Genomic DNA, 288,358 nt, shown 5'->3' with positions numbered 1-288,358 from the left:
AGAAGACAACTGTCTGTGATCAACCTTCATTGAACACCAGAACATGGTTTGAATGAGCGTATAGCAGGACCTACTTCTGTCCTTGAGATATATTTAGAAGTAGCAAGGTACTGACACTTTTTTGCCCGAACAGCCAAAATTGGTTGGTGTTGGTGAGCTATAGGAACCGAATGTTCATTTTAAAATGGATCCATAATCAATGTTCCAATCGAGCTAAAAAAAAAAAAGGCTTGTTTAGTGTGTCTACCTCCCCTTCATGAAACATAAATATTGATACTTTTCCCCCAACCTTTCCTCACTAGTGTAAATTAGATTAATACTTACCAAAGGCCAAAAAGAAGCGAAGCTTAAGATTCATCTTACATCTGCTTTTAAAACAATTGCAGCTCAAATTAAATTACCAAATTGTACAAGTGACAGAACATCCACAACATCTGCCAGGAGAGTGCTTAAATACAGTTTCTTTTAAGGTGCGAGCTGTAGATTAGTCTGTGAATCGATTCTAGCGATCTCCCTTCACAGCTACAAAAAGGAAAGGCAAAACACAGCATAACAAATACCTGTGAGAGGTTATATGATTTTGGATCCTGAGTTACCGACTGAGATTGACTATGCAGTTCTAATGCCTGTCCTGAGCCTGGATAAATGGATTCCACCTGAAGCGTCGTAAATGTGTTGAAAACATATCAGTACATTCAGTTGTATGTGCCTCCAACTGTTCAGTGTACCCCAATCAAGGGTCTTAGTTGCCGTAAAGTACCCGCAACATTAAAGTAAAACGAAAGGCCCTGACTTGTTGAAAAGGTGTCAAACCCCAGCATGTGTGGGTAAATACATATAGGAGCGTAGGGGAAGTGGCGTGGTGTGTATGAGCGTTGCAGTCGTCACAGTGAGTCAGAGCCCAGAACTGCGACCGTCAGTGTCATCAGTTCTGCCTCGGGCTGAGAGAGGCTCCATCATGAAACTAAATGTACACAACGCAAGCACACACCTTTATTATCAAAAATATACTGCTAAAATGGCTGAGGACAAGTGATGTTTGAAACAGTTGTGCAATTACCTTTTTGGTGTTATTAATTGTTTACTCTCTTGGTAAAAATGTTCCATATATTACCACATAATACTTATAATGCAGTGGAAGTAGCACAGAAGATATTTAGGTCATTTTTAGGCGTGACAAGGATGAAGAACAACTCATGTAAGACGTCTTTGAGAGAGTCAGAGAGACATCAGCTAATCCATCTGCTCACATACCATTGTGACTCATTCTTTTCAAAACGCTACTGACCAGATACCGGCTTGAATATGTTGCATGTGTTTATACTTGTCTTCATATCATTTTCACGCCCTCATCTTGATAAATGTCAAGAGTGGAGCACGGTAATAAAGTGAAGTTGCCTGTGCTTACATGGTCAGAGGGAAATTGTTACCGATATGATTTGGAAAAAGTAGTAAAGGCGACTGTTTAAGTCACACATGGGGGGTTCTGAGGGCTTTATGAAGCTAGTGATACTTGAAAGAGACAAAGCAAGACAGAGGATGGAGAGAGATGATTGATGATTCACTCTGGTGTCTCTTCAGAGGAAATATCAGCAAAGTGCAAACAAAGACCAATACAGCAAAACAAAATACAGTTTAATTTGCCAGTGTGATATTGTGTTCGTCATCTCCTTGTTCCTTTCAGCCTCTCGGGGTGTCCTCTCCTGATAACTGCCTGATTACTCACCAACACTTCCTACAGTGATAAAACATGGAGTGATAGCTCTGATCTAACTATCTGGTAAGTACAAAGCCCCAAGAAAAAAAAAAGTTACCACCAGGATTTTTGCATGATCTGGGATGGCTGCAGTTGGTCAGATTGAGGCTATATCCACACAAATACACAATGGGTGAAGTTTCAAATATAATCTCTATACACACGGAGCCAGCTCAGTAAATGTGTGCGTCCACATCAAGCCAGTCATGTCTGTAAAACTGCTGCGGTTCATCTTCCAGACCTGTGTGAGGCGCTGTGACGCTACCACAGATAATAGAAGAAAATGTAGATAGTGAATGTGCAGTGAACTTTTGTGGAAAGTTTACTGCACAGGGAAAATGAAATGGATTCATGGATTTACGATGTACAGAAGAGATGAGGAGGCGTGTTAATTCTTCAGAAAAACCTGTCAGAGACCGGACTTTTGCTGTCAGTCCAAAAACACAGACTGAATGGAGGCTAATGCTGCTGTGTTTTTCTACGTTTTACCTGTGGCTCGCGGACCAAGGAGCGGAGTAAAACTCATTATAAGGTCAGTAGATTATGAATAACAGATGCAACACTGGCACTGTTACTAAATGATGTCATCATTTAATAAAAGTTGCAGAGACGCCGTAACAACGGAGTCATGTAAACGCCGTTTTGAGATCTTTCCACTCTGGAACCTGGTTTGTAAAATGTTTGTTTAGAAACCCCCAAAACGCCGGTTTCAGAGATGATACACTGGATTGATAAAATATTTTTGCGTTTAGTCCTAAGCTTGACTTTGTGTGGACAGGCCCTGACAGTCAGTGTCTTTATGAGGCGATAGTCCAAGATGACAATGAGCCTGGCACTGTACATACACAGTACTTCTAGGTAAAGCTGTCTCGTTTGGTAAAGTCATTCCATCTAAATAAATGTGGTTACATGAGGGTTTAAGCGCCTATGCTGAATCACTTTTGATTTTTTCTTCAGAATGAGTAAAGCAGAAATAAACTATGTTTTTGAGATCGTACCTGTCTGCTGCTGTGTTGAACCATGCCTCCACCTTTGGACATTTTACACAGTTACAGCAGCCCATAGTTACATCTTCATTAGGTGAAATAAAAATGCATAGACTACTAAAGGAAATTAGAAATAAAGAGTAAAAAATACTTGCTACTTCTGTTTGACCCACTGTGGAATCAGAGAAATGACAAAAGCACGCTTTAATTCAGCAAATTGTAAGCATAACCTGAATAATGTAATCAGGTTGGTCTCAAACAGGGGCAGTGCGTGGAGTGTCGGGGGAGGCAGGAGCCAGAGGAGCTGGACAGATTGGCAGATTAGTCACTGATGTCTGAGGACTTGGAGGACAGGCCTGTTTGTGCAGGATGTTGGTGGGTAAACAGACAGAGCAGAGTCAGCCCAGATACCCCTGCCCCTCCCCTGATGCTTCCTTCCACCGCCTCCCCACTCCCCCACATCCCCTCACTCATACTCAGAAACTAATTCAAGTACCAAAGGCGGATGTCTATGAGTATCTTTTTGAGCAAGCTGAGAATCTCACAGTGTTTCCACCACTACCATTATTACCACAAGAGTACCTAACTTACAAACCAAAACTATACGGGAAGGGTTTTTACAAAAATGCCCCCCCCCATGTACGATCGGGTCACATCCTGTTCGCGGCAGCAGCAGGAAGCAGGTCCCTCCAAACGCTGACATTATCCTTCTCTCTGTAATCTCATTGTGCTGACTTTAAATGTGTAAAACTCATCCGTCCAGCTCTGTCATCTCAAGTACTTGATTTACACATGTCTTGTCACATTACAGGACTTTATTGATCACATAAAACAACAAAACATCTGGGCATCCTATGTTTAATGAGCCTTTGGAGCCACTGCCACTAAACTTTACAACCGTTAACAAGCTTGATCACAGGAAGTCTCCAAACTGCCAATCTGTTGTGGTTTGGAGATGTCTTTGTCAAGGCTCTTTGCCTGATAATTACTGGTACACTGAGGCGTCACAGTGCCATTATTTCTCTGAGGGGGTCACCAATATGCTCAAGCTGGTCACACATGTCTTTCCTGCTTTATTAACAAAATGTTGTGTTGTAATGGAAATATAGAATGGGCTATTGATTGTCCCCGTATCAAGTCTTGTAGTTGTGGTACAAACAAGGCTATTTGGCATTGGGGCAAAGCACAGCAACTGGGAAAATAACCAACTATACAGTATTTAAACCTATTCATAACTTTCAGATTGTTGATTTCTCATTACAAGTCATGTCTGCAGAGATGCATAATAAGATGAATGTTTTTTTTTTCATAATTATTTTACAATTCTCTTGTGAAATTGTGCGCAGTTTTAATTACTCAAGGACTTTCTTTGTTGGCTCATTCCACTAATTCAGAATGAAAACAAGTACTTCTTGCACCTCCAGTGGTGATCATTCGAGTAACATACTTTGCTCTCCTACATGAACATGAATGACACAGATCTGAGTCTTCTCACCGGGGGATTTCACCAGTTGTATGGAAAGTACTACAGAAACTCACAGTAGTACAGTGTAACCACTGCCGCTCTCAACCACAGACTTTCCATTCATACAGCTGCAGTAGAATGAAGGAAAATAAAAGTGAATGAAGCCGTGGTGTATTTCATTGACAATTCAAGGTGCCATCATATGATATGTTTGCCGATTTTTGTTGTTTTTTTGAAAGGAAACATTTAACTGATTTCGGAAAAGTATGCTAAGTCGTTTTTAACTTTTGCTCTTTTCGAACAAGTCGTGCATGCGTTTATAGCAAGTCGTCTGGACTACTGCATCGCACTTTACTCGGGCATCAGCCGTAAAGCACTTTCCCGCTTTCAGTGAATCAGCGAGCACGACTTTTAACAGGGATAAAAAAAAACAACTTTAACATATCACCCCAATCCTTGCAACTTTGCGCTGGCTCCTTGTTAACTAAATCACATCGCAGACCTCATCCCAATTTACCGACCCCCGCGCGCTCTGATGTCTGAGGGCCAGCTCCAGCTTGTGGTTTCTAAGACGAACCGTAAAACCAGAGGGGACAGAGCGTTCCCTGTTGTCACACCGTGGAGTGTTTTAAATCTCGTCTTCAGACCCATTTTTATTCTCTGGCTTTTAGCACCGCGTAAGTTGTGTGATCCCTGTGTCTTTTTATTAATTGTATTGTTTTTTTTAATTGTTTTTATTGTATTTATTTTTATTTATTGTTTTACACTCATTTAGTGGTGGTGCTCATTTGTATTGTTTTGGTTTAATCGTTTTTATGATCTCATGTGCAGCACTTTGGAAACGTTTTGTTGTTTAAATGTGCTATAGAAATAAAGTGGATTGGATTAAAATAACCTTTAACATGAAGTGAAAGTTGTTTATGTGAACATTTATGTGGTTTTGGTTGTTAAGATATTCCCTACTTTCCAAAGGTACAGGGAATAGGCTCCAAAGTACTTGAAACTTTGGACTTGAAAGTTACTAAATTCAGATTGTGAACTTCCTTTTAAACTTTAGATTCAACTAAAGTACTGACTTCAAATCTATATTGTTTCTAATTAATGAGAAACTTGTGACTGCACAGCCTTTTTTCCCCCTCCTACAGTCATGTGCTTTTCTAATCTCACGTTGTGCACCGCGGCTGACAGGTTGACTCCGAAAACGGTGCTAAAACGTGGCTCTTGACTCCCTCTCACTACGGCGTGACCTCACGGCCTCACGCCTGCAGAGGTCAGCATCACCGTAACCAAGGCGACGGTGACAGCCGCTTATCAGAGTGTGAGTGCTGGCAGATGGCGGGGTGAGTCACCGCCACAACATGGACTGGTGTCTGCTCAAGACGCTGTACCAAGAGTTTAACACCTGAGTTTTCAGCAAGGGTTTGAGAGCAATGCATTATCAAGTTCTGTCTATTTTATATTACAATTTAAACAATTTAGTTACAGATTTCTATTCACTTTTGTTTGGTTGCCATGCATTTGGACATTGTACTGTGCGACATCCATGGAAACATTACATATACTTTTACTTCTGGGTGTTATTTTGTCATAATAAAAAATCTTAGCCCTCATCTCAGCTTGAATCTGCTGCCAATTAGCTCGGGCGTTTTGACATCAGGTGGTCTCAGCAGGTGATGCTAACTTTAACAATTTGAGGTGACATTTATCAGGTTTTCCGCGGGTGAATCAAAGTGCACGGCAGAGAGATGAGTCAAGAGCCGAGGTAATTGCCATCAAATGGGATAAAATAAGCTTTTAAGGCCTCAGCTGTCAGCGCAGTGTGTCGGTGTGGTGGGGGTGGTCACTCGTCTGACTCATTCGTTTTGTCTTGAAAGGCCTCGATGTCTGCTATTACTGGTGTATCTTTGTATGTAGTGTCTTAACGCTTTAATCACATCGATCACATATTAGTCAACCTGCAAGGTGAGTGTTCCAGTGTGGGCATCTGCTCTGCGCGCGTCAAACAGCCCCCAGTGTACTGTGCTCTTACAGCTGCAGGTCTGCAAGGTTAGTTCATGATTCGGTCACAAGGCCGGTATTCTATTTTTAGTTTTTGAGCCATGGATGATAAGAGGTTCAGATTGGTAGTGAATACAATCTAGGGAAACCTGCCTTCAGCATTTGATCCTCCAGTGCATCATGAGCAACATGTCAGGAGCAGTGGACTGTGGACACATTTCCCTCTTGGGACAATGAAGTCTTCAAACTTACAAGCCCACCCAGACAAAAGGCTTACACATTCCAAACCCAGGACAGAAGGCTAATCACTCGCCATGATCATTAATAGAGATTCGAAACAACGTGCATCATTTGAGTTATTTTTTGGTAAAGCCCACACTCCACATCTGCCTGTAACAGAGCAATGATGGCATTATTGCACAGCTTTGATGTAATATCTGTTAACATTATAACTCATGCCCCCAGAGGCTAAAAGCGCCACTGCAGGTGTCGTAGCATGCTGCGTTTTTTTTACTCATTGTCTGTGAGAGTGAATATTACGCTGACATTAAAGACAAAGGGAGAGAGGGATATTGTACATCAAAGTACACAATGGAGCTAATTTTGGCTGTAAACATTGTTTACCGCAGTTAGCTTTGCCCGCTAGCCTGTTAGCTTTTCTTTGTAATTCCATAAGTGTGTATTGGTGGCTCCGACCCAGAGGCAGCGAAGTTGCAATTGTGGTTTTCTGGACAGAGACACCAGGGGGAGATGAAAGACCTCCCAATCATCCCATTAATTATTATTATTATTATTATAGTATTACCCCCAGAAGGACTACGAAAAGGATGTATTAAGGTAAACAAGTTTGTGCTGCTTTAAGACTCCAGGAAGAATAGCTACTGCTTAGTTTCAGTATCTAAATAAACAAACAGCACCCCTATGTTGTTGAGGCAAGCCCCACCCGACTCATCTGCCCTATATGTCTACCACCCAAGTATCCCCCGCCCCCCAAAGCCCCCCCCAGGCCCTTACCACCCCGACCTGTTGGGCCTCATGCTAGCGCAGATTGGAATCAGGCGCATGGGCTCATTTCCAGGGAATTGATTGTATCCCTAATGGACAGACAAACTGGAGCCTATCAAGATCTCCAAAGACAAACACCCACCAAAGACGACTGCAGGAGTAGGGGAGGAGGCCTGTTCCCATTCACCTTTGTTCATGAGCCCGTTTAATATGAAGTAGATTAGTGAGTACGTGGCCTTAGTGTAGAGACACAGGAAATTAGCTTGTTTGGAACTGATTGCTTTTTCACCACTTTATTTGTTCATTTGCTGGAGCCAACTAAAGCCAGTAATTTAAGTCTCTCCAAAAGTCAAAATAAGAACATTGGGCACTGAGAGGACAACTAAGCAGTTAATCAAAAAACTGAATTGATTTGATATGGACAGATAATTGTTCACATTTTTAGCCAAGACAAGATGCAATTTCGAGTTTGACGTTAAAAGAATGAAATGAAAATAACAAAGTAACTAGACGTATATGCAGCAAAACAGCAGAAATGGATGGAAATAAAGGGTTATACTGTATTGCAAACTGCTTCCTCCTGTTAGTTTGGTTTTAAATCAGGATCAAGCACACGGTTTCCATTTTACGGACATTAACAATTGAGAGATGACTGAGATGCTGCTGTGAGCTGTCCCGAATGAGTATGTACAGGTCAAATAAGCCAGGAGACAAAATAACCTTTACAGAGTTAGCATTTGAAATAATAGAGAAGTGTGTTTGCTTCTGCTTCTTTGATATTACTTTCCAGCCTTTGTCTATAAGCAGAAGTAAGTGTGGAGGATTTCCCAGTCAGTCTCCTGTGTGGGCTGAGTGCCCTTTGGCTCATTATTTCTCCATAAGTTATATATTCATCGCTGCATGACTCAACAAAAATAATTAAGTTTTGATAAAGATGAAAGTAGGTGTATTTGTTGCTCTTTGTACACTCAGTCAGTGAAAACTTTTGCATTGCCCTAAATAACAGCTGTGGCTTTGCTCACCCCTGGCATCCAACCAACTGCAGTAGCTGATGATGTGACCAGATCAATACTACAGAGAGATTGATAGACTGACTCAAGGTCAATGTTGGGCTGTTTGTGCAATGAGTAATTAGATGTGAGGGACAAGTTTAAAAACAACTACATTGCTCAGTAATATACAGATTTGATGTATACAACACAAGGGCTGATTTACAGAATGAGGAACAATATAATGCTTTATTAGTATTGAATGCTTACACCAGGTCTATTCATAATTCATAACAGTAGATTCTGTTGTGCTGTTATTATGCGGCTTTTTATGTGAAAAAAAAAGTTGATATTTGACCATGTAGTGACCAAGCGGCTGTATGAGTGGTCAGCATGTCACCTTTACTTTCCATCACAGTGGGTCCTAGGACGCTCCAGGATCAATTGTTTTCATTGCTGATGAACAGTCTCACTAGCAAACCTACAAAACAAGTGATCCTGAGGCATTGTAGAGGTCACTGTGATGGAAAGTAAAGGTGACGTGCTGACCATTTATACAGCCGCCGGGTCACTACAAGGTCAAATGCGCATAAATCTCTTTTTTTTTTGCATAAAAAGTTGCATAATGTATCTTTAAGTCTTCATTTGAACATTAAAGTGATTGTTTGGAAGTCAACATGTTTTACAAATGTTATAAAATGTGCAAAATCAACCACCTGGCCTTGCATTTTGATGTAAAGTAAGAGATAATATATATTTATAATTTCTTGTAAGGTCCATCCATCCTGGGTCTCAGCAACTAATCAGAGTCTAGTATCCTCCCACGTTGACCAATGAGACGAGCTTTTCCTGTGAACCAGCCTTTCAGGTCCAATCAGGATGGAGGTGGAGGAGCTTGATCATTTACTTTTGAAAATTCTGTTCCTGCTCTCCTCATTTTGCAAACTAACAAGGGCTTTCTGGTTAAAGAGGGGAGGAATTTGATTGTTTACTTTTAAATTTCACTCCATCTCTCCTCACTTTGAAAAACTTACAGACAATCACTTTAATGGATGTGTGGGACGTTTTCGCCTCTTATCAAAGAAGCTTCGTCAGTGACACATTTCACACATTTCTGACCACAGTTCACACTTAAACTACAGAACACAGATGACAAGTCCTGTATACGACTGAGAACTTACATAGACAAATAAAGTTGCTCTCAAATCTACGTATTTGTTGTGACTCACCAGGCAAGCTGCAAATGTTAGGTATGTGAGTACGGAAAAACAAGCTGCCCTTTTGTTTATATTGTACGTGCTTGCATTTGTGACGGTGGATTGGCCGAAGGAGTTTCTATAGAGAATGTAATGCAATTTTCCAAGCAATGACTCATAACAATCGAGTGCATTTGTCCCGCCTGTCTGTCGTGACACTGCCCACAAGATGATGTGCTTCTCGGTGACCGTGATTTTTCGGGGGATTTTAGACTTTATTCATTTCAAGTATCACATTTATGCAAGTACTTTAAGTTAGGTGTTTTTTGTCTTCTTCTGATTTACACGTTTTACGTCCTGTTGAGGCATAATTTAGTTTAGCCTTACTTTGTTCTTGATCTCGGCCTGGTGGAAGATCAAATATTGGCATGGCGCGTGATGTGACAAGTGTGAGAACCACTGATAGAGTGAAGGCAAAGTCTGTATTACTTGAAATGGTAAATCCAGCCACACTAGGCACTCAAAGCCTTTACATTAAGTAACCATTCACACTCTCATTTACCTACTCTAAAGGGACACAATGACAGTGTGCACCAGGCTACACTTGAACTGCTAACCTTCTAGTTATAAGATCCACTGCTCCCCTTGAAGCAAAACAACACCTTTAAAACTATGACTGGAATTAGTTTTTGACTCACTGGCTGTTCCAGAAGTCATTTTGTATGCTTGATCAAATTAAAACATTAACCATGAGCACAATCCCAGTAGGTCTATATGGTGGATGATGTGCAATTTGAGTAATTAATCCGTTTGATCACGATGTGGTAGGCAATTTAATGTCTTCATGAATAATATTAAGTTCTATGAAGAAAAGATAACGTAGCATTAGAGGCCTGGATGCATCTGTTTGCCTTTACCATTCACCAAGACATCAGGCGAGAATCAAGGAACAACAGCCATCGGTTGTATTGTTCCCCCTATACAGAACTGTACACAGATTTTTTTATTTTTCCGCAGAAACCTTGAACATTTAATATTTTCAAATTGAATCAATCAACTTTAAGCGCTCAAAAGCAGTTCTTTGTAACATCAGTCAGCCAGTGGGATGCTGCTACTTGAACGCAGCTGGTCTCCTGGCTTTGTCTATTGTCTGTATCTAATCCCTGAACCACTGCCAGGTCCTTATCAGGGCTATCCAGATAAATATAGCTCCTCATTGCATCTGATTTGCCTGGCAAGCGGAGAACGATGAGAGGCATTCTTCTGCAGAAAAAGGAAAACAATAGAGAACACGCGTGTATTGGGTTCTTTGAAATAATATAGCTTAAAATGAATCACTTGTGATGATGATACGTATATGAAGAGGGGCATCACAAAAGATTTGAAAGTGATTCCTCCCACGTCCGCCATTTTCTGATTAGACAAAGTAACATGGAGACAGACGACGAGGCATGAGTCACCAGCCGTGCCTCTCCCCCCGCTGACTGAGACATTGTTAAAGCATGGTATGAAAGCAGGAAAGCTGAACTGAGCGAAACCTAAATGTGTGCAAAAAAGGACAATGTGTATCACTGCTGTCACTAACCTCTCCTTAGATAGAGTATGTATATCTGCAACGGGGACAGGAGCAGATATGGTAACACAGTCATTTTGTAAACTTAAATTCATTCACTTCGCCTTTGTTTTTTTGGAAAGTTACTTCTGTAGCCACTGCTGCGCTGGGGTAGTCTGATGGAGGTGTGGCTGCCGAGCTACAAATCAGACATTCAAGATGGGTGAAGTCTTTTGTCTTATGTATGTCTGTAGATGGAGATGAAATATAAGAGTTGTCTATAGATACTGTATGCTCAGAAATGGGTTCTTTGGCTCTCACCTGAATGCAAGTTTTTTACAAATGTAAAAATAATCACAATAAATTCTACCTGCTTCAAGAATGACTAAGACTGACACGCGTGGCCCTGTATTGCGTTACATTTTCTCGTAGAACTGCACTGTAAGGGTCTTGTGCAATGACATGTATGTGCACTTCCTCTGACGTGGGCACTCATCACCAGTCTCTACCTCAGCTCCTGTCTAATGCATCTTTACAGAGATAGAATCACGTCACCAAAGGCACTTTCCGTCTCCCCATGAAGCAGCGATACCCCTAAGTACTCAGGCTGGATAACACTGTAGTGGATTTGGCTCAGTGCTGCCCACACGGGTGACGACAGGGCGGGGTGAAGAGAGCCATGTATTTACCAAATCTGAGTGTTTTGTGGCAGATGTCCAGTGAAAGACACTTTAGTTAAATAGTTTTCTTTTGTTGTATTTTGATTACACAAAGGATATGGATGGATAGGACACATGCCTTTTTATTAGTGGTTGCAACTATAAAAACAACCCCTTTTATAAGGAACACTCAGTTGGAAAAAAGGACTTGATGACTTTAATGGTCAAATACTGATCTCTGTGTGTGAGGGTTATCACTGAGTCAACGATGCAAAACTGAGTCCAATACCATTGCGAGGTAAAGCCACTGAGACAAGAGGTGAAATCCATTTTGGTGAATAAAAAAAAAGGATTTAATTTATGGTAGATTTTTTTTTTGGGTGTTTATTCTCACTTTGTTTACGCATACAAAAGGAGCTTTACAAGGAAATTCAAATAAATCAGTCCTCAAGAAACTCAATAAAAACGGCCCATCTTTTTCCCCTCCGTCCTCTTGTCTCTTTTCTACAGCGGTACATACAGCACAGGTTGACAGCACATTCACGGGTTATTTTAGTCAATGCATTTGCGCCTGCTGTGCGGGGTACTCCAGTTGATGATCCTATACAAGTGAGTCATTGCCAAAGGCTCACAGTGATATTTATTGCTTCCAAGATGTAAAGTCAATGCCGTTTCTCTCTTGGAAATCAATGACCCATATTATTCAGGTTTATATGTATATTTATACTGCAATATTTTGTTTCTTTTCCCTTGAGTTATCGTCCTAAACCACTTGCTTGAAATTTGTATTTCAGATAAACCCAGCTATATGGCCCGGTCAACTGTCAATTTCCCTTAGCTTGTTCGCACTTTGCACTACTTCCAGGGAGGAATACTGTCACTCATGTAAACAACAACTGGAGTTATTTCACCATCAGTGAACAACAACTTTACAATTACAGGCACACAAAGGTTTATTTTTCCACTATGCTTTTACGCAGAAGCATCATTTTCTCGGTTGCCTCACTGTTCATTATCCATTGTCACCCACACAAATTCTTGATAAACCAGGGCAGCATAATTGGAATTTTAAGTTTAGCTGAAGTATGTTTTTTATGTTTACTTGAAAAAATAGAAAAGTTGAAATTGAAAAAAAAAAGATTTACATATAAAAATACACAAACAAACACATACATAAATAAGAATACATATTTCAAAAAGACCATTGCATTTTGTAAATGATGTACTTTCCACTGATCATGGGCCTGCTCTGACTGTTTAAACAGAGCGGTGGCTGGGGTTTTGTGCAAAAAAGTTGTGTTTTGAGCCATTAGTTTAGCACATGAGTAATCTTTGAATGTTCTGCAGTGACTGTGATGGCAGTTAACGGCAGCACCGTGGCTGAGTGGTTAGAGCTCTTGCGTCACAGCAAGACGGTAACGGGTAAAATCCCTGTGCGTGCGTGCGCGTGTGTGTGCGTGTGTGTGTGTGTGTGTGTGTGTGTGTGTGTGTGTGCCTGTGTGTGTGTGCGTGCGTGCGTATGTGGAGTTTTCACGTTTCTTTCTCAGTGTCAGGATGTGTTTCCTCGTGTCCTCTGGTCTCCCCCATCGGCTTAAAACATGCACAATAGGTTAATCCTCCAGCGATGCATGCAGCTGCTCACAAGAAAGTACACAAGAACAGGCCACTGTTTTTAAATACTGAGCATGTTCTTACCATAGCTTAGACGAGTTGATGTGTCGCTGTCTACATGCGTGCTCTGAGCACAGACGGCGTTAGCATACTGTATAGCCTCTGCTCTTCTCATCTATGGATCCAAACGGAGGTGAAGTTAGAAGCAATCAAGCTCTTCCACGTTTTCCCTGTTTAAACATGGTTACAAAATTAAACATGTCGATTTTCTAAGCAGATAAAAAGGGGACAGTAGTGGACAGCTACATATCAAGTCGTCAAAGCTATGGTAAGAACACATCTCAGTATTTAAAAATGCTGGCCTATTCTTTTAACCTTAACCTTTTTTTAACCTTAATACAATGCTCCTCTTTCCGTGTTACCAGGAAAGGCTTTTGCTCTTTCTTCATAAACAATTCTGACAATTCGTAGAATAACTGGGGGAAGAAAAGGCAGCGCGTTAAATTCAGTTGTACCTTGAGCAATAGTTTGGTTGCCTGCCTGGGAGTCATTTGGAGTTAGTGAGAGCGGTGGGCGGGAAGAAGGAGCTGTGACTCAAGTTCTGCTGGAGAAGACTGTGTGTTCAGCATGTGTCATCTGGACCATCAGATCTCAACTTGAACTCAGGAATACCAAGCATTCCTGGATAGCTAATAACAAACTGTCCCATCACGCTGACTGGTGACTGTAGCCCCAATATGGAGATTAGGAAGAACAAAGAGGATATTAACTGGCTGACGTGATTTCCAGAGAAGCAAATCCCTTGACAAATACAGTGTAAACAACACATAAAGGTTATGTGTCTACAGTGTGATTCAAAGGAAATTTATTGAGAATGGGGTATTCTGGAACGTTCAAACTCATCATCGCAACCAGAAACTGTTACTGCTGTATTTAACCAGGCTATTATGCACAACTCATCTGTGACCAACTCTCAAAGACATGCAAATCATGCAATATTTACAGCAAGTCTCGCAAGTCTTGTTTTCTTTTTCCATTTCTTACTTCCCCCTCACTCTGGTCCTCTGTAAAGAGGAATTTCAGCCCTGTCCTTGTGGGTGAGTAATGCACTCTTTTTTGGGAAACAGCATCATCATTTTCAAGTTCTCCGTTCACCAGGAAGCACCTGCAGCCACCACCGCTATTGTTTGTGTGCGCCTTTATATGTCACATGAAAAGGGGACATTCTCAACAGGAAGTCACAATTCAACACTCGCATGCTATTGAAATAGAGTCAACACAGTGGTTATAGCTAAAACATCAGCAGTATGGACACTCAAAGTTAAGGTTAAGTTCTATCGAGCTGGATGTGTGATAAAGAAGTAACTCAAACCTGCACTGTAATGTAATCCAGTATAATTCAATTATGTGAACAATTGATTACATGCTATTGTAATAGTGAAGACTTTTACAAGTTTAGTAGTACATGCCTGCCCTTGCTTCAATTTAGTTTATTTGATCAGGGACAATGCACAAAATACATCTACAAGTCTACAAAAAGAAAAGGTGTCATGTGCCAATAAACAACAGCTCAGACATTTTGCACTTCTTGACAGAGAAACCGTTAACAGGCTTTACAGCACAGCTCTGTGATCACAGGAGTGTGTCTGACAAACAACTTGCTGGGCCACTTCCTAAATAAATTAGCTTTACTCTAGAGCCTCTAATTTACTCGCACAATCCTGTTAGAGAGATATGTATGAGCCAAGGCTGAGACAGAGAGAGAGAGAGAAGGAAATGTATCTTGGGCTGGACCTTTGTTGTTATTTACAGCTGACACTAACAACTCCAGTAATTAAATAAGGTTTACAGAACAAGGGCTGGTGATGGTGGGGCTCCCCGCTCTCCAATGATGTCACGAGCCCATATTAGAGACGACCATATGGCACACTGCCTGCTGTCCTTATAATCCTCTGCCTTCAGGCGTTTCTACTCAAAAGACAAAAATACAACAAGTAAATTTAAAATGTTTGTGCCTCTTGAAATCTCTAACATTAAACATCACATATCTCCCAACAAACGTCTATTTTTCTGGTCACAATAAAACTCCCCTTATTATCAGAGCCTATCTTGTAGGTTTAATTCCTGATCTTCCTGCATAGCATTTGAATAGAGATGCACATGTGTGTCTCAGTCGTGCTGCAACCCATTGTCAATGTTGCTTTCTATTTTAAGCGCATGTTGATAAGTAAAGATGCAGACCTCTGTTTGTGAACCATAAAAGAAACAGTTGAATACATCTTATCCTACTTCCATTCAGGTTCATTTATTTTAGAGTATTTTAGAGTATACAATTATACTGTCGACCATAATCAAAATCCACATAAGGCTAAGCAAAGCCCATTTCCTCTGAAACATCCCACTCATTATGTCCACAGTCTAATGGTCACGTCTGGCTATGTAGTGATTTGGTGCATACACTTGTCACTCCATATTTCTGTTTGGTATATTCTAGCTCTTCTTTTTGTTTTGTGTTTTATAGAGTTCCCATCTGTAGCAGTGTCAGTCCATTAAGTTCTTTAGCACAGTAGAGTGCTCTCTCTGCCTTTGTCATCATTCCAGTTCATACTCAACTCGACACGACATGATGCAACTACACATTTTTTCACATCCATTTGTCGCCAAGCCTTTAAAAGGGGCATTATGCAAACCTTTTTTTTTTTTTTAACCTTTTTCCATGTTACAGTGTTGTTCCCGCATCAAAAACATGCCCGGAGTTATGTTTCGAGTCACTTGCATATGTTTGAGTAATCTTTGAGTCTTCTCCGGTGACTTTTCTTAGTTCTGTGATACCAGCTTATACACTGCTCCACCTTAGGGCTAGGACAAAATATTGTTTTGCAATATAATGCAACACGTCTTTTTTGTGATACACGTATTGCATTGTAAACCCTGTCTTTGAAACCCAGCTCAGTTCTAAACAATAATAATACAAATATTTTTGACTTGAAGTTGAGCAGCTTTGGTGCCAAATGGTTTCAAACAAAAAAGAGCCATTCTTTAACAATGCCTTTTCAATATGTTTTACACCACACTGATTTATAACTTTTGTAAACTAGATTTGCACTTTCTTTCTAAATGCATTCAGTATGGCAGTTTGTTATAATGAAATTATTCTAAGCACAATGGAATATATTGTATTGCAGTACGTAGCGTATTAGGCTCTCTGTATCGTGATACATATTGTATCGTGACGAAAGCGTATTGTCCCAGCCCTACTACTCCTGTTTACATGAGCTCCTACCAGAAAATAACCAGAAGCCTTCCGTCCAAACTGATCACTTGCAAAGCTAATCCTTCTATTGCAGGTGCACAAACATTTGCCAAAGCTACAAGCAGCATGGCCATCCTGCATTTTTTCTATCTTGTTTCCTTTTTTTCTAATCAGTGAAGTGTAAAATTTGATCAAGATGTGTTAAGACCCCTCTTTAACTACATTGCTATTCTCCAGTCCACATTAAGCAATGCTTGCTCTTTGAACTTACATTTCATTCTTGTTAATATGTGTAATAAATCAAATATATGCGTTGAATTTCTGCTTTCATTATCAGACAAAGGAAAAAAGAACATGGACTGGTCTTATGTCCACTTAGCACCTATACTCACAAACAAGGCCACAACCGTCTGAGGATTGTCTGTAGGTCATGTGAGCGACGTGACGTTTAAACCTGTTAATGAATTTAGGGATTACTCGGTTTACTCGGTAAGGGAGCTGTGTAGTTTTCTAGGCTATATGAGGCTGAGCGGAAGTCAGCTAATACATTGGTCAGGGTTCAGGGGGAAACCAATACAAATCATCTGTCTGCAGTGATTCAGGATTCCGCACCATAATTTTCCATTATACTGCAGAATACTATGAAAATACGATATTCAATGACTTTTTAAAATGTATACAGGTCAGACTCAAAGTCTCCTTTGCAAGAGAGACCTGTTTCAAACAAATCAATTATAAACAGCTGTCTGTCTTTAATATTGCAAAAAATATACTATTGTGATATTTACAAAACCATACACATTCTACACATTCGTTCCATCAAATTCAATATATATAATATACAACAAATATTGTAAACCACACAAAATAAACAACAACAACATTATGCACATTTGTACGTAACCATGTATTTTCTGTTTTAGGCTGTGTTTTATTCATCTCCGTCAGAAGGAAGACCTCAGTGATTCTGTGATTTATATTTTGATATTTTTGACATTGTCTCCCCTGTCCCTGCAGCGACTATTTGTACATCCCTCAAATGGAAACGTCGCACCTGAAACTATAAGGAGCAGGTGTAGGCTGCCAGAGAACACAGTGTGAGTAATATGTGAGCTATGAATCAGACCTAGAGCAGGGCAGCGCTGCTCAGGGGATTTAGATCTCCATGAATCCGCAGACTGGAGCAGCTGCAGATTCACAACCTCTGCAAATTCATGCAGATCATTGACAATCAAATTCAACGGCAGATAGCTATAAATCAAATCTAATTTAAACCCTTCATCACATGTTGCTAATTTACTTACGGTTTTCTTCCCTATCACCAAATAGGCAATACCTATAAATTGCTTGCCTGAGAAAGTCACTCAGTTTGGTGAATTTTTGTTTTATTGTGATTCATTTTATTTGTAGGTTAACTGGTGAAGGTTATAGGGACAAGGACATGGTTATGGGATAGGCTAATACTGTACTGTATGCAGCAGTCTTCCCGCTTGAGTGCTCTCTTGTCTTGATAAAGATCTTCTGTCGTCATTATGGTGACCGTCCACATGTTTCTCTTTTGGTTGTACTGCACAGCCTAATAAAGTCTTTTGTCTCCCTGTCCCACCAATTTAAATGTTCAGTATTGCAGAGTGAATTGTTTGTTAGGTAAAAGATAGCCATATGCATATAATGTACAAGGTGTCCTAATTGTCTGGGTTGTAAAATGTAAATTTCTTTGTGACCTATTGCTGTGTAGTTCTCTGATATTTATTATGTTAGGTTTTACATGTATACAGCCTATCCGACCCATCCATGTTTTCCACATCACACACGTGCCCCGTACCTTTTGAGGTGGTGGCCAAAGAGATGCTCATCCATTGGACAAATGGCGGCGCAGTGCAGTCTCAAATCCGCGGTCCTAAATCTGCAGTAAGCTTCGGGGTTGCAGATGTTTCACACTCCACTCGGGGGATTTATTTACGAGCACCAGCGGGGGCGGGGTTTCAGCCACAGTCATTGTTTGTGGGCGGGCCTTTCCCCACGTTAACGCCTCGTCACTGTCCATATATGGTTCGTGACGTCAGCCGCCGGAGGTCCATTCAGATAAAACCCATCCACCGGGATCCCCTTGGAGGAAATGTAGACATAGACGCATACGGGGCTCTCTATCGCCCGTATTCTCTCACAAGGAGCCAATAACTTATATTCTTAAGGCAATAATAAGATTTTAAACTCCCAAAGGCCCAACAATGAAGGTGTCCAGCATTGACGGCCGGCGTCTGAGGAAAATCATCAGGAAGGAGTGCGGGAGCTGCCTTATCGTGGATTGTAGACCGTATTTTTCATTCACAAACTCCAACATCACAGGCTCCGTAAATGTCAACCTTAACTCCGTGGTGGTGCGGAGGTCCAGGGGAGGACCGGTGCCTCTGCAGTTTGTCATCCCGGACGAGAGGGCTCTGCTTCGGCTTCGGGAGGGGCGCATATCGGCAATCGTAGCACTGGATGACCGGACGTCCCACTGGCAGAAATTGAAAAAGGACAGTGTAGCACAAATAGTGATAAACACCCTCACACACTTGACGAGTGGGACCAGCATCTTTTTTCTGAAAGGTAAGCCCAACAGCTGTTATGCTATATTCAATTTAAGAGAGGATAAAATTAAAGTTATCGATTCAAGTTTCATGAATATCACGCTGGGACTTAGGATAGTTGGCAGCTAGCGTAGTTAATAATAAGCTAGCATCGACACAACAGCCTATTTTTAACGGACGCGTGTGACTGTTTTTTTTTTTTTTTTTTTTTTTTACGAAAAAGAATGATAGTATTTGAAGACTATCCCCGATCGCCAGGACACTAATCTGATGGTCTAATAATATAATATTGCTTAGTGTTATTATTATCTTTGTACACTGCGTCTTTGAGCGATAGCTATGTCCTCGTGCGTGCGTCAACGGAGTGGATGAGTCAGAGCTGGAGAAATTGGCATGTCTGTGACTTTAATACACAGAAAGAAGGCAAGTCCATGGCACAGAATAGTCTCAAGGGCTATGTGTATTGTCCAAGTAATCAAGTTAATACCTCGGGGTCGCGGCGATGTGTTGAAACGCACCCATTTCCGTCTGTCACCTTTGAGAGCCAGGATGTAAGTGCCTAAAGGGATTAGCGCTCCTTCCACTGAGAGGTGCAGTAATTCATTTGGTGCTCATAATCAGTTTATAAACGTAATAATCTGCTGTTTAAACTGTTTCATAAAAGCGGACGTTTCACAAGCTTGGGCCGTGCCAGTGTGTGTTAGGAGCCAGGATTATACGTGTACGTAATGCTTCATGATTTCCCTCTCTGTTTGTTTCAGGCGGATATGAAAACTTCCACTCTCAACACCCTGAACTTTGCACTGAGGTGAAAAACATAGACCAGAGCGGAACTGAAACCGAGAAAAAAGTCAGCTGCCACACCGAGATGCGTTCTCACCACAAACCAGATTATGATCAGGTATGGAAACACCCTCACAGACCAGACTGCAGACACACGCTCAGCTTTTTTTTTCTTTTCTCAATAAAAAAAAAAAGTACCCAAGAGAACCACTGACATCAGGGACAGTTATATTTGGCATCACACTTTAATTCGTATATATAATCTCAAGGGGTTATCCTTTCAAATTAATAAATGATAGAAATGAATAAATAATATTGTTTGGTGGTCACAGCTCACTGGTCTATATAGGTCAAAAGCAAGAGACCGTTCACTGACTTGGGCAGAACACCTGCTGAGAAGCACACACTTTCATCATGGCCTTTTACTCATCGTCATTCTCTGCCAAAAGGGACACAAAACTCTAAACTGGATTGAAAGGGATCAAGCTGTTTGTTCACACACTATTGTAGGATGAAGAAAATGTATAAGGTTTTTGGCTGACCTGCTTTGTTTTGTGTCTTTTTCAAAATTTTCAGGGTAAACCTGTGGAGATCCTGCCTTTCCTCTACCTCGGCAGTGCCTATCACGCTTCCAGACAGGACTATCTCAGTGACCTTCACATCACAGCCTTGCTCAATGTGTCACGCAGGGACCTGCATCCAGCAAAGGCCCAGTACGACTACAAGTGGATCCCAGTGGAGGACAGCCATATGGCAGACATCAGCTCCCACTTTCAAGAGGCAATACAGTTTATTGGTGAGCTTTTTACTCTTTTGTGAATTAGAGATTTAGGCCTTGGGGTAGTGGCTCTGTTCATAAACCTGAATTAGCAGAGTGCTGAATAAATAGACGAGAGGAATTACTTCCTCGGAAAACACTGTATATTTTTAGATCAGCTTTGCCTAAAATAGCTGTGGATTGCGTTAGACAAAAACATTAACGGCAGCATGTTCAGTGCTTTTTTTGTCACACACACCTTTGATTTGTCTCTTCTGCCATTCATGATACAGAGCCCAGACTATTAATCACTTTAGCCTCATCAACATCACTAGCTCTCCTTCAGGATTTACTCACTTCCTCCACTGACCTTCCTCGCATCCTCCCCCATCTTAGCCTTAAAAAGACGCACCCATGTCGTCATGGCTTTTCAGGTCTAATCTGTGTGGCTTACTCTCTTGGGTGTGGCCAACAGTGTCACAAGTGGGTGAGCAGTACGTATTTAGCTATAGTCAGCGAGAGGAAGCCGTGGGTGTGATGTTTTGGTTTAGAATATGAGCTTGCTGTTTGAATAGAAAAGCTTAGCCCGAAGGTGGATAGCACTGGTGGTCCCTGTAGGGCCGTAAATATGGAAGACTAAGTGTGGGAGGCAAAACGGTGCTCAATAATTACACCTGCACTAGATGTTCACAATGTGCAGGTTATTTATAGCTGCCGCAGCGGTCAACAATAGAGCCATATAGAGATAACAATAATAGTTTATTTTTTTTGGTGGGCTTTCTCTTTTCGCTGCAGTGAATTGAATGGCAGGATTAACCCACATTTGCATAGACTCCTAAATCAATAGACAAAATGTATTTTTGTACGCAAACTCTTCCACAACAGCAACTGCCTGCCTCCATGGACTCAAATCAAGTTTAAATGGCCCTTCTGATGAGACAATAGTGTTTTTGAGATAGTAAATAAGATATAAAAATGTTGGTCTGTGTATGAAAGTGTTTCCAAATTAATTATTGTATTATAAGTTTTTATCAACATACATTTTTATACAGAGAATAAAACAAATGGAAAAAAATGATGATTGTTTATTGTCATATTACTGAGTAGGAGAGCTGCTCCTCTGAAGTGAAGCACACTCTTCATCTCACTGTGAACCTTTCAGCAGTGTCTATCTGCGCCCCCATACGAGTGTAGGAGAAAGTCTGTCACTTTGCTTTGTGACTCACTTTAAATCCCCAAATGTCTATTGCAAGCATTGGATTAGCAGTCGATGATATTTAAGCACATCCAACTTTTCTCTTGTGTTGTTTGTTGCTGCTAGAGCACTATTTTGAACAGTATACATGTATAACACACAGAATATTAAATGTGGTTGCTTTTTCTTCCAGATCAAGTAAAGCATTCTGGCGGAAAGGTTCTGGTACATTGTGAAGCAGGCATATCGCGCTCCCCCACTATCTGCATGGCCTACATCATGAGGACCCAGAGACTGCGACTTGATGCTGCCTTTGACATCATCAAACAGCGCCGTGCAGTCGTCTCACCCAACTTTAGCTTTATGGGACAGTTGCTGCAGTACGAATCGGAGGTCCTCTCCACTGCCCCAGTTCTTGCCGCCACGCCAGAGCCATCCACACCCTGCGCCTCAGAGTCCGCCTCCTTTTTTGCCAGTGACTTTACCAATAACTTCACCACCAAAAACTTTGAGCCATCCATGTTCACCCTCCCTACCTCTTGCCTGCACTCACCGGTCCACCACCAGTTCAAACTGAGCCCAATAACTGCACTGCCTTAAGATAAACCTGTGACTGCTTATAGTCTTTACTTGAAAAAAATAATTAATAATACTTTGTGTGCCATTGTGTTTGACTCAATGCAGATATACTAGAGATCAGCAAGAAAAAATATACTTTCTACAAGAACTTGAAGCCCTTGGGAGTTGCTGTTTTCTTTTTTTCTGAGCTGTTGACGAACACAGGACAGTGATAGCCTAAACTGCAATATTCATGCCTTAGGTTGTATTGTGATTTGCCTATGAATTTGGGCATTGAAATAATTTATTTAAAAATACTGTCTGTCTGATTTTTATCAATGTAGATCTTAATGTGTGTTTAATAAATGTTTTCACCATGAAAATCTGTGTTACTGTATTACCTGCTCAACAAATAGGTCATAGCCTGAACACTCACTTTTTATCTGAAGTAAACGTGGCTGATAGGAGGAGTTAAAGATAAATACTTTATTGATCTCACAATGGAGAAATTCACTAGTTACGTCAGCTCTCAAGAACACTCAATGGGGGAAGTGCAATAGACAGGAAAATGTGCAATCAAGTAACTAGAGGTATCGTATATACAGTGCCTCTCGAAAGTATTCATACACCTTGAACTTTTGCACATTTTGTCATGTTTACAACCCTAAACATAAAGATTTTATTTTGATTTTTTTACTGAACGTTCACACACAAGTAACCGACAACTGTGAAGTGAAAGCAAAATGATACATGATTCTGTTATTTTTCAAAAAATAGAAAAGTGAAAAGTGGGCCATGCATAAGTATTCATACAGCATGAATGAATACTTTGTGGACCCCCTTTTACTGCAATAACAGCAGAAAGTCTTTTGGGGTTTGACTCTACAAGGTTTGAACCATTGAACATGTAGAGACTGACGTTTTAGCCCATTCCTCTTTACAAAACAACTCAAGCTCTGTCAGATTAGAAGGAGAGCGTTTGTGAACAGCAGTTTTCAGATTATTCCACAGATTTTCAATAGGATTTAGGTCATGACTTTGACTGGGCCATTCTAACACATGAATATGTTTTTATTGAACCATTCCATTGTAGATTTATCTTTGTGTTTAGGGTCATTGTCCTGCTGGAAGGTGAATCTCCGCCCCAGCCTCAGTTCTCTTGCTGACTCCAGCAGGTTTTCCTCCAAAATGTCCCTTTATTTGGCTCCGTCCATGTTCCCAACTATTCTTACAATATCCCCAGTCCCCGCTGAGGAAAAGCAGCCCCACAGCATGATGCTTCCCCCCCGTATATTTGACACTGGGGATGGTGCACTCAGGATGATGAGCAGTGTCAGATTTGCTCCATACATAGCGTTTTGCATTTGGGCCAAAAAGTTCAATTTTTGTCTCATCTGACCAAAGCTCCTTCTTCCACATGGAGCAGTGTCCTCCTTATGACTTCTAGCAAACTTCAAACGGGATTTCTTATGGCCTCCTTTCAATAATGGCCTTCTTCTTCCACTCGTCCATGAAGGCCAGATTTGTGTAGAGTAAGACTCATAGTTGTCCCATGTACAGATTCCCCCAGCTCAGCGGCAGGACTTCACAGCTCCTCCAGAGTTATCTTGGGGCACTTGGTTGTATTTCTGACCAGTGCTCTCCTTGTTCGGTTTGTTAGTTTACGTGAACAGCCGTGTCTTGGTAAGTTTGCAGTGGTGCTATACTCTTTCCATTTCCGAATGATGGATTGAACAGTGCTCCGGGAGATGTTTAAATCTTGGGAAATCTTTGTATAACTTAATGCTGCTTTAAACTTCTCCACAGCTTTATCCCTGACCTCTCTGGTGCTCCTTGACCTTCATGATGTTGTTTAGTGACCAATACACTCTGACCACAGCTCTGAGGGCCTAAAAGAACAGCTGAAATTATACTGAGAGTAGATTACACACAGGTGGCCTCTATTTAATGGTTAGGCCAAGGTGTGAACATTCTGGAGTCATGAGGAATGTTATAAAGGCAATTTAATGCACTCAGAAAAGGCTGTATGAATACTTATGCACGCCCCACTTTTCACTTTTCTATTTTTTGAAAAATAGCGGAATCATGTATCATTTTGCTTTCACTTCACAGCTGTCTGTTACTTGTGTGTGAACGTTCAGTAAATAATCCAAATAAAATCTTTATGTTTAGGCTTGTAAACATGACAAAATGTGCAAAAGTTCAAGGTGTATGAATACTTACGAGAGGCACTGTACAGTGAATATAAACAGTCCAATGTATATGTACATTTGTCTGCTCTGCCTTACCTGCTATAAGAGGAATTACACTGAAGCGATCTGAACCCCAGACCAAGCCTGATAGCTGCACAGTGCATAATGTTTGTAGCCTATGTTTAGTAGTAAATTGTAAACAAAATGCTGTTCAAATGCTGTGTGGTGGTAGTCTATGGCGTGTGAATTGTATTCTCAGAGAGTCCTGCCGCCTTTTTTTCTGTTTATGTCATAAAGAAGTTTGTATATTTTATATATACGGCAAAATTAGCAAGAGGAAGCCAAATTTAGAGACTGTAATAACACAAAAAAACAGTAGAAATGCTTTCCTTCTAATATCCAGCTGATTCGCTGATCAGCTGGTAATACTAGGCCAAGCACAGCGCTCCTAGTGCGCGACAGAGAGATGCCGATTTGACGCAATCGGCCAAAACTGGCTTCACCAACCCACAGACCGACGTCACGACCGATGGTGCTGTCCACAGCAAACACACGTGTCCCGACGTCGGCAAAAACGTGCCCGACCACTGCCGACTGCTGATTATCACGTTGGTGTGAAAGGGCCTTTACACTGAGGGCGTCTCAGTCTCCCAATGAAGGAGCTGCTCAGCTCCTCTACAGTCCCGTGCAGTGGGTGGGAGGTATTGTCTGTAATGGATGAGAGCTTGGCTAATACCCTCCTGTCCCTCACCTCTTCCACAGAGTACAGGGGGCAGCCCAGGACAGAGCTGGCCCTCCTGACCAGCGTGTTCAGCCTTTTGTCCTGCACTGTGCTGCCCAGTCCAAGCACACGGCAGCGTAGTGAATAACAGAGGCTACCACAGAGTCATCAAAAGTCCTGAGCAGTCTCCTCAGAAGGTGGAGGCGACTTTGACCCTTCTTGTACAGAACATTGGTTTTGTGGGACCAGTCTCTCCTCCTCTATGTCTTCCCCCTGGATGTTCACCAGTGTCTGCGGCATACTCTGTGCCACGGGTAGGCCTGGGACACTTTTATCCGTGGCCCACCCGACGGTTCACATCATTCAGTGTTCACGGAGTCTACCGGGACAGAGACAACTGTGCTGTCTGCACCGTTTTCTGCAGGACCTATCGTGCACATCTGACTGTCTCTGTGCAATGCAGAGTGTTGCATCGTTCGTCCTGCTCCAAAAACTCTGTGAGTTCGGAGCAGAATCGATCACTGGTCAATAGTGTTGGAAGCGTATATTTAACCCAAAGACGCAGACCCCCGACTTGATGACCACCAAGGTCGATCGCCATCTCCTTCTTCTTATTGTTCAAGCACAGGTGATTGCGCTCACACCAACCCACAAAGTCCATATTGACCGACCGGTACTCCAGGTTGTTCCCCTCGGACACAGCCCACAATAGCTTCTGCCGATGACAGCTGTCCGTGTTGTGAAGCCCGATGTGTAGATGGTGAAGAGAAACGGCGAGAGGACGGTGCCCTGAGGGACCCCATTGCTACAGACTAGCGATGGGCCAAGTTAAATGAAGTTCAAGTGTGTGTCGAGTTCATTGTCGAGCTAAAGTGGGCGTGCCAAATGAGCCAGTGTTTCGTGAACCAGTAGATCATGTGACTGAAGACTCGATGTCTGGAAATGATGAACTAATGGGTTTATGCAAGCCTAAAACTAAAAAAAAAGGATGCTCTCTTAACTTCAAATGTGTATAGCTAACTGTCCATATTATATTTCAAGTTAGGCACTGGGGGAAAAGGAAAATAAACTTACTTTATTAATTGTTACACATTCACATTCAAATCACCAGCAGATGGCATTATAAAACGAAGCTTCAGTTTGAACCATTTGCTGACACAGGAGCCTCATTGGTTCATGAGGCTTCACTTTGCCCATTACTGCAGCCGCACGTACTGTGGAAGGTTCGTGAGGTAGTCAATGGCCCATGAAGACAACAGTGACGCCTGCAGGCAGTGACACCTGCAGTGAGGCGTACATTTGCATAGGGTACTAATAAGGTCAGCAGGCCTACTATCAGTGTTGTTGGAAAATCACAACACAATTAAAGTGAGGTCATAAGAGATATAATTTGAGCAAAGTGGATGAAATATTATTACATATATAACTGAGAAAGGGATACAACACTCAACCTTCGTTTATATTTATTGTATTTAAATATTAAATGGCCATTTTTTTTTATTTCATTTTTTACTTTTGATGCATTGTGGGGGCCCGGACCACAGAGGTTCGGCCTGACTCCAACTCGCACAAGTGGGGTTTTCTAGTTGAAAAAAGTGGGGGACCACTGAAGTAGACAATGAATATAATAAAGTCGAACAAAAAAACAACAACAGCTGAATGATTGTTTATTTGACATTTCTTATGGAACTACAGTGCTAGCTATGATATTTACTTTCTTGTTTCTTTGGCGCCTAGAAAGATTGTCCAGACCGGACCAATGCTTGCACTTGGGGGCGCTTTGTCGAAACGTCGAAACAAAAAGTTGATCACGCGAAACATTCAATATAGATATAGCCATTAGCGAACAACTCTTTATAAGTCAGTAGTAGCTATCCACCCCCCTGTACGGTAATCTCAAATCATTTAATTTGAAAATTATCGACAAAACATGTACCCTCCCAAAAATAATGGTATGGTCCATCTAACCCGCCCCCGCCGCCATTTTCCATGTTATTCTCCGTTGCCTGATTGTTTCCCGACAAAATTCTATGTTACATATTGAAATCATTTTAAGAATTCAGTGTTTCTTCGCGGTTACTCCAGCCTTTTGGAGAGGGGAGTGGATCCTCTATTTTGTCTGAGGGGAGTTGAACTACTCAGACCACCATGTACATCAAACAGGTAAGGGGACAACAACCCCCCTTCGGACTTCTGTGTTAGCGGCAATCAATGGCCTATGGAAACCAGCTCAAAATTACTCGCTCTGTCTTTGACATAAAGGTGTTGTTTTCCTGATAGACACGAACAGTGCATTCTACAGTGGCACAATGCCTGCATGATCACTTGTATTTGCAGTTTGCGCTGCTCTGCCCGCCCCCTTTTAACAGTGCTAACGCTAATGCTAACCACCGATGTACACATGGGAGTGTGTGGATATTATCATATTGATCATCCACTTTCTTATTGCATTAATCCCACCATTGTTAGTATTTCCCGTAATGTTTCATTAAAGTGCAGTAAACAGTAAACTGAACTGCACATTGCAGCACAGTAGTTGATCAGCAAGGCCTGCTACTGTGCAAGCTTTGTGCATGCTGCTGGTTTCACTCAACAGTCTTGATCTGAGGATTTGTTCACTTAATGTGTACATTTATAACATTTGCATGGCCTTCATAAGTTAACTAGTTAACTAATAAAACCGAAAACTGATGAAAGTTTGTTGCTAATGCAAATCATGTTTGGACGTGTGTAGGTCATTATTCAAGGGTTTCGAAGTTACAGAGACCAAACTGTGGTCGACCCCTTCAGTCCAAAACATAATGTTATTGGTAAGTACATTAGCTTGTCTTTATTTTACATGTTTGAACAAGCTTATTAAATACATTACAATTATAATTTTGTTTTTACAGTTGGAAGAAATGGGTCTGGTAAAAGTAACTTCTTTTATGGTACGAAATGCACTATTTAAATACAAAGCAATAATAACAAGTCCTTGTTTCATAATTTAATTATTTTTATTTTTTCTATAGCCATCCAGTTTGTGCTCAGTGATGAGTTCAGCCACCTTCGTCCTGAGCAGCGCCTGGCCTTGCTCCATGTAAGTGAAGAAAATAAAAGAATTGTTTATTAAATTTGCAATATGACTAAGAGTGACTGTGGATGTCATTTTCTTTTCTTATGTCGCTCTAGGAAGGAACTGGTCCCCGGGTCATTTCAGCTTTTGTGGAGATTATATTTGACAACTCCGACAATCGGCTTCCGGTAAAAGAAACATTTATTTATGTCATGGTTACTTTTTCACTATCGCAATATATAATGCTCATGATCTCCTCCTGAGACCATACCGCAGAAGGAAGCTATCCTCAAGTTGGTGAACAATTTGAGACCGTTAATAACTATGTAATACCATTTCCTGATAGCAAAGTCTGTTAAGCGTACACACTGAAAATGTAAAAAAAAAAAAAAAAAAAAAGTTCCTCTATGACGGCTATGTTTCTTTAGATTGATAAAGAGGAGGTTTCGCTTCGGCGTGTCATTGGTGCAAAGAAGGACCAGTATTTTTTAGACAAGAAGATGGTGACGTAAGTACTGTGCTGTATTTGTAAAGACAGATCTTCAATCCTGTGAAAGTGATATTTATGATTTATGTATTTTTTGGCAGTAAAAATGACGTCATGAACCTTCTGGAAAGTGCCGGCTTCTCCCGCAGTAACCCATATTACATTGTCAAACAGGGAAAGGTGAGTCAGGAGTGTCCAACACATGTATGCACAGCCTGTCACATCAACGCTTATTAAGGTGTTAAAATAATCAGACCTTTTCCACCACCTGTAAATAATATTTCTTGATTGATGCAGATCAACCAAATGGCAACAGCCCCTGACTCCCAGCGCCTAAAACTCCTTAGAGAGGTAGCCGGTACACGTGTGTATGATGAACGCAAAGAGGAGAGCATTTCTCTAATGAAGGAGACCGGTAAACATTATTATTACGTTATTATATTACTGAATAATAATAATGCATTTTATTCACATTGTGCTTTACATTTCAGTTAACCTCTTAACCCCCACCTAAAGCGAACACATTTGCTCCAGTTTGTTATTACCTTAATCTAAAAGGTGCAACAAAAAATAGATGTAAATGCAACAAGAGCATCAAAAATGTGTGACAAAAGCGCAACAGGAAAGTGACATAATTCAACAAAAAAGTGATGAAGAAGTAACAAAAAAAAGAAGATAAGGGAACAAAAAAGCCACAAAAACACAGCTATGAAAATGTGAAAAACACATTTAAAAATCAATTTTAAAACAAGTGACGACAATGTGGCAACAACTTGGAAAATGATCCGTTTAGATGAGTTTTGTATATTTGGGTAAAGCTGAACTGAAGAAAATGCACTTGGTTAAAAGGGGGGGGTTAAGAGGTTTGAAGTCCTAGTGCTGATTCCCTAAATATTTGGCCAAGCTCCGTTTTAATGAAGACCTTATCAAAATAACACATTTTCTAACGTATGTATTTAACAGAGGGAAAACGAGAAAAGATCAATGAACTACTGAAGTATATTGAGGAGCGTCTGCACACTCTGGAGGATGAGAAGGAGGAGCTGGCTCAGTACCAAAAGTGGGACAAGATGAGAAGAGCTCTCGAATACACCATCTACAACCAGGAGCTGAATGAAACCCGAGCCAAACTGGATGAGGTCAATTAAGATACAATTTGATATGGACAGAAGATACAGTATATTGTATTGTGGATTATGCATCACAATATGTTTTTGTTTCCTTTTCTTTGTAGCTCTCATCCAAGCGAGAGACCTGTGGAGACAAGTCCAGACAGCTCCGTGATGCTCAGCAGGATGCTAGAGATAAAGTGGAGGTTTGTTGAACCTTCAAAAGCAAATCACAATTTATTTTCTGTTTTTAAAATGCCACATCAACATTCAATAAATTCAACATATTGTGTTAGCCAGCACTCAAATCACCCGCACACACCTCCCTCTGCCTGACCCTCCGTTCCATATGATGTTTGCAGGAGACGGAGCGCGTCGTTCGAGAGTTGAAGTCTAAGATCTCGGCCATGAAAGAGGAGAGAGAGCAGCTCTCGGCTGAGCGCCAGGAGCAAATCAAGCAGAGGACCAAACTGGAGCTGAAGGCCAAGGACCTGCAGGACGAGCTGGCAGGCAACAGTGAACAGAGGGTACGGAAGCCTCTGTGCGTCACTGTGCACACGTGGTCTTTGCACCAACAACACTTTTTTATTACTGAGAAACATTATGACCATGATCAGTCTTACCTCTAAGTTTTCAGTTCAAGTCGGGCAATCTAAATGGAATTACTGCTTTCATTTGATTACGCTTTTGGTATTTGCGTCAGTGATAATGTTTGCAGTTAACAGATTAAAAAAAGCCCGTGACTTAGATGCTGACTTTTTTTTAAATTAAGTTTCTGACTCATAGGACCTGCTGCTTCTGTCAAATGTCTAAAGAATAAAAAAAGACAACACTTTGAATCATATTTTAGCCATCACAGCAGCTATACATCAGTCTTGGCGCGGTGTATCGTGCCTACAGAGTTGGCTCCCCTCATTGTCCATATGGCGTTGAGTCCTGTGCTTGTCTCTTTGTATGTGTAAGCATAATTAGACTATTATAGCGGTGTTTTTTGGCTCGGTTCTCTCTGCACTATGTTGAGTCCCAGGCAGCGTGCCGGCTGTTGGTTGGATTAGGCCCACCTGGCTAAAGATGGCAGTGGCACATCATCATGCAAATGTTTTCTGCTAAAACTCCAGGGAAATAAATTTGCGTCACTGGTTGACAATAACTGATTTAAATGATCCACGTTGAACCTGTTTTCGGACGTAAATCTGACTTTTATGTTTCCTGCGTGTGAAGTTTGTTACATTTTGTCCTTCATGAATTGTATGTGGGTTTGTATATTTGACCGTTTTCTTATTTTGCAACTTGTAGAAACGTCTGCTGAAAGAACGTCAGAAGCTACTTGAGAAAATTGAGGAAAAGCAGAAAGAGCTGCAGGAGACTGAGCCCAAATTTAACATGGTGAAGGAGAAAGAGGAGCGGGGCATCTCCAGGTAAGAGCACTTCAGTGTGAGTCACGTTTGGTGGGCTGCTAGTTATGAGGTCAGGTTTAAAATGTAATTAAGTTATGAAAAAAATCATCATCAATGTATGCATCAGTCTCAGTTTAAAGGAAGAGCTAACGTAATATTTCAACGCGGATCATTTAATACCGAATGAAATGCTGAAATACTCTCCTGTTTTCAGACTGGCCCAAGCGACCCAGGAGAGGACAGACTTGTACGCCAAGCAGGGGCGAGGGAGCCAGTTCACCTCCAAGGAGGAGAGAGACAAGTGGATTAAAAAGGAGTTAAAATCACTGGACCAGGCGATCAATGACAAAAAGAGGCAAATAGCAGCCATCCACAAAGACCTGGAGGACACGGAGACCAACAAGGAGAAAAATCTGGAGCAGTACACTGTAAGAAAACTATTTCATTTGCAAAACTAATGTGATGTCGGTACAGCAGTGTCATAATTATGTACTCCCTATAATCACTAGAAATTAGACCAAGATCTTAATGAGGTCAAGACTCGTGTAGAGGAGCTGGACAAGAAGTATTATGAGGTCAAAAACAGAAAGGACGAACTTCAGAGTGAAAGAAAGTAAGACATTGTTTTGTGTGCAGTATGTATACATAAAAGCCTATTGTAAAAATAAAACAAAATATATATTTGTGTCTATACAGTTATCTGTGGCGTGAGGAAAATGCTGAGCAGCAGGCTTTAGCTGCAAAGCGCGAAGACCTCGAGAAGAAACAGCAGCTTCTTCGAGCCGCCACTGGAAAGGTCTGTGTTCAAACAGAAACGTATTATTGACATGAGCATTTAAATAAATAGAATGCACTTCTCATTGATTTATTTTTCATTCATTTGACCCTGACAATGCAATCAGTCATGGTTACAAAGCAAAGTTTTCAGTCACGTGCCAATTCTTAAAGGAATAGGCCACCGTTTTTATATACTAAGATATGTTCTTACCTCACTTTAGTCGAGTTAATATATCCCCGTCTGGTCATTGTCCGCGCGCTCTGTCACGCAAACGGAGCACATACGCAGCCTCTCCCATATGTGACATAGCTCCGAAAAAGCTCACGATAGAAGCTACCAAGCTCTTCCACGTGTTCCCTATTTAAATAAAGTTACGTGAAGTGTTTTCATGCGAAGTATATTTACACAGAAATGTAACGTGTCGATTTTATAAGCAAATAAAAAGGGGGACTATATTGTGAGGCGTAATGATACGAGGAGTAAAACGTCCGCGCAGTAACTCCTAAAGGTTATTGACGGAAGTGAGCGGGGGAAGTCTTTAGGAGTTACTACGCGGACGCTGTGCTCCTCGTATCATTACGCCTCACAATATAGTCCCCCTTTTTATTTGCTTATAAAATCGACACGTTACATTTCTGTGTAAATATACTTCGCATGAAAACACTTCACGTAACTTTATTTAAATAGGGAACACGTGGAAGAGCTTGGTAGCTTCTATCGTGAGCTTTTTCGGAGCTATGTCACATATGGGAGAGGCTGCGTATGTGCTCCGTTTGCGTGACAGAGCGCGCGGACAATGACCAGACGGGGATATATTAACTCGACTAAAGTGAGGTAAGAACATATCTTAGTATATAAAAACGGTGGCCTATTCCTTTAACTCTTTCTTCACTGTACATTTGCTTCATAAACTCATTAATCCACGATCGATGAGCTGACACCCATTTAATTCAAAGTGACGGGTTTCGCTTCAGTCGAGAAAAGCTCACTGTGACTCACCCCATTGTCAGGATAAGTACACCAGATCTAATCATTAAGTTCTTCACGTATGCCTCCTTATGGTCTGCAGCTAAATTTACTCATGAGTCACCCCATTGTTCAGTTTGCTGTCCATCAAACCTCACTCATGCGACAGCTCTAAGGACGCTTTTTGTTCACTCCATAAACAGGTGCTTCATTTACGAGTCATTAGAATAATCTGATTCATATTCCACAGGCTTCACACTCGAGCCTCAGAGCGGCATGGACTCAATCTAACATGAATTATTGCCTTTATCAACCTCTTCCCTCCTCTTCCCCTTCAGGCTATCCTCAACGGCATTGACAGCATCAACAAGGTCCTGGAGCATTTCCGCCGTAAAGGCATCAATCAGCATTTGATCAATGGTTACCATGGCATTGTCATGAACAACTTTGAGTGTGAGCCTGCCTTTTACACCTGTGTGGAGGTGACAGCCGGAACTAGGTGAGGATTCATGTTTTAATTGATACTAGAATAACTGCTCCTACAGCATGGCTACTTTTAACACCCTGCGTGATTTTGCAGGCTCTTCTATCACATTGTAGACACTGATGAAGTCAGCACGAAGATACTGGTGGAGTTCAACAAAATGAACCTCCCTGGAGAAGTCACTTTCCTTCCTCTGAACAAGTTGGACGTCCGTGACACCGCTTACCCTGAGACTAATGTGAGGACTGATGATGAGACTGTTATGTTCTTTCATATTTTCAGTATTTACACATTTTTCAAATCCTCTTGTTTTGTTAGGATGCCATTCCCATGATCAGCAAACTGCGCTACAGCACAAACTTTGACAAAGCCTTTAAGCACGTGTTTGGGAAGACGCTCATTTGCCGTAGTATGGAGGTCTCCACTCAGCTGGCCAGAGCCTTTACTATGGACTGTATCACACTGGAGGGTAAGTCTGTTCGTGGCCGTGTAAATAAAGACTTGACACAACTGACCTTGTGACCTTTTTAAGAGAAACACATCTATTTTCTGTAGGTGATCAAGTGAGCCACAGAGGAGCTTTGACTGGAGGCTACTACGATACAAGAAAGTCTCGCCTGGAGCTGCAAAAGGACATGAGAAAAGCGGAAGATGAGCTTGGTGAACTGGAGGCCAAACTCAATGAGAATTTACGCAGAAACATTGAACATATCCTTTGGATTCACTGGTGTCTGACCCAGAGTTAAAAGCTCATAAATCATTACCTCTGCACTAAATAAGTTCAGGACCGTGTGACACAGTGACAACAGTGAAAAAGATGAAGTAGTGTTAATGTGTTTTCCTGGAGTGAGGATTACACTCTGTTGGGCCATCGATCCCATTGCCATGACTCATTCCTCCCCAAAAATACATTTTGTTACACAGGAGCGGTTATGCCTATTTGAACACCTGCGTAGCTTCTTACGCAAAGACATTATTGCATATTTTAGGCCCCTGGTCTGTGATTGGTCGGCGGCAAAATGGATGACAAGCCAAGTGTCATTCACTGCATTTGTGAGTCCCTTATTGTTGCTTCTCCACCGCTGCTGTCCATAAGCTTCATATTAGAGCAACGGCCAACCGATTTACCCAGAGATACTTTTGTGTAACAAAAATGACAGACAGCAACTTATCCTTTTGAAACACTTATGTAACTGCGGACCTTAGGTGGAGTTATGTAACGATGTAAAAAGCCTTTTAAGGAGCTACATGGAAGGGCTGGAGAACTACTGGAAGCACCAGAGCTTTTACCCCGACAGTCGCTGTTTTCTCTCTTCATTTTGGACATAGTTATTTGATGTTCATCTTTTTGAGAATCAAAGGACCAAAGGGGCGACAGTGGCGCAGATGTTGGAGTGAGTTGTCTCTATATCGGAAGGTCAGGGGTTCGAATCCCGCCTCCTGAAGGTGCCCAATGTCGTCGTGTCCTTGGGCAAGACACTTCACCCTCCTCGTCTCCAGTGTTCGTGTTACACTGGTGTATAAATGAGAGAGTGAATGGGTCACTGGTTACTTGCTGTAAAGCGCTTTGAGTGCCTAATGTAGGTGGTAAGGGTTGAGTTGAGAGCAAAGGACCTGAACAGTGCGTACGGTCATTATTCTTGTGATTCAAAATGTACTTTTATAATGAGCTGTGCCATTTGTTTCCTTAACACTTTTCTCTACGCATTAACAATGAGATTGACCAACTGATGAACCAGATGCAGCAGATTGAGACTCAGCAGAGGAAGTTTAAAGCGTCCAGAGACAGTATTCTGTCCGAGATGAAAATGCTGAAAGAGAAGAGGCAGCAGTCCGAGAAGACCTTCATGCCCAAGGTAAAAACTGCAGTGCTTTGAGTTATCAGTCAAAGGTTCTGTCGTCTCACTTGTGGTTTACTCCCAGCAACGTAGTCTTCAGAGTCTAGAGGCCAGTCTCCACGCTATGGAGTCTACCAGAGAGTCATTGAAGGCCGAGCTTGGCACTGACCTTTTGTCCCAACTCAGTTTGGAAGACCAGAGGCGTGTCGATGACCTCAACGACGAGATCCGCCAGCTTCAGCAGGTTAGGCCTAAGCGAACTGCTCTACAAATGTATCTCGTTTACACATGAATTTTCACCATATTTGTAGTACTGACTGCTAGTGTGTTTCCTACATTTTGCTTCTGTTCACCGCCTCTCGCAGCAGCTGTGTGTGGGATGTGTTTGTGATTCAACATGGCTCCCTCTCTTTTCACTGCCAGCTGCTGTCATCATTTAATTCAATTATTCCTTATTTGTGAGCTTCAACCGTTCATGTGGACGTTTGTAATGTTAGTGTGAAATGTAGAGATACAGATGTGAATTTATTTCTATGAGACACATTACATGTCGTCCTGAAAAGACATTCAGATTTCTTCATGGTGTTTTGACCAATTCAGGACAACAGGCAGTTGCTGAATGAGCGAATTAAACTGGAGGGCATCATGACCAGAGTGGAGACCTACCTCAACGAAAACCTGCGCAAGCGGCTTGACCAAGTCGAGCAGGTAAAGTTTGTAGCAATTTAAACTGCCAGTGCATGAGTTAATCATAGTAAGTGAGACATTCAATCTGTTTGTTTTTTTGGGTTTAATAGGAGTTGAATGAATTGAGAGAGACTGAAGGTGGGACGGTGCTGACGGCAACCACCTCAGAGCTGGATGGCATCAACAAACGAGTCAAAGACACTCTGGCTCGTTCAGATGGTACTGTGTCATCAGTGATAAACACGTGCTAATCACTAAATTGTATATAACAAAGTGGGGCTAAGTGGTTCATTATGGCACAAATCAACTGCAGAATTTAGTATGCGCTAAATGATGTACTATGGAGGACTGATAAATGTACTGAATTATGTCATAATTACAGCCTTCAGCTTATAACACCATTTATAAAGAAGAAGAACTTTATTTATATAGCGGCTTTCACAGAGTTATATAGTTACAAGGCACTTTACATGAGACAATTATACATTCACTCCACACACTCGTTGGTGTTCAGTTTACCCTGGGGGAGACTGACAGAAACATTGGTCGTGACTGCACACATCTGCGCCAACGGTCCCTCTGACCACCATGCATTAACACATTCATGCATACTCCACACAGAAAGGCCCCGTCCAGTGGGAATCAAATCTGGGACCTTCTACCCGTAAAGCACAGTAGTAGCAGCACAGTGCTGTTGGTGAATCATGGTGTCGATAATAAGCTCTCTCCTGGATAATGTCAAAGGGCCATACATTTCATAATAACTACCAGTATGAAACTGATGTCTAGCTTAGTTAAACCTTTATGCATTATTGTGTATTTCCACTATCTCAGACCTGGACACGATGGTTGATAAGACAGAAGTTGAGATCAAGGACCACATAAAAAGCATGGACCGCTGGAAGAACGTTGAGAAAGAGCAGAATGACGCAATCAACCACGACACGAAAGAGCTGGAGAAGATGACCAACCGACAGGGCATGCTACTCAAGAAGAAGGAGGAGTGCATGAAGAAGATCCGAGAGCTGGGCTCACTGCCTCAGGAAGCGTTTGAGAAGTACCAGACGCTCACACTCAAACAGGTGGGAAAGCGAGAACATTTCTAATAAGAAAATACCTTTTAGTGAGTGGGATATTTTGGGCAACCACTGATTATTTGTAATATGTGGCTTAGTAACATATTTTTTTGGGATCTCAGCATCAACATTTCAGAATTTGAAGAGAAAAGTATTTATGGAAAAGAGACTTCAGGAGTAAACACAACTTTTCAAAGTGGCCTGGAGTGCCATCTGCTTTAAGTTTTTTCAAACTGCATTCGAACACATTAATGCTGCCGTATTGAACACACTTTGAGAACAGAACCGCTCTGAACGATTGCACAGTTTTATGGGCTTTAACGATGTGGGACAACGGATGCAAATGAGCCCATGGCTACAATCCAGCGTGGACTGTGCCTAGTACCAAATAAACCAATGCACTGGGCATTTTCAGGTTTAGAAGTCCAGATCTGCACTTTCTGCTGCCAAAGAAAATGGTGGCCTAAGTAAACAGGATGACTTTAGTTTGCTTACTCGAGTGAAATACTACATGCATGATTTTGATGAGGAAACAAAGTCATCATGTGTTTTCATTTTCCGTATGGTCACAATGTTTGATATGTGCTATATTGAGATAGCTGGAGCGCAGAGAGACCGCTCTTCTGGGGTGTTCCCGGCCTTCAGTTGTCAGTTTCCATCAAAAGTGCTCCAGGGAAGGACATTATCCAACTCATTTAACCTCGCAACAGTGTATCTAATGTCTAACCTTTCCTTTCACTTGTATAACTTGACCTTTTATACAGTGATATACTTAAATTGACACCAAAGAAATGACATAACACTGGCCCAAATGCTGAATACGTAACAGGACTAAAGGTCAAACATTGTGATCATCCTGCCTCTGTACCTGTGCTCCTACACTGAAGATGACAGGGACTCTCCACCAGTTAAAAGTCTTAAGTTACGGTTTCCACCCACTCTCCTCCAGTGACTCATGCTTTTCTTAGCGCTTCTGCTCAGATCCTTCATCCAGCCACCTCTGCTCGAACACACACCTGTTAGAGAGGACAAGTTTTTACATTCCTCACTTGAACATACTGAATATAGCTTTCTCAAATGCGCCGCAGTCAATCGATCGGCATCATTTCAGAGACGAGACGGAGGCGCTGATTGAAGTGGATGAGTGGGTCGCATAACAGAGGCACTTGTCCTTTTTAAAATGACTGGCATCACTCATTCAGATGGTGCTGTTTGAGTGCAACACACAAAGAATCAGAGTGACAAATAGTCCAGCTTTTTCATTTCCTTATGCTGGTAAATGGGCATCAAGCTCCATCACAGTGGCATCGGTAAAAAGTACACTGAGGAATTAATCATTCCTCCTTTAATTTGCATTTGATTAGGTTTAGGTTTAAACCAATGCATCTGGAAACCATAACCATTTTAGAGAGTTTATAAAATACTTCAGAAAGAAGAAAGTGACTCATCATTTGACACACTTTTGCAGCTTTTCCGTAAACTTGAGCAATGCAACACAGAGTTGAAGAAGTACAGTCACGTCAACAAAAAAGCTCTGGACCAGTTTGTGAATTTCTCTGAGCAAAAGGAAAAGCTGATCAAACGTCAGGATGAGCTCGACCGCGGCTACAAATCCATCATGGAGCTGATGAACGTCCTCGAGCTCCGCAAGTATGAGGCGATCCAACTCACGTTCAAACAGGTCAGTGAGCGGAACCCTGTGCTTTTGATATTAGCGGCACAACTTCGTATTGTAATAAACGACTTTCTGCTCAGGTGTCCAAGAACTTCAGCGAGGTGTTTCAGAAACTGGTGCCTGGAGGGAAAGCCACTCTCGTGATGAAGAAGGGCGATGTTGAGGGTGGACAGTCCCAAGACGAGGAGGGCCAGGATAGTGAGAGGGGCTCAGGGTCCCAGAGCAGTGTCCCATCTGTGGATCAGTTCACCGGAGTCGGCATTAGGGTAATTTACATCCTAAAATGCAACGCTTTCTATCTGCAGCTACTTAGATTTTCTTGTTGAAATCCCACCAAAGCATGACATTAACTGTGTTTTTCTTCCCCGTGTCCTGCACAGGTCTCTTTCACTGGAAAGCAGGGGGAGATGAGAGAAATGCAGCAGCTCTCTGGAGGTCAGAAGTCTTTGGTGGCACTGGCTTTGATTTTTGCCATCCAAAAATGTGACCCAGCACCTTTCTACTTGTTTGACGAGATCGACCAAGCCCTCGATGCTCAGCACAGAAAAGCTGTATCCGGTAAAGTCACACTATTTTACTATTTTACTCGTTTTTTTTTTAGTAAATGTTATAGTAATTGCAATCATCAGCTGAAAGTAACAGTTTCTCACCTGTTTCTCTGTGTATTTCAGACATGATCGTTGAGCTGGCAGGTCATGCCCAGTTCATTACCACCACATTCAGGCCTGAGCTGCTCGAGTCTGCTGACAAGTTTTATGGTGTAAAATTCAGAAACAAGGTGAGACTAATTCTTTGACCTTTAATCGCCCACGTCCCTACTTTTAAAAGCCTGTGTCTGTGCTGTGTTTTCCCTGATTGGTATTTTAAGGGTGCATTAACTATGTACTTGTGTTGTAGGTGAGTCACATCGACGTGATCACAGCAGAGCAGGCCAAAGACTTTGTGGAGGACGACACCACCCACGGTTAAACCCCACTGCCTTCTACCGCCCTCTGAGCACTCAAATGTTAAAGCTTACAAACAATCTTAGAAACTTTTAAATGCATTTTCAGTCATTTAGATCTAATGAACATTAATTTTAAATGGATCTACTTCTACTACTTCAGAGAGTGCATGATGAGTCCTTTAGCTCAGATTTTCTCATTTTGTTAACATTACATGTGACAAGTTACTGTTAAGATGACGTTGGCTCTTGAGAACCGGATATTGTGGTAATATAATCCTGTGTACAGTTTCGTAAAGGGTTATGTTGGCCGTTGTTTAGTTTGTTTGTTTGTTACCCATTTTGGGTCCTACTTGATTTGTATTGTGTGCCCTGATTTGCCCAAAACAACCATAATCCTGAAGTCAGTGGTTGCCTTTCCTTTAATATGTGTTTATAAAGCTTACCATTGTTGTTCATGTCAATGTATGAACATTTTTCATTCCAATACTAACTTTTCTTCATTAATGGTAAGAAATTCAAATTTAAGAGATCAAATTATAATTTACCATAATTTATAATACCCATGTTAGTGTGTAATGCCACTGGAGCTCAGCATTTAAACCCCTCTGTTTGTCGTAGTCTCTGGCCCTTACCGTTTACATGTTAATCATTTTTTTTATGGCATAAAAATAAAATATTTACAATTAAGCTTCACTTGTCAGTACCTTAATATGAGCCTTGACACCAGATGGCGCTGTTTTGCAAGCATATTCAGGGGCGTACCCATGCTATAGAGTTTAATATAGTCCGTGTACATCCACAAGATTATTTAGGAATACGTTTGGAAGAAAAATAAGGATTTAGAGGTTGCACAAGCTGCTCAGTTTCCTGAAAATAGTCATGCGATGATTTTGAACTTTTTATTATACTGCACAGAATAATTGCAACTATATTATCACGATGACTATTTAACAATTTTTTTGGGGGAAATGTGTTTAATATTTATACTTTGCTCTGATATATTTGACCAGACTTTCAAAAGGCTGCTAAAAGTGCTTTCCCTGAAAGGTGTCAGTGATGTTGCTGAAAGCAAGGTGAAGCAAGGCTGGACTTTCTAAGTTTGTTTTTTGCAGAATTAAGAAACTTTTTTAATTTTTGATATGGAACCAAAAACAGGATTTCAGAAACTTATTTATTTGATGATGTCCATCCCTGTGCGTGAGTTTAGTGAAGCTCATCTCCCCTAAGAGCTCTTTGCTGCTGGCTGCAAGACATTAACAGCCCTGCACCCTATCAGATGCCACATCAGCTGACAGATCTTCAGACCTATGCTTCAGATTGCTGCCAGTCTGCTCTGATATATTTAAAATATGCAATCATATTTCTTTTGCAACTCAAACTGATTGTATGTAAGCAGGCCTATAATAAGATTAGGGGGAGACACTGCAGGTAAAGGTTTTCAGGTTTTGGGACACGTGGTTTAAATATTGCACTATTTCACTGTTTATGAAACGAGACGGCACATCTTAATAAATTTAATTAAATGTTTACTTTTACAGTTTCTCCATAGAGTTTCATGAAAAAATTCAATTTCTAAGTCCTTTTTCTCAAAGTATATTTTAGCAACATTATAAAGCTATATCTACATGAATTTCTCCAGTCTTGCACAATATTATGAACGTTTTATCTAATTTCTTGCTTGATTTAATTAGCTTTTACCTCTTTAAAAACGATGTGAAATTTGATTCACACTAAAAACTAGGTTTGATAAAAATGCAAAATAAAAAAGCAGCAAAATCCCCTTTGAGTTATTTTAATCTAATAGTCTATGTCAACAAAACAAACTCACAACATTAAACCTGAATTTATCACCACAAAAACCCCCAAAACAAATATATATGGATACCGACTCAGGAACGGGGCCAACATCAGTCACCTCCTCTACATGGATGACATCAAGCTATACGCTAAGAATGAGCGAGACATCGACTGATCCAGACCACCCGGATATACAGTGCAGACATTGGGATGTCATTCGGACTAGAGAAGTGTGGTCGGATGGTGACTAAGAGAGAGAAGGTAGTCCACACAGAAGGGGTCTCACTCCCAGAAGGAACAATAGCAGACATTGAGGACAGTTACAAGTACCTCGGAATCCCACAAGCAAATGGCAACCTCGAAGAGGTGACAAGGAAAGCGGCTACGGCCAAATACCTCCAACGAGTAAGGCAGGTCCTAAGAAGCCAGCTCAATGGCAAGAACAAGTCCCGGGCAATAAACAGCTACGCCCTGCCAGTAATCAGATACCCTGCAGGAATAATAAGCTGGCCAAAGGATGAGATACAGACCACAGATGTTAAGACGTGAAAGCTCCTAACCATGCACGTGGGGTTCCATCACAAGTCCAGCACTCTGAGACTGTACGATAGCCATAAGGAAGGAGGCCGAGGACTAGTGAGTGTGAGAGCCACTATCCAGGAAGAAACATCCAAGATCCATAAGTACATCAAGGACAAGGCTCCGACAGATGACGTGCTCAGTGAATGTCTCAGACAATGGGGAACAGAAGATGAGGTGCTGGAGGTCCCGTCATGCGAGGACCAGCCCCTACACGGCATGTACCACCGAAACATAACTGAAGTGGGGGATATCAAGAAATCCTACAGAGGCTCATCATGGCTGCACAAGAGCAGGCCTTGAGCACCAGAGCAATAGAGGCCCAGATCTATCACACCAGACAAGATCCCAGGTGTAGACTGTGCAAAGAGGCCAATGAGACAATCCAGCACATAACTGCAGGGTGTAAGATGCTGGCAGGGACAGCTTACATGGAGCGCCATAACCAAGTGGCTGGTATAGTGCACAGGAACATCTGTGCAGAGTATGGGCTGGAAACCCCAAGGTCAAAGTGGGAAACACCTCCAAAGGTGGTCGAGAATGACCGAGCCAAGATCCTGTGGGACTTCCAGATACAGACGGACAGAATGGTAATGGCGAACCAACCTGACATTGTGGTGGTGGACAAAGAGCAGAGGAAAGCCGTTGGGGTTGACATAGCAATACCAAGAGATTTCAATATCAGGAAAAAAGGAACACGAGAAACTAGAGAAATACCAGGGGCTCAGAGAAGAGCTGGAGAAGGCCTGGAGGATGAAGGCATCAGTGGGGCCCGTGGTTGTGTCTGGCAGTTGGAGCAGTGTCTCCCAAACTGCAGGAGTTTCCAGGACCCAGAGGACCCCAAGCTTGAAAGAAAAGGAAAAAGAGACTGCCTCCGGAGGGTGAGAAAGAGTTGAAAGTTAAGAAGAAGATCTTTATTTATATAGCGCTTTTCACAGACATGGTCACAAAGCGCTTTACATGAGACAAGTGTGTTGTGGTGTGGAAGGAGGCACAGAGCGCTTTGTGTGTGGACAGCTTCATGACCATTGTAAGACTCTCATTCAGACCCCTCGGTCTGAATCTTTGGATATGTGTTACCATCCATGATGGCTTTTATCAGGAACTTTACTAAGCTTAAGCACCAACACAGGGACAAATATCAAAGCAAATATGTTCCTGGACCTTTAGAAGAAATCAAAACACAATTCAAACACAGCCACAACAACACAGATGTTCCTCCATCACAGATGAGTTTGAAAAAACAAATGTCCAAAAGAGAATCTCTCAGGTCAGTCCCCGCCGACAGTTCACATCAGCTGCTCTTAGAAACATTCTATTCAGTTTGATATATTCACTTTTTTTGGTGAATATTCATAATGTTTTCATGATATTTTTCCTGAATTTGACTATATTTCCACATTCTGAGGCTGTATTGGACACAGTAAGTCTGAGAGTCCGCACAGGTTTAGATGCAACCAACACATGCTGTTCACAAAAGACAAGAGTTCATCACAGATCAAAGATTCTGATGCACATCAGTGTTTTGAATAGTTTTGGAAGAGATTATGATCAAAAAAGAACATTTTGTATCAATAAATGTGCATTTGTGTGGTGTTTAGAGGATGTCAGTTGTTTGTGTAACTTTTACAGCTTTGTTTTCTGATCTAGTTCTTTACTTCCACTGTCAAACTGCACTGAACATTCAATAATTTGATAAAAGTTGATGAATTAAGATGCAAACTCTGCTACGAGCAGATTTTTTGATGATTTTTTTATTTCTTGAAATAAGATGGAACTGGTGAACGAGAATCACAGTTTGGCTACATTTCAAAACTGGGTTATAGCACTGTGTATATCTACAAAACATTATGGATTTGGAGTTTAAGTGGTATGGAAAGCAAAAGACAAAAATCTAGCTGGATTCACAGACATGGAGGACACTGCCATTGAAATGAATGGATAGCTGCTGCTGTTTTCAGGCTTTAGGCTCTATAAAATATGTGAATTAAAAATCTGGAGAATGTTCATGTCAAGGAGGTCCTCTGGGATGGATACATATTACTGGTTTCATATCTTAAACACAAACGGAGTCCATACGAAAGGTCAAAGACAGAAAAACAAGCAGGATTGGCTCATGTCCATTGAAATGAATGGGATAAAAAAAAACAAAAAAAAACAGAACCGCTCTAACATTGAGCCTCTACCAGTGCCCAAATCTCCAAATACTTCGAATAATATCCACTCTAGGAATTTCATTGTTATAGGGCCCTTTTTTTGGCTCTATTTTATTTATTTTTTACTTGGCCCACCGATCCATTTTATGAGTGAAATATTAGAGAAACAAAATGGGGCCGTCCGAGTAATCCTCAGAATTGTATTTTAGAAACAGTTGTTTTATTTTTATTTTTTTTAGGCTACATAAACAAGCTGCACCAACAAACTGAAAACCATAAATGACCCCAGGAGACCACTCTTCAAAATGGATCACACTAGGGTTAAGTTATGATGCTAACACTGTTGTAGTGTGTAATTGTTTTTTGACTGAATTTTATGCTCTCGTAATAGTATTTTAATGGAATTTCAGTTGATCTCAGTGGGACTTTAGGATATCATATAAAGGACAGTGGCATTTTTTTCTTACATTGCACAGCTCTTATGGTGTGGCAGAATGTTATTAGAGCTGTTCATGTTATTCATGAATTCGCCCACTGTAAAGGGGCATCAGTGTTAGTTTGAGATTATTTTTTCTTTAGAAAATCAATTTATTGGTAAAGTAGCCCAAATCATGTAGCCTCTCCGCTGCATTTTTTAGTTTTTTTTTGTATAACCAGCTCATAGTAGCCTACAAGGACGTTAGGCCTACTTTCGTTTTTACCAAAAAAAAAAAAAAACCTTTTACCCTGTTTTTGTCCCTGCAGGACAGCTCCGTTAAACGCGTGTCTGGATGAGTTACTGCGTCACGATCTCATTTGTGGGTGGGCAGCGAGGAAAGCGGGGGACGTGGGTTAGGGATGTTTGCGGCCGTGGTGTTCAAAGCGCGGGAGCAGCACAACCATCATCTTCTCACTGTGAACTTCCACCACCACAGCTGCATCGTGACCATGTTCTTTACAACACTATTGACCAAGTCGAGTCTGCTTTGCTGTCACTGGTGATGGATCTGGTAGCATGTAGGCTACTAATCATAAAGTCATTTAAAGGATAGATTATTCCATGTTTTGTTTTTCAAAATTTAGGCCTATGTCACCCCTGAAACATGAATCAAACTTTGTGCTCAAACAGGTATTCAGTACTCACACCATTCAAGTAGAACTTTCTTCAAGTGCTTTTTTACTTTTACTTGATTTTTACATAACGTTAGTCTTACAGTAAATATTTTTGGCTACTTTACTGACTTCTGGTGCATTGAAAAAAATTGTCAATCTCTTCCTTGTTTCAGTGCAGCTCAGATCTGATCAGATCACGTATCTATCTGAAAGGATCTGGATAATTTCCATCCAATCCAGCACAGTTTTGAAATACTGGGAAAGATAAATCAGGTGAGAGGGATTTAGAAATTTGCATCGTTTTGAAGTGGATTTCAAATTTTGCAATACTGGGCGCTGATGTCGAGCCAGGCTAATGGTCAGAATTACATATGTGAGTATTGTACATGTTTTTTGTAGGGAAACTGGAGCACCTGAAGGAAACCTACACAGACACGAGGAGAACATGAAACTCCACACATGAGGTGCCAGCCTGCCTGGATCGAACCCGGGACCTTCTTCCTGTTAGGCAAGTGTGCTAACCGCTGCTCCATGTACCAGACCTCTTAGACCTGTCTTAGACCTGATTAGGCTACTGCAAAAGTCCTAATCGACCCCCTATTTTTGTTTCTTTCTGGACCTCATTACTAGCCCAGCCTGCTGTGGCCACCTCTACATGCTTTATTCTGTCCATTCTCAAACAATTAACGCCATATCTTTCCAGCCATGAGCTGTCCCTTTTGCCATGTGGTTTCTCTGCAGAGAGCATGCAGTAATGAACAGATAATACCACCTTCAATAATCAAGCTCCTTATCATAAAAAAAGATATAAAACTGTCCCGGGTTTATGTCCAGCCACTTAATTTGTTTCTAACAGGTGGTATTAATGGGGAGCAGGAGCCATGTTTACAGACTGGACTGTCCTTGCACTTTTATTAGTCTTCTCCCGTACACATTTCTCACAAGCTTTACCACAGTGTTGTCCCAAGGTTAAAATCTTAAATCCAATTAAACCAGCCTATTTTACACATGAATGAATTATTATGTCATTGATGGAATTTGTAACCTGAGACAGTCCTTTTTAGTTGGACCCTTCATAGTGTGTTCATTGCCTAAGATGATAAACGATGAACATGAGTTTATGTTCATTGATCGTTTTTTGTGTATTTAGTAAAAAAAAAAGAACAAGAAATATTGTTTCTCATCTTGACTGACCCTTTTGTTGGATACTGTAGGTGGAAACCCTGAATCTGAGTATACAGTCATTTGTGCATTATTTACTCGCATAGCATTCTCTCCTTTACAGGCTATCAGATTTGTGGCCCTTATACTGCAACACACATTTCAAATGCTAAATCCCATGCAACATGGCCATGGCCATCTTGCTCTCGCTATTTAGCACTTGTCTTGATAAATGACGCATGTACAGTATGCGTTAAATCACTAACAACCACTGCGACCTAAACACCCAGGACATAGCCTAAATGTTCAAAACACTCACATAATTCAGTCAGTAGTCGGCTTTATTGAGACTCACTGGAATAAGAGGCAAATTATGAACCTGTCAGGAAACATTTGCAGCCTTCTCTCACCATAATAAACAATTGTTGCTCTACTCTGCCTGACAGGCATGGCCACGAACAGAGCAGATGTCCCATGATGAGCTGAGGCTGTGCCTCTACAGGGGGCCCTGGAAACACTCTGACCCGAGGAAGCCTGTGGCCCCAGGGCCCCTGACCTGTGACCAGACAACACTTTTGCCCAGATCTCCTGGAGAAAAAGGTAATGTTTGTCTATAAATACCGCGACTGCTCAGTTCACATTAAAGCGAATAAAGCAAAACTGTGTTATGCCATATACATAGACCCTTGGGCTACAATGGAGAGAATTTGAGGTTACTGTATAGTAACAATGTTATGTCAACTGAAATCAAATAAGTGGCAAGTCGGTGTTACTATTATTTAAGTTGATTGACTGGCTATAATTATGACATGTTCTTAAATGCTTTCTCTCTCAAAACAATTAACCCTCACTTAAATGTAGTTTTACAAAAGGTTTTAAACCATAAATTGTTCTTAATGTTACATTGGTTAGGAGAGGGAAATGTTCCTTGGGATTTTTGTTGTGTTCGGTAAAGGGTCCCCTGTCTTAAAAAGTTTGAGAACCTCTCATCTGTAACACCACCATAGAGAGCAATCTGTACTTTGCACTTTGGTTTCTTTCATTTATTACAAATGTTATTACGGTAAATAGATTTCAGACTGTAATTTTAACCTGGTGGACTGAACTGTCTTTTCATGAAAGTGAGGCTCTCAATAATAAGGTGCTCTTTAGAAGCTATTTAGTTACCAAGCATTTCATTGTCTTTCTTTGGGAACACAGCAGCCTCTATTGAAAATTCATTCAAAGTTACTGGCAAAATACTCACTTTTCATTTCTACCATTCCTTTAAAATATATCCAATGGCAGTCTATCACTGTATGTGTAAGTTTAGTTCAACAATAAAAATGCAACTGCTGTGAACAAAGGAATCTGTAGGTCGTCGTTTGATTCGTCATGCCCGCTCCGTTTAAGCCCGTTTTATGAGGTCATATGTTCTCTAGATCCTCAGCCAAATGGTAGTGCTGCTCATAACTTCTCTGAAGTGCGGGTTAGCAACAGGACGGCAGTGTCTATTCTGAGGACTTGAAACTTTATTGTGCTTGGGCTCCTGGACTGCCCAGCCAAAACTGACGTATTGTCTCATTATTGTGTTTTGTTCAGTATCAACATGCTATTTTATCTTTTGGATGTGGTGGCGTGTTGCTTGTTTGCCTGGAATGCATGCCTGCACAATGAAATGGATACCCTTTTCTCATGCAATGTCCACATAGCCACATTTGACCTTCACCGTGTGTAGATGGTGGGGCACATGTGTTCATAAGTGACTGTGAGCTTTGGATTTTCACATTCTGTGTCCCGCTCTTTTCTCAACATAGAGGTCCAGTATAATGGGGTTAAAGGTAGACTATTAAAGGCGCTTAATTAACACTCTAAGCCTGCCTAATGACTTCACACATGCCAGCTTAAATCCATTGTAAAGTAAACATTCCCCTCTTCATGGGAATGCTGAGCTCACAAAGGCGTTTTCAGCTGCAATGAACATTTAACGGAAAACGGACGTTGTTAGTTATCGTTATTTATTTTTTTGCATCAAAGGTTTGGGAGTAGCACAATTCTGATTCTCTGTATGTATTTTACAATAAAGCTAACTGAGCTGGACTGCCGATTAGCATAAAGAAACAGGCGTCATATCCATGTGCTGTAAGATAGTCGGGTGTTTCCAAATCTCCACATGCCAACGTGGTCACACATGCTTACAGCTTAAGCACCATAACTTGTACAGATAAAATGTAGACAATTGTAACTCTGGCTCCATGCATAATTGTATCGACAGTATACGCCTCATGTATATACTGTAATACAATTAACTTAGTCAAATGTAGTTAAATGGGTGTCTCTATATCAACAATGTTTTAATTGTTGACTCTTCTTCTATGGAGTATTCTTAGAAAACCACTTCATGCTACAGTGGTATCTTCTTTCTCTGAGAGCCATAAATAAATTGAAGGATTTTATTTGTCACATGACTTGCATGTGCTTGGATCTGGGTGTGTGTTTCCTCGATCATGCCATTGTTATCGATTCAAATGGAAACTCTTGTGTAGTTAAGGTGACGGACGGTTGAAGTTAGTTTACAACATTTAGTGAAGAACTGTACCTTATACCTTTCCATAGAGGCTTGTAATGTAGGGTTGCACAATGAAGACCTTCTGACTATCAAGTGTCCTGTATTTGTTCGGACACATTTTAAATGATGATTATTTGAATTCACTTGCCTTGACAACACTTGCCACTGCCTTTATTTCTCAGCTTGAGGGATGGTATTTCATCGAACATCGCTGTTCACTCAGTACTTCTGAAGCCTTAATGCTGATTTATGGCTGAGCACGTCCTACCTTTTGGCTCACAGATGTGAAACCCCAGCCTCCCAGACCATTACTAAATGTGAATAATCTGACACTGTGCTCCAGGGCTTGAGGCCAGACCCCTCCAGTGATTCAGCAGCTAAATTGATCCCAACAGCAACCGAGTGACTGATGGCATTCCCAGAAGTACAGTGCCAGTGCCTTTGCTGGCCAGACTATGTAGGGCTGCGTGTGCAGGCGGATACGCTTTGTGTGTGAATGTGGAGGTGATAATCAGCAGTGGCTGCCGGACTTTCTTGTCTCTTGTTGTTGTGAAGCTGTCCCAGGCAGGGAGTCCCAGTTGGTGACAAACACCCTCCTCCCCGATCCCTAGAGTCCACCTCTGTCATCCCTGCTAAAATCCCACTGACACACTCACGTCTCTCTTCTGAAAACACTGCACTGTACTTTTCCTGACTTGTTGAACGTTGGTAAGCAATGTATAAGTAAACTTTAGAGGAATGGGCCTTTCACAGAGACTTTGCGGGTGTTGCCGCTGTCAATCAGAGGCAGGAAAGTGGTGGAGCCCCTCCTAGTGCCCTGCAGCCGCTGCCCCTGACAGGCCGTCCTGTCATCTGCCATTGCAGGGAGAAGAGAGAACAAGAGAGGACGCTGGTGAAAGTTGCCTCATCAGGATATGCTGTCTTTGGAGCGCAGCAGTTATTTTTGAAGGGGGAGTTTGTGTGGGACAGGGGTGTGGAGGCTGCAGGTGGTGCTCGGGAGTTTAATGCTGTCATGCTGTAGCCGTAGGAGCTGGCGCTTGTGTTGAATACCGGAGGCTCTTTCCAAAATGCTGGGAAAAGGACAAAGTGGTGGATATCCTGTGGAGGTATCTGGTGAACTTGTGCACAGGTAAGATTAAAGATTAAAAGTGGACACACAAGGAGCGCGCCTGTGCCGCTAATCGCGGTGTGCATTTTGTTTGGGGAGAGTTCGGCGATATGAGTTATGGACTTAACTCTGCCGGCTGCGCTGCTCAGGATGAGGACTGAAAGATTCATTGAAATTATGTGGTACTCCAGCCGAGTTTGACCTAAGAATGATCTAATATTATCAATTTTGAAAAAGGGAGATATAATAATGTACTAGTGTGAAGGGTTTATAGAGACAAACCTCTCAGTCATTAAGTTTGTAAGAAAAAAAAAACTAGTGAAGGCAAATGGAAACATTAATAGACTATTACTATTGGCATCCGTCGTTATTAAAGAACTTTTAATCTGCCTCGTATTTTTGCCCATTTGACACATTTGGAAGGGCTTTTATCTTTAATTTGATTAATAGACTATGTTCAAACAATTATAATCAAATAAATGAGTTAATTCCAAAAAAATGGAAATTATGTCCAACGATAATGTTGTAGCTACACTAACGTATTATCCAACTGTACAGGAGTTTTCATATGAAACCATTATTCTTATAAACTTTAACAAATAATTACACCAATAACAAAAAGTCTATCCTCATGTTAATTTTTTATGTAATTATTCCTTCCAAACTTGCAGCAGCCAAGTATCGAGGACATTACTTTTCCCGCACAAATCAAAGGCCATAAAGTGCAGTATATCGTATCAAGTACCTTTTGGTTTAAATTGTACCGAAAGTTAAAACATATTGCCTTTACATTTTTAATATAATATTATATCAGCCCACATCTACATTTTATAGAACACATTTTAGGCTTTTTAAAATAGCAACAACTGCTCATGTTTTTCCTCTGCCAGTATGTTACATTACCATAGAGTTTTATTAATCCACAGATGAGATTTTTTCTTATCCATCAAGTTGCTTAAGTTGTTGCTTAATGTTTAAGGTAATCATAATCTTTATTTTTAACTCTTTTCTTAATGAAAGCTAACAATGAACATTTTTTTTTTTTTTTTTTTTTTTACATTTACTCTTCTTTTTAATTATTATTCAAATGCATTATCGAGGCTTAAGTTTGTGACTAATCTCAAGTAGTTCATTGCTTTTGGCTCCCTGCTTGGCCCTGTTCTTCTTCAGGCCAGACTGAACCACAGCTCGGCCTTCTCCTCACAGCCCTGTGTGAAAACCCCACAGGATTTCCACTTTATTGACAGCGGCCATATAAAAGGTGTTTATAGCTGTGACACTTATTCCTTTCATTGTCATTGTCATTGCAAAGAACTTTCTCTTTCTCACACAAGAAGAAAGAGGCTGTTGAAGGTTTTCATTCATTTGTTTTGCTTTGGGTTATTGTGTAAACTTTGGCATTCTGTCTGGAAACAAGACTGCTTTTCTCCTTTTATTTGAGTTAAAAATGTGGCCATTGTACTAAAATGAGGGAGCAACTGTGCCTCTATGAAAACCCCTTGTAGAAAAGCGTTAGATTTTGGAGGGTGAACGGAACAATAACACTTAGATACGTTTTAATACTGCATTGTCTGCAGCAACAAGACAGATAGCGTTGTGAAATATTTTCCTGTGTATAGATTTACTGAAGGGATTTGCACTTAACTGGGACAAGCGCAAGTGATACACATCCGATAATCCTCAGATCATCGCAGATCTAGGGTTTTGAGGGGTGCTATAAATGAAGCTGTGATGCTGTAATGCAACGGTTCACAAACTTTTCCTCCTGGACCCCTCGAGTCTTTCATTTATGTAAACCCCCAGTGCCCCATCTCCATTAGTCTCCTATTTCTGAGTAAAAAATGACAATATTACGTTAAAATAAATATCACAATTATTACTCACCAATCTGAAATAATTCCATGATGTGGCCCTGCAGTCTGCGGCACAAGACATCTTGATTCCAACTGTTCATATAATAATGCACTGGAGAGCAAGCACTAAACCTGGGCTGATGAAGAAAATAAATACTGGACATTTGCTTCTATCCCTCATGTTTTCAAACTGTTAAATCCAGAAGTTACATATTCTGTAAAAAGCACATATGCAAAATAGATCAATTTGATAAATCGTTGAAATTCTGAAATTATTTTTCTCATGGTCAGAGATTTACATACGCTTTTCCAGTATTTGCCCAAATTGCGATATTAATTCAGCCGTTTTAGATAACGCTCCAAACAAAAGCCAATTTTTTTGTAGCCTTAACCCATTTGGGGACTGATTTGAAAGCGTGCTCGAATTTAGGCCAGTGTCCAACATGAGCTATTGGCCCAGTATTCTATGTTACAGATGGCGATTGCTGGATCCTAAATGATTCGTCCCGAGTTTCAGACAAAATCTGGACTAAAGTTAAGTCCTGGTTTAGTCCTGAAAGTAAAGCTATATACAAAATGTAAATTTCAGAATTCTTTAAATTTAAAAATACTGGAAAATAGTTGAACTTATTTCCTTGAACGCTTTTAAGTTCAGATTGAGAGCACATGAGTCGACCTTTTTACACTGTTTTTCATAATGTGTATGTAATTGTATGTAATTTGTAACTGGGACTTTCCTGGCTAAATAAAGGATGAATAGAATTTTTTTTTTTTAATGGACTGACTGCAGATGAGAACTAAAGTATGCCCTAACTAGGATTTTTCAGCCCACTTTCCTGTAACTAAAGAGCCACAAGAGCGGCATGTGGTCAACACGTGCAGGACGTTTCTGTAGCCATTTTAGCTTAGGGTCTGACAGGCAAACTGGTCTTAACTGACAAATTCACTTGCCCAGTTCTCCCATTTGTACATTTTAAGAGGTAACTGTATAGCTACAAAGTCCTCAGTTTCACATAACATATTTAGTGAGGTCACAGTAAAACCGTGCACTCAATGACAGAGCAGAGACCCTCGGAAAAGCAACATGGCCTTTGGCTCAAAATGAAGAGGAACAATGCAGTATTATTGACATGTTACGCCATAGTATTGTGTCATGTGAAACCTTTGAATTAAGAAAAGACAGTCTTTCAGTTGGTTTATAGTTATTTTTCGATTTTTTAAGAATTTCATCGACCGCTGCAGGGAATAATTCTTAGACAGACTACAATAAAAAGCACCATAAATGTACTTAAATGAACTGATGTTTAATATGATCGGGATATTTTCAAATAGAGCTGAAACATAATTGGTTCCATTATAATTGTTACCCCTTAATTTGGAATCAGGACCTGCTCTTTTTGACTCTTGGATGTAATAGAGTATGATAAATACGTGGTGTTCGATGTGCCTGTATATAGAAAGTCATTTTAGCATGAAGTGTTAGATAGTTTTACATTTTGGGGAGACAATATGATGACAAGCTAGCATTGTCCCCTACGTCTTTCCAACTTACGCCCTGCTTGGATGCCTATAGTTCAATTAGCAGCCTCAGCAGTGGATTTTGAGAATGTACTGAATGCATGTCTCGCGGCAGGTCTGACAGCGGGGTGCAGGGCTGTGTAGTAACGACATTACCCTCCCCTTGTTTTAGGCTAACTCCGACAGCTGAGGCTCACAATATGCATGTGATGTCCTCAGGACAAAGGCATTTTGTCCTGTCCACATGGGCTGTCTGCCTCCACACAGGAGTTGAATTTTATGCAGGTAAGAGTTCAGTTCAGCAGTTAGTGTTTGATGACTGTAGATACTACTACTGTAGACTGTAGTATTTGTACTTGTTGTTGTGTAGTTCAGGTCTTGACTATAACCTGAGGAGCCGAAGTTAAATCAGCCAAGACGCTTTTCTCTCCAATATTAATTCATTCATTTGACTCTTGTTTCTCTTTTTATGCCACACAATATTAATTTAATAGGAGGAGTTTCAAATTGAATTACAAGTTGATGCAACCTGATCTGAAAGGCCCTTGAGATGGATCAGTTTATCTGTGTGTTTATGACTAAGCTTATAATAATCATTCCTATGCTAGTTCACTCTATTAAATAGTAATTCACACCTTTTAATAACAGTAGCAAGTGTCAAGATGTTTGTTTTTTTAACGAAATGATCAACTTTACTGCTAAAAGAAATCTACAGTGTTGAATGATTAGCTCACAATAAAATCCTGAGCTTTACCTTTTGGCCAAAGTAGTTCAGATTCTGTAATAATGTTGTTTCCTGATTTACAGATGAGAGTTTTAAAACGGTGGGTCCGATTACATCAAACAGGTGCATGTGTTTAGATCTCAGAGGTGTGTTACTGCCTCCACTCTTCATGCTCGGAAAATGCAGTAATGTACTTCTCAATAATTGTGTATGTTTCAAGACACAATCAATATAGTTTAGCGAGTGTTAAGCTTGTTTTAATTGTCTTCTACATTGAAATCAATTCAGAATAATTTATATAACTTTTAAGGAATGCTTTAACACTGTTTAAGGAACATAAAAATAGCAGAAGGATTTAAATGTCTTTGAATCATAGAAACAAAGACAAAATGATGGGATTTGTCTCAGGTTGAACGAATGCCACATCTAAAACCATTCTTGTCTGTAACATCCCGTAAACATTAGCACACAGGTTGGTCTGGTTGTTTAGACAGCGAGTAACATGTGTATGTTCTAAAACGAGCTTTTCAGTGTATCGTCTTGCCGTCTTCCTGAACCAGATTTATGGCCGTGGGGCCATGACTGCTCCACGGGCCAGAGATGTTACTGCTTTTAGGGATGGGCTATTACAAGCCTCCTGTTTGTTTCATGCCTTAAACCAAATTATACGATCGGTGTAATGTTATCATCTATATTATGTTTCTATTCTAACCATTTGTGGCAATTAAAGTGGCAGGGTGATTTGTGTTCGTATCAGTCGATGGACATGTAATGAATCGGTCGGTCTCGCGTTGCATTTGCATGTTCCTTTGGCTTTTTCTCTATTTGAAGCATTACCAGCCTAACTCAAGATCACCCCGGCTGAAGCTTTGTAAGAGAATATTTTTTTCATTAACGCTGTGTCACCCCATATTCTTCCAAAGGATTGAACTATAAATGAATTATGAACATTACTGCAATTGCATTTGCTTTACAGCACACAACAGGTCAGGTTTAGTTCAACAGAGAGACTGGTGCAAATACACTTTAGCAGCTGTAAATGTTTAATGACTAAAGTCTATATTCACATATCATTATTCTCCGAGCACAGGTGCCAAAGTCACATTTTAATGTTTTGGGGCAAATAGATGAAGGCTTAATACTTTTCAATACTCATAAGGATGACTTAATAGAGGATGTTATTTTGTTTGTAACAAGTCTCTCTATTGGCTGAGGATATGTAGCGATACCTTTTGGAGAGTAGAATGAAATAAAATCTCAATTTGGTCTGAAGGCTAACAAATATAACAGTACGGAATCAGTTCCCACATTTCTCTAGCTGTGCATATTAAAGTGTGCTGCTGACCTCTATGTATTACATGCCCAAGTATTGACAGGCAGAGTAATGAACAGGAACCAGATACCCTTGTCTTTCTCACGAGGTTATACCACTAGAGGTTTCATAGAGTAAACCACAGAAGATAAATTCACGTAATTATGATAAATGGCTTGTCCAGTGTCAGTAGCTGGCGGCCCAGACACTGTTACATATAATCCTCAGTAAATTATGGTGAAGAAACTGTAGCACTTTATTTGCACCATTTGATTTAAAACAAAAGATTAATGATGAAGGATTAGATCCGAGTGTGCAGGAAGAGTGGCCCTCGTGGGACCATGGTGCCACCAGTGAGAACCGTTCAGTCTGTCAACAGGCCCACTTTGTATTATCTTCCATGTAATTTAAGCCAGGAGTCTGGCCAGTCTGGCTTCCCCTGGGCAGAATGATTCAGTGATAAACGCTTGTTTCATACAAAACATAAAATCATTTAACAACGGGTCTTTGTTCAGATCTGCTTCTTTCACTTTGCTTTCACTTGGTTCATGTGGATGTAACTGAACTCCTGAATTACTGTAGATTCTTTTCTCTTTTTCTTTTTTTACATTAAAATAAACTCATTGATCGCTTGCTTAAGATGGGACCATTCACTGCCTGTTAAAAGCACATATGACATCTACAAATTACAACGTTTCAACAATAATCTTTGCGTTTGTGTGGACAAAAACTGTTTTGCCATATGTGTCTATGAAAACAACAATGCTCTTCGGCTCATTTATTAAAATATTACTTTATTCCATCACACCAGACCACTGTGTTCTTATAATCACTCATTTGCAAATTAAGCATAAAGCTGAACAGAACGTTAACCTTTCCCCTGGCCTGACGCAGAGCTGAGGTCATATCTGTCATTCAGTTATTACTGTTATTATAGTTGAAATGTTAAGTGTCCCATGAGTGATTCATGAAGTGACTCACTTTGTAAAGTAGGTCAGTGCATCATCAACTTTTGTATTTGCAGTAAATTTGCAGTAAATAGAACACTTCATTGTATTTTTAAGTGATTATACATCTCGACCACATCCACATTGTTTACTTATGATCAACCGGTGTCTTTCCAATGATCTTTATGATTTCATGTGGGAAAGAAAGATTGTTCGTTTTAGTGTTATTAGAAAAGTAATCTGACTTACATCCGCTCATGTAAAGTGGGATTTTGAGCACAATGTGAACCACAAGGTAAACACTCAAATTAATTCATGTGATGAAGGAGATTTATTTATCAAAACATAAGTTCATATTTCACATCTATGGATTGTTTTGTTTCGCTAATCAAAAGCGTCTGAGTGAGGTCTATGGACGTACGTTGGACCTCAATGAAATACTTTTTATTTTAGTTGTGAGAATCGCAGGCTTTATTTATTTCCACACGGCAAACTTAAACCCTCAACGCTGAGGAGGGCCATGTGTCTGAGCATAACAAAACCCCTTTAGCTGCAAATGAATGTCAACAGAAGCTGATAATTCAAAGCTATTATCATTAAGCAACAAAGTATGTTTGTACAGCACCTTTCACCGACAAGGCAATACACAGATACAGCAGGTTTACAGAACACAAAAGCACAGATCATACTAAGGCTGTACGGTTATATATTTAATAAAATGCATTTTTTCAATAATTTCAATAATTAATTGATAATTAATGATTATTCTAATGAGTATTTGTGAAAAATCTTTTTGTTGGTTTTACAAAATAATGCAAAAATATATTCTTTTGGCTTTTGAATGATGAAATATGAATGGCATTAGAATCAGAGTGCATGCTTTAGGCCTTTCATTTCTGCTCCCTGTACCAATGACTCCAGGATTATACAGAAACTAAACTCAGATTTGACAATAGATTATTTTTTCATGAATATAAAATGATGCCCTGATGAATGAGCCTGACTGACTGAATAAAAGTCCTTAATTATTTAACAGGACACTAAGGACTTTTATTCAGTCTGTGACCTTTCTTCAACATTTTCATAAGGGCATAATCATATTCATGTCATCTTTGTCCTGGAAGAGCCCCTGTCTGAGTCGCACCCTCCCGCTCTCTTTTGTATTGTATTGGATTATTATATTAACTATTAAAATAATAAGCTAAATAAAATAAAATGCAGGCCTGTTAAATTCTATCATTATATAAATGTATATGGTTATAGAAGATGAAGTGAAATATTTCTAAAGTGGTACGCCGAAATTATGTCCTGCTGCACCTGAACGACAATATTTTTTTTTGTCTGAAATAATTCATAATACCCCACAAAGGTCCCTGCACCCCTCTTAGTGAAGCGCTGCTGTGCACTAATAGACAGCTGTATTCATGCTACAGCTGTTATGAACTCATCAGTGTTTGAACAGACAGGAGCTTCCTGAATCCCTGCTGTGTGGGGATCAGATCCACATGCAAACCCACAAATGCAGCTGCTAAACTATTTTACAAAGTTTAACGACCTTTATATTTTGATAACTGTAGATGTTTATGTATTTAGATAGATGTCTCCAGATATCCACAGTGTAGATCAAAGATAAGCCATTACGAGATGGCCAGACAGCGACAGCGCACAATCACTGAGGACTGACTTTTGGACAGTCAGTCAGACAACAAAAAGCTAAAACAATAAATACACGATAACTGTACAATATATGCAAACGTTTAGTCATGGATTCCCTAAATCAATTCCATTTTAGCCTCAGTAAGTCCAGATTTAACATATTAGTCTTGCTTTGACACAATGCAATGTTTTTTATTTAAATTTAATTTAATGGAACATACTGTGTTGAATTGATTTAGCAATAGGAATGTTTTCACAATATTCAAGACAGTTTTCAAATATGTATATTTTTCTCTTGCACAAAAGCGTAAATGAATGTTAAAGAGGGGATCACAACTATTGCTTCTGTCTGTATCGCCTTCCTCTTTTAGTTCCAGAGCAGATGTTTGCTGTCTGAGTTGTGATCATTTTTGAGTTTTATCTTTCTGTGAAGCACTCTGTTCTTCTTTGTGTTCTGATTGTTTGAGCGGGATACAGTGTTTGCCCGAATATGTGATTTACGCCTGTGAAACCTTAGTGCGTGCAAATCTATGGGACACATGCTGAGTTTAACACTTTGTCATGTGGTCGATTTACATTCACTCACTGGTGTCCTCCTGTAAATAAGCTTGTTTTGTAAATAATATGCCGCTTCAACACGGTGCCAGTGCCGCGCTTTGGTTGTCATTGCAGCAGGCTGTGGCTGGGTTCTTCTCATCTGGTTTCTTGGCGATTGCTTTTGCGACAGTGTTGTGCCGGTGCTTTGATTCTTGGTTGGAGACGGGTTTGGTGGCTTGGACAGACCCATCGTTAACACATGTGTGTGCATGGTGACGTGAGGTTGGCTGCTCCGTGGTACTATCATCTGTCTGCTTGTCCTTAACAACTCTGCCATTTTCATCACTTTGGGTGGTGTTGTTTACCTTACCTGTCATTTATATTTCTGCTATAATGCATACATGTGTATCTTTAAATTAAGACATATAAAGGTTTTAATGTACACACAATGTATCAGCCTTTATAGGAGTTACCTCATTAAGGGCATACATTATGAATATCTTTGCAAATATAGCATACATAATTATAGTGAGATCCACATATAGAATAATGGTATGACTTTTTTTTCCTTTACTGATGCACCTTTGGGGGGCAAGGAGGATGGAGAAGTGCTGCCATTGGCCAGACAGTCCCAGAGCGGGACAACTCCACTGGGTGTGATTGGTATTTGGTAGCTTGTATGTGGTGACAGATGGTAAAGTGCATTGCTAGCTTTGGGGAGGTGCAAGGGGAGAGTGAGGTAAGAACGCAGAGAAATGGGATATGCAGGAAAGCAGAGTGTAAAGGAGGGGTTGTAGATTCACCTCTACGTCACCGAGTGCACAGATATAGCTCTTATGTTGCTGACCACACTTGGGAAGACTCTCATTACATGTGGTCTTTACACTACATTACTACACAGTTAGCCGGTGATTGTGGGATTTGCCTGTAGAGACGTATGTTACAATGTTTGAAGGATTATTACAATAGAGAACCTAATCTACTTGAGGTGTTCTTGTGATCAGCATTATTGGATTCATCTCCAGTCTGTCTATGTCCCTGCCATTTGTTTGTCTGATTGATGGAGATGAACTGTTTATTTGTCAAACCCACTGTAACGTGATCCATAGCCACTGTGAGGATAGACTTTCCCTCCTGCATGAGCAGCCATCATTCTTCATTTTGCCTGGGTCATTTTCGAGCCAACTGGATGTCTGATCTCATTGAGCCTCGGCTCTCAGCACCCAGTTTAAATCTGAGTGTCAGCAGACCTCAGGTAACTTTTTACTCAACTCTTGTCAGCACACTTCTCATCAGAACTGACCACAGTGCACCCGATAGGTCATAACAGATGTGCCAATGTTGATAAAGTGTCAGAAAATGGAGGAGTGAAAATTTACGGTTGACACATTGTGCTCTGATAGCTTTTTCAGTCGGCCGGAGTGGGTTACCCTCTGTTTGTGTTTGGATTGGTTGTGAACAATAATTACATCAAGCGTGCATATAGGGAATAAAGAGTGTCTGCTCTCTGCCACCGACAAGACATGGTAATAAAATTCACGCAATGCTTTAGTGGAACAGTTCGTGGAGAAGTGTGCGGGGCTGGGACCAAGGCTAAAACCATTAGATACACATTACACATCATAAGCCTATGTCATCTCCAATTTTTCCGAGATCATTCAAAAATGTTTCCAGGATCCAGAAAACGTGCTAGGTTTTATCGAGTGGAGGATCAGATTGAATTTACCTAGTTTGTGATGGATTGTCACAGACTTGGTGTGAGTGTGTGCGCATTTAAAGCCTTGTCGGGGTCTGAAGGACTAATTGCACTTTTCCTGCTTTGGGACCGATTTGTTGGAATGCTCTTTAAGCGCCACAGTTGGAGGCAGCTGTCAAGTCACAGGGCTCCCTTTGACCTGTATGTTATTTAATGCCCCAATGGCCCATGTACAGCAGCTTAATGGTTTGAAACAGGAGTGTACACCAGCTCCTTTTGCAATGTGAGAAAGAAGAGGACAAAAATGTTTCCTCGCAGGGCTTATATTGGACCTGTAATAAGTGCTTTACACCGTGCCTGCACAACACGCCTGCGCACTTAAACGATCACTTGAGACTTGTCCACGCTGGGTATTCGAGATTTTATTTAGCTTGCAAACTTTAGTTTATCGTTTGATCTAGACTCATTAAAGCTCAGAACTGATCTCCAGTATAATCTTCACCTTTTATATCCGTCATCAGAAAGTGATGGTGTAAGTCAAAGTGATTCCTGTCTTCTGACAGCGGTCTTAATGTGTGTCGTAAGAGGTCAGAGCCCACATTTCTGTGGGAGAAACTTCTGCCATTGCTAGGTGCTATAAATCAGAAAGCCCCCACACCATCTGTGCCAAAAGTGGAGTGAGGCAAGTTGACCCCGCTTTCTTGCACATACACCCCCCTCAGTGCATGAAGGGAGCTAAGTGTTGGCAATGTGGCCTGCCAGCAAGTGTCTGGTTTGGTGAAAAGGGCAATTAAGACTTGGGAAAGTTAGTGACTATTTATTGTATTTGTAGACGTCACTGAAAGCTTGATAAGTAAACTCAAGCATAGGTTCTTTTTAAGTTGTTATGTCAGCTCTGTTATGTTTTATAGCTGGACATTTTCTATGTGAGCATTGTCAAACCTCCCCTTTTTCACACTGCTCAGTGAGAAGTAAACTCCATTTATTATTAACATAAACATTTTATGTTAGCATGCCTCAAATAACTATGCATTTGACTGAAGTCTGGTTCACAGATAGCGTATAGCACCACCTTGTGGAGCAGACATGCTTATGCTTACCGTTCCTTGATTTGACAAGAGTTTTTGTTTATAAATGGATCATTCCTGTTGTCAAGAAGTAAGTTGTATATGATTGCAAGAGTAAAGACTTCATTTGGCCTGTTTGGTGCTGAACTTCTATATTCCACGTGAAGAAATTACTTCAGATCAAGAGATTTGACCAGCATTTACTGTATTTTATTTCAGTTTCCTCAGTTAAATCATGACATATGCTCAGTATTATACAATGCTATGATATAGTAGAGGAGAATGGGGCTGGTTGTCACACTTTTTTTTTGAGAGTCCACTGCTCTTTAATAGAACAAGAGTCATACATAATATGAAAGCCTCGATTCAGGACTCTCTTTTTATTATGTCTTATCGCAATACATAATTATTAACCATCAAAAACAGAAAAAAATATATAGTGACTATGTGCCCCATGTGCGGGGCAGTTTGTCACAATGTGCGTGGTTGGTTGTCTGTATTGTTCTTAATGAGGTTTTTGATGTTAATACAAATTTAGAACAATATTTATAAAGTATATATGTCATACCACTAAATAACTGATCATATTTAGCAAAATACTATAATGAGCTGTAAAATGTAGAAATTCTGCCAATGCCCCAAAAATATGACTCCAGGAAATGCTAATTATAATGTCACAGCAACAGTAAATGAAAGATTAAACGATCCATTTGAGACAACCAGCCCCAACTGACCGCCGGACAAAGTTTGAGTTAGCTCTCACGTGGCTTTAGCTTGAAAGCGTAGTTATCGCTCAACTCAAAACTATTTTAGGTTTTTGGTAGACATTAGATTATTCATGAACTAAAAGAAACAAATAATCCTGTGATTTTGTTTTTTTAATGCAGCAGGATTTAAACTTGTTCAGTAACACTATCAAGTGACAGCGCCCCCTAGTGTGGCTATGAAAAGCAATGTGACAACCAACCCGTGTGACGAACAGCACTCTGTATAGTGCACACACAACACATTGCAAAAAGCATGATTGTTTTCATAATACGCAACCTGTAAATACATGTGTTCCTCATACTGTATGCTGCATTTTAGTTGTGTTTTGTTGTGGCTTTGTCTCCTTTATATTCTATTCGTCCACGCGTGTTCAGTGTGAGTCTTTATGAAGGGAACAGCAGCTTGTTGGCGTGGTGCAAGGCGTTCGTATGTGCTGCATTAGTGGCAGGTCAGCTCTGGCGCGGTCATAGATGCCAACAGAGGTCAGAGCGCAGCCCGACGTCCACTGCTGAAGTCTGTCCTGCTTCGTTATAACAAGGTATCAGCATTGTACGTGGGGCACACGGGGGTAAAGTTTGTCTTGTCTGAATCTTAATTTTGTGTTTTAGGAGAATAGTCAGATTTTTCTTTCTATACCTTAAATTCTGAACTCTCTTGGGCGCTAATCCATCCTCTTAGCACGTTTCCCTCTGAAGACTCTGTCAGCTGGAGCCATGTGGCATTTGTTTTCATAATGAGTGCACATTCATCATTGTTATGACAATATTTGTGCTGAGGGACATGTTTTTTACTTGTTAAGTTAAGTTAATTATTTTTATAAACATGTTTATTTTTCAATGCTGCGTTATTATTCATTTACATTTTGTAATGTGTTGAATTTGGGTGAATGGACATTTGTGGCTTTTTGGACCATTGTGTAGAAAGCACATTCTTCACAGTCACCTTGAAATATTTATTTATTAAGTTCTTAAATGCTGCAACTATTACCACGCAGCATTTTTCATATTATGAAATGGCAAATAGATAGGGTTTCTTAATACTAGACATTTCATCTCCAAATAGCTCTTGTGTTAATTGAGCTAATCCCAGAACATCCACACGTGGCTGCTGTGTCTTTGACACTTATTTTACATATATCACAAAATAGGTTTGAAGTGGCTAGTCTTGTGTGCCAACTGCAGAAGCCATATTAGTCTGTTAAGGACAGAGCGTGTCATGAAAGCACAGCGCTTGTATTTATAGCTTGGAGTCACACGCTGGAATGGTGTAAGTCTATCTCTCCATCACCGCTCGTTCACGGAAAGTGTCTACAAATGCAGCAAAACAGAGAGGGCTTTGAGTAACTGATGTTGTGATCATGTTATTGTATAAGTATGTTACTGTGTAGGGGACCACAGACATTTCAAAGACCTTTTGTATGTATGGAGTCTCTGTAAAAGTGATGTCAGGAGGATTGTTTTTCTTCTTTGAAACAATGAATATAACTATATGAGTCTGGAACTTGCTGTATATTTAAAGCTACTTGCTAATGTGGGGAAAACTTTTGTGTTGTTTATAGCACATAGTAGTAGATAAAATATACATTTGCAAAACAAAGATACAAGGTTCTCTGTACTCTGGAACAGCTCTTCACCAAAGCATCAACATGAAATGTGGAACCAGACTGATTTAAATTGAATGTGTCTGTATAACTCCAGCTGTGATGTTGTGTTTTTTTAATACCAAAACAAAAAATAATGAAAGTTTTGATATTTCTATTGTTTTCTTATGTAAAACAAAATGCCACGGCACACTTCTTTAATTTAATGTGAAATCCTGTTTTTCAGCACCACCTGTGGCCCTGTGGACAGCTCAAGTCAGAAAGGTCTCCACATCAACTGTCAGCTCTCTGGAAATGTCCCGACGGCAGCTCCACAGCAGAGCCAGGTTCTGCTGACTCCTGCCAGCCTCCAACTGGCCCAGCTGCAGGCTCAGCTCACCCTTCAGCGCCTCAAACTGGCTCAAGGGGGCAGTCCGGCCTCTGCTGCAGTCCTCAACCAGGTTCTCTCCAATGTGGCCATGTCTCAACCCTTGTTAAGTCACCTGCGCGCCTCAGCCATGGTGGGAAACCCTCAAGGCCCCTTCAATTCAGGCGTTCTGGGATTTCCTTCCTCCAGTTCCAGCTTCAGTGCTCTGGCCAGTGGAGTGTTTAACCAGAGTTCAAACCTGCGGTCCAACCAGCCCGTGAGGGGACCCGCAGGGGTCCAGCAGACTGCAGACTATGGCAAAAAAGCAGGGTCAGCTTATCCCTCTGATACCGATAGACGTGCTCCTTACAGCTTAATTGGAGGTACGTCTGTAGCTGCTTCTGCAGACAGACAGTACTCTCTAATAAATACTCAAGTAAAAAACATTGCACCTTTTCAAAGAGACTTGTATAGTCAGGATCCACAAGGACAACCAGCTGGATTCAGCCCTCATGAGCCAGGTGCATATAACCCCTCAGTAAAAAGTGATCATTGGAAAACCATTAATACCAGTCACACAGGAAACTGCGAGGTAGACAATGGCCCTCTATGGACAGTAGCTGGACAAGCGCTCCGCTCCAGAACTGATCTGTACAACCCTGAGGAGCCCACCTCTGAACCTAAGTTTAACACCAGCGGGACACAGCGATTTGGAGGCTACCCAACACTGCATGGAAGTGAGGAACTCAAGATACTTCAGCCACATCAAGTCAACGATTATTATGCAGTCACCCCTTCTCAGCTGCCACACCAGTGTGGCATCTGTGACAAGAAGGTCTACAACCTCAAGGTCAGTGACCAGTTTCATTGACACTTTTATGAGCATAGTCTTTTGTACTCTGTTGTTTAGGCTGGATGAGTTATGAAATCAAAATTAAAGCATTTGTACAAGCTTTTAAGTATCACAATGCACTTTACATTTTTCTTTCATTATTCATGACACCTATGGTATAGTTCAGAGGTGGGCAATACATTTTTTACAAGGGGCGACATGAGAAACCGGAATTGATTCAGAGGGTGGCACAAACAATTTAGCTCAACTTGATCCTTTTGTAAATTGCACTAAATTATTTTTTTGAATAGCTGGTACTGTTTTTTGGTACAACTGTAATAATCTGTAAATATTCATATTCATATCAAACCATATCATGACTAAACCACATGTGAACTAGGTCAATAGGTCTACTACAAAACTAAACAAACTGCCTCTCGCTCCCCACAGCTGTGCGGACAGAGGGCTGAGCAGGCACATGTCTGTGGAGCCGCTGTGCTCCAAGTCCTGACTTTAGGAAAAAACTGAGCCATAAATGGCTCTCGTACCTCTGCACTTAGCTTTGAGTTTTGTGGGAAATGCGATGGAGTCAATGGGGAAAGAGATCAAGACACTAAATTAATTAGTAAGATATTATTTCATCCACTTTGCAAAGACACCCACAAGTACTGTCCCATACCTTGAAGTAGCTGCTTAGGCCCGTTTAAACCTTAAAGGCAGAGGAACGCACTGTCCCCCTGCCGTGGTCCGTGGGGAGTCCTGCCTTAAAGCAGACTTAAAGAACATGGTGCACATGGTTCTTATGCTTCGGTTTTGTGACATCCATCAGTCTGTCCAACTGTATGACTCCTGTTTTTTCTTAGTTTAGCCCTTGTACTCTGTTGACAGAGGTTGAGCCATGCTTTTATCTGAGCCCGCTCTGAAGGTTGATGATCACTGCGCAACACGCCACTACTCATGAATGCGCCTGCAAATGCACCACAAAAGCACCACAGGAGCAACGCGATTGCATCTTGAAAGCGGCACAGAAAATGCATTTGTGTAAAATGAGCAGGGGGCTCGATTAAATTACTCGGTGGGCCGAACTTGGCCCAGTGCCCATGGTTTGCTCAGTTCTGGTATAATAGATGTGTGTTTATATAGTCACTGCTACACTGTGACAAACTGACTGAAACATGGCGGCTATCACAGACCCATTTTCACTCTGAAAAGTTGTGTTCATTAAAGGACTTGATATGTCATTATATGTATGTTGTCCCTTTTGACAAAATGCTCCATATGAGTCCATAAGCCCTTAAGCACTTTCTACCTCTAAGAGACATAATTAGGTGTATATCTAAATTAACTTTCATGTATTTCTTTTATTACATTCATTGTGTCTTCTTGAGTAATAGACTTTTTGGTTTCTTTTTAAAAGACACTAGGTTGAAACAAACAAAAGCTGTTCAATTACCTTACGCGTTTCGACGGACAAGGAACTACTTCCGTCTTCGTCGGGAGACGCCTCTGACGAAGACGGAAGTAGTTCCTTGTCCGTCGAAACGCGTAAGGTAATTGAACAGATTTTGTTTGTTTCAACCTAGTGTCTTTTAAAAAGAAACCAAAAAGTCTAACTTTCATGTATGTTTGTAGGACTGGGAGCAGCATGTAAAGGGAAAACTGCATCTCCAAAACAAAACACAGTACACCAGTGAAAGGTAAGTACATTATTATGAAACTATGGTGCATGTTGAACTGTGTTGTCCTCCCTTTCTGAATTATTCTAGTTTAATTCTGTTTGTAATGGCACAACAGACTTCCTGCAAACAAGTTCATGAAGTTGCACATTTAGCTGATAGTTCACCAGTGGACGTTTGCTCTCTTACCAGCTTTAATGATCCTTTGATGTTACCACAGAGACTTGCCCTGCTCTGCCCTGGGTTCTCCTTGCGCTGAGGTCACAGCATCCTCTTTACTGTTTTCTAATTTGAAAACTAGTCTCAAACTGGACCAACTTTATTTCTTGTTGAGAGCATTTTGGCGTTGATTCCTTGTCCTGTATGCAGCTGTCTTAATGCTCCAATGAATTTGAGCTGTGTCATAAGATATGAGAGGGCAGGGGAGAGGTTGGGAGCTAAAATCGTCCGTGCCTGATTGTTGCAGCTCGGCTGTGACATCGACTGGAGTAGTTCACTACGCTGTGGGAAGGCCTCCGGATACACCTTTGAGCTCGGGACAAGCAAACTCCATGGTCTTCACCACCACAGGTCAAGGTAGGGGGCATCTTAAGCACACATTTTGTCTCTTTCTGTTGAAAATGTACTTAGACTTTATTTTAAAAAAGCATGTAAGACTAACCAACAGCGTTAGGTATGGCTATCGTAGAAAATAGTCTTTGCTTCATCATGGCGGAGCCGAAGCTCACACTGTGCCATGTTAAATTATTATTAACCATGTTCAAGCGAAACCGTAAACAGGAAAGAAAGGGCCATTCTGGCTTTATCCCAAATATTTTAATAGAACAACCGTTTTCTCTTGTACCAATGTACCTCGTGTTCTTTACATAAAATTATTTTGCGTCGTGTAAACTGTTTCAAACAGATGTATCCTCTGGAGGCAGTACATCATTCCTTCCAGCTGCAGCCATGAAGACTTACCCCACCTCAGACACTGGCCTCACGTCTCTGCAGCTTGATCCAAAGGTAAGACCAATGTTTGATAAGAATGTGCTGGTATATTCTTCGCAGGGGATTTTACGTGCTATGGGCACAAAGTTGTTGAGTGATATTTGCTCTTGCTGGTTAAAAAAAAAAGGATAAATGTTTCATGAGGAGCATTCACTTTTTTTTGGATGATCTCAACAAAACGATCTGCTAGTTTAGCTATGAAAAGCAGTAAATCAGAGGTGTTTCTTGTTACTTGTGTTGACAGCTGCTGCAATGTGATTCAAAAGTGAAAACCATGTGTGTGGAGGACCAAAACTGTCAAAAAAATGAATCATTCAATAAGTAAAAAACTAAATAGATTCCGCAATTCTTTATGATAGCTCTTATTTCTTTTTACAAGCTGAAGTCAGTAAAACAAGTCACCTGAGCTGAGGGGTGTGTTCTGATTGGCTGTTTACTGGGCATGTGTTGGGCTGTGAGAAACAGCCAGGGGACTGTTGGCATCTCAGCAGGTTAGATGGGCTTTTAAGTAAACAGACCATTAACACAGTTTACTAAAATGATTAAAGGTCGCTCATCTCTGGCACAGGAAAAACCTGGCAAATTACAATAGGATTGTGCTTAGGATCACTGTGTGTGAAATTTGACCAATGGTGATTACATCACAACAATATACAGCTGCATATCTTCTGTATCTTCTATAATGATCATTATTTTTTTTAAGCAATAAACTCACTAAAATCACACAGCCACTGAATTCATTTATCTTAGAGCGAGGGAGGGTGTGGGTGGGGGGATTTATTGGTGAGTGCTTGCACATAGTACATGTATGTTTCTGTTGTCTTTTTTGTGTAGGTCATGAATATACTGTAAAAATGAATGTTTACACCTTGAACAAGCTGTGATTACTTTGAACAATTAACTTTGAATGCTCTTTTATTGCTATTATTATTATTATTATTAATATTATTGTTAGCTTCCCATAAGAGCCATAAATCCCATCGCTAGGATACAGTTTGATTTGTTAAGAGCTTTATTTTCAGCGCTGAAGTGCTGTTATTTAGAGAACTGTTGCTAAGCTCAAGTTGATTGTCTCTGTGAAAAATATGTAAGAAATTTTAAAAGAGTTATGTCAGTGATTTTAAGGAGGCACCTGGTGGGACAGGTGGGTTTTATTGTTTTCTAAACAGGGGTTGCATGACACTTTATCCTAAATTCACTGTATTAGATTAACTGAATTAAATGAATTTTGTGCAAACACAACATGCACCTGCATGGAGCAGCAGAGTCTCGGAGGCAATAGCATTACGTGAAGACAGACCACTATTGGTGATAAAAGATGGATTATGTTGCTGGTGCTCGGAGCTGTCCCCAGGACCTCAGCACAAGACTAGGCACAGGGTCGAGTTTCAGATGGCAAGAGACTGGTAAAGTGATCTGAAGATTTGGCAGGGGGCTGCAATGTAGGAACGTGTGGAGAAACTGTGAAACCAGCAACCATCTCCTTATATCCAGCAACACGTATCCTACTTTGTACAAATAAACAAACAAGTCCTCAGAAGAGATTCCTGTTAAGTCCATGAACGTCTGGCCAACAATTACAGACACTATTAAGTTCAGCCATGGTAATAATTATGTCACTAGGTTTTGTTGGCACCAAGACGTTAGTGTTTTACAGTTTAATTTGAGATAGTTTACAGATCTGTTCTCATGAGTGAGTGGTGTGGCTTCTGTTCCTCTGGCCAAAAGTAACTGCCACTGTCCGCAGGCCAATCCAGTCTTTACGGTTTTAGTCTGTGGTCAGACTGTCGGCACTCTCAGACCAGACAGGCATTTAATTAGCAAAGATCCCTTTCCAGAAAGCTTGTTCTTTGCGATATCCCAGGACATAAACAAGCTATTATTGGACCTGTTTATAGAGCTCGACCTGCATTGACCTCTGTGTTTTCTGGTGGGGCAGAGGCTTAGACCTGTCAAAAGAATTATCACTGTTGAATTGAAGGCTGTTAATTTCCCGCAACTGGCCAGACTCTGTTTGTGTAGCAGCTGCTTTGAAAACATGAACAATTCTCGATTTTTATCAACAGAACAGACTTTTTCTTTTATAAAGCTTTTATAAGGCTTCTATCTGATTTTGTTGATCTGTGAAATGCAAACACACATCAAAATGCTACACCTCCTCCTGCTGATATTACTGCAGATAGTAAGCCCCGACATTGTTTACCAGTGTCATCTTCCCCTTTACGCGGTCAAGGCTCCTCTCGTGTAAAGCGTGTGTTAGTGTTGGGGTTTCACTGGACAAATTCCCTGCACAAACGTTGGCGGCTGCACATGGGCCTGTCTGTCAGATCAAGGCCAAGAGGAGGGTCTGCAAATACTGCAGTTACAGCACAATAGTTAATGAAAGAGGAGCCTGTGATCTCACAAGCTAAATTTACTGTGGCTTTTGGCTCTAAATGAAATAGTGGTGGGCACTGGTAATCATTATGGCCTGAGATAAAACTAGAGTTGACTCCTTGTAGGTGTGGTTACATTATTGGCCTATTATTATGTTTAATATTATTATTATGTTTATTATTATTATTATTATTATTATTATTATTATTATTATTATTATTATTATTATATTATTACTACCATTGTTATTATTATTATTATTATTATTATTATTATTATTATTATTATTTTAATTATTACTTTTTCTAAGTCCTTTCTTATGACCAACATCACACACACATTTGAATATTGTCACCACTTTTGGAGACCATAATGAGAAGATAACAGCGATATAGACCGAGATAAAAATAGGCATTTTGACGGTTACCATAGTTACCACAATAGATTTCCACCATCTCAGTTTGAAACTGTAAGAATGTTGTGATGTCATGTGAACACAACCTATTTAAAGGACTGCTTATTTAAGCTACAAATCATTCAGAAAGTCATCTGCCGTTGTGCTACTGTTATCTCAAAAAAATGTCCTTGTTTTGCAGTCCTTCCCTCCCAAGAAGGGGACGGCGGGGAGAGTCGTCCACATCTGTAACCTCCCTGAAGGCAGCTGCACGGAGAATGATGTAATCAACCTGGGGCTGCCCTTTGGGAAAGTCACCAACTACATCTTGATGCGCTCTACGCATCAGGTACCATGAAATACCACTAGTGATATTTATTTTTGAATGCTGTCATAAATGCTTCCATGACACTGGTTTAATTGTTTTTAAATTCATTACAACCTAGTACGTGACACTTTTACATCTTTGACAAAATGTATTTCCTTTTAGGCCTTTCTGGAGATGGCTTATGTTGAAGCTGCACAGGCAATGGTTCAGTACTATCAGCTCACTCCAGCAGTGATCAATAATCAGAAACTCCTGATTCGAATGTCGAAAAGATACAAAGAGTTGCAGCTCAAGGTAAGATTTGTCAAAACACGTTACAATCAGCTATCGTTTTCTTACACTCCGGTTGCTTTTATAAGAAACCTGGTAAAGATGTTGAAACAATCATTCAAGACATCACTTCTCAGCGGGGAAGAGATGAAGTTCAGGAACAAGACCAGTAAGAAAATATTGTCATCTATATAAATGTTCTTTGTTTGCTTGTGCTAAACAAATGTGTTCATTATTATGTATTGTCTGTGCAGCTACATGCCTGAAAGAACACGCTCTCGCAGTCCAATTAGCCGCTCTCTGAGCCCAGGCTACACTTGTGACACACCTGAGAGTCCTCAGGGCACACTCTGCAGGGGCCCAGAGCGAGGTGCCAATGGGCTGGTGTCCCACAGAAGCTCCTGGGACTGGTCCTCCCTTTCCAGAAAAGACGAGAGGGAATGCCCATGGCAGAATGGGGGCAGCATAGAAGAGGATCGGCCGAACGGATGGGGCGCAGACCGTCGCAAGACCTACCAGAAACTCACAGACCACATGAGGTGTAATGAAGAGCGCGGAGGAAGCAGAGACTGGCCCCCACAGAGGATGTCCTATAGACCAATGGAGGATAGCTACTATACAAAGGAATCAATTTACAAGTCAGACAAACCCCCCAGACCCACCTATCAAAGACATGATACAAAGTCAAAGAGGAGAGAGGCAGATCACCACCGGTCCAGGCACTCTGAGCTTGACACAAGTGTGGAGGCCTCAAGAGCAGAAGACAAGAGGAGCTCCCCAGAGCGAGGCCGGAGCAAGAAGACCTCCAGGAAACACAGCAGTGCAGAGGGGCACAGCAAAGAACACATTAATGAGCATACTGTGAGTAACTGCAATCAAAAGATAATGCTTTGTAAGATGTAAGTATTTATCGAATTCTTGTACAGGATCGACATTCAAAAGAGAAGTCTGCAACACCTCAAAGCAGCAGTTCACCAAAAGAGACAAACAACTGTGAAAAAGTAGAATGTGTAAGTATCATCTTTGTCAACCCCGTGAGGTTGATGTTCCCAGCTTTTGGTCATAACTTCGGAACAGAAACTGCTGGAGACGATGTTGGAAAAGTGCTGTCTCCCCTTACAATACGGCTGTGCGCTCACACAGTCGTATTGTAAGGCTGTGTGTGGTTTATACAGCACCACACGTTTATACGGCACCTAATTCAGTTCATCATACCTTAATTGTGTGGTCATCTTTTAATCAAAAGTCATATAAGCTACACTTGTCTATTTTAGGAGAGGGAGGTTGAAAATGCTGAAGACACGGATGAAGAGTGTTGGTATCCGAAAAACATGGAGGAGCTGGTGACTGTGGATGAAGTGGGAGGAGAGGACGACATCATTGAGCCAGACCTTCCTGATTTAGACGACTGTGTCGAGGCTTCACACAAGCTGTCAGTGGAGGTGGAAGCAAGAGACAGTGTTTCTGCTGCTCTCCAAGTGTCAGATATTAAGGAAAACCATATAGAAGAAAAGTCCAATGGGGAGGCGGAACAAGAGGAATCTTTAACTGAGAATTTGGGGAAGAACGAAAGTGTAACATGTCTTCACGAATTGAAACGTGATGTTCCTGTCACAAAGGACTTGAGTAACTTTCAGAATGATTTCAAAACCATGTTGGAAGAGACATGTTCAGACGATGATGAAAGTAGAAATGGTGTTATACAAAAGACAGTGGAAAATCATGTTGTAACAGCAGATGAAGACAAAGTTCAAGGAACTGAAACCATTTTCAACGGAAAATTTCCACAAGGTATCTTGCGAGACATTCCCGGTATTGTGACATTTATTTTTCTTAATATAATCATTTTGATCCATCAACTCAGATATTGAAGCCCTCTTACCATCTTGTGATCAAGACAAGGCGGTCAGTGAACACAGCATCCCTTTAGGTAAGATACTCCTCACAAATGGCTTATTTCTGACAATCTGAAATGCACCAGAATGTAGGAAATCACATCTGAATTCTAAAAACTTCCCTGGAGGAAGATCCACAGACACCCCTGCTTCAGAGGAGGGTTCCCTCCAAAAAGAAAAAACATGCAACTTGTTTCAACTTTCCTTCATAAAATTGTTATTGCACTTACCCCTATTTCAATCAAATAAATAACATTAAGTACTATATTATAAGGAGTAGGTTGAGGGTACATCAAAACTATAAACACCTATCCTCTATTCATACCTTCATACTTTCCAATTAAAATATGAGACACTGCAGGCAAGTTTAAATTTTCTGTTTTTTTATGGGTTCTTAACATATAAACTAGGAAACAAACAAACTGACTCAATGTTTCTCGATAGATTTATGTGGGAAATTGTCATTACAAGAGCCATTTTCTCGAAATGCATTTTTATCACATTGGTGCGACGTCGGTAGCACCTACAGACTTCAAAACTTAGAAGTCTTGGACTCAACAATATTGTGAAGGTTTTTCAGAGGGATATTTTAACATCTAATTCCGAGTTTTGAATTTTAAAAAACAAGGCAAATGTAAATTTTACAGATTTTTCCACTAAAAATATCTTATCCAATATCCCCCTTTAAAAAAGTCAACAAAATAAAACCCGAAGATGAAACGATGATCAGGTTTTTTTTTCTGGCAGGATAAAGTTGAGGCATGAAGTGATACAGGAGAGAGGTCTGTGGTCTAACCCTAAAGATAAGTGTGCTCTTTGATACCAGTAATAAGTACGCTGACAACCTGCAGCATTAGCACTCTAATTGACTGGCAATGCCCGGCCACTCGTTGGCCTATTCCTGTGAGCAGGTTGTGAAATAGACTCCTGAGAGATGAGTATTTATATTATCATTAGTGCTGGAATGACACAGTGCAGCACATGGTCAAAGGGCTTTGATAGAGACTTGCATAGCGCTGGTGGAAAGGAGCAACGGTCGTTGTCTAATTCTGTTCTCTGATAGCAATAGAATGTGCTGGTGATAATGACAGATACAAAACCATGTTAGTATTTTTCCCTTGTCCAATAGGAGTGGAGTTCATTGTACCCCAGTCTGGTTTTTACTGTAAGCTCTGTGGCCTGTTCTACAGCAGTGAGGAAACTGCAAAGACAACACACTGCCGCAGTGTAGTGCACTACAGAAACCTCCAGGTTAGTACCAAAACATCTCTGAAAAACATGCCTGATGTGCAGATCTTTTTGACTTTATAGTATATAAACATCTACATATGAGCGTCAGTGTTGATAGCTTTGAGTGAGAGTTTGCTAAAGCCTTGTGACAGCATGTGTTTGCAAGCTTAACTCAACTTTTACATTAACCATTATAGCATTATATAGTATGTACTCGAAATACACCAAATGATTTGTTTTCTCAATATCTGTGTATTCAAAAGAAATATGAGCCATTTGGAAATGATGACCATTTTGTTTCTCCCACATGGCTAACAATGCCCATGCTGCTTTCCAGCCCTGTGAGATGTCAGTTGCTGTGTTGTTCTGATTATTGACCACTCAGCACCAGCGCAGCTTGCATTTCTCTCATCCCAACAGCTGACAGCCACAGTGCTGCAGTTCTGCTATATTTGATGGATTGAAGCAACATTTTGTAACACTTGGGCCATCTGTCCAAAGGCCCTGTCTAGACTTACTTGCCTGGTACATACTGCTTGTGTTACGTGAAATTATGTGAAGCATCAAAGCAAGCATCAAATGATCCTCAAGTGGGCTGTGTCTCAAAGACCTAAGACATGCATTCCAGTTAAGCTTAATGGAATTTAACTTGTATTTATGATCCATTTTCAAGGTCATTTTCTTATTTTTCACAGAAATACTTGTCACACCTGGCAGAGGAGAGTCTGTTGGGGAAATTTACCAGCTCTTCACTCCAACAGTGAATCCTACTGGGGCCACAGATTTTCTGTTGAAGACTGACTTTGCTCTCTTCTATGCGAGCACAGACAGAGAAGAGGAATACACCATAGAAGTTACAACTGATGGATTTCTACACAGACTTGGAGTCTGAAGAAGTATAGATTTCTTTGTTTCTTTAATTTTTTTGTAAATAAATGATGAACTGTATAATTCTGGGAGCAGTGTTGTGCAAGTTTAATTTAATTAATGGAAATTTACCCTTTTATTTATAAGTGGACATGCTGGCTTTTTAAAGAGGATTACACAAAAGGGGTGGGATATTGTAATTTCTGGTTACATGCTGCAATGCTGGCTATGAAAAGCTTTATAGAATTTGTTTTGTTTTATATTTATTTGATTCAAACATATTATAATGTAAAACTTGAATGAGTATTATGGTCTAAGAATGTTCTACTCAGTTTAAATACTGAGACCAATTCTCAGGTTTGTCACGTTTTATTGTTTGGCTGTATATGACAGGGATCTTTGATATCCTATGAGTATGCCCATGCTGTTGCAGTAAGATGTGTGTCCAGTCTGTATTTTGTTTTGATGTGAAGTGAAGTGAATGAAGCCTAGTCAAAAACAGTAACATGCCTTAAGTCTTCAAAACTGGACCATGTGTTAAAGATAGGCTACTGTTCACTGTGATTAGAATTATGCCAACCAAACTGTGAATCAGACAAAACTGATTTTCTGTCATAAACTTGTAATATATATTTTGAATAAATAAACACTTGGACATTGTGGTGCAGAGTCGCTTTGTTGTTGCTTTTGTAGCAGTAACTTTAAATTGTAAATGAACTCCCCCAAGCGTTGAGGCAGGTTATTACACTTTGTCTAAAACGCGCTGTTGTACGAAGGCTACAAAAGTTACTGAAGTTCAAATTTTAAGGTTAATGTCTAAATGACATTGTATTTGACATATGGCTTTGATTATTGACACACGTCGTCTATTTAATGCAGGTTTGTACAAAACGTCACTGGAAAAGAGAGCGGAGCATTTCCTTATTACGCCACAGAAAGGCTAGAAAATATAATCTTGTGGTGATTTTTCATTGGCTCTCTGTTTTAAGCCCCTCTCGCCTTCAGCCAATCAGAAAAAAGTAACACGGAGGCGCAGGCAGTCGTTGCTGGGTAGATAAACACAATAACAACGTCGAAGCTTGGACATACCGAACGGTTTGTTTCCGTTTTACTGCGATTTGTTTAATCATGTTTATTACACGTGTGTGTGGGGCAGGAGCAAACTGTGGATTGTCATTGCGTGTTTCTACAGCTAATATAGATGATTGAGCGTCTGCTGTAACAGTTGAATATAGCCTACATATCGACGACAGGAAACCTGCATTATTGCGCACACACAGCGCATTCTGACAATGTTAGGTCATTGCATTCATTGTCACAGTTAAATGTTTAGATTGTGCAAATGTTGGTAAACGCCATTTGCCAAGAGTACAGTTTTTTGTTTGACGCAGCTCTTTGCATCACTTTAGGCTAGCCATAGCTTTTGTTTACCAACACGACTGAGTTTGAATGAGAAGGGGGGAAGGGAGCTGGGCTCGTTTACTGATTTAGAGCTTGTCTGGGCATGTTCTCCATCCTTGTGTTGCGATTAACATACCTTTTTATTGACAGGTGTAATTGAAAGTCTACTTTTGTCCTCGATTTTGTCGCAAAATAGTGTTGTAAACATGGCAGCTGATTGTCAGGCCTGGCTGAACGCAAACCCTCTGGGTGAGTTATGAACAGATCTGTATTTAGTACTTACAATGTAATGCAGGGTTTGTTTTAATCCTATCACTATTGCTTAGCGTTGTTTTCTCTATTGCATAATTTGTATAAATTGATGAGAAAAAGTATCATACTTTTTGGCATCATCAGACGCCAACGACCTGAGTGACTCATTTGTGTCCGGGGATGAAGATAATGGAAGAGTCTCCAACAAAAATACCAAAAATGAGATCAATGGCAACTGGCTTTCCACTTCAAGCAGCAACCTTCAAGAGGCCCGTCTCAAGGCTAAAGCCAAAAGGAGGTTGAGGAAGAACTCGTCCCGGGACTCAGGCCGAGGGGACTCCCTCAGCGAGACAGGAGATGTCAATAGAGGAGCCAACACTGCCCCCACAAGTCCCAAAACCAAACTTTTGGACAGAAAGTCCAGGCTGGGCAAAGGCAGAGGACTACCAAAGAAAGGTATGGGTACTACAAGAAAAGTAACGCATTAAACATACAATCTCTAATCAAATTACTATTGCACTATTTTTTGTATACTGTTGTGTCTCTGTCAATACCAAAACCTTGATCAGTGAAGGTTTGCCCCTCTACTTCAGTCTTATGGTTTCTTCTTCGGTCTAATGGTCTTTAGAGCTCTGAAAAGGCTTTTGCCATGTCAAAAAAGTATTATTGCACATTTTATTTTGGAGATTTTGTCTGTCTGCAGTGGGTGTCTTCTATCTGCTGTAGTCCGTTGTTTCATAAAGCCCCCTTAATCTGCCAATTCGGATTTAGACATAACAGATGTATATTTGCGTTATGTGTAAAAAGATTAGTGTGTACTGTGTTGGAATCTAAATGTAGTTTCACAGGGCTTTGATGTACATTTCCCCGTAAGCGTACTGTGTGTTTTTTGTTTTGCTTTTGTTCAAAACCGGAAAGTTAATTGTAAAATAAGTGCAAGACAATGCAAGACCCATTATCAGATATTGATGGTGTGCTCCATCTACAGGTGGAGCCGGTGGCAAAGGAGTGTGGGGCAGGTCAGGAGAGGTTTATGAGCAAGAAGAGGTGGATGAGAAGGATCCTAACTACGATGAAGCTCAGGTATATATCAAAGTTTTCAAATCTACTCGTACTAATGCCTCTTTAGGTTCCGTCTGTGTATGTGAAAGGTCATGTCAAGTTTGTTTAGGAAGCTTTTTTTCCCCCTTTCTTCTTTTTAAACAGTTCTCAAAGTACATGTCAAATCGTCAATTTCCACCAGTTGGTTTTACAGTTTGCGATGCAGAGGACAGTGAATGCTGAGGATTGGCCATAATTTTCTTACCTTACTTCATCACATGCCTCTCGTTTTTTTCTGAAATGGTTTGTATGTGGTGGCACAGCAGTTAGCACTTGTGCTTCACAGAGAAGGTCCCAGGTTCAATCCCTGGTCAGAGGCCTCCTGTATGGAGTTTGCATGTCCTCCCCGTATCTGAGTAAGTTTCCTCCAGATACTCCAGTGTTCCCTACCACTGGTGGTGGTTGGAGGGGCCAATAGCGCAGATTGGCAGCCTCGCTTCCGTCAGTCTACGCCAATAGGCGACTGTGGCTACAGTAGTAGCTTACCACCAGTGAGTATGGCGTAAATGAATACAGTGTGGTGCTTTGAGAAACTTGGTAACACAGGCTTGAAAAGCACAATACACGTGTATGCCATTATTATTAGGCTTGAGCGCCATCAGGGCTGGTTATCATTAATATTATTATTAATCCTTTATCCGATTATTTTTATTTGTGAATGTGTTCCTCAGCTGGACTATTAGGGGTTCGTACCATGCGGCCATTCCAAAACATGATGCTCTCCACCAGTATGGTTTTGTAAAACATTGCTATTATTGGTTTAGCAACTCTATACAACCTCACCTGTATCAGAAAGTATAGTCTCTGCTTTAGTCTGCTACACAAGCTTTCAACGTTTGTTTTCCAGCTGAAATGGCTGTCCAGGTGAACGCCCAAGTACTAACTGGGCCTAGTCCTTGAAAACCATTGAGTCATGGTTAGTCACCTGTCTTGGGTGCACATATTTTTCTTGTGTTTTGTTCACTCAACAAGATGGTTTGTGTCACACCAGCCAAACAATGTTTTTATCTCATCAAAATAGACAAAGGGATGTCTACAATCTAATGGCTAAATAAAAACCTCCTTTCTGACCTAGTTTGTAGAATTGTTTGATTCTGAGTGAATTCAGTGCAGCTTGTCTCTGCCGTTTTTGCAGGTAAACTGTGTGTATGAGACTGTGGTACCTCCACTGGATGAGAGGGACTTTGAGAAGACGCTTACGCCCATAGTACAGGAGTACTTTGAACATGGAGATACAAATGAAGTAGCTGTAAGTACTATTTGGGGTAAAACACCAGCACCTTATCTTGTCTTACTTACTTCAAAACTCTGTGTTTAGGAGCTGCTTGCTGATCTCAACCTTGGGCCTATGCATAGTGAGGTGCCCTCGCTGGCTGTGGTTTTGGCACTGGAGTCTAGAGCTAGTCACCGGGAGCTGACATCGCGTCTGCTGGCTGACCTCTGTGGGTCAGTGCTCACACACAGCGACATGGAGCGTTCATTCGACAAACTGCTCCAAGAGCTGCCAGACTTGGTGCTAGACACGCCCAGAGCCCCTCAGGTAAGCTGCAAAACATTCCACTAATTATGCCTTTTAACCAATGTTAGTGTTTAGTGTGTATTCATTTTAATGTCAAAACATGTCCATGTCTCATTTCGGCACAGTAGCATAGCAGTTAGCGCTCGTGCTTCACTGCTAGAAGGTCCAGGTTTGATTCCCACCTGGACGGGCCTTTCTCTGTGGAGTTTGCATGTTCTCCCCGTGTCTCCTTAAGTTTCCTTCGGGTACTCCAGTATCCCCTACCACTAAAAACATGTACAATAGGCCAGGATGAATGAGAGTGTGTTTGAGAGTGCACATGGGGGACGACGGATGGAAATAAGCCTAAGGCTTGTTCATTAACATGCACTGTTCCTACCAAATAAACCAATAAACTAAATCTTTTAAAACTTTTCCAAGTCCGGGAGCCAAAATAATGACAACTGCAGCATCGCAGTCTGTGTATGTGGGAAACTAAGGACTACAGTGCGGTGTGTGTTTTTGAGCTCCCTTTCAGCCTGTGCAGACAGATCTCTGGCCATTGTTCTGGCAAAATGCAAGGTCAGCACAGCAAGCCTGAAAGCTTACAGCCCACATCACTGCGACCCTAGTTGTTTCTGTCTTACACTCTCAGTTCTCTGGGTTTATTTCTATGACTTCAGCAGCATTTTTGGTATATTGGTATTTTTGTGTTTTGGCTGTTCAGATTCATATTAAAATTAGTTATCCACAATGTTGATGTTGTATGTAAATTATAAGCAACCAATTTGGCTCAGAGGATGCCTATTTATTGTTTAACATTATCTTCAAGCTACAACATTGTTTATGGTTTGTTTATTTTACATTTAGATCTTTTCCTGTTATTTTTCAGTTGGTAGGCCGATTCATTGCACGAGCTGTCCATGACAAAATACTGTCCAAGAGCTACATTGATGGCTATAAAGGCAAAGTTGACTGTGAATACACAAGGTAAGTTAATGCCTTGTGCAAGTAATGGCAGCAATTAGATTATAAAGAAATTGTATGTGTAGCAAGTTAAACATAACATTTACCTTCAATGTTGTTGAACCAAGGCTTCAAGTGAATGTCTGTTGTGACCTCTAGGGAAGCATTAGATAGAGCGGCAGTGCTGTTGAAAATGAGTAAAGGAGGTCTCCGCATTGATAATCAGTGGGGGAGCGGCGGGGGGCAGAGTCCGGTCGTACAGCTCATTCGAGAGGTAATGAGTACATACCAACGGATTCTTAAAAATGTGCACATCATTATCATTACAACAAACACAAAGCCTGTGTTGAAAGATTTTTTGTGTTGCTTTACTCAGATGAACCTTCTTCTCAAAGAGTTCATTCTTTCTGGAGACCTAATAGAAGCTGAAAGATGTCTGCGAGATCTTGAGGTGCCCCATTTCCACCATGAGTTTGTTTATGAGGTAAATACATTATTTACAACATTCAAATTGGGATGTATTTTTGGTCTTGGTGAGTGCTTAATATTTTTTTTAACACTTCTTTGGCATAGGCAATCATAATGGTGTTGGAATCAAAAGGAGAGAAGACACTGGATCTTGTCTTGAATCTTCTAAAATCTCTCTGTGAATCTACCATTATTACTGTGGACCAACTGAGAAGGGTATGTTGCCCACCTACTGTCCATGTCTGGTACTGCAAAACCATAGCACTCAATGTTTTTTTTTTGTCTTCACAGGGCTATGAAAGAGTTTACATGGACATCGCAGAAATAAACATAGATGTTCCCCGTGCTTACTTCATTCTGGAACAGTTTGTTGATAAAAGCTTGAGTATAGGAATTATTGATGTCTGGCTAAGAGATCTTTGCCCCTCTCGGTAGGTAACATTTTATCAGCTAATAACCACCTATGTATCGATCTGAAAAATCTGACTTTTTATGTCTGTTATTCAGGGGCAGAAAGAGATTTGTCAGTGAAGGAGATGGTGGTGTGATTAAGCTTGAAAGCTGCTAAAATATCATTGTGTCAAGAGGAAAAAGCTACTTTATTTTACATGCATATTTTTTGAAATAGTTGGGTATACATTTTCTAGTTGTAAAATAATGCATTACCAAATGGAGGTGCGGTATGAAGAAAAAGAAGCACTTTTGACTGCAAATGAAGTTGATGACTTTGATGTTTAAGCAACATTTACATAAGCTAGCGTTTAAAGTGCCACGCTTGTGTCATTCTATGTTTCGTATTACAGTATTTTCACTGCCACCTTTGGCATTCTAGAAAGCAGTGTTTGTACAGCAATATCCGTGAAAAGAGCTTTATAATTAAACCGTTTACCATAATAAAAATCACTTGTCATCATTACTTTTATTTTCTCCATACACAGAACTAAACAAAAAATGACTGTATTCTTAAAAGCCCATACTGTACAATACAATCTATGCCACTGTCCATATATTCACTGAACCTGCTCCTTCATTGCCAGTTCCTGCTGCTTGATGGCTTCTTGAGCTTCTATCTGCATTTTCTCCAGTTTCTCGAGTGTAACTGATTTAAGAGGGAGCAACTTCGGCTTACACAGCACCATTGTAGGGACATCCTCCATGGAAAGCTGTCCTGTAACATTGAAGAAATTAAGACATTAATAGAATTGCAATTACTAGTTTATCAAATGTTCAGTAGAATGGCTTGAAGATAAAGGTTTGTTTGATGTATCACTGTATCTACTTTGGAAGCTAGATACAAATAACAAGAACAAAAAGTTGTGGTACATTATTATTATTATTAATATGCGCTACATAAAACGAGCGGGATCGATTGGTCAAGCTAAAATAGCCTGTCAATGGGTAGAACAGTGCACCCACTAAGTAATTCTGCAAGCTTTTGCAAAATTCTTTACATGTTGTACAAAGCTCCACAAAAAGACCATTGTCTCCCTAACTATTTCAGTCCAAATAGCTCTCTGCTGGTTCAGACCTTGTTTAGGCAGGACTTCTCTGAATATAGACTTCACTTCTGGCATGGTGGTCTCTGGGCTCCCTGTTGAAAAAGGTAGAAATGTTTTGCATTATTTTAAAACAAGTAATAGTAGCAAGTAAAATTAGCTAAATATAAATATAGTAACACTGTTGTGGATGGTTTTGGGACATCAAAGCATGCATAAGCCATTTCCATAACGTTACAAACACTGTGATAAGAGTCAATATAGCCAGTACAAAAGTGAATCAATGTAATTTATGGCTAAAGAAAGCTCATATCGTTTTGAACTGGCTTGAAAATTGCACAAATAGATACCATTCAAAGAACGAACGAATTTATTTCAATTAGCAGAAAACGCAAAATTCAGCCTGCGAGACGGCTGTAGTTACAACTAAAAAATACTTTGTCGTCTATATGTGTTCAGTAAATAAATCCTAATCCTACCGTGCTAGCCAGCGAAGATTAGCCACAGTGGTCGTCAAGACGACACTTCCTGGAGAATCATGTGACCGAGTGGAGTGTCGCGTGAATGTGGAGACCATAGAAATCGTGGAGACTACTGACATCCAGCGGCGATTGTAAGCAAAACAACATGTATGAATTTAACCTCTTAACCCCCACCTGAACCGAGCACATTTTCTCCAGTTTGGCTTTACCCAAAGCTAAGAGCTTATAGGAAAAAAATAAAAAAAAATAACATAAAATAAAAATAGCGACAAAAACGAGGCGAAAACACAAAAAGCAATGAAAAAAAATGATTAAAAAGCAACAAAAAAGTGACAAAAACGAAAAGGATGACACTAAACGTGACGGAAAAAGCAACAAAAATATGACAAAAACGCAAACACGAAAAAACGCTCAAATACGATCACTTTTGCAGGTTTAAGCTCTCAAATGAGGCATTATTGCTCGAGAAGCTTTTAGATTTGGGAAAAGCTGGAGAAAATGTGCTCGGTTCAAGCGGGTATAGTGTCCTGCAATAAAAGTAGCAGTGATTGATATTTTTGATTAATTGATTTCTTTTCGTTTGTTTGTTCACATATCAGAGGATTTGTCCGTATTTCCTATACACATAGAGTACAGAAATGTAATTCAGCGGGGGGGGGGGGGGGGGGGGGAAATACATCTTTCTCTCGATTATTAGGCCCGAGCACCATACATGCACATGGAGTAAGGTCTTATTGATCAAAATTACAACTGCGCACATCGGCACCGAATCAGGCGCACGACGTGCTCGCCAATGATGACCTCTATTCTACTCACTTCAATGCCAATGACCCCGACAGGCACGTGGGCCTCGGCCAGAGCTATTCCGAAAATGTGGTTGGGCGGGGCAACGGCTGTATTGTTTTTGCAAAAAATATTAGTATTATTCTTTCCTCCTCTTTGAATAGGAGTTTGACCCCTTAACATGCTCGAAAACTCAACAACCATTGCCTAAAAACTGAGTGAACTCTGTAATTTATTTGGAAACTTAGCAAGTTAATTCTAAACACTTTATCAAGTTGAAAAAAAATGTATTAGAGACATGTCCTATTTTGTGTGATGTGGGCGTGCAGAGTCTCTCCCATGGAATATTATGCTCCATGGGCTATATGCAATGTGCCCCCATGACAGGACAATTAGATCGGGGCTGTCCTTCCTCTCCCCTATCTTTTACATTCACGATTAGCAGGGTCCTGCACAAATGAAGAAATAGCTCAAGATTTTGTAAAAGACAGCAAGTAAAAGTTAGGATGTGACTGAAGCAGGTTAAAAAACACTATACGTGAGACATTACTGAAGGAAACCTGCGTGTTCATAACGGTGGGATTTATAACAAGCTTGCGCAAAAAAAGATTGGTCTGCATGTAAGTAATTTACATTTTATTGAGGTGTTTACATTTTAAGATTATCATGATTTAACACTAGCCTTTAGCTTACAAGATACTTTATACTACTTTATGACCACTGGCGTTTCCTCAGGGGCAGGACTCACATCCGGCATGATGGTTATAACACGTTTAAGTGACTGTCCATCAGCAACTCGTTGTCCTTTACCATATCCTCAGCTATCTCCTCATTTGTGTGGGACCCTGCTTATCGTGAATGTAGAAGATAGGGGAGAGGAAGGACAGCGCCAAACTAATTGTCCTGCCAGAAATCACGTGGGGGCACTGTGCGTATAGTCCATTATAATTCACACATACCTTGTCAGACTGAGTTGAATATTTAATCACTTATTCACTGGGTAAGAAGCCATTAACCGGGACAACAGTGATGACCATTGCTGTAGCGGCCCCTATAGGAACTGGCTGAAAATAATAACTCTTGCCTGATTTGCTGATACTCTGTGATTTGTGATGCTGGGGACAGATAGGCTCCTGGTTGGTAGAAGTGCACGGCATGGCGAGTGCCAGAGACGGAGTTGCGTGCAGACGAGAGGGCCTTCATTGCTGCTTGCGGCTTTAATTATGATTTATCATTGAATCTCAATCTCAGACTTTATAATTTAATTTGATTTGTGATACCGGATTATTCATTGTTTCATCTTAATGACTTTGAGTGGGGTTTGTCAGACCCACCCCCCCTTCCTCCCCCAGAAAATATATCTAAGGCATATCTTCACAAACACCTTCATAAGTCAGGTTGGCCGAGTTGTCTACGTATTAAGCAATGAACAGGCCACACGATCACTTTCCCATAGACAAGACACACTTTTTTTCTAAACACGTTACAGAGAAATGTGTGTCTCGCGATGCCCGCTCTGAGGCGTGTGAATGACGCAGTTTGGTGACAGGGGCGGGAGGGAGCGGAGCAGTGTAGGGAAAGAGGAGGAAGCAGTGAGGATGGCGGAGTCACACCTCTGAAGGTAAAAACACTTATATTATCATAACAACAGCGGACCTCTTTGCCGTAGCTTCACAGATGTGTATTACTTTAGACAGAACGCTACTCTCTGTGTGTAATTTTCAAAGATACAACCTTAAAAACGTATTTTTTCGGTGGTGAGAACGAACGCACTCTTTTGTTCAGCTTCGGAATGGCCGCTGTTTTTCACTGTGTTTTCTTTTTTTCTTCGACTTGCATTTAACACAGAGACATTACTTAACACACTGAAAATGTGAATCAGTGTCTAAGTGTTCGCTCGGCTCGGAACCCTTGAGTCCAGCGGTTGTCTGTAAGCGACAGCTGCCTGCGAGCGCTCAGCTGACCGCAGCAGCGATCTCTTCTCTCGGTCAAACTCACTGAGGACGGCTCGGTGTGAAGTCGCTCTTTTCGGGCCTATGTCTACTCTTTGAAAAGTTTGGTAACTCAAAACACAGCCATATATGCCGATATGAAGGTGTGCACAATGGAACCGTTTCCTGCTTTATTTTTAGCGGTTGGAGTAGCACTGTCCTGTGTCACGTTTGACTCGAAGGATCCTTTGCTAAAACAGTTAGCTGCATTAGCCGCAGACGTATACATGTCTATGGCCTCAGATATGCTAGCTGTTAGCATTTAGCTCCTAGCAGTCTGGCAGTACTGACGTTTGCTGTGCTGTTGACGTTTAGCTGAGCTCCCTGTATTTCCTGCCCTGTTGTCAGCTTTGAGGCAGGCATGAATCTTGAATTGCGTGACAGAAATGTTCTCATGTACACTATTGCACTCCGTTAGGCAGTTTTAGTTTTTTCTGCACACTTGGCCTGCCATTGTGCACATGTATTTTACAATGTATTTAATCTATGTAGTTTGTAGAGAAAGGTGGCTTATTTTTTTGCACACTTTAGCTTTGCATTTCCACTGTCTTTGTAGGAGTGTGTTATTGCATTATAAAAAAACAAAGTACATGTGTGCAAGTTTCCTCTGGATGTGTTTATTTTTTCCTATAGTACCCCCCTTCCAGCGTTGTTTTTGTAGACCATGTCAAGGCACTTACTTCTCCAAAGTATGGGTGTTAATATGCATTTTGGGTTTGGAGAATTGTGGCTATTTCTTGTGCAAATTTATTATGACACGTATGTCTGCTCAAATGGCTGCTCCAACAATGACACGTTCATAGGGTGGTCATATTATGTAACTGTAAATCAAATAATCTCCAGGTCAGGGAAGTATTGACTTTTCCTGACCTGCTCTGTTTTATCAGTAATCTGTTTTTCAAGGATTTGTCACTGGTTCGTGTAGCTTCCAAGCTAGCAGCTCCCTGATATCTGCCACCTCAGGCCTGCTGTTTTCTGTTTAATCCACAGAAACCGAGATGAAAGAAATGGGTAGTTCTGTGGGATTATTTGTAATCTGGAATAAATACATCTAGTTAAAATAGTTGTTGCTGTTTTTTACACATGGTATGAAACTAAGAACCAGCTGTTGTAAAAGTAATGGGTTATTACCATCATCATCCCAAATGTGCATTATGTTTACTGTGCCCACGCTTTTTCTCTTTTATCATTATTGTGTGATCTGATTAGCTGCCATTAATACAATTCTGACATTATGTAAGAAGCATTCTAATGGAAAAACAAAAGCAGGAAGCAGAAAGCAGCAGTTTGGCTCAGGCCAAAGCACTGCCCTATCAGATGAACTCCAGATAATCTTAATGGAACTTCGTTTGTTCGACGTGTGTACTGGGAAGTGAGTGCTCCACATTTTCATGTGTTTGATTAAAATTACACAAACACATTTCAGTTATATGTCACCCAGTCTTTTTTTTTTTTTTTTGCTTTCAAACAATTAATCCTAGATTTGACCTTGTCATTAGTCACCAGAAGCCTTTCTACAGTTATACCTCCTCAGCCCTACTTGAAATAGTTTGCCAGTACCGGTGACTTTATTAATCTTGGGTGTTTTTTCCCACAATAAATAAGGTCGTCTTAAAACAAAAAGTTTTGGTTTATGCAGTTATTTGTTAGTAGTGGAGTGAAATGAATAATTAAACCAACAATAAAACATTCTAATCACTGTTGTGCAACAGACCATATTTTACAGTATGTTTTCCATGGCTGCTAAATGCTTGTTGAAACAAGGACTGCTTGTCTGCTGACAAACGAGAGAAAGATGACATATTTGTAGTTTTTGTCAGCACAGGCCTGTCCCGAGCTTAGGGCTGGGACACACACAGTGCGACCATAAAAGGAAGTTAGTTGCACAGTTTAGTTTATGTGGCCCCTGTGATTTGACTGGTCTTCTCATTTTCTCTTAATTAAGATCTGGAAAGGGCTGTTAGGAAAATCTATTGTTGTTTTATTTACAAAAGTCCCCGTTCTTTAAAAGGAAAGAGAGCTGCCATTGACCCGACATGTGTCGTTCCCAAAGGTCATGTGACCTGTAGTTGTGGGTTTGGGGCTTTGAAGGCTGCCTCTACAGATTCCTCTCAGCAGTACTAACCTTTCTCTCAGCTCTGATCATGGGCCAAACTGCCTTTTTCTTGGGAGCAGCCGCATGAGAAGGTGGGGCTGTCGGCTCCCAGTAACGTCAACACCTACAGCTCCATGTTTGTTTAGTTGGAGCAAGTTGGTGTTAGTCTTTGCTTGGTATATATTCACTATATATGCCTTTGAAGCTGTTGTTGCACATCAGTATATTTATAAAAGAGGGGCCGATGGCGCAGACTGGTAGCCTCGCTTCCGTCAGTCTACCCCAGGGCAGCTGTGGCTACAATAGTAGCTTACCACCACGAGTATGGAGTGAATGAATAATGCAATTTAAAGAGTCTTTCAGTGTCCAGAAAAGCGCTGTATAAAACCAATGCATTATTATTATTATTATTATTATTATTATTATTATTATTATTATTATTATTATTATTTTGTCAAGAATGACACTGTCAATCCGTCTTTGGCACTAAATCTGTAAAGCTGCTTCTGTTTTATCTTAAGTTTTGAAACAGCCCATTCAAAGGTTACACTCGGTTGTTGAATAACTGTTGGAGCTGATTGTGCTTCAATAATTATTTGCAGCAATACCACACACTGTCCTCAGGGAACTCAGTCCAATACTCTCTAAATTCCACGTGATGCCTAATAATAAATTCTCAATAATAAGTGAATTATTTTATTTACCTTTAAATGTTTAAATGGCTCCGCTCCCTCCTACCCGTCTGACCTAATCAGCCTTACGCTCCCTCTCGTGCCTGCAGGTCGCCAGATCAGCTGCACTTATGGTCCCCAAGACCCAGCGTAAACTTTGGGGGGACGGTGCCTTTTCCGTTGTGGCCACACGCCTTTGGAATCAGTTTCACTATCTGCCTGTTTTTTAGTCACTTCTTAAACTTCTTTTTTCACTTACCTTTGAAAATGTTTGATTTTGTGTATTATTGTTTTGTATGTATATACATTTATATATGTTTTTTATGTACCGCACTATGGCCTAGCTGTAAAGTTGCTTTAATGTAATACAAATCTTCTCTACTACAATGAAATCATGAATAGGTGATGTAATACAATCTTTAATGTAAATATTCTTTATTTTCTTCAGCAGCTCATCTACAGAGGATTAAAAATGACCTTTACTGCCTGAAAGAATTCCGACCCGAAGGTTCTGGATTGTGACAGTAACTCTTAAGCATGTGGACCGTGGATGCCACAATCCTGCCACTTCAAAGGATTTTTTCTTTCATGGCATTTTAGCAAAGTATCAAAAGTGTCTAAAAGCCTTGGACCATAAGGCACAAATTTGAAGGATAATTACAAAGCGTGGTCCAGCATCAAGATGGTTTCTCTAACAAGTATTTGCCCTGTCTGTGTCTGGTTTTTCCCAAGAAAGTAACCTGACAGAAACCTCCATGAGCACCTCTGTGGGACGCCCGGTAACGTCGACATGAGTAGTACTTTAGGCAAAGAAAAAGAATCAAAAGAAAAGGACCCTAAAGGTGGTTCTGGAGGGAAAGAGCGGGACAAGGAGGGCAAGGCTCTAGCCGCATTAGTCAAAGATGGAGGCAAAGACTCCAAGACCAAAGGGAAAGATGCCAAAGAAGGAAAGAAGGACACCAGCAGCGCCCCGCCAGGTGTGGCCTTTTCTGTCGACAATACCATTAAACGGCCGAACCCAGCAGCAGGGACGCGCAAAAAGTCCAGCAATGCGGAGGTGATCAAAGAGCTGAACAAGTGCAGAGAGGAGAACTCCATGAGACTGGACTTGTCCAAGCGATCCATTCACATGCTGCCGACCTCTATCAAAGAGCTGACGCAGCTGGCAGAACTCTACCTGTACAGCAACAAGCTGCAGAGCCTGCCTGCAGAAGTAGGCTGTCTGTCCGGCCTGGTGACTCTGGCCCTCAGTGAGAACTCTCTAACCAGCCTGCCCGACTCCCTGGACTCCCTGAAGAAGCTGCGCATGCTGGACCTCCGACACAACAAGCTTCGGGAGATCCCCGCTGTGGTGTACCGGCTCAGCTCGCTCACCACACTCTACCTACGCTTCAACCGCATCACCACCGTCGAGAAGGACATCCGCAACCTGTGCAAGCTCACCATGCTCAGCATCCGCGAGAACAAGATCAAGCAGCTCCCTGCAGATATAGGTGAGCCCCTTCGTTTGTGTTTTACACTTCAGATCTTGTTTTTTTTATCCGTTGAAGCTTTTCATATTTGTCAAATGTCTGTAATATAAATGTAGTGCATTGTGTCCTGTGTGTGTCTGTGTCCAGGGGAGTTGTGCAACCTGATCACTCTGGATGTGGCCCATAATCAGCTAGAGCACCTCCCAAAGGAGATCGGGAACTGTACTCAGATCACCAACCTGGACCTGCAGCACAACGAGCTGCTGGACCTCCCAGAGACTATAGGTGAGTCTTCAGCACATCACAGCATCAGTGTCATTCTGCTCAGACCAGAATTCTCACAGTTCTGTTGGTGTTTGCAGGAAACCTTGCAAGCCTAAATCGTTTAGGTTTGAGATATAATAGACTGTCAGCAATCCCCAGATCATTAGCCAGGTGTCGAGAACTGGAGGAGCTAAACCTGGAAAACAATAACATTTCAGTGTTGCCAGAGGTAAGTACACATTATCTGATGGCTTGGGTTAAAAGTAAAAGTTCCAATAGAAGTTTTGATTTCCTTCCTTATCTTGTGCATGTTTAATGTTTACAAAGCAATATTAACTAAAAGCTAAATGTCTGCTATGCTGCTTTAGATCGGTAATAAATGTGTTGTAAGTAAAGGTAATTGGACTAAAATGGCAGTGACCTCAGTATATTGTGACGTCTTCTGGTCGGTCTCGTCTGACTGAGTGATGTGATTTCAAGCACAGTGAAATGTGTCCTTTCCAAAGAAGCAGATAGCTTTAGTTGGCTCACACTTTTCAGCCCGAATATCACCTTAAACAATGATCTTCAAGTACCACCAGCGGATCAAACTCTGATGTGAAATGCTCATCTGCTCCATTATGATGCAAGAAACAAAGGATAATCAAAAAAGCATTTGGTAATAGTGGCAAATGAAATTGTCATTTATTATTGCTGCCGTCTTATTTGACCAAATTTAGGTAACATATCTTTCAACAAAGGCAGAATCTTTGTTATTTTGGACCAAAAAAGTGATGATGGTTCACCTGAGAAGGATGAGGAAAAGTTGCATTTATCTGATATAATCTCTGCTCTCTTTTCTCTGTGTGCGTTTGTATTTTATTCTGATTATTAGTTTGTGATTTTTAGGTATGCTGTTTAATTTACCATAACATGAGGATAAAACGGGTTATTGGCAAAAGTAGGTAAGCCAAATTAAAGTTCAGGTAAAGTGCTATTTGTGATAAAATACAGTAAGTATTAGCTCTATACTAAAAACAAGCTACATTCTAACACATATAGGCACAATTATCGTATTTTAATCAGATTTTCAGACAGTGTCCTCCCCCCACTCCGCTCTGACTCTCCCTGCTCCTCTCGACACTCGACATCTGCGTACGTGCCTTCCCTGGCCTATGCCTGTGGATGCTCAAACCGTGCAGACAAAAGTAGTTTAAAAAAAAAGTTGTGACTCCTCTTCTTACCTCAAAGAGGCCTCTTTTAGAGATAGACTTACTAATAGCAGTAATGGAGCCCTAAATCTGACAAGTAAATGAGAGAACGCTGCCTAATAAAAAAGAGCAAATGACCGATCCACTTTTGCATGTCAAACTTATTTTGCACATAAGCAAACGCTTGGTAAATGATCCCCCGTGTGTACATGATGGGATAAATTCAAAATCCTTATCTAGACAAAATCAAAAAGTGATATGAATTCTTTGCCATATCGCCAACCCCTGTCCTGTGCATATGTAGGGGCTCTTATCCAGTTTGGTGAATCTGACCAGTCTGACGCTGGCGAGGAACTGCTTTCAGTCGTACCCTGTGGGCGGGCCTTCCCAGTTCTCCACCATTTACTCTCTCAACATGGAGCACAACCGCATCAACAAGATCCCATTTGGCATCTTCACCAGGGCTCGAGTTCTGAGCAAGCTTAACATGAAGGTCAGCTGTGCTTCTAGTTATGTCATATTAGCCCTTAGAATCAATTGTACCTTTTATCTGCAGTATGTGTACATCTCTACTATTACACTTTTACTTGCTGTCATTTGTTATGCTAATGATCTGATGTGTCCTTCCCAGGACAACCAGCTAACGTCCCTGCCGTTAGACTTTGGCACATGGACGAGCATGGTCGAGCTTAACCTGGCCACTAATCAGCTGACTAAGATCCCAGAGGATGTGTGTGGTCTGGTGTCTCTGGAGGTAAGCTCAGAGTCAGAGCCCCCTCTGACATTTGAACAAAACACTCCATTGATCTTGTATACACTTTACATATACAGTTATATTTTTGGGATGTTCTTACTGACCAACCACATACTTTTTTTTTTCTTTTCTTTTTATATCAGAGAAATACATGTGGATGTTTTATACAGTGCAAGCTTCAACTGTATGTGGCATTTTTGTGTAAATTTAAACACAGCCAGGTCCATGAGGCATGCAGAGAACATATACATGTATTTGACGTTTGAACTATAAGCTTTGAAGCTTGCCATGTTAATATCTTCAACAGGTCTTAATATTGTCCAACAATCTACTCAAGAAGCTACCACACGGTATTGGGAACCTAAGGAAGCTCCGGGAGCTTGATTTGGAGGAAAACAAGTTGGAATCATTGCCTAATGAAATCGCTTACCTAAAAGATTTGCATGTGAGTTTTATTGACGTTTGCTATTGATTCTATGGAGTCGACAGTGTCAGATAACAGTTTTCTGTGGATTTTCCTTTCCTGTTTTAAAGAAATTGGTGTTGACAAATAACCAGCTGACCACGTTACCCAGGGGCATCGGGCACCTCACCAACCTGACACACCTGGGTTTGGGAGAGAACCTGTTGCAGCACCTTCCTGAAGAGATCGGTGAGCGCTGCAGTTGCAATGAACAGTTATCCATCCAAGACACGGCTCTCCAGCCCTTTCCCAGTCTCTCCTCAAAGGCTTTCCACATTTCTACCTAAGCTTGATCTATCACATTCATTTGTATCAAGTCAGTATGCATTTTCTATGTGTGCGCCAAATAATTGAGTTATGAAAACCGAATCGAAAATAGACTAAAAACATTTAGGTGACCTTTGTAGTTATTAGGAGAAACAAATTTATTTTCTTTCTTCTGCTACTGATCAGATTATACTCTGCCTTAGTACAGTCTTTTACTGAAGTATGCACGAAATATAAGTATCTCTCCACATTATTTGTTGTATAAAAGTGGTTCACGGGGCAAAAATGCATGAAGACCCTGCTCTAAGAGCTTTAACACAGAACATCTCTGATCCACCTGGGACAGTTGGTGCACACGCTAGTCGGGTTACTGCCCAGACTTAAGCTAAAGATTAAAAAGGTACAAAAGCAGCTAAAGGCGGGAGTATTTATAGAATATTCAGTCTGGATAAAATTCAGTAATACTGGTCACTTCCAGGTGTCAACTAGAGATCAGCGCCTCTGACAAGTTACTCTTATTTTATTAATACAACAAAGATGCGAAATGGAACAAATACATTAAACAATCATTATATGAGTTTGAAGTGCCTGAATAAATGTATTTTTGATATACAACTTTTTTTAATAAATCATTTTAAGTTCCTATTGTCTAATGCAGTAGTTTCCCAAGTGGGGGCAGTAGGGGTCAAGAGGCTCTGACCTGGAGGCTCCAAGATTATTTAAAAAGAAAAAAAAAATACTGACACTCTATTTATTGTAACTGTTGATTTCAAACCGAAGCCATTTATAAATCGAGGTCAAATAACAAAGATAAGTATCTAAATACACATTGTAATGTAATTAGTATAATTATTATGAGGTTTAGGTTTGGCGGCACCAATTTTCAACAGTTACAATACACGTGACAAACTAACACCAAGCCCAACAACACACAATACAGTAGACAACAGTCTTGACTGGACAGACAACACAGCACTTCAGCACAATGCATTCCAAAAAGAAAAATTGCATTATTTCAGGCCGCTGGGATTATTTTCCCTTTGCGTTACACGTGCCATGGCTCATGCCTTTGCCTGACCAAAAAAACAAACAGCGCTGTGTGATGATGTCCTCAGGCCAAGCTGCTCAGTTTACTTGTGCGGGTGTGAGGGCTGGCCAGCAGGGGGCAGGTGTGAAACAGAGACCTCCTACTTGAAATCATTTGTACTTTTATGACTGTTCAGAAAACAACAATATTCAGCATAGTGTTTGATTAATAAATAAATAAACTAAAGATAGACTCTTTTTTTTTTTTTTTAAAGGCAACAAATAGTCGTTTAAATACTTGTGGTTTCAATCATGACTAAACTAATCATGATTATTATTTTTTTCAATAATCGAGCAGCCCTACTGCACCGTTTTTTGAATTTCTTTGGCACTGACTCTGCAAGGGAGTTTATCCAGCTGCTCCTGGAGCCCTTTCATGACAGTTACTTACAGTTACTTACAATGCTATTGACATGACTCGATTGATTTCAGTGTCCACAGCTTGATGCTTAATTATAATAATATTATAACAATAACAATAATAATTGCATTTAAATCTGGATTATTATTATCTTTTACAGTTTGTTCAGGAGTTGTTTTTACAATGTGATTGAACAATGTCAAGGCTCTACCAACAACTAAACACATCACGCAGGATCTGATATTGAATTAAGATACATTTAAATATTCATTTATTACTTTTAAATTGCCTAAAAGTGATCTATGGAAGTCATGTAAGCAGAAATACTCTTCTGATCTGATAACTGATTAAACAGTATTAGAATCCACAATGTTCACTAAAAAGTGCATGTATGAATTCCCACATGATGTCTTGAATCTAACAGCTGGTGTTTGTGGTCAGGAACACTGGAGAACCTGGAGGAGCTGTATCTCAATGACAACCCCAACTTGCATAGCCTTCCGTTTGAGCTGGCGCTGTGCAGTAAACTGACCATCATGAGCATCGAGAACTGTCCGCTCAGCCACCTGCCACCGCAGATCGTCGCTGGAGGGCCGTCCTTCATCATCCAGTTCCTCAAGATGCAGGGACCATACCGTGCCATATCTTAGTTTTGCTTACGACCCAACATGCGCTGCCCGCAGCCTGCGAGACTGTAGAGACAGAGCAGGCTTGAGCGCGGGGCTGATGGTGCGGGCTGAAGAGGAACATGTCTCTATATCTCACTGGGGCACTGCTCAGCCAAATTGTGGAGTCTTTCCTCCACCAGAGTCTGTGAACCTGTTCGGACCCCAGCCACGCCCCACTCATGTCGCATTCCGTACAAAGGAGACTATTTCCATTTCTTTGCCAAAACTGAAGATATATAAATTTCTATATATTGAGTTACTGTGAGCTGAGTGGCAAAAGTCTTTGTGACCATATAAAGTGTGCTCCCATTGCCAATGTATTTACAGTAATTACAAGCATCTATTCTGAGAGCAAGGATACAACTGTATGCAGAGACTGTCTTTGCATTGACTTCACATTTCCTGCTGCTGCCGTAATTGTAACTGTCATACTGTTCTTTTATTTTGGTATGCCATTTTTACATCTTCACTCATGTTTCTTTGGCTCTCTGCAGATTGACCATAGAGGACAAAGATCTAATGAGCTCCTTTTAGTTTTTGTACATTTTTTATATGTATTTTTTAAAAATAATGTGCCTATGTTTAGAGTGAACCAGTGGTTCATTTCCAAGCAAAATTGTCCATACAAAAGTATAAATTATTTCAGTAATTTTTTAATCCTTCTGGTTTTTTTGTTTTTGTTTTTTTGCTGTTGCATTGATCCGTTCAATGATATCGTTTGTAAAATAGAATGATTGAATATCTTTTCTGACAAATAGCAGCAGTAGTTGTTAGACATGAAGCTCGTAATGTATACATATGAGAAATGCCAATCAAACGTGCTTAAAAAGCCAGATGGACTCCAAAAATGAGTAATGACCCACTTTCTACATTGCTTTTCATGTGACAAATAGGTTTTGAAAGTTCAGCGTAAACAGGTAATGGGATACATGAGATGTTTTTATATATGTATACCAATCTTATTTGTTGCCTTGAGTGCAATTTTAGTTTGTTTACTGGTTTGATATTCTCTTCAGTGTTGGACTGCATAGCTGTCATCCATTTGACCACTGATTGACATATCATGCGTTTTTTAAGGCGTCTGGGGCGTGCTGAGTGTATCAAAGCTTCATAAAGATTTAATAATAAAACATTGACAGGTAACTCCTTCTCCGCACCTCGTTCTTACTCCTTATTTAACAGGTTCAAAGAGATCTTCTGTATCTAATGTTCCTTCAGTAATAATTCTGTCGCTCCACACTGTCCCAGCAATGCTGCTGCTCTTATGCACTTTTTAAAAACATTGGCATCTTCTCCATTACAAAAATCTATGGCCTCACAAGTTATTTTTATCGGGGGATTATTGTACATTACATGAAGTACTATTTCCTCTTAATGTAGTTTTATGTCAAAGGCATTTTGAGTTTGCAGGGTCAGATTATTTTGATAGCTTTCTTTTGTGGAAGTTTTATTCTGACAGTCTTAAGAGCTTCTTTAAAGTAAAATGAGTTTGTCATAAGTATTTGCATATCTAGCCTCTGCCTGTGAGCAAAGCTGCCACTTACAGTTCAGTTCATCATTGTTTATCTGTTTTATTATTTTTTTCTTTTATTTCATTGAATATTATTTATTCAAAACAAGACGATCAAGTTATTTACCTTCCTTCAGTCTGTGTTGAAAAGTGTGGCGCTTTTTTGCAGCGGTCCGGTTCATGTGGGGTGTAGTTTTCCCGTTGCAGCTGCCCACGTCCTGAACGCAGGTCTGATCCATGACTCCTGTCCAGCAGTTTTCACTCAGATCTAACAGAACATCATAATAAGGTGCATATTTGAGCTCGACGCAGTCACACTACAGACTGTCAGTACAATGTAAAAAGGGCTTTCTGTGTTCACGCTCAACTACACACCGGACGCATTGCATTCCTGAGTTTCTATTAAGCTCAGAGTTCTTTGTCCGTTTACTTTTTTGTGGAAAATGTGTGAAAATGCCTTCAGTGACTACTCTGAGTGAGATGTGCTTTAGCAGGGGCTGTTGTGACCCGTCACACATACAGACTCTTCACTCTTGTGTTTTGATAAGGCTGACAGTGACACTTTACAGCACACATTAGTGGAATCATTCAGTTTTCAGATCATGAATGTAGTTACATTTTGCTTTGGACTCAGTGGAAGCAGAAGTATGTTTGGTCTTTTTATCATTTAGGACAATACGAAGCAAAATCCAACTTATGTTTGCTTTTTGCCTCTGGATTTTCTTACTTCATATGTACAGGTGCATGTCGAAAGCAGTTGGTTTGGGTCACAGTGGACTTGACTCTGATGGTTATTCAGTGTATCTGCAAAGTATCTCTTTCCTTTTTTTGTTCACATCGAAACATGTCCAGGCATTGACTGCCAATGCCTTTTCTTCTTAATCTACATTGACAAGCAGCCTTAATGCTCTTTCATGTGTTTATTTGGCTATTTCTTGTGTCTTCGGCCACTGACTGTACTTGATGACAAGCAATTGGTTGTAACAATGTCATTTTGGGTCGGATTTTCTTTGTGTTATTTTCCTTCTACTCTGTACAGTGATCTGATATTTCTGTAGGCTCAGTATTAAAATCTGTAATGTGATTAGAGTTTTACAAAGACTGCAGAGTGCAATGGAGGACGATAACATGATGCTATCAAGTGGTCTCACTTGTCTTTGGCATTAAAAGGGGAATTCCACTAAAACTGACTCCTATTGTTATTCAGCAACACCGAGAGTGGTGTTCAGACCATTTAGATCTGTACGATTGTAACCGAGAATGAGCCTGCAAAATGGTTATACATGTGTTCAAAATGTTACAGGCCACTAAAATTGAGAATTCCTTCGTAAATTATAATATGCTTAATAATATGGGGGAAATATGTTCTCTTTAAAGTGAATGAACCCAGATCGTCACTTGTACTGTAAGAAACCCGAAAATCAGACTGAAAAATGAAGGAAAGAACAAACATTTGGCGCACCAGAGAGGATCAGCTGTTGTGGGGGAGAATCTGTCACTGTGCAGTCAGCTGTTGTGGCCTGTCTAACACTGACCCCTGCTGGTGATTTACATGATTACAGCTTTCTATCATTTAGGCGACATTATAGGTCTGTTAACAGTCTGATCAAAAATAACTTGTTTGGCAGTGAATGCGTAATAATGTTAGCTAATAATAATGGGTAACTTAGGCATGTAATTTTCACGGAGCCACACCTGCCCTGCGGCATAATTAAAGCGTGGCTGCCCATCATGCGCCCACGTTCCTACAGCCACCAACTCTCACTCATACACCGCATTCACAGAGCGTACACAGAGCTGGTAAAGTGTCTTGTCACGGCGGTTGGCTTGTATTGTTCGCTTAGCCAAAATAAGAGCTCATTATTACGATACTAACTTTTTCTCTTACAGAATTGTAGATTTCTTGGTTGATGAGCCTTGTCACGTGACTGAAACTTCGCGTGTGTGATCTTGCAGAGCATTGCAATCTGTCCAGTGTGTGAGCGGCTCGGGTACAATACAGACGACAGGTGTCACTGTATCCTTGTGCTTTGTGTGCGTCCGTACGCATGAGAGAGATCCAAACGTGTTTACCAAAAACACTCTTTCCAAATAGGACTGATATTTTGTCAACCAGAACGGACAGACAGGACGGGCCGGCTTCGTATTCAGACTGACAGCGGTTCCACTTAGTGCAGTGTGCCTCTCAAGGTGTAGCCTAGTTTTGTTGAGTACTATAATAAAATCTGTGATATTATGTATCATGCGAACGACTCACTATCTCCTCAGCAACAGCTGAGTGCATGTGACGTCCATGCGTCGGTGAAAGTCCTGTTGACACTAATGGGCACCTAAAGGACACACAACCGGTAAGGAAGGGGCGTTTGTTTGCAATGCACTATACAATATTTATGGTCTGGAAAGGAGCAGACAATTTATAGTCCGTGCATGCTACCCTACATTGGCCTACCGGGTGGATAATGTAATGCCATAATAAAACAACAATTTAACCTACACCTTTTGGCCTATTTGGTTATACTGTTTTATGAAAAGCATTGTAAATTATATAAACATCTCCATATATAACCAGAGGCTCCAGGACCCATTTTCAGAAGGCTATATTTTCTAGATGATAAAGCTTTTTCCCTCAGTTCACAAAAAATGTCTATTTTGATGGGAAAAGAGGCTTATTCAAAAAATGCTGGCATTCTCTGCCCTAATTTTTAATTGTTTAAGGCCAGTATCATTATAATAAATATACTACAGCCTCTACTCAAACTTTTCACACCCAATAAATATGTAGGCTTCCAAGTGCCCAGATCAAGTTTAAGCCAGGACTAAACTGACTCTAAAAAGGGTCTAAAATAGATAGGTTAACATTTCACATGTTTGGCTCTCAGTCGTCCTGTTGAAACAGGCTCCTGTGTGTAGATAATCTTTGAAAATCACTAGTAAATAATGTAGGTTGGTTCCTGCGTAGGTGAGGTGAATAATGTACTGTCCTGCTGATGTAACAGCATTACCAGTGGTGCATTTCAATCAGACCACATATGAAGCTGATGAGGAGGAGATGTTGGGGGACAGTGGAACTGTGTGTCCAGTCCTCCCACTCCTCCCCAGGAATTTCAGCCTTCTGCTCCATCCTCCAAGGGCAGCCATCTTCCCAGAGACTGAATGCAAAATGTGAAACCACAAGTCCAAACACACTGCGTTTGGAGAGAGCTGTGAATCAGAAGCTGCATTCCCACTCCAGCTCCGGGAAATGACGCTCCCTTGACAGATCAACAAATGCCTCGCTTAGACTTTGATCAAAATGAAGCCAAGCAGTCAGGAGTGACATTAGAGATGGGAATTTGTGATGATGACTGAATTAAAACTGTTATCATTTCCAAATGTCCCAGGCCTATATGAATATGATATTTAACTTTGTAATTTCACAGTGGTGATGGCGTTGATCACGTTTGACTGCGGGCCCATATAAGCCTAATACCCCTGTCCCTCCAAACTAGATTCACACTTTTTGAATGTTGAGAACTTGATTGTACACAAAACTTCGATTTACACTGAGAAGGACAGAACAGCTACTTGCACACACTTGTAACAAATACAATCAAGACATGGATCATCTCAGCTATTGAAATAACTGAACCCTCTGGTAAATCTTAGCCCTGTGACCCATGGTAAATCCTGTCATTAAGTAATTTCCATTATAATCCTAACACTGGATGCCCTTCCGGTTCCACCATTATTGTGACAGGAGAGGCCAATAGAGTTCTTTCAGTGACGATGACATTTGGTGTCTCAAAGAAGATTTTATTCTTTCTTGAAGTGGGACAATTGCCCAATATGGTTGGACATGGTGGGACGGACTTGAGACATTAAAACTAAACTGTTAAATAGCAAATTAATTTAACACTTTATTTTACACTATCCTATGTATTTTAGTTACATACCTGCCAAATTTAGTGCAATATAATGTGCTATGTAACAATACTTTAAACTATGGGTAATATACACGATGGAATAATATGTATTACAGTTACATAATTAACTCTAGCCAAACTAATGCACATTATTCCATTGTGTATGTACAAGTTATTACACATTGTTACTAAATTCAGTTGAACAATGTAGATAGTGTGAAGTAAAGTGTAACTCAATTTTAATGAATAATTATTTTTGGTTGATTGATGAATTTAAATCAATACAGTTTCCAAACAGTAACAATAAATAAATAAATAAATAATAAAACAGAAATATTCAGCCAAAAAGGAATAGGCTGAAGCAATGCTTATTTATGTCTATATCCTTAATTTACTTTTAGCTCCAGAACCTCAGTGGCAATCGGTCCCAAAACATTTCAGCCCACAAGATTAGGAAAGCCAGAAGTGCTTTACACGTTTATGGGGTTGTTTTGAGTCTGTGTGACCAGATATGAAACGTTACAACAACTTGTTGATTTTTTTTTTTAGATGAGTTTGGAAAGAACCCGTTTTTCCGTTTTGTCAGCAGAGTTAAACATGAACAATATCTTGTTGAGTTGACTTACATCACCCGGTCAACCAGAACATTAATAAGCACCACCAACAGCCTAATTTATTTGCATTGTGCGTGTGTGCGCACGAGCTTTCGTGCGCGCGTGCGTGCGTTGTTAATATCCATAGTAATGTTTCCCCCCATGTAGATGGAAAACAAAGACAGTGTTACTTTCTTTTAACCACGTCATTATTATGTCGGGGTCGAGGAGAATAATAACCGTGCAATTTGTGAAGTCAAAATCCGACAAAATACAGGACCAAAATCTCACCTGCATAATTTTGCACATACAATATACCCGCTCAGCAAACTCTTACACTTAATTACAATACACAGCCCGCAAATTTCTCGTTAAAAAAAATCATCTTCTTGTTTGAGTACAGGTGTAAGGGCTATTAGGGCAAAGCATAATCGCAGTGTGGTGAAAGTAAACCACTCTTTTCACCAGTGGAGGACATTTGATCTCCGTGCGTAAATGAGCCAAGTTCGAGACTTATGTTATTATAATAAGACACCCCCCCACCCCACCTCTTGGATGTTGGTGTCATATACAGTCAGTCAGACCCACGCTGCCAGTGCTCTCTACTCGGTAGTTAGTATAAGCTGGTGTGTGCGCGTTATAAAGTGAGGGAGTGGCGCTCTGGTTAACACCGAGGGGAGAGTCTCCGCGCGCAGACAGCAGCACGGCAGCGCCCAGGATAACACGATTAGCGCTCTATTAGTCCGCTGGTGAGCACAACACACGGTCCTGTGCGTGCGCCTGTGGACAGAGGCGACAGCAACAGCAAGAAAAAGGCTCCATGGATTATGTCGGCGTCATTCTGAACTGCGTAAAGAAGTTGCGCACAGGGCTTTCATTGTTTATGGTCCTTGGAAGCTTTATGCCTTTGGTGAGTTAACCGATTCTATCTTAACACAGATCTTAAAACTATACAAAGCCAATGTGTTTTACTTATATTGTTCATTTTTCTTTCATTTGTTTCTAGATAACATGGCAGTCTTTTCAATAGTAAAATGAGATTATCCATCATGAAAGAGAAAAACCTTGAAAAGAGTCGTTACTTTCTCTGTCCGTGGCTTCGCAGCCCTACTGTGAGCCACTAGCTCCTGCCCTGACTGGATGCTTTTGTGTAACCTCGTGTGAACTCACATCTCTCTCCATGGGGTTTGACAATGACACCAACGGGACCATGTCCTGGGCACCGTTCAGCGTGCAGACGTCCGTTCTGCTGACAGTGCTTGTGAGCTTCATGATCCTCCTCATCGTGTTTGGGAACGTGCTGGTGATCATAGCAGTGTTCACGAGTCGGGCGCTGAGGGCTCCTCAGAACCTGTTCCTGGTGTCTCTGGCCTCCGCTGACATCCTGGTGGCCACATTGGTCATGCCCTTCTCACTGGCCAATGAGCTCATGGGATTCTGGTACTTTGGGGAGATCTGGTGTGAGATTTACCTGGCGCTTGATGTTTTGTTCTGCACAGCCTCCATCACCCACCTCTGTGCCATCAGCCTTGACCGCTACTGGTCCATCACACAGGCTATTGAATACAACCTAAAAAGAACCCCTCGCCGCATCAAGTGCATCATCTTTATTGTGTGGGTGATTGCCTCTGTGATCTCCTTTCCTCCCCTCATCACCATGAAGAAGGAGAAGAACGCGGAGCACCCAGTGTGCACCATCAACGATGATGAATGGTACGTCATCTCATCCTGCATTGGCTCCTTCTTCCTGCCCTGCATCATCATGGTCCTGGTATACGTAAGGATCTACCAAATCGCCAAGAAGCGGACACGGGCACCCACCGGTGACAGGATGCCCAAGTCCAATGCTGTAGACCAGAAACACAACGGTGTAAATGGAGGCAGAGGCGAGGACGTCAAGCTCAACGGTGAAGGGGACATTGAGCTGAAGGAGCGAGGGGAGGGAGACGGGGTCAAGGGTGAAGTCAATGGAGTGGACATTGAAGAATCCTCATCCTCTGACCACAAAGTGAACAACCCCTGTTCTATTAAAAAGAAAAGCCACCGGGGCAAAACTAAACTGTGCCAGATCAAACCTGGAGACCAAGAGGTGCCCAAATGTGCCCAAAGTAACAAGGGGAGCCGGTGGAAAGGCCGACAAAACCGCGAGAAGCGCTTTACTTTCGTTTTAGCTGTTGTGATTGGGGTCTTTGTCATCTGCTGGTTTCCCTTTTTTTTCACCTACATGCTGCAGACGATATGTGTGTCCTGCAATGTGCCACTGACTCTGTTCAAATTCTTTTTCTGGTTTGGCTACTGCAACAGCGCGCTGAACCCCATCATCTATACAATCTTCAACAATGACTTCCGCAGGGCCTTCAAAAAAATACTGTGTAAAAGGGACTCCAGACGATATGCGTAGAACACTCTGGACTCATGTTGTATATAAGAAATGAAATGCATGGATGAGGGGCTTTACAAATCATAAACCATTCCCCCCCACACAAACTGCAACACAGAATGTCTTCAATGTAAATACTAATTTTATTTTTTTATAGCTCATAGTGTAAATATTGTATGGACGTTTTTTTTTTTTTTCATTGTTATGGATATTGTTGTATATACAGTGCCATATGAAGTGACAGTAGATTGTGTATGGGTTTGACCCTCCGATTAAGAGACATTTTACAATAAGTCTCTTGAAGCGTTATTTAAACTTTTATGAAACCCAAGCCTCTACAACAGGGGTAGGCAAGTTTTCTTGTTTGTGGCCTGTTTATTTCCCCATAGTCAAAAGAGGGGGACCCCAACGAAACCCATTGCTTTGTACAATTAGTAGGGCTGTTCATCATACAGTATTAAAGTGGGGAGTTACATTTTTAAAGGAATTTACATTATTTTTAATCCAGCGTTTTGAGCTCTGACATGCGCAACTGTATTTCCAAGCTCATTCGGGGGTCCAGAAGATATATGCTGGGGGGGGGGTGCCTACCCCCGCTTTATAAAATATAAAATTCACACACGTTTCAGTGGTGATGATTGTAGCCTTCACTCAGCCATAGTGTAAAATGCTTGGATAACTTCTCATTAGAGGCCTTTTGTTCCCCGCAATGAAAAGCTATCTATCTCAAGTGTTTATGTCCTCCCATTGTAGATCAGCCGTCCATATCTCCATAATAATCTGGGGCAGTGTTGGTGGTTCATTTGCTGTTATGTGTTATCAAACTGTGTCATTAAGTAAAGAGTGGAGCTTGTCAAACCAGAACTTGATGGACTGGTCTCTCTGTATTGTTGCTTTTTTCATTTAATTCCACCTTCCAAATCACGAAACTCGATCACTTCTCACATTTATAGAATAGGAGGTTGCCAGTTTCCTTGTGGAGGCCGGAGCAAGCTCGGGCCATTCGGTTTTAGCAGTCATGAGGCACTTGTGCAAAGATAAATTGATCTTTTGGGAGCTCCCTTGTTCGGAGCCCGCTGCGTTTGTGTGCAGTGTCTCTCGGCACGTTTACCAAAACTGTGAGAAAGAGGGGCGAGGCGTGGGAGAGTGCGTATGCTTGTCAGCCGCTCATGTAAATACACAGTACATGTCCCACTGGACAATCCAGTCATCTTAGGCCACTGCTCTGCTACTGTGAAGATTAACACAATCGACACTGCTGCTCAATACGCCTGACACGCAAAATGGACATGTGGAATATAATAGATTGTACATGTGAACATCAGATCACACAGAAACTATTTGTTGCCTATTTTCAAACAAATACGTAACATATATTAAAAAATGCATTCATTTCATAAAAAAATTTGAACTAATTATATAATTCTAAACTATTGACCTTTAGTTTAATAGAAACAGCAGAAAAACGTTCATTTCCAACCATATATTCAAAGCCTTTGATGGATCACTGTACAGTTGGTCCTATAAAGAACATATTTGCACATGGCCTAAGCCCCTATTTATAGTAGGCGGCATTAAACACTGGACACAGAGGACTGCTATGTGTTGCTCTGCAGTGGATCTCTTGCGTAATCTAACCGAATCGTGTAATTGATTTATGAAGCAATTGTGATGATTTTAAGAAACAAAGGCATACTTAAATCCACCTCATAATAGGAAGCTAACCTTGTCTCGGTAAAGGGTGCATTTTGTGTCCATGGTAGAGAGTGAAGTTAATTTTCAGCTCCTCTTATAGGCATAAGGTGCTAATAAGCTGGTGCTCTATACGCAGTCAAAATCCCACACACTGTACAGCTCTTTCAAGCACAACAGGGAAGCAAATGGATGAAAATCGCCCTAGTGGAAGATGAAATATGCAAAAGGCTAATCACTCACTGAAATTAGTTTTATTTCTGACTATAAACAAAGCTGAGTGATGCAGATGGGAGATAGTTACCAATTCAAAATATTAGCATGATCCAAGTGCGAGGAACAGGACATTCAAAGCACCAAAGCTTCTGTAATTTCATCCTTCTGCACCAATAAAAAGGGCTTGTCATCACATCAGTGTCCACGTAACACTTCAGTCGGATACAGTTGTGATGTATTTAGTTAATCTTCAAAACAACATACACTGTTTTGAAGATGTATGCAGTATTATCACCAGGATTGAAAGTAAATTTAGCTTCCTCTAAAAAAAGCTATTGTTAAAAGTCATATGTAGAGCAAATTCAAACCATTATGTTTAGAAGCTTTTCATTGGTATTTGGCATTTTTTGCAGTGGGTTTGCAAACGGTGGACTTGGATGAGGACCTAACGCAGAGGTGGGCAAACTACGGCCCGGGGGCCAAATGCGGCTGACCTAGCCTTTCAATCCGACCCGAAAAAACATAATGAAGCCCGATATGAAGGGTGAAATCCACAAATGTTTCTCAGACATAAAGAAAGGTAATAAATAACTGCTGCTATTTTGTTGCTTTTTAAATGTAATTATTTGAAACATTTCTATTCGCAACTTGCCTCAAAAAGTTTGCAGATACCCAACATATCTAATGGTTCGTTCCAGGCAATAGGGTAACTGGTAAATTCCCCACCTCCCCCTTGGAAAAATGCCTTGGAACGCCACTCGAACTGGTAAACACATTGTAAACTCGGAGACCTCAAGACTGCTACGAGTTTGCATACAAGATGAAGACAGTAATGGCGCCACCCAGAGGAGGAGGGCCGCTAATGATAAAACTGAAGCGAACGTTACTTTTGGTCACATCTTTCAACATATAACGTTATGTTGCATGTTTTTAATTATATCTGGTTTGGAGAAACGTTCACATAACGTTAGCATCGTATGAGCTAACAGTTGTATTCACCATGTTGTTACATATTAGTTTAAAAACGCTCTGAGGTCCTAAGTTTTAATTTTCAAGTGGGAAAGATACCAGTTACCAGTTGCCTGGAACGCACCATAAATCTCATATTTGGCTGCCTTTAGTGAACATCTCCATGGAGACGAGCTGGAGACGTCCTGCTCTCATGTTGGTTAGTAAACCATCTTTTAAGTCAGGGTTTCTGTGGGGCATTCAAAAGCATTAAGAATCATACAATGAATTATGCCTAAACCAATGCCCTAAAAGTCATTCAAAAGACATTGTATTCAACCTGCATTAAATCTAAATGTATATATTTTCTTAAGAGACAGAACCAACTCAATGACATTGCTCAACCATTTTACTGCATATTGTCAAAAACACAAAACTATTGTCTGAACTAGTTCAGCTGCAGTTTTGACTGAAATTTTACGCTCTCTTTTATTCAGAAGTTCCCTGTTGTGTCCAATTTAGTTTTCAATATTTAAAAAAATCCTCCCATTCTCCTGTTTGATCGAATGTGAATATGAAAATGAAAAATGAAACATGCCAAGATTTTATGGATTTGTGGCATAAGAAACACATCATATTTCGGCATTAAAATGGCATTTTAAAGCATTGAATTTGACTTGCTGCCCTCTGTAAAAACCCTGCAGGTATTTTTCAATGATGATAATATCTGTAATAAAATAAATGCCTATATTGTTTGGGTGGATTGTTACACAGTATGGCTTTAAGGCTGTTATGTTATCTGGAAAAATGGTCAGATTAATTCATCTCTGATAGAGGAGAGTGAATCCGTTTAAGACAAAATTAATAGCTGCCAGCTTTTAACAGGACATGATTTATTGTGGAGGTAATTTGAGATCTGAAATGATTAGAGCAAGTACAGTGAAGCACAGAGGAGCACAAGCTAAAATAACAACAGTATTTTGAGCTTTTGAGAATTGTGGATGGAACATTATCACCTGATCAATAAAAGTGAACAAAAGTTAGTTCAGTATGAGATGTTAGTAAAACAGTCACTCTTCCTTTTTCTTGTGAGCCGCAGTTTGCATATTTTACCCGAAAAGATGTTGTTATTAGACACTTCACACTGAGTCAACACTTCTTGCATAGATTATAGAGTCATTTACACTTTTGTTTTGCACCTGGTTCCGATTATAAACAACCCGATCACGAGTTCGTGTTTTGTTAGAATGACGAATCCATCCTGTTTTCTGTGAGTACAAACGGTGTCAATATTTAATATGATGTGTGAGCCAAAATGCCAGTCAAGGTGAACTGGCAAAACAGAGACACATAAAAGAACTATGGAAATAAGGGATGTATAATGACAAAGAGAGCAGTACAGTATCAACATGGTGGAAATAGCATGGCAACAAAAGAGATAATACAGTGTGCGAACAGGTTTCCAAATTATTACCACGAAAACACTAACCATGTTTCCCCATTAGGCTCTCAGTCGAGTAGGAATTCACATATTTTCTGATAATTTACATTCTTCACCCTGGTTTAAGGTTAGGGTGAGGATTACCATAATTACACATTCATGTACAACGCCATATTCATGCCATGACTCCACTGTGCTGTAATGTAAAGTGCAACCCAAAAAAATCAGAGCTGCATATATTTCCAGTGCTTTTTTTTTTTTTTTTTTTGATAAGTCAGACACAGTTTTCGCCACTATCCCATTTAAATGAAACATGAAATTCCACTTATAAATTATTCATTGTGGCTGAGAATCGGGCAGAGAACGCGGTGCTCCTGTGTTAGTAATGTGTTTGTGTTTTGGGGAGAGCAGGTGAGTCACTCCCAGCTTCAAACTAGATCTGCTCACAGTGAGTTTAAATGGATCGTAACAGTAAAGTTTTACATTGTGTGTTCTTTTTCTTTATCTTTTTAATAAAAGGCGCGTCACACAAGCTATGATTGGATTCTTTGGCACTAAATGACAAATGTTCTTTGCAGACTCTTAGAAAGCTCTATCTATAGCAAGGCTGCCCCAACAAATGTTTTGACAGCTATTCTCTGAAAAATATATTAAGAGAGCCTTTGACTGAATTGTCTCAGTAGCATTTAGCCTCTTTGCTACAACACATTCAGACATTATGTGGAGTTTGTTTATTGTGACTAAGATTGATTTTTAAAAGTTTATGCACATGCGCATTCATCTGGGGGCCAACAGAAATTGTTCATAATATTTTTCTTTCCTACTTTTTACTCTCTTCCTTTCTACCTTCCTTTCAAAAAATATTTTCCTATGTAAATATTTAGTTTATTCAACAGGATGTTATTGGGACAAGAGCAATTTGTCAAATCGAAATGCAAAGGCTTACAAGCTGTGTTTGTGCCATTTATGTGTGAGTGTGAATAAATGATCAAGGCTCTATCTGGAGGAGCTTCATCAATAATATTGAAAATATGGGAAATATCCTGGCAGGAGCATGATGATTGGATGAGGCGACTGTGGACAGAAAAACAGGGACGTCCGACCAGTAGCTGGAGAGCTTTTTACATTTCTTCATGTGCTTGTCACATTTTAGAGGAATTTGTTCTGAAGATTTGAAAAGAATCTGTATACATAAAGGTATATAGGGTGAGGTACAAGGACACGATCCAAGTCATTTTATTTCATTTTGTTGAAATATCTTGGCTACAAACCCTAGGAACCCGTCGCATAGTTACACAAGTGTCTTCGAAGCAGAAGTAGCTCTGATGGTTGTGTTTCGTAAAAGTAGCTAGATGCTGGAGACCCCGCTGTTGTGTGTGTACTTCAATTTCTGCTTGTTTTACATACAATTATAGCCTGGCCTATCACTGGGCTGATGTGCTCACTGACGGTCCAGTCGAAGGAGCCAGCTGTTTCAACTAGCAGACCCTCTTCCTCTTCTTTCACAGACACTCAGTGCTCAGCCTTTTGGGAACAGGAGCATGGATCATCAAGAGTGCACATCCGTCTCCAAAAGGCTAAAACATGCGGATAAGTGCAGCCACCATTCAAACAGACGGGGAGGAAATGTCACTGGAGAGTTTTGCCAAGGCTGAATTCACTTGAGTTTCTCCTAAAGCAGCTCAAGCAGCTTATTAATACTCATGTAAAAGGAAAGCTACCTTCATTAGTAGTGTTATAGTGCCGAGATATAACCGAGCAGAGTCAGACGTTCACGTTATTTATTCTTACAGCATTAAATAGGAGGGGCTAAAGCCCATTTTACTGCATTGACCAGAGCGTTTATGATCCAAATGTACTGTAAACACATGTAAGGCGGGCAAACACGCAAACGCAACAACATTCAATCTTGAATGGAACAGCAAGCGCACAGCAAAACACTGCAATACTGTGAACACAACACCACACATCGTGAAATAAGTCTGACTCTGCAGTATATAAAAAATATGATAGAAAACACTAGTTAGTCCGCCCTTACAGAGTGAGCTCCCGAGCACATATGAATGTGGGACAGACTTACTAAAAAACAAACACTACAAGGACAGCAGAAGTCAATGTCACTATAAAAACAAAAAAATATATAAATCAAATACAAAATACTTGAATGAACTTTCATTTTTAAACAGTTAAAATGGCTGTACCTGTGCGTCGAATCCCATACACAGTTCCCGTTCAACAGCACAGATCATAAGCACGGCTAAAACCCTTGTGCGTGCGTCCTACCTATAAAAACACAATTAAAACCTGGACACTGCCACGTACCATACCTTAACACATAATGAACAATCTGAAACACTCACCAAACAATGAATCACAAACAATCATGGCGTGGGCCCAGCAAATGTCCTGGCCTCCCACGGAAACTGGTACCTAGCAGGGAAACGCTAAACTTCCTATTTAACACAGTTCCGGTGGGTGAGCAGCGAAACCGTGAGGTAACAGTAGCCTGTCTGGGATTCTCAAATATTCACAAATCTGACTGAAATTAATCACAATCAATCGTAATTGATTCAAACCAGTTAATCGTGATTATCCACAAAATGACATGTAAAATTGTAAAGCCTGCGATAAAGATATTAGTTTTTAATTTAATCATAGTGACTTTCTTTTCATTGATCTACAATTTCTCCATTGTGAGATCAATAAAGGCTATCTTATCTTATCTTATCTTATCTTATCTTATCTTATCTTATCTTATCTTATCTTATCAAACAAAGCTGAAAGAAAACACGCTCATTCGGCATGTTGGAGTAAACATAAGCCTGTTTTAGTCACATAATCACTAATGTCTGACCGACCAGAGCTCGGCCGCTGATACACAACAGCAAACACAGAAGGCAAAAGCTAGAAGAACGCACTACAACTGGTCTTACATCTTTCAGCAGCAGAAAATGGCCAAACAATGCATTTACCAAACGCAAAATGATTTCAGAACAGATCCAGCGCTTGTCACCGTTTGAGGAATCACAAAGTAAATAATCATCTCTGCACTTACCTACATTGTCGTGAACGTCAAGTGAGTCGTCAAAAATTTTAATATATCTGTAAAATGAAGCTTCTGCGCAAATTCAATCTGGAAGACCTCCACTCATTCAATGCCTCATGGCTGGAGCTCCTCACAATCATCCAATCACAGCCCTATCTCAAGCCACACCCACATGCCTATCTCCACAGCTGCACAGTCCTGCTTCAGCCATTCATTGCCCATTGCTCTTTTTAAGCTTCCTCGTCCATAACTTGGCCATTTCCCAGCTGTGCTGCGACCCTCCTCCCCCCCTCCTCCGCTTGGCTTCTCCCCGGCTCTGCTCGTCATTGTCAACTGGCCGCCCCAGGTCCCTCCTCTGCCTCCGGAGAAAGACTCATTCATCATTGCAGTGTATTTCATATAGTTAAATCAATCTTCCACCAGGGTCTGAGCCCCAATTATGATTCATGTCCAATAAAAAACTCCTAACGCCACTCTGTTTGTGTGAATCTTTTCAGGTTGAAATCCAATCGTGTGAGCATTTGTTCCAGTTTTGGGAAGACAGAACAACAATAAGACCATGTGGTACTTAAAGGAATAGGCCACCGTTTTTACATACTGAGATATGTTCTTACCTTAGCTTTGATGAGTTCTTTAGGACCTGTCTGATCTTCACCCGTGCCTTCAGTCACGTAAACACAGCGCAGACGGCGTTAGCATTTAGCCTCTCCCCCTCTCCTCTATAGCTCCAAAACAGGTCAAGATAGAAGCTACCAAGCTCTTGCACATTTTCCCTATTTAAATATGGTTATGTGAAGTGTTCCACTACAAAGTATAATTACACAAAATTAAACAATGTGGATTTTCTAAGCGGATAAAAGGGGGAACTATATTGTAAGGTGTGATAATACCAGGAGTAGTTCGAAATCCGCGCAGTAATCTTCACTTTACTGCGCAGTAATCTTCACTTTACTGTGCAGTTGCCAAATTACTCCTGGTATTATTACGCCTTACAATATAGTCCCCCCTTTTATCCACTTAGAAAATCCACATTGTTTAATTTTGTGTAATTATACTTTGTAGTGGAAAACTTTACGTAACCATAATTATTTAAATAGGGAAAACGTGGAAGAGCTTGGTAGCTTCTATCTTGACCTGTTTTGGAGCTATAGTGGAGAGAGGGAGAGGCTAAATGCTAACGCCGTCTGCGCTGTGTTTACGTGATTGAAGGCACGGGTGAAGATCAGACAGGTCCTAAAGAACTCGTCAAAGCTAAGGTAAGAAAATATTATATCAGTATGTAAAAACGGTGGCCTATTCCTTTAAATCAATGAACGTGTAAGGACACCCGCCCAGCACCTCCTCTGATTGGTCCCTTGTGCAGTCAATCTCTCAAGAGGAAAAAGTAATTAATTACATAAAAAACTGAAAAATCTGAAAAATCGAAGGCATTACTAACAGTGTTGTTTGTAAAAGATGTTATTCCCAACATTGCTCACAATTTCTATAAGTGACAAGCAGACTGCCTTTCCCAGTTTCCAGTGTGTGGAAATTAGCTCACCTACCTTTAAGGACAGGCCGGGCCTCTGCTCCTCGTACCTCGTTTAAGGACAGGCTGTGCCTCTTCTCCTTGTACCTCTTCTAAGGACAGTTCCGGGCCTCTGCTCCTCGTACCTAAGGACAGGCCGGGCCTCTGCTCCTTGAACCTCTTCTATGGACAGGCCGGGCCTCTGCTCCTCGTACCTCTTCTATGGACAGGCCGGGCCTCTGCTCCTCGTACCTCTTCTAAGGACAGGCTGTGCCTCTGCTCCTCGTACCTCTTCTAAGGAGAGGCCGGGCCTCTGCTCCTCGTACCTCGTCTAAGGACAGGCCATGCCTCGGCTCCTCGTACTTCTTCTAAGGACAGGCCGGGCCTCTGCTCCTCATACGTCGTCTAAGGACAGGCCGTGCCTCTGCTCCTCGTACCTCGTCTACGGACAGGTTGTGCCTCTGCTCCTTGAACCTCTTCTAAGGACAGGCCGTGCCTCTGCTCCTTGAACCTCTTCTAAGGACAGGCCGTGCCTCTGCTCCTTGAACCTCTTCTAAGGACAGGCCGTGCCTCTGCTCCTCGTACCTCGTCTAAGGACAGGCCGTGCCTCTGCTCCTCGTACCTCGTCTACGGACAGGTTGTGCCTCTGCTCCTCGTACCTCGTCTAAGGACAGGCCGGGCCTCTGCTCCTCGTACCTCGTCTACGGACAGGTTGTGCCTCTGCTCCTCGTACCTCGTCTAAGGACAGGCCGGGCCTCTGCTCCTCGTACCTCGTCTAAGGACAGGCCGGGCCTCTGCTCCTCGTACCTCGTCTAAGGACAGGCCGGGCCTCTGCTCCTCGTACCTCGTCTAAGGACAGGCCGTGCCTCTGCTCCTCGTCTAAGGACAGGCCATGCCTCTGCTCTTCGTACCTCTTCTAAGGACAGGCCGTGCCTCTTCTCCTTGTACCTCTTCTAAGGACAGGCCGTGCCTCTTCTCCTTAGAAGAAGTACGAGGTGCAGAGGCACGGCCTGTCCTTAGAAGAGGCAGTGCCTCTATGGAGCGTATAGTGTTTTCTTTCAGGTCAGCAGAACACTGCTGTGGAGTAAAACGACTCATTCATAAACATAATTTTGTTGTTGTTGCTGCAGTGTTGCAGCATTGAATTTCACGCATTCTCCTCTTTCCTCTCTGCGCTGCGCCTCCACAGTGCAGGTAGCAGTTCAACACATGAACAACATGCGTAGTTACACCTGCAGTTACACATGCAGTTAGAGGCGTGCGCATGAGGAAGGCGCTAGCACATGAGCGTTTATAGTGTTAGTTACTCATTGTTTTCCTTATAGTGTTTTGCTTTGCCGTGTCACTACAGTAGCTGCCCTCAGCAGATATATGCCCCGGAAACATATTAACAAACGGGGCTTTGAAAGGGGGAAATTTATCGCAAATTAATTTATTTTATTATTGTACACTTTTACACAATGTGCTATGAAACCTGCCACAACTGCAGCTTGAGTGGAAGCCTGGGTACTGTTTGATTTTCGTGCAGCAGAGTTACTTACTTTACCACTATATTGTAAATGAGGCTTTTGTGAACACACAAAAATCAAAAAGACTATTCGCAATGTTCTAATAGAGAACTCAAAATAGAGTGTAAGCGTCTAAATCAACACAATATATTTCAATGGCGGTTTGCCCAGCTTAATTTCATCATCTGACAAAATTGTGCATTGACTGAATTTTTCTATTCTAGATGGGTAGTTTTGGAAGAGCTACTACCTCCAACTTTCCCAGCTTGAAAACGGGAGACATTGGGTACTGTTACTTTAACTATTCTGTACTATGCCACAACATGACCATCTTGACTTTACTGGTACACTATTACTTAAAAACATCGAGTCACAGCCCCCTCCCTCTTTGTGTGGGTGAGTGTCAAAGGTCATGGCAATATGAAAGGTTGACCAAGACACCCACATACTACACATGCCTTATTTGAGCGTGACACCCGCCTATACAGGGCCACTGTAATAAACATGATTATTCACAGTTACTGATGACTCACTGCTGTGTTGCCCCGCTGCTGCGTCTGTCCTCTGGATAATTCACAGCACTTTTGTCATCAAAATTACAGTGAACCCGCAAACACGGCACTAACTACCAACATATTTTTAACTCTCATGGCTCTTAATCCAGCCGCACTGGAGGGAGGCCATATCAATCTGTACTCAAGCCATGTTACTTCAAAATAGTATCATGAACAAATTCCTGTGACACTTTCAGTACCGCTGTCTCTGCGACTGCTTCTGCTATATTTAAAAGAATGTTAAAAAAAAGTCAAAATTTATGGCTTTTTACATCTTGATGCTTTTATATTAGTTACTGTGTATGTGCAGCACTTTGAAATCAGTCTTTTTTTTTTTTGATGAAATGCGCTATTCATGTAAATATGAAATAATATATGCACTGGATTATTATATATATTATATATATATTATATGAATATTATGCATTTTATGTCTTTGGGTTCAACATAGGACATCTAAAATTAAATGTTCAACAATTTGGACAAAAATATTGGGGGGGGGGGGGGGGGGGGGGGGGGGGGGCTATTGCGCGATGCCCAATAGGCCTATTTTGAGCACATATACAATAGGCTATATGCACAGTTTCCCCACGTGACGTCTTCCTGGACAGTCAGCCAGACGCAGCACTTCCTGTCGCTGGTCGTTTACGTTCACAATTAGCAGGTTCCCACACAAAAATAGCGATAGCTCAGGATATGGTTAAGGACAACGAGTTACTGATGGACAGTCACAGCAACGTATTACAAACATCATGTTCGCTGTGAATCCAGCACCCAAAGGAAACGCCAGCTGTCGTAAGGTAGGAGCTTTTATCTTAGAGCTAAAGGCTAGTGTTGAAAAATGATAATATAACATGTAAACAAGTAAATATTATTTAAACTACTAACAGGACGATTCTGTTTTGCGCAGGCTCGTTCAAAACTTTGCGCTAGTTTTATTTTTTATTTTGTAAGCCGCGTTAGCTTCAAGACAAAAACATCCACCGTTATGAACACAGAGGTTTCCTCCAGTGAAGTCGTTGCGTCTCACGTAATATTTTTTAACCTGCTCCAGCCACATCCGAACTTTTACTCGCTGTCCTTTACCAAATCTTAAGCTATTGCTTAATTTCTGTGGGACCTGCTAATTTTTAATGGGAACAGATAACAGACAGGAAGGACAGCCTCTGGCTGACTGTCCAGGCGGAAATCACGTGGGGTCACTGTGCATATAGCCCATAACAGCATGCACTAATGTTGCCAACCCTTTTGAAATGAAGGCAACTTACTTATTAGATCTAAACACAAAGCATTTCACCCATTTGACACCATGCACTATTGGTAAGTTGAGAAATAGGAGCATGATCGGTATTTATGACAGTTAAATTACTTTTGTGACGTAGCAACATGTGATCTGGAATTTATTCTATCACTGATGGCTCTAGTGTTGCATTTTGGACCTCTGGGTGAGACCAGGGACAGTCAACAAAGATTTCCCTGGAAAATAATTCATCTGTGCAAATGTGTTTCCAGCAGCCTATTATGATCAAGAGCAATCAACACCCATCTACGCTCAGACACATGGCATTATGGGAACACATTATTAGACCTCAGAGCCAAGTCTGTCGCTACACTCGCTACACTGAAGTGAATCTCAGGAGCACGTTGTGAAGTTATGGCATCAGCAGCGACAGCGGAAATGACAGTAGAAATGGTGTAAAAGACACTTTAGTAATGGAGTTAATAACTTGGGCTGTAAGAACAGGAACTGTTATAAAAAGAAATGTATGGGTTTCAGTCACTTTTTTGCTCTACTATTCCATTTTCGCTATGGCAACAGTCTTAATTTTACATCACATCAGGAATATGATGTTAAAATATCTGATGGAGGGTTGGAACCTACAGTATACTGTACATCATTGTACCATAGGGGCAAAACCTTGTGATTTCTACCTTATAATTATGGATTTTCCTCAACTCTAACATTATACAGTACTTATGTATATTTGATATGGAGGGTCCGCCTGATCCCATCAGATCTCGGAAGCTAATCCGGGTAGGGCCTAATTAGTACCTGAATGGGAGACCTACAGGGAATACCACATAGCCCGGGTGAAGGTGTAATGATAATAATAAGAACAACAACCTTGAAATCTCTATATGGAAAATCAATGGGAATTTAGTCTCTGTTTGTTGAGTTTTAGTTTATTTATTTAAAAGGAATCATGTACAGTTATAACATAAATGTCGCCATTTGATGCATTGTACCAGAGTTAGCCTGAGGCTAATTTACATCTGCAGTCTCTGGCAGGGAACGGACAACCCATAACAAAAGACAAGACGAGATTCACAAGACAAGGTGTTGACCAAGAAAGACAAACCACATACAACACTACAGATTCAATATTTGTATTTATTTATTTATTGGTTTATTTGGTCGGGATGCTAATGAACATACATGGGTCTCATGCATGTAAACACGCCACGCAGGATTGTAACCTTGGGCTAATTTCCATCTGTCGTCCCCCATGCGCACTCTCAAACACTCTCTCATTCAGCCTGGCCTATTGTTCATGTTTTTAGTGTTATGGGAAACTGGAGCACCCAGAGGAAACCTACGTAGACACAGGAAAAACATACAAACTCCACACAGAAACAGAAACCTTCGAGGTGTTAAGCACGAGCGCTAACTGCTGTACTACCGTGCCGGCCTTGGCCAAGACACATCAACGACACGAACACAAACAAAGTCAGAACCATAGTGTGTGCAATGCTGGCTACTTTTGAGATGTTTTAGAGTTCAGTTTTCAGTAAATTTAGTTTTTCTTCTGCCTTAATTTGTTTGTTACTTTTAGTGACACATTTTAAAGAGTTATTTTTCTAAAAGCCAATAGTTTGAGAGATGATTTCACACAAGGTTGTCTGTACACAGCCAAGGTTTACTTAACAAATGATTGGATATTAAAAATTTAAACGGCACAAACAACTTCAGGGCTCAATTATGAGTGCCCTTTATTGCTTTTTTATGATACTGTATGTACTGCAGATGTACACTGGTCTCAACCCAAGCTAACCAACTGAGACAAGAGCACACTGAAGTGGCAAATAAACAATTACCTTCAGGCTCAACCAGATCATATTGCCAAAAACGTCATCAATCGGATGTTGAAACATAAAGCTTTAAATTATTTTTAGAAGAGTTTTTAAAAGGTTAAATTTGTCATATGAAGTATGAGGGACACATGAAGAATTCCATATTAAGGCTGAAGTAAAGCCAGATTAACAATGCTGTGAAATGAGTGTGACCTGTCACACGCATGCACATCCATATTGAGTTGGAGGAGTCAAAGCATCAAATGCAGATGTTTTGACCTGGTTTGTGGCTAATACATTTCTTTCAGGGCCTACTAAAACTGATACAAGCGTCTTCATTTTCAACAAAAAGAAAATGTTAAATCATATTTTCAGTTCAATGTTTGTGGATTATTATTATTTTCATTATTGGCTGGCATTTTAAAGAATAATTAAATATGGTATGGCATAACAAGCACCTTATCTTGTGTTTGTACGTCAATTCCTGAAATACCTTTTGGATAAGCCAACATTTTGCAACTTTTTCCCTAATTCTGAAAAAAGAAAAAAAAACTGACAATTTTAATCCTGACTGCATAAAATATGTCTGAAACTGACTCCGGCGCACTTGGCAGCACGGACTCACACCTTACTTTGCTATGCAAATTGAGAACATTTGGCGAGAGCATTCGAAAAGCAAAATTAGAATTTTTGTAGCATTTTGCATACTGTGCTTCTTTGTGATTACTCAATATAAAAGTCACGAAACCCTCTTCGTTACTACTGTTGTCTCTCAGTGTGACGGACAGCTCAGGAGGATGTGTGCTCGGTGACAGGGGCAGGCTGAGGCAGAAAGGGCATTAGGAGAGAGGCGCTGCAGAGTATAATGAGAGACTCGTGTGATGATGGACATGCCTGTGGGCGCATTGAGGACACTGTTCTCCAGCACTACACATCAACGCACCTGTTTAGAGCTGCCTCCTCTGTTAGCCATTAATGTGGCTAAAGATGTATTTAGCATAAAGAGAGAACTCAATGATATCCTGTCAAAGCTGCATTTAGTAATACATCCATAAAACATATGCAGAGAGTGTTGTTTATGTCACGCTTCCAGATGTCCCTCCTGTTGGCAAAGCTTCCAATAGCCTCAAATCGTGAGGGAGACTTTATCAAGGGATTTTTCATGCAGTATAGGAGTCTGACACTATATGCCCTGTTTGAATAAAGCTTCCGCAGTACATCTGTACCGGTTTATGTTGAGAGCTCCAGGGATAATTTATCATATACAGATGTCTGTCTGTACGTCCACAACACTGACAACTAGCAGAATCATGTAATCAACACAAAAACACAAAGAAACTGGTTTAATGATTTGTTTGAGGACCCCACCCCTCCACTCCTTTCTTTTGGGTTAGCGAGACACGTTAATACATTTTGGAGACACATAATCTTAATGTCCTTCCATAATTGAATAGTCATTAGCACAGTATGATTACAGATTATATGATTATTACTGTACTAAAACAACGAGTTACAAGTTAGATAAAGGCTTCCGAGTGAGATCAAGACAAAAACTCCACATTTGGTGCTCTTTTTGTGGGCGGAAATACAAGTAGCAGAGCCTACCATTGTGATGGGGTCCAATATATAGTGGCACAGTGGGTTCTCTGAGTTCCTCTTAGAACATGCACAATAGGGCTCTTCTATTGTGCATGTTCTATTCAGTGGGACTTTATATGTAAATGTTATGAATGTAATTGTGCATGTTCTTTCTAAATCACTGACTTTCCACAGTGTCTGATGTATACCACTGTTATGATGAAAACATTGTGAATTAGCAAACACGTGGGTGTCAGTGGGACGATAGTAAGGCAAACTGTAAGATGTCACAGTGGAAAACAAACATCTCGTTGAGCTTGGAGCCAAACGGTGCTGGTGCTCATGAGCAGCAGGTGTGTTTGAGTGGGTAGAGGACACATTCACATCGAGAGCCAGTGCAGAACACAAAACACGGTCCATCTCATCTGTATGCTAAAGCCGACTATCGCGTGTGCGTTACAAAGTCTGTCACGGTAATACCTCCATATATCACGTCTTCATCCAAACTCCATTGTGTCTTCTTGTGCAACGATTGGCTTTCCGCCCCCTCCAAAGCTGATGTGATTTTGCCCTAAGAATAATCCCATTTGCCTTGAGACAGAAGGCTCATCTTTCATATCAGTGCCGGTGCTAAATTAGCCAAAAACCCAGGCACGGAAAATGGACTCGATGGCCCATATTTATGCTTGAATTGGGTTATGTAGCTTGCAACAACACAAATGGGGGAGAGTGGAGACATATAGGTATATCCTCTCTAGGCTGTCCCCGGCGATTCAGGAACAAGCAAGTGTATACATTAAACACTGCCGCATAGGGAGGAATATGGGTGAGAAGGACCCCTGGGACTCGATGTACGAAACTAGTTTAGCATCCATGGCGTTATCAGAGCGTCTGCTTATGATTTTTGCATCATGAAGAATGAAGGAATGCAAAGTGACCAGAAAGGAATGATAGAATGTTTTTGTTGTTTGTGTGCAAGGCCCGTATAGTTGCTGGAATGCACTTCAGTAAAAAGAATATGTTTACTGTAGAGCAGGGAGAAGTCCGTTGATTAAGTGGAGAACCAGGGAAAATGTTCTCCGCTAAAATCTGATTTGTGATTTGTGTAAAATGTCCAATGTTTATTTGCGCCAACATTTCATCAACACTGTTTCTCTGCACAGCCTAAAAACAGCGTTGTGTCCGTGTAGAACTGATTTTCTGTTGACGTCTCCAGTCCTATGTAAACTAATTTGAGTGAAGGGGAAGGCACAAATCATGGCGGCGCCCACGCAAACTTCCGGAATCCGGTGAATAAAAAACTTGATCTACGATTAGATTTGATATATTTGTTGTTTTTAGTTAAAGTGCATCAACAAACCCAAAAATAACAAAAGCAGTGACTGTAAAAAGCTTAAAAAGTCACTGTGCAGTTCTTAAGATTTTGAAACATTCAAATTATTAATACTAAAAAAACAAAAAAAGCAATACAGTATGTTCTAAGGTGTTTATGTTCGAAATGAATTGTATTATAGTTGTCTTCTTTTATTATGTATAGCCTTACTCTTAGAAAGAAAAGAAATCTGGGGCGAAGGTGGTGCAGATGGTAGAGCGGGTCGTCTCATGATCAGAAGTTCAGGGGGGGATTCAAATCCTGCCTCCTGAAGGGGCACGCTGTTGTTGTGTCCTTGGGTAAGCACACTTCACCCTCTTTGCCTCCAGTGTCTGGTGTATGAATGAGAGTGTGAATGGGTGAGTGGATCCTTGCTGGAAAAGTGCTATATAAGTTGAGACCATTTACCATTTACCAAAACAAATATGTGTGAGTAAAGGAAATTAGGGTAACCAGCTGAATGTATGTAATGTGCCCGAGTGAGTGAAGCAGCTATCATAACTCTTGGGAGCATTCCTTACGCATTCCAAGGCTTCAATTTAATTTCAGGAAATTTGGGAGCCGAGCCAGAACGGATTGAAGAGCTTACATTTCTTTCGTATCCGCCGCTATTGCCAAACTACAACCAGCAAATGCGCCGCAAATGCTTGGCGTCACCTACAACACCAGCCTCCCCCGCTCGCTGAATGGTAGGTTGAAATTCAACCGATGTAACGCGGCCACTGAGATCAGACCCAGACGTACATGTAGGGAAATGATAATTGACCAGAGTTTACGGATGGCTAAGGCCAGGCTACACTCACTGTGACTCCGGCTGACACTGTGGCCAGGCACAGAAACGGCACTTGCGAGAACAGTTTCTAAGATCACTGAGGCCATTAAATCCGGACTTTCACCGGATTTAATGTGAGCCCGGCGTAAAGCATTTCACCACAGACCGTCGGTGGTTTGAATCCCGGCTCAGACACTGACTACATATGACTACACGCGCTGCTTACCACCAGTGAATGAATAATGACTGCAGTGAGACTCAACACAAATGTAAGCCATTATAATCGCAAAGTATGATCATCTATAAATCCCTCTGTAATTTAATTGAATATAATATCTGGAAAATGCCTTATTATATTATATTATTATATGAGTTCACTCCTATTACAGGATTTCATTAAACCAAAGACTGCGAGTGAGATGTGTACCAGGGCCACAGCTCGGGGGGAGCAAACAGACTGCATTCGGACAGACTGGGCTCTCACTCAAAGGCACCAAGTACTGAGTCATCGTCTCAACATCTAAAACAGTGGCTTAGGAGACAGACAGACAGACAGACAGACAGACAGACAGACAGACAGACAGACAGACGTGACATTACAAAGCAATTGCAAAAACGTGTGTGGTCCCTTTTCAAAACTTTATTTTTCAACTGCTTGTTATGAATCTGAAATAACCAAACCCAGCTCGTTCATTGCCTCCCGCAGCGTGGCCCTTTAGAAGAGCGAGTACACCCACAAATTCAATCAAACACTCCTCCGGGACTATTACATTCTTACACATTTGTGTGGCCAAACGGATAATGCAACTGTTCAATAGAAATCAGGTGAGAAAAACAAATATCCCTCTGTGTTTCTAATGGGAAAATTCTGGCTGTGGTTGGACTTTGGCACCGCTCCCGATTGTTCTTGTTGCTGAAATGATAAGAGGGATTTGTAGTGCATTACTGAATTCATAAACAAGGCTATTGGCAGTGGCAGCCCTCCAAACCAAATAATGGTATCTGAAGCTTGCTGATTCCTGCCTCTGCTTTTTTCGCTTTTAAACTACGTTGGCAAATTTACGGCATCCCTCCCTCCCTCAAAGGTCAGCCTTAAAGTCTTCTCGGGCTAGTCAGTTGGAAGCCGCGTTATTTACTCGCGCTTTATAGGCCAGGGCTGATCAATACTTTTAGTCCATGCGTGTTCGCTGGGCTGTTCATGTGTGCTCTCATTTACTATGTATGAGAGCTAGTGCACGTGGGAGTTTGGAGGTACCGGCGAGCATTTTGATCTCGTTTTCAGTGAGGCTCTACACATGGAATTCCTCCTGCCTTCCAGCGAGTAATAAGGGAATCTGGAGCTTTAAAGTAGGGCTCTCTCATCCGTAGCTCATGTATGTCAAGATAAGGGAATCGGCACACAGAAGAAGCCGTACTTCAGCCACACAAAATTACCCTGGAATGGCATTGGACGGATCAGACTTTTGTTGTGATTGATAAACTTCTGAAATCACTACGTTATATGTTTAACTATTCACTACTATTCCATTGGTTCATTGATGTCAGTTACTGATGGAGATGAAGACTTGCCTCACAAGCCATGATCTTTCCCCAACACCATTTCAATATGAACACTTCTGCTGTTGACTTAGCCACTGCTGTTTCAACATTGTTGGTGTTACAACTATACTCATTGAGATAATTTACTAAAATGACAAAAACGCCTTGCAGCTAGTACTGACTGAGTCATTTTCTTTGCAGAGGAGCTCAGTCTGGTCCCTCAGCGCTTCACAGTCATTTGTTGCTTGTGCTATTGTTAAAGGTTTACTGCACAGACCAGTGGTTTTCAACTGCATTGGGAATCATTTTACAACTTAGACTTGCATAATATAATGTAAAATACAGTCTTACCTCAACAAATTGTTGTTGAATATGCATTAAATAAGCCAAAAAAGCTACAATATAAACCCAGTAACAGCCATTTTAACAGACTCATAGTGATTCTATACTTTATCTGTACATAAATATTTAAATAAATGTTTTCTGCGACCCACTGAAGACCCACCCGCTGAGAATCACTGGTATTGACTAGGGATGTCATGGTTACCGATATGGCGGTAAACCCTGACCCTAAATTTTTTTAAACATATGATCTCGGTGGATTTCCGCACCCTCGGTGTAGGCAAAGTGAGCCTTACCAGCCGCCGTCTCATCTGCTGAAGTTGCCACGCAGACGCACTTTGTAGTTTTCAACCAAAACAAAACTTTCTCAAAGCTGGAATCATGTCCAAAGGAGGAGACGACAGCACCCAGGACATCTATCAGCCTTACAAAAGGAGTCTGAAGTCTGGGTATTTTAAGAATGTCGAGGGACAGTTGACAGAAGACAGCTACCCCATTTGCAGAATGTGCAGGAAAAAAGGAAAAACCTGCATCTTGAAATGGCACAATGCATTACCAGGCTCCCAGATTGCAAGAGATTCACTCTCGCCACATTATTATGAATTTGACAATGATTATGATCTAATGACATTTCCCCAAATCTGCAAAGCTCACTGGAAGGACATAAACTGAGGGGCAATATTTTGCAGATATAGAAGGTTTATTTAGTTGTCTGAAAATATCATAATAGTTTCAGGCACCATAATTAGTGCATGTAATACCCGGACTATCAATGCTTTCTGAACATATTCAACATACATTTAAAAAAAATACCATGATAATGCCGATAATTTTGGTCACAATAACTGTCAGGATAAATTTTCATACCATGACAACCCTTGTATAGATGATAGTGAGTGTCTGTAAACGCTTCATGCTGTGATCTGCTGAAAAACACAGATAGGGTAATGCTACATTAATCCTATAATAATATCAACAATGAATTGGTTTTATATAGCACTTTTCTGGACTCTCACATTCACACCTTACATTGCAATTGTTCATTCACTCCATACTCCTTACCTTATTACCTTGTTAGCGCAAAAGTAAAAAAACATCGTAGCACAAACTGAGGCCACTGCTAATGACCCAGTCAGAGCGTTCATAGTTTGCGAGAATGTTCAAAATGCTCTTTTTAGCCTAGTTTCACCACACATTATATCAGTAAAGAGCTAAGTTATAAAATCATCCATGTTAAATGAGTGCCTGATATATCCGCAGTGGCTTTTTATCCAGCGCTTAATTCTTGGATCAGTTGTGGTTTTAATATTTTTGGTATTTGCAAATTCATGATTAGTTCGTCCTTGCATGTGAGCAGGATTTTAAAAAGATTAAATGATTCAGCCTTTGTTGGACTTGCTATTTGCTGAGCTTTAGCTGCGGCGGGGCTGGAAATCCAATGCAAAACGTGACAAAAAGACATCTTCCCTGCATAGGCAACAGTGGGCAGGTAGAAGGAGGTGGCATGGCTGTGCATACTGATAAAGCAATCATCCATTTTCTCTGAGCAGAGAGGGTCCAAGCTTCTGGTGGGACAACATCTGGTGCTCTCGCTGCGTTTTGTACCAGTCTTTTGTTTATTTCCGAGGGACTTAGCATGAGGAAATACTGACATCAATCTCCCACAACAAGCGAGGGACAAATGCAAACAGATCAAAGTGCTTTTCATTGGGCATTTGTCTTGGGTTTACGCGCCCATGTCCTCAAAGTGGTCAGCCCTGCATGTGGAACTCATGGAAACGAGACTGTGGCCCTTGTCCTTGATTTTAAAGCAGGTCACAGTGTCGGAAGTTGATTGGAGCAAGCCACCGGATGTTTATGCAACAATATAAGTCTGCATAATCATCATTGCCAGCGTTGACAGTGCAAGTGATGAAAAAAAAAAGTTGGAAAGTCAAAGACGTAACTTAACATGGAGTTGGATGTGGAGAAAATGTGACAAAAAGGCTTCAGATGGGATTGTTGAGGGTTTTTTTGTGATAGCTGTGATCTACCCCCCTCACACATGGCGTCGGTCCAGGGCTCCACAGTAGTTGTTCTCACAGGATTTTAACCATCCTGCGGGAATTACATGATAAACAGCCTTGGCTTTTTCTGGCACTCCCCGAGTCAGACAACTCTTCGAAATAAAGTCTGTCCCCTTCCTCTTGTTTTTCTTTCAATAATTCTCAAGTGCGATTAATCCCAGAATTAAGTTTTATCAATAAATCTCAATGTAAATACATTCAGAAATGTAAATGTTGTCCATACACAGAATCGTCATATGTTCATGAATATATTGGTAAGTAAATGGTTCACTCCATAAAAACACGTTTTAATTTAGGTCTGACAGCAGTATATTGTTTAACTTTTTCATACGTCATGAAAAACAAAGAAAAATGTATGTACTTGTAAACATGAGCCAAAACAATGACCCTTCCTTGAAATTATAAATAAAGATACATTAATTGTACCACTGTGTTTTTTCTGTCATAGCCAGTGGTGGTTAAGGCTGGTGCCACGTACGGGACACTGTTACAAAAGCATTGTTTGGGTTCAAGTCCGACAACGACAATTTACTGAATGTCTCTTCACTCTTCACACCCTTGTGCTATCCGGTGTAATAAAGGCGATGGGGCAAACACCCTCTTTCACAATGTCATCCCTGATCATGACAGTTTCCAGTTCAATTTCCCTTGCATACGGCATATATTATTTAAAGACCCTATACTTGATTTTTCAAACTGTGAAAGAGGAAGCCACTAAATTGAAGTTAACTGTTAGTTAAGGTACAAACTCATCTTCCCAACATATTAGTAGCATCCCAGTTCTTCACAAGGGCATGTTTATAGGCACATTTCACAACTTGGTCACTTTCTCAAGAATGCTAGAAAACTAGTGTTGCTAGTTCAGAGGTCTCCAACCTTGTTTACCAGGCGAGCTACTTTTACACAACATGAACATCAGAGAGCAACTTATGCTTTAAAAACACTTGTGTAAAATGCAACTTCGGTAGAGTTTTCGCAGAAGAACTACTTGCCAAGATAGTATTTCAAAGAAAGTGACTTGAATTTAGTCCTTGTACTTCGCAATATTGAACCAACTGTTCGCAGATTGTGTTCAGCATGTTCAAAACAAACAGAAAATGCATCTAAAATCAAGCGTGTAGAGATGTAGAAAGTCTTTGGCGAGCTACCTGGTAGCTCCCGAGCTTCTGGTTGGAGATCCCTATTTCATGAAATTGATACAAATGTTCTATAATTATATCGAAGGTTTTTTCCCCCACAAATGTCTGAGTTTACAATAAGGAAGACAAAACACTTTTCATTCCATAGCCCTATGACATACGGCTACAGTCCATCCGGACTAGAACCTCCCTCCACATGAACAGCATTTTCCCCTCTGCCTTCAGACGCATGAACACTAATGTGTTTCTCGCTCTGTACCCAGAAGCAATGGTTCACTCAAAGATTGTTGATACAGTATGCTGTTTTTTGATAATAATATGGAGAGGTTACAGTTCAAATTGCCAGGTAAGAGTTGGTCAAATGGTGCTTGTATTTATCCCAAACACAAATAAAAAATTTTTTTAAAGGTCCTATATCATGCAAAATCGACTTTTTGGAGCTTTTAGCCATGTTGTTATGCTATTTCCTTATCAAAAACACCCCCAGAATGGTTTGTGGCTTCATTCACGCAGCTCTCAGCAAACCTCCTGAATCCTGCTCTCTGAGCAGCTGCTCCACCCTCTCCTGGTGAACGACTGAGTGTTCAGTTGTGTCGTAACAGCGGAACGGAAGTGCTCGACGTCTGTAATGTAATGTCTTAATTCTATGCTTACGGCCTGATTTTAATTTGTAAAACAGCGTTTTCATTATTTCTGTCGTAAGAGAGAAACAAAGAGAAAAAAAAAGTGAAGGGAAAAAAAAATAAAAAAGGATGTGCCCGAGGTGCTTCCAGGTCAGCTGTGGCCAAAACAAACGCACCCCTGAGCGTCTGAACAGATCAGTCATGTTTGCGCTGCAGCTGAAGATGGAGCTCGTTGCAACTTATTCTGGACATCTGTTCTCTATTCTTACCTAACGATAATGTCACGGACGGAGAAAAAGAAGCGCGTTTGGCTACGAGGACTTTATTCAACCTTTTTCAAGAAGAGGCCACTCTCTCAGAAGCTGTTTTTTTTCTCCGGGATTCAGCGACTATCACCAAAATATTGTTTTTCTGTGACTGTCTCTGATGGATGTTTGATGAACCTTCGCCAGAACCAAAGTGGATTAACTTTTATAACCAACGCAAGTCCCATAATGTAAACAACGATGGAGCAGAGGGTGAGTCAATCCAAACGCGGGTTAGCTTGTGTGTTAGCATATTAGCATGTGTGTTAGCCATTTATGAAGCTGTGTTGCAGATGTCAACTCTGTATAACTGCATCGTGAAGTAACTTCACTTATTGTTGTTTATTTATATTACGGTAAAGTATGTGCGGAGAGAGGGGGCGGAGTTAACTGAATCGAAGCGTTTTGTCTTCCGGGTTTGAAAAATACCTCCAAAAAACACTTATATTTATCACAAAAATGAGTGCTCCATAATGGTAGAGGTACAATATATCATATACATGCCTATACTTAACTTTGGAATGGCTAAAATAGCATGATATAGCTCCTTTAAATAATTTTATAACTTCTTTAACGTTCTGTCCCTTTTAATTTCCTTGCACTTAACATTTTCCACTTGGTCATCTTGGTCCCCCGGTGCAGTTTGTGACCTCTCCTCCCCTGTGAGCGCTGCACTAAGTGGGAACACTGCACAAATATGAAAAACAAGCCTCAGACGACACAAGGCAGTGGGACGAGAGCTGCCGCTGTCCCAGATAAGACACACGCTCTGGTCCATAGCACCTTCACGACCACTGCAGTGGTAGACAACGAAGCAACAGGTGTTAATACACCAAGTCTAAATTTAAATCATGAGATGTTTGAAGGGAGTTCATTTGCTGTAACAACCACCCTTTGATAGTACAGTAAATACTGTACAAGGGAGGTCTACAGGGGTGCAAACTCATTTTAAAATGTTTGCTTCAGTTTAAGTTATACAACAATCTGACGGGGATCTCTATTTGCACCCCTTTGAGACTTAAATGCGCCCCAGTCCGACTACTTAACAGCCGCCGCCGGTACCTGGGAACTGGGATCAGAACCTCTAACCTTTGGATCAGTGGGAGAACGTTCTGTGCCCTATTCTTACAGCTTCAGATTGTATCAATTTAAAGACTCCACAAATGGTCGCTAGACCTGTCAAAGATGTATTTATTGTTTTCATTATCAACCTTTATGTCAGGCAATGTGAACTATACAGTCTAAAGTCTCTGAAACATCTTGCGTTACTTTTTAGAGTCTAGACAAAGTTGATTGCCTCTGGCTAGAATGAATAACCAATTAATTTTTCAGAAAAATAAAACAGGCATTTATAAAAATGCATAGGCGCTGAAAGTCTGTACGCTCTAAACTGCACATTTGGAAAGTGGAGGTCTCTTGTACGGACACTGCCTATATGATCGTGCATGCAGGGAGTATCTGTCCATCACAAAACAAAGGTAATTCAATGAGTGACCGACAAAGGCAGCCTAAGATTGAGCTATCAGTATGTTAGCTTGTGCCTGTCTGTGTACACTGTGCTAATGCTTCAGGTCTGTATATGTTTACCTAGCCTGGCTAACGCCAGACTAAAATCACAAGTGATATTTAGTCTGGGGACCACCAATTCATTTTCTCGTAGGAGAGGTGTGGTTTACGAACGTCCATAGCCGTTTATTGGGCGCTACGAATGTCTATCATGCGTCTGCACGTCGCCACAGCCAATCGTATAATCGTATGAGATGACGTATGACAGTCTGGCGTTAGCCAGGTTAATGTTTACCATAGGTTCGTGTAGAAATCATTAATTCTATGTTCCATCCATCCATTCATCCATCCATCCATTTTCTTCCGCTTTATCCGGGGTCGGGTCGCGGAGGCAGCAGTCTCGGCAGAGATGCCCAGACTTCCCAGTCCACGCACACCTCCTCCAGCTGTTCTGGGGGGACCCCGAGGCAACACCAGGCCAGCTCGGAGACATAGTCCCACCAGCGTGCCCTGGGCCTTCCACAAGGCCTCTTCCCAATAAGGACATGCTTGTTTGTTTTCCTTTCTAAATCAAACAGCAAAACATGCCCTACACCAGATTCCATTCCTGATACATCTGATCCACTTCATTATTGTTGCTGTTATTTAATTTATTTACATGGAGTTGATATTGTATTGACTATGTTCAGGAGCAGGACCACACTTCAACCAACCCATTTTACTCGCCGCCAACCACTCCTGCAATGTTGAATGGTTGAATCTGTCTGGTCGCCTGGTTGTCTGACACGGTCCGATAGCGCAACACATCGAGTGTCTAAACATCTGCGCAATTAGACCAATTAATTTCACTCATCTCTGCACCAGAGTTAAGGCGATTCAAGCCAGCAGGGAGCGTAAGGTGTTGAAGGGTTTCAGTCACGTCACTGAAACCCTTCAACACCTTACGCTCCTTTTAGGCTTCCCACAGATAATAGCGATGCAGCATCCATGTTCAACAACGAAAAACACATAAAAGACCTATCATCGGCCGTTGTAGGAGACCAGAGGTCATTGCCAGTGCATATGAGTCATCTCCAAATAAGCAATATCAAGGAAAGTATCGCTGCATTGAGGATGTGACGGGAAAAAAAATAAAGTTTTGTTTTTGAAGAAATCATTTTCTACTGGTCTTCTTCACCAGCCAAGGACGTCCCTTAGTGCCTTGTTCAAATCAACTTGAGACATGTCATTGAGAATCAAAGCAGAAGGTAAGAAGGAAAAATCACAAGAGGAAGGTCATGAAGGATAAAGTGAAACTAATGCAGAGAGGTTCCCACATGGAAGCGTATTATGGTTACCATATGAGCTGACATGCATTAAAATAAGTTGTGAACTGTCACCCAGTGTCGTCTGTGTCTCCCACATCATGTTAAGCTAATGTAACAGGTAAGACAGACTTTTTCCCTTCTCCCAGAAGAAAACAACACCTGGGCATTCTCATAGCATTTGAAAGTACTCACTGAGCCTTCATAGAGAGAAAATAGAAGCAGCATGTCCATCTATCCTGCCTGGGCACTGGAATAAATACATTAGTTCACACACAACATTCATCATTAAAGTGCATCTGACAGGTTTTAATGCTTTTGAAAATATGACTTATTTAGGTGGATAACATCTGTTGTCAGTAATAATTATCATTGTATTTCAGTGAAGCAGCAATTTTAATGAAGCAATGTTGGGCAGAGAAAAAGTTTAGAGGTATAGCCTGGAAGCGACATAGATGGAGGTAAAGTTCCATAGCAGTTTGACTCACTCATATCCCATTGACATAACATGGTTGGCATGGCAACAGGTTAAAATTGTTGGTCTCTATGTCACTTCCTGTCAGTGTCCAATAAGGAAGTGAAGCTATAAATATCACAAAAAAGTAAAGAACTAAACTAAAGAAAATGTTCCGAAAATTTAACATACTGGGCCAGATCTTGTGGCGGCGCACGGGGCGGCGCAGGCTCTTGGCGAATTATTTTCCGAGTGGCGGCGCTATATGTGCCATTCGCCTCCGCCACCTGTGAGGGGGCGTCACAAGAGGAGGTGACTGCACTGATGGAAACACGGCTGACATTCACTTGCTCGTTTACATTGCGCTGTCTTGCGTTCTTTCTTAAGCCTCAGGCGCTCACAGGTCACCCGAGGTCACCCAGGTTTACCCCATCGTGAGCTAAAACATGTTCACGTCTCGAGAGAAAAAGAGCTACAGCGTCCGCTGTAGCGCGGATCGGCCCGCGCTCGGCGTGAACGCGAAGCAAAACAAAAGCACATGTTCACCCCACACAACCACTCTCCTGGACGCGGAGTCGATCTGTTTGGAGGAAAATGTGTGCGTCTCCACCCACGTAAAGGCGCTAAGTCTGGAGTGGCAAGATCACAAAGTGCGCTCCGACTGAGCGCAAAATGTCACGCTATCGTCTCCGTTTTGATGCACAAGATCGGGCCCACTAAGTCTTAGCAAAAATGTTGTAGTATAGTGATAGTGATGCGCGGGTTGGCTTTTTCTCTGACTTATCCCAACCCAACCCGATGTAAATCAAACCCAGTCGGAGTCTCAATTTGCCAACCCAACCAGAACCTGCACACATTATGTCACGTGACTGCGAGTTTGCAGGAGAATTAGCTCTTGATGCTTTGTTTTGCTACTGTGCCGCTGAGGACACCTTTGAAAAAGGTTATGGACACGTGGAGCAGAAACTTTCTCAAGGATTTACTTTCACCACATCATGGACAACTCTTTCGGTCAAACAAAATGGAGTTTCGAACGATAGTGGAGCTGCCTTTTCCTAACGCTATGAGAAGTAGTTTTGCCTTGCTTGTTGTCATAGTTCTGCCTTGCTTCTTGCCATAGTTTTGCCTTGCTTCTTGCCATAGTTCTGCCTTGTCATAGTTCTGCCTTGTCATTGTTCTGCCTTGCTTCTTGTCATAGTTCTGCCTTGCTTCTTGTCATAGTTCTGCCTTACGTCTTGTCATAGTTCTGCCTTGCTTCTTGCCATAGTTCTGCCTTGCTTCTTGCCATAGTTCTGCCTTGCTTCTTTCCATAGTTCTGCCTTGCTTCTTGTCATAGTTCTGCCTTGCTTCTTGCCATAGTTTTGCCTTGCTTCTTCTCACAGTTCTGCCTTGCTTCTTGTCAGTTTTGCCTTGCTTCTTGTCATAGCTCTGCCTTGCTTCTTGCCATAGTTTTGCCTTGCTTCTTCTCACAGTTCTGCCTTGCTTCTTGTCAGTTTTGCCTTGCTTCTTGCTGCTGCATTATTTCCATCATTTGCGCCTGTCGCACATGTGCTTGGGCACTGCTGTTGTACACACATTTGAAGCAGTGATCAAAGTCATACAGAGCTATAGGCAAGACAACATCTAAACAAAACATGCTAATGATACGTTTACCTCATCAAACTGGACAGTCAACAAAACACAGCCGACTTTGTTTGGCATTTGTGGATAAGGATACTGTATGTTGCAAGCCAACAATGTACAGACAAAAAAAGTGAGCTTTCTAACCCGACCCACCCACACCCGAAGCGTGCCGTATATTTGAGGTACAGGACCCGACCGAATCCGCTGGCTTGATTAAAATCATTTGACAAGCCAAACTCCAAATGTGGCACAAAGCTTGTTTATGATGTGGAGAGAGTTAAGCAGTGACACGCACATATTCAACCCTCCACAGATCAGATTTATGGTGAGCACTGACAAGCTGTACCCCCTTTGGCAGATAAATGTGAAAGCATCGGGACAGTGTCAAACTCCTTAATCTCTTTATGGACAGATGGCCAACAGTCCAAATATATCATAAATACAATATCAAACTTTAAACTTCTCACCCTGTTGATTATTACCATGAGCAGCTTTTGTACATACACGTAAATGTCTGGGGAGATATATTTGTTATAGCAGTGCAAGGCTACTCCAGCTGCGGTCATATGACTGCCACACCAGTAAGAGACAGAGCTGAAAATAAATGGAACGAAACTGATTCCAAAGAGTATAAACCACCCAGTGCAGGCTGTGAAGCATTGTTATTTGTTTGTGGCCTTTATTACGTCTCATTTTACAATTTTCTGCTTATAGCTGGAACATCTAATGTGTTCCTGTGGCAACATAACCACAGACAAAATGGAGTTCTTTTTATTAATGGCAGTAATTTGTTGGTTATGGCAGCAGCTTTTTGCAGCCATAACGCATGCTTTTATAGAGTGACATTACGGCTTAAACATGGTTTTCCGCCTGCTTTCTGCCGCTGTTTTTCCCGGCAAGGATGAGTAAAAATCAAATTTGCACAAATGGTTTCATCAAAGAGTGCTTTAGCCTGTGCAATATCCGCTTGCCACTTGATGTATTGTGCTCCTAAACAACGGGAGACTTTTTGTGGTTAGTGTTTGCTAACATTAGCTGCCCCCTACCCTGTTTTTCCCACTCAATCTCCCCAAAGTGCATAGAGGTGACTGTCATAAAACACAGCGTTATGTAAAAGGTAGCAGCCGCATGAATCACTCCCAGCTCCGTACTTCTAAATAGGAAAGTTGTCCTGACGCAAACAGGCAGGGAGATACAAGCGAAGCCTCCCACAGCTGTCCACACATCATTGGCTCTTTTTAATAGGATAAGAATCCATTTGAACAATTTCAGAGCAATTTCATTTTGATTTGAGGATGAAAACTTGACGGAGCAAGAAACACAAGCCTTTACAAATTAACATTTGACGTGAAAACAAAGTTTACATTACCCGAGACTAGAAAAGGGACGCTAAAGGGTTTTTATTCAAATTGAAATGCAGAACCGATTAAATGTATTTCAGAAAAATGCTCTGAGTTGCATTGTTGAGTTTTATTGAACTGTTTTCTCCAGTTCCATTTGACAGCTAAACAATGTATTTGTATTCAGACATAGATGTTGCATTTTTTTCTGTGGTGACTCAGCCCCACAAACACATGATGTCGGGGGAGAGTAACTCAAATAATAACGATGACAATTGTGCTTGAATTGCATAATGAGCCTTAATTTAAACAGGACATTAAAGCTCAAAAACACTTGCTAAAGCTGCAGCCCCCAGGGACACACTTATAGCCGAGCATTGCTGATCACGCCGTGCTTTGACGTCATGTTATTGGGACCAAGCAGCCTGAAGCACGACTGTCTCATTTCACTCACCCACGGAGGTGAAACTTTTAAAAGATCATCATTTGTAACACATGGACACAAAACTGTTTCGGTAACTCGTTGTGCTATAAAGTGTATGAGTGAGTGATTATATTGAAAGTGACACCGTTATGACCTGGCCAAAAGCCAGACTGATGTCAGTGCAAATAATTAGCTATAGTTCACAAAGAGGACAAACCTTTAGCATTTGCTGCTGATTGAGAAAAACGTGATAGCTTGATAAGTGTAACAAAGGATTTAAACCGAGATAAATAAAAATGCTACAATCATCAACATATTTAAAAACAACAATCCTACTGAAGGTTCTTCAGTCATCTTCTGTACTCTGTAGTTGAAGTTTCGCCTCTGATCCAAAAGGCTTGGTCAGCCACACTAAAGTTTAAGCTCAGCCCACAGACTGAGGCAACTGGCTGAGTCACCGGCTGAGAGTAGGGCCGTTCAGACTGGAACTCAGGTGTGAGCTGGGTCATTAAGACTCAGAACGACAGACTGAGAGCAAAAGTTTGTAGAAAAGTAAAGTCGACTGGACTGGGTTTTGGTAAAGTTGCGGACGTTTTGCTTCTTGTTACAGAAGCTTCTTCTTAGGTCAAAAAAGACACTATTATCCAAACTGGAGCGGTCTATAAAGACTCAGGCTCCTCCCATGAGGAGGGAACCAAAAACTGCCAAAAATTCCTACTCAAGTAGTTTATCACTCAATTAGCAAGTTTTTGTTCTGCTCTACTGCCGAGACACTGGGTGTAGACGACCCATTATCAAGTAGCCTATTAAGCCTATTAATCACAAAAGTGCTTGTTGTTGACAAATGTTAAAGGGACTATACAGAGTTTAAAAATGATGCATTTTCTTCCCCTTACATGTTCCAGCCATGTCCTAATGTGTAGAATGAGCTCAGACCTATTCACCACAACTGCCTCTAAAATCCTGCACTGTCACTCAAAAGTTGTTAATTCAGGTCCGAAGTGTCATCATGCACGAGTTTAATATAGAACCTGCTATTACGCGTAAGACCTGAGGTGGCAGTAGTGAGTATAAAAAGACCAACTTGCATCTAGTCCCTTTAAATTCGCCCACTTTTGCCACGTGATTAGCTTGAACCCCTAGTGCTGCTGATTCAGACAGATTAGCTTGAGCTGCACAACATGGGTTTTTGTGAGTTTGTAAACTCACATATTTCATGACAATCCAGCTTGCAAGGCGAAGGGAAACACTAACGACTGGTATAGTTCAACTATGAGACATGTCCAGACTTTTTCCTTAGGGATGAGACAGTCTGGCACTGCTACATGGACTTTGATTAATCCAGTGCATTGTGTCGGAAATCAATCCCAGGGTGGGGGGCTGAAGAGAAGCTGTGATAGAACCAAACCAATTCAAAATTCGAAGACGGGAATCACCTGCAGCTCTGAATGCTTTTCTTAAAAAAGTTATTACTTTTTTTTGCTAAAGTAATCTACAGCTAGAGAATAAAACTTTAATCCCCACCCCCTGTGTAAGTTTCCACTATATCATGCACTTCTGGTATTGAGCACCATCCACAACTACAGGTGCTTTCCATTAATTAGCTCTTTTCTAATGTTCTTCATTGCAACGTGTACTCAGCTGTAGTGAATGCTGTGTGTGAGGCCGCGACATGTAGTTGGTGATAAATTCATTCTCCTCTTCTCATCTCTTCTCACCGTATGTCAGAGTGCGGCTGACAGATTCACACTCCAGACGTAACACATCAATAAAATGGCCACCGAGCAGGAGGCTCTAAATGTCACCGTAACATGTTAGCCATACTGTACATCACTTTGAACACATAGGTTTTCCATACCTGAATGTGGGTGTTTGTATCTCTGACATGCCTTACTATTTTTACATGAACACTGAGGTTTCATTTTTGATACATCTTTGGGTTCCATTGTCAGAAATGACCTAAAGTTTTCTGTGCTTAATATGGTTACTCTGGTTAGGAGTGGTAATAAAAAGCAGACTCATTATGGGACTCTTTGCTGCTAAATCTTCATTGTTTTTTTTAGTTCGGTCTTAACATTTGGATTGCACTTTTCTATACAGTACGGTGATGGTAAGGCACAACCTGGGGTAGTGCATTTTGCATCATTACTAAGAAAATACTAACCACATTTTCTTGTAATTTGTAGTCTTTATACTGGGTTAGGATAATTGTGTGTTATCATATTTCCCTAAAACACAGTACTATTGCTGTCTAAATACTACATGCTATTACACTGTTAGTACCTTGCTATTTTCATTACCATACTGCTGTGCTGTAAAATGATATGCTAACCATTTTTCTTTTCATTAGTTTTTTTTCTTCTTCTTTTTTTCAAATAATGGAAAAAAAAGAACTCTTATTGTGCAGCAAAGCCAACAAACCAGTGGAATATTTCGATAGAAAACCATGCTGTATGTGATCACATATTAGGACCATATCTCATTAACTCCCACTGAAGCAGACAATCGCACTGAACACTGGTTTAACTGAGCAGCCCACAGGATCATATAGTAAAGATAAATTCTCCGTTATGAGCGCTCGGTGTGTAACAACGCTGTACGAGACTTGGAGTAGAATAAATCAAATGTTTCATTCCAACTTCTCAATTAAGTCATAGTTTGCAAACTTCTGTTTCTGGCTCTGAAAATGATCTTCACGCTGCAGGATGGTGACAGCCTCATCGGCCGCTTTGGATGAAGAATTATATTTTGCTCTAATGCTGAAAATGGTTACGATGCCCCAAACCTCACCTACATATCTGCATTCTGTTGTTTCAATCCATGCTTAAATGTTACACAGAAGTTTGAAATATTAACATTTATATGTATATAAACATTTGCAAATCACTGATCAGGAAATATGGGATTATGTTATGGTTTGAGTTTATTTGCATAGACACAGGGCACAACTACAGTCAGGAAAGGTCAGGAAAGATGCTCGTTGCCAGGTAATAGAAGGCTGCAGACTGTTTTATGGATAACAGTTGCACCCACCCTTTATAAAAATCTATTTCCTATTTTATGGTGCATTTGTGTGATATGACCCGTGTCGTCCTGATCTGCGGACATTTGCCTTAGGGTTGAGACAGTGCAGCCTGTTGCACACTTGGATCATATGGGCCCTTGAACTCTCTGAACAAACAGAGAAATTGTGCCGAGAGCGTCAGTCACGCAAACATACCGAGTCTCAGCCTTCTTCCTCGATCTAATCCGTGTAGCAGCTTGTGGCCTAATTGCCCTTATCAAAATCATGAGCCGCCAAATGATCGCTGTCTTTAATGGCCTGCATCCTCGCCTGTAGCTACTGACATTCAGCGCCATTCGTTAATGCCACGACACCAGGGGTCTTGCACCAGTGTGTTTTTCCACTTGGCCATGATGGCTGCCTCTGTTAAGTAATGCGTGTGGATGTCTTGCGGATCTGGACACACTGAGGAGGTTGTCGCGTGAACATAATTAATTAGGTCACCAAAAATACTGACAGAGGCTCATTATATCTCAGGTCTGTTTACTCAAGTGCAGCAGTTAATTGGCTCTGCGATAAAGAAAAATGTAGCCACTGGAATGACGGCCGATGCATTGAATCAGCTCACTGAGAGGGACCGTCCAATCACAGCTTAGCAACTGTTATCAAGCAACTTAGACTTCAAGCAGTGGGCAGTGGCTCGACTGTGCTGTGCTCCTAATGACCTGATTGATTTAAGTTAAATTAAATTAAGACAAACTCGATCTTATGATTTGAGTGCACAATGGTCGCAATGCAACACAATTTCCATATTCAATTAGCATGCTTTTATATCATGATGCTTTTCCAGCAGAGGTGGAATGAAACCAAGTACAAAAGAATTTTATAGTATGATCTTGTTATTGTAGCATTATTGATCTGGACTTGGCAGACGAAATTGTTCTTATAGAAAGAAATTGAGACCAGCTGCAAGAGTTACATCAGTTAAAGATATTATGCAAGATTGGATTCAACATAAAAGTAGAACATTGGATATTTTTTCCCATTTGACCCAACGGCAATAAACCTAGATGGAGTACGTCGAGAGTCAGTTGAGGATATTACATACCTTGGTAAAATTGTAGAAATGGATCATGTATTGTCTCACTTTCTTGCATTTTTCTGATGTCGACCCGTCTGGGCTCCCTGTCTTAAAACACTGTCCTTGTATTTTAAAGACTTTGGTTCACAGACTGGGGGAGGCCTCGTGGAAGACCCAGGACACACTGGTGGGTCTATGTCTCCAAGCTGGCCTGGTGTCGCCTCGGGATCCCCCCAGAACAGAGGTGGTGTGTGTGGATCAGGAAGTCTGGGCATCTCTGCTGCTGCCTCCGTGACCCGGCACTGGATGAATTCAATTCAATTCAACTTTATTAGGGACTCGAGGTTCAAAGAGTCAGAGTGACATCACAAACAAACAATATGCACAAAAAAATGCAAAAAAATAATCAGTCACTTTAAAAAGACAGCTATACCAGTGCCTCCACATCCTCGACTGATAGCGAATGGCACTACAGGTGACATCAACCATTGAACAACTGTATTCACCGACCTATTCAAACGGCATATAAAACGGTACATAAGCGTCCGCAGTGTGGCTTAAAGAGGAAGAAAATAGATGGATGGATGGTTCACAGACTGGAACTTTTAAAATGTATAAAAACTAAACTAAACTATTCAATATTGATTCGACTTAAAATTCAAATCCATTCAATTTTGTGAAAGTTTCATACTAGCATTTTTGAGGTTTGCACTTGCACATTTGCATATTTTTAAGTAGATTAAACATATTTTTAGGCCAAACTCTGACGTGCGCGACTTGAAGCGACTATAGTGGGACTTGACTTGACTTGACCCCTTGACCAAATGACTTGGACTTGACTTGAGACTTGCATTTAGTTACTTACACCCACCTCAGAATGCTTCTCATTTTTCCTTTTATTCTCGAAGCATGTTTGAAAGTGAATACCTTTTTTATTCTTATTGAAGTAGAACTTTCATCTGATACTTTTATGAGTACTATTTTCTTCTGTATTTGTACTAAATAAATGAGAGCTTCATCCACCACTGCTTTCCAGATCACACCCTTTATCTTTGCTTGGAATTGGTATAGACTCTTGTTGCTTCATTCTTATACATAATGATGCAGACTATTCATTTTTCGATCACTTCAGGCTATGTTATAACAGGAAACTGTGCAGTCAGATCACATAGCTAGCATAAATTAGCCTGCGTTAGCAACATTTAATGGACTCGGCTGCATTCAGCATAATCAATAGTTCTTTTTTCAAAAGCCTTGCTCTTGGTTACTTCTACCTTTGCGTAATCTTTCTCTATCAAATCAAATACAGACTTCTGGCAAAATATATCAATCCTCTATTAGCACATGACAAATAACTAGCATTTTTTTTTTTGCAGATTTTTTGATTGGACTCAAACGCCAAATGAGTAACAGCCCAGAGACGGAAGGAGATTTTCATCAACCCACCCATGAATCATATTAGTTTTCTACAAACACAATTACAATATTCAGTCCCATGGGAAATTACCATATGCATTCAAGCAGATATCAGGAGCTCAAAATCTGAATGCTCAAAACGAGCAAAAAAAAACAACTAAAGTACGGACAATTTGATTTTGAAATTGTACAGAATAAATTAATAATAAATGAGTCGGCTGGATAAGTGGCACACGTGTAATTAGTTGCTAATGCTTCACAGCGTTTGTTTGTTTTGGGTGCGTCCAAGCTGTTGCCTTTTTTTCTCCATCTGTCATAAACACCGACTTCTCCCTCAGGTGAATGGAAAGCCTCTGATAGTCATTTTGTGCAGCTTCATTAATGTTTTCATGGTTTTTACAGTTTCCCTCGTAACTTGTGTTATTGTGTTTTCGATTTGTCCCACTCTCTGCCTCAGATGGTGCTTCACTGCCATCCAAAGCCCGAAACGCCTTCAAAGCTTTTCGGGCCATCTTTAATTTTAAGTTAATGTGTTGAATTGTCAACTTCGTGCTTTCAGATTGCTTTCTTATGTTGTGCATTAGGCAAAAAAATAAATAAAAACACATCTGCCGCCTGCCTTCCACCAGGTGCTGCAGCCCACACAAATAAGTCTCTTCAGCTGTTTGCGCTACAACGCCTGTTCTAATGTATAATCGTACTCCACGTTGAGTATCTGGTGCCTCAAGGCTCTTGTTAGACATCAATGCTTTCTGACTTTGGCAGGAGGATGCAGAAGAGGGGATCGTAGCAAAATCTACGGTATGTTGCCATGTTTGAGGGCATCTTTTTAAGTAGTGCTGCTGAGAGAAGGAGGAGAAAGAGGATAGATGTCTGCCGGGGAGTTTTCATATCTTGCGTGTCCAATGAAGGTTTTTGAGTCGTCTTCTGTACTCTGTAGCTGAAATGTAGAACGTTTTGCCTCTCATCCAAAAGCCTTCGTCAGAAAAAAAAGGTTTAATCTCAGCCCACAGACTAGATAAAGACCGGCCACTCTCACCTGTGTGTCACTCTCACCACTTTGTAGTTCTAAGTCTTTGTAGTTCTAAGTCGTCCTAGTGGCCAAACTCACACCTGAGTCTTACTCTGAACTGCCCTAATCTCAGCTGATCACCGTCTATTGATCTGTCCTGGGCTGAGTTTCAGCCTTATTAGCATGTCAGAGCATAAACCTTCGTGTAGCTGACGAAGATCCTTCATTGACGATGGGCAACTCCAACGACTGAGAGCCTACACAGACATGTTGCCGCCAACTTTGGGAGAGATGCCCTTCCTTTTGCATGCAGACTGGAGAAGACCACCAGAAAACTAGCAGACGCGAGAAACCACCACAGGTTCAATCTTGGATGCAGACTTGTGGGCGCTCTGAGAGCAGCTAGGACCTGGTTAAATTGTGCGCCAATCACATGCAGGTGTGGCGCTGGAAGAGCACACGATTTTTGACCGTGCTCGTATTTGACTACTGGAAACAACAATAATTGTACGTTTTACTATCATACTCACCCTGTATGTCAATAAATGGATTGGAATATCCGACCATACATCAACACATTTTCTTCGTATTTTTTACGCAGTAGTTTTTTTTTACGTTGGAGCACGCGCACATCACCAGCAAACAAAATCGCCACTACACAGACATAATAAATTGAAGCAGAAGGCCCTTGAAGAAGCTTTACAGTAGCCTTCTGCGCCCCAGGCCTGGATGGCTCGGTCATGCTAATCTGGCTGAAACTCAGCCCAGGACAGATCAATGGGCAGGTAATTGGCAGTGATCAGCTGAGATTAGGGCCGTTCAGACTCAGGTGTGAGTTTGGTCCTTAAAGCAGTTCTAAGTAACTCTTGCCCCTATGCCATAAGCGCATCTGCAGGTGTCGTAGCAAATTGCGATTTTTTAACTTATTAATTATCTTGGAGAGTAAATACTGCGCTAACAGAAAAGGTGAAGGGAGAGAGGGATATTGTACATCCAATTATACAATGGAAATATTTTTTTTCACTCAAACTTGGCTGTAAATACTGTTTAAAGTGAGGCTAGCTCGCAGTTAGCTTTGTCCGTTAGCATGTTAGCTTCTTCTTCGTGATTCTATTAGTGTGTATTGGTTGCTCCGGTCCAGTGGCAGTCAAGTTGCAAACTTTTCCGGCCAGAGACACCAGGGGGAGATGAAAGACCCTCCAATCATCCCATAAACACTTGTATTACCCCCACAGGGACTATGAAAAGCATTATTAAGTATATTAACACGCTACTTACTGCTTTAAGACTTAGAACTACAAGTTGTTTACACACAGATGAGAGCAGCCATTAATGCCCAGTCCAGTGGTCAATATCTGCGGGCTGAGCTTAAACTGTGTCGCTGTCAAAACGATCTACACTTTAACGGCAGAAGGCGACTCAAGAACCTTCATTGAAGATGGACAACTCCTGCACGACTGAGAGCCTACACAGACATGCCCGTCAGTGGTTCTCAAACATCTCACAACAACAAACAGAGATCTAATCAAGTAAAGGTCACCCTCAAGTCCTCATTTATTGTGTCCAAGCACAAGTTTTAAATTTGCAAGCCCAAGCACCAGACCAGACAGTTGCAGATCAACTTGTCTAAGCTCAAGTCAGAACATATCTCAGTATGTAAAAACGGTGGCCTATTCCTTTAAGATCTAGATTGGAATAAATTATGTCAATGTATCAGTAGCCAAATGGGGAAAAAGACAAAACAAATGTATGCATTACCAAAACATAAAAAAATACTGAATCTCAAATTCAAATGAATTAAATCCTAAATAGCAGATAACCCCAAGTACACACGTACTACCAGCAGTGGTACGAGCACCACAGTTTGAGAACCACCAATGTAGATCACAATGAAGAAGGCTTGTGAAGCAGTTCTTTTCGTCAGAAACATGACTTGTGATTGAACAAACAAGGACTGACTAAGACTAAACCTTAAAGGAATAGGCCACTGTTTTTACATACTGAGATATGTTCTTACCTTAGCTTTGACGAGTTCTTTAGGACCTGTCTGGTCTTCCCCCGTGCCTTCAGTCACGTAAACACAGCGCAGACGGCGTTAGCATTTAGCCTCTCCCTCTCTCCACTATAGCTCCAAAACAGGTCAAGATAGAAGCTACCAAGCTCTTCCACGTTTTCCCTATTTAAATATGGTTACGTGAAGTGTTACACTACAAAGTATAATTACACAAAATTAAACAATGTGGATTTTCTAAGCGGATAAAAGGGGGAGCTATATTGTAAGGCGTAATAATACCAGGAGTAGTACGAAATCCGCGCAGTAATCTTCACTTTACTGCGCAGTAATCTTCACTTTACTGTGCGGATGCCAAAATTACTCCTGGTATTATTACGCCTTACAATATAGTCCCCCCTTTTATCCGCTTAGAAAATCCACATTGTTTAATTTTGTGTAATTATACTTTGTAGTGGAGCACTTCCCGTAACCATGTTTAAATAGGGAAAAACGTGGAAGAGCTTGGTAGCTTCTATCTTGACCAGTTTTGGAGCTATAGTGGAGAGGGGGAGAGGCTGTGTTTACGTGACTGAAGGCACGGGTGAAGACCAGACAGGTCCTATAGAACTCGTCAAAGCTCAGGTAAGAACATATCTCAGTATGTAAAAACGGTGGCCTATTCCTTTAATGAATTATACAAAGAAAACTTTTTCAGTTTGATCCAAATTGTTTAATCGCAGTAGCTCAATAATACAATAACAAACAAAAACAATCCAAACCCAAATTGAATAAAGTGAAAGAATAAATGTGAAAGAAATAAGTCAAGTAAAGAAGCACAATTTAAGTACCTGTATATTGAATCATAATACTAATTTTAACAAGTTTGACAAATATGTAAAAGTATATCTAATAAATAAAATGATGGTAGAAATACTCTCAAAACTCCTGAAGATCTCCACAAACCATCAGAGCAACATGCGCCTGCTCTTTCATAACTCGGGAGTATTGTGAGGTAAAACACCGAAACATGGTTGAAAAAGCTCCGAGAGGCAGAAAAGTTACCATGTGGCCCCTTTTCTCCTCGAGTGCAGGGCCAAAGCATAAATCCCGTCTCTGAGTGTATTAGCATAATTGACTCAAGTTCCATTACAGAAAGTGGGACGTGTGCAGGATTCCCGTTTTACTTTTCACCTCTATGTCTCCAACTGCTTAACACCTCTGCTCAGCTTTACAGACAGCTGTGCGATTGTATGTGACAGGATCTGTATAACAGTGTACTTCCTTTTGTATAAGTGGCTCATTATTTCTCTCTGTTGCCCCAAAAATGCCACATTCTCTGAGCTGTGAACAAAACCTAGTGTTCACGTGGTCGTTGACTCAGTTATTATCAGGGTTACAACATGTTTATCAGGTCATTAAACCAAAACAGAAAGGACATCAGCACTGACTGAGCCGTTCCTCTGGGACTCGATGGACAACTCTTGTCACTAATGAACAATTACTGGATACTTTTTATACACAACTAATTAGAGAAACATCCAGCTGAACAACGGATTAGATGATGATGTATTGCTGACACTTGGCCAGAGTGTGAGTGGTAATAATGGGAAAAGAAGAACAAGCCATAACTTTATGAGCGCTGATGTGAATCATTGTGGTACCTGTTTGTGTTTATGTACTATCTGCATGTGAACAGTTTGTCTTAAAAATCCATACAAGGAAATAGGGCTGAATGATAAATCGCATTTGTAAATTTTATGGCGATATTACACAACATGGTTGGCCCATTTAATTTGTAAAAAAGCTTTCTCATTATTTCTGTTATACCGTTAATGGTTGCAAGAATGAAAGAAAGAAAGAAAGAAAGAAAGAAAGAAAGAAAGAAAGAAAGAAAGAAAGAAAGAAAGACAGACAGACAGAAAGAAAGAAAGAAAAAAGAAAAAGAGCTGGACGTGTCCGCATCGCACTGCCCCTGCAGAATAAACAAACACACCCCTGAGCGTCCGAACAGATGTCATGTTTGCACCGAAAGCTATGAAGAAGGAGCTCTTTCTAACCTACTCTGGACACCTGTTTTATTTTTTCTTACCTAGCAATGATGTGGCGAAAATGCGCGTCTGGCTACGAGGGGACAGGACTTTATTCAACCCTCCTAAAGAGGAGTACACTCGCCAGAAGTTGGAATTTCTTTCCGTGATTCAGCGACTGTCAGCCAAAAGTGTTTGTCTGTGACCATCACTTCACTGATGGATGTTTGGTGAACCTTGGCCAGAACTAAAGTGGATAAAAACTCTTTTAACCAGTGACGGTGGAGAGGCCAGAGCGGCCGGTGAGTCAATCCAAACGCGTGTTAGCTTGTGTATTAGCCATTTATGAAGCTGTGTTGCAAATGTCAACTCCTTATAACTGCATTGTGAAGTAGCTTCATTTTTTGCTGTGATATTATATTTCTACCACTGCAAAGGTTGCATCGGCTGCATCAACTCGGGGAGAGGGGGCAGAGTTAACTGAATCCAAGCGTCTTGTCTTCCAGGTTTGAAAAATACCTCCAGAAAATACTTATATTTCTAGTACTCCAGTGGTAGAGGTACAATATATCATATAAATGCTTGTACTTTACTTTGGAATGGCTAAAATAGCATGATACAGATCCTTTAAGAGTCGTTTGTGGCTCAGTTTAGGAGGCTTATGTTTGGGAATGATTTGGATAAAGATAAGAACTTATCTCACACCCACTGACTAAAACACAAGAGAAAATAGCAAGAAATGATTTAGGCTATTTAACAAAAAAAATAAAAATTCAGTATAAACTTATTGTAAATTATGTAAATGGCCATGTGGACTATTTTGAATTATGTAAGGGATAATGTATAGAACGCTGGTCATTATCGGGAAAATAAGTACCGACAGGGCGAAACAAAGGTACTTATTTTCCCGATAATGACCAGCGTTCTATACATTATCCCGCTTATTATACGGCCATTTGCCAACTGAACACACACAACATAAACTTCGTACGCTTTTATGAAGGCCGAAAGGTTTATTTAATGACATCCGCGACAAATAGTTCCCAAAAGTTTGCGCGTTGCGCTGCAGCGTTTGGCTTGGCTAGAAGCAGCAAGGCTAGCAGCTAGCCTAGCTACTTAGTTGAAGGCGCAGTTGGAGGAATGGTGGTGAATCTTTGGGTAAATTGAAAGTCAGACTCACGCTAACTTCACAAGCAATTCCCCCAACTTCTCTCGCAGTGACGGGGACAGATAGTGTCGCTACTACGTACGCGCGGAGTGATATGAAAGCACGAACTCCGTTGCCATTGGCAGCGATCATTATTTTTCTCAGAGGTCCTTTATCAGAAAATAATGACCGGTAGAACGTTGGGAAATCCCATTCAAATCAACGGAGCGTTCTACTTACGTTGTGAAGAGCCGTATAATAAATGATTATAAAGGACTTAAGAGTATGCAATACTTTAAGTCAGTTGTAAATATTTCATTGTTTCAGTTTAGGCTATAGTTGTTATGTCAATGAAAAAGAAGGAAAAAAATGGTGTATTTGGATCAGAAAAAAATCGTTCAGCCCTACGAGCAAAGAAAAATAAGCAAGTTTGAAAAGGGACCAATTTGTAATAACTTTACCAGATTTGTATTTCCCCACATTTGCCCTCGTCCAAAAACTTTTCCTCTGTCTCCGCCTCAATTCTCGCGCATGGCCTGATCAAAGGGCAACAACAGCACTGTCCCCAGTTTGAGGTGGTGATATGTAGGGTGTAGCCTACATAGGTTGGTGTATGTCTGCCATATAGTCCGCATTAGATTGCATTTCTGAGATATGAGTGAGAGCAGCGCCAGCCAAGGCCATAACTCTGTGGATGTCTCTTGCAGACCTTGTCACTCCGACGTCTTTGATGCTGCTGCATTCAGTCCCACAGCCTCAGCTGATTTAAGAGCTCTCCAAAAACGTATGAAAAAAACAAACAAGCTGCTTCTTCAACAGCTCACGGACTTTATTTTTGCAGCTACCACACATACACATGTCTTATCTTTCATTTCTTTCTCAATAATATAGACACCATGTATGCCACACATACAGTACAACCATTCATATAAAACCACACCTGCTACTTCAGAAGACAGAAACCTCAACAAAAGAACGCCTTCACGTCAGTTCTTATATTTAACAAACCGTGTTTATTTGATTTTCTTTTTTTTCCCTTTTCTCATCCTGTGTTTTCTTTGCTTTGTTATTCACAAGAGCTGTAGTCACGGCCAAAGTGTAAGAGCGAGAAAGAAAGCAGTGTGTAGCCATTATACAGGATAAGTGTGCTGTACAGGTTATGGAGGACTGAATGCGCTGGGGGACGGCAAGCGAGGGAAGTTTTTGAGGATGGGGCAATGTGTTTACGGGGTCAGGTGTTGAGAAGAGATCTGGATGATTACTAAAGAGGAGGCTATTTATTCTGGATGTGATGAAAACATAAAAGAGGTTATCAACAATAGAGGAGACAATTGCATCATCTTTTTTGCCCTTGAGGGTGAGAAGGTTTTATTGCATCCTAGTTTTAATTTCTGTTGGACAGTCAGTGGCTGCGGGTGAAGAGGGTTGATTGTTGATTGATTTTGTGATGTAGAGTCACATGTTGTCTTTGTTACATCGGTACCATGGTGACGAATGATGTGACCAAGGGAAAGAATGCACTAAGCCTTGTCTAGCATTTCAGCCATTCCTTTTTTTTTTTCTTTTTTTTTACCTTCGCTTCCTTCACAGCAAATTGTTTCAACAGACATGACCACTTACATCTCATTGTATTTCTAAATGCATACAAATCAACATTTCAAAGGTTTGTGGTTCATCATGGACAATGTATGAAAAACGTTACTTTGGGTATACATTTTTCACAAGGGGATATATTCTGTGATCATGAAGCCTTGGCGTTAATTCAACCTGGGAGACTAATTTCAGCCAATTTCTTCTGAGAGGGCGACACCTCCACCTCAGCCATCAGCGTAAGAGCCGCACCTCCGTAGCAGCCAATCATTGCCCTCGGTCCCGCTTTTAAGCCCCATCAATCATAGGTCGTTCGCTTCCCAGCTGTGCTGCGACCCGCCTGCACCACATTTCGTCCTCGGCTTTTACCTGCTGCATCTTCACGGGTCTTCCATACCACCACCAGTGTCCAGGCTCCTTCGCCAAAACTAATATACATGTCAATAAATCTTCCTATTCGCTGCTTTTGTCTGTTTGAGTCTATCCAGGTTAAAATATGGTGCTTGTGTCAAACCATTAGCTGATTTTTGGATCTGATTTACCGGTATAATTTAAATAAAGTATGTTACGAATTATTATGCAAATGACATTTATCTCAGATAAATTGTCACCTCAAGTGACAACAAACCAGACAACATAATTTGGAAGTAGAGGATTATTGGAATGTGACTGAAAAAACCTCCCAATGATAAGAGTATTTTATTCAAAAATAAATATAATAAACAACTTAAAATCTACTGTTCCAAAGGATTAGGCACAACAATGTTTCAATACATTTTATGGTTGTAAAGAACTGACAATGGTCAACATTAGGAGGTCATATTTAGGTATATTTTAACATAGGACCATTATTTGATAGCAACTTCAAAATTGTTAAATCATTTCAACTTGAGAGTTTGTGGAGAGTTTCTGCGGGATGTCAGAATAGCCTCCTAGAGCTGATGTTTGGATGTGAACTGCCCCCCAACCTCATAGATGTTTTGCTCTCAATAGGGTTGAGGTCAGGGGAGGATGGGGTCCACATCATGAGTTTCTCTCCTCTTATGCCCATATCAGCCAATGATGCAGAGGTATTCTTTACAGCATGACATGGTGCGTTGTCATGCATGAAGATGATCTTGTTAGGGAAAGCATCTGACCATCCAGGGTTACACGGCACTCACCAGTGAACAAGACTGTTTGAAAATGAGTCTAAAAGTATTTCTGGGCCCACTGCAGCAGTTTATGCTCAGTTTAGGGTAGGCCGGATAGACGGTTTATGCACAACTGCAGCCTCTGGAGTGTCCTACACCTTGATGTTCAGGAGACTCCAGAGGCACCAGCAGCTTCAAATACCTGTCAGCTGCTTTGTAGCAGCTGTTCTATTAATCTGATGTATTTGTCTAGCAGAAATTGTACTCATTGTATAGAGGCCTATCTGCACAAACCCGTGTGTGCTCTGAATCAGCCACAAATCTCTTAACAGTACGATGATTACGCTTCATCTTTCATGAAATATTGAAGGTTTTCATACCTAGACCAAGGTGTTCAACTACTTCACGCTTTTCATCAGCAGAGAGATCTTTTTTCTTTACCATATTGCATGAAAATGGTGGTCTGCTTTATAATGGTTAAAGCTCTTTTTCAGTAGTTTTTCCTTTAACTGGACATACCTGACAACTTGATGTCAGTGATTCAAAGAGCCCTGAGACACAAAACCATCCATGTTTCATTGATTTTTTTTATTTTTTTTTAACCTTTATTACACTGAATTTGCATATTAATTTGCGACACACTTTAGAGGCGGTCGTTGTGGCATTTATGTCCCCATTCTGACTTTTTAAATTTTGAAATAATGTAACTCTCTAAAAGTCATGATGGCTTTTTGATTGATTGATAAACTATATTGTCCTCAATGAGGAAATTTGTCTTGGGCTCACTGCCTGCAGCTGCCACACATACAGTACAACCATTCATATAAAACAATTCAGGTAGTCAGTGCCACCAGTACATCACAATCAAGCAATTCAGTTCATCTTAGTTATGACAACTTCTTCACCTGCTCTTTATCCTTCTGTTTGTTTTAAAGAGACACAGAGTTGGGGAGAAATGAGAGCTTGTATCTGTTGTTCTTGAAACAGTGTGCTCTGTACCGTCTTCCTGATGGGAGAATTTCATATTCTCCGTTACAAAAACAACAAAACAACTTTAATGTATGATCTTTATCTTACAGTGACCCCTGGCCTAAAGGATTTTAAAGGTTATTGGATGTTTGAGCATATGTTGACATCTACAGACAGAAAAAGGTCATTTTCCTCAGATACTGCATCAGTGAGTGTGGGAGTAAAGAGAGAAAGAGAGAGAGAATGAAAAACAACAAAGCCTTACGAGAAAATGCAGTTCGCAAAGGCTGATAGACAAAAGAGAAGAATGCCAGTCACGCACCAGATCCACAAGGACTGAGGTGTCTGCATCCTCAGAAAAGTACAGATTGCGAACAATAGATTGACAACATTGTGTGCATCAGCGATCATGTAGACCTAAAGTCACTTGTAATTCTAAGCTGCTCTATGGGAGCAAACTTTGAGATGTTTACTTTAACTTACCCTTCATCACTTTGAAAATTCAATTACATTTCTAAGCTCCATTGTCTGTTGATGAGACCACTCTGCCGCACAAAAGAAGTAGTTAAGGCTCTTGTCCCTTTGGCCCCTGTCTGTTCCATCACTGTTTTAGAGCGGAACAATGGCGAGAAACACTTGTGCTTTTAGTTAAGAGAAGCCACTTGAAATGTGTGGTTTGTTTTAAGGTTATCAAATGTCACCTGCTGTATTTGCAAGTGCAGAGATAAACAAAAACAGGATGAATATGCATGGGCGTTGTTTGGAGTCAAGTTTGGCCACTACGCTTTCATTATTGCAGAAAATAATCATACTTAAAAACTGAACCTCGAACAACTGAAGTTTATAAATTCGGTGTCACTTTTCTGGTACTTATAATTGTAAAGTTGTGTTGGTCTCTGCCTCCATCTGTCATCTCTCACTTATCAAAGTAGTTGAGTGCTCTTCAACGCACTTTGTTTTTCAGCTCATGAATTTTTAATTTGTCCATAGACGACCTCAGAGAAAAAAAAAACCTTCACTGCATTACAAGCACAAGCCGCAAAAACATCAAAACATTTGTTCTTTGTGCATTAGCAGCTTTGTTTCGCACTGAAGGGATCAGAGCGGGTGGGTGTGTGGCGTTGCTTTGAGACGGTAACGGACATGAATGATAAGTGATAAGTGGATGGAGAGTCCAGATGTGAACCGCACAGCTGGAATAGATGTGTCAATGTCCATTACATGCCTTGGTTGATCTCCACCTTTCCTCTGTCCTGTCAAGATCTCAGAAGATAAGCAGGGAAGGGCCTGGTTGGTACTTGGGATTGAGTTTGAGAACACCAGGAAGCCTGGGTGAATGCAGTGTGTGAGTGGGTGGTTGGTGGTTGTCAGAGGGGCCGATGGCACAGCCTCACTTTTGTTAGTCTACTCCAGGGCAGCTGTGGCTATAACCGTAGCTTATCACCTCCAAGTATGGAGAGAATGATATATCAACTTTTTTTTTTTAAACAAACAAAGTTGCATATGTTGTAGTGCCAAAAATAAATCAAACGTTATTTATTCTTTAAACAGGCTTGGTTCCCGTCTGGTTAGACACTGCAATCAAGCAGATATATCAGTGTATGGTGGCCGCAAACCCAGCAACAATACACTGCAATCTTTAGGTTAAACCGAAACAGCTATTGCCTTCATTTAACAAAGCAAAAACACTAAAAAAAAAGGCCCCATAACACAGGTTCCATCAGCTAAGCGGCTTCAGTGTGGGAAGTGACCAACAAAATAAACAAAAATAGATGAACAAAATAATGAAAAGGTTAGTCCGCCCTTTACATGTGCTTTGTTACAGAGGACCAACAAACATAAACTATAACTACATAACATACAGTGCCTCTCGAAGGTACTAATACATCTTGAACTTTTGCACATTTTGTCATGTTTACAACCATAAACATAAAGATTTATTTAGATTTTTTTAATGAAAGCTCACACACAAATAACAGCCAACTGTGAAGTGAAAGCAAAATGATACATGATTCTGTTATTCTGTTAAGTCAGGTCTGCACAATACAGCATGAATAAATACTCTGTGGAACCCCTTTTGCTGCAATAACAGCAGCAAGTCTTTTGGGGTCTGACTCTACAAGAGTTGCACATCTAGAGATTGATATTTTTGGCAATTCCTTTTTACAAAACAACTTAAGCTCTGTCAAATTAGAAGGAGAGAGTTTGTGAACAGCAGTTTTCAGGTCTTTCCACAGATTTTCAATAGGATTTAGGTCAGGACTTTGGCTGGGCCATTCTAACACATTAATATGTTTTGTTAGACCATTCCATTGTAGATTTAGCTTTGTGTTTAGGGTCATTGTCCTGCTGAAGGTGAATCTCCTTCCCAGCCTCAGTTCTCTTGCGGTTTTCCAAAATGTCCCTTTATTTGGCTCCATCCATCTTCCCAACTACTTACAAGCTTCCCAGTGCCCGCTGAGGAAAAGCGGCCCCACAGCATGATGCTCCCCCACCATATTTGACACTGGGGATGGTGCACTCAGGACGATGAGCAGTGTCAGGTTTGCTCCATACAAAACGTTTTGCATTTGGGTCCAAAAAGTTCATTTTTTGTCTCATCTGACCAAAGCACCTTCGTCCACATGGAGCTGCGTCCTCCATATGACTTCGAGCAAACTTCAAACGGGATTTCTTATGGCCTCCTTTCAATAATTGCCTTCTTCTTGCCACTCGTCCATGAAGGCCAGATTTGTGTAGATACGACTTATAGTTGTCCCATGTACAGATTTCCCCAGCTCAGCGGCAGGACTTCACAGTTCCTCCAGAGTTGAACTTAACGCTGCTTTAAACTTCCCCACAACTTTATCTCTGACCTCTCTGGTGCTCCTTGGTCTTCATGATGTTGTTTAGTGACCAATGCACTCCGACCACAGCTCTGAGGCCCTCACAGAACGGCTGTAATTACACTGAGAGTAGATTACGCACATGTGGCCTCTATTTAATGGTTAGGCCAAGGTGTGAACATTCTGCAGTCATTAGGAATGTTGTAAAGCCGATTTAATGCACTCAGAAAAATGCTGTATGAATACTTGTGCATGCCCCACTTTTCCATTTTTTTTTTATTTTTTTTTAATAACTTCACAGTTGTCTGTTACTTGTGTGTGAACTTTCAGTAAACAATTCAAAGTAAAATCTTTATGTTTATGGTAGTAAAACTCCCAAACCTATTTTAAACAACTTTAATATAGTTTAAAAAATGTATCTAAAAGTTACACCTGTGAGTCGTGAACGCCCCACACAGTCTGGTTAATAACCCCCACGCTGTTAGTCATCTTCGTACGGTCCTACCATTAAAATAGACAATTAAAAACTAAGCATTGTTGCTACCATACATGAAACAAACAGCATATGGGTTTTCCAAAACACTCTAACACCAACTAAATTCAATCCTACGCATGGCGTGGGTGAGCACAGTGTGAGCTCAGCATTCGCCCAGGAATCCCACTGACACTGTCACCTCGGACTAACCAGGCCACTTCCCATTTAACCCGTCATTGGCCTTAGGGGCAGCAGCAACACCCGGAGGTACCACCCATTACACATAGTGCACCTTTACCATCTGAGCAATAATCATGGAGTCTCTGTTATCACAAAAGACATGACAGACAGAAGCTTTAACTTCAAAGATTGGACTCTATTTTTAAAGGCACAGTATGTTAGCACACCATTTGTTCATCAATAATTGGGTCAGGTTTTAATTACACTTGGATTAAGGCAAAAGCTTCTCTTGGGAGCTCTGGGGCCAGGTGCAGCTGCTCAGAGGAACACAGAGAAAGAGATAAACAGAGAAAGAGATATGCTGAGAAGCATTGTAGATTGATAGTGACACTATCACGAAACGTCCGCCTTTTTCCAAAGACTTGCAACAAGCAAGTGTGTTGATTAGAATCATTATCACTATGGTCAAAACGATTCAACTGATGAAGTTTAAATCTTCAGGTAAACCATTGATTTCAACTTACAAACATTTTTTGTAGACTTTTTAATATAATATTGAAATGTAGTATCTCCTCACACAGTTCAGGTAATTCAAGCATTTATTCATAGTATATTGAAAATTATTTATACACAGACATCTTTGGCAGAGAATTGCTGCTCACTGAAAATGGCCCTATGACCCATTTTCTGGTCGCAACCCACTGAACCTCCGAGATTAAGCCACTAAATGTGATGGAAACATCTGTGGGACAGCCAAACAGTACATGCAGCTGACTGAACACAAAAGGAAAACAACAAGTGACTTGCATTTGTCAAAGAGAGATGCTAACTCTTCCTGTCCCTGCATGTGCAGAGTCAACAGCTGGTCCTGATCATGAGATGCACAATTAGTGGTGTGCCAGAGAGCGATGGTTATTCTTCTTCACACATGGAGGAGCAGAGTTCATGCATGGAGCACACATAACCTCCTCGGCACTGCACATGACGTATAGCGCCAGTCCATTGCACACGATCACTGTGGCAGCTCCTATAGAAAGGCGTAGTTTGACATGAATTGATACCTGTACTTTGTTGGGTCAGGGGTTAATGTGCAGCAGATTGGGTATATGAGTGAGCTTTCATGAGCCTGACACTTCCAAAGAGCCGAACAGACTCCATGTCCAAGTAATGTGTAATGTTGTTAACCTTTGAAAACCAGGGCATACGTCTCACTCTCCACGGTGAAACCACAGTATGGTTCGTAACCTCGTTTAAATTCAGCTCAGGAAAAGAGCAGTCTATCACTCGCAGTCAGACTCACAGCAACAAAATTAACTTGACCAAACAAAGAACGGCAATATCACTCTCATGAATTAAAGTTGGTCTGAATATACAGCTCAAAGAAGAAACCGGAGACATTTACTCTATGCCACGCGAGGATCCTCTCTGTTCAGATACCACTGATTGAGATAGTTTCCATGACAATGATGCCGTTCTGGGGATAAATGAGAAGAAAATGAATATGAATTTACATTAACCCCCCCACTCCCCACTGTGAACAGATCACAATAGCTTTTATGTGACGTGATGAGAGAGAGAAATCTTCAATTTGCTCTCATGTTTGTGGAATTAATAGTGCAATTGTTGGCATTGCCTTTCTTAAAGCAGTACTAAGTAACTCTTCCCCCTAGAGGCCATAAGCGCAACTGCAGGTGTAGTAGCAAGTTACGATTTTTTAACTTATTAATTGTCTTGGAGAGTAAATACTACACTGACAGGAAAGGCGAAGGGAGAGAGGGTTACTGTGTATCCAATTATACAATGGAGATATTTTTTTTCACTCAAACCTGGCTGTAAATACTGTTTAAAGTGACATTAGCCCGCAGTTAGCTTTGCCCGTTAGCCTGTTAGCTTCTTCTTCGTGATTCCATTAGTGTGTATTGCTTTCTCCGCACCGGTGGCAGTCAAGTTGCAAACATGGTTTTCTGGTCAGAGACACCAGGGAGAGATGAAAGACCCTCCAATCATCCCATTAAAGGAATAGGCCACCGTTTTTACATACTGAAATATGCTCTTAAAGTTAATAAAGTTACGTGAAGTGTTTTCATGCGAAGTATATTTACACAGAAATGTGTAAATGTGTAAATCCTAAAGGTTATTGACGGAAGTGAGCGGGGGAAGTCTTTAGGAGTTACTGCGCGGACATGTTGCTCCTCGTATCATTACGCCTCACAATATAGTCCCCCTTTTTATTTGCTTATAAAATCGACATGCTACATTTCTGTGTAAATATACTTCGCATGAAAACACTTCACGTAACTTTATTTAAATAGGGAACACGTGGAAGAGCTTGGTAGCTTCTATCGTGAGCTTTTTTGGAGCTATGTGACATGTGGGAGAGGCTGCGTATGTGCTCCGTTTGCGTGACAGAGCGCACGGACAAAGACCAGACGGGGATATATTAACTCGGCTAAAGTGAGGTAAGAGCATATTTCAGTATGTAAAAACGGTGGCCTATTCCTTTAACACTTGTATTACCCCCACAGAGACTACGAAAAGGATTTATTAAGGTAAACACGTTACTTAGTACTGCTTTAACCCGTCAAACTCTAAAACGATTTAAAGATTACGATTCACGTATATGCAATGGTCGCTCTTTCAACTAAGTGCAACAGAAAGTGAAAACTGTTTCAAAGTAGATTTATTCTGTCATGTGGAGTCCAAATTCAAAATCTGCTGCTATCCCACTGGTCCCACTGGTGGACTATTCTGACTGGTCTTGCGTCAATCACTGTCCACTACTTTGCACGATGCATCTTGGGAAACTTTGAGTGTGCTACCATTCATTCACCACACATTCGGGCTCCACAAAATACTGTGACAGTAGCTTACAGTGCGAGAATATTGGGTGAATTTTCAGACACAGCCACAGTTCAGAGTAAAAACGTCCAAAAAATTACTAACCAATGGATAGTGGACATACATTTACACGCCTAAAGGGGGGAGTTCAGTATTCTCTGAAGAGGCTGTGAGATGGATGTGTGGAATCTGATTCTGAGATAACCCTGTTACAGAAAAGCCAGTCAAACAGGCCCCGTCCCGAGCATTGTTCAGCTTGAGATAAGGGCGAACGATGGACTCTACCAGTAAGGACAGTGGTGTGGATTAGCCTGGTTTGGCTCGAATAGCTTTGCTTTGCTTTGCCTTTTTATCTGTTACACTTATCGTAGTAGGCTGGAGTCGTCAGCAGGTGGTGCCAGCCTTAGATTATAAAAGCCCTAGGTTTCTCGTGATTCTTTCTCTGATTTCCACACTTTTGGCTCAGTTTAGAGTGAAAGTAAACGGACTTGGAGACTGCACATTAGGCAGTTTTGCATGCACAAAAACACTCACAAGACAAGACACAAAAATGCAGTAGTTTTGGAAGACAGAAGCCTCTGCCATTGCTTTGGTTAGCTATAATTTGGTGCAGTCTCAATCAGCCTAGTGTCTCTGTACATTGCATTGTTAGTAAAGATTAAAGTAAAGACTGAAAATGTGTTATTTCTATACAGGAAAAGTACGAGACATAGTGTGAGACAGCGAGAAAATAGGATGAGATTGTGGTGAAAGAGAGGCGTCAAAGAGGGAGAAAAAGGAGATGAAAAGGTTAGAAGCAGCATCTTCAACGGGCCTTTCAGGTGTAATTTCTGCTTTCCTGCAAAGATGTCAGGCTGAAGAGGACAGCAGGCACAAAAAGATCTGAGAGCGTGTGCAAGAGAGAGCATGCCCAGCCATGGGAGAAAAAAATGAGCAGGCAGGGAGGACTAAACCCCCCGATAATCTGAATGTGCAGGAAATAAAATGGTGACAATGCCTCGGGCTTCCTGTGATCACATTATAGGCCTGTCTGCCCACACCTCGGCCTGCGTTCTCAACATGTGTCCGGCTCACTGACTTTAACTAGAGTAAACACAATGAGATTAATGGTGTGAAACAGCAAACAGGGAGCAGAGATGGAGGACAACGGTCACTGTGTCAATTAATGGATTGTTAATGTCTGGGAACCATGTGCCAACAGTGCCATCGGCCTAAATATTCAGATCAGACAAAATAAAAAATAAATACATGTCCACAGTTCTGACTGGGCTGCAGAGGGAAGAAGGATTAATGCAGACACACTTGCCTGAAAGCAAAATACAAGTCAAATTGTCATGGGTGCACTTAAGGGAACATACTGGTAGATAAGTCTATTTCTGCCTCTACAGCTCCAACAACACACCTCCAATCAGATTGCTACTGACTGACTGACTGACCGGCCCATGGCCAATGACCTCCGACAAATCTGGCCCAGTGACAAAAGTAATTGAAGAGCCCTGTCTTAGAGGCACAAAAGAGCCCTATATCAATTTCAGGTTGCTAAAAGTATTTTACTCAGTTCATTAGGGCCTTTTCCACAAGCAGACATTACACAGCCCAGTGTCTGGTCAACCCAGTGGACGAGCTTTTCGACTGCCGAGGCCAGGGCCAAACCGGTCTGAACTGTATAAGTTTTGGCACGACCTCTGGCTGTGGCCAAAGCGCTGAACTGAGACTAACGTGATGCTGGTCTCTGATTGGCCAACGAGAGAGAGGACAGCCCTCACTATTAACATGCGGGTCATACGGATTTAATACATCACAACATCATACCGCTGTTCTAAAAGGGGACTTTGCCAATGTTAGCATTTAGCCGCTGTTAGCGCAACCTTAGCTGGTGTTAGCATAATATTTGCATGTCGCTTACCTTCATAGTTGTCTTTTAACTGCTTCTTTCCTTTAGTATTTGTATTTTGCTTGGCTTTAGTACAGCACACATCTGTGGGGGTGCCGCCCACAACAACTGTGTAGTGTATTGGAAGCACAAGCGTGTCTGAGTAGAGTCGAAACAGGACAAGGCATGTACATAGACCAAGGCGTACGGGACACAAGCGTGTTATGTGGAAAGGCGCCTTTTCCGTTGTGCGCAAGGTTAGGACAGTAACTATAGTTTTAGGGAATCCGTTTTTCTCCATTGCAATAAACTGTTTTCACAGACATTTGTGATGAAAACAGAGATTGCTATGCGGCATCAGTGCTCGCTGAAAGCTGTGAAATGCACACACCAACCAGTGAAAACGATCTCCATTTAGAAGGAGGAGTCAGGGTGTAGGACTTTGTTCAAGCTTTGAACAGCACAGAAATAAAATCTTCAGAAACCATCCTTCTCAATACTGCGCTCCAATTCAGCATTGTGTCCAAACCCCACCGCGAATGAATGCCCAACTGCCCCATGTTCATAGCATTGGTCTGTGTTCTGTACTTGCTTTAGGCTTGTCCCATGGTGCACTCCCCCTCCCTCGTGTTCAGGATAGTGTTTCAGTACAACCTGCTCCCACTCAGTGTCACCAAGAGATGCTTCCTGTACCGGCTTACGCACAGCAACAAGCCGGCGCTTCCAAATTTATCATCTCATTGTCAGCCTTTCTGAAATCCATTGACACAAATCCAAGGTCTGTGCTTTCAGACACGTTTTAATTGTAGTGGTCTCACTATTAATTAATTTTACAATGTTTTTTAATTATTTTTACTAGTTATAGAAGCAAGGCCTGACAATACCAGCCAACTCTTCAAATATCCAAATGTCTAATCTTTGTCCAGAACACAGTGTGAAATCAACATAAGAAACGGGGGGGGGGGAGTTAATTTAATATGGTAAAAGAAAGGCCAGAGTTTCTATTGACCCAACAGTAAATGATCTGTTGTCTTGACATACTGACTATGCATAGGTTTCACGTCATACTGATGTGCAGTTGATTGTGGGAAACCAACTGAAGAAATATGATTAAAAAGTGCAGAGTAGTGGATTTTGTTAAGGAAAAAATTCTTATTTGTCGTTATTTTTATGCGCGGGGGGCTTCAAGGCAATAAGGTTTGAAACCACTGGCTTAAAGGATGATTGAAAATGAAGGCAAACAGAGAAGATGGAAACAGTGATAGTAGAATAGATGAGCTGGTCCTGGAAAAATTCTCTTTGCAGAAAAATGTAATTGTAAATTGAAACCTGCAGAGGTAAGCTGAATTCCTGTGGAGCTAAAACAATATCAAAATTTCTTCAAAAGATCTAAAAAAATCCATCACAGAGAAAACTTTTATTACTTTTATATAATCCTGGAGCACAAGCCAGATCATGAGCTTTTTGAAAATCGCTGCCTCTAAGACACTTTTTGAAGCTCATATTTATTCTGAATCTCTGGCCATGAATTATATTTGCATAATAAAACATCATTACAGAGAGGGCTTGCTTTAAACCCAATTTGTTTCTAAATAAACAGTTGATTCAGCGTGGCATTTGTCGTATCACAGTAATCAACCAGGTTCACTGCTCCTGTTGATAATACACAAGCTAATTGAACGAGGGCAAAAGGTCCTTGTCTTTGTGTTCAAACAACGGCGCTCAGTTTGAAGGTGGTTCAGTCTAACATCATTTTGATGAACACAAGATGTCCATCCAGAGGGGCAAAATTGCAGGAAATTGTATGTGCCATAATTTTCCCATAATTCCCTGTTGTTCTCTCTCTTATGGTTTATGGGTGCGGCTTGAGGAAATTGGATTTCTGGTAAAAGAAAACGTTTCTCTGCATAATACATGATCACAGACGGTTGCCAGGTAACTCTCATATGACATTGTCACTTATGAAATGGAAGGTTTTTATGAATCAAATATTGATAGTAATGTTACTCTTTTATTCATTTACACAGAATATTGTCACAGTGCAGTCTACATTTGTTTGTCTAAATATTGTGCATGTACTTTTCAGGCTTGACAAACACTGGGATACCATTCTGCTACTATGGTCTATCCAACCTTCATCAGAGGCATATTAATTTTAATGTTTTTATCAGACTATGGAAGCACAACAATAGAGCCACAGCAAGCAAAACAAAGATAAAATCCACGACATGCAGAGGCAAGTTAGTTTGTTATTTTTCATGTGATTTAGTCTTGGCTTGTGGCAATAGCCTGGAAACTTGGCATCAATTATTGAAAACAAAAGCATTTAAGCCAAGATTAGTGCCACTTTAGTGCCAGAGACGGGAGGTATATCTTTAGAGAACATTAAAATGCAATGATTGCAGAAAGAAATGTAAAATTTCTCTCTTTGTTGCAATTGAGTATGTGTGCAATGCCGTGTGACTGGCAGCTGTGCAGAGCTATGTAAAGACGCACTGCTCATTATGTGACAAGGAAACAGATTGTTACAGACACAGATGAATTAACAGCTCTGAAATTAACATCCTGAACAAATGCACATTTGCTCAAAAGTTTGAATTTCTTACGCATTAGGGAAATGATTGATGTTTCAAATACATGTTCTTACACAACATATCCAGAGATCAGTCTCATTGTCTCTGACATCTTGTGAGAACCCGTCATCTAAAATCTTGGACAAGATCGTAAATTGGCAACATATTTAACTTTGGTAACAGTCAATGTTTCCAAGAAGGCATTAGGCACTGCACTTGTTGAAAAATCTCAGAATGTTTGACAGATAACTTTCAACGGTGAAATGGAAAGTGCATGCAGTATTTCACTAGATCCATGTCTGTGGTGGAGACTCATATCAATGTAAATTAAAGAAATAAATTTGCTCTTCAATGAGATACATTTTCACTCACACACCCACAGTTAAGAGCTACATCTGTACAATTGTCCTGTTACTACAATCTGAGTCTAACCCTGTCCACCTCCTCCATGCAATCACATTAACATATTATTTCACTAGCAAGGATCACGCCACAACAGAAGTAGATTGGAAATATTCATTAGGCGATAGACAGACCAAGAGACGATGGGGCTCAACCAGCAATCTAAGCCCCCAATGTAACAGAGATAACTATGAACAGAAGGGAGTGTGGCCAACAGAGATGAATTTCCTGGTCAGAATAGGGAGGTTGTAAAGGAGCAGTGAGGAGTGGTTAGAGACGTTAGAGTTGAAGCTGAAGTATGGCTCTGCTCCTGAACCTAGATGAGCTACAGTCACATGACTTTTTATTATGGGAACCTTTATATCTTGGAATTCTGCACTTTTGTCATCTTTAACACATTATTATTGCCTTACAAAAGAGACAGTTGTACAAATTGAGCTCTAATTAGACGTTGTGTTCATGTGGCATCACAACCAGTGGCGGCTGGTGGTCTTTCAAACAGGGGAAGCTCATGATATTTCCTATTCGTTATCGTGGACCTGCATTTACTTGTACTAACATAGTTCCTTGCATTTATACATGCAGCCACTGTGTACAAACAGTATTTACAGTGGGAAGAAAAAGTAAGTACACCGATTGGAAGTTCTCACATTTCTGCCTAAATTGGTCACTAAATGTGGTCTGAGTTTCATCAAAATCACAGGAATGATTAAACTAATACCACCCAAACATTTACATTTGATCATATTTTTATTGGCCACAACATGTAAACATTCACAGGAGAGCATGGAATAAGTAAGTACGCCGCCTGAATTTCACTGAACTGCAGGAGGTGTGTAAAGAAGAATAGGCCAAGATTCATCCTGATCGTTTTGAGCGTCTAATCTGCAATTATTGAAAAGCAGTTATTGCTGCAAAAGAAGGATCAGCAGCTATTTAATACAAGGGATTCCACGCTGTTGTGAATGTCTTAGTGTTTTCTGCTAAATATCTTGATAAACTTGTGAATTAATTTTTCTGTTGCTGATAGCATGTTGTCCAGGCCCTGAGGCAATTAAACAGCCCCAAACCATGATGTTCCATGCACCATACTTCACAGTGGGGATAGGGTTTTGATGTTGATGTGCTGTTCCATTTGTCCTTCACACATGACGTTGTGTGTTCCTCCCAAGCTATACAATTTTGGTTTGCGAGAGACCTCTTGGATGCTCCACAACACTACTGGAAACATTTACTGGGGACTGATGGACCCAAAGTTTAATTTTTTTAGCAGAACACACAACGTCATGTGTGAAGGGAAAATGGAACACCCTATGCTCTATTCAGGCGGTGTACTTACTTTTTCCTCCCTGTCCTGTAAAAGTTTACATGTTGTGGCCAATAAAGATATGATAAAATGTAATGTTTGGGTGATATTAGTTTAAGCAGACACTGTTTACTCATTCTTATGATTTTGATGAAGATCAGACCACATTTTATGACCAATTTAGGTAGAAATATGAGAAATTCCAAACGGTGTACTCACTTTTTCTTCCCACTGTATTTAGACTTTGAACGATTGAATTCGGCCTAATATTTAGAGGAAAATGTAATATTCCTACATCAGCAACTAAATCAAGTCCAAACAGTCGCAAAAGTTTACTATGAACTTGACCAGACTTTCAAACTTGAGAAAGCCCAGTTGTGAAACAGGAGCACATTGACCCCATATTTTCAAAGCATTGTCACTAGTAATTGTGCCTTTTACATTTGTGTACATTTCTCAGCTGCTATGAGTGTAGGAGAATTAATCAGGATTATTTCCCCCCCAAGTAACTTAAAACCAGCACAAGATATGTGGAAAAAACAGAGAAGCAAGATACTTCTCTTTATATCGCATTTCTCAAAAATACTGTCATCTTATGTTGCAAATCTGACATAGAGCTTAACAAGAATGGATGGGGGAAATGCTCAGAACGCTCCAATTTTGTACCAAAGACAAGCAAAACCATCTGTGTCTGGATATAGAGTACAGGTGGGTGATTTCCCTGTAAATGTTGCTGGTTTGGCTGTGGACCTTGAGTGGGAGGCCAGGTCTCAGAGCAGAGGGTTTGGGCACATGAGAGGAACCGGGATGAATATGCATGACGCCTCACTGCAGGACTGGACACCATCTGCACATTGGTGGCATCCTTCTGGCAACGTGAAAGCAAATGTTGAATTTCTTGTTTTGTTTTTGAGTTGTAGGGTTTTTAAACAATAAACAGAAAAACAACATTGAACTTTGTGGCCTCTTGGAGTTCGATAAACTTCTAGGTTTCCTTTGAAATGGTTATAATTAAGCTCCTCCGCCATCCTTTTATCTTTATAGCGTTTGTAAAAGTGTAATTTCAAAACTTTCCTTGTCTGTAAAGCACAATTAAATGCTCTGTTTAAGTAAATAAATTACAGCAATCAATATGTACAATGTTAAAGCCAAAATCCGGAACATTCCAGGTCTTATATTGCCACATAATCGTAAACTAATGAAAAAGTGAAAAACATGCCAGTGCTCCTATGCTCGACACAGACAACAACAACAGCAACATCTCTATGGACTTAGTCTTAGCAAAGTTACAAGACAGGTCTAGAGGAGAGGTGAGCCCACTCCCAGTGAAGCAACATGTTTAAACAAATGTTCCACTCATGGTCAGACAATGAATATTCAAATAGTGCTGCAGGCTGGTCAGTTGTAAAGTGATTGACAGAGCAATCAACCAATTGGGAAATAAAATACATTTTACTTGAAAGGCCGTAGTCTCCTGTAGGCCCCTGGGCTCCAGCCTAGACAAGCCCATTGGATAAGGTGGCCCTGGCTCCAGCAGAATCAAGTGAAGGTCCTGTTAGTAGGAACAGCAAAAATACTGCGCAGAACCCTCAAGCTCCCAGGCCTCTGGTAGAGGACCCGAGCTTGGAGGAAAAAGAGACCGCCCGCGGAGGGTGAGGAAGAGTTTTTTTTATATATAGTATATATACATATATATATATATACATATATACACACGCACACACACACATACACATACACCCTGGGCTTGAATATTTTTGTTGAATATTTTTGCTGTTCCTAGAACTACACTTTTCTGGACTTTATATGTTTACACTACCTTCTCGCTATGACACTTGGAGGCTAAGCCAACCTATAGGGTGATATTAATAGACAACACCATCCATCAACCAACCAGTTTTGGATCAGTCCATTATGGCAGTGCATACAGTACGTCAGCTGTTGAGGCGCGTCTGAACCAGCCAACCTGAGAACAGTGTAATGGATGCCAAGCATCCTTAACCCTGACTCCCCATTACACATCCACTCAGCGGGCCATTTCTGCAGCGCCTAGCATTGAGACAAACAGGTAGGCACCAAAACACGACTTTAAACACACCAACAACAAGTAACGAGTGGATAATGGCAGGATGCTGATGTTGAGTCCATTATTGCCTCCATCGGGGTGGGCTGTTTACGTGGCCATCTTTGTAATAGGGAGCATTTGGATTTGGTCCGAAGCCCTAGTGACGTCTGGAGGAGACGAAACAGGTCTCTGTTGCCTCATGTTCTTAAAGCAAGAGTCACACAAGGTTTGTGAAACAAAAATAGTTCTGTGTCCACTCCTGAGCAACATGATGAGGTTGTTGAATACCTCTACGAACTTAGATTCAGCCAATCATCATTCCAAGGTTATTGCTGGTGTCATGTTTTGTTTTAATAGAGATTTTCATGTTGTTTCTTTAATGGAGCTCAACATATTTCACTTCATAATAACACGGTTGTGTTAACACCTTTTGTGTTAGAGGTGAGTTCACAGTCTGCTGATGAATAACATTAGCTACTGTTAACATTAGCCATCTTTTAGCTGTTTCTTTCCTTTTTTTATAAACTTTATTAGACGGCAGTATTTGTTGACAGTGTTCACCTCGTTGCCCACAGACACAGTCCTGCCATAATAATGATAATAATAATATAGTAATAATAATACTAATAATAATGGGAAACCGGAGTACCCCAAGGAAACTGGTGCAGCTACATGGTGCTAAAACACAACATCAACCTTTCAAACTCTGTGTAAATTGTGTTTAAACATATGTGTACTGTGGCAACTATTTCAATTACTGCAAATAACAAGAGCAAACTTTGCCTTGGTTGACTGAGTTAGGTAAATGTGTGATGGCACTGTGACAACGTGTGCTTAGCGTTACACTGATCCTCCCACAGGAAAGACAATAATGTTCAAATAGACTGCGCAAATACAAACACGCCACGCAAACACATCAGCGTCTCCTGTCACCGTCCCGTGTTCATGGAGAGGAGGCACACTCAAGAAAACACGGATCTGTTTGCACCGGTGCATGAGGCCACAGTGAGAACAAGGTAATCGAGACTTTTTATATTGAGTCACTTTGAAATTATCCCACAAACTTTGACATGACCAATGGATATCGAAACAATTCGGCTTGCAGGACCTGACTCTCTGACTGAGGCCTGAGAAGTGGTTGCTAATATTGCTGCACAATATTGCACAGATGTAGACGTACATCCAGTGAACTCTACCATAACCCTTACTTTAGACAACACACAGGTTTATTGAATAAATAAAAAAAAAACACTTGGCCTTGTTGGATTGATCACAGTAATATTGGTGTAAACTTTCTAATGGTTTACATTGGTCACATAAAAGTTTTGGTGTTATTTCTGCTGCCAGATCTGTGACCTTTAAAGGGGCTAGATGCAAGTTAGCCATATTATACTCGTTACTGCCACCTCAGGTCATACGTGTAGCTTCCATATTAAGCTCGTGCATAAAGGCACTTCGGACTCGAATTATCACCTTTTTGAGTGACAGTGCAGGATTTTAGAGGCAGTTGTGGTGAACAGGTCTGAGCAATATCAAAATCAACAATATATGTATTAAAATAAATGAGTACTCTCTAATCTGTGTAATAATGTCGTAATTCATTTGCAGTGAGTAAAAATACCCAAGGACAACAAGACCACAACAAACAGCTCCAAACATTCACAACATGCAAAGAACATAAATAATGTTAAAAACGTTACCTACGTTCTTTATTGTTTCTCACAATCATCTTGAGGGCCACAGGTTCTGTGCTTGAGGGCTGGATTTGGCCCCCGGGCCTGGCGCTGCCCACCACTGCTGCACAATGACGTTCAGTCCCATTGGCCTCAAAGTGGTGCCCCTCAGATACATGGTCCCCCCATTATCGGTGTACAGGGAGCGGCGGCACTGCGCTTGGGTTGTTCGACTAAAAGGCTTGAGGCAGACTATTTTTTATGTTTTCTGTGACCACATGGCTAAGATTATTTTTGGCTATGTTTTTTTCTTACATTTAACCCACGTCAATAACGATACTACGATTACCCTGCACTAAGGCTACGCAGGTGCTGAATGACGGAGACAATACATTTACACTCAATTTAATGGCAGACATTAGAATTAGTTTGCACAGAAAAGAGCAATTGACCGAAGCAGCGTCAGTTTAAGTTCAATTTTAAGACCACTTCTCATTTCCATTCCCTAAGCCTGGTGCATGTTATTTTAGTACAATAATTGTCCATTGATGCCCATGAAGTTCCCCAAAACCACTTATGGTCAAGCTCCTCTGGGACTGGACTCAGACAGGCTGCCCATGTCGGCCCAGCAGCAGAGGACACTTGATTACACCTTAACTTAAGTCCTAAGGAGCACACATAGGGGAGAGCGTCTATCAGAAGGGATGTACCTATACAAGTAAAACAAGGACACATAGACTTGAGCAGGGTTAAACGTATCATGCCACTTTCCACGGACACGCAACGGGTCCAGCCGAGCTACCAACAGTTCGTAGTAAACACAGTGCATTAATCATACAACGAGAGCTTCTTACAAACTGAGACGACTTCAACTCACCGATGATTCCCGCAGCACCTCCTCAGTTACTAACCTTTATGCTTTTATAGGCTGACTTACAGTAGATGGTTAAATCCCACCTTTTTCCATTCACATCAACTAAATCTTTACTGCAGAGCTAATGAGAGGATTATTGCAGCCTCCAAAGATAATGAGTGTTGTTTAGTGATTACACGCTTGCTTGTCCTTCGGAGTCTAACGCTGATGATGACATGGTTTGATCGGACTTGGCCACATAAATCGATTAGCGATTTTACTGGAAGGCTAATGGGGCTTTTGTGTCCGTACATCTGAAGAGGATGGCTAAGGTCCAGTGCTGGTACTGCAGCGCCTGAATCAGCCTCGAGGCTAGACTCTTCTCAGTTAATCACACCACTTTATCACAATGAATCATGTCCCAGTGAATATCAGCGCCTCTGACATAATGAACAGTAAAATGTGCCATTATCGTGTCAAACTTTCTGATTTGTATTTTTGTACTATGCACAATTAAAGTGAAAACCGGTTTGATCAATTGATCTTTCGTAAAGACCACAAATGTTAGTAGCTCATCAAGTGGAGTTTATGTCATAATGAAGAAGAAGTGCGAATTTGTGACTCATTTTGGCGCAATACCAACACAATAGCATCCAGATAGAGGCTAAATGGGTTGTAATGTGCAGTAGAGGAACATAATCAAAATACCCAACAAAGAGGACACAACAACTATTGGAAATCAGAATCCTGGCGTTACCTTAAATGCAACCAGCACAGTCATGTGTATACTTGTCATACTCTTGCACTACCGGGTAAGTTCTCACCTTTTACTAGTCTAGTATTGATAAAATACAGTATTTGTTACAGTGTTATTGTTAAGTTGGATAGATTTCTAAAGGTCAGCACACACTACACGATTTGTATGCCCACTTTTGATACAATTCTCAGTCCACTTCATTGAACTGTGATGTTGTGACAGCGATCACATGACACTGTTGACCAATCGGGACACACACGTGTTTCCCATGCTCACAAAAAGAGGCATGCTGATCTGGGGTCAGTTTTTGAAGCCAGAGGAGAAAGCAGGAGAGGACAGACAAAGCTCTTCCACGTTTTCCCTATTCAAATACGATTGCGTGAGTAGTGCATGTTGATTTTCAAAGCGGATAAAAAGGGGTGCTATATTGTTAGGCATAATGACACCATAGGAGAACTTCGACGTTGGCGCAGTAATATCTTCAGAATTCTTTAGGAGTGAAGTGTAACTACTCAGGTAACCGTATTTAAATAGGGAAAACGTGGAAGAGCTCGGTCGCTTGTAACTTCACCCCCCATTTGGGTCCATTGGAATAAGCTGATAGAGGCTAAATGCTAAAAACATCTTTGGTCTTTTTGCGTGACTGAGCGCACGCACAGTTATGCGATAGTTACGCATCAACTTGTCTAAGCTCAGGTAAGAACATATGTCAGTATGGAGAAACGGTGGCCTCTTCAAAAAAGGTCAAATGTGCCAGAAATTCCAGTGGCAGAAACAGCTTTTTTGTGATGATGTCCAGCAACGACAGCGCTTAAAACAGCTCTTAAAACTCTAGGCATATGACAAGGCAGATGGTAAATTAGGACCCTCTTTTAAGCTCTGAAAGGTGAGAAACCACACAGCGCTTTAATACGTTCATTTCTCACTCTGGGGAATAAAATATTGCAAGCCAGTGATACAGAAAAAGTCAGTTCTGCCTGTGAACACATCAATTCAATGTCATGGAAAAATATATGAGCTAGTTTATGAACTGCTACTATTTGTCAAGGCCACACCAAGGCTCAATATAGAGGAAACAGCGCCACACGTTGGCCGTGTATCATGCCATTTGTGACTTCTTTAATCGATCAATATTCAGACTTATTAAGTGAGCTCACTTAAAGATTTATCATATATATTTTGCTCCCACAATCAAGACTACAACTACATGGTCAGCTGCATAAAGTTCTCTTAATAACAATCTAAAAGAGACAGAATAAAAGCTGAAGCTGTAATGACATTATAAACCAACAAGCAAAAAAGTTACACAAGTAAATATACTGACATGTAATGATCACAGTGCGTTTCAGCTGCTCAGTTTAAAAGCATTTACAGCCTTCTCGATGAATTATCAGACACAACAGATCAAGTTCTCACACGATCTCTCTGCCTAGTCATTTCAAAGAACAATAGCTTCTGTTTCACCCACAGGAGCCGATAACCTTCTCAGTGACGTCGACGCCGCTCACTTCTATGACGGTTTTGGGGCAGGGTTTTGCGAAAGGCTTATTGGATCAAGTCATACACAAGAAAAATAAAAATGATGATTTACACATGTGGCTAATTTATAGTCAGAAGATGAGAGATAAATCTTTGTTGAATTTAACCAAAATGAAATATTAAACCAAACACTAAAACTGAACAATAATAAACCCACCTTGTTTCCTTATTGTATGACTCATTCTCTTTCCTCGGCAGCTTCCAGTTTCACTTAAGCAGATCTTGACATTTAAACTGGCATGTTATGGGATTACCTCCTTCTGTCAGTACATTTTCCTCATGCTAGCCTTTAACTGTATGCCTTAAGAAAATCCCCTGTAATCCTACTTAACTTTTTAGTAAAAGTCGCCGTCTGTGTGAGATGCGGGCTCAGCTGGGTTATTTATGTGGGGAGATTTTCGAGGATTATGTCAAATCAAAGAACAATATGTATTCTCGAGAGGCACTTTGGACATTTCGTTCTGTGCCAGGCAGGGAACAGTTGACATGGTCGGCCGCAGGTCTCTGCCTCTTCACCTATGGCTTTCACACATCATTTAGCGCCACAGCACGATACACCATGTTCCTTATGTAAGTGCGCACAGATGAACTAATTTATTCTGGCTTTATCTGCAAAGTGTCTGAGTTTAAAATGAGCACACATAAATGTATTCAGTGCCATATGTCAAGCCCCACGCATAAGGCATTTGAAATAAGCACGTTGCCCAACAAGCACTCAGTGAAGCCATAAAGGGAGTTATAGCCCATTAACTTTTTCTCTAAATATCGGTGCTAACATCAGCAACCGTTTAAGAGATACATGCCTTTTTATAATGACAAATGAGTGTTCAACGTCCATCGACGATTCAGACATGGTAAATGGTTATGGCTTCAACTTATATAGCGCTTTTCCACCCACATTAGGCACTCAAAGCGCTTTACAGCAAGGATCCACTCATCCATTCATCCATACACCAATGTGCGCAGACACTGGAGGCAAGCAGTGTTTAATTCGTCGACTAAAATGTTTAGTCATCATTTAAATCAAAGCAATATTTTTACAGATCAAATTTAGACTTAAAGTTAAACTACTGGACTAAAATCATTCAAACTTCCGATGACAGTTTGAAAGAGCCTCATATGAAAAACGACAGTGTGCACCTTCAGGAGCCAGGATTCGAACCCCCAACCTGCCAATCATGGGACGACCCACTCTAACATCTTATTTTACTCCTTATGCTCCAACTGCAGCTCATTTAAAGCAGAACTACTGTAAGTAACTCATGCCCCTAGAGGCCATAAGCGCCACTGACGGCATCATAGTATGTTGTGTTTTTTTACTCATTAATTGTCCGTGAGAGTAAATACTACGCTGACAGAAAAGACAAAGGGACAGAGGGATATTGTACATCCAATTACACAAATATTTTTTTTCACTAAAACATAGCCTGTCAGCTTCTTCTCCGTGATTCTATTAGTGTGTATTGGGACCTCCAACCCGGTGCAGGAAAGTTACAATTGTGGTTTTCTGGCCAGAGACACCAGAGGGAGATGAAAGACCCCCCAATCATCCCTGTAACACTTGTATTACCCCCAGAGGGACTACGGAAAGGATTTATTAAGGTGAACAAGTTACGACTGCAAAATTTTTCTAAACATTTCAAAAATAAGTGCTTGTTTAAAGCTTCAGTATACAGAAATCCTTACATTTTACTTATTATGTACTTGGGCTTAATACTGTACTGAGAACATGTTTTTTTTCATTGTTTCTCTTACTTTTCATTCCACAAAAACACAGTATTTGACCTTCCAAATACCACCAGGCCTAATTAAGATTAAATCCGAACTAAAACGGGCCTGAATTATACTTAAAAATTACTATTATATATAAAACAGGGAGTAAACCATGTTGGTATTTTGGTCATTTGGCAGAGAGAAATTGAGAGAATTGTGTTAATAAAAGAACATTCAGTGTTTCGCTAAAACCATGCAGTGCCAGTGTTAGATTAAGCTAATAGAGTTGATTTGCACGGGGCGAGTTGAAAGTTTGAAAGTACAACACAAAAGTGCTACAAACTGTTGCAGAAATATTCTACTACAGCTTCAAAACACAAACATGTGACAGTATAACCAGTGAGAAGGAAGTGAGTGTCATATTTTATGGGAGATGCTAATTGTTTGAAACTATCGCCATCTTCTCATCTCAATTAGAAGGAGAGGCTGTGACTAACACTGCGCCATGAATTCCTCTGCAAACACTTGAGTGCCCTCTGTTCGCCCCTATGGAGCCACTGAAACACGCCTATAGGTTCACTGTGTGGTGCATGTGTAGTGCCATTACCTTACACCACTGTAATTACAGCAGCCATCAGGCACGATTAGTCATCAGCGGCTGATGCATTAACATGAAAGTCTGTAGATATGTATGTTGTCGTTCTTTCTCTTCCTTCTGTGACACTATGGTGCAATGTTTGACCTGTTACATTATCCATGTGTCTTGTAAGAATCAGTTAACATTGTACAGGCTATGATAATTATACAAAAATGAATCAGGAAAGAGACATTGTTACAGCACATTTGTTAAGTTCATTTTGGGCATTTAACAGTTGATACATTATTGTACAGGCAGTGCAAAAATAATATACAGTGATAGGCCTTCGTGATACAACTTTGATTTTAAAATGGGTTGGACACAAAATAAACCGGTCTGTACCTCGAGGAGTGTTATTGGCAGATTCCCTGAGGTAGTGCGAACAGCCTGTATCGCATGCATGAGGAAGGTGGGCAATTCATTTATGCATTGAGCTTCATAGGGGTCCATGGAGAGCCTCGCCCTCTCTTTGGCATGCACGGCCACTATACTGTAAAATTGAGTGAGTGAAATACAAAGCCAAGCAGATAGTCTGTATGGCAGAAAACAGGCTTATTGTAAATGTGCGTTCGACGTGCAGCATTTCCACCAGAGACCAAATCTTTCCTTTGCCATGAAAGCCTCGAGAAACTGTAAACACTGTATTGAATGGTAATTTAGACTTAGCTGCATAAACAGTTTGGACAAAGGATTACAGTGGGAAAATAGTGTACAGCTTCAGACCCGGTAGATTTCTTCAGTATTTTTGAAGCACTCTATATTGGTTGGACAGAGCACATTGATTCTAACATGAGTCACTGGTCTTCTACTTAAAGCTCCTCTCTTGGATCACCTTTGGTGCACGGAGACCACAGGAGCCTGGGTAGAAGTCTAGTCTTTTCTGTACAAGTGACTGGCTTGTCAGGTTGGACCACATTCAGATAAAACCACCCAGATGAGGCCTTTGTGCGTGCCCTCAGTCACACAAAAAGACCAGAGATGTTGTTAGCATTTGGCCTCTCCCGATGTATTCCTAAAGCTCCAAATGGGGTGAAGTTGGAAGCGACCCCGCTCTTCCACGGACACGCACAAAGACCAGACAGGTACGTATCAACTCGTCTAAGCTCAGGTAAGAACATATCTCAGTATGGGAAAACAGTGGGTGGTTCCTTGATTAAGTATCATTCCACCATTTTTATAAACAACTTAATAGAAATATATAGAATGTAATGTAATGTAAGTGTCAATACCTGCTCCTCTAAGGTCCATAAAATCACATGTGGCATGCCCCAGTGTTCGATTTTAGGCCCAGTGCTTTTTAACCTGTATATGCTCCCTCTTGGCGATGTCATCAGGAGACATGGAGTCAACTTTGTCAACAGGCTAATGGATGCACTTTTTAACTGCATTGTAGATATCAAATCCTGGATGGCAGAAGACTTTCTCTAGCTTAACCAGGACTACAGCACGTGCACTGGGAAAAAAGGTTGGGAGCCACCGTTCTGAAGTCTGTGAAATGGACCACTATCACTACCACTGAGTGGGAGCTTCAAAAGTCCTGTTTGTGTCACTCTGGTGAACACATAAAGCAAAAAGGCCTGAAATTGCCTCAACTTTCCACTGACACTGTCGTCAGCTGCCAGTCAAAGAGAAAGTGAATCAGCACACAGCCTGGCTGCATCATGTTAAAGGTTAAGGGTTATTTAAATTTAAGTATATTGTTTCGTCTCCGCACCAGGGACATAAGCGCTTCTTCTTGTTGCCCCCATGGCCCAGTTCCTGTACACTGACAGCCATCACAGCGATAATTGGACAGAGTAACAAGGCGGTGATGATCTTGAGCATATATGGTGGCCACATATGTTCTCACAAACATCAGTGTTTAAATTTAGAAATGACATATTCTCTAAACAACAAGGTGAAAATACAATGAGTCCTATTATTTGACCACAATACCCAGGTCCATTCATAGGTCTGCATTTTACAATTAAATTAGAAATAACTGTTTTTGTTTAGGCCTAAATAGTTAGAGACAAATACTGTGAATAACTTGTTAAAAGCCCTATACCAGATGTTTATTTAAGTATTTATGTTTGCATTCAGTGAAAAGACAGCGTGTTCATTTCAATTTGTTAGTTGTGTTCCGATATAATTCCTAACATTCCTTACCCATTTCCAACACACCCATGATAGATAAAATGAAATGCACAGCACACAAATGTCTTTTTTAAATGTATTTATTTATTTATTTTACAAATGTCTGCTTTTACAATATACAGAATCCACTTCTTAAGAATACATAAATGTAATAAATCATGCATAGACAAGAGTCACACATACAGTACATTAAAGGAAATTTTGAACACCTGGCTAGAGGAGGTTTCCTTTTTTATATCTTATTTCATTAATCAATAATTACCGACAGGAAAATCGACTGTGATAATGTGCCCCATATGTCGGGGAGGTTGGGGTTGGTTATCCCCACTATTTTTGTTTTGTTAATCGTTTATCATTTTCTGGCATAATTTCTATTTGGGTCTGATTGGTTTATTGTCATATATTATGTTAATTTTGGTAATTATGTTTCTTTGTTATTTGTTAACAGTTGTTTTGGCCAAATTTGCTTTGCTTCGAATCATTATTATTAATGTTAATCACAATTTTGGGAATTGGTATTTTGTCATAATCTTGTTAGGTGAGGCTCACTATGATGCTGCACAGACTGGTGCATTATGGGAACCCATTATATGTTTTGACATGAAATCACCCAATGCAGAAAAATATGTGCTTAAGACATGCTAAAATTATAAAATGTAAATGATCATGAATGTATAGACACAAAAACTATTTTTACACCATTATTTCCCAATGTGGCGACAAACCCGTGACCCACCTGAGACGACCAGCCCCAGCTGACCGTGTGACAAAAGGTTTGAGCTAGCTCACATGACTTTAGCTCAAAAGCTCAATTAGCTCAAAGCTACAGTATGATCAACAACTTCTTGCTTGATATAAGATTCTTCAGAATCTAATCAACATTACAGTTGAAAAATTGACCAGACCCCCAAAAGAGACAAATCCTCTCCTCATTTCAGTGTTTTGTTGTGTGAATGGAAGCATATTACAGCAGGGAAAGCAGGGTATTTAACTTGATGAGGCCATAAATGTGACAACCAACCCTTGTGACAAACAGCCCCAGTCTCCCCTACCTGTTTGTTATTTTTTAATATACAGATGGGGGTAATAGGAGAACCTGCAAGGACACCTACCCAGACACTGCAGTACAAAGTCCGCACAGAAAGACCCCATCTGGTTTCTAAACTTATCCTGAGATTAATGTCAATGACTTATGACATAATTTGAAAGGGTTGTCTTAACCATGTTGTCATAACAACCTCTTGGAGGTGTCGGAATAAATAAACAAATAAATAAATGAATAAATGAATAAATGAATAAATGAATGAATGAATGAATGAATATTATAAGCGTGAGGTGACACAAAGACTGGCTGATAGATAATCTCAAATTCAGTAATGAAGAGTCCACATGCCCAGGATGGAACCCTCCATTCAGAAGAGCAAATACTGACCACTCTGCCACTGCTAAACACCACATGCATTTACAAAGGAGAGCTAAACATTTCCCTTTTGTGTTGCAATCATAGCATTCATTGCAATAAGGATTTACCATTTAGAAATAATTCTAATAAAACAGTCCGTAAATCCAAAGCAGGAGTGAAAACTGCAGTCATAGCTCCATCTGCTGGAAAAATCACTGCACTACCCTCGCTCCATCGGCCCATTCATGGTTCATTTATTGCCTACATCACCTTTTGTGACTATAACCTTGTATATAGTTCTATGCTATAACCCTGAGTGACAACATTACATTTGCTTGTTTATAAATCAAATTGACACCGACATAACGTTCTTTCACTTTGTTTATTTGAATGACTTATCACTTCGTTTCCTTATTTATTTAGCAAGCTGTTGCCCAAAAGTGATACAGTTTTTTTACATGGCCACTTGTTCTAGTTGGACTCCTCACTCTTGACATTCTTGGCAAAATCCCCCAAAACCTGGAAGAAGGAGCTCGGTGCTTCGGCCTCAGCGGCTTTGCTTTTAGGACAGAACCAGGGAGGGATGAACTGCATCGGGTCGACAGAGCCAAGCACCCAGTTGAAAGTGCTGAAAGGAGGCAGGACATACAGTTCAAGAAGAGCTGGTATCTATCTTTTAAAGCTGTACCTTTCTATGTCAGGGGCACGTTTAATTTAGCATAATGATGGAATGAGCCTGAATACTTCTGTTACTATATGATAATGTATTATTGTACTGTTATGTATGCATTATTTGTTCACTTATCAATTCCTTCTTACTTTTATAAAGTCTGTAGTTTTGTTTTTACCTCTTACCCCGGCCTTAACTGTGCATTTTCTCCAGTTCAGCTCTACCCAAATCTAAAAGCCTCTGGCCTGGAGCTATAGGACAGTGTGACACCTCATTTAAAAGTAAAGACTGACAAAACTGATAAGCTTTTACCTAGTTATGATTGTCACGTTTTTGTCCAGGTTTCCATCATGTATTTGTTGCTTTTTTGATACGCTTTGGTCACATTTTAGTCACATTGACACACACACAAAAAAAAACTAAATGTGGCCAAAACGCTACAAAAATAATTGAGAACCTGACAAAAAAAAACATGAAAATAATGCAACAAAAAAGCAACGCAAATGTGACAAAAATGTGATAAAAAAGTGACAAAAATGTGATTTAAAAAAAGTGACAAAAATGTAATAAAAATGTGACAAAAATGTAGTGAAAATGTAAAAAGTACTAATAATAATAAAAAAACGCAACTACTAAAATGTGATGACAACAGTAAGGAAGAGGCTTAGATGAATTTTGCAGATCTTTGCTTTGAAATAGGGCTTCAAGTGGATTTTGGTCAAACTGGAGAAAATGTGCTCGATGAAGGTGGGGGTTAAGGGGTTAACTTGTTATTGTTGTAAAATCCATTGTGTGATTTCAGTATCTATACACTTTTAATAATTAAGAGGTCTGAAAACTTTCCGAACATTATGTGTATGTATAATGGAGAAAGATAATATTGGGCAATGGTTATTACTAAAGAAGAAAACTAGAAAAGCAGAACCAAGAAATGTATAATGTCACTTGATAGGCAATTGAAATGCAAAGCTGTCAGCATTGAACATGGCACTCTTGCTTTGAACTGACAGGACTTTCTTTGTATTCTTAGGTGTAAACGATGTGCGGTTCATCACCTGAGTGTGGTCCATCCAGACTGGGGGGTGTAGCCAGTGTAGGTCATGGGGATGCATCCGACTTCAGTGAAAACGGTTGAGTATGTGCCTAAAACATGCAGCAGTTTTTCTCACACCGGTTTGAAAAGCACTAAAAATACTCAAGATGAACATTTGTTTTCCTGGGGGAGGGGTTGTACATTTAGTTTGTTGACTTCTCACCATTTCCAGGCAGAGATCCATACCACGTGTTGACCAGAACGCCCATGCCCCAGGACGAGGAGGAGCCCAGAATGGCCTGGCCTATGAGTTTGGCGTCAGAAGGCACTTGCATGGGAACAAAGGCGACATCCAGGTCCCTCTTTTTGCAGGAAAATTTGGCCCAGTTGATTTCATAGTACGCTTCCTGGAAGGATATTGACACATATTTCCCTGGACTTCCATTTAACACTGTTCTAATCCATGTTACCAGCCATAAGTATAGACATAATATAGTATCTTATTGGTGAATACAGATTTGTGGTTACCTCTTTGAAAAGCATAAGAACTTCCATATTGAAATAGGTGCCATTAGAGGAGCCAGTGTACTGAAGACGAGCCCTCTGCGCAAAGTTGTCATAAGTGATTTTTCCAAGGGAGGTGAAAAGTCCATCTGGTCCCATCTGCAAACAGAGGCATGAGATTCATGTGATTGTGGAAACAGATCAGTCAAAATGTATAAGGTAACACTCACAAAACTGTAGGAACCAGACATCAGAGGTGGAGATACTGAGGGCAAAAACAAACAAGGTCCAGAATACAGTCTGGTGCAACTAAGACTCTTACTGCAAATTACTAATATAAAGATTTATAATAGTAATGTTGTGGATAGTAGCCATAAAACATGTCTGGACATCTGCGACAGTGTGTGTGTGTGTGTGTGTGTGTGTGTGTGTGTGTGTGTGTGTGTGTGTGTGTGTGTGTGTGTGTGTGTGTGTGTGTGTGTGTGTGTGTGTGTGTGTGTGTGTGTGTGTGTGTGTGTGTGTGTCTGTGAATCACAGCTAGATTTATCACCAATATCAAACCCGCATTACTGTAACAGGGCATTGGAGGGCATAAAATACAGGTGCAGGGTTTTATATTAACACATGCTCACGGGACAAATGCTGTAGAGCAGTGCTCATTCTTTCACTCTCACAAGCCATTTAGGACACTAATGTTGTAAATTGTGGTGAAGGCTGTGTTGTAAGATGAACCTCTGAATGTGTCTCTTTCACACTGAACTGTCCTGCTTAACAAATCGACTAAAAAAATGTATAAAATAAAGACCAAATATTCACTCTAAATACAGTAACAATCTCAATTAGAATATATACTCAAATTTAATTAGCTGCATAATCTCCAATGGAAAACATGATTCAACCAACAAGCAAGGCAGGAAAGATCTAAACATTGTACATAAATATCCATACTGACTTATCCAGAGCAGTGACTCACCACAGTGTTTGGGCTCCTGAGCCTGAGCAGAGCTCAGCAGCAGAGCACAGAGGCAGGACAACACACAAAGGACGTCCATGATGAGACCAGAGCAGAATGAGCAATAGTTTCCAAAGCATCCTTATGTACCCCCTCGGACAGTGGCGCGTGTGAACTAGACCCTCTGTGGCAGATGCAAACTTTCCCTCGACTGATAAGAAATGCCCCAAATATTTTCTGATGACACTACAGCAGCTTATCAGTGTTTGAGGGTCTTGTTTATTCTCTTTAATGCTAATGAGGCTGAAACTCAGCCCTGGACAGATCAAAAGGCAGGTAATTGGCAGTGATCAGCTAAGTGTAAAGCCGTTCAGATTGAAACTCAGGTGTGAGTTAAGTCGTTAGGACTTAGAACTACAAAGATGTTTACCCACAGGTGAGTGCAGTCGTTAATAGAGGGGAGGGACTTAAGCAAACTAAGCTCCCCCGGTGGTGTATATCTAGCGGTTAGCGCTCGTGCTTCACAGCTACAAGGTCTGGGTTCGATTCCCACCAGGGACGGTTCCCCTACCACTAAAAACATGTACAATAGGTGAATCCTCCAGCTAGGTGTTTCTGACCACCAGCCTGGCTGCACATCATGGAGATGGGTCCCTGAGCGCCGGCCCACGCTGGCAGCTCACTGTTCCTACAGGTCACCCCAGTGGATGCATTGAGGATGGGTCAAATGCAGAGAATGAATTTCCCTACAAGGATTAATAAAGTATACCTTAGTCTTACCTTTAGTCCTTAACCTTAACCTAGTCTGCGGGCAGAGCTTAAACTTTAGTGTAGCTTACGAAGCCTTTCTGATGAGAGGAGAAACGTTCCAACCTTCAGCTACAGAAGACGACCCAAGAATATTCATTGAACATAGATATTAATCACTAAAATAAATTATCCTTTTTTTTTTTCTAAAAATACCACTTATTTTGTGTGTATGAAACGGGTAGAAATCAGAATGTGTGGCAGTGCACGACTCCAAACAAACAGCTGCGACCGTCTCAGTGAGGCCTCTTTTATCAAAACCACCCTGTCGTGTTCATGCAGCTGCTTTTTCATTATTATGTATCTATTATCTACTTTTTGTTTATTGTAATGAATAAACAGTTGACATCCCACTTGTCTGCCTACGTTAGGTCTAGTCCAGATGACAACCTTTGAAGAGAACCATACTTTTTTTTTTTTTTTTTTTACCATAGCCAAACATTGTAGCAAAGGATCACAAACCTTTGCTACAATGTTTGGCTAAAAAAAAAGTATGGTCTTCTCTTCTCTTCATTTTAAAGCCTGTGAAATAATGAAACATCCAAATCCAATGATGCTTTAAAATAGATGTGTTGTACATGACAGTAAAAAAACATGTGAGGTTGCAATTTACATTTATTTAAAATTATGCATTTCCAATAAGTAATATTTCCCCACATATTCTGAAGTTTCCCAGGTCCCCCTCTGAGGGCAACATGTTCAACAAAGCAATACCTCCAACATTTCAGTGCAAAACAGCTAAAGACAAGTTAGAGTAACGCTCTAAAGTAAACCTTATTTAAAACCCAGTAGTTTTATAAATAATATCAAAAAGCAAAACTGGCAACTGTCCACTCTTTCATCACATCCCTTGTTATTCAGTTAGATTGCCATTCAATCTATAATTTAACGTACATTAAATCTAATAAAAGATTACTCAGGGTTTCTGCACAATTTAAGACATAAAATCAATAGCAATGTTTTTTTATATACACATATTTAACACTATCTTACATTTTTTTTTCAGTTGTCTTTAGATCATCAGACAAAGAGCAGAAAACCTGAGTATCTCGCGTTGTAATGAAATACTTCTTGAAAAGGCATTGTCTTGTTGTAGCATCATAAAAAAAAAAAAACATAAAACAAAGTGTTACAGTTTTTCTCAGCTGATACACTGTTCCCGACACGGAGCACATATTTCCCAAATATTTCTCAAATTCTAAGCGAGGGCCCGTCCGATATATAAGCACCTAAAGGAAAATCGGTTATCGGCCAAAGTTGGCAGAATAAACTTGCCGACGACTTGGCGACTTTTGCAAATATATCCCGAGCCAGAAGTGACAGAGACTTGCTGAAAGAAGAGGATTAGAGCTTTAAAAAGAGCCCTCCCATAAAGTCCTAGATCTCAGGGAAGCTGTGTGAAATAACATCTAATGTTACACAATGCGTTCAAATGATACATGATACTGTAAATACTTTGTATAAAACTAAACTTTTTCATCTTCAAAATCTATCCACTGATCAGCTGCCTTCTTGCTCTGTTCTTGTTCATAGAGCATGATAAGAAAATGTATGGAGTCATTATTGTTGCATAATGAGAATGCAATGACTTATTACAATGAATAAACTGTATAGAGTTAAATCAGTGCCATAATAGTGAGACTAAATGCAGGTGGCACATATTGGTGGTAATGATGCCAAAAAAGTGCAATGAACGCATCAAATTGTTTGAGGTTATTTTTTGATTGTAGCTTCTCATTCTCTCCCAGTCCCTCAAAGAGCTGCAGCAGTATTCAACTGTACTGCACCCACTGGCATTTGTGCGCATATTTAAATAACCGCTAGATAAGTTAACATTTGGCCCTTCTTGATTTCTGCGACTCAATGTTTATAGATACAAGTCCCAAGTGACCAGAGTTTGCTCTTAGTTTAATACAAAGTGACATGTGACAATGATGCCCCAAAAAGCTTCAATGCTTAGAATTTAAAATAAATAGCCAAAAACAAATCATTTTACAAAAGTGCCAAGTGTTATTTCTATGATTGAAACCTTTAGTAAAGTAATTCATATTATCTATGGGAGATTAAAAAAATACATCTATATATATAATATCAGTGTGGGCTATATGCAGACTTTCCCCACGTGACTTCTTCCTGAACAATACGCTGCACTTCCTGTCGCCAATCGTTTACATTCACAATTAGCAGATTAAAGAGAGTAAAGGACAAGTTACTAATGGACAGTCGCTGCAATGTTTTTCAAACATCATGTTCGCTGTGAATCCTGCCCCAAAGGAGTGGTCATCAGGTAGGAGCTTTTATCTTGGAGCATGTAAACATGTAAACCGCTAAATATAATTGAAACAATTTCTTCTAATTCTTTTGAGCGCAGTTCAAAACTTTGTACTAGTTTTAATTTTTATTTTGTTAGCCGCGTTAGCCTCAAGGTAAAAACATCCACCACCGCCATGAACAATGAGGTTTCCTCCAGTGAAGTCGTTACGTCTCAACTAATGTTTTTTAACCTGCTCCAGTCACAGCCGAACTTTTACTCGCTGTCCTTTACGAAATCTTGAGCTATCGCTTCATTTCTGTTGACCCTGCTAATTTTTAATGGGAAGAGATAGCGGACAGGAAGGACAGCGTTGGGTTTGCTGTCCAGGCGGAAACCATGTGGGGTCACAGTGCATATAGCCCATTGGAACCCACAGATCCATATCAGTCGGGCCCTACACTACACTCCTCGATCAAAAGGGCACTTTGTTCTAAAAATGTGAATTTATCAAACAAACCTGCACATAAAAACAGACACAGCAAACATTCAAACAATGTTCAATGAATGTGTCCAAATGAAACTGCAACAACAAGTAAAGAGGTGTTTTTGCATCTTTGTTGTGACTGATTAATCAAAAATGCCCCCTAAAATTGTGTTCATGGATTTCACGAAAAGAGTCATGTTTAGGGAAATGTGTTCAACCGTTTGGTGACTTGGTGCTGAGGATGGCACCAAGTAATCCTCAGCATATCAATCGAGAAAAACTGTATATAGCACCCAGTCTTCTTTCACTCAGTAGGGTGACTGCTATATAGTGTGCGTCAAGTAATACAACTTAAAAAGTAAGATAATATATGGTCCTTTTACGTTAAGAAATCACGCTCTGTGTTGTCTTTAAGCTGTACAAAGGTCTCAGTAGTAAAGTAGGTCCAGTGTGATTACCTCTACTTCACAGCAGCATCCATTACATAAAAAATCTAATAACAGAGAGTGAATGGAGTGCAAGGTTTTGGATAAAGACAAACCATGCAGGCGTCGGTCCCTTCCACACCAAAGAGGGTCCCACTAGTTTGTAGCGGTCTGTCATTTCAGGTGTTCAGTGAGGACAAATTGAGTCTCTCTCTGGTCCACCCACAAGAGGGCACAATTCACTCCAACTTGTACTGGTCCTATGTCGGGATAACTAGTTTAACAAACCATATGCAAGTCACTGTTTGCAAGAAGACTACCACCTGGAGGAAAAATCAAAGTAAGAAGAAAGTTTGTCCCTCCTTGCACTTAATCAGGAACTAATGGGGCTCTCCATAAAACAAACAAAAAAAGCACAGATGCTTCAAAGTGCAGTCGTTTCAAAAGCTGAAAGGAAGACCTTGCATCAAACTCCTCTCCGGTGTTTAAAAGCACTTTAGTTTGTCTGTATCAGCAGTCTGACACCTCTGACATGTTGGAGTCACTGGCCAGTTTCCGGCGTTGGCGGACAGATTTCTCTTCGTCCTAAAAAGAAGAAGAAGAATGTCAACAGCAAAGTAAAGGTAACACTTAAAAGGGAAAAAGATGTACAGTATGAAGGGGGCTCTTGAAAGCACTTCATTATGTGTAACCTTTACTCATCTGTAAAACTGAAGGTTAGGGCAGACTGGTTCAGTGGATTTTAGGAGATTTAAAAAAGCAAGCGGCGAGAAACTTTAGCTTCTGATGCATTTCCAATCATTTGTAACTTGTTTGTATGACATCCTTCAGAAGAGTGTGAAGAGAGCGATGAGAGGGCAACGTCCCCAACTCAAACAGCTCATTTCAGGTTTTAAAAACATTTACTACAATGACAAATTGGACGACTGAGAGCTCTCACAAACCTCTGAATGTTCTGTATATTTACCGTCTGAAAGACTCCATTCGGGCCCCAGTCTCCAGGCGAGTGGTCGTCCGTCTCCTCCTCCTCTCCCTCTTCTTCTCTCACCGTGTCCATCCCGTCCTCCTCGTACTCTGTCAGACAGTCCGACTCCTCTGCTCAACGCAAAGAATTATGGGACATATTAGCGAGGGGCAGCGAGATCCATCATCCCAGGGACCCATTTGTGGATAGTGGCCATAAAACATGTCTGGACATCTGCTACAGTGTGTGTGTGCGTGTCTGTGATTCACAGCTGGATTTATCACCAATATCAAACCCACATTACAGACATTGAAGGGCTTTAAATACAGGTGCAGGGCTTTATATCAACACTAGCTCACGGGACAAATGCTGCAGATTTTGGCTTTCACTCTCACAAGCCACCTACTAGGCCAGGGGTGGCCAACTAGTCAGAGACCAAGAGCCGACATTTTCAACCTTGATCCTGTGAAGAGCCACAAAGGCACCAACCATTAGCGAGATCCAGGGGCTTTAGTTTTCTGTGATTAAATAGAATGTGACCGTTATATTTAATCAAAATAAACTATAACTTTATGCCTGGCCTTTTTTTGTTCAATAATTGTGTTAGATTTAATGGTTTTACTCCTCACCAAGATTGAAATACATGTACATTAACTGAATTTTGTATTGTTCTGCTCTGACTAAGACAGAATTAGATTTTTTACTTTTTTTTTAAGGCTGTGTGTTTGTATGTGGGGCCCTGCCCACTGAGACCCCTTCTCTGATCCGCCCCTGGCCTGTGCGCTCAGTGCCTGCAGCTTCGTCCTTACTGGACTGTGCAGAGAACGCACTCTAGGCTGCACAAAGTTTATAAACTTTAACCAGGAGCCTCTGGACGTCTGAGATTGTGTTTTATGTTGCATTTGTTACAGTTACTGTCACATGTGAAAGAAAAGTCAATGACTTTGCGTATTTTCACGTTACGATTGTGTCGCGATTCGCATCATAAGCTTCATTAGACCTACGCTTTTTTCCATTTCCTAATTTAGATCTTTATCTGTCAATATGAGGCCAAATTCCATCAAATAAAGAGTAGGTTGATCAGAAACCTGAAAAGCACAGAAGCTAATCCTAGTGCCACGATCTGCCTGCCTGTTGTTTAACCTACATCCCACTTTCAGTGAGGACGGGCACCTTTTACACAACGCATCATGTGTAGAGATGGAAACAGGGTCTTTAGGACTATGGTTGGATTTTTGGTCAAAGACTGTTACAGTTTATGGGAAATATTTACCAATATTTTGCAAAGAGCCGCATTGTATTATACCGCGTGTTCGCCACCCCTGTACTAGGCCAATATCCGAGGTAATCCTGAATTTATACGTTTATGAGTTTTTAGGGTCTAAAAAGCAAAAAAACAACAACAACAGCAATGGTAAAGCTATATATTAAAATGTGCTCATTAACTCATTGACTGCCAGCCATTTTCAAATCAGAGAGCTCCCCACTGCCAGAGGAGAAGAAAATAGGTGAAATCCCCCAAAATGCTGTTTTGTGACCAAAAAGCTGAGAAAACGAAAGAGCAATGCCGTCACGGAGTGACTCAATAAAAGAAGTTGAAAACCCTAATTGACGCCTATAGACGTCATTGGCAGTCAACATTCGGATATCAGTTGCCGTCTATAGACGTCATTGGCAGTCAGTGAGTTTTAAAAAGGTACTAATAAGCATTCATAATATGCGTGTGAGTATTAACACTGTTTATTATACTTTTATACTAATACTAATAGGCCATTAATAATACGCTTATTCATAGCCAACCCTTAACCTAACCCTTAAAATGTTTATTAATGCTTTTTAATACTTAATGAGCAAACCTTAATCTAAAGCGATACCACAACAAATGCTGCCAGTGGAACAGTTATAGTAGGTCTTGGAATATTGTAATTGAGTTTTGTTTGAAAAATCTAATGACATAAAACCAGAGGCAACATTTTGCACCACATGCATTCAGTGTACGGTAGGAACATTACAGATTCAGGAGGTATAAAGTGTAAGACTAAGAACATTGAATAAACATGGCAGCAATACCAAACACCCTCCTAGCTTGATTCAAAGTCAGTTAGTATTATAATAAAGGGCTTCATATAGTTAGATCAAAGCAGCTTCATCTGGATCCTAACGAGTCGGTTTGGGGAGAGGCAAGTTCCCTCACAGTAAAGAGTATTTTTAGAGGCGTTTTTCACCAATAGAAACACAACGCAATCAAATAAATGAAATTGATTAAATTATGGCGACAGACCAGGGAGCAAAAAGCATTATGTCCTGTCCAGGTCTATGAAAAAATGTATAAATTAAGCATCAAAGTAAAAATAAATATCAGTGCCCCAATTAAAATTTGATAACAGAATTACTTGAAACCATTTCTTACCTTCAGCTGCCACAAAACTCTGAACTGGCTCGATCCTGGAGACTATCTCTGCGAGGTCAGTGAAATCAGCATCCGGACATGTGCAAGACTAAAACGAATAAAAAACAATATTATAACAAACAATATTGTGCAAAGGCACAATCCCTCTGGTTTTGTGTTTCTGTCTTACATCGGTTCTCTTGCTGTCGTTGTAGTCGGCCGAGCGGTGGTCCTTCAGCATGTTGTCAATGATGTCCCCTCGACCCCAGCCAGTGAACAGCAGTTTACCATGCTGATAGCCCACATCCTGAATGCACATTATACATTTAAACATTACAACAACATCATATTCTTATCAGCCATAATGGACATCCAGAGCAAATATATGCAAATGTGAAGGCCTAATGAATTCTTAGTGTATGTTTAGCAATAATATACAGAAAGGGTTGCATTTACGTACGTAGATCTCATCAAACTTTCCAAAGTCCATGGTCTTGAAGCGGTCGATGGGTGGTCTGATATACTCGCAGTAGGCACTCTTCTTCACCACCTCCAACTGCCGCACACATGACACGTAGGCCAACCGGGACTGAATCTCCGCCATGTCTGGCACCTGGGAACACCACAGGTAACATCAGGCCTGGGGCCAAAATCTGCCACTCAGCATGTATCCCCTGGCCCCCAGATGAAAGCACTCAAAAATATTCAAAACATTATATGTTCTTAAGTTTCATCTCTCTGTGTTTCGACTGTGTGAGTGACTTATGAACCATAAGATTAGTGGCTGAAGTTAAGGGCTGCAACACTTACAGCTGTGGTAATTCAATTATTTTCTAGTAGCGGAGTAAACAGATCATGTGCGCATTTCAATCAGGAAGTCAGAGGCTAAATTAGCACATCCGCTCTGTTGACAACTTAACTCTGTCTTGCTATGAACTTCTGCTGAGACGTGCTTCTAAATAATTAAAGTGGTATCTGTGAGAGCTGTTGTGCATTCCATAATTTGGGTCCTGCGACAGAGAAAGAGCGGTCCCCCCGCAGGTTCCCTTTTGTTTTGGACACCGCAAGCAAAAATGTATATGCTGAACTGAGAGTGCGAGCAGGAGTGTAGAGCTGCAGCAGGTCAGAAAGACACCGTGGAGCAAGGCATTGAAGGCATTTAGAAACAAATAAAAGAATCTTAAAATCAACACGAAAACAAACCAGAAGCCAGTGCAAGGTTTTCAGAATTCAGTAGCGAGATGTACCAATGTTTTTTGGTGCCAGTTAAAAGCCGAGCGGTTGCATTTTGATCTTTGGCCGAGTTATCAATTTGTGGCTGATCCCGAAATAGAGCGCGTTGCAATAATCGATCCGATTTGTGATGAAAGCATGGATTAAAATCTCAAAGTCATGTTGGGAAAGGACAGGTTTGACTTTGGCACAATTGAAAAAAGCTGGACTTGACAAGTGAACTCATTTATGTGTCAGGTTTTAAGTCCCTGTCATTTTTTTAACTGAGTCTTAAGAGTATTGTGTCAGAGCTCCCAGGCCACTAGTGACTGCTGTGGACTCACTAGGTTTCGAATACAATGGAACAGATCTTGTGCTGGCGCACGGAGGGGCGCAGGCTCTTGGCGAATTATTTTCCGAGTGGTGGAGCTATGTGCTTTGCGCCTTCGCCACTTGTGAGAGGGCGTCATGAGAGCTAAGCTAAACAATGTTCATGTTTCGAGAGAGAAAGAGCCACAGCGTCCGCTGTGGTGCGGATCAGCCTGCTTGGCGTGAACGCGAAACAAAACAAATGCACATGTTCACCCCCCACTCCCCCACAACCCCTCTCCTGGCCGCGGAGTCGATCTGGTTGGAGGAAAAAGTGTGTCTCTCTCCACCCACTCCCTAAGTCTGGAGTGGCAAGATCACAAAGTGCGCTCCTGCTAAGCTCAAAATGTTACGCTATCGTCTGCATTTTGAGACACAAGATCGGGCCCAATGACTTTAAATGTCATTAAAATGCAAGAAATTTTGAAACATCCACGACTTTCTTTGACGCATTCAAGACGTTGTCTTTCTCAATAATTCGTTTCTCGTTTTCAGCGCATTTAAATTGGAGTGTCATCTTATTTAAATATGTAACGACAATCCGTGCTTGCAAATTATCGCTCCAAATGGAAGAAGGTACAACAAGAAGAGTAGAGGCCCAAGGCTGGTCCATGGGGCACTCCACACGTGAAGGAGGCAAAAGATGACTCAGCAGAGGGAGGCAAAAGATGACTCATCATACCTTTCAGGTATTTTCTACCTGAAAGGTATGATTTAAACCACTCTAAAGCACAGCCCTTTATGGCAACACAGTTGTCCACAGGAGATGAGAGGATCTGGTGGTCCACTGTGTTAAAAGCTGCTGTTAGATCTTGCAGGACCAGTATGGTCCAGTATCAGTAACACAAAATAAATAATAAAAAGCCCTCAGCAATGCTGTCTCGAGGCTGTGCCGAGTTTTAGAGAGAGACTTTACTCAAATACCTAACACTTCACGCTTATGGCCTCTAGGGGGATGAATTACTTAGTACTGCTTTAATTAAACGTATACTTATATTGACTTATTGAGCCTGAAGTTACTATTGGTTGTGAATTAATGCAGTGTAGAGGGTCTGCACTGTTGAGAACTGCTGCATATCAGGCACAGCTCAACTCATGAATCAGACAAACTGACAGATCGGTGTAAGACAACCATAATTTGTCATGCTGTTTGATACCTTCACTTTCTCAGCCCAAGGATTGATGCGTTTCCAGAGCAACCACCATCCAGAGAGGCAGTCGCCGTAGTTACACAGGTCAGTCTCATCCTGGCTCCCCACGTCTATGGCGATGACGGTTTTGGCACCCATGTTCCTCGCAATGTCCGCTGTGGGTCCAAACGCACAGACAGAGACACCAGGTGGAATCCAACGACAAAATGATAAAAGTTCATCATTAGTTTTGAATTGGGAGACAAAAAGTTGACAGCGACTTTCCACCACAAAAATTGGTTCCGTTTTGTTTGGTAGCTTAGTGCACTTCAGATAAATTGGTGCGCAAAGAGTAGTGATTTAACAGGGGGAAAGAAATCTACATTTATTTTGAACTGACCTTTCCCATCTGTCCACATTCAAATAAGGATGTAATAAGGTCTATGAGATAAACATTTTTGTGGTGTTGAGCCGTAAAACAAAGCGGAAAGCATCCCAAAGCCAAAGCTCAAATCCACTGAACCAGGAACGATATATACACAGCTGACAGAGATCAAGTCTACAGGGAAATGCTAAATAAAAACTTCGATGGTCATTGTATAAGAGTTCCTGTTTTATTGGATTTGCATTTGAGCAAAACAGAGGCACACTCTGCAAAGCTGTTAAGCTTTGCAAAATACAGCTTGTTTTAACAACAAACTATAATTGTTAACAGAACATATAAAAGACACACATTTTATCAGGGCACCAAATGAAAAGAAAATATATTTTTCATTTTATCACTATAAGAACAAGAACACAAACGTCCATTGATAAAAAGCACAAATAACGGACAGACAGCGCTCACAAACCCTCAAGTTGAAATATTTTACTCACAATTTATGATGACTTTTTTTTACAAAGTGCTGTTACAGGTGGAAAAGAACATAATTAAAAAGAATAGAGTTTCATTAAATATATAAATCCTAGACAAATTGAAGATATTGCCATTTATTACACATTCAACTAAAATGGGATGAGTGTTTCTTTCAACTTGAGGGCAGGAGAATGAGTTTTCACTTTCAGTACATACATCACAAAAGTTAACTTCAGTTTGGACATAGATCTAATTGGTGTCTAGTGACACTTAGATTAATTTTAATTTCAAAGTATGCAGTACTGCAGCGTTATACTGCATGGGCTCAGAGTTTTAATCTCAGCTTCACATAAGATTAAACCTAAAACTTTATACTTACCACCTTCTACTGCTAAACCCTGAAATTATCCCCACCTCTCCTTCCGCTTTATTTCTGGAGGCTGGGACACGGAGGTTTGTGGAACCCCGACTTGCCTGGCAGGTTGTTGATGTAGCCACCATCCATTAGTAAGTTTCCGTCTTTGGGGTCACAGAGGGGTGGCAGGTACCCCGACAGGGTCATGCTGGCCCGCACATAGCGCCACAGTGAGCCTGGCACAGTGAGGAGGAGGAAGGGAGTAACATCGCAATACCGGTTAGTGCAGGTGCAGACCACAGCACGAGCCCAGGCCAGAGGGGAGTCCAGCTGGGCCCGTCCTGTGGTTCTGCCCACCTTTAAACTCTGCATCCACCACTACACACCTCACTGCCGCACACATACAGTGCAGCAGGTAAGAAATGACATGGCATCATCACAGAGCACAAAGGCTGTGTCAATCTCTAAACTAGGACCAACATGATGCTTCACACCCCACAAAATAATATTATCAATACCATTGTCTTTTATATTCAATTGTTCAAGTGTTTCTTTAAGCATCTTGTTGTGGCCATGTTTAAAAGATCTCTCACCGTGAACATGGCAGTGCACAGCCAGCCTGCTCTTCCCTCCAGTGCCAACAGAGGGCAGGAGCAGGTCGCTGCATGGGTTGGAAGGATAAGGAGCACCAGAGAAAAGTCAGGGTGCCACTGTAGTGTATATGGACTGTGGTAATGGATGAATGTGAATGAGCTGAACTCATGAACAGAAACAACGGCAGGATCCAGAACACATTAAACCCAAAGGTAATCAAGGCATCAATATAACTTTGTAGAATATATTGATGCTGTCATGCATTTTTAAAAGCAAGCAAAGCCCAGAGAGGAGGACAGTGTGGTGGAAATGGTTCAAACCGAACAAGCCTCTGCTCATACATGACATACTGAGTGTACTGAGACCACAGGATGAAAACATTTAGGCTAACAACAAAGCCACGCAACACACATATCTTCATACTCTTCCTGTCCTACATACTCACTCGCCTGCACTGTGACTGTAGGATTCACTCATCTGTTTACATGAGGCAAGTTTACATGTAGTGGAAGATAAACTTGAGCAATAGCAAATAAAGTTGGCTGAAAGTGATTTAGGAACATCATGCATCTGTCTGTAACTGGAGTATACCCAGACATGCATGGAAAGTCAGACTGAAACCCCTTTTGAAAGTTGTTGAAGTGTGGGCTGTAATTTGGGTAATTTTTGTCCAAGTGTTGCCACGGAGACAGAAGGGCAAACCCGAGTTCAACTACTGGAATAAACATGTCCTTCCAAACCATGGTCTACCAATGTCCAATCGGTCAGGGTAGGTTTAGTAAGAGGGGCGTTTCGGGGAGGTGAGTGGGTTTTTAAAAATCTGACCTGGGACATTGTTAACATAGCAACCATCCACAAGCAAGTGGCCATCCTTGGGGTCGCAGAGAGGGGGTAAATAAGGGGTGTAGGAGGCGCTGGCTCTAACATAGCGCCAGGTACAACCTGTCGGGACACGGATATGGAGAAGGAGCAACACGTCACATATGGGTTGGACTCAGAGGACTGCGCAGATGGGACAGAGAGAGAGAGAGAGAGAGAGAGAGAGGCAAGAGTAGCACGGCTGAGAGGAACACAGTGAGCCATGTTGTCCTGCATTTAAAAAGGATTTTGTAGAATCAAACAACAAACATGGTCGTGACTGATGTTGGACTAGGTCTAACAAGTCACGACAATACATACAAATATGAATAGTTTCAGGTTGAAATATAGTACTTGGTTTATGTCATGTTAAAATTCGATTAGCAAGATTAGAAAAGTTATTGGGTTGCTTCGTCACACAACAAGGTGAGAGAGGACAAGCAGAGCAAGGAAAGAGATAGAAATGTAGAGAAGCAAAGACTGTCCATCACTTTAAATGTTTATGGGCCTTTTTGTTTATCCATCACCAAAGACCGAACACTACAGGCCAAGGGGGCTATGGGGCTACATCTCACAGCACAGCGACACTAGTCCTTGCCAGAAAGAAGAGATACAAAAAGAAGCTTAACAGAGAACTACATAGTGCAATTGAAATGGCATAAGCGGCAGAATGAAATGAAGGTGAAGGAGGAGCGAGGAGTGTTATTCAAAGAAAGAGAAAAGGCAGGTGTTCTGGATCCTACATGTCGACAGTCACAGGACAGTATCACTACAGTCTATGAGTTTCAACAGCACACGGCTCTGTGATGTGCAGAAGGACTTTAGCATGGTTTAGCAAGTATGATGATGGGTTAGAGCTGTTCCAATTGAAGGGGGTACTAATGACAATAATCCAGTATGAGTATTGAGGATTTTTTTTTTAGTACTACTAGAGTTGTAGTAACTAGTAACTAGACAAACAGAAGAAAGAAAATTGATGAAGAAAAGTAAAGATGGTTTGGTGTTAAGAAAGGACAAGGCTTTGCTCTTGTAAGGTACTGTACATGCCACGATGCAGTCTATGGCGTTCACAAACTAGACATGCCAGCCCAGTGCCAACACAACAAGCCTCCCAAATCCCGCCTTTTCTTTGGCTTTCTTACAGTTTATAAGAATAAGCAGATTTAAAAGGCTTGTGGTTTGAACATAATCATTATTAGCGTTTGATTGGCTGAAATCTAAGTCACATTTTGTTTTTTAAATATTTAAGTTTAAGCCTAAAAATGGATACAAATCACACTGTGTGGGGCTGCACAATATATTGCTTTATATTTATTGTTATCGCAGGGCGATAAATAATCCCACATCAGATCAAGATTGTCAACATCTTTTGCAAATGGCTTAAAAGAATAATGCAGGGTAACTTAAAATGAACAAAAGTTCTGTTCTTACACATGTTGCACAGCCCTTGCACACTGCAAACTCACAAACTGATTTTGGGGTGTGTTTTATCTGTATTGATTTCTTATAGGCCAATATAAATATACACTAAATAACCCACAGTTTGACCCCAAAATCAGTTCAGCTTGGTTCCTTCAAGACTTTCCACTGCACTTCAGTCATGCAGTACCTAGAGAATAGTATTTCTTAGAGCAGTCTGCTCAGGGCATGCTAAAAGTATAACATGCAAAAGAGAAATTGTTTTTTTTTTTTTTTAGAAAAGTGAAATATAAAACGACTTGGTTATGAATTACAAGTTAAATCATAATCATTGTAAATGCTTAATGTATGTTATCTGGACGAGTATATGTTGCCAATGGTGATAATGGACATAAATGCTGTGCCAGAGTAATACTAAAGGCTCACTTACCGTCCTGATGAACTCGCATGGCTGAGGCAGTGATGTCAGTCGTGACGTTAAAATATGGCAACCACAAGTCCTACAAAAAAAAACATAAATGTTTCTCTCCTTGTCCTTGTTTCATACATTTGTTATCATCAATGCCTTTTTTTCCCTGTTACCTCTATTTGCTTGTCCAGGAAAACTTTGTAAATGCTGGTGTTGAAAGCAGAACCGGAAAACATTGAGGTAATTGGGTATGTCAAATCAAGAACTGTCTTAAACACGGAGTTCATCGCCTGTAAGTAAAAGGTGCTTTAGTATCTAAATGCTGTATATGTTTTGCACACGAGTGGGCAGCTGGATATAAACTGTGCACCTTCGACCACTCCCTGGCTCTTTGTTTGGTCCGAACAGCACTCCTCTCCTCGGCGTAGAGCGCACCAATGAATGATCCTATTGATGTCCCTCCAACTATGTCGATAGGAATTCCTGCTTCCTCCATGGCTTTTATCACTCCTACATGAGAACAGCCTCTGTACAAACAAGAATGTCAAAGCCAGCGTTACAACTATATTTATAAAATGCGGAAATCATGTCTTGTTGTCACCTGGCTCCGCCTCCTCCCAGCACCAGGGCGATGCTGTTTCCGGTCAAAACTCGGGCCAGCCGAGAGAAATCACTGTGTCGGTCTGCTGTTTTCTCAAACACCTTTTCATACACTTCTCTCTATTGATGAATCAAACGTGCACCATCAGACACAAACACGTCACATATCCACATTATTAAAGCCTGTACCAGTTTGTTGGGACTGCGTCGAGAGAAGACTCTGCGGGGACACTTGAGGTGCAGGTGACCCGAGCACCAGCTTCTCATGTTGAGCCACTCGACTGTTCGGGCCGGATCTGGACCGTCCTCTCTGTGTAAGATCACCAGCTTTTTGAGTGCTCGAACTGCTGTGTTCTCCAACATCTGCTCCAGCTAACAGTATACAAGAGGGTTATTTCAACATTTGAGACACAAATCTATTTCTATAGAGCTCTGAGAATCCCACCTCTCCAAGTGAGGGCTCCTGATCCCCCACGCCCACAATGAGGATGCAGTCGGCCTGTCGGATGCAGCGCTGAGTCCAGGGGGTCATGCTGTTGTCGGCCTGGTACAGGACAATCCGATTGATGTCCTCTTGCTGTGCCAGCCAGCCTGACAGGCGGTACTCGTGAATACTGAGGAAAGTAAACAATTTGTATACGCCCAAAGACCTTTATTGTTATAGAAATAACAATATGAGACTGTGCATCATACCTGTCCAATGCAGATGCACCCAGTCGCTCTCTAATTATGTCACTCGTTAAAAGTAACGTTGGCCCTTAGGTACAAATAATAATAGAAGAAGAAGAATTATTATTTTAAGATGCACATCTACTAATGAAACACAGTCCTTACCGATAGCACTGAGGGCATGGCTGAGCTCCAGGTTAAAGGCATTGGTTGGTACCTCGTCGCACACAGGCAGCACTGCTACAGTGGAAAGGTTACTGGACGGGTTGGTCACATCTGCACTGGTGGCGACATTGGTCAGACCCAGAGCAGAGGCTGAGAGGCAAAATAAATATGTTAAAAGCTGTGCAGCAAAGACTAAAGTTTTAGATTTTACATGCTATAACAGCGAACCTGTGAAAGGCCCTCGTCCCTGCTGAAGATTCCCTAAAATCTTTTGGCCTAACAAGTGGATCAAGCGCGTCACCACCTGGTTTAAAGGGATAACAACAGTCAAACTGCACACAAACATAAAGCAAGATGATTTTGAAAGCCAGATTAATTACCTGTGGATATCGCCGTTTGATGTTATTGAGCGTTCCTTCGGGCAGCTTCACCAGCTCAGTGTCTCGAACTGCATGGACAGTGGTGGCCCTGGGCTGTTTGGTCAAAGCTTCCACCTCATGAATAAGAGAGAAAAATATATTTATCTAAAACAAAAACAGTTGTTGACTATTGTGTCCAATACTGAGTCAGATTCCTACCACTCCAATAAGATCTCCTCTGCCATATTCTCCAACAAGCTCTTTCTTCCCATTTGCCTTGCGAATGACTGAGCGCAGTCGTCCATTTAACACTATATAAGTGCAATCTGATTTGTCATCTTGTCTGAAATCGAGAAAGGACACAAAGCACAGTGTGATTCCTTTCAGTCTGGTCAAACACTATATTATCAGTACCAAAGTATGATCATTTGCATTGAGACAGTACCTGTACAGAGCTCTCCCAGCCTCCACAGCCATCCAGTCAATAGCGAAGTCCATCTGTCTGACGAAGGCTGACATCCGGATGGCCACTGTGTGTGCCGCACTCAGCACCACACTGGGCTGCTCCCTCATGATCCTGACATATACAAGTGTGAAGTGTGTTTTTGTTTGTAGTATTTTAAACGTTTTATGATTTAAGGCATCAACCTTCAATGTTAAATGTATAGCGCCGACACAGAGATGAAAAAAGGATATTCAAGTTTGTAGGTAACAGTTGTCAAATAATAGCAATAGTAAAAGGAGCTCCAGTATGTAGGTTTTTGTTCTTTTATTAGTAAAGGAAACTTCTTTAAAAAGCAATTTGTTGAACTAATTTGCATCTACCATAATTTTCAGACTATAAGCTGCGACCTTTTTCATCCGCCCAGAATCATGTGGCTTGTGCGACAAAGCGACTAATTTAAAGATTTTTATGCATTAACTGTGTAGAGCCCATCCAGATATGATGAACCAAAGGAGTTGTCCTTTGGTTCAGCCCTTTTTCCAACTTCTACCGTATCCAGACTGTGGCACGGGGAGGGGTGTGTGTTGGTCATGTTTCTAAAGGCCAGGACTTTAATTCTGACACTACACCGAGACCATCGTGTTGAGCTTTGTCTTAGAACAGTTTTAACTCACAGTAGTTTGTTGTCCATTTAGTGCGTAAAAGTATGGAAAATGCAGCGCGATGTTTGTGAAAAACGAGCGAGGAGGAGCTGAGAATGAAGTACAGCGTGCACTCTCTCGAGGATCTCTCGGCCCTGGGGCAGTGTGTGTGTGTGCTCTCATGCTACAACATGGACAGAGCCCTGCGGCTTATAGACGAGTGCGGCCTGAACTGGTCTGGTTCTGTCGAAATCCCCCAATCCACTTTTTCTTTTTTCTTTCTGGATTTTCAGGTGCGCTCAATAGTCCGAAATTTAAGGTACTCTCCAGTGAATTATAATAAAGCCTCAAAGTCAATCACAAAGGTCGTCTGCCCTGCTTCGCTTTAATAAAAACTATGCTCCCACATCAAGCAGGAGGTGTGGGAGGGTTTCACAGTTTGAAATAGGGCTGAGCGATATGGCCAAAAAATAAAATCTAGATTTTTTTTTACTCAGTTTGGACAAATACGATTTTAATCGATTTTATTTGAAATAAACTTTAAAAAGTCTCCTGATCTTTCATATGAAGAAAACTGCTCAGAGTCCTGCTCATTAATATTTCATCATGTAGCCTGTGATTAGGTTCATTAAGATAACATAACCCTTTATTTAAACATTGTTATTTCTGTTTTAGACATTCCTTGTCTGCTCTCAAAAGTAAAACCTCTTAATAAGTCATGGAGTTTTCAAAAGTGTTTTACTTTTATCGTCTTCATGCCTCTGCTGTTATGGACAACCGTCTCCATGGAGACTCAAGGGAAAGGGGCGGAGTTAAAATGGTCCGCTCAGAGCAGAGTGAGAGAAAGGCACAGGAGCAGCAGAGATCGTCAGAAAGTCGCTGCTTCTCCGCTGGTGTCATTTCGCTAAAACGCTGCTAAATTGGCCGCACGCCGCACGTTGGGGGGACATGAAGCGGCTGACTCGATTTTACGATTTAGCCATTTTCCAAATCGTCTGTATTTAAAAGCATGAATTCATTGAATTAATTAGATTTATCGTCCAGCTCTAGTTTTAAAATTAGGTAAAATTAGATTGAAAAACAAAGATTATCGTCCCTTTGGTAAATATAAGCGGCTTTTCTATTTTGATTGATATTTCTGCTCTTATGTCATAATTCAAATTTAAAAAAAAAAGCCAGTCTAACGTGACTTACTCATAAAAGTCTGACTTGGAGATCTTGAGATAAGTACAGTCCCGGACAGCCTTGATGGTGAAGATTAGGGGCTCCCCTGTGAGCACAGCCAGCTGTCCCACCATCTCCCCTGGCTGGGTCACAAACAAGCACACGGCCTCCTGTTTGTTGATCATCCGCTGATACACATGTAGACACCCAGAGAGGACAAAGTGCAGACTCACATCCTGAAAATGTCAATATAAGATGAAGTAATTACTAGAGGTATGTGTCAAAAATGGTATGAGTTAATTATAGTTTTATGGTACCTGGTCGCCTTGTCTGGCTAAAACAGCACCAGCTTTAGCGTGATGCAGAGTTACTCTCCCATTCAGTAAGGAAGCGTCCTATAGCAATGAATAAAACAGATGAATAAAGCTCTGAAAACTGAAGGTTAGTTTACAATGGACTGATTAAATAAATACAGAAAAAACATATTAATATCTATAAATATCCAGTACATGCAAACTGTAGAAGATGTCTGACCCACATTACGCGGCACAGTATTATAATCATCTTAATCTGGCGTCCGATTAATACTGTGGACAATATGCTCATTCATGCAGAAGAAAACATAATAGATCTTCGTTGTGTGCTTATACGGACAATGCTTATCACAATAGAGCTGCACCGAGATAGAAGCACAGGCTCAACATAGAAAAAACTGAAACTAACCTCAATCCGCATGAGTTTGAGGACTTCTTTCTGAGCGTCTTCAAAAAGAGCAGCACTGGATTTAGCAGACACAGGGGTAAAAATGTTATCCACTCCGTGCTCTTCTTCTGGATACAGGTAGATCCCTGAAGGTACCTCGTCCACGGTGACTTTACGCTCCCGCGGATCCTGAGGCACGCCACATACACAGCATCACAGAGCTACACTTTCATACATTATCTAAAATCTAGAGGCCACGTCAAGTTACTGTCTCATTCACATTTACTCACTTTGACACTTACCTTTGAAGTTTGGGGAGGAGTATTTCCATCTTCTGCAGAAATCGAGATACGGCCTCTTTCGTACGCCATGTCAAAGTCTGATTTCAAACTTTTCTGAATACCTGAATTTGAAATAACATTATTTAATTAAAAAAGAATATACTGTATATCTGACACTCCGAGGTGTCAATTATCAGAAATAACTGGACTCTGTGACCGCGTCGTCCAGTTTATTTCTAATAATGGACACTTCGTCGTGCCTTATCCCTACATATAACTCATCTTTAGTTGTTGCCTTTAGAGTTGTAGTGCTGTATTGAGTAGTTAAGTATATGGATATCAGTATTCAACAAAAACTCTTACCAGCAATATCCACAGGCATGGAGATTGCTCTGCTTAGACTTGGCACCGTTGAGCCTTCCTTCCCTTGGTCCCCTGATTGAAAGACATATTTCTAATGAATAACGTTCATATTTTAAGCCATGATTTCATGTTACTGAAGCATGTTGTTCCACCTGCAGCCTCTTTGACTGCAGCCTCTCTGTGCTCCTCCGGTACCGTCAGGCTGCTGAAGCGTTTCCCGTGGCGTATCGGGCTGGTCCGGGTGGGGTGGGGCGACGGAGGTGGCAGACGACTGGGTTGCATTTCCTTCAAAAAAACAAGATCATGAGTCAAAATCAAAATATGTGTGCAGCAGCAAAAGATTTTACGGGTCACTAATGATGCCGAATTCCTGAATTAATGCCAAACCACAATCCGTGCAGATGTTTACATAAGTAGTCTTGTGAATGCGTGTTCTTACATGGCTGAAGAGCTCGTTGGTGAGCCCCAAATAGTTGTGCAGGGCCAGGACAGTGACTCTTTGGAGACGAACCATTATAATCTAAAAACATACATGACATGCATCTGTTTATCTGTATGACTCGCGAATGAACAATAGTCACAAAAAGCTTTACTGAAAGCACATACTTGCACTACTCGCACAAGGCTCTCTGGGTACTTCTCAAAGATAGAGAGGAAGGCTTCGACAGGTAAACGAAGAACAGTGGACACCTCTGCTGCCCGAGCCGACACCGTCCTGTAAGGCTTCTGGTGGCCCTGATGCAAAATATTACATCATAATCTTTACTTTCCAACAGCGTTCTTGAAAACAAAAAGAACACCGGTATGTATCTTACTGTGATGACGTCTAAGATGCTGAGAAGGCTGTGAACACTGTCTCCTGCATACACCTCCTTCACGACACTCTCTTTGCCATCCTGTAAGAAAGCAATATGTCCATATTTATGTGAACAATTTGTAACTCTGCAAAAAGTGTGCAAACATTTTACGCACCAGTCCAGTAAGGCACAGTTCGAGCTTCCCCTCCTGAACCACATAGATGCTGCTGTCGGGGTGGCCTGGTCTAAAGACATGCTCCCCTTGTTGGAAGCGCAGGAACACCATGTGCTTACACAGTTCCAGGAAAAGTGGCTTTTCGAAGTGACCCAGCACCCTGTTAGACGGAGAATTGTTTATTACAGACTTTAAACACAAACGTCTTTTGTCACACAGTGCACCTACCGGACGTTTTTGAGCATGTAGAGCACCTCTGAAGGGAGGTGGGAGTTGGCCACATCAAACTCTGTGAGATCAGCCTCCAACACTGATGGAGGAGGCTCCTTGGCCTGTAAGATGGGCACCTCTTTCTGAAAGCGCAGAATCCTGTAAGGGACAGTCAAAAAGGCACGGGATTATAATGTCATATGGCTATAATGTCCACAGGTGTTTTGCGAAATACTTTTTGGCAATGTTAATCATCTTCTGCTTCTTTTTCAGACGGGGGCGAGAAGAGGAGGATGTACCCACCAGGGAAGAGGTAGACTGTGACATCTGGAACATAATGATCATGAATTAAAATAACATATCAGTTCATTCATTCAGTATATTGTTTCTCGTGGAACAAACCTTGCGCATAATTTTCCTGCCATAGAACATAACTTTGTCCCTTTTACGAAAACGATACTTTGGCGTTTCTTCGGTTTCTTCATCTGTCAGAGTTAGAAATGTCATTCTCTCAGTATTAATTAAAGCAGTTTTGTAAATGGTAGATGTATATAGTAATACTGACTGCGAAGTTTTAATTTCCGAAGGACAAAGAAAATAAAAATGGCAATGAGAACTATGGCAATGCCAGCACCAATCACCATTCCCACCATCTGAGAAATAAAAGTGCACACAGGAAAATGAACATCAAATATTCTTCAGCGCTTGATGGTTTGACATGTGTAATCTCACCATGCTCGTCTGCAGCTCCTCCTCCACCAAAGACTTGATGTCATTAAACCCATCCTAAACAAAGAAAATACTATTATCATAACAGATATAAACGCCCACACAAGAAAAAAGCTGTTCAGTAATATTTTTTCTATAGGTCTTTGCTGGGAACGTTGTGGCTTCTGATCCTAAACCACTGAAGTGTAATGGAATGTGAGAATAAAGAATTTGGCTTCATGATCCCAATGACAAGGGTCACTCATTTTGAATCGAGGTTTTCATTTGTTATTTGATCATTCAGTTGCTTTTGGCAAAGACAGAAGATTCAATGCAAATAGCAATTCACTGTAAACCACCAGAAATAAATGTGTTGTCATCATAATGCAGCACAACATTGTTCAATATTGTAAATAAAGTTATGTTAAGCACTGGAATAAATTACTAAACACCATTTTTATCATGAGACGTAGAACAACAGCTTTTGTTTAATTTGGTAACTTCACATTTGCCACTATTTGATGTAAAAGAAATTACATTATGAGACTTTTTTAAGAGTTTGTGAGATAAATGTGTTTGTTTCAAGGCTTGATAACTATCAGACAGGAGGGTAATAGCTTTTGGGCTTGTGCTTTCGGACACTTGCATGTCCATTATCAGTGGTTATTGATTAACATACAGAAGTTGGCCTGGTCTATGACAGTTAAAAAAAGAACTAAAGCTGGACACGGAGAATATATGAGAGGCCAGGGTAACAGATAACTACTCTTAAAGGCACACACACATGTTTTAAACCCAACAAATAATATTTGTGGAATTAAATATGCAGATGCCAGCATTGATTACATTACTACATGTAATAGAAAGTGGTTAAGAGGGAAACCTCGTGGGTATCTGGTTGTGGCGCCTCTTGGACCTCTTGTTCCGAGGTACTTTGTCCCATTGTAAACCCGTTTCTTCATAGGGCTGGTCCATCAACATCTACTGCAAACAAAACAAGACACTAATTTCTTGGTAAGTATGTTACAGTGTGTTCTTGGTCCCTGAGCCTAATAGCAGAGGATCATAAATCATTCACTAGCATCCCTCAATTATCCCATCCTGCAGGGGAGCCATGCAGAGGACTAAGAGGAAGGCGGTTGTATCTGCCCTGATAAACCCTATCCAGATGGTAAACCCTTTTATTCATCTATCCCTCATCACTGCCCTCCCCAAAGGATGATCTTCTGACACCGCTGATACTTACGCACAGCATTTTATTAAAGCAAATACAAAGAGGCTTAACCATGTGCAAGAACATTCCCACCAAATTTTAACATATTGTTTCATTTAAGTCATCTCACAACTTAAAGCAAATACTTAAATAAATCATCTTGTACAGCCACATACCACAGTGATGCCCACATAGAGTGATTCAGCTGACACAGGGCCATGAGCTGTAGACGGACAACAACCTTGTTCAGTGTATGGACATATGAACAGCTATGGCACACGAGGGGAAAACAACAGAGCCACAGCATGCTCAAGGGTGATATCTAAACCTCCTGCATCAGGTTTAGCTACTGTCTCCAGGAAAGCGTCTTGTGTCTAATGTATAGCTTTCTTTTCTGACAGGAACATGGTAGTGTTGGTGTCATGTGTGTGTGCTGACAAAATTATGTTTAAAAATGAGTTCATGTAAAAATGTTGCCCAATTGTACACTGACATTGTAGCGTTCTCTTGTTTTCTCATAAAAGCCAGACGGTATTGTACACAATCAGTACTTTCATTGCAGTGAGAGTCATCAGGGCAGAGAGACAGTGGCAATCCTGCTGTATGGACGAAATTCAACCATAAAAGGCTCTGTAGAGTCCTATTACACAAAGTATTTCCTGCGAGTCCCACAAACAAAAACAAAATATATTTTTACTCAGAACAATTCGATGATTTTACTTGAAAATCCCTCATGAAACATTACCTTTGGACTACACATTATGTTACTCTTTGAACATGTTGAAAATCATTGCAACACCTTCCTCAGCTCTTTGTCAAGAAGGTTAAGACACAAATTCCCCCATCTTTAAGGAGTGAACGTTTTAAGATTGTCCGTGCCCTTATTACATGTGAAAAAACAATGAGCCTTTGGTTTGACTGACACTCGTCAACCTCAAGACTCCAAGCATTGCTTCCATTCATGGGCCAGGCCTACTCCTACTCCCATTGTTCCCTCAAAACAATAAAGCTTGTGTTGATGACCTAATGATACCCAGTGGCAGACAAGAACAACACAGCCTGCATGTTAGCATGAGACAAACACAAATGACTATAATTGTTATTCCTTCCACAAAATGAAAAATGAAAACATGCCTGAAAATTGTGAGGACTGTTGTTGAGATGGGAACGACAACAGGGAAACAGCAGGAGAGTTATAACAGACTAAAATATGCCTGTCCCTATGCAACTGTACCAAGCTGCTGTGCTATGTATTTAAATACTCTTTTGTGTGAAGCTTAAAACTGATGATTGTATCGTTAAAAATCTGTATCTGTTCAGCTCAGGAAGGACTTGCTTGTATCAAAAGTCAATGTATATATATATATATATATATATATATATATATATATATATATATATATATATATATATATATATATATATTTTCATGTGGGAGCAGCTCCATGAAGCAGAGGAACAAGATTAAATATGATTATAATGAATATTATAAATGCAAAGTCGACTTAATTTAGGCAACCAAAACTAGACTAAAATTGAAAAGATTTTTTTGGACTAAATCTCGACTAAAATTAAATAACATTCCTTCCTAGCATTTAAAGGGGTCCTTAATTAAATTGGTTGAAATCCAAACAGTCATGCTCCCATTAATGAACGTGCGCTTTTGCTTGGACTTTTTCTTTATTCCTGTTATGTTAAACTAACATTGTCTTATTGTGTGTGTTTGCTTTTTTCTACCTGCCTTAGGACAATGGATGCAATTTAGCTTTTGTTCAAATTCCAGCATATATATGTGGAAGCTGTCGGCCGACACATTGATTAATATGCACTGTCCTAATTCAAATAAATCAATAAATACATGAAATTAAACATTTTAGTCAAAGGAAAAGACTAAACCTAAATTAAAATATGCACTGTTCAACCTACTGAATTTTGGAAGATAAAATGAATGTAAAATTGCTCAAATAAATGTGTACACATAGTTAAAAAGGAACACATTTGTTTATGTGGTTATTAAAACAACAACAACAACAACATGTTCCTAACTACAACTTGCCCAAGGTGAACTTCAGGACCAGGAGCTCATATTCCCTCAAGTCAAAATAGTTGAGCACAATATTTACGTCCCGCAGTGTTACTACCTTACTGACCTGTCATTTCCTTCACTTACAAAAAAACATTATGAGGAAAATTAAATCCAAAGTTGATTTAGTGGCCTGCACTTGTTACATCCATGTTATTACATATTTGTACACCGGTATTCGCCCGATAGAGGGTGTTTTGACGCAGTGCCACATAGAGACTGACGCGCAAACGATGCAAAAGCATGCAAATAACATAACCACACGCCATAGTTAATGATCAATACACGACAACACGTTCATGGCGACAGATGTGCGTCCGTGGAAATATGAGCACACGAAGAGCAAAGTTGAATCGATAATACAGGCGCTTATGTTGACATCAGTGCGCGGAGGCTAATGTTAGCTAGCGCAATCCACAAGACTGATGCCTACACAGCAAATACAAACGACACATCTAATAAACGGGCGTCTAAAAGCGATCGTGTTGTTAAATGCCTTTCATTGTGACCTCTGCGGGACAATCTGAGACCACAGCCTCTATACACTTTCTGTCATGCTATTTAAAAGCCGTTTTTTCCGTTACATTTCAGAGTAAATGTAACGTCTCAACCAGTCCTCGCTTAAATACGGCTGCTACGTTTATTTCAAGACTTGTTGCCCAATAAAACGATATTTTTACCTGGCTGATGGACTCCGTGAACTGCTGTGGATTGCTGTAAATAAGATAAAACGGAAATCATCTTCGCTAAGCCCCGCCTTTGTGGCCGCTAGAGGGAGAGAGGTCCGTCCGACTCCGGCCCTCCGCTCCAATCAAAATGCAGCTTCATGGTCCCGTGTGATTTAATAGAATTCAGCGTACAGATATTAAGAGTTAGTACAAATCAGAGAGTTGCTCCAGAAATAAAAACACTTTCAGAATATTAATTCAATAAATGTATGGCAATCTTGGAAACACCTTACAGAACCCGACAGCCTCAAAGTATGAGACCTGAGAAATGTTTGGAGAAGACAGATGGAGACTGAATATTTTATTATCCTCCAAAATTCCTGACTAGAATAACATCTGACTTCAATTTTGAAATAACATTGCCCCCAAGAGAGAGTTGCGTATGTCACAAAAAAGAAAACTGACGACAAAATCAATTTTTAAAATACATATTTTTATTTTGAGAGAAACAATAGACAGATTTACAGCTCGGAAATGGGCTTGTGAGGCCAGTATGGATATTTGACCTTGTCCAGTTTGGTCTCAGGGAAGGCCTCATTGAGGTCCTCTATGGTCATCTGATCAAATGGTATCATGTTCTTGAATTTCTCCAGCTAGGACCAACACAATGATTAAGTAATACATTATTACAGTCACATACAATATACAACTCATTAGTTATGGTTCACCTCTTTCTCATAGTGAGCAATGCGAGCCTGGGACTGTTCAATGTAGGCTAAAACAGCCTTATTCTATAAAAAGAACACAAGAATGGATAATGTCAGGAAACAGAATTGTACTATAATAGTTAACTGATACATATTAAATGTGTATTTACAGCCTCAGCCTCCTGGGTGTTGATGCTGCTCGTCTGTGTGTCAACAGGTTCAGGGATTGACAGTGCTGAAAACTGAAACAAATAATTTGATACACAAAGCATGTTTTATACCATTTGAGGTCAACTGATTATTAAACAGATGGTGCTTAATTTACTTACTTTCTTCTCAAACTCATCAACCATCCCGGACGCAGCCACTGCTTTCCTGTACTTACTCCAGTCAATAGCAGCAGGAGTCTCAGGAAGAGAAGCTAGTCTGTGGGAAAGACATACGAGTTGGAAAATAATAGAAGAGGTTTTGGATGAAACATGTCATTATAAAACAGAATTGTGCTAGTGCAATTTGTCAGAATGAACAATGCCTTTAACTGGCCACATATAAGTTTGTATAATGTTTTCTTACTTTGCAGCAATTGCATCACTTCGGGTCTTCAAAGCGTTAAACATGCCCTTCTGGTTAGGTGGCACTCGCTCGGCAAATGCCAACCAGTCAATGGCTTTAAGTGACATCCTGCGACCTGCCATTGTTACTGTAAGACATAAACAGACACAAAACTTTCAACACAATCCTGCCACACAAGAACACAATGTTCTGTTGGCTCAAAATGAGTGACAAAACTATAATTCATATTAATGCTAATAACTGCAAAGCTAAATGTGTTAAAATAGTCATGGTTGAAAAGGCTGGATCTATAAAGTAAGTCCATGAAACACAAACAGACGTGCTAACGGCGCCGACTCACTGCACTCTGGACAATCGTTTTAACGACACAATAGAAAGTAAGTTCTAGGCAACACATATTAGGAATATGCAATACACCAGATTTACAATTTTGGCAAGAAAATTGTTTGTTGTGTAGCTACAAAAGGAATACTTTCCATTGGCTAAACTAGTTAACGCTAGCTTGCTAGCCAAGGTCAGAGAAGATTTCCATAAAGGTCGTTTTTATTGTACTAAACTGAATTCGTGTAAGAGGCTATTAGATGAATATGTGTTAAGAATAATTGTGCACTTAAAGCTACAGTGCGTTTTAAATTATTTCTTATGAGCATTCATTCATAAACCAAACAAATGTAGCACGTACCTCGCTGCGCTGCGCTAAGCGTCTCTGACAGGACTAAGGGCCGGAAGTGGAGCTTCTTCTCTGGTTAACACCACAGCACTGGGGGCACGTGTGCCCTCTGCGGGACACGCGAGGTATTACACAATACAACGGAGCCCCATCAGGCTGCAGACGAGTCTATGGGCAGCAGGGAGTGATTTATTTATCTGTGTGTCGCATGTTAGTTCACGATTATATACTCAGAGGCGGGTACTTTGAAATGATTTTATTCAAGAAGAAGTAAAACGTAGAGACAAAAATAATTATTTAAGCAAGAGTAAAAAAGTGCTACTTGAGTACTGTGAGTAACTGAGCGTAAAAGTAGTGACATAAATTATGATTAACAAAACCTGGAAAGATTAAAATATGCTATTGTTTTCACAGGAAATGCCAGAAAAATATACAAAAGATGTTTTTTTTCCAGAAGAATAAAGTGCATTTTTTATTGTAATTACTTTATACATGCCCTTAAAGTTTTATAGATTTACATTTTTTTGTTTTGTTTTTTATAATAGCCTAGTTTATTATTTTTCTCATACAAGTTTTATGTTATATGTTTCATGTTGCACGACTGCACCGAAGAAAATTCCTGGTTTGTGAATCTGTTCACTGACAATGGCAATAAAACCCAATTCTGATTCTGAAACACAAGCGAGGCCTGTCTACTTTACGTGTCAACATGAAGCTTTTGCCACTGAAATTTGTATTCACTGTGGAACTATTTTTTTCTGTCAAGCAAGAGTAAGATGCTTCATCATAATATTACTCATATTTAATAAGTAAAAATACAATAAAGTAAAACTAAGAAGTACAATCACTTTGAAAAGTAACTGAAGGACCTGTACTAAGTAAACGTGACTACTATACTCGCCTCTGCAAATACTGAACACTTATAATTTTTCCTATAAAGATACATATTACTTTACAAAAGCGACGCAGGAAAATTCAGCTGACTTTGTTCTGTGTAAGCTCTGTCGCACAGTTGTCCATCCTAGATAAGAACCTTCATCTTCAGCCTTTATTAAAAGGTTATTCTTAATGATAATAATTCTTATGTTTTTTTTTTTATCATTATGATTTTTTTTTAAAACAGTTATTAGGTTGTTCTCCACACTTATAATATGTAGTAATAATAATAATAATAATAATAATAATAATAATAATAATAATAAAAAATATATAGGCTATATATCGTCTAGGACATATATGCAAAATACACATATTTATAAAGAGGACTCATTAGTCTCATGTTGTATAATGTTTATTTTTTACTAAAATTATTTTTACAATTTGCTGAGCATAACAGAATTATGTACACAGTACAGATACAAACAGTTTCAATAAATACCACTGTGCGCATCACAGAGGCACAGGCTTCCTCCACAGTACACATGTGGCCTGTGTTCAGTTTCATACAGAAAGGCACTGAGAGAGTGTCTACACGCGTGTAAGCACATCATCTCCCATTTTAAACAACAGGCTCCAAACAGTGACTGGGACACAGAAGGAGTTCAAGTGACTCCACTTAAGTACTTTGTTGCTTAAAGCTTCCCTGTCCGTAATTACGCATAGAGTTTACGTCCACAGTGAGACCTTTAAGGCTTGTGGCTTTAACCTGATTAACCCGTGGATATTTTCTTAAGGCGAAATCACAGAGAATTTGACAAAAAGGACAGGTCAATCTCTGAATGTCCTCAAATAGCCAACTGTTATAGAACTATAACAGCAACACACGACATTATTCTGAGTCTGTTCCACACACTGAAGGCATCGGCCTACTAGGACAGGTAATACATTCCATAGGCCACAGGTCCACTGAACAGTCCTGGGACTGGCACGCTGGGCCTCGGGAAGCCGCTGGACGGCCCCCAGGCCGGGGATCCTACATGCGCTCCGATTGGGAAAGGCAAGGCAAAAGTTGGTAGCACGGGTTTGGATGCCAGCTTGTACTTCTCCAGCTCGGCCTCCTGCAGCCTCTTGGCCTTCGCCCTGCGATTCTGAAACCAAATCTTGACTTGGGTCTCGGTCAGGTTGAGAGAGTTGGAGAACTCGGCCCGCTCGGCAATGGACAGATACTGCTTCTGGCGAAACTTGCGCTCCAGCGCCAGGAGCTGAGAGGTAGTGAACGGCGTTCGAGGTTTGCGGTTGTTTTTGTGCTTGCGCAGAGTGCACTGCGTTGGGCTGGAGCTCCCTGTGACAGAGGGAACAAGTTAGAGGATAATTCGCATGACATGGTAAAAAGTGGGATCAATAGCCTACGTACAATCATAAGAGCAAAGTAACCTGATTAATGCATCATCGTGGAGATAAACAAAACTTTTCCATTAGCTTTTTCTAAAGTAAAACAAATAGAAGGTCTGATAAAATAATGCAGGCTGTACAAAAACACAATAACATGTTCCTCACATTTCTGATGTCATTTTGGACTGCACACACACGCACACTTTTTAACGATATTTCTAAAACGTTAAGGCTATGTGCGTAATTCATCAGTCCATTGATAAAGCATGCGTAATAAACAATGTGCATTTTAACAACTGACTTCCACAAAAAGTCCATTACATTTAGTAGCTATTGTTCTGCATGATGAACTTACGTGGAGGAGAGGAGAAGGAGGTCGTCTGGAACCAAGTGCTCTGGTCTTTGTCGCTGAGCTGCGCGCTGTCTTCACTTGGCGAGAGGGAGGATGCGCTGTGCGCACTGTCTCCAGGTTTTCTCTCCGCATAAAAAGTCCTTTGCGGCATCTGTTGCTGTGGTGACTGCGTCCCGGACTTATTGAGCGTTAAGTCTGTGCCAGAGTACGAGTTTCGACAGGTGGTTTTCTTAGCGATGAGCGACTCCACGCTGAACGGGAGGCAGCTCCGAGGCTCTTTAGGTCCTTTCTCCGCGCTCATGTCTTTGGGCTCCTCGGTGTCTGTGTCCCCCTTTCCTTCTCGTGGCGGTGACTCCTGTCCATTATTCATGTTGAGGCGAAGGAAACGGGCCAGGTACGTCCGTGTTGGCCCCTTCAGTGAAGTTTGTATGAATCCCGTGTTCAACCTTGTGAGTGTTGTCAGTAGCCCTGACCGGACGAGGGTCGTCTATAAAAGGGCAGGAGTTGTTTTACTCCACCAAAACCTCCAATCAGCTGCACTTGGTGACTTCATGACGTTGAAGCGCTCGACGCTGATTGGCTCGCTGCCTCGCAAAAGGAACATCAAGAGGACTTTGAAAGGAAGAAGAAGTTAATCATACAGACCCCATGCAGCGCGCCCCCATTCAAGGCTCTCACAAAAGTGGCTTAGACCAATTTTAGCGCAATTAAGCAGTGGGGAGGACTCCTTGCCATTTCCATCCATTAGGAGCAGCGTCCTCTCCTACTGTATGGGAACTAAAGAGCCCCACTGACATTATCAAAGCGAGACTACATCTATCGCACTTCAGAGCGGCGCGCCCTTTGAAGACAACCACTGTAATATTTACAAACTTTATTTAGAGACTGGCCCGCGGCATCGACCCAAATCTATAAACTCGTCCAAATCCAAACAAAAGCGACAGAAATTGATTAGGTCTGAGCGTTGGTCACACAACATTACAGCAATTTAGGAGCTGTCATTCGCTCGTCTCCCGCACAAAAGCCCCAGTTGAGAAGCAACAGGCGTTTCTCCTCTCTCCAGGTCAGAGCATTTAATAAGCCAGACGAGTTGTGTTGTGCGAGGCGCCAGACTCGGCAGGATCAAAAAACGGAGATATACCTCGCGGGGAGAGAGGGGAAAGAGAGGAGGGGAAATAAAAGAGGCGAACAGTTAACTCCACTTAACCAATTGTCCCGCAGATATTTCATAGTCCAGTGCGTGTAGTGCAGGAAGCGGGGGCGCACCGAGGGTCTTAGCAGTGTTTTCCCATGTTTAAATTATAAAGTGAACAATGATGGACTCAGCCAGCGCCACGATCGGATCAATAAGATCCAGCCAATTAGTTTACACCTTAACTGATAGCTATCATCACTTTTACAAAGACACAAATTAGTCTCACTGACTGATTCACTGCTTCAACAACAACTTTACAGTTCATCAATCCACAGATGCATTATCTACTATAAGCAGATGTACCAATGACCCACACACAAAATCAAACTTTATTTGATTTTCTGTGTGTTTAGATGTTTTCAAATTGAAAACATTAACATGAACAATTAAGTTTTATGCCAGTTTTAAAAATATGAATTTAGGAGTTCCACTAGGGAGGGCATCAGCCTCAAACTTGTGAAATAAAACCACTGGATCAAGATAAAGGACTAAACCACATAAACTGAACTACATATGGTCTGAACTGTGAGTAAACGGGTAAGAAAAACACAAAAATGAAGTTATCTTTCACTAATAACAGTCTAAAATTGCAGATGATCCAATGTACCACCAGAATAACCACAGTTTGATAAACCACTGCACCACAGAGTGCCACTACACACAACGTAAATCACTGTTTGTGATGCGATGGGCAAAGTTTTAGAGCAAAAAAAAGAGAAAAGAAACAATTAAGTTGTGTAGCTTTGTTCTACTTCTATAGATGCTCAGTTGACAAACAGATGCCACTCCAGTTGTCTCCAGTTATCCAGAGTGTTGTTGATTTCTGGAGATTTTTTTTGTTTTTTAATTCATGCAGTCCTTATATTTGAAGAGTTTAGTGGTGCTAGGCTAGCGCATGTCTATGGTAACTAGTAGCCTGCATTAAAAACCTCTTCAAAATCATTGGGTAGTCCTCAAAACGTTGCCATATCTGATTTGTAGAAAGCTCCATGTGTATTAATGCCGGTTGCAGGTAAACAAACTACTGTAGATCCGGTAACCTAGGAGATCACTCCGCCGCTGCGTAGCAACCAGGAAGCTGATGCTGCTCAAATATAACTTATTTTAAATGCAAAATGGTTGTAATGTGCTGCTGACATATTAATTAACCCTTTAAGGTTCCGGTCAGTGAGTCAGTCAACTTGAGTCAACTTGAGTCAACTTGAGTCAAGGGCGATGCTTTACGCCCTGCTTCATTTCCTTTGTGACACATGGGGACTCTCGTCTGTTTGCCCTGAAATCTTTCAATCTAATCGGCCCACGCTGCACGTCCCACACAAAACAACATACATCACAGATCTATACATAGGATACCTGGGCGTCCCAGGCGTCCTGTCCCCTGTTTCGCCCCTCTCTTTCAGGCCAAAAGACATTTCTGTAACAGCGTGCAGGCGGGTGAGCAGTGTCATGAGGTGTTAGAGAGTTTGAAAGCAGATCTGAGGCTCAAGGTTAGATACTCTATGGGACAAGCTCTCCCCTCAGCTGCCACCACAGACCTAAAGATTTTCACATGTCCAAGAGCGCTCGTGTTTCGACTGGACCACTTAGACACTTCACAATGTGTAAAAGGGTCATGGATGAATATAAAACAAGCCACACATTTACTACTTTCAGAAACTTTGGTGAATAAAAACGGGAGAGCTACTTATGCTTGAGTGTGAGATGTTGTTTATTATTTACATTTGGAATGAGTGCATCATGTATAATGAACAAATACGGTGTGTAGCTAATACTGTAGCAGAACAGCACAAATTCACGACTACTTTTTCAGTTTTAGGTGTGCATAAAACTCGTTGTCTATTGAGAGTAGCAGACTTACTAGCCAGACCTTCCTGCATTTGGCTAGTTGGGGTTATTGTAAAGCGTTGGTCACATTTGAGTTTTATAATGTGATGCTACGACACGAGGCATACGCAAAAATGCCTCCCATAAATGTAACGACAAAACTCTCCCACTTTTCTGCCTCATCACTGTTAAATCCTGATTCACATGAGGCACACACCATGGCATGCTAACCGCTTGCATTTAAACCTGGGCCTTGTGCAACACTACGGAAAATATTTTGACCTTTCATTTGACTTAACAAGTTGATCCCATCCACATCAGACCCACTCGAATCCTGCACTTAAATGCCAGTTTGACGTGCCCTGCCAAAGCCACTTCCTCTTGCGGCATCAGCGTGCCCTATGTTCCACTGTAATGAGGGAAATATTCTCCAAGTGAACCAAGCAAATTGCCTCCATCATGGCTTCTTTTTTGGGGGTTGTAAAAATGCAATTAGGCAATAAAGAGTCCCGTTGAGCTTTTAGATTGAGCTCAACTGTAACAAACAGCGGAGAGATATTTTCTACAATCAGACAGAAGAGGAGGAAAAAAAAAAAAACCCACAAGAGGTGACAATGCGATTGGCAATTACGTCTGGCTTGCCGATGGCCATAGAAATACACATTCTTGAGGAAAGTGTGTAGACAATACGAGTGGGCGAATTCGGTCGAGCACTGTGCACTAGGAGCTCTGTGCGGCTGCTCCGCGGTCGCATTCGCCAAACCAAGAATGTGGCCACAATCACACACACACACTGCTCACAGCCAGGGCCCAAAGCAAGTGTGCTGCGAGATGAGGGTTTTCATTTTTTTTTTTTTTTACTCCTGGCTTCGCTCCACACCAGGCCAAAGCTGAGAGATAAATGACAGCAATTTGGTTCATATTTTCTTATAAATGCATAAAATAAACTAAATGAAAACATGCAGTGAGTATCAACTGGTGGGTCAGGACACAAGCCTTTGTCAAAAATGACTGTGTTGGTCATTTAGGATTGCTCAGGGTGAAAGGAGAGACGTTCAGCAAACTGTTGGAGCCAGGAGTCAAACCCACAGCACCGAGGGTGGAAAATCGCTGTGCTCGTTATTTAGATTATGCGTTATGTAAGCAATGCATGAATCGACTAAACACTTAGAAAACGCAGCATTTTGATATTGATTATACTCAACGGGGCCAAGTTTCAAATTCTTTTTACTATAAGTGAGAATCATTTTTTTCCATTTAAGTCATGGCCAGGACAGATTGAATGTGGGTCCTGAAGCTACAGGAAATTTGCTACTAATGTAATATGACAATGTAATCATTAAAGCAGGGGTACCTGACTTTTTGCTGTTGTAGAGTACATTTATTTTTGCCACCACAGAGCATATTGTACACACTGGCAAAAAAAAAGAAAGAAAAAAAAAACAGACCTTGTTGCATTGTCTTCACTTACATATTTACTGATCGATGGAAGATAAAAGTATAATCTAAGCACAAATTATTTTGGGGGTGGTTCCCCCTGCTGCCACCGTTCAAAGCTGTACACGGCCATGAAACGTGCATATAATTAATTGGCATGAACATTTCTGGTGTGCAGGAGGGATTGTGAGAGCTAGAAATGAGTTTGGACCCAAACTAAACATTTCAAAAAACAGGTACCCCAGCTTTAATGTTGATAATCACATCATGGTGTCATCTTTTCTTTTTGCTTGATTTGTTTCAAGCGTTTTAAACTACTGTTAAATATATTCTGAGGTAAAAGTGATAAAAACAAATTCACTCAACAAGCAGTTTTTAATACTTTTGTGGACATCAAAGCTCTTCATTTTAAATATGTGTGAAGCTGTCTCATAAACTGACTACTTCATAAACCTTTTCTCTGCTTAAGTCACAGTGGACAAAACAGCCGGGATCCGAAGTGGCAGAGCTTGTCTGATGGTAATAATGTTATTGCAGGCACCAGAGGTCACAACAAATGTGAGTGTTTGAATATCCTGAGATTACAATTTCAAAGTCCTCCCCATGAAAAATGGAACAATGGCACCGGGTGGGAAGTTAAGAAAGCGGGGGTCTCTTTCAAATAAACATGCATGGCCCGCTTCTGAATGGGGCTTTTCCACGGAGCAGCCGGATTGGTTCTCAGAAGCGTCCCACAATGACAGGCCGGCCCAAACACGGAATCAAAACTTCAATGTATTTAAAGTGCATTTTATTATCCAACTGTTTATGTCGCCATTGCTCCAACCGGGTGAGGACGGGAAAGTAGATGGGGGGTCAGCGTTGCCCCCGTTGGTGTGCTATTGCTTAATGAGCCTGAAAATACAATTGCAGTGTTCTGGCTGTGAAGGAAGCCTGCAGGCTAGTGTAAATTAGCAGCGCGAGGAGGAAGCCCAGAGGCCGGCTCTTGCTGAGCGCTGAGAATAGAGAAATAGGAAAATCCTGTTAGCTCAAAGCCATTGAAGGAATCACGGTGCGTTTGGAGATTGAGAAGTGAAGTCGAAGGCACTTGTTGCTGCAAACAGACTGCTGCATACAGGACATTACTGAGGTTTTTGGCTCATCTCGAAACCATAATTCCAGTTCGCTCCACACAATAGCTCTTTTCAGCCACTGCTACAATCATCATTCAACTTAATTTTCCATTCTTCTGTAGATTCCGAGGCAGCGTCCCACACTGCACATGTTCTGCTCTTTTGACCGCTCCGCTCGGCATCTGTTGCCCAATGTCTGCCCATATCTGCATTCTAATGCTCATATCCTGCTGGGATGTTAACTTAAGGCCCACAGTAATTGATGGCTTCCACACTTCAGCATAGTCCCCCCTTCTTCCTTCTACCCTGCCGATTGTTGATATATCTGAGTGGTTTTGGGGGTCTTTCACTCCACCATTGTTCTTTTATGGAGGAATTATAATAGACTAAAGGATGGAGAGAAAGGGCAGTGGCAGGGGGGACCGGGGAGGGCTCAAAAAGAGAGAGCCGCTGATATTTAGTGAACTCCGAAGGGGGACTTTTCTTTCTCTTTCTGCAAGTTTGGCACATGCCTTCTGTTACTAAGTGGCAGTGCTTTGAAAGAGGGCCATGCAGTGGCTCCAGTAGGTGCCTAGACTTACAACCCTGGCAGCTGTTGTGCTGTCTCTGCTGCTATAGAGCGCTCTCCACAGGTGAGCTCCCAGTCTCCGCTCTGTTCAATGGGCCTTTCTCAGGCGTCAGCAGCAGCAGAAGCACTCTACACTGCAATTACCTTTATCCATGGTCCTGCTCTGATTCAGGATCAGTGATTTATATCTGTGTTTATCACTCAGCTCCTCCCCTGCGTATGTTTTCTCTGTTGCATCTACAGTGGACAAGAATTAGCATAAATAAACAATGATTTGCCTGTATATTTTGATGAAATTAAATCTGTCTAAATGCCTGCGTAGAATGTGTTTCTCGCCTGTCATCACATAAACTGTGTGTGAAATGTGGTGCTTACTGCAGTGGTTGGCTCTTTATTTCCTTAATAGCTCAAGTTGAGTCTAAAAGCTCTCATCTGGATTGGTAAACCGCTCTAAACGATGTTGTTGTTTTGGTTTGGACACGTTTCACCAACTCCTCTTGTTCTTTCTTCAGTGAGGAAACAGTGTGCTGTTTACTTTGGTTCTCTTTTCTGTGTTGCAAACTGTTACATATTACTCCAAAGGTGTGGTGCCTCTTCTCTCAAAGGCCTCCACTGTTTCCCCCAAACTGCTGCCAAGCTGGGCTATCTATTCATTTGGTTACTTAAGTGTAATTGCTCCCCTTTGAAGCCTCAGAGAGGCAAATGATTTGCTTTGGCCTCGGGGCAGTAATGGTCACCGAGCCAGCGACCCCCTCCTGGTCTGAGAGCGTCGGAGAGACCGCGAGAGGCCAGCTCCCATACGGAGAAGAAATAATACAGCCAGGGCCGCTCAATTTCACCTCCTTTTCATCCCATTCTTTGAAAACTTTTTATTAACAACAGCTTTCTCTCTCATAGCGGGCGCCAGCAGAGGGAGGGGTGGTGGTGCAGGAGGGGGCAGAGGATATCAGCACGCTGTCCCCTTCACACACATCATCAATAGTGACAGGTCAAGGAGGCAGTGAGAAAACTCCCCCGCTCCACAGCACTAAACAGCACTCATGTTTCATCTGCAGAGCCCAGAGCCTGTCAGCCGGCCCACTGTCCTCATAAGTATACCTATACTCTTTATTGTGCACATAAAAGTGCATGTGATTCACAGGGCTTCAACCGGTGACAGTCTGTAGAGCTGCACTGCACAAAGAGCCCATTTAATGCTGAAAATTACTGCACCACTTACTGTAATTGTCACAATTGTGAGCGCATTGACATTGTAATCTCATAATAAGATAATGGGGTCGAAACTGTGTACAGGAGTGTGATTAGAGGGGTGTAGCTCCCAAAAAGGGGTTAAAATGTCAAGGGAGAGCATTCTCCTGTCCCGACACAGACAAGTATATTGTGTATTTTGTTGTGGATGGATGTGACTAACACACTTGAAGGTCTCTGTTCTGTTTTGAACTTTGGTCCTATGAAAAAGATTACCCCCTAATGACCTGAAATATGAAGTTGTATTCTCAATGCGCTGCCAGAAAGTAACAGCAAACCCCCTTTTAAGAGAAAAAAAGCTTTCTAAATTGTCCGAGTTATCTCCAAGACTGAGTGGAGCCGCATCGAAGTGGACAGGCATCCATAAAAGCCAACCTGGTTATGAATGCTGCGTTTGACTTGTATCATTTTGACTTTGAGGTTTTTAAGAGAGAAGTATTCCCTGCCGTGGAGCCAGATGGTAACAATTCTTGGACATATTACGAGCCACTCTCTGCCAAACAGCATACCTTGGGGCTGTGTTTTCAGTGGGCTATAAAAGCCAATAATGTAATTTTGATCTATTTTATCAGATATCACCCAGCCCCCGCTACGTTTATATAAGACAATGTTTAAAATGGGACAAGAAGTCTCTGTGTTTTGCTTTTCACTCTGTAAGTGCATAATTTTCAATATATGACCCGCTGGGCAACTGTGCTTGTTTGACTTAAAGGCTGAAATGTGCGGCTCAGAGCCAAAATGGTGGTTCTGTGTCAGTAGTCTGGCATATGGGACTAAGTGCACGTAAAAATACAGTTGTGTCCACTCAGTGATTTGTGTAAAGAGACACAGTGGGCTCTTTATACAAACACCTCAAAAATGTGACCTTGGATGAGCGGATAGCAGTGACACAGTAGCAAAGTATCCCAGGACCAGACTCCTCGCTGACCTTGTCAAAATCTCCTTTGGACCCTTTTAAGGAGTCCCCAACGACCGACTTGTGTCTTGACTCATTATTACGCGTTGCGCACACGTGAGGTTGAGCCTGTACCGGATTTTCTGGACTATAAGTCGCACTTTTTTCCATCGTTTGTCTGGGGGTGCGACTTATACTCAGGTGCAACTTATATATCAAAATACATAATTTCACATGTTTGTTATTTCCATACTGAAAATACGGTAATTGAGCAGCAGAAAAAAAGTTTGGTGTGAGCGAGAAACTTGTGAGGGACTGGTGAAAAGCAGAGGACACTCTTACTGCAATGAAGAAAACAAAAAAGCTAATCGCGAGCTAAAAGCTTGAGCCACAGCTAGAGGAACAAGTTCAAAATGAGAGCTTGGACAACGTGATGCCGGGAGAGGCTTGTCAACAGTGCAGTTACGCCTCCATGTCCAGGTAGTTGTCAACGCTGGTGAGACTTATACTCCAGAGTGACTTAAATATGTTTTTTTCTTCTTCATTATGCATTTTTTGACTGGTGTGACTTATACTCCGAAGCGACTTATAGTCTGGAAAATACTCTACATTGTGGATTGCCCAAAGAACTCTAAACATCTGTGTGTAACTACAGAGGTTTGCTGGAATAGTTAAAGTTTGGTTGTGCTTTGATTAATTGTGTTAATGCTTTGCCTTTTAGAGCTCGTCTCATGAAGCGGAAGTACTTGATGTTATTATAATCACCCATTTTAAAGGTAGTGATAATAGATTAATCCAGGCCATCGACAAATGATTACAATCCACTCAGAGACAGATGGTTTGCTGTGGTAACTAAAGTTTTTCACCTTACATTGAAAACACCTGAAATTGAGTTCAAATGGATTCCTTACAAGAAAAGTCATTATGCGGGGATACGTCTCACCAACAATCTCTATAGAGAACGTGAAGACGGCCACAACAAAGCGCTGTGATTGAGGTCGTGAGCTCAACTTTTCCATTGTGATCCTTGTTGTTTGAGTCCTGAGTGTATCACACGCACAACTGCCGGCCTGCTGTGTGGAATTAACTCGCAATAATGGCACTACACACTTTAGATGCAGGAAATCGGACAGCCGCGCTATAACTGCTAAAACGGTGATTAAAAAACCCAAATTGCCTCATGATGTTGGGCAATTAAGGAAGAGAGGGTTTGAGGCGAAAGGGGGGGGTGCGCTCTCCAAGTGTATTAGCAGTTGCGGGATGTGTAAACAGCGTGCAGAGGGCTCGCCTTGTCTATTCGGAAAAATAGGACTTTAAAATAACTTCGCCAAATGGGAAGGTAGCTAGTAAAGTATAATTAAAGATCACAATATTAAGTCTGTAATTTGCTCCTCTGTGAGATCATTAAGTGTCTCTCCGGCCCAGTTTAATGGCAAACAAAGTGCACGTAATTAGACAAATAGAGAGCTGGAGACATAGCAGCATGTGAGACCATGAAGACCAAACAAAGTCTGCTCAAACCTGCTTTGTACCCTTTATGGCAACGAGGGGTGTTGTGATTTTACTGCAACAAAAGAGGCTAATTCATTTTAATAATCAGTGCAGTGAGAATTTTCCTTCAGACAAGTGCTGTTGAAATTGCATCATCACAAGTACAGCAGATGAAACGTTTCACCATCCGCCCGAAATGTAGCCTCCAGTAAATTGAATTGAAAGTACTGTGCATTGACTGTGCTTTTTTCCCTGTTTATTCCTGAATGTTTTCCCTTCTTGTCCTTAGAAGTGCAAGTCCTAGTTATTTGGGTATAACTTTACATAGCTGCTAGGGTAAGAAAGAAGTATTGTCTCCCCACGTTTTATAAAAATATTTGGGTACAGCAAGTTTTATGTTTCTGTACGTGAAGTGTTTCTTAGCAGCTGCTTCCCTGTCGGAGCTTATTATTGATGATACCTTTAGTTTTTAAGTTGCTCAATGGCTCCGCCCTCACCTGACTTAAAAACACAACCTCAGTGTAATTGTCTGAATCAGCCGTTTTAGACTTGATTGATTTCAATTAAAGAGACATCATTTTATCCATTTTAGGTCTACTTAAGATCCTTAGATGAGAAGGGGAGAGGCTATATGCTAACGCCGTCTGTGCTCTGTTTTGTTTTTGTTTGTATTTTTCGCATTTTGGTCACTTTTTCATTGCATTTTTGTCACTTTTTTTGTCGCTCTTTCGTGGCTTCCTTGTTGATTAATTTTTTTGTTGCTTTTTCATCATTCTTTTGTCATTTTTTGTTGTTGTTATTGCTTTTCCAACACGTCTTGGTCGCTCTTTTGCCACTTTTTTGTCACATTTTGGAAGTGTTTTTTTGTGTCATTTTTTCATCTAATGTTTGTCCGTAAATTGTCTCTTCCAGTTTCTCCTACCACTAAAAACATGTAAACTAGCTTTCCCTCTGGGGCCAGGACTCCCCAGGAAATGAGATTCTTAATCTCCGTGGGACTTAAATTAAGGTCAATTAAATAAAAAGGAAAAAAGAAATTCATGTGGAAGTACTTTCAGGTCAAATATTGCATGAGTCAGTCTTAAACATCGCTGACTCTTCAGTTGAAATAAATATGTAAAATAAAAAAATATTAAACTCTATTCATTATTATGAGGTTTTCTCTACTTTCAGAAAACCTTAAAATATGATTAAGGCTATTAAGAGAGTAATCAACATGTCTTTTCGGTTTGTCTGAAACTCATTTCATTAGAAGGAGCTGATGTGAGCGATTAGGCTGTATAACAAATCCTTGCGAGGTGGGAGGAGCTACAGTACTTTTAATTATTCTCTGCATTGCTTATTAATTGAAGTTTTGCTTGTTTTTAATCTGTTGTTTTTATGTTGGGTGCAGCTGATAAAATGAATTTTCTCCGGGATTAATAAAGTATAACATGTTGTATCGCATCGCATCATATCGTATTGTATCGTATTATATCTTATTATATCGTATTGTATCGTATTATATCTTATTATATCGTATTATGTCGTGTTATATTGTATTGTATTACATTGTATTGTATTGTATTATATTGTATTGTATTGTATCGTATTATATTGTGTTATATTGTATCGTATCTTATTGTATCGTATTATATTGTATTTTATCGTATTGTATAGTATTGTATCGTATTCTATTGCATTGTATCGTATTGTATCGTATTATATTGTATTGTATTTTATCGTATTGTATCGTATTGTATCGTATTCTATTGCATTGTATCGTATTGCATCGTATTATATTGTATTGTATTTTATCGTATTGTATCGCATTGTATCGTATCGTATTATATTGTATTGTATTTTATCGTATTATATCGTGTTATATTGTATCATATCTTATTGCATTGTATCGTATTGCATCGTATTGCATCGTATTGTATCGTATTGTATGTTAACCTCTTAACCTCCACCGGAGCCAAGCACATTTTCTCCAGTTTGGCTTTACTCAATTCTAAAAACTTCTTGAAAAAAGTGTTACAATAGCGACAAAAATGAGACAAAAAAGTGATACAAATGTGACAAAAAAGTGACACAAAAGTGACAAAAAAGTGACCAAAAAGCCACAAAAGAGAAAAGAAAAAACTCAACGCGAGGAAAAAGATCCGTTTAGAGCCGTTTTGTAGGTCTTCGCTTTCAAATGAGGCATTACACTGGCCTATAAGCTCCAGTCGAGAAGCTTTTAGATTTGGGTAAAGCTGAACTGGAGAAAATGTGCTCGTTTAAAGGCTTTATTGATCATTTGTTTCGATAATCACTGTTCACGATGCAAGGTCAGCTATAACTCAACATCACTATGAGGAAAGATTAATTAATAATAACAAGCAACAAAGAAGAACAACACAAGTCACTCTTATTTATGTTCTTCCATAATGTTATTTTGACTCCCTCGTGCCAGACCAGAAGAGCCAGACTATAACCGCGAGTAGAATAAGACATTTTCAATTCAACGGAGACTTCATAAACATGATTATATTCCCAGGGAGTCGTTTGATGAACAGTGCAGAATGAGACTGTATAGGTGCCACGGACAATCAGGAATAGCAGCCTGTGATCAAACAACGCGCACCAGCTTTTAATCATATCTGACCTTTTTAACAAAACATGTTCCTCATTTAAGATCAGAGGAGGGCTGCACCGCTGGGTTTATCTCCTCATTCTCCTATCCCCTTGATGCCTGCACCGCTTGTTAGGAGCCATTGTCAATAACAAACACAAACTTTTGCCATGATAGAGCAAATTGGACAAAGGAATCCAGCACAGCATCGTCTTTGTCCCTCATCTCAACTTTTCTTTTTTTTTCTTTTTTCTCCTCGTGGTGAATTTGTGGTTGTGTGCAATCCTCTAACAAGCTCCATCTTTGACCCGGGTTGTATGTTTCCAGAAATGTCATGTCTTGTAAGTCAACGAAAGACTTTAATGTCCACATGATTTAACATTAAAGCCCAGGGATTCAAACAGCGGGGCCTCGTGCCAGAGAGGTAATAATATACCCCTAAATGAGAAATTGTAAATGCTAAATACATCCTACGGTTCATGGGAGCAGGCTGAGGAACAGGGAGCTTCTGTGCGAGACTTTTATTTCATATACAGTTTTTCTTTCAGATGCAAACTGAATTTCTCTCTCTGTTTTTTCTTTGGGATTGCCACGGCGTATCGGCTTAAGTAGCATTCGCTGACTTAATTAGCATGGATTACAGCAAATGTCCCTGCTCATGCAACCCTCAATTTAAGCAGGCGTCACACTGCGCACACCGTTTTTTGGTTGCTACTTTTAATCTCTCTCTGTGTGTATTGTTTGTTTTCGCAGCTCAGTTCAACCGCCAGCAACATATATACAGACATACAGCCGAACTCGTCAAACTAGTGAACAGCAGCTACGAAAACAACAGAATTACCAGTATTTTCTGCCTGGCAAAAGCAAATATCACCCTCAAAATACATTCAGTTAGAATTCAGGGCAAATATTTGTCCATGTTTCCCCCACACTTTCTATAAATGTATGCTTTAATTTACAGCTTCTCTTTGTAAACAGAAGATGCCCGTATTGACATAATCATGCATCAGGATGTTTCTACAAATTAGATCAGCCCTCCTATTGAAGATTGTGCAAACTTTCATTATATCCCCGCACACAGAGGGCATTTTAAATTTCGATGCAAACTGAACTTTAATTCTCTCAAACTGAAGCGTTGCCATCACATGTCAATATAGCAAAATTACAGCAAATGTTCTTCCTCATGCAATGTCACGATATGGGTTTGGGACATTCACAAAGAGAACGCTCCATCTTTATTATATATTATGTAAAATGTATAATGAATGACTGACAATAGCAAGACAAAAAGAAAAGTTCATTTTGGTGTAAGTATAGGCATTTTAGGCGTTTTTGACTTCTCCCTGCTCCCTTTCCAGTAAAATCTGTATCTGTATCTATGTGAACAGTAATGTGATGTATTACACATCTGTATGCTATTGCTTGAAATAAACAATCAATCCTCTTTGCTTCGAACCTATAGTGATCCTTAGTGCAGCTCAGTGCAGTGCACAAAAACACACAAGTTCACAGAAAGAGGATCTGCTTCACACACATACATGATACCAGTGAAATAAAGCAGCTTATTTTCTGGGAAGAAGAAGTGATTTTTTATACCAAGTTACGGCTCTGCTTAGTTTTTTTTCTTTTTGACCAATGCAAATAATTTTCCAAAACATGAAATTTACTGAAAGTATTTCTTCAAGTTTCACCATGCTCCACTCGCAGAATGAATTTATAGCGTCGTTTCACTTTGTAAACAGAATATGCCACATTGACCAGGCCTTCATCACACTGTTTCCACACATTAGATCATTCTATGCTAAATACGATAAACTACGTACTTGCAGGGAATTTACGAAAAATAAAGCGGAAAAAGCCAACACTGAAAGCATCATATCTGCGAGGCTCTTGGCTTGTGTGTGTTTGTGCGCTGGCCACAGCATTGTCTGGGTTTTATGCAGAGCAGTAATCAGGTTTGGAAAAGGACTACGGACCTGCTCTCCAAGACACGGTGTTGTCCAGTAAAAAAAAAAAAAAAGAGACTGTAAGCTAAATCCTTCTTTACTTTAAACTTGCCTGTTATGTCCTTCTATATGTTTGTTTTCCTCCGTTGCTTCGGGCCACTTTCATTTTCAGGAGACCCTGCTTCAATTAAGAGTGATGGAACCCATGTGTCCCTTATCGGGGGCAAGTATCTTCTTCTACCGTTGGCCTTTGAAACGGTGGGCTGTAATTGGGCTTTAAAGGCAGATTGTCCCAGGGTGCCGCCGCCGCCCGTGCCTGTCCGAGCGGATCAGCTGACTGCCACAGAGTCTGCATACCTGAGGGAGCCACCGTAAGTGGTTCTGCATGGAGTGGAGTGGCCGCAGGGAGGGCAGCTATCCCAGGAAGCACTGTTAACTACAGGGCCCCGGAGCAGCGGACAGCAGGCACAAGGTGTGTGACACTGGGCTGATCACATTATATGGTTTGTCTGAAGTCTGACACTGTGTGAAAATAGATTTGAGTCACACCAACCTGTGGATACAGATACTGTTTCAAAGTGCAGTAGATTGCTCTTTTCTCAATTTGAGAGAAGTTAACATGTATGACAGGAAGCACTTGTGATGTGCTCCAGAGAGATGCCGACTCGAGCCTTTTCCAGCGACTATGGACTGTAGGCAGGTTACAGGACCACTCAGTATCACAGTCATCTATTTACTAAAAACAGTTGAGTCATTTCGAACGCTAAGAAAGCAGGACTTCTTAATACTGTATGTGGTCCTATTTTAGACCAGCTTAGTCCACTTCAAGAACAAATGAGCCCAAATGTAAACTGGTTCAGTGATGGTAGAACTCAGGTTTGGTTAGGTGTCTCTACTGTATTCATATCCGTATTCAATTAGAGTGCAGTGAGAGAGAGGCATCTCATATCAACACACACAGTTACAGTAAATACAGAACGTAAAACAAAAGACAGCTCATTGATTGCATTATAAGATTAGTAAGACGTCCCTGTCTAGTAAACTAAACTATATGGCATGAAACGTTTGGGAAGCACAAGAGCAATAATTCAGGGAAGAAAAGAAAACGCACTCTAACTTGTGACGCAGACATGCAGTTATTTTACAAAATAACACAGTACAAATGTAAGTTTGGTCGGTGTTAATAAGCCACTTTGAAGTGTAGCAGGTTCTCTTTTGTCAATGAGGCAAACCAAATAGGATGCTGCTAATTGTATGACTAATGTAATTACAATAGGATAAAGTTAAAACATAAAAGGGTACGTTGTGTGGATGCGTGCATGCCGCAGAGGTCGTGCATGCGACTGACACGGTTCTTTATTTAGCTTTATCATTGTTGAGTCATAATCAGTATTACTCCTTTTTGGAGAATGTATACAGTATATGCGTTTCAGCCATGTAATGCCTTATGTAAAAGCCATCTTGTAAATGGTCTTGTCTTCTAAGATCGGATACTGCAAGTGTATTTAATTTTATTCTTTGCTGCTTCTTTGTTCTTTTGTTCCTTTTGCACTATGTTCCTTGTATTATTGTGAAATGAGAATTTTTATTGTATTGACTTGGGGGTGGGCAAATATAAGCTGTTTGCTTCGGCCCTCTCCTTTTGAGCAGAATGTTCACTGCTCAAATAAACTAAACTAAACTAAAATGATGATTTTCTGGATCTCATGCGGTTTAAAATGACACTCAAACAGTATAGTTCCATCTCACTATTTCTAAAAAAAACAAAGCAAAAAAACACTAATTTGCATGGACAAAAGCCTTCAAAATAAAAGCATGTGTGAGTAAGCGCTTTAATTTAAAAAAGGGGAAAACGTTTAATGCTCAGTTGTGACAGAGACAAACTGAGCTGAGTGGAAAATGAACTCAGTGCAATCATCTTTTGTTTTATCTGACACCGCACTGGCCCGCAGCGCTTGTCTTTGCGCCGCTTTGAACTGTACTCAATCCCTTTTGATTTTGTTTATTTCTTTACATATTGTGTTTACCTTTGGCAGATGCCTCACCAAGTCATTACAGAACAGAAACACATGCTCTCGCTTTAGCCTTAACTGTGGAAATTTGCCCCGATGCTTAGACGTAACAGCATCGGACTGGGGGCGAGCTTGTTGCCGGCGCAGTGAGGACTCCGCGACATCAGAGTGACTGCTTTAATTGGGTAGTGTGCAGGAATTTGGGCTGTGGTGAACTAATTGACCCACAACTCCCTGGTGCTTTATCAACACGGGGAAATGCCACTGGCCCGATAAGCAGCCAGCCTTGTAAACCAATCTATAACCAATGGCCAATTTGAAACACGTGTTACGGGCTATTTTACGACCGCCTTCCAACTACACTCGGATGTGAAGGTGTGCAACAAGGCGCCGACATGTTCATACTGAAATTGCGCCGCTCATGTGGCGAAAGAGGAAGTCAGTTTTACATATTTGTGTGCATGAATTGAAAATTACATTTGATTAAAAGACATCAATATATGAGAAAAAAAGAAAACAAAAAAAAGTGAGGACTTTTATTACAGTGTCTAAAGTCACAACTGACACAAGTACGTCCAATAAGCTATTTTTGAAATAAGCCGACTGGAAGAGGATCTGATGTATTGTTTGTCTACCTGCAATCAAAGCAAAGCTGCACCGTCATTATGGAGACGAACTGGTGATGTGTCACTATAGCATCAAAGCTACGAGACCGATCTAAAGGAGGCCAGTAGATGCATGTTTTTGTGTGTGTTTTTCACCAATAAATCTTATGTATATTGTGTTTTATTGATTGGGTAAAATGTTGCGCAATGTGGCTTTAACATATTTTACTTCTTCTGCAAGCACACTGCCCCTCGCATTAGCGTGCCCAGACACAAATAGTAGATCAATAATTACAATTATTTTGCCTCCTCTTTATGTATCAAAACTGTGTAGATGTGCATTAGCTTAATGTTTATTTTTGCATTCAGATATGGGCCAATAATAGTTCATTAACCAATATGACACTCTGCTTCCTTTGACCGCACAAAACAGATATGTCCTGAAGTATTTTGATCAGGGGGCCAAAGGCGGCCCATGTCGCTTTAAACAGCGGCCCACAATGCATTGAAACTAGTTCTGAGAATCACTACTTTGATGTCTAAAGAGGGTAAACAACACCGATGTTCTCACTAACATAAAGAAAGGCAATTTTTATGTAGTTCAGCAAGTTACAATGATTACCGTATTTCTGGACTATAAGTCGCACTCGTTTTCATAGTTTGGCAGGGGGTGCAACTTATACTCAGGTGCGACTTATATATCAAAATATATGATTCACATGTTTGTTATTTTCACACTGACAGCCGCTAGACGGCGCTCTAGGCTTGTGTACCAGAATCTGCAGCTTCTGAACCACTGAAGATTTTAAAAAACGAGCAGCAGAAAAAACGTTTGGAGTGAGAGAGAAACTTGTGAGGGACTGGCGAAAAACGGAGGTTACTCTTACTGCAATGAAGAAAACAAAAAAAGCTAATCACGGGCTAAAAGCTAGATGGCCACAGCTAGAGGAAAGAGTTCGCAAATAAGGCTGATGCGACTTATACTCTGCAGTGACTTATGTATGTTTTTTTGTTCTTCATGATGCATTATTTGGCTGGTGCGACTTATACTCTGGAGCAACTTATAGTCTGGAAAATGCGGTACCTGATTAAGAAATAGTATTTTAGATATTGGATTAGTATCAGATCTTTTCGACAACACAAACCAGGACCATCTTTAAACGATCCCACCACAAAGTAGAAGGAGAAAATGTGTCTTTATGATGTCAGTTTGCACTTTGAATGACCATAGAATGAGGCCTGCTGCTGTAGCAAACACATACCTGTTGCCCATCCAGAGCATGCTTCAGCCTAATGTGATGAAAGCACTCATCACAGAGGTCCACTGCCTTCTCAACAGAGCCACTATTGGCCGCTTAGCTTTCTCAATCGACCACAGAAATGATGCCATAACGTCTGCGAGCGAGTGTGACGGACCCTGATCAAAACCAGCTGCCAATTAACTTAATGACGAGATCTATCACATTCAATTAGAGCGAGCCTACGAGCTGTCAATCCAGGCCACGCAGGGCTCGTTAAACAAAAACACTGGTCTGAACGCTCACTTACGGAGGCAGCCTGTCTCTGTGATCCTTATCTAGACCTGGTCCTGTGCAGGCCCTCTGCTCCTGACAGCTCCCAGGATAAAGCTACGAATATGAAAGGCCTCACCTCCGCCTCTGGAATCCATCGTCAGCTCTCTGTCTGCGCGGCTGACTAATGGCTTCAAACAGCAATGGGAGCTTTACAGCGGGACAAGGGGGGCCCAACAAGAGCCGAAGAAGAAAGAAGAGATGTGAGGGAGATAAATGAAGCAAAACAAAACTTAGAAGGAGAGGCACTTTCCTTCAATTGGCTCGTGGCCTTGGCTGAGGGTCTACTGTAATCCCAGGGGAGCAGCCGGCTATCAGAGTGAGCGCGCTCGTGGTCAGTGTCTTTGACCCCACATGATAACACTTAGCCCGGCCGTAAAGAATAGACCCCTTTAACTGATCCATTAGAGCCGGACTCACTGGTGTCTACTGAAACATACCAGGAAGCCTTGAAGGAAAACAGCATGGCATGAGACATGCTCCAGATCAAAGAGTCTCTCCTCGCCCTCAGCACCCTCCTCCTGTGGGACGTCCAGCTCAGTCCCCCCTCTATGTCCTGCAACAAGACAAACAAACTCACTTATTTATACACAAGAGTAGTCCTGCAATATGGCACAAAAAGTCATAATAGATCAGTTTACTCTTTTTTTCCCCAACAGCCTAAAACAAAAATGCTTCGTCAATTAAAATGTGCAGATGTTCAGTTTTAGTCATCATTTTCCTAATTAAGTTACATTTTAACCTTGTTTTGTTCAGTATTCAGTATTTATTTTAAGGGACTATACCTAATTTCTATCTTGTAATGGAACAAAATTAGTTTTGTCCTCCTTAAGTAAAACTGTAAACTCAGACATTTATGGGAAAAAACAATATGCATCTAAATACAAAGCATTAGTATCTATTTCATGGGCTTGCAGGCGAGTTTTCAAGTATTTCTGCAACAGTGACCCCGAGATGTGACCCTGTAAACCCGTCTCTGTGAAGAATTGGGAGGCATCAAGTATGTTCGGAAAGTTAGGAGTGAGTTTGGATCACAACTAACATTTTTATTTAGTGGCCTCCTCCTTTATTGTTTGTAACAACAACAACAAAAAATCAGGTATAGGGCCTTTAAGGTTTGTTTTGGCATAATTTGCTGACTAATAAATTGCTCAGTCTCCTCACATGACATCTCATTACATGTGTGCAACCGACAAAAAAAATCTTACATTAATTGAAATGTTTGGGAAGGAGGTGGGACAACCATTTTCAAAATCCGGATGTTCAATAGATTCCTGACACTTCACATTGCAGATACATTTGGAAGAGTTTGTAAAGGTACAATACCGCTGTCTATTTTCTTATGTACCGCTCTGCTTGTGCTAAAGTTCCTAAAGGTTCTCGCTCACCCTCTTTCCTTCTACAGTCCCGAGTCCTCCCTCCTGCCTTGTTCTCAACTATCCCACGATTGCTCCTATCATGTACTCTTAATGTACCGTTATCAATTAGTCCGCAGTCGCTCTGGGGTTTGGGGTGTGTGTTGGTGATTTAGTGGCTGTGCAGGAGATGTACAGTGATATGAATGTCTGTACAGGTCTGTGGGAAAATAGTGTGGGCAGGGAGTACCTCCAGGATAAGCACTTGCGGTTTAAGCCCCTGCTGTATGTAGTGTGTGGTGAAGATGAAAAGACTCAAGAAGAAGAGGAGAAACACAGGGAACGAATTAGAGTTTGTCTGAGAATGGCATTTTCATTTTACCTCCGCTCCAGGTATCAATTCAGAAATGCTTCTAAATAAAATCCTGAAACTGCTATAACTATCAAAATGAGACATTATCAAAAAACGCACACTAATATAAGTATTCATTCTCAATCTGTGTATTCTCTGCCCCAAACCCAAACTTAAAATATTCACTGCTAGTTAGTTTAGTGCATTTCTGTTTGTGTCGTGTCAACAAAAGCAGGAAGGTGATTCACAAACCCAAACAGATGGAAAACAAGTATGTCGTATAATGTTTGAATACCGTGGCACCAACTTAACTAACTCCAGTAACAGCGTTAGTAACAGCATCAGGATCAGAGTGTCCTCACAGTGGTGTAATTGTGCGGTATTGCACTTGTACACATGTTGTGCCGCAGCAGGAGACCACAGATCTGTTACAAAGCCCCTGTGATACTAGACATGATCATCACAAAGAGTGGCTTTGGCACGAAACACGAGAGAGAGGTTACGACCGCCCATAATCACTTTACTAATGGCTCTTACTGTAGTTAGCTCTGGTGCCGCTGTGAGTGGACGATGAATGACAAGACATCAACTTAAATATTTTAGTTAAGTCAAGTGCAATGTAACGACGCATAGTATTCTACTTTTGAGTGCACAAAAAGAACATTACAGTAACTTCAAAGTGACATTGCGAGACTATACATTTAGCCCTTAGCTCAAAAACTATTTTCACACAACTACTAAAAGTGCTATGAGACCAGGAAATTACTCAAAAGTTTAGAAACAGCACAATTTAACTTTTAATGTTCAGCTAACAATATTTTGAAGTAGTAATGAAAAATGTGCTTGAACCCAAAGAGTCATATCAATATACGTTACATAGAGGTCTGTTTTACTCTCTTTTAGTGTCTTCTCGAAAATGTTCTCAGCGCGTTCAAACATATAAGCAGCGGTAAATTGCAGGATATATTAACAAATTACTGAGTAAAACTGAGGGTTTGTTTGTTGACTTGTCGGAGCGCACAGCCAATAACCTGTCGACCGTCAGGAGCCCCCCGGTGTCTCTCTGTGTCTTCCTCTTAATTACCCATCATTCCTCTCACAGCGTGGCCCCTCACAAATTACACTGCATTGTGCTCTGCCCATGGGCCTGTCATCGCGCGGCTCCATGTTCCAGGGGCCGTCTCTTTGTGGGACGGGGCCGGACCATTAGCTCTGGTGCCAACTGACTCTGTGACCCAGACAGGCTCTGCCATGTCAGCAGGCCCTGTGGCACTAGCCCACTGTCAGTGAATAACTAAAAAGAGGAGCAAAACGTACAGCTTGATGAAAGGGGCTTCAGTGCCTGGTTTGTCAGTGGTCATAAAATCCCAATATTGTTGTGCTACATTGAAATGTAGGTACCGTATTTTCCGGATTATAAGTTGCACTTTTTTTCATAGTTTGGCTGGGTGTGAGACTTATACTCAGGTGCGACTTATATATCAAAATATATAATTCACATGTTTGTTATTTTCACACTGACAGCTGCTAGAGGGCGCTCTAGGCTTGTGTACCAGGATCTTCTACTCCTGTAAAAAACGGTAATCGAGCAGAAAAGTTTGGAGTGAGCGAGAAACTTGTGAGGGACTGTTGAAAAACGAAGGCTACTCTTACTGCAAGGAAGAAAACAAAAAAAGCTAATCGTGGGCTGAAAGCTAGATGGCCACAGCGAGAGGAACAAGCCTGAACAGTGTGATGCCGGGAGAGGCTTGTCAACGGTGCAGTTACACCTTCATGCCCAGGTAGTTGCCAAGGCTGGTGCGACTTAAAGTTTTTTTCTTGTTCATGAGGCATTTTTTGGCTGGTGCAACTTATAGTGTAGAATTAAATCACTTTTTAAAAGAGATCTTTCATCAAACCTTTTGTTCTAAGATGATTCCAGTCACAAAAGGCGAGTAAAGAGTACAGTCTTAAAGGCTTCTTCAGAATCAGGGCTTATACTTTGGCGTTTGAATCAACTCTATTGTATCCACGTAATGTAATATTTTCCCCTCTTATATGAACTTTTGGCAATGGCTATATGTGGAAAAACAGGGATGAGTCTGCGAATGCATCAAATGTGGGCTTGCAGAAGTGGGCAGACTTGTTCATATTGATCCACTCTTTCAATGATGACACCGATTCTCACTTATGTTGTTTATCTGCCCAGCTCCAGCTCTTCCCTGCGGTCACATTAGCGGCATTAAAACCCTACTGAAAAACAAACACATAGTAAACTTTAATGGCTGGCCTTCGGTATGAGGCTCTATTTTTTATGGCTCTTTTTCTCTTATTACCTAATTAATAATTGCTAGCATATGCGCGGAAAAGTGTGGAATTTGTTTTGCAATGGTGCAAATGGGCTCGAAAGTGCAGCGAGGGCAGTTTTGTGATAAAAACACTTGATCAATGGAGGAAAGTACCAAAGAAAAAGTGTTAACCAGATTCAAATTTTAGGAATCGGGTATTGCTTTTACTCCACTACATTTTTGATTTGACTAAAAGTAATAGTATATTGATATAATGCTTAATAGACGCGAAGTAGATGAGTCAAAGTTGACCCCCCCCCAATAAACAAACAAACAAACCACAAAAACCAGAGCGGCTCATTCTGTCTTTTACCTGGTTTAGACCTGAATTGATAACGACAGCGCAATACTTATACTAACCTAATTTTGTAGACATTTTGTAGATATACAGTATAACTATTTCCACGTACAAGATGTGTGAAAAACTTTGAGTAGAGTTGAAACTTTTACTTTAAGGTACACTGCGTAACATTTTGGACTATACTGTTGCCATCAGTACAAAACATCCTATAATGACCAGCTCAACACAGAAAATGACCAATTTCAATCTAACTTGCTGACTTTAGTCGACATCTCCATGGCGACGAGCTGTAGACGTACCAACTCCCGGTAAAGTTCCAGTCAGGAGAGCTGAGCCGCTCACAGCAAAAGTTCATGTTTGTACATTTATGAGCTATTTTTCAATGATGAAAATATGTGTCGTAAAATAAATGCTTGTATTTAAAATTTTATTTTTGGGTTAAAATTCTACGCGGTGTGGCTTTAAGTAAATTAGTTGCTCCCCAGTCTGTACATTTACCTCTTAACCCCCACCTACACAAGCAAATACTTTCTCCTGTTTTCACCCAGGTATCCAAGCATAATCCAAATCTAAAAGTGTACTGAAAAATGTGTCAATATAGCGACTAAAACGAGATGTAAATGAGGATAAAATAGCAACAAAAACACAACAATGTGACATAAAAGCACCAAAAAAGACGACAAAAACGTGACAAAAAAAGTGTTGAAAAAGCGACAACAAAATTACATAAACGCAATGAAAAAGACCACAAAAAGTGATTCAAAACAAAAAAGTGACAAGAACGCAACAAAAACGTGACAAAAAAAGCAATGAAGTAGTGACGACAGCGCGGTAACAACACATGGAAACACAAGGAAAAATTTCAGATCAGTTCTTAGCTTTCAAATGAGGCAATGCACTGGCCTGTAGGCTTTAAGAATCTCCCTCCACTGCTCTCGATATAATCTAACATTTTACCCATATGCATCATTTATTGAGAAATGTCTGCGTGGACTTTCTGACGAGCTGGCTGATGAGAGTTGGGTGCCATGTGCATGAAGAATTTAGCGCCCTACAGCTCCTAAACAAAATGGCTTTTAATTATGAGCAATTGGCCCTCCTTGCCGTGCGACCACTAGCTGGGACACATGAAAGTGCGTCTATGCGGGTAGAGGGGGTCTAACAGTATGCGACGCGGCTGTAAAAAATAAAAATGGAAGGTTCTCATTCAATGCGACGACTTCCTTCCTTCCTCTCGCTGCCCAAAAATCCTCCATTTGGCACTGATTAGGGGACATGCAAAGGAGAAGGTCGGGACAGTGTTGGGTGGGGGGGTTGCGGGACACGCACATGTATCCGAAACCCACGACAGCAGGGCCCCCCTCTAATTTAGATGTCTAAGAATTTGCTGTACGCTCTGCCTCATGCCACCAAGTCTCACACTCACTGTAAATAAATGGCCCGGGGCAGACAGCACTCGCCGCCATTTGTAAACCATTAAAATATTTTCGCTGTGACATATTAATTAGGGCTGTCGCATTCGTGTCTTAAACCCTTTAAATGGCTAGCAGCGGATTGCGCAGTTATGCTAAACCGGATCATCTGTTACTTATCCAGGCTTCTGATTTAGAACAATAGCCTAAAATGAGTCATGCTGGAAATTTGACTGTGGCCCATATACAGCGTTTAACCTCCACTGCTAATAAACAGGCCCGGAGCCAACGCGTTCAAAGAGACTGAGGTCATGATGCTCCCATGTCAAACGCAAGGCTGTTACTGTACTGACTTAATGCCCACGACATCATGCAGGCCACTACAACGCGCATTACAAAAAAAAAAAAAAAAAAGAATGTTGAGAAATGGTGATTTAGATTAGACATATTAAGTCACCTTTGATCCTTGGTGTGCTGCCTTCAGGGAGCGGACAGTAGGTTTTTACGGGCCAGGGCCAGCCGACTGAGTGACTGAACTCTTGGGCTGCAGCTAGGCCTGTCACGATAATACATTTGCAGTTTGATATATTGAGGCAGGAAAGCATCACGATAAACGATATTATTGACTCTATCGATACTAGATACTCTCAACTCTCAGCCATAAAAATGACAGTAAACCTTTGTTTTAAAAGTCCATCATCATGTTTTACGAGCCCAAAAATGTAGCGTTTATCTGTTTTTATTGAACGATAAGTCGATATAGTATTTATCATGACAGCCTAGCTGCATCTAACGATTATTTTGGTAATCGATTAATCTACCAATTATTTTGATGAATCAATTGACTGTGAAAGGTGTATGAAAATGTAATTTTTGTATTTTTTTTATTATCACACAAATCTAAAGTGCCGCCGCTCGAGGACATGCTGATGGAGTAAATTTAAAGTGAGTGTTTTTGGAGGCTCTTGGTGCCAATTCTGCTTCTGATTGGTTGAGACACAGACACATTTATGACATTTTCAATGTACCAAACATTACAAGCCCAAACTTTAAAGAGGGGGTATTATGCTTTTTTCAATCACATAGCACCAGTCTATAACACACTACAATGATGACGAAACCTTCTGTTGGTCTGTAAATGCAGTAAATTAGAATAACTGCCTTGCATAAAATTGCTCTCTCAAAATGGCTGTAGTGAATGTCTTGAAATAGGCCTCTGTCTCTTTAAGAACCTCTGACCCTTTCCGACACGCCCCCTCCACACGCTGTCTGTGGCATCAGTGGGGAGGGGGTTCTGCTGAGGAGCAGTTATTGCTTTCTCGGCTGGTGACGAAAGCTCGGAGGCGTCTCCAGGAGGTGGGGGCGTTCCTAGGAGGACTCAGGCAAACCTATCCCTAAAATGGCTGCCATCAGAGTTTTTACAGATTACTCAAAAATACGTGAATGTGCCAAGGCAACACTTCAGGCATGTTTTAATGAGGGAATGACATAATATCATGATGTAAAGCTTGAAAAAGTAGATTTTGCATAATACCCCCCCTTTAAAAACGAAAGTAGGTTTCCATCCAAAATAAAAAATGTTCATGTCATTTTGGCTCTATTTGAGTCTGTGTTTACTAGAAAACGATTAATTGATTGAAAATAGTTTGGTCTTTGATACAGTTTTCATCTAATCTATTTAAAATAACTACTTAAAATGAATGTAAAAACAAATTGATGGAAGCAAGTGTTGCCCTAATAAAGTATATCTAAATAGCAGACCTGTCTCAACATTTACTTTTTTGTGCTCGTAATATTGTTCATCTCATCAATCAGTCCCTTTCTGTAACAACAAAGGCAACAGTTAGTGTCTTGCACACTGTTGTCACACTTTGCACATGGGACTGGGCCAGAGCTGTTTATAATTTTGAGACATTCCCTCAGCCTTTCCAAAGATTGAAGAGAGAAGAAGTTGTTTAAATTGTATAAAAGTTGAGGCTAATGACATTTGGGTTAAGCAGGGCTGCCCAATTGAACCAAAATTGTAATTTAAATGGCTACAAATAAAAAATTGCAAAAACTGTGATAACATTATCCTTGGCAAGCAAAGAAATACCCTGGTTCAATGAGCTCCTAATATGTGTTAAAAATCACATGTAGTTTTGACCTGTTTGACTATGTTAAATGTAATGCTTAGTGTATATTAGTTTAGCAGTTATGTTCATATATATATCAGTCTTCTCTCAAATTATAATTCTATGCACTGTGATACTGAATTGTGATTTTGTGAATTGTCAAAGTATCAATTGTAAATCTAATTGCAAACGCAGTGCCTAGTGTCAGAATAAAAGGGCAATTACATATTGTTTTCCAAATAGCACAGCAGTAAGCTTGCTCTTGTATGTAACAACACTGTTTGTGTGGACACTGTCATCCAACATTCAGCACTGATTAATGCATTTGTTGCTATTATTTAAGTTGGCACAGTCCAATACTGTAATTCTTTCCTCCTCGTGTGCCCGTGTGCCAAGAGGGAGATGGGAGGATAAATCAAGAAGCACACTTTGTTTTGGAAGTGAGGCAAAGCTAAACCAACTGCAGCTTGTGCTGGTTTAAACAGACTCAAATTGAAATCAAATTTGTTAATTTCGGAGTGGCTTTTTGAGACAGAGACAAACAGCGCAGTGATTTCCCTGCAGCGTGTCTTCTCCCTCTTCATGTGGATTATCGTTGTATCTGGCAACCCGCTGGGAGACTTATGGCTCTAATAAGTTTGGTCCCAGGCCCCTGTAGCATCACTAAAATGTTTACAACAGGAATGCTCTTTGGAGAAAGCTCACGTTTGTTACAGAGCCTTTGACTCAATTTGATGTGTATAAATATATTCATTTCATTGTGGAGGCCGCTCAAATATTTGTTTCAGTGGTTTTCCCCCCATATAATGTAAATTGCTGCAAGCTGTTGCACTTGGAAAAAGTTTGGTCATAATGCCTTTGTGCTTCACATAAATCACAGCTAAATGTTGCATTCAAATAACTACAGACAAGCAATTTATTCTTGGCCTGCGCTTCCTTCCCGACAGAGAGAGAGCGACGAGAGTCAAAAGCGTCTCTTCGTGTTTTAATAGCTACTGTCATTATTTGTTGACAGCTATTCATTGTCATTTGGATTTATTGCGTTCCCTCCATAGACTGTTCCCTTAAAAGTTTTCTTTTTTGTGTGTGTGTGTTCTGCCTGTGACCATAGTCCGCATTCAATGGGTGCTAAAGTGGGGAGGGATTATTGAAACAAATAATCTACATAAAAATAATACATAAATGATCGGATATTTACAGATAATTAAAGTAACAGCACAGGACATTTAACTGTATATGCCACAATTGTAAACTTGTGAAGTAAAAAGTCTTAAATTCTAAAAGTTTTTTTTTTTTTTTTTACTAAATTGTTTCCAATAAATAAATGAGAATCAGTTTGATGCCTTTTCCACGTTTGAGCTGCTAATAAAATAAAGGTCTGGTGTTTGTTTTTTTACAGTTCTGTGTGTTTCGCCCTGTGTCCTAGAGCAAAGGGGTCCCAGACTAACTTCAAATGTACTACATGACATATTCTATGGATTAATCATTTTGATGTTCACTATTGAGCACATTTGTTATTGAGATTCTATTGTTACACTTGTATTTGCTATGGGGCATATGGGAATCTTCTTAAGCTGCACTAAAAGTAAGGAGATACATTTACAGAAATATATAATGGAGAGGTTTTATAAGGTAAGAGCAATACACTTTGTTTGCAATAAACAGTATTTCAGATTAACATTTCTCCATCAATTTCTGATTTGTGGATTTTTAAGATAAGCATTAATCACAATTTGACCTTCCTCTCAACCAGCTCATTCATCCCCATTTGCCATAGCTCTGCTGGACGATAATTGGTAAAGCAAAACAGAGATTAAACCCAATTTGAATGGTTTCATGTTGAAGCTTTGCAGAGCCGTCCGAGCTGGGCTGCTGAGGTTCACCGGCTCAGGTCCCGGGACAGTCTGAGGCGCCACCACCACAACAGCTAAATCAAAGCAGGCTGCTCCACTGTTTGTTTTGTGTGGGGCATGCAACAGTGCATTTCTGCAAAACCCTCACTAATAGAAACCAACTCGCGGTGTTCAAACTGCATTTGTCTCGTTAACCCATTAGCCCAAAGTTTAATCACAGGATGTTGTAAAATGATTTGGGCAATGAGTAATGACAATATTTCAAGTGCGTAATGACCAGAACAAAGCAGGCACAGTTAGCTGGAGGAGCGGGTTGTTTTGATTTCTCACGGCATGTCTGCGCTACAGCTTCGGGACCTCACCTCTTTAAATAATTGTTTACTTGTGCACTCTTTGTTGCATGAGAGCAACATCACAGCGGCATAACAAACTAATGACTAATTTCATGGCTGTTAGTCATTTTTACAAGGCCATCATCAGGATTATTTTAATGAGAGACTGTGACTAATCTGATAGCACGTACAACAACAAAGACATGGAGACGAGCAGGGCGGCTTAAGCACCTCATTATGGTTTCTGCTACATGGCAACATTTCTCTGTGCCTTGATATGTATGTGAGACAAATGCAGGTGCACACCTTGTGCTTGTGTGAATGGGAACGACAGACGCCGCGCAGTTTTCCTCGGGATCAGTAAAGTATTTGTTTACTATCTAAATCTGCAAAGTAATGTGCGTTTCCAAGTCTGTAAAGATTCATCACGTGTTCTTATAGGTGAGTATCCAAGCAACTATGGCCCTTAAGCGGGGCACATCCTGTTGCACCGCTGACACTGACTGAACTGGAAAATCACATTTGTTTGACAGTGCAGTAATATGAAAGAGTCGAACCCCAACAGATCAAATCATTGATTGTTTTATACAGAAATATTTTAAGATTGATCTATACCCTTGATATTCCACATATGGTAATAATGGGCTGTTTTAAACTGAAGCATAATTTGGTGCTAATCCGAGATCAACCTTTTTTTTCTGAGTTACGATGCCCCATTTAACACAATAAGTGTTTTCTTTTCTTCTTCTTAAGTTCTGTTCAAATGTTTTGTCTAAATGAAGACATACATCAATAAATATTGCAGCAGATGTAAAAAGAAATGGTAATAGCAAATAGTTTCCACAAAATAGATGTAAATAGCCTCTCAAGATTTATTGCACTTACGTCTATCAAGAGTTGTTGCTGTAATCATCTTCTAGTAGTGGATGGACATTCTTCTGTGCAGCCCAGGGAGATGACCCCTAGGGGGCAGTGTGCCTCCTGAAACACAGTTACAGCATCATTACAACCATTGAAAAGCTGTGTTTTATTTGAGGTTGCCTGAGGAGCTACAGGGGGACAGATAAGTTATGATGAGACTTGGTGGAGGGCCTTTAAACAGCAGAGCGATAGGATCAGTCAGGCGGTCAGTGTATGTATAAAGTTACCCTCATCAAAGGCTGTTGTATGACTCTGAATAGAGGATGATGGCTGTACTGCCTCTGCTTAGTGCCGGCATTTCCATCTGGCGCCAGGGCAGAGGAAACCCACTGAGACACACAACAACCCACACAGACACAGGGGTCAGCGCCTGCCTCTGCGCCCCACCTCCGCCCCACTACTGTTCCCAGGACCGGAGCTTCTCATCGGGATGTCCCATCTCCAGCATCCACTTTTTCATATCCTCCACAACCCCCCTCTGCCACTGCTATATCTAAAATACACAGAGATAATAATACACAGAGATATGATGCTGAATTAGGTTACAACCAAAATCTAATATGGTCTAAAAGGATTGCCACAGTATTGCACACATTTCAATCCCGCTTTTTTTAAATTTAACTTACAGATAATTTATTGTGCCACAAATAGAATAACACATAATTTATACATTTTACACATAAGTAATAAGGCCGTGCTGTGCAACATTTTATGAATATAAAATACAAGTATTAATTTTGTGGAACTATGTGGATTCTATTGGTCCAGTTTGTGTGGACTCCTCACAACCGACTAGGAGCTTTGCCGGGAGCAGGGCAGCTCACGGCAAAACTACAATTATTTTAGGCATAACTGGAATCAATTAAATATGAGAAAATGTTTGTATGTATATTTGTTTGTATAAGGTATGTTGTTGTTTTTTATATCTAATTGAATGTAAATAATTTATGCAGACTTTTGACCGAATAAATCTAACAAACTATAATTACATACATGAAACATTCTTGGACACATAAACAAACAATGCTGTGCAAAATACCTCCGTTTGTTCCTTTGTGTAAACAAACAAGCCACCAGTTAGGCCTCAACTAATTTCAACCATACTTGTGTGCAATGACAAATAAAGCACTTACTTACTTCTTCTCGATTGTGGAATTTTAGTAAACGTAGGTTGTAATAATCACAATAAATTGAAAACATACATTAATTGCACAGCCCTTGTTGGGAGTGGGATATCTCCAAACATGAGGTGTAAATGCATATACATATATATACACATATACATGCATGACATATAACCTGGAATGTTCCGCAATGTGGCTTTAAGTTGCTGTTGAAATGGTCTCAACTTATATAGCGCTTTTTCACCTACATTAGTCACTCAAAGCGCTTTACACTCTCATTCATACATCAATGTACGCACACACAGCAGGCAAGGTGGGTAAAGTGTCTTGCCCAAGGACACAACGGCAGCATGTACCAGAATTACAAGGTTTGGTTATAATCTATTCAAAAATATCTCTATATCTCAAAGAAATTTGCAGCATCATTTGTTTGGACCAGCCCCTTCCATTCATTTGAGTGACATCAGAGGAATTTGCTGTTGGTCGACCTTATTGGCTAAACCACTCTTGGCAAGCGTCAGGAGGAATGCAGCAGGGACTCCAAGCGGTCAGGACAAATTAAACCTCCAACCTGCTATTTCACTGTTCAGATCTGATGATGCTATAAAGTTGGGAAAATAGAGCAGGCTGATTTTATGTGATTTTCCCCTGGCCCTATATCTAAGCCTTTTGGCACAGTTTGTTATGCCTTGTTCAAGCATAGGATCTGTAAATGCCCCCATAAATTTCTTTAGCACGTTATTTGGTTCCATGCCCTGGGCCAAGAACATTTAAAGTATGTCACAGGGGAACAGCGGGGAGCTAAAGAAGCCCACAGGCTAAACGGGGCGTAATGTAGATTTAATTAACAAGCTGGGGCTCTCACACTCACGCAAGCCATTAAAACACAGATATAACAACACATACAGTGAACAGGCATTCACTTTTTTTTCTTTTTTTTTTTGTAACAGTGAACACACACCAAGGCAGATTTTCATCCCCACATCATCGCGTTTCAGGGCGATGGTGTGAAATATGCGCGTGTAAATGAGATGCAGGAGGGAGGAAGAGATGGAGAGAGGATGTGGCTTGGCTTTGAAATCGCTAAAGTAAACTTTGAGAAAATGTAGAATTCATAGTTTGCATTCATGTATTTAGAAGATTGAAATGTGTGTGTGTGTGTGTGTGTGTGTGTGTGTGTGTGTGTGTGTGTGTGTGTGTGTGTGTGTGTGTGTGTGTGTGTTTTTATGGGACCAACATAAGGTTACAGTAAATGATGCACATGGATAACTTAGAACATTGTGGCAAAGTTTATTTAGATTAAATAAAATGTACATTTAGTCCACATTGATCTTAATGGAATGCCCCTTTTTAATTAATAACACACTTTACATTGTATAGCCCTGTGCACCTTATCGTTCGTTACTACTGATGACAATATTTGTTCATTTCTGCAAACATTACCTGTATATTTTCTCAAATGTAACTTATAGAGTGCATTTTATTAATATAGGAAGTGGATGTTTTACCCCTGCCATTCCAGTACGGAACAACAATATCCAGGCTCGGGATTCTAGTCAGGCGTAGGACCTTTGTGATCTTTACTGTCAACTGGACTCTGTGATCATTCCAAGAGCGCAACATTTGCTCAAGAATAATTTATAAATCCAAATGAAATCATTTTGGACTTTTGGTGAACCTCCCGGTTTTTGTGAACACTTCAAACATTATGTGTTGTCTTGTAAACATAAACCGCTCTGCATCACTGATATATCAAGATTTCCAGTGACGTCAAAGCGGGCAAAAATGGCTCTCGGGAACAGATGGCAAGCTGTTGCCAATGTGCAAGCAACACACCAGCAACAATAGGCTCAAATGTAAAGACAAACAAATAAATGCTGAAAATAAGAGATATAAATAAAGTGATTTGTGCATATGTTGTCTACTTCTGTAAAGTTGATGGAGAAATTAATGGTTATATTTACATTCTATACTTGTATATTCATATCACGCATCTGAAAAAATGATAACATTGCACATAGCAGATTGTAGCTATTTTAACTGCACATACATTCAATTAGTTAGCAATGTATAGGCTCCCCTACACAATGTTCTTCCCCGAAACATTTTTATTAACAGGAAAAGTGCACTATTTGTAAAAAAAAACAAACAAACAAAAAAATAGTAATGTGTTAAAGCAGTCTCCTTCCACATAAGTCTTCAATTGCAAAATAAAAAAAAAAAAAATATTCAAAATATATAATAGGAAGAAAAAAGAAGACCCAGCCATCGTCAAAATTAAATAAATTGTTAGCATCATGAGCAAGTAAAAATGGCAACTATCTGTTGCCATTAATTGTAGCTTACATTTGGTTGATGACTTGATTTCACTACATTCTACAACAAAACAAATAACATTTCTGAAACATGATCATGCTTTAAAAGGCATAGTCCGACTTCATTATACAGTACCATGCCTTTAGATCACACTCCCTTTAATCCCAATTCACGAGGAATTACAGACTGCTTTTACGCCACAAACAACCAAATACCTCTAGTTGAGGCTGTGGCATCAGTAAAGGCCATTAATCCAGGTTTTTAAAGTGATTAATATTCACAGAGACATTCAGAGACAAAGCCCCTTGACCTGCCCTCTTGGTCCTCCCCTGTACCCTCACTTGTCCTGGTCCATGGGGTTTTGAGGGGCTTGTTTATTCTGGGCCTCCTTCAGGGCACTCAGGACTGGTCTCCATGGTGATGGGAGCTCGGTTCTCTTGATCTGGTTCAGGGCAGAGAGGAGTCCGGCCTGGTCTCTGCTCAGGTCTGCGGTTGGCTCTTGCTGCTGCTGCTGCTCGGAGTAGTACATCTCCAAGGCGGCCGGGCTGCAGTGTTTCTCCTGTAGGGGCACAGGAGGTCAAGGTGGAGGCAGGCACAAAACGCCACTTACGTTTGACTTTAAATTTCTATGGGAAAGAGGACTGGGGGCCCAAGCTCACAATGCTGAGGCAGGCACATTGCCATAAAGACGACTACCCCCTGTGTCAGCGTGAGGTGCCTCGATTTTATTATGTAGCATTCATTTCAATGTGGAGAATTAAATTCCCTTGTTTTAAAATCTAAAACAACAAAAAATGTTTCTGTTTAAGTTTTCCTCTTTATACATGAACTAAAAAAAAAAATCGGTATCACATTTCATCTGGAAAAATAAATAGAGCATCCAGCCCAAACTTCAAACGTTTCATCGGAAGGACCCCCTCCCTCTCCCCCCTCCACTGTTAAGCCTTTAATCACAGTTTAGTCACGCTCAGCTCTAATTAAAGGCCCCTTGGATTCACAGGCGGGCGTCCCATTCTGTGCCTGAGCAGAAAGCGGGCTCAGATGCTCCTTACTCCACCTCCCTCTTATTCTAAATTGTGAGACTCTTAAACTAACATGCGTACAATGCCCCTAAAGGTGTGAGGTACAGATAATGGGTTTCGGTTTCCAGGTTTCACAGCACAAAGAATGCTCCCCAAATGACTCAAGTCACAGTGTGCTGGGAAACAAATAGGTATAAGGTAAAGCAGTCGGGGAGGGGGGACTAATACTAGGATCATATACAAAGGGAGTCCCATGGTGAAATAAGCCTCTGCTCATTCGTTCAAAAATCAAAGTTAATCTCACAACAATTTGTCTGTGTTATTTGAGATGAGCTCTGCGGACACAGAAAGCTTAATTGTGAGCTTAGGTAACTCTGACGACTCATTTACAGCCATTATCACACTTAAAACTTGTGTTTGCATACTTGATTATTTGATTAGAAGTGTATTGGACTTAAACTTTATAAAAATATTTCAATAGCGTCGCCTCTAAGAGTTAGTAGAACATTAAAAGTAAAAGCAAAAATTGCAACAGTGATGCAAATAGACTGCATTATTGTGTACTTCAAAAAACATCTTCTGAACAGTGAGATACCTTGAGGATGAACCCCTCTGGGCAGGTGAGCTGGTCGTACCACATTTCCTTGTACATGAGCAGGAGGAGCAGACTGGTCAGAAAGGCCAACGTCATGAGAATTAGACCCGTGATCTGTAACAAAACATAATAATGTTACCTATAAAAAAGTAAAGGGAAAACTCTTTTAAATTAGCCTCAGGTAATTTGGAGTAATAAATGTTGGAAAAACTTCCAGGCATTCGGTTTGTTCGATACCTTGGCTTTCTCTGAAACATCTCTGTAGAAGTGAATGTTCAGCCTCTTAATACTGGGCATGAACAATCGGCTCTTCTTCTGTTGCAGCTGGTACTGTGTTGACGTTTTCACAACAACCTACAAAAACATGAAACTATTCATGTCTGGATGTAACAGCGAAACAGCATTTTTTTGTTACATTTTTACCCACTCCAAGTATTTCCCAAATACATATACAGGGTTTTGGCCTCTATCAGTGACCCCAAAACCCAACCTGACAAACTACATTTTAAGGAAACTTAAAACGAATTATTATATTTTAGATATAGAACAATCAATATAAAATACATTAAAATGCTATCCCTTATATATAGTTCAAACAGTCAAGTATCTCCAGTGAAGTTACACCATGCTCCTTGTGTTCTAACAACCATATGGATTAATATTCCAACCTTGTCTGCGAATGTGTGCTTCAGCTGGTTGACCTCCAAAGGAGTGATGAGGGGAATGTTATCAAAGCCATCGTCCACTGACGGCTGCTTGTCCAGTTTATCAGACAGGTTTGCTCCAAGTTTCACCATGGCTGCTACAGAAGGGTCTGATAATAAAGAAAGAAAAACAGAAGTGAGATCCTATGCTTTGGTGGGAATTGAAACAGTTCCATAAAATGTAATTGTAGCGTCCTATTATTGTCTCTGTATATTTTATCATTGAATAATGTCTTCCTCCAAAAGCTCCTCATCTCTTACACTATCATGTAAATATGTGAAGAGGTTATTATTACACAGTGCAAGTATAGCAATATCCCACTGCTAAGCCCCCTACACACAGATGTCAGTGACTCACTCTCAAACACTGTAGGCAATGGGCTTCTGTACTTTCAGTTTTTCATTTTTCTTACACAGATGTACTAAAGAAGGTTAATAAATAGGCCTACATGTTTCCATTGAGTTGTATGTTATAACAGCAAATAAATGAGCTTTTATCAGTCTGGGTCTAAATAAGAATCGCGCATAACAATAATGTTAATTAGCCTGAACACACTTGTCTTTTGGTGTGTGGGTGGTCATCTGCGCTGACCATACTCAGAGAACAAAGTGTGCATGCAGTGAATCATCAAGAACCTGTGAAACAACGCTTACTGCTCCCACACTGATAACGCAGGCTACCAAGAAAATACTCAATCAATTACTTCATTAATTACTAACCTATATCTAAATAATACAAAGATACATTTTTAACCGTTTTGCTTGGTATTTCATTGGTCATCCATGTTTAAGAGCAGGCCATACCAGAACTTGCTGCATTGAAAACACACAAACACACACACACACTCACACACACTTCAATAATTAAAACACAATGTTTATCAGGTATTTGTGACTGCGTAATTTAATTCAGAATATATTACATTTGGTTTACATCTAGCTTCAGCAGAATAGGCATTATTAAAGTAGGGATGCATTTGGTCTTGGGACAGTCTCTATATGACTAAGAATGACCTAAAGACTAGATTGGTTCTAAAATTCAGCCTAATTAAATGTTCCTTACACTACTGAATCACACTGTCTAATCCATAACCGCATAGATAGAATGAGCCCAGCAGGACTTACGTGTTGTGGCTGTGGTCCTCTCGGCCCCCTTGTCGCGGTGGATATAATGCGGGACTCGCGGATGCTGTGGGACTGGCCGTGAACGCGCCGGTTGCCGTGGTGATGTGTGATTCACGGCGGCACTGCGCATCAAATCAGCACCGAGTCTGTCCTGCACCACCATCCGAGCGAGGCGCATCGGAAGAGATCACAGTGAGACGAGGGAAATATAAACGAAGGCAAGACTATTATTGTGGTAAAGCTTTCATTTTGAACAAAGAAACAGGCATGCTGCAGTTTTCTTGAAATGCCAAAAAACAAAACAAAAAAAACCGCACAAATTGTTTCGACGTTTGGGAATATTTCGCAGTTTGCATGATGTATGAACTCTCTTCAAAGTGAAGAAAAAACGTTGAAAACACAATCGGAATAACGCATATAAAAAGTTAATGAACAGGATGATCTCTAGATTAGAAAACAGTCATTTTTATGTTGTATTTCATACATTGCCTTTATTTTGTCAATACAGTTTTAAAAAGCCACTTTCAGCATCAACAGTCGATAGCGAAATCCAGTTTATTATACCGTACTGTGCTACTTTGGCTCAGTTATTGGCTTAGCTACAGAGCCATCTAGCGTTCAAATCAAAGTCTTGCAGGTGAGCTTTGAAGATTTCCTTCTGTAGAAATATGAAACGCACACGCGGATAGAAATGTTCCTATTTACAATCAAGTACAAACATGTGTTATCTAATAAAAGGTCATTTAAAATACACATTAGAAAACATAAATATTGATAAAAGATCCAAACTACATAACATTGATGTGGTAATCATCTTCGGGACTGTGATCTTGGTCGCCTGAATTCTGTAAACCAAAAAAAAAAAAAAAAAGTTACCATTCAATCCTAATATATAATATAAATAAGAAATATAAAAAATTTTTTTAATTAAAAACGAGTAAAAGTAAATGAAAATACCAGGGATTTCATGCGGCCAAAATTGATCACAAGAAGGACAGTGGGGCTCGACTCGACCCTTGAAGTATCTGGCCACACACGGATTATGTATTTTTATGCCACACGTGGGACTATCACAGATCTGGCACTAGAAAAAGCAAAACTAAAAGATTAGACCCTCATATTAAAGGATATATGTTGTGTACAGTCCCAAACAAGACCAGTTGAAAGATGGTTGGATCTTTAAAAGGTTCCAAGTACAACTACAATATGCAACAATAAGAATCAGGCAAAAAAAAAAAAGAACAAATAAACGGCATCTGATCAGAAGTTTAGGTCGACCACACCTCAAAAAACAATTGTTGTCCATTTTGTAAACTTCCCTTGACATCAAATCCCCGAGGTTCTCTAGATCGAGGTGGATCTGCTTGTCATGCTGTAACGTTGAAATTTGAAAACCATCAAGGTTACTTTTTTCCTCATCAGAGAATAAAACTTAAACTTTAGCCCAACTTTTAATGTATGGGACAATAAAAGGTCTTGCAAGACTCCAAACGGGCAGTTCAGTGGCGTTTGAGGCGACCAGGCCTTTGACATTGTTTTTCCTTCAGTTGCAGATCCATCTGATCCCTCGCAGATCCCTCTGATGGTTATTGGGCTGCAGTTGGCTCCAGTAATGGCCTAAATTTGGGTTGAGGATCGTCCAGTGTCTTGACTCACAGCCGATCTGATCCGCCAGCTCAGTGCTCTTGGAACTTTTGTGGGTCTTCCAGCGATGGGAGCGCTGCGAGCGGCCATTCAAATGCAGCTCAATGACCTGACTACATTCAACACGACAACGTTTCTGTGCCTTTGCCATCATGATAGAATGATGTCCGGATGGCAACCCTGACAGAAAATGAATCCATGCATGCATTTGGCCTTACGGCATGTGGTGCTAAACTTTTAAACAGCCTGTTTCAGTTTAAATGTACTTTCAATAAAAGGGTAATTCACTTCTATTACTTCTTCTTGTTGTTACTTGGAACCTTGATAAGATCCAACCATGTAAAATGTGATTTTTTTTCCCCCATCTGGTCTTAAACTTCTGGAGTGTGTGTTTGACTTACCTGTAATGCAATATTGTGACATATATGACACACTTTGACCTGATCTTCATACATTCTTCGGATGTATGGCTCCATCTCAATGATACATCTGGTGGACAAGGAGAATTCCCCTCTTTTCTGATTAAACACAATCACCAATTCCATAATAAGCATTATTTGGTTAAAACACCAATAAAGAGCAAAGTAGGTTGAGCAAGTGCTACCTCATTGATCCACTTATCCTGCACTAAGCGGTTCAAAACCTGCTCTGCTTCACTTTTCTTGAGTTTTTTTGTAGTCAGAGTATCAGAGATGTTCAGGACGTCAGTGGAACAAACTTTGCCATTTTCAGAGCTCACAATTAGATCAATCTGCAAAAGGAAAATAAACATGAGACTCTAACAGCTAAAGAAAATAATCTCAACCACAATGCATTTTGCCTTACTCACAGTTTTCCTGAACAGCTCCAGTTCATTATCTGCATAATCGGATGACATTCTAGTCACGTCAGTCTCAGCCATGTTCACCTACACAAGAAAAATGGTAATGCCCAGTTGAAATGAACTACCAACTACTTCACATAAGAGGTACACACTTACTAAGACGTAATATTGGAACCCATTGTCCTCAGACATGCCCTTCCTTATCTGCATGAACATAGGCTGCAGCTTTGCATTGATAGTGTCTATAAAATCATCCAACTTGTCAGGAGGACACTGTGCTGTAAAAATGATAAACCACAATAAGAAACATGGCATTGTGGCGACATCGTAACATGTATATCTACGTTATACATTAGGCATATAATAAAATAATCTCCATAATTACCTTTGTGAACATCACAACAATGTTTATAAAGTGCCTTTGCTTCTTGTTCATCCATCACGCTAATGGACATCATGGACTGCAGAAACCTGCGATGGCTGTCTCCCAACTGTCGTGCCATGATCTATCAAGTGGAGCAGTTAAATATAAAGCCGAAGCAAATACAACTCCTATGTTAAGGAACAGAAAGTCACAACTCTTATCAAGAGGGAAGAAGATAAATAAAGATCTCATCTATGACGTTTACCTCAGTGCAAGCGTATTAAAAACCCGGAGAGTATTATCCAACAGTGAGCCGTAGAAGTCACCCGTTACTGTTAAAAGTGAAACTGCTGTTGTTTACCTGCGCACTTCTCGAGGGCGCGCTTTCCGTTGTTTACAACTTCCGTCTTCCTTCAGCCACTTCAGCGCCCTCTACTGGTTCAAAGCGACATTCACAACCATACTGTATTATTCGGTGGTAGATTTGGTCAATTATATGGTGAAACAATGTTTGGGAATTAGGTAAAATCAGTCAAACAACAAGTTGTTCTAAAGTATTTATTACTCTACCAAATTAAATAAGAATATATGATAAAAGGTGTCAAAGTCTTTGATAACAATAAAACATATTAACATTATGTAAATACAGTGCCCAATGTTGAAGAGATTCACTGCAGAAATTAAGCCAATAGTTATCAGTTTCCCCATTTCCCACCACATCTGATACATTTTTAAAAGAAACGTCCAGTTTAGAAGGTGCATTAAGATCTTTTTGTCATAACATCAACAGTATGTTCACACCTACATTAACCAGCTTTAGCAACAGCATTTGTGAATGTAACCAAACCGTTTAGTTTAGCAAACTCAATTCTCATGTTCACTTTCACAATAAAGATGTAAACCAACAGCCACATAAAACTTCACACACCATAACCATTTAAATTTCATTGGTAAAAATTGCACAATAAAGGGGACATGCCATGAAATGGCGAAGTAGTCAATAACTTTTGGTGGTTTCAGTTAGACTTCTAGATGCAGCTGTAAACATACTGAGAGGTGCATGAAGGTCTTTCTTTAAGTTAACGTTGCCACATTTTAATTATACTGTAGGTTGCTCATAAATTGACCGTAATTATCTAGCTTTCCCTACATTTAATAAATCCATGTCATTTTCAGGAAAGAGCATCAAGCCACATATCTACATCATATTCCTCTTTCAAATGACCATTAAGGTCCGCACAAATGTGACTTTCTAGGTGAGAAGAAAAACATCATGATTTACTGTCAAAAAATCTGTATACTGTAAAGTGTGATCAGTTATGTTTGATCTGAAACATAAATTCGGCAAGTTGACTTCACTTTCAGACTTGTTTCTGCAAAAGTAGCCCAGTGTGGTGTCCAAATGTCCCTCTATGTGCTTTACATCTCCTCCGTCATAGTACATATTTTAGTTGGCAGCAGTTGGTTGAGAAAATACCTGTCAATAAAAGTAGAAGGCAAAATATTTTTAAAGAGTTACAGAAAGCTATAAAGATTATGGCTCCATGTTTAAGTGTAACTTTGTTGCCTTTATCTCCCTTCTTAACTACCTTGTATTCAGTGACTGGAAGAAAACTGTCCAAGTGTATTGATGGACTGTTGTAACTTCTCTTCTTTTGCTCTTCTGCTGTGGCAAAGCTGTAAATCAGACAACAGGTGTTAATACAAAGCAAACAGTGCCCATCTTCAGCTTCTTGCCACAGAAGAAGCACATTAGGCCCTTACAGTTCTCTTTTCCATAAAGGTAGTCAGAAAATCATCTATATCAGTACGTCCTTCCAAGAAGTTTTCTGCCGTCTCCTCTGACTCTTCTTCTGCCTGGTGAGCAGCAACTTTTAGGCGAGCCTGAAGAGTGCTTAAGCTGCAACTCTGATTAGGGGAAATGCACATTATGCACAATACTTGCATCGTACAGTATGCACATGATATGAGAAGACAAAATGCAAACTTTTTGCTCTACCTCACTCAGTTCATGCTGTCTCTGCATCTTTGTCTCAAAAGCTGACTTCATCTGAGTTAGCTGTTCATACTGCCAGACAAAAAGCACACAAAGCACTGGTTACAATAGTATGAGTGGATGTGGTCAGGGCACGCAAGTGAGAAGCACATACTTTGCACAGTACTTCTTGTCTTTTACCCTCCAGCTGTGGCTCCATTTGCAGGTTTTTCTCTGCAAAACAAGGCAGAAAATGGAAATGAAGCATGCTGCAGGCATAATATTAATATATACAAATCACAGAAACTGAGCTGGAACTTACTGGCCTTTTTAACAATACTGGTGACTAGATCTTCTTTATCGCTTGAAACTTGTTTAAGTTGTGGCAAAGTCACAAAAAATTCAAGCAGCACGTCTTCATTTTCTGACATGTCTGATAACTGAGTTAGACTAGAATTGAAAAACAAAGGCATGGTGGAAATTTGTGCATAAATAACAATGGTAACTTTTTAAATACATCTGCGCTAAAGACTTACTTTTTGTCATTAAGTTCTGGAAAAGTGTCTGGAATCTCTGGCATCTTGTATAAATGTCCATTCAGGCCTGCCTGTGTTTGAAACAGAAAAAGCCATTGAGCACAATCCTTCACTCATCTTTAATACTCTGATCTGAACTAGCAGTTTTGCTTCGTTTTAAGCTGTTAATTTCTGCCCTAACGCAGATGAACTGCACCTGAAAGTCTCCTGTGGGCACAGGCATGGGCAGGTCAGGGATGAATCCACTTGGGTGTGGTGCTCGGGGAGGACCATGCATAGAGTCAGATCCAGGGTGGGACATGGGAGCAGGAGCTGGTGAAGGAGCAGCCGCTGGAGTCTGGCCTGGACCAATGTGGCGAGGACCATAGTGAAAGCCCTGAGTTGGGTAAGGAGCCAAGCCTGATGACTTGTACATACTGCAAAGGGTCAACAAATATGTGATTACTGATGTGTTTCATTTTCATTCTTGATTTGCTTTGAAGTCAGTTGAACTTACTATGGAAAGCCACTTGGGCCAGAAGATATTAAGGCAGGGGGACTATTCCAAAGCTCATCCAACAGACTCTGTATGACCTTACCAAGATCTGAATGCATTCCAAACTGCAACATAAGAGCAATGTTAGGGAAAGAAATGATACACTTTAATAAAGTAGCTATTGTGCTGATTGCACAGCCATATTATTTATATCTATTTATCAATAAGGAGTATTGTCAATAGTAAAAGTATCGTTAAATCCTTAACATCCTAAGTAAGGACTGCAACAGCGCCATGCAGTGAGTCATGTTCACTTGTGATTTGTTCTGCTACGCCTCAGCCGCCAATCAGAAACCTGTCATCTGTGTGCATCCAGACCCACTTTCATTAATTCAGAAAGAGGACTGACAATGGCAAGTTCGTTCTGATAACTGAGCTTTTTCTAAATAATGTGATGTAAAAACAGACAGAAAAAAAGAAATACTTACATTTGTAATTAATGGACAAGTGACAATAGTCCCATTATTGCTGTCGACTAAATGATGCCCAACTGGAGGGTAGACACTAACCATTGGCTTTTCTTGAGGAAATTGCTGTGGCAGTAAACTTGAAAAAAAAAAAGAGATAACAAAAATTACAGACAACATTGTTTTTACACGTGGCTTCTCTCTAAAGCAGTAAATTATTAAGATGAGTATTATTGTATTAGGGTCATGTAGAGTAGGGCATTATGTAGTAAGCCATGTGCCCCTTATGTCAATAGGTACTCACATGTTAACACTAATGGTAGAGTTGTTGACTGTAAATGGTATTCGGTATTCCACATCCTTCTGAATTTCTGCGAGGCTAGTAATAAAGAGGAGACATGCATAAGTACAGTGCAATATAAACATACTGTTACAACTGACCCCATATGACCATGCGAACACAAACAATAAAAAAAAAAAACAATCACAGGTGGAGAGGGAAATAAACAAATGCTAATACTTTAATCTCTGTATGTGATTATCCAGCTAGTTCAGTCGCATGAGACTACAGAGACAAGTTCAGCGCAACACAAGACTGTCCAGCGCGAGGGCGATCACAGGACATGTCCGTATTAAGCGTAACAGGAACTGGTGAACCGGTTTCATGCTGTTGTAAAACTACTTTCAAAGCATCAGTAACAGTTTTGACTGTTTCAAAACTGCATCACAGTTGAATTTATGGGAACCAGTGCCAAAGAGTTAGTTGTCAACACAGATCACATGTAAACAACAGCTGTACAAGTAACAATGGATGACATTTTAAACGTGTACTCCAAAGGAATACCCTACAATGTACAATAAACAATGTTTTACCTTGGGTGTGCGGCTTTAAGGGACTCGATTTGCCGCTGTCTTTGTTGCTGTAAGCTGTTGAGAGGTGGGAGAGGTCCAGATCCTTTGGACAGAGGAAAAAGCCAGTTCATCCTCTTGTGGCGAAACCAGCGGTGGGTACAGGGTACAGAAACTGTGATCCCTTCAAATAAGTGCTAAAAAAAAAAGACTACAAGACAGTAGCCCACTGTATGGAGAGAGCTTTGCGATGCTAACTCTTGCTAGCCACTCGGAGCGTGTTGATATCGAAATTCTGCTGCTGGCTGTTTAGGTAGCTCCCCAGTAGAACGTCGCATTACATATTCCTGTGTGACATTAAAAATATCTCAACTTGATATTACCCCCAGTAATTGAGTAAGTTATGCCAGACATGAAATCAATGTAGACGAAAGAAAGCGATAAAAACAACCTTGTGAGTAAGCAGCAAAAGGCTGACCAACTTAGTTACGTATTACGCGAGCTTACGTAAAACGCAACTTCCGGTTTTACCTCCTTTGCAAAAGTAAAAGTAAAAGCATGGCTGAATATTTTGTACTCAGTGGATGTTAAAGGCACGGTACCTGTTTTTTTTTTCTCTCCTACTAGTGCAATACGGGGTTTTTTCTTCAGTGTATTATTAAAACAGACATTTAAACGCATTAATCTGTGTCTGTGTTGGCTCTCAGTCGTACAGGAGCTGTCAATTATTCAATTAAGGTTTATGAGTCATCTTCTGTACTCTGTAGTTTGTACAGAGTTTGTATAGAGTACAGAAGATGATTCGAGAACATTCACTGAATGTAAATCTATGTGCTGGGTATCTAATTGCTGATGTATTTACTGTTTATGCTCAATTTTAACAACATGCACTGACATCACTCTTGGACTGTCAGTGAATCGTTTGGGGAGGGGTCGCACGTTTGGAGCAACATATCCATTCAGTAGTTTTGAAAAAAGGTTATGTGTGTTAGTGTTATGTGTTGCAGCATACCTTGCGGATTTGTTTTGGTAACTTTTTTGGTGAGTAGCATGAGATCAATGTCTCTTGTTTTTTTGCTTTTATAGAATAGAATAGAATAGAATAGAATAGAATAGAATAGAAACACTTTAATGTCTACTAGAGACAATAATGGCATAAATTTGCCTTTGGCTTGCTCACACGTACATTCAAGTACATTTCCCCAGCAAATATAATAAAATACATAATAGGACATTTAAAGTCCATTTTCATATCAGTTCACTGCAGACACAACAGCAGCAAATTCACCTCATCACTAGAAAAGGAATGGAACAGACGGAGCAACATTAAGGGTTACACCTATTTATGTAAAACAGCATAACTAATACTCTTTTTGGTCACCAGCCACTGTGTCTAGTGGTTTTCTACAGTTACAAGACACCAACTGATTTCACTTGCCAAAACTAAAACGTATATATATCTAAAAGTGAATATGTATATTTAAAAATGTTTGTTAGCCTATTCAATTTGCAGATTACTAGTCTCAGTTTATTGCTAATTTCTCTGTAATTCAGGCTCGTTCAAAACTTTTCATTAGCTTACGTTTTTATTTTGCGTCAAGACAAAAACACCCACCGTCATGAACGCGCAGCTTTCCTCCAGTGAAGTCGTTACATCTCATGTAATGTTTTTAACCTAACCTAACTTTTACTCGCTGTCCTTCACAAAATCTTGAGCTATCGCTTCATCTGTGTGGGCCCCGGCTAATCTTGAATGTACAAGATAGGGGAGAGGAAGGACAGCGCCGATGTTACTGTCCAGGCGGAAGCTCACGTGCGGTCACTATGCATAAAGCTCACATCACCAGAGACAAGGCCGGATTTAAGTAAAATGGGCCCCGGGGGTAAAGTTTTTTCAGGACCCCCCATATACTCAATCAATCAATCAATATTGATTTATTTATATAGAACCTTAACAACATCTGTACTTAAAGGAATAGGCCACCGTTTTTAAATACTGAGATATGTTCTTACCTTAGCTTTGACGAGTTCTTTAGGACCTGTCTGGTCTTCTCCCGTGCCTTCAGTCACGTAAACACAGCGCAGATGGCGTTAGCATTTAGCCTCTCCCTCTCTCCTCTATAGCTCCAAAACAGGTCAAGATAGAAGCTACCAAGCTCTTCCACGTTTTCCCTATTTAAATATGGTTACGTGAAGTGTTACACTACAAAGTATAATTACACAAAATTAAACAATGTGGATTTTCTAAGCGGATAAAAGGGGGAACTATATTGTAAGGCGTAACAATACCAGGAGTAGTTTGAAATCCGTGCAGCAATCTTCACTTTACTGCGCAGTAATCTTCACTTTACTGTGCGGATGCCAAACTACTCCTGGTATTATTACGCCTTACAATATAGTTCCCCCTTTTATCCGCTTAGAACAGGGGTGTCCAAACTTTTTTCATGGGGGGCCGCATATTGAAGCGTACACGGGGTGAAGGGCCATAGATCGGTAGTTAGTGCCACAAAACCTTCGACTAGCAGAGGTTTAATTTGTGCCCCATGCCTCTATTTAAGCTTAAAACCTTCATGCCAGCTCAGTCTCACAGTAAAATGTTAGTTGTTAGGTTAGAATTGTATAGAATGATTACATTTCAGATAAAAAGGTCCATCTCTGGTGATGTGTACCGATACAGCAAGAGGCCGAGGGCCACCATAAATTGGTCTGAGGGCCGCATTTGGCCCCCGGGCCGCACTTTGGACACCCCTGGCTTAGAAAATCCACATTGTTTAATTTTGTGTAATTATACTTTGTAGTGTAACACTTCACGTAACCATATTTAAATAGGGAAAACGTGGAAGAGCTTGGTAGCTTCTATCTTGACCAGTTTTGGAGCTATAGTGGAGAGGAGGAGAGGCTAAATGCTAACGCCGTCTGCGCTGTGTTTACGTGATAGAAGGCACGGGTGAAGACCAGACAGGTCCTAAAGAACTCGTCAAAGCTAAGGTAAGAACATATCTCAGGATGTAAAAACGGTGGCCTATTCCTTTAAAGCTCCAGGCCTACATAAAGGTGTGGGGAATTGATGAAACATTTCCTAAATGTATTCAAAGTTCACTACACTGATTTGTGTCCCTCCATGGAAAAAAAGGTTTGGACACCTTTCATGTTTTCACTTGTTATGTATTTAAAAAAAAGAATCACATGAACGCACAGGGTTAAGGTAAGAGGAGGTTCGACAATAAAGTAGATAATATTGATTTGAACAGCTATCGCGGTAACCACTCTGATCATGTTCTCCCCCTCAAAGCTCCACGAGGGAACAGTGAACGTTCATCAATGACAGGAAACATATGAAGTAAATCATTTTTTCCTGCCTGCTTCACGCTCAGAGGAGAACATCACGTCTCATCATCGTGGTTAGCGAGACCAAACACTTTAGAAACACATTTCTCAAGTCAAGTACTATAGAAATGATCCCTGAAAGTATAGTCTTAACGTAACAGTAGTACCAGACCGGACCGTATTCGCAGTGACACTCAGTACGGTCAGGGTTTTAAGGGACGACGCCGAAAAACAAAAACAAAACTCCACAACAGAAAGATCGAATGTTAAGGACTGAACAGCACAAATTATCCACCCGTGCAGCTCAAAACACGTGTGTGAACTGCAAATTTAAATCGGTTAGTCCATTACCCAGCATGCTTTGCAATAACTAAACATCTACGACGATCACTGCGGGATATGTCGTTACAGTGGGGGGGAAAGAGAGCAGGAATTTAAAGTGACACATGTAGCAAAGTTAGTTTTTAGCGCTACAATAACATGGACGCAACAAATGTAGCTCCATTAATCGAAGCGCGTGGATTTGCTGCACGGAACAAAACAAACCTGACACTTTCTTCATTACGCACCACAGTTAATGTCTCTCGAGTCGGGAATGCAGCCTGAAATGCAGTGCAAAATAACCACATAGTTACGAACAATTTAGGTAAAATATAATGCAATATCCTGATTAAAAAAAAAAAAGTGCGCGTGTACATTGTGGCCGCAAGATGGCAGCATTTGACTAACTTATCGTAAGAAAATGTACTGCATACCGTAGATATAATAATTTACCAGCCTAATAATAACTCAAACGCATGTTGCAATATCAACATATTTCAAATAAGGATAGGATGCATACTTTGAGGTGAATATACGAGTTTCGGAGCATAATGGTAATCGACATCAATCTCCAGCTAAAGTTTGCTCAGTTTGGTCGACTCTATATTTAGGTACACAGTTTAATCTCACTCGCAGGTTTAATACTCACTTCAAGAGATTTAGTTTGATGGTAAAAGATTATTTTCTTGTGAATATATATGTTTACCAGCAAATGAACCAATCGGCGAAACTAAGCCCACCTTGTGCGTTAATGATGATGGCGATGAAACAGACACTTGCGCATGCTCTATAAAATCATTGCATAAATGTTTATTTTATTCATGCTTTTTACATACAACACATGTGCGGCATTCTAAGGAAAATATTGTCAATAGTCAACAACAGATCTGGTGTTTTTAGAGGCGGGTTTCCCATTGGCCAAAATAAATACTACTATATTTAAATAAATAACGTGCATATTACAAGGGGTTATGCATAAATATTCTGTTACTAATGAAGAAAGCAGAAACGGAATCAATAAAATATTTGCTCTTGTACTTGTTGTAAGAAATTTATTTGCTGCATTGATTTCTTTCTTTTTTTTCGTGATCCAGCAACGGATATACTATTACATCAGCAACATGCCAATAACATGTAGGCTACACTGTCATTTTAGTGTATTTATTTAGGCCTATTTGAAACAGGAAAAGTGCACAATGTATATTATCGTTGTTAAATGGAGCCTATAGAAAAGGCCACAACTTAACATAGATCTGAAGAACATCAGCCAAAACCATATGTGACTGTTTTGTTTTGTTTTGTTTTCTGTATGACTTCATTTATCTGAGACCACATGATTAAAAGTTAAATAATAACAGAAAATCAAGTGTCTTTTTGCTTTTAGGATTGAAAAACAAATCAACCCAAGTCCAATGCAATTAAAAACAAATTAAATAGCATCATTCAAAATACCAAATTTCCTTGGAATGTGGAATAGCAATTAAAACAACATTTAAACTAGCCACCTCTGGATATTTTAAACTCCATAATCATATAAACAAAAAGTATTTACTTCAGTTAAATAAATATATATATGTAAATATATATTTGGTTTTCCTTCATTCTTTCTTCACAAAGCTGGTCGTCATCTGCTCAGGAGGGGATGGACAAATGCTGAACTTTTACCTGGTGTAGAAGGAGCAGGACAATCAAAGTAAAACCATGAAGCCAGTTGTGAATTCAGTAGAAGATCATTATAATACCGACCTGTTAGCCAGCTCTTTCTTCAGACAGGATTTAAAGGAAGTGGCGCGCTCTACGGATTTATACCCCTAAGTGAACAAAACATTCAGCAGTGATTATGTGCATTGCATCAAATCAAAAGGTTTTGCTACTCAAACATCAAGCAATTTTAAGCCATTTCTTACCCGTGCCCCCCTGTGTAGCCGGTCCTTCATAATGCCGATAAACTCCTTGTATGACAGCTGATCGTCATGATCAACATCAAAGATCTTAAAAATTGTGTTGACGAGATGGCGGGTGAGCTTCAGACCTGTGGCCACGTACACTGCTCGTGCAAACTCATCTGCCAAACAAGGCAAATTATTTCCAATCAAATTAATTCATTTAATCAAAGTGTTTACTCTCTGTTTACCTTGTCCAATGGAACGGGCTGCAAAGTTGTACATCTGCATGGCTATGGCAAAGTCCTCAAGGTTGTTGAGAAACTGGAAGAATGTTCTGAACTCATCGAATGTGATGCCCTGAAAGTAAAGCCGGTGTTATTAAACTTGGAGTGTCGTCAGAAAAGGGTAAGTCAGTCAAGGTGAGAAGCAATGATGAAAAATATCACTAGCCGGAATAAAGTAATCATGAGTTGCATTAAATCAATTCAGCCTGGAGTGATGCTAAGGACACTGTTTCCACAAAATGCTGCGGATGAGATGAAAGGATTAGGTTTCAGTTTTCCAAAATAAAGTGTAGACTTTATCTGCCATGATACAAACATTTGAGATTCATTTTCAAAGAGAGTTAAAATAACAAATGCCATTCAGGTTTCATTGACAAAAGGTGTGTTAATGGAAAGTGGAATATTATTGTTCCCTCAACTGTTTTTGAAATAAAAAATACAATGTTCAGTGACAAAGTGCAGCTTCAGGCAGTGCATGACGACACAAAGACAAACCTGCTACTTCCACCGCATGAGAAGAGGGGAACACAGAGACACATTGGGTCGCATGAGGACGATAACAGGTTTTGTGTGACAGACTGTGTTGACATAAATTACTTTAGTGAAACTGTAGCTCACTGTCTTTGATATTGAAGGAAAATGTGGTTCATTTTAATGTTGGGACCAGCAAGGAGAGTTTCATTTATGTACAAACTGATTACGATCATTGACAATTACCTTTTCGTCTGGGATGGCTTGGCGGACGTTCTCCAAATAGGCATTGATATTCTCAACGTTGGTGAAGCGCAGCAATATCTTTGCAAAGTCCTCCTCACTGATTGTGGTCATCCCTTTGGAGTAGGTCAGAAACTCAATCTCCAGCACTTCTGTTTGGAGGTTGTCCATAAACCTGAACAGAAATATAATAATATTACTTTCTACATCATTATTATGCAAGTGGAGGTTATCACAAATCAACAAAGACTGGTATTGTAATGAATATTTCAAAAGTCAACGCAACCTGTGAGCTCCCCATTTGTATGCATTCACCACAAAGTGACATATTTTACATCATTACCTGTAAAAGTCTTCAAACGTCAGCTCTGCCTTTCCTTTTTTCCCAAAGAAATGGACCAGGAGTGTTGTGTCGATAGTCATATTTTCATCTGCTCGCTAGGGGCCGCCAGAAAGAGACAGAAAACAGTCAGTACATAGGAGTTTCATCCTTACGACAGGTAGAGGCCAGGATGAGGTCATCAACATGGAACTGTTGTGCCAGGCGAGCAGGACAAAAGCAAATAGGAGAGAAAAGGCCTAATGCTTTGGACATGCAGGTCTAGGCAGCAATAAGCACAATATTTTGATAAAATTTTTATATAATATAATTCTTTGTTTTGGGGGCATTATCAGGAGCAGCTTAGTTTTAAACCTTGCAACAACAACTTACAGATTACAAAAGCACAAAGATGGCACATGTAAAGCGACAAACAGTGAGCTGCAGTTGGAAAGAAGACAAACAGCACAAAGAAGAGGTGAATATAAATACTAAAACTGCCCAAGACGGACAAACATGAAGCCAAAACATCAAGGGCATTCCTTTACTGATGCTACAAACACAAGACAAGATGTCAGATATACACAAAGCAGACAAAGGCAAAAATTACACCTTTTCTGTCAACAACAGCAAATTGTACAAAGAAAATATTTTGGAGATTTCGAAAGTAAATGCTCAAAATGACAGAGAAAGTGTTTTTTTTGCAAGTTAAATACAGTAAGTAGAAAAAGAGTGCCAATCATATTTCTCTCTCCTGCACTGCACGCACCACCCAGTCACAGCCCCTGGTCAACTCAGACATGCCAAAAAAAGAAAGACTGGGTGGGATGTCATGGCCCTCTAAGGTGTCTAAGAGCAGTTGTGCCATTTCCATAAACATTATTCAGACTGCGTTAGGTTTCATTGTCACCACGATGCCATTCGTGGTTCTACCTCAAGGACAAAATCCTACAGTCCAATGTGGGACGAGAAGAAAATGTCAAACAGGATGTCAGCACTTGGGAAGAGAAAACCTTGTATCACTAAAGACATGAACTTAACATCATTGGCAGATGTTGAAACTGCAAAGAAATGTAAGTGGGATGTTGTATATTCTCAAAGTAGCAGAGGCGAGAAGAACTCAGTAACATTTACTCCAGTACATGCAGTTGAAGTAACTGTTCCTTTTGGAGTAGTATTATCATGCAGTACTTTTGTTTTACTTCTACTTGAGTAATATTATATTGAATTAAAAAAAAAAACATTTGGGTAAATCTGTGAATGACATAAGCTTAACTAAAATATGGTGGCAAAGTTTAACATTGTGTTGTATTTACATTTTTTGTATGTCATCTTAAGAATGACTTTAATTTCAGGGTGTATTCTTTGGGATTGTCAGGATTGTTGCACTATTTTATGTTTTGTTTGTTCTTTTGTACTTTTACTTGAGTAAATATTTGGGTGACTACTTTTTCTTCCATTTGAGTAAATATTTCAAGCAACTCTACCCTCCTCTGCAAGGTAGAATATACAATTGTGGTCACTGTCTTTAAACTGTGTGCAAGCAAGAAAAAAAAAAGTCCTTAACATCTATTGCACGACTGAGGATATGCACATGCGTTCTTTTCATTCCAAATCTAACCACACTATGTACTGAGTGGCAAATCAGGTAACCAGACCTGCCACTCACTTGATGCTATACCCTCTATTATGGGCGCGAGTATAAAAAGTTCAGGAAGTTCTTATGCCAATTTTGAATATAATCTACAGCCATCCATTCAACCTGATATCCATAATTCATTGTCCTTTCATTCTTTTACATGTCCCGCGAATAAACAAACCCTCTCTGTCTAAGTGACACATCAGACCACATAGACCACATTCAGATGTTGCTTTTCCAAATACCCCTCCCTCTCATCTCTGCGGCCCAAATCCTACGAGTGAAGTCTGTTGTTGCTTCATAACTTTTATCATTCCTGGAACTGTGGCAGCACTTGCGTGACCTCACCTGGCTACTGCGACTATACACGTAATGTGTGCCATGCCCACAAGGCATGAGCTGACACCTGGTCTACGCCTGTGTCCAGCTACACGAGTGACTATGGGCTTCCAGCGACTTTGATCACGACGGAAAAAACAGTAATTACTGAAGCAAGCATTAAATGGTCTTTCTCACCCCCCCCCCCCCCCCCCCGTGAGTAATAGGTCAGGAGGAGGCACTCATTGCGGCACACACTCGCAGTCAGTCACACCTTCAAGGGATTAAAAACATCATCTTTTTGCTTCCCACGACCTGCTTTGTTCTCCCCTCGTACCCCCCCTATCAACCAACTATTTCTTTTAGCTCTTATCACTTCTTTCATTCCCTTTCTTCTTGGCCCGGTTCAGATTACCCAGAGTTCTTTTCAGCTTTGTGGCGCTGTCGTTTTTAGCTGTCAGAGCCTCCTTTACCTGACAAACACGCAGGTGAGTTGCTGTCACTCAGTCCCTCCTTCTGCAGACAAAGGCTCAGAGGTATGGTAATGGTGACTAATCTGTTGAGTAAACAGTTCGGCCTCTAAATACAAGCTGCTGCTGCTACGCTTGTTTCCCCTAAATGCACTTCCCGATCCCCCTTCTGCCCACTTTGTAGCCTTGAGTTCATCTGATCTTACCATTTCATGTACAGCGGGAACCATATGTTTACATACACTTTATAAAAAGACTCTCACTGTCTGAACCAGAACTAACTTTCATTTAGTTTTTTTTAGGTCAAGTGGGATTTAAAAAAAAAAAGAGTCTATTTGCTTAATTCCAGAAAAAAGACAGATAGAACTTTTTAGAAAAGTTTTTGTTACTTTTTACAAAAAAAGGGAAACTAGCACTCGGAAGAAACCAGGCTGGCTGTCCTCTGTCTTCTCTGATCCTGTGCCTCCTGGGCCCGTCCCTGTCTCAGAGCGTGGTGTCCTGCACTGGTCAGTTGTGATGGCCACTTCAAAACATTGACTTTGTTATCCTTAAGCCACTTTGTAACCAGTTTGGCCATAATGATTATGGTCATTGTCCATTGTGCCCAAACTTTAACTTCCTGGCTGATGTCTTGAGATGTTGCTCCAATATGTCCACATAGTGTTGTTTCTTTATGATGTTATCTACTGTATGAAGTGCACCAGTCTCTCTCGCAGCAGAACAACCCCACAGCATGATGCTGCCACCCCCGTATTTCACAGTTGGGATGGTGTTCTCAGGCTTGCCAAATTCTCCTTTTTCCCTCCAAATGTGATGATGGTCATAATGGTTAATTTTTTTTGTTCGTTTTTAATCATCAGACCACAGAATATGTCTCAAAAAATAGTGAGGAAAGTCTTAATCCTTTTTTATTTGCTAACTCCAAACTGGCTTTTTTTGTGTTTCTTTTGGAGTAAGGGCTTCTTCCTGTCAGAGTTCCCTCTCAGCCCATGTCGGTACAGGACTTGTTTCACTTTGGATAATGACAAACTCTTGCCAGTTTCAGCATCTTCACCAGGTTTGCTCTTGGTTTGATATTCACATTTCAGACACAGCACATTCGTCTCTGGGACACAGAACCCGCCTTCTGTCATTTCCATCATTGTTTTAACCAATGTACCTGAACCTTCAAGTGCCTTGAAATTGCACCCTAAACCAGAACAAAAACATTTCTAAAAAAAAAAAAAATCCTTGACCTAAAAAAAAATAACAGTTCTGATTCTGATTTCTTGTCAGACAGTGAGAATAAAATGCAAATGTGTCTTTCTATAAAGTGTATATAAACATAGTTCCCGCTGTAGGTTGCCTTCCCGTGGCTTCATAATTTTCAGAAGATAGATACCGGTAGATTCATATAGACATGGAGGGCAGGTCATTTATAATAGAAATAACTGTCAGATTACAATTGTGGTAAATATATTTGTCATTGCCTATCCACATGAAATAGAGACTGTGAATGTCTCCTCTGTCAGCAGCTTGAATTAAATATTATTGTTGCCATAGTATTGAAAAGGGATTATTCATTTCAGTTGACATACTCGGTGATGGTAAGCTGTCATACTTGTAGGTTTACATAAATATTCTTTTCAGTCAATCACTTGTCCTGCATGCCAGCAACAAGCGACATCTTACTGTGCAAATGGGGGGTTAAGCTTGATTTCTTTTCAGTTTGCTGGATTTGGGTTTCAGGCTGCACTTACAAAGATAACAAACAGCATAGACACCAGTTGGCTCCTCAAACCAAAAGGCATCACTATCAGACAACTTCTTACAAACTACTGCTTTTCCCTCCCCCTTTTGTCTGACTCGTTTGTTGTCGTGCCGCACATGAAAGGCTATGTGGAGTAAGTACAAGGTCAACCTCATTACCCCCCACTGTCATTACCTCCACCTATGTTTCCGCTAGCACTAACGCACACAGCCTATCATTAGGCTGCTAACACACAAGCTAACATGCTAGCTCTGTGATAGCCATTATTAATCATTACAGGCTGCATCTTTTGAACCTCCATTGTACCAACAGTAGCTTGGACAGCCAGCACCTCCACCCTCCCCACCCCACCCTACCGCCATCAATAATTTGCAAAGTTTAAAACATGTTTTCACCAAAACACTGAAAAATAAATGACAACAACAATTTTGCCACAAAAAGGCACCAAAACACAACACAGTTTCACATAAAGAAGCGCAATGAGAACACAAAATGATACACTGAGAGGTATGAAATTTACAGTATAAAACACCGTCTTTAAAACTGACAGTTATTTACTAATCATCATTTAATTTCTGATCATTTCACAAAATTGAGTGAGTCATTATCAAAATACATAATAAAAGCACTTCAAAAATAGGTAGAATAAAATCTGCCTTTCTAAAAAATGGAACATGGTGGAAGTGATGGATTTTTTTTTTTTTATCATATAGAAAATTATCAAAATACAGGGAGGGGTGGGTGTTGAGGTTAGCTTTCAGAAGATAACAGAATAAAAGCCAGTGGCCGTATTACACTCCTAAAAGTAGCAAGTAAAGTATCAGGTTTTATTGCCGGCTACGTGACACCCACTGCCATATTGATCCTTCTGATTAATGTAAACAAATGGCAAAGGTTTGAGTATTAACTGCTCCATATACCATAATCTCACTCACAATTATAAAATGGGGCAACAGGGATTACTACAAGCTGTACTGTCCAAACCTGTCCAAAATATTACGACTATAATTTCGATATTACTAACTAATTTTAGGCCTAACAGCCTATATATATCATACCAAAACTGCAAATGATTAGCAACTGTGATTAGCATACAGGTGAGGTCCATCAGTTCACTCACCATCTTCAAGCAACGAATAAATTATGTGTAATTGACCTTTTCACAAAAGCCCCGCCCCCTTAGCAAATGTTAGCTAGGTCCAGTGGATTTGAACACATGTCCTAATGGGGAGAAGTGTGTGATAGTGACTCTTCCAGATTGAGGCAAAATGGAATATATTGAAAATATGCAACGAAGGGGACACTACAATAAATGAAACTAAAGCATCAGTCTCTCATGAAATCAGGAAATATCCCTGGAACAACCTTAAATGCACCCACCGAAGTCATCTGAACTAGTCATGCTCTTGCACTACCAGGTGTTGGTCCAGTATTGATTGAAATATGGCCAGTCTGGAGTCTGTCCACGCCTGGCAATGGAGCAGCGGAAAGAGGCTGCAGTGGCTTTGTCTACCCCGTATGGCCGTGGCTTAACGAAGTAGCATCAAAGTCATGGTTCTCCAGCTGCAATGTCCTGTGTGCTATCAGAGCAGTGACAATAACAAATATCAAGGCTCTGCTAAGAGCAACTAAACACATCCTGCAGCACTTACAAAGTAAACGTGCCAGATGTTCCATTGGGAGAAACAGATTTTTTTGTGGCAATGTCCAGCAACAACAGCTCATGAAACTCATGCTAAATGACAAGATGGATAGTAAACAAGTCTGAGCTGAGGTCTGAAGTTAGAAAAAAGAAAAAAAGTTAGAAAAACACGGTGTGGTATAGGAGACTCGGGGAATGTCTGGTAGCGACATTGCTATGTTGGTATGATTGGACAATGATCGTTTTGGGGCGGGGTTTTGCGAAAGGTCAATTGTCTGAAAACGTCTGTATATGGGGTAGTAGTGCTGCACTAAGGGCTAACCTTAAGATTTAAGATTTTAACATTCTCAACAATCTTTTGAAAGCTACAGTATCTGGTTCAAAATGGTGCTGGCAGCTCTGGGTGTGACGTAGCATAAACCGATTTTCTGAATGTTTTCAATTCCTGGCTTTTATTCCGCTAATGTCTTACACTAGTGCTGATACTACGGGGATGAATTAAATGGTAGCATAACATAACATGTAAAAAATGTGGGATGGGCACAAATGATGGGACAGAGGACAGCCGGGTCCGTGTACCTCTGCCAGGTCAGAAAACAGGACTTGACTCGCCCCTCGCCTCAGAACGTCCCAGTAACTTCGCGCCACAAACTCCTGATTGTCTTTTTTTAGCACCTGTGGGATCGGTCAAGCAAGGTCATTGTATGTCCTACCACAGCAGGGAAAAAGCCTCCATACAAACTGTATCTGATCAAAGTCTTTTCACATTGAGCAATATAAGTATCAACTAAAAATGATCAAAAATATTTACTGCTAGGTTTTTATTTCTAACTGGAATAAAAATGTTTGTAGATTTATTCTACATTTCATGGTTGTAAACTGAAAAGTGGGCCATTTTCAGTGGGACTTTATAAGAGATGACATAGTCTGTCTTAAGGTCATTGCTTGCAGAATTTTGCGAGGGAATATTTAATATGGTGATAGATATGATGATACATTTAAGACCAGTTTCTTGGTGTATAGTTTGGTGTAGTAATTAAAAACATATATAATTAGACCAATATTTTGACTAGAGCAATATTGTTCTGAAAAAGTGAATGTTATAGAAAAACAAACACCAAACGGTTAATTGTTTTCTCTTTCAAATTAAACAAAACGTCTGGGTAGTCATGATGTAATATAGGGTTAAAAAAAAAAAACTGTTTCATAATGTGTAAAATAAATTATAAAATATAAAAAATACTACAAGCGATTGGGATGTCGTTACATCTGGGGCTTTGGTAGGCAACATGAATTCATTAAATAAAGAAAAGCTAAAAAAAAAAAAAAATCACAAACGAACTAGGCTTTCTTTGTGTCGTAACAAAAAGCGCTACATGTGTAGATACACCAACTGTTTGAAAAAACATTCACTGAAAATTACGGAAGTAAACGACAACAGATCGCTCCTATTCTGCATTTCAAAGTTAAATTCAAATTAAAGTGTGTATTTCTGCACAAATTGACTTGAGGTTTTGTGTCGTCGGCTGAGGCCCTGACCACCCACTTTGTGAGTCTCTCCAGGGAAAAGGCAGTGGCGGCCATTTTATCATGACCCTGCTTCACTCTTAACTTCAACGTAACAATGCAGCTATCCATCACCTCTGTGACAGGACAACGAGTGCGTCTGTGCGTCTGCATCAGCCGACACATGGTGAAAAAGCCACTCTCTCTTTTGGTCTGGCTCTGGTAAATTGCTAATTTTCAAATCCACATACACGTCTATGTTTTTTTTTGTATCATTTGAAAATTACAGCAAGTGTATAAGGAACGGGTGGTATACAGAAAGCAAAATGCATTAACCCAACTGAAGCACATAGGATTAAGGGCATGGTCAATAAATAAGAGCATAGTGTAAATTAAAAATATTGGAGCAGGGGAATAAAAAAAACTATTTCATTGCACAACAGCAAACCAATTCAATTATCTATTTTAATTATTGAGGACAAAACTGTAGCATGCCGAATTTTTGTTTTGTCATCAAATGTGCTGTTAGTTTTTTCCATTTAAAAACTGCTAAATATTTAGTTTCATTGTACAATGAACCATAATTGAGAGCTCTAAAGGTTGTTTTCCATCTATTTCTTTATTCAACCAAACATCCAGCCATCTCTCCCTGAGCTGTTCTGACAGATGGGCAGCTTTCATCCCAAACAAAGTTTTTGTTTTTCCTCCATTCTTTCGTTCATTCATTCATTCATTCATTGAGTCCTTGTCATTGAGCCTAGCGTTGACTGCCAATGAGAGGTCAGGGTTAAGCCTGGTTCAAAGTCTGGCCCAGGACACAAGAAAGGGTCAGCATTAAGTAAGGCCTTTTAAGCACTATAATACAATAACTCCTCAGGTAAGTTAGACACATAAGGTAATAAAGAAAATTACATATTGTTTTGTACAATTGGCTAACACAGCATCTGCATTGTTCTTATCTAAGTTTCATTTTGGCAAATGGATAAGTCTCTCTTCCTATCGTTAACGTGTGACATCACATGACGATAAATTCAGGCATCTGAAGTTAATTGTTGTACGTTATTTTTCTAAAAAGCAGACTCGTTTCTATCTAAAAATCTATTTCCGATTAGATATCACAAAAGCAGTGAGTATGTCATGTCTTTCATCAGGACCTCCTGGTCACAAGACTTCCAGTTGTCCCACATGCTTAATAATTGTCCTGAGTATTTTTGACAAGGATAAAACAGTGTTGGCTAACATGGGCTGTAAGACCATTAAAGGCCAAGGTTATGAAGTGGGTGGTCATTTTTGTTATGCCTGGACAATGACAATGTCTTTTAATTGTGTCTATCATGTGTATGTGGCCTTTTCTTTTGGTGAAAATTGTCATTACTCTGACAAAATATAAGCAGAAAAAAAAAATCAGACCCAACTGAAGACCTATTTTCTTGCTCTGTATCATTATTATTTTTGCTGCTTTTGAACAATTATAAAAGATGTTCAGATGTTCAGAGTCAAACATGACAACAGGAAAACAGGAATGAACAGAGGGGTGTGAATACTTCTTGAACACACCGTTAAACGTTCAGTTTTCTCCTAATGTGCGCTGTTAAAATCCACACAAATTTGCTTTAGATGAGAACAGAATGACACTATATGGTCTGAGATACATACGCTGTTCACGGGGGCAACCTGATATCCATACAGCTGCATAGTCTAACACAGAGAAAGAGACACGAGGAAGAGGTGGACAGGGCATGCGTTCACACAGTGGGACGGGGAGGAGGAGGAGGAGAAAAGGCAGAGACTTGTTAGTACATGCCAGGACAGAGTCTGTGGATACACTCTGCAGGAGGATGTGTCACTCAAAACACATCTGGGACACAGCGGTTATTATTTCAACATTTCAGTCGCGTGCAGCATCAACCAATGTTTGTTTTTTTTATTATGGTTTTGATAGTTTTACATAGTTTGATTTTGTGTCTCCATGTTATTATTGTAAATTATATTCTGTAGATAACTAAGTAAATAAATAAATACTAGAATGCACTTTGGTTGTAAATATTAAATGTTTCACTGTTGACAGCTAGTAAGATTTCCTTGATGTACATGACATTTTTTTTTACAAATTCAATATATCACAAAGCTATTTTCATGAGTTTACAACAACCTCGCAACATTTTCAATAATTAACAAATAACAAAGGCATTTATGTTAAAGTAGTACTAAGTAACTTGTTTACATTAATAAATCCTTTTCGTAGTCCCTCTGGGGGTAATACAAGTGTTAATGGGATGATTGGGGGTCTTTCATCTCCCTCTGGTGTCTCTGGCCCGAAAACCACAATTGCAACTTCGCTGCCTATGGGTAGGTGTCACCAATAGACACTAAAGGAATCATGAAGAAGAAGCTAGCAGGCTAACGGGCAAAGCTAACTGCTAAACAGTATTGACAGCTAAGTTTGAGCAAAAAAATATTATCGCCATTGTATAATTGGATGTACAATATCCCTCTCTCCCTTTGTCTTTTCTGTCAGCGTAGTATTTACTCTCACAGACAATTAATGAGTAAAATACCGTAACATGCTACGAGACCTGCAGTGGCGCTTATGGCCTCTGGGAGCATGAGTTACTTAGTTCTGCTTTAAATTATAGACTTTTTTTTTCTAGGGCATCACTAAATCTTAGAAGCATACAACTTCATCTATTTTTACAGTCTCAAATATTATGCTTAAAATAATTTTACAAATAGCATGAATTATCATTTGAAACTTATAATGTATTTGTGTCTTGTCTGGTTGTATGTGGGGAGGGCGAAGGGTTTTTATTGAACCTGTAATGTTGTATGTGGTTTGTCTTTCTTGGTCAACGCCTTGTCTTGTAAAATCTCATCTTGTTTTTTGTTATGGGTTGTCCATTCCCTGCCAGGGACTGCAGATGTCATTGAGACCAGCGTTGTCCCGCAGTGTATCCAATATACACCTCAACAGTGAATACGCCATAGTAAACAGTAGGGGCAGCATGCACTTAGGAAATAGGTTACACAAATGAGTTTCATTAATTTGGATGAAGTGGAGACATTTTAATACAACCACATTAAAATCTAGCTGGTGATGCCGTCAGCTATTCTCTTCAGGTGGATGCATTAAACTGTGGGATATCGTTATATTTATCATCATGTGCCCTTTGCTGACATCACAAAATTATGACAATTTATTGACATTTTCTGGACTGTTTTGTAACATCTTGCATGAATTGTCTCCAGCTCTTTTCTTACCAACTGCGCTGATTTTTCAGCATCGCCTTTTCTCCCTCTCTTCTCATTCTTTTTCCGAAATATTTCTTGAAGCTGAAGTGTCAAGCAGAAACACAGGGTAATACATTTCAAATACCGATCGTACCAAATTCCTCAGTAACCTAACCTTAAGTGGCAGTCTGTAAGTTAAATATTGTGCAAATTGAAGCTTTAAAAGTGCTTTATAAATAAAGTTTGTGTGGTGTGGTATAACGTAAGTAATATTAAATAATTTGTTTTTATTCCAATGTCTCTTCCTTTGCTGATTTCCTTTGCTGATCTTAATAACTAATCAGAATTCCCAGTGCCATCACTTTGACCAATGAGATGAGCTTGATCGTTTCTCTCTCCCAATTTTCTTACAGACTATCACTTTAAAGCCACAAAACGTAGACAAATTCCTGAATTGTGGGACATAACAAGATTTTAAAAAATTTAGAAATCGCAAAACATAAACAGACATTCATGCTCCTTTCTCTTCCAACAATACAAATATGGTTTGTATTATGTACGAGCAGTATTTTCTTCTCAAGGTGTCAGGCACTCACCACTAAGAACTCCCTCTTGTCCACCATCTGGTTACCGTCTGCATCAAACATGTTGAAAGCAATCTTGAAGCCAGCATGGGGCTCTGGTGGACAGGAGCAGAAGGCACACAAGGCGAGAGTGCATATGAGCAAAATCTCTTTTAAAATCACAAAATACGGTATAGTATTGGGTCGCAGCTGGTTTGACTGTGGAACCCAATTTTAATCATGAGTAACAATTACCTTAATTTTGCTTTTTGTGATCAATTAATTTATTACATTTTACTACAGTTTGGTAAAAAAAAAAAAGTTAAGGCATTTGTCAGTCAGATGCAGCTCCCATACTGTAGATTACAATTAGGACTCAACACTGAATAACACATGCATACTCTAAGATCATAGGAAAGTACATTTTTCATCAATGAATGTATCCTGAAAACTATAAACTATATAAGGCATAAAACTGCAAGTTTGGACTCACTAAATCCTTAGTATTTTGTCCAAGTGAAGATGGTTTACAAGGAGACTGCCATAGACGTCGTGGTTGCTGTGTGATTTTGGTAATATTAAAGGAACAGGCCACCGTTTTTGCATACTGAGATATGTTCTTACCTGAGCTTAGACGAGTTGACGAGTACCTGTCTGGTCTTTGTGCATGCGCTCAGTCATGCAAAAAGACCAACGATGTTGTTAGCATTTAGCCTTTCCCAGCAAATTCCTATGGAGCTAAACGGGGGTGAAGTTAGAAGCGACCACACTCTTCCACGTTTTCCCTATTTAAATACGGTTACGTGAATAGTTACACAATCCAAGTATAGTTACACAAAAAATAAACATGTTGATTTTCTAAGCAGAGCAAAAGGGGTACTATATTGTAAGGTGTTATTATGCCTTACAATATAGAATCCCTTTTTAACCGTATTTAAATAGGGACAACGTGGAAGTCGCTTCTAACTTCACCCCGTTTGGCCCTATATAGAGAGGCTAAATGCTAACAACATCTTTGGTCTATTTGCGTGACTAAACGCATGTACAAAGACCAGACAGGTACACATCAACTCGTCTAAACTCAGGTAAGAACATATCTCAGTATGGAAAAACAGTGGCCTATTCCTTTAAAGTGCTGATTGTGATAATAAATATGAGCTACGGTGAGGGTTAGGAACAAGGATGTGGTTAAAGGGACGATACACAGCAGTTTGGGGGTTTAGCCCTGGACACAATGATCTACATTAAGGCAGCCCCGTGCGCAATTATTGTGTGATAAATGTTCTAATAGCAATACTTTTGCTGCATGGACTCACTTGTGAGGATGCAGAGCAGGAACAGGTACTCTGTGTAGGAGATGATGCCTGGTAACGACAGAGACAGGGTAAAAGCAAAAGGTCACATACGGCTCCTACGCACAATGTTTACTGATGTTCAAAGGCCGCAGATCTCCTAAGACACACACATAATCCTTCCTTTCATGAAGATAGCATCTTAAAATGTGTCTTCTCAAGCTGCCAACAGCCATTTGGCCACACACCGTTTCTTTTTCTACACCCCGAGTGTCCAAAGTAAAGAGAGAGATTGGTTTGGGTTTGTGTATGTTTGGATAAGCAAGTGAAAAATGTTTTAAGAGGTTATCCTTTCTTGCCTCGGGCCCATTTAGGAATCTTTGTAGCCCCATCTCATCTCTCTTGGACTCCTTTTTTTTCGCTTTCAGTCTGATCGTTCAGATAGTTCGGGGTGAGTGGCTTGAGTGTTACGGGAGACTGCTTTCCCATGTGCGACAATGTGAGTGTAGCTGAACATGACACCAGTAAAAACCAGTGTGCGCCTTGTGTTTTCCTGATGCTTGACCGCTTTGTCCCGAGGAGCTGGTCTGGAACCAAAGACCCTTTTCCCTGTGAAGCCCCAAAGTCACACACTCTCTACCCACTCTGGTTTCTGAAATCCACAAAACAGGCTTACTCCAATCTTTCTTCAGTGAAAAAGTTATTAAAAGTTATTGTGTTGTACAGTTGTTGTATAATGACAAAGCACCTTAACCTTAACTATAAGCTAAACTAACCATATACTAGACCCTAATCCTAACCCCTTGGCCATTTTGAATACCGAATAGAATAATGCAGTACTACAACATGTAACAATATCTCTACTCAGGATGAAAATGAAAGACAACTGATTGACAGTGGCATTTTTATTTACTCGTAATCATTGCTCATGAAGATAACAGTTAAAACACGGCCCTAGAGACGCACGTTTATGTGATATAACAGCAAATGTGGCACAGACGTAGCAGCTCTGTCTGTCGAGCTACAGCAGGATTTACTAAAGATCTGCTTCACTCCTCAGACTAAATTAACACATGAAAGAGGAAACAGAAAACCTTTCTCTGTGATTTTTACAGTTTGTCATGTCAACAGAGTCTCAGTCAGAGTCAGTGTTTAAGCTGCTCAAGACGTTAGCATGCTACCGGTTAGCATTTAGCTTCAACACAATAAACACATGTGTGGCTCACATCTATGAGCACTGAAGAAAATACTACAGTAACAGCTCAGCTCTGAGCTGTTGAGGCTAAATGCTAAATGTTAACCAGTAGCATGCTAACATCTTGAGCTGCTTAAACACTGACTTACTGGTTTCTTCACATAAACTTGCGTCTCTGGGGCCGTGTTTAACTGTTATCTTCTTGAGCAATAATTACCAGTAAATAAAAATGTCACTGTCAATTAGTTGTCTTTCATTTATATCCTGAGTAGAGATATCGCTACATGTTGTAGTACAGCATAATTATACTTGGGTATTCAATGGCCACTACAACAATAAAAGTCACATGACTGAAAAGCATGTATAGACAGTGGAGTTTACAAGAGTTGTCTTGCAGGCATGAGCACGAATCTGATAAATCAGGGAGTCGATATGCAAATGTCGCCAAATTTCGCGTCCTGGAGCAGATTGAAGGAAGCACAGCTGTCGGTCTCATCAAAAAGACTCTCCAACAACCACATTCAAGGCAAGGAGAGTGAAGTGTTTTGCCCAAGGACATAACGCTAGTTTGCACCGGCTGGAGTCAGGATTCAAACCTTTGAACAAATACTCAAACCACTGAGCCAAAGTGCCTTGTTTCAGTTACCATCTTGTGCTACAAGTGATTTCCAAGTTTAACAAATCAATTCAAATATGATTTGTTCCTTTACTGACCCCTTGTGGCTGGAGGTAACAGCTTTTTTATTGGCAGTGCCACCAAGCTATCTGCCCCATTGCCTGGTGCAGTGAATCAGCTTTAATCATCTCATACAAAATACTGGAGCCTTCTTCTCCGCTTCAAGATCATAAACTTTGGTGAAGGTTCAGCAAAACATTGTCGACATTCATAGTGCCAGGATACCACTCACAAACATTCACAGTCAGCACTGCTTAGACAACACTGTGCATTCCTCTCAACGACACACAGCATCTCTGAAATGTGAAGCTTGTCCAAGGATTTTTTCTGCCCTCCTTCATCAAGGGCTTGGGAAGAAACCGAGCCATGAAAAAAAAAAAAAAAAAATTGGACCAAGATATAAGAGAGAGCAAACAAATAGTTTCTATGGAGGAAATAATACAATTGGAGAATAAAAGAATGGTTTATGTTTGCGTCAGCTTTTGCGTGTGGTCCTGGCTTGATGCCACAAATAACTGAACCGAACAATGTCCCTCTCTTTGAAAAAGACACTGGATAGTCTTACTCTTTCTTTGTTCTTCTTTTGCCCCTTTGCCTCTATTACTGTCTCTTTAATTGGACATCGAGCTGTTTTAACATCATGAGTATCTGTGATTTGTTTTTTAATCCAGTTTCAAAGTATATGCTGTATTTTAAAGTAAATAGAATTTGGTCATAATAACTAATAAAATGGAAATACTTCATGTCATTCACTGTATTAAACTAAAATGTGTCCTTATGAATGATCTCGTCAGGTCGTCTGATTCAAAGCCTACAAACGTGTGCCATAAACCTTGTCCTCGTGTGTTCTCAGAACAAAACACTCCTCGTGATTGTTCAATTAGCTCTATTCAGTTAAAATGTTACTTTTAAATGTGGTAAAGGTTACGGTAAAGGGCAACGCGATTGTTATCCTGCATATGCCGCAGCTGTTGCGTTATGTGCCGCACCACTGGCGAGAGGGCATCGCTTATAAAAGGAGAAGAGGTCGACTGAGGTGTGGTTTATTACAAGCAGCACTGAGAGCGGTGCTCTAATGGCAGCCTCACATTAATTAATTGCGCTGCCTTGTGTTCTTCCCTAAGCATTATCGGCTCTCACAGATCAAACTAAACCATTAAACAATGCTCGGGTCCTGAGAGAAAGAGCTGTAGCCTACAGCCGGTCCTGCTGTGGCGCCGGTCGGGACTCGTTCGGCCGTAATTGCGTTAACGCGACCCAAACAAAAGCACATGTTCACCCCGACCCCCCCACAACCCCTCTACCTCCCCCTCTGGCTGTGAGTCTGGTTGGAGAAAAAAGGCTGTTGTACATAACATCGCCATTGGTCATGGGTGTTACTCCAGCCCACGTACAACCCACTAATAAAGCGCTATGTCTGGAGTGGCAAGATCTCAAAGTGCGCTCCTATTAAGCGAAAAATGTTTGCACACAAAACACACAACAAAATTAGGAAATCATGGCTTTTGTACATGCATCAGCAAGACCTCAGTGAGTTAAGATATTGTGGCATGAATTTGGATATTACTTCACCTACATTGTGATACCAACAATTTGGCAATGTGTTGTGCAGCCCTGATTATTTGCACTTTTTTTGTAATGACGATTGATGATTTTGACTTTTCTGACTACTTCAATGGCACATTTGGTTCTTGGTTCTGAAGTCTATATTCAAAACAAACTATTTTCAACTGCACATAGGTTTACCGTGTAACGTGTCATCATGAAAAAACAGGAGCTGTGCTGCACATTACGAGTTATATTTAACTCAAAGTGTGCAGATAATTATCACTACAGGGACGCTCGTGCTCCACAGCCTCCTGAAGCAAACGCATTAATGAGAGGGGCTTTCTCCTGCTTCTCTCCATAGTGCAGTATTCCTGTCCTGACTAAAAAGAGGAAAGGAGAGAAGGTTTATTTTTAGTCCTTTCAGCAGGTAGTTTGGCTCGGAGCAGGGACAGCATGGCTCCAAACCTGGATTAAAGACACCTACCGGGACCCGCACACACACAAAGATATACAATATGCGCTACACTGGCACAGAACACTGCATTGTACTACATTGTACTTAATAAATGTTTTTATAAGCTGCAAGAAAAAGGAGGGGCTTCTTCATTCTCAAAAAGAATTGTTGCAAAATACAATATCGTTAGGTGCTTTTTTAATAAATTAAAACATGTTGCTGCCATTGTATACAGAATATTCTTATCTTATACAAAAGACTTTTAAAGCAGTGCTGTGATTTCGCAGGTATTTGGTCAGAAGCTCGAAACAGTCAATCTATGAAAATGTGTGAGTTGATTTACAATGACCTCCTGCCCTGTGTTGTTCACCATTGTTCGAGTGCTGTTTACTTTCTGGTTGCTGAGCTGCATTCATACAGTAGGTGTGTTTGGGTACAAGGAGCTCTGCGCGGTGCAGCGTGCATATAGTCGTGTGAGAGGGTGGAGCTGGTCATACCTCGCTCTCTGAGATTACGAAACAGTTTTGAGGATCCTCTCCAAACAGGGGGAGTGTCCGTGAGAATCTTTTCCAGTTCCTGCAAATAAAAACAATCACCATTATGTATTGCTGGAGATTTGGGTGCACAGATCTTGAGACGATATGAATGGATGAAGGAGAGGTCAGATCGATATGGTTTGTACACGTGCAAATACCTCACGACTGAAATATATAAATGATAGATGTGTGTGAGCTGTGTAATTTAATGCAGTGGTTCTCAACTTGCCCGGCGTGGCGACCTCCCCATCACAAGTTATGGCCCAAATAAAGATCTTTACCAATTCAGCTTTTATGAAACATCACATAAAAGGCAGGTTATAATATGACAGTACTGTATTTGTAAGGATGGGAGACTGAAACTGAAATTGGTTCAGCGACCTTTGGGTCTGAACCCACTCATTGAGATCCACTGCTTGGTGAATTATGTAAAAACAAAAAAAATTTCCTCAGGTATTTTGTTTGAGTAAGAAAAGAATTTGAGCTACTCCGAGGGTCAGTGGTTCAATCCAAGCCCTCAATGTTGTTGTGTCTTTGGGCAAGACACTTAACAGGCCTTGCTTCCACATTGTCCGCATGGATGCAAGAATGAGGACTGGTTGTTTCTTTGATGTAAAGCAGAGGTGTCCAAACTACGGCCCGCGGACCAACTGCGGCCTGCGGCCAACTTTTAATTGGCCCGCTGCAAATAAAAAAAAAAAATAAAAATAATCTTTTATATACAGTATATATATGTAATTGAATTAATATAAAATAAATGAAAATCCATTAATAGAAAGCTGTGATGAAGGCTGTTTTTACTTTAAGCATATTCAATTAAAAAGCATTGTTAACATTTTACTGAATTTGCTAACTTTAATACAATAGATGTCAGTTATATATCTGACCTCTACTGAGTGCGGCCCAATTGTTTGTATATTTTTCTGTATTTGGCCCTCTGTGATAAAAGTTTGGACACCCCTAATGTAAAGCACTGGGAAAGAACAGTGGAAACCATGTCCACTTGCTGTTTCACATCCGTACACCCGCCCCAAATCCCCAAATGTGAAGGGAGATTATTGTTATGGTGTCATTTTGCATATTTTGTGGATAATATGCCCCATGTTTGCGGTCCACAATTGATGTAAAGTCAATGGATTCCAACGAGAGGGGGGGGGGGGAAGCCAAGAGGCATTTGTAGTGCGTTTCCCACCTGCTTGCTCAGGGACTTCCAGGGCCTCTTGTCTGCAAGAGAGAAAGAAGAGAAGAGAGTTTGGGTGGGCTTGCTCTGATAGCATCTGTATGATCTAGAAATGGGTTTTAATGCGCGGCGTACAGTCACAACAGACACACACACAGGGCTCTTCAGTGTATACACTTGTCATCATTACGGGCCCATTTGTAGTGTCTAAAGTGCCCCGTGCTTGGCTTTGTAGTGCGCGGAATGTCCCAGTAAAAGCTCGTACGACTTTTGTTCTGTTTTATACAACAAGGTTCATCTAATTCGACTTCAAAGGGCGCATTAGAGGATGTCGGCTGCCTCTCTGGCTTTGTGAGGCCGTATCGTATGTCAGGGAGTAGGGGCAGACGTAAACACACACATACAGGTGCACAGTTTGCACGCAATACAATTACACGCACGACACAGAGCAGTAGAGTCTGGTTAATCTTTTTCTTCAGCTATTCAGTAATGGAAATAGTAAAACTTAAGTTACAACTTAGCTAGTTTCTGATAGAATAAGATGGTCGAGTTTCATAAGGTCAGTAGGGGAGGTACAGAGGCATGTCAGAGTAGTCTGGTCGAATGTTTACCTTAGACTAAACAAGAGCTGTAAAGCCATCTGCTTGGAGGCTGGCGGCCCAGGAGTGATATTTTATAACTGACAGCTCCCGAGAAATGTGCTTCACCCAAGAGTTCAAACATGTGTGGTTTATGGAGTTCAACTTTAGTTATCAGACGAGTCAAATATTTCAAAAATAAAAATCATCGTTTGTGTTAATCACCCATGCATTGACAGAACCTCAAAGATACACTGAAGACAGGCACCTATTATGTAGCAGTCTGATGCATTTATTTTCTCTTGGTACAAACATTACTTAGATTTCCATACAATAATACATTTCAAATATTGTGAAATGTATTAAAAAGAAGCCCTAAAACAACTCTATCCGCGTTTATCTCAGTTATAGTATAAATACTGTAATTTTCTTTTTTTTCCTTGAGAATTTATAACTTTAAACACAGCATTTCCACACTGGCTTCAAAGTACAAATATATTTTTACAATGTTTTGGCAGCATATTAGCCCAGTAGAAGGTTTGTCCCTGTCGTGTTGCCATACAGCTGGTGAATTCTGGCACAAAGTTTTTGAAGAAGCAAAATTATAATGCACGGCACTTGTTTAAAACAGAGCTGGGAGAATTATCCTCGTAACGCGTTGTGTCAAATTGTAAAACGATCACACTAAGATACGTAAATGAATCAAAGATCGAAGCAAGTAATTTCTCTGCTACCCAACACCCGTTCCTTTAAAATGATGGGGCTTTTGATCCGTGCAGAGCTCACAGCTCAGTTTGCCAGTAGGGACACGGTCCTTTTCAGGCTGGCTTTGACATCTGCCAAAGGGACTAACGATGAAAATTAGCTTTCTCTGCTAACTCGGGCATATTTACATTGTTTATTAATGTAATAAACAATGTAAATTAGCTTTCTCTGCTAACTCGGGCATATTTACATTGTTTATTAATGTAATAAACAATGTAAATGTTGCTGTTTATTAATGTGCACTGTACCTTTTCAAATAGATAAACTAGATAAATGACATGGTAAAAGCAAAACAGGAAGTGAAAGCTAGGGCTGTTATTGCACACATATTGTATATTTGACTGTATCCATACACTTTCCATACGTTCTCATTTGTCATTGCCACAGAGGGCTGACAGTACAACACAGCTACAATAATATTTATGAATGAAACTCCATGGCAACACTCTTTTGACCTAGTGTAAATCTCTGTAAACGACAAGGCCTGGTCAACTTAGTCCTCACCTGACTAAGATGCAGAATGGAAGGCTGCAAAGATTGGGAACCGGGCTGTCAGTATTTCTGTGCTTCACAAATTTTACTGAGCAACTTTTACTTGTTTTTTGGATCCTTTCCGATCCTTGGATCCTTCTGAAGTATATCTTATATATAAATAAAACTTAACATATTTGTAACATCTGTGAATGCACCTATAATTTACACACTACATGTGGATACCAAATATGTCAAAAGCTTTCCACAACGTTTTTCTTCACTGTCGGTCTGTGACAGTGAGGGCTACCTGCGGGGACCGTGGGGAAAGCCGCAACCTGTGGTATGTTGGAAGCATATATAGACACCCAACAGTGTCAAATTAACACTGGGACATTTGCTGTGCATATCTTACATCCAAGCAGCAAAAAACAAAAACAGCTCTTTGTTCGATACTTACTTCTGGGCTCGCTCATGGTGACAGACTCGATGAAGTTTTGTGGCGTCATGTAGAGCTGGCCTTCATATTCAACGGAGCTGAACGTTCGGAAACGGTATTCATGAGATGACATATGCACATCCCCGGTCTCAAAGTCAAACACATTAATCTGCAAACATCAGATAAACATACAAATTATGTCTACACTTTATTTACACTACCTTGATACATTGTACCTAAATTTAGTACAAAGCAATCTGCATTGTACCAATCTGTAATAACTTTTACCTAGGAGTACATTCACGATGGAATGATACTTTTGTTTTTTTGTTTACAAGATTAGATAAAGACATAACAGGGCAGAGCAATGAAGCCAAAAGTTAAGTTAGAAATCCTCATTTTTACTTTGGAGGCTAAATTCTCCCTTTGCAGTGCTGAGTGTAAAGGGTGGCACAGCGGTTAGTGCTTGTGTTTCACAGTTAAAAGGTCCAGGGTTTGATTCCCACCCGGACCGGGCCTTTTTGTGTGTAAAATGATCTATTTAACTCTTTATTTCATTTCATTTGACAGGGACATACAAGTGCGAACAATTAACATGTGACACACTACAACATTTATGGCCATGGCTAATTTGCAATGTCTGTGCCAATAAGAAAAAACATTTATAATAGCATCAATTCTGACATTACACAAAGGCAGTTAATTTCAATGGGATATGAAAATGATTGCACGCTTGGGGCGTTATTTATCAAGACGAGTGCTAAATAACGAATGCAAGTTGGAAAATAGCATATTGTTTGTGCAAATTATGCATCAAATTTACAATTTTAAATTGCATGTATTACAGTGTTCGGGGCCCAAACCTGATATGTAAAAGAAAGAATGTTGTGTGAGTACAAAATGCACAAATTAATCTGCTGCTGATCCACTGCTCAGTAGTACATGCTACTCCTTTTGCATATGAGCAAACGCTTAGTTTGGTCATGGTCTCTTTGGTCTCTTTTAAAACACGCTTGAGTTCATATTTAAAAGCCCCCAGATCTAGGTTCTGTTTCAGCTCCTCCAGTTTGGGGTATATATATTTATATCTATCTATATCTATCTATCTATATCTATATATCTATATATCTATATATCTATAGATAGATAGATAGATAGATAGATAGATAGATAGATAGATAGATAGATAGATAGATAGATAGATAGATAGATAGATAGATAGATAGATAGATAGATAGATAGATAGATAGATAGATAGATAGATAGATAGATAGATAGATAGATAGATAGATGATAGAAACAATTAAACAATTGAAGAACAGAAAGTAACATCTGCGGAAAGGTATGTGGCACCTTTCCGCATCACATACTTTCCATAAGCAGGAGCAGAGCTGAACCCCCGTCTTGCTTACATACGCAGAGGCAAATACATTCTTCTTGATTAGCATCTCTGTGTGTGACGGGTCGAGGTTTTAACTTGATTAGTCGCTGCAGAAGAGGACAGATTGTACTGTATAAAGGCGCTGTAATTAACAGAGAGGTTTCCAAATTTAAACCTGCCTTGACTGCACGGCTCAGTGCACAGCTCAGCTAACATGCAAATGAGCACGTTTCATTCATAAGGCTTTGATGCTGCTACGCTGAGGGGTATTTCAGGGCACACGGGGAGGAGAGGAGAGCTCCTCTGTGACAGGAATAAACTGTAATCAACTGTGTTTGAGTTGAGCCACCCGCAGCTTCTAGTCTGACTAATGAATGAAGTTCACCGAGTTCTCCAATGATACATGCAACGGCATACACTGTACTGGAGACAAAGTCAGATATGGTTGCCTGACACGCAGCTATAACCACACGTCAATATGGAAATAGATTCAGATTAAAACCAGTCATTAATGTCTATGTAAATGTTTAGTAAATAAAGTAAACAGAGTGGAAAATCATGATGATATTAGAGTAATTTAATTTTGAAGATAGTTATAAGTCAGTGTGTATTTACTGCTGAATTACAATATATTTTATCAATGTTGACCACAAAGCGTTTAGTTCTGTTTGCGCAATGTTCTCATGCTTGACACTTTTATGATTTCTTGTTTTAGATGCTTAGTTACAAACGGATTGTCTGTCAGATAAACATTTTAATCATAGTTCATTCATACTTGTGTAATATGGGACTTATGCATAACCTGTTCGAAAGGACCCTTCCTAACTGGACAATAACATCTGTTATATGGCAGCCTAAGGAGAAAGCAGATAAGCGGTCATTGATTAAACAGATGACATGGACATCTGCATTAAGGACTTATGATACATACATTGTGGTCTCTTCTGATTGTAAAGCATTGTCAATTGTTTTTCTATCCAATATTACTAGCTATGTGTTTTTGCGTAAACCATGGTCTGTGCGCACTATTGATAAAATTAACAGCCGCATTTTCTGGACTCACCAGAAGGCAGAGCTCTTGAAACAGAACTTGAAGACTTTAGCAACAGCTTCATAGGGCTCTTTGAATTAAATTAAATGAATAATTAAAGTTTACCATCCAAAGATATTGTTTATTCTTGTATTTCAAGAATCAGTGTTTCGTTACATGTGCGCACATCTTTGTAATACGCGCGCATTGATTTCAGCACCGGCGCGAGTGGAAAGCGCCAGTTCTGCAACTGCGCAGTCCGCAGCCAAACTGTGAAGAAGTGTTTCCACTGGGCGTGCAGACGGAATGAATGACTCTATTAATCCTGCCCAAGACAGAAAAAACACTGTCTAGCCACACCTTCAAAACATACTTGTACAGATGTAAGCAGTGTCCGCTTTGTTAGTCAAATTTAGACCATGACGCAAGATTCCAAAGCTGAATTCATTCCCTTTTAGCTATTATATAATTATCTCTGTAGTAAAAGCAGCTTTGTTAACTTGTGTGTCGCCAGTTTCACAAGACAGTGGGTGAGAGAGAACGATAAAAAAGAATGAATTAACAGCTTTGTGTAGCCTATAGATTACCCAATATAAACACTGGCAGCAGCACTACCTTGTCTTTGGCTTCGACGATGGGGATGTAGGGCAGTAAACCCTGGCCACCGATGTCGCGTCTCTCCATCCTCTTCCTGGCCCTGTCGCTCGCGAAATCATTGTAGAAATAATACGCCACGACGCCTCCAGTTGCCAGACACACGCTAGCTGCAAAACACCCCCGTGCTCTGCCTCCGTGCGTCTGTGTCCCCGTGAGCTCGCGTTTTACTGCGGACCAGAGGTTTCGCTTACCAGCCAGGACTGCCACTCTGCGAAAGGCGGCCATTGCTGCGGCTGATGCCGTGGTGCCAGGAATGTAAACTAGAGGCAAAAAAGGAAAAAAAAAACTATCGCGGTGGTTGTCGTCGCTGACATCGCGAGAACTGGAGGAGTCCTAGTGATGCTGATGATGAGAGGTTTTGCCATGCCCCAAAGAAAATTTAAGGGGGGTTCCCATTTGGTTAGGCTGTCTGATTCAACATCAGTAGACGTGATTAAGGTATTATTTGTATTAAATGGTGCGCAGGATCAAATAAAGTTAGTGTCGACAGTGGCAAGGCAATGAAACAAGTGCTCGAAGTGTTCCCTTTGTAAACTTAATTCAAGATCAAAGCCGTCAATAGAAACCAAGAATCAAACAAATATCAAAGTTGAAGTCTATAAAGCTGCGTTCACCTTGTGAGACTTTGAAGCTTTGAAGTCAACAGTTCAACAACTATCACCTGTTAGCAGATTAATCTGTGCACTGCATCTACAACCAGATCAAACAATGTCATCAATGAAACTAAATCCAATCAAGTTTATATCATCATCTTGTGAATGAAAAATCTGAAAGAGGGTAACAAGCAGAGATCTTTTTAATATGAGTTGGCTGCATTGAAGACATTTCTCGTCTATATTGAGAAGCATCTTGTCACTTTTGTCCTCAAAAGGAAAAATCTATCTCGTTGGATAATTCCGAGAGCCTACGCAAACATATGGGTAATAACTGCTAGCGACCATTGACTGGCTTCAACACTCATGCAGGTGATATAATTCTTGGTACCATTGGATCCATGTGGGAGATATGCGCATTGGCCTAATATAATTTATGTTTCCTTAATTAGGCCACTTTATGTTTGGTTATTTGGCGCAAGACGATGGCTGTCTCATCAACCCAAAAGTCTGTTTATGTTTGAAGGAGTTATACTTTAACAGGCCACCCTTGTCCCAGGCCCCACAGTTTGAAGACCACTTGCATTAATAACCTCTAGGCAACATATTCAGTTATTCCATTACCCAGGCTTTCGATTAGGTTGTAATTTCTTTGTGGCGCGTGTGGGTGTGTGGGTTGGGGGTGGTGGGTATAACCCTGGGGGCCTCATCGCCTCCTCCTCCTTCTCCATGAATTCTATATATGGTGCCTTCATGCTTGACCTTCCTCTTTTTTTCATGTCACAAACCAGAGCTTGCTTAAGATTGGGGATTCTTTTTTTCAATGAAAGCAACGTAAAAGTGCGCGTGGAAATGCGGGGATGTAACTGACAACTTCATTGTGGTAGGATCAATATCCAATACATCAGGATCTGATCAGCCTAGAGGCGATTCCAATCGATTCTGTCTCCTTTAGAAAGTTATTCTTTGAGGGTCATTAATATTCATGAAGTGATGGACAGCTGAGGAAAGCCACCCACAGACGCGCGCGCACTGCCGGCTGCACTTAGCGCTTTATGGCAACTTCAACCGAGCAGCAAACACTAACATCACACTTAAAGGTGAGTGCGTGAGAAACGATCTCTGTGATAATGCCGAAAATGGACCCGCGCACAAACACGTCAACACACCTCTGCACTTTCACTCATTTATCAACACGACTCCCAAGGGAGGGGGCAGCTGTGCGCGCGTGCCGTAGTGTGCTCAAGCTAAGCGCGTGTCAGTAGTGGCCAAAATCAATGTCAGCTGGCAAGGCTTCAACAACATGGTCCCTCTGTGCAACTGCCTGGACAAAACACTCAAAGGCCCTGATCCATTCATCAGAGTTCCACGAGTCTAATGGACCAAATGACCTGCTGCAGGAAAGCATGTGCGGACCAATAATGGCGCAAAACAGCGGATTAGCGGACTTTAATCATCATGTTTGTTTTTTTCTAAACTCAGAGGCGCACGCAGTATTTAAAACATGTGGTCCGGTAAAGCTTCACACTGTGCAGCCACAGGATCACTAACTCTGAGCATTGGCCTTGATTCATATTCCTCTGGCTCTATTTCAATCAACATCCTTCTCCTCTGGTTTGCATTTCATTTAGGTTATTTATATTTGAGAATCATCACAATTGTTTCATTATTATGGATGGGCCTGTGAAGTTGATGACAAGGTCATGTCCTGGAGGTACGCAACATCGTATGTCAAATTATTGTAATTTTCTAAATCGTTATTTATAGGCTTATTAATTTTATTGGAGATGTGGTTGGTTACGCATCAGTTGCCAATGAACACTGGGATTACACCTGACAGTTTAAGCTATATGATAAGTTAGTTTCATGTGTCAGGGTATTTTCGGAGCTCCGCAGTTCAAACAGTTATATTCCCCTCTTGAGGTTGTTATTGCCTGATCCCCTTACAAGATCTCTCCACTTTGAAGCCTCTCTGTCTTTGATTTGTCTTTTAAGACCACAATTAAGGATCTATAGTTCTTATGCTGTTCAAAGGATGGTAAAAAAGATCAATGCCGGGATTGACAGTCAAGTGATGTCGTTTACACAGGTGTGTGTGCCTCTGTAACTGTGTATAGTCTTCCTCACTGTGTCTATGCGGGTGCTGTAAAAGTGAGGCTGAAGGGAATAGGTCTAGTAAAAAGGGGCAATAAATCAACAAGCGAGTGCGAGAATTACGCAAATGGGGGCTTTCCTTTTCTGTCTCTCCTTTTGCACCTGAGTCATTTAGAAATATGGGGCGTGAGGTTGTAAAACGTTTAGGCTCGTGGTAATATCACTTTCATGACTTTTGACACTTGGCTTTATGGTAAAATGGCTTTGCATATATTTTCATGCGTCCCCTAATTTTATATGGGGGAAGCTCGATGACAACTAAGTGACTGTCACTCTAAGTTAACATTATAAATAGCAACTGTCTTTAGTGCACTCTCAACTGAAACTGTCAACATCAAAGGAGGTGAGGATATGGATGAAGAGCACTGTTTCAAACAGCAATAAGCCATAAAAGGATCGGGACTCATTAGCATAAAACTCAAGCAGGGGTGAATATCACTGCGTTATAGAGACGTGAGTCTGAGCCTGCTCGTAGAATGCTGCTGAGCGAGGAGCTGGTGCAGGAAGGAAAGGCATCAGTGAATGAAGGAGAGAGAGAGGGAGAGAGAGAGAGGGAGAGAGAGAGAGAGAGAGAGAGAGAGAGAGAGAGAGAGAGAGAGAGAGAGAGAGAGAGAGAGAGAGAGAGAGAGGAAAACCCTGATGTGCACCGGAGCAAAGGGGAGTATCCCGAGCAGCAGAGGGGAAAGAGGAGAGGACACAGGGATAAATAGCTCAAGAAGAGAAGAGGAGGCTGCAGCAGCGAGCCGGGCTGCTCTGGGAGATAAGGCGGGAGTAAATCTTAATTAGATGGCAGTCTAATTAACAGTGCTGACTGCGCCAAAACGCGCGCTCACTGAGGGAATTGTCATCACCCGCAACTTTTCTTTTTCCATCCCTTCATACCTCCTTTTGGATAACGCGTCAAAAACCACCGGGTGTCTTTATCTGTGATGGGGGCAGCGGCTGACGTTGGGAGCTTCGCCAACGTATTCGTGGACAGCTTTATTGGCTCTGCTGGCGCTGCATCGGCTCCTGTTGGCTCTCATTTGCTGCTCACCCCAGCCGGGGCCGTGGACTACAACTCGGTTACAGGACTCATGATGATGGGGGGACAGGGGGCAGGACTGCACGAGCACCTGGCGTCCGCAGAGAGGCTGTCCCGGAGCCTGGCGGATCTCAGCCATCTAAAGGGGATTTTGAGAAGGAGGCAACTATACTGCAGAACGGGCTTTCACCTGGAAATCCATCCCGACGGCACCGTGCAGGGGACGAGGAAGGACCACAGCAGATTCGGTGAGTAACTATCCATAGCTTTTTTACTATGCGCAGTTGACGTAGGCTGTAGTACAAGGGCAGTAGTGAATGGAGACGCATTTGAGTGGTTTTAAAGGTGATTGGATGGAGAAATAGGATAGCTTTGCGAGATCCACCTCTTTTGCACTTTATGTAACATTATCAGATATTCACATCTCAATAGGTTTTCTGCAATTGTAACCCAGACATGGTTGGTTTGGTGTAGGGTACTTACTTTCCTTTAATTTATTTATAAGCAAGTGACGTGATTAACTGTTTGTGATTGTAATGTGTTTGCAGGTATTCTGGAGTTCATCAGCCTGGCTGTGGGGCTGGTCAGTATCAGAGGAGTGGACAGTGGCCTCTACTTGGCAATGAACAGCAAAGGGGAACTGTACGGCTCAGTAAGTAACATACCATATATAAGTAGCCTACTTCATTATAGGAAGTAAACAAGCTGAGTGTGTGACACCTTGTTTCTTCTCTTTTCCACAGGAGAAGCTGTCTGCAGAGTGCGTTTTCAAAGAGCAATTTGAGGAGAACTGGTACAACACCTACTCATCAAACATATACCGGCACGGGGAGAGGGGAGCTTTTTACTTTGTCGCTCTAAATAAAGACGGGACTTCACGAGACGGAGCACGATCCAGGCGGCACCAAAGGTTTACTCACTTCTTACCCAGACCGGTGGATCCCGACAGGGTGCCAGAGCTGTACAGAGACATTCTAGGCCAAAGCTGAGAGTGAAGGGGAGATTCACGCTGCTGCAAATCAAAAAGCTGAAGTGCACCTCAAGTAGTGCGGTCATGCTCTGAGGCAGGCCCACCAGGATTGTATGAAGTGCACTAATCCACACGTCCCACTGCTGACATGATGGAAGGAACCAGAGCCTCTCCGGGGAGCGGGCTGGAGAATGGCAGAGACAGCCACCCATTGTCCCTCTCATTGGCCTATGCAGGGGCCCTGGTGGCCAAGCTGACAATGTTAGGGAGACTCCATTTAAAAAAAAAAAAAAGAAAAAAAATCCCAAACTGCATGTTCATGGGGACAAGCTTTGGACCTGATACCAGCTGCTTGATCTTTACTGTTTTTCTCAGTTCCTCACTGGCTATACTTGTTATTTATAAATGTGGCTGCTAATTTATCAAAATGCATTATCCACGATTTGGTGTGGCTCGTTTACACTGTAATGTCATGCACTGGAAAATCGCCATGTTTGATCTCGTAATGCAAGAGAAGATTTTTTTATTTCTTCTAAAACCAGCACTGTTGGAAGAATGTGATGCTAAAATGATGCGATGAGGAGGAATTTGAATCAAGATGGTGGATTGCAGTGAAGGATTCGTGTGGCTCTCCCTCGGACTGTGGATGTATGGGACTGAAAACATTCTTATTTATGAGCTTCTGTTTCCTAGGACATACAATATATTTATTTCATATTTATTTTGAGAATATATTTTTACAGTTATGAGAAAAATAAAAAAAATATCCAGAACATATAATACGAAGTTGTTGTTATTTGCCATCTTTATGGTAAGACAAATTAGCTACATAAGGGTAACTTGAGGTTGAAGGATTCAGTTAACAAATAGGATGAAATCTTTCTGAGAAACAGACAGGGAATTCCAAATCGACAGACATTGGATTTGAACAGGCAGGCCCATTATTTCATCTAAAGGTGTTACTTTTTCCTGCAGCTTATGATCACTTTAACCTTTGGTTGTATTCACTTAAATACAGAAAAGTTTGTCCAGTTGTGAAAATCACAGTGATTCATGCAAGGTGGTGTCAATGCAGTTTATAGGACAATAGGACACACGATATGACTGTGTATTTTCAGACAGACTCTGTATTTGGAATTATGCTGACAGTTCTGTTAAAGTTTTATGACCCTTATTTAAAGGCACACTGTGTAACATTTTGGATTATGCTGTCACCAGCAATACAAAAGAAGATAAGACATAGAGAATGCTATTTTTTCAGTGGGTAATCAAATTATGTGCTTGGATGAGGACCTAACCTATTTACATATATTTGGCTGTCTTTAGTCAACATCTCCATGGAGACGAGCTGGAGACGTACCCATTCCCAGTAAAGTTGCAAGTCAGGTGTGAGGAGAGGTGCGCTGCTCACACCACACACGTGTCCTTTTCAAGCTATTTTACGACAATGAAAAATATCTCAAATATTCTTTTGATTAGGTTGTGTGTCTTTAAGCCCTAAAAAACTTAAATAAGAGTACCTTTAAGGAATGTCTTGTCAGTTGTGCTCTTGATTTGTGTTCTTATCTCCAGCTGCATCTGACATCTGACATCAAGGAGATTGTATGATGTACAGTATTGTTGCCATCATAGAGGCTTATTGAGTGCGACTTGTGTCAGATAAGATTACAGAGCAGCACCGCTTCATCTGCCCAGATGTACAGACGAGAGCCACATTGTATCGGGACAAGGCACAGCAGGGTAATCCCGGGATAGGGGTGAACAGAGTGAGAAGACAACAGACAGTCTGAGTACCAGCATAAGTCTGTCAGAGAAAGATGGCTGTCCAGGGGGAAGAAGACAGAACTGAAAAACAGGTGGGTTTCTTAAAGAGGGAGAACGAAGACAATTTGTGGGTTATTAGAGTTGCCGGCCTGTCAGGTTCCCCTGCGCCTTTGAAGTGTGTGGGTGTGTGAGCAGAGGGGAGGCCTGTTTGTGTGAGTCAAAGTGACTGCATGCATTCATGTCAGCACAGCTTCCTCAAGTGTATGAAGGTGAGCCAGGGGTTCTCCACACTAGAGGGCTGTCTGTCTGATGTGTGCAGGACCTCCACCCCCAGTGCTTTGTGGGGGTTTCCACCAGTGCATCTCCTGCATCTAACACTAGTAAATAATTAAGTAATGAGAAGCATTAAGTATAAAACTGCCTTTTGGGAGTGACAGTTCTTCACATTGAATCAATCCTGGTCCAAAATGGATAGAAAGACGACAGAATGTGATGTAATGCAGGAAAAAAAATAAGATAAA

At 40.7% G+C, this 288,358-nt stretch overlaps 16 protein-coding genes across 24 annotated transcripts; 7 read left to right on the top strand and 9 right to left on the bottom strand.

Annotated features, from left to right (window-relative positions):
- Positions 1–18,572: 18,572 nt before the first annotated feature.
- Positions 18,573–22,424, top strand: dusp5 (dual specificity phosphatase 5). Its single transcript, XM_079553112.1, has 4 exons — positions 18,573–19,065; positions 19,808–19,947; positions 20,406–20,625; positions 21,975–22,424. The coding sequence occupies exons 1-4, from the start codon at positions 18,702–18,704 to the stop codon at positions 22,379–22,381; spliced, it is 1,131 nt and encodes a 376-aa protein (XP_079409238.1). The 5' UTR covers positions 18,573–18,701; the 3' UTR covers positions 22,382–22,424.
- A 4,808-nt stretch (positions 22,425–27,232) lies between these two features.
- smc3 (structural maintenance of chromosomes 3) lies at positions 27,233–40,430 on the top strand. Its single transcript, XM_079554397.1, has 29 exons — positions 27,233–27,415; positions 27,987–28,062; positions 28,144–28,182; positions 28,264–28,331; positions 28,424–28,495; positions 28,736–28,815; positions 28,896–28,974; positions 29,092–29,209; positions 29,758–29,933; positions 30,029–30,109; positions 30,266–30,430; positions 31,200–31,321; positions 31,515–31,728; positions 31,810–31,913; positions 31,997–32,096; positions 33,383–33,543; positions 33,625–33,766; positions 33,847–33,997; positions 34,084–34,236; positions 35,233–35,384; positions 35,452–35,610; positions 35,967–36,074; positions 36,164–36,272; positions 36,888–37,135; positions 38,598–38,810; positions 38,885–39,070; positions 39,185–39,362; positions 39,476–39,582; positions 39,702–40,430. Exons 1-29 carry the CDS (start codon positions 27,401–27,403, stop codon positions 39,771–39,773), a joined length of 3,648 nt encoding a protein of 1,215 aa, XP_079410523.1. The 5' UTR covers positions 27,233–27,400; the 3' UTR covers positions 39,774–40,430.
- Positions 40,431–64,327: 23,897 nt separating this feature from the next.
- On the top strand, positions 64,328–75,120 carry rbm20 (RNA binding motif protein 20; the record flags this gene model as incomplete). Its single annotated transcript, XM_079553675.1, has 14 exons — positions 64,328–64,629; positions 64,789–65,065; positions 66,680–66,744; positions 67,190–67,299; positions 67,628–67,728; positions 70,686–70,832; positions 70,974–71,105; positions 71,171–71,250; positions 71,336–71,942; positions 72,008–72,091; positions 72,356–72,872; positions 72,946–73,011; positions 74,106–74,227; positions 74,902–75,120. The coding sequence occupies 14 exons, from the start codon at positions 64,328–64,330 to the stop codon at positions 74,968–74,970; spliced, it is 2,679 nt and encodes an 892-aa protein (XP_079409801.1). The 3' UTR covers positions 74,971–75,120.
- Positions 75,121–76,094: 974 nt separating this feature from the next.
- Positions 76,095–81,499, top strand: pdcd4b (programmed cell death 4b). Its single transcript, XM_079553903.1, has 12 exons — positions 76,095–76,168; positions 76,625–76,723; positions 76,871–77,182; positions 77,715–77,809; positions 78,963–79,076; positions 79,146–79,367; positions 80,218–80,315; positions 80,451–80,565; positions 80,668–80,775; positions 80,865–80,975; positions 81,051–81,190; positions 81,267–81,499. Exons 2-12 carry the CDS (start codon positions 76,681–76,683, stop codon positions 81,325–81,327), a joined length of 1,419 nt encoding a protein of 472 aa, XP_079410029.1. The 5' UTR covers positions 76,095–76,168; positions 76,625–76,680; the 3' UTR covers positions 81,328–81,499.
- Positions 81,500–81,632: 133 nt separating this feature from the next.
- bbip1 (BBSome interacting protein 1) lies at positions 81,633–82,812 on the bottom strand. The gene is made up of 3 exons (XM_079553914.1): positions 82,735–82,812; positions 82,288–82,350; positions 81,633–81,927 (listed from the first exon to the last, which is right to left on the bottom strand). The coding sequence occupies exons 2-3, from the start codon at positions 82,331–82,333 to the stop codon at positions 81,770–81,772; spliced, it is 204 nt and encodes a 67-aa protein (XP_079410040.1). The 5' UTR covers positions 82,334–82,350; positions 82,735–82,812; the 3' UTR covers positions 81,633–81,769.
- Positions 82,813–85,078: 2,266 nt separating this feature from the next.
- shoc2 (SHOC2 leucine rich repeat scaffold protein) lies at positions 85,079–97,491 on the top strand. Of its 2 annotated transcripts, none has more exons than XM_079552963.1 (9): positions 85,079–85,141; positions 88,726–89,770; positions 89,897–90,034; positions 90,112–90,242; positions 91,508–91,696; positions 91,835–91,957; positions 92,265–92,402; positions 92,492–92,609; positions 94,576–97,491. In XM_079552963.1, the coding sequence occupies exons 2-9, from the start codon at positions 89,068–89,070 to the stop codon at positions 94,782–94,784; spliced, it is 1,749 nt and encodes a 582-aa protein (XP_079409089.1). In that variant the 5' UTR covers positions 85,079–85,141; positions 88,726–89,067; the 3' UTR covers positions 94,785–97,491. The 2 variants fall into 2 exon arrangements, with proteins under 2 accessions (XP_079409089.1, XP_079409090.1); XM_079552964.1 differs by having other exon boundaries at positions 85,083–85,141; positions 88,729–89,770.
- Positions 97,492–101,382: 3,891 nt separating this feature from the next.
- adra2a (adrenoceptor alpha 2A) lies at positions 101,383–104,043 on the top strand. Its single transcript, XM_079554438.1, has 2 exons — positions 101,383–101,717; positions 101,814–104,043. Exon 2 carries the CDS (start codon positions 101,988–101,990, stop codon positions 103,206–103,208), a length of 1,221 nt encoding a protein of 406 aa, XP_079410564.1. The 5' UTR covers positions 101,383–101,717; positions 101,814–101,987; the 3' UTR covers positions 103,209–104,043.
- A 10,993-nt stretch (positions 104,044–115,036) lies between these two features.
- pnpla6 (patatin-like phospholipase domain containing 6) lies at positions 115,037–203,211 on the bottom strand. Of its 6 annotated transcripts, XR_013792743.1 has the most exons (38): positions 203,117–203,211; positions 200,024–200,124; positions 199,165–199,218; positions 198,998–199,085; positions 198,835–198,917; positions 198,668–198,759; positions 198,451–198,591; positions 198,223–198,382; positions 198,066–198,146; positions 197,857–197,985; positions 197,690–197,770; positions 197,403–197,535; positions 197,251–197,322; positions 196,909–197,009; positions 196,628–196,795; positions 196,222–196,299; positions 195,935–196,140; positions 194,100–194,231; positions 193,874–193,997; positions 193,676–193,789; positions 193,524–193,599; positions 193,296–193,445; positions 193,155–193,218; positions 192,907–193,075; positions 192,651–192,833; positions 192,463–192,581; positions 192,232–192,388; positions 192,035–192,151; positions 191,883–191,952; positions 190,001–190,117; positions 188,701–188,817; positions 187,398–187,546; positions 185,120–185,272; positions 184,850–184,966; positions 184,681–184,768; positions 182,274–182,401; positions 180,722–181,891; positions 115,037–115,219 (listed from the first exon to the last, which is right to left on the bottom strand). XR_013792743.1 is itself a non-coding variant. In XM_079553885.1 (37 exons), exons 2-37 carry the CDS (start codon positions 200,081–200,083, stop codon positions 181,817–181,819), a joined length of 4,146 nt encoding a protein of 1,381 aa, XP_079410011.1. In that variant the 5' UTR covers positions 200,084–200,124; positions 203,117–203,211; the 3' UTR covers positions 180,616–181,816. The 6 variants fall into 6 exon arrangements, 5 of the variants coding, with proteins under 5 accessions (XP_079410011.1, XP_079410012.1, XP_079410013.1 ...); XM_079553885.1 differs by lacking the exon at positions 115,037–115,219 and having other exon boundaries at positions 180,616–181,891; XM_079553886.1 differs by lacking the exon at positions 115,037–115,219 and having other exon boundaries at positions 180,616–181,891; positions 200,024–200,121.
- Positions 174,606–177,436, bottom strand: LOC306960367 (ependymin-like; the record flags this gene model as incomplete). Its single annotated transcript, XM_079552796.1, has 6 exons — positions 174,606–174,805; positions 175,903–175,990; positions 176,104–176,287; positions 176,409–176,543; positions 176,615–176,649; positions 177,358–177,436. 6 exons carry the CDS (start codon positions 177,434–177,436, stop codon positions 174,649–174,651), a joined length of 678 nt encoding a protein of 225 aa, XP_079408922.1. The 3' UTR covers positions 174,606–174,648.
- Positions 203,212–203,576: 365 nt separating the features above from the next.
- Positions 203,577–204,520, bottom strand: atp5pd (ATP synthase peripheral stalk subunit d). Its single transcript, XM_079554242.1, has 5 exons — positions 204,385–204,520; positions 204,141–204,237; positions 203,982–204,053; positions 203,833–203,895; positions 203,577–203,757 (listed from the first exon to the last, which is right to left on the bottom strand). Exons 1-5 carry the CDS (start codon positions 204,504–204,506, stop codon positions 203,626–203,628), a joined length of 486 nt encoding a protein of 161 aa, XP_079410368.1. The 5' UTR covers positions 204,507–204,520; the 3' UTR covers positions 203,577–203,625.
- Positions 204,521–206,334: 1,814 nt separating this feature from the next.
- LOC306960239 (homeobox protein MSX-2-like) lies at positions 206,335–208,272 on the bottom strand. Its single transcript, XM_079552607.1, has 2 exons — positions 207,681–208,272; positions 206,335–207,275 (listed from the first exon to the last, which is right to left on the bottom strand). Exons 1-2 carry the CDS (start codon positions 208,045–208,047, stop codon positions 206,863–206,865), a joined length of 780 nt encoding a protein of 259 aa, XP_079408733.1. The 5' UTR covers positions 208,048–208,272; the 3' UTR covers positions 206,335–206,862.
- A 32,253-nt stretch (positions 208,273–240,525) lies between these two features.
- On the bottom strand, positions 240,526–244,191 carry caly (calcyon neuron-specific vesicular protein). The gene is made up of 5 exons (XM_079553124.1): positions 244,031–244,191; positions 242,870–243,015; positions 242,439–242,555; positions 242,202–242,315; positions 240,526–241,143 (listed from the first exon to the last, which is right to left on the bottom strand). Exons 1-5 carry the CDS (start codon positions 244,158–244,160, stop codon positions 240,922–240,924), a joined length of 729 nt encoding a protein of 242 aa, XP_079409250.1. The 5' UTR covers positions 244,161–244,191; the 3' UTR covers positions 240,526–240,921.
- Positions 244,192–244,522: 331 nt separating this feature from the next.
- Positions 244,523–247,193, bottom strand: nsmce1 (NSE1 homolog, SMC5-SMC6 complex component). Its single transcript, XM_079553606.1, has 8 exons — positions 247,127–247,193; positions 246,883–247,003; positions 246,654–246,775; positions 246,504–246,581; positions 246,279–246,425; positions 246,076–246,192; positions 244,988–245,114; positions 244,523–244,875 (listed from the first exon to the last, which is right to left on the bottom strand). Exons 2-8 carry the CDS (start codon positions 246,998–247,000, stop codon positions 244,841–244,843), a joined length of 744 nt encoding a protein of 247 aa, XP_079409732.1. The 5' UTR covers positions 247,001–247,003; positions 247,127–247,193; the 3' UTR covers positions 244,523–244,840.
- Positions 247,194–247,439: 246 nt separating this feature from the next.
- On the bottom strand, positions 247,440–251,674 carry vps37a (VPS37A subunit of ESCRT-I). Its single transcript, XM_079553199.1, has 12 exons — positions 251,188–251,674; positions 250,619–250,693; positions 250,336–250,453; positions 249,869–249,972; positions 249,569–249,788; positions 249,373–249,443; positions 249,159–249,286; positions 249,012–249,070; positions 248,861–248,929; positions 248,626–248,769; positions 248,451–248,538; positions 247,440–248,338 (listed from the first exon to the last, which is right to left on the bottom strand). The coding sequence occupies exons 1-11, from the start codon at positions 251,295–251,297 to the stop codon at positions 248,458–248,460; spliced, it is 1,179 nt and encodes a 392-aa protein (XP_079409325.1). The 5' UTR covers positions 251,298–251,674; the 3' UTR covers positions 247,440–248,338; positions 248,451–248,457.
- Positions 251,675–256,242: 4,568 nt separating this feature from the next.
- Positions 256,243–281,592, bottom strand: micu3a (mitochondrial calcium uptake family, member 3a). Of its 3 annotated transcripts, XM_079553900.1 has the most exons (16): positions 281,291–281,592; positions 278,286–278,433; positions 276,024–276,055; positions 274,793–274,871; positions 270,447–270,494; positions 269,164–269,246; positions 268,598–268,669; positions 266,996–267,037; positions 264,413–264,508; positions 258,948–258,962; positions 258,039–258,133; positions 257,699–257,870; positions 256,946–257,054; positions 256,719–256,876; positions 256,558–256,622; positions 256,243–256,476 (listed from the first exon to the last, which is right to left on the bottom strand). In XM_079553900.1, exons 1-16 carry the CDS (start codon positions 281,555–281,557, stop codon positions 256,473–256,475), a joined length of 1,485 nt encoding a protein of 494 aa, XP_079410026.1. In that variant the 5' UTR covers positions 281,558–281,592; the 3' UTR covers positions 256,243–256,472. The 3 variants fall into 3 exon arrangements, with proteins under 3 accessions (XP_079410026.1, XP_079410027.1, XP_079410028.1); XM_079553901.1 differs by lacking the exon at positions 258,948–258,962; XM_079553902.1 differs by lacking the exons at positions 258,948–258,962; positions 264,413–264,508; positions 266,996–267,037.
- A 3,022-nt stretch (positions 281,593–284,614) lies between these two features.
- Positions 284,615–286,841, top strand: LOC306961241 (fibroblast growth factor 20-like). The gene is made up of 3 exons (XM_079553908.1): positions 284,615–285,351; positions 285,652–285,755; positions 285,847–286,841. The coding sequence occupies exons 1-3, from the start codon at positions 285,009–285,011 to the stop codon at positions 286,090–286,092; spliced, it is 693 nt and encodes a 230-aa protein (XP_079410034.1). The 5' UTR covers positions 284,615–285,008; the 3' UTR covers positions 286,093–286,841.
- The last annotated feature ends 1,517 nt before the right edge of the window (positions 286,842–288,358 follow it).

The sequence above is a fragment of the Gobius niger genome, assembly GCF_951799975.1.
Source record: "Gobius niger genome assembly, chromosome: 3".
Taxonomy (NCBI): Eukaryota; Metazoa; Chordata; class Actinopteri; order Gobiiformes; family Gobiidae; genus Gobius; species Gobius niger.
The sequence above is the reverse complement of the archived record's forward strand: the minus strand, read 5'-3'. Positions and strand labels throughout refer to the sequence as shown.

What these genes read in the sequence shown, in the direction of transcription:
- vps37a (XM_079553199.1), bottom strand. Translation starts at nt 251,297, where the DNA reads ATGAACTGGCTTTTTCCTCTGTCCAAAGGATCTGGACCTCTCCCACCT. An exon ending in TCTACCATTAGTGTTAACAT is followed by an intron (nt 250,454 to 250,618) that starts GTGAGTACCTAT and finishes TTTTTTTTCAAG; the next exon opens with TTTACTGCCACAGCAATTTC. An exon ending in GACAGCATGAACTGAGTGAG is followed by an intron (nt 248,770 to 248,860) that starts GTAGAGCAAAAA and finishes TCCCCTAATCAG; the next exon opens with AGTTGCAGCTTAAGCACTCT.
- caly (XM_079553124.1), bottom strand. Translation starts at nt 244,160, where the DNA reads ATGCGCAGTGCCGCCGTGAATCACACATCACCACGGCAACCGGCGCGT. An exon ending in ATGTTTCAGAGAAAGCCAAG is followed by an intron (nt 242,316 to 242,438) that starts GTATCGAACAAA and finishes GTTTTGTTACAG; the next exon opens with ATCACGGGTCTAATTCTCAT. An exon ending in CAGAGGGGTTCATCCTCAAG is followed by an intron (nt 241,144 to 242,201) that starts GTATCTCACTGT and finishes GTGCCCCTACAG; the next exon opens with GAGAAACACTGCAGCCCGGC.
- dusp5 (XM_079553112.1), top strand. Translation starts at nt 18,702, where the DNA reads ATGAAGGTGTCCAGCATTGACGGCCGGCGTCTGAGGAAAATCATCAGG. An exon ending in ACAAACCAGATTATGATCAG is followed by an intron (nt 19,948 to 20,405) that starts GTATGGAAACAC and finishes CAAAATTTTCAG; the next exon opens with GGTAAACCTGTGGAGATCCT. An exon ending in AGAGGCAATACAGTTTATTG is followed by an intron (nt 20,626 to 21,974) that starts GTGAGCTTTTTA and finishes TTTTTCTTCCAG; the next exon opens with ATCAAGTAAAGCATTCTGGC.
- micu3a (XM_079553900.1), bottom strand. Translation starts at nt 281,557, where the DNA reads ATGGCCGCCTTTCGCAGAGTGGCAGTCCTGGCTGGTAAGCGAAACCTC. An exon ending in CCTGCTCTGCATCCTCACAA is followed by an intron (nt 269,247 to 270,446) that starts GTGAGTCCATGC and finishes CCTGTCCACCAG; the next exon opens with AGCCCCATGCTGGCTTCAAG. An exon ending in ACGTTTGAAGACTTTTACAG is followed by an intron (nt 257,871 to 258,038) that starts GTAATGATGTAA and finishes ATTTCTGTTCAG; the next exon opens with GTTTATGGACAACCTCCAAA.
- atp5pd (XM_079554242.1), bottom strand. Translation starts at nt 204,506, where the DNA reads ATGGCAGGTCGCAGGATGTCACTTAAAGCCATTGACTGGTTGGCATTT. An exon ending in AGTGATGCAATTGCTGCAAA is followed by an intron (nt 204,238 to 204,384) that starts GTAAGAAAACAT and finishes TCTTTCCCACAG; the next exon opens with ACTAGCTTCTCTTCCTGAGA. An exon ending in TTGATGAGTTTGAGAAGAAA is followed by an intron (nt 204,054 to 204,140) that starts GTAAGTAAATTA and finishes TATTTGTTTCAG; the next exon opens with TTTTCAGCACTGTCAATCCC.
- pnpla6 (XM_079553885.1), bottom strand. Translation starts at nt 200,083, where the DNA reads ATGGGACAAAGTACCTCGGAACAAGAGGTCCAAGAGGCGCCACAACCA. An exon ending in AGGAGCCCTCACTTGGAGAG is followed by an intron (nt 192,834 to 192,906) that starts GTGGGATTCTCA and finishes GTATACTGTTAG; the next exon opens with CTGGAGCAGATGTTGGAGAA. An exon ending in CTATGTTAACAATGTCCCAG is followed by an intron (nt 188,818 to 190,000) that starts GTCAGATTTTTA and finishes TCACTGTGCCAG; the next exon opens with GCTCACTGTGGCGCTATGTG.
- LOC306961241 (XM_079553908.1), top strand. Translation starts at nt 285,009, where the DNA reads ATGGGGGCAGCGGCTGACGTTGGGAGCTTCGCCAACGTATTCGTGGAC. An exon ending in GAAGGACCACAGCAGATTCG is followed by an intron (nt 285,352 to 285,651) that starts GTGAGTAACTAT and finishes ATGTGTTTGCAG; the next exon opens with GTATTCTGGAGTTCATCAGC. An exon ending in AAGGGGAACTGTACGGCTCA is followed by an intron (nt 285,756 to 285,846) that starts GTAAGTAACATA and finishes TCTTTTCCACAG; the next exon opens with GAGAAGCTGTCTGCAGAGTG.
- shoc2 (XM_079552963.1), top strand. Translation starts at nt 89,068, where the DNA reads ATGAGTAGTACTTTAGGCAAAGAAAAAGAATCAAAAGAAAAGGACCCT. An exon ending in GGACCTCCCAGAGACTATAG is followed by an intron (nt 90,035 to 90,111) that starts GTGAGTCTTCAG and finishes TGGTGTTTGCAG; the next exon opens with GAAACCTTGCAAGCCTAAAT. An exon ending in TGAGCAAGCTTAACATGAAG is followed by an intron (nt 91,697 to 91,834) that starts GTCAGCTGTGCT and finishes TGTCCTTCCCAG; the next exon opens with GACAACCAGCTAACGTCCCT.
- nsmce1 (XM_079553606.1), bottom strand. Translation starts at nt 247,000, where the DNA reads ATGGCACGACAGTTGGGAGACAGCCATCGCAGGTTTCTGCAGTCCATG. An exon ending in TGGAGCTGTTCAGGAAAACT is followed by an intron (nt 246,426 to 246,503) that starts GTGAGTAAGGCA and finishes TTCCTTTTGCAG; the next exon opens with ATTGATCTAATTGTGAGCTC. An exon ending in GTCACAATATTGCATTACAG is followed by an intron (nt 245,115 to 246,075) that starts GTAAGTCAAACA and finishes TGCTTTTTCTAG; the next exon opens with TGCCAGATCTGTGATAGTCC.
- bbip1 (XM_079553914.1), bottom strand. Translation starts at nt 82,333, where the DNA reads ATGCCAGAAGTGAAGTCTATATTCAGAGAAGTCCTGCCTAAACAAG. An exon ending in AGAAGTCCTGCCTAAACAAG is followed by an intron (nt 81,928 to 82,287) that starts GTCTGAACCAGC and finishes TCAATGTTACAG; the next exon opens with GACAGCTTTCCATGGAGGAT.
- adra2a (XM_079554438.1), top strand. Translation starts at nt 101,988, where the DNA reads ATGGGGTTTGACAATGACACCAACGGGACCATGTCCTGGGCACCGTTC.
- LOC306960239 (XM_079552607.1), bottom strand. Translation starts at nt 208,047, where the DNA reads ATGAATAATGGACAGGAGTCACCGCCACGAGAAGGAAAGGGGGACACA. An exon ending in CTCCTTCTCCTCTCCTCCAC is followed by an intron (nt 207,276 to 207,680) that starts GTAAGTTCATCA and finishes CCTCTGTCACAG; the next exon opens with GGAGCTCCAGCCCAACGCAG.
- pdcd4b (XM_079553903.1), top strand. Translation starts at nt 76,681, where the DNA reads ATGGCAGCTGATTGTCAGGCCTGGCTGAACGCAAACCCTCTGG. An exon ending in GCTGAACGCAAACCCTCTGG is followed by an intron (nt 76,724 to 76,870) that starts GTGAGTTATGAA and finishes TGGCATCATCAG; the next exon opens with ACGCCAACGACCTGAGTGAC. An exon ending in CTAACTACGATGAAGCTCAG is followed by an intron (nt 77,810 to 78,962) that starts GTATATATCAAA and finishes CCGTTTTTGCAG; the next exon opens with GTAAACTGTGTGTATGAGAC.
- smc3 (XM_079554397.1), top strand. An exon ending in GGCTTGACCAAGTCGAGCAG is followed by an intron (nt 36,075 to 36,163) that starts GTAAAGTTTGTA and finishes TGGGTTTAATAG; the next exon opens with GAGTTGAATGAATTGAGAGA. An exon ending in GCACAGAAAAGCTGTATCCG is followed by an intron (nt 39,363 to 39,475) that starts GTAAAGTCACAC and finishes TGTGTATTTCAG; the next exon opens with ACATGATCGTTGAGCTGGCA.